The sequence below is a fragment of the Eurosta solidaginis genome, chromosome 1 (genome assembly GCF_040869045.1).
Source record: "Eurosta solidaginis isolate ZX-2024a chromosome 1, ASM4086904v1, whole genome shotgun sequence".
In the NCBI taxonomy this organism is placed as follows: domain Eukaryota; kingdom Metazoa; phylum Arthropoda; class Insecta; order Diptera; family Tephritidae; genus Eurosta; species Eurosta solidaginis.
In genome coordinates this window covers 54591318-54855143 of record NC_090319.1, presented here as the reverse complement: position 1 = coordinate 54855143, position 263826 = coordinate 54591318, and the positions used below count along the sequence as shown (strand labels likewise).

General features: G+C 36.4%; 4 protein-coding genes across 14 annotated transcripts; 2 read left to right on the top strand and 2 right to left on the bottom strand.

Moving 5' to 3' along the window:
* Positions 1–54219: 54219 nt before the first annotated feature.
* CAHbeta (carbonic anhydrase beta) lies at positions 54220–63523 on the top strand. Of its 4 annotated transcripts, none has more exons than XM_067790782.1 (4): positions 54220–54628; positions 55386–55470; positions 56688–56875; positions 62258–63523. In XM_067790782.1, exons 1-4 carry the CDS (start codon positions 54536–54538, stop codon positions 62306–62308), a joined length of 417 nt encoding a protein of 138 aa, XP_067646883.1. In that variant the 5' UTR covers positions 54220–54535; the 3' UTR covers positions 62309–63523. The 4 variants fall into 4 exon arrangements, with proteins under 4 accessions (XP_067646883.1, XP_067646872.1, XP_067646863.1 ...); XM_067790771.1 differs by lacking the exon at positions 62258–63523 and adding an exon at positions 59956–60490 and having other exon boundaries at positions 55386–55466; XM_067790762.1 differs by lacking the exon at positions 62258–63523 and adding an exon at positions 59956–60490.
* Positions 63524–71844: 8321 nt separating this feature from the next.
* Positions 71845–78299, bottom strand: LOC137253543 (protein transport protein Sec24C-like). Of its 7 annotated transcripts, none has more exons than XM_067790729.1 (12): positions 77982–78299; positions 77363–77428; positions 77137–77301; positions 76534–76760; positions 76244–76473; positions 75846–76186; positions 75505–75792; positions 75267–75445; positions 75078–75211; positions 73090–73439; positions 72825–73030; positions 71845–72721 (listed from the first exon to the last, which is right to left on the bottom strand). In XM_067790729.1, the coding sequence occupies exons 2-6, from the start codon at positions 77405–77407 to the stop codon at positions 76101–76103; spliced, it is 753 nt and encodes a 250-aa protein (XP_067646830.1). In that variant the 5' UTR covers positions 77408–77428; positions 77982–78299; the 3' UTR covers positions 71845–72721; positions 72825–73030; positions 73090–73439; positions 75078–75211; positions 75267–75445; positions 75505–75792; positions 75846–76100. The 7 variants fall into 7 exon arrangements, with proteins under 7 accessions (XP_067646830.1, XP_067646822.1, XP_067646789.1 ...); XM_067790721.1 differs by having other exon boundaries at positions 78051–78299; XM_067790688.1 differs by having other exon boundaries at positions 75267–75435; positions 78049–78298.
* Positions 78300–85495: 7196 nt separating this feature from the next.
* RagA-B (Ras-related GTP binding A/B) lies at positions 85496–92279 on the bottom strand. Its single transcript, XM_067790752.1, has 4 exons — positions 92036–92279; positions 87544–87761; positions 87314–87480; positions 85496–87243 (listed from the first exon to the last, which is right to left on the bottom strand). Exons 1-4 carry the CDS (start codon positions 92145–92147, stop codon positions 86811–86813), a joined length of 930 nt encoding a protein of 309 aa, XP_067646853.1. The 5' UTR covers positions 92148–92279; the 3' UTR covers positions 85496–86810.
* A 17250-nt stretch (positions 92280–109529) lies between these two features.
* Pkc98E (Protein kinase C) lies at positions 109530–262411 on the top strand. Of its 2 annotated transcripts, XM_067790653.1 has the most exons (15): positions 109530–109720; positions 120160–121458; positions 144715–144908; positions 144966–145023; positions 145141–145253; positions 149720–149793; positions 154193–154224; positions 212025–212095; positions 213737–214024; positions 214109–214522; positions 216768–216995; positions 235763–236015; positions 237929–238068; positions 238140–238287; positions 253298–262411. In XM_067790653.1, the coding sequence occupies exons 2-15, from the start codon at positions 121305–121307 to the stop codon at positions 253336–253338; spliced, it is 2208 nt and encodes a 735-aa protein (XP_067646754.1). In that variant the 5' UTR covers positions 109530–109720; positions 120160–121304; the 3' UTR covers positions 253339–262411. The 2 variants fall into 2 exon arrangements, with proteins under 2 accessions (XP_067646754.1, XP_067646764.1); XM_067790663.1 differs by having other exon boundaries at positions 238140–262411.
* Positions 262412–263826: the final 1415 nt, after the last annotated feature.

The following is a 263826-nucleotide window of genomic DNA, read 5'->3' as shown; positions in this document are numbered from 1 at the left end:
ATTATAACATTTTATGTCTGTTTAAAAATTTAACTTGAATTTCCCTAAAGATTTCCGTAATATGGCTATTAGTTTGTATGTGTGTGCTAATTTTGGGCGATCAGCTGTTAGTTGCGCTACTTGGTAAAGTGTACAATGATAATCATTCTCTCTTCTGGTCGGGCATGGCTTTTTTGCGCAACATAAAATTTAAAAATCAATCTCTGAACAGAAGAAAATCAAAAAATAAACAAAGTAAAATATTCAAATTTTTGTTTGAGAAAAAAATAAGCAAGATTCAGTCACAAGAGGTTTGCTCGGCTGACAAATTTTTTGACAATTGCAGCCATTTTGCTCCCAAATCGAGTTGACATCCGTTAACTGCGTTGTTTCTTTGCGACTTTTCGAAAAATATTAGTAGTAGAAATAGGAAGCAATCAGTTTACAAATACCCGATAAATACTGAACTGCATTGATCTTTAGACCATATTTTAAATTGTATGATGGATTTTTTTAGCAATGTCATTTCTAATAGTATGGCTGAACACAGGTTTTATGTAAAGTACGAAGACCAAGAAATCGTGCACATACGAAACCTAAAACAATTTAAAATTTATAGTTCAACGTCAAAAACAAGAAAATCGATTCGCATAAAAATGTCGTTAGTAATTAATGGAGATGTCATAACCAAATGTACTAATTGAGATGTTAACTTATTCATTCCGTATGTTCGGCACATTCGTCTTCGTTTAAGAATTTGGGGAGTCGGTTTATATTTGTAATATTATGTAAATACTTATTTGATATATTCGGACCTCGTGCGGTAGTATCAAACGAACGTGTTCCTAATATTCTAAATCAACGGTTTATCCGGAACACTTCCATGTATATTCAAACGGAAAAGAGCTTCCCGAAATTTCAGAATAAAAAGGTGAATACTCCCTGTGTAGCAGGACCGCACAAAAGCTTAGCTCTTCTGTCAAAGTCAAGGTAGGAATATAAAGTTCTGAGGCAATAATGGCCTAAAGGTTTAATGTGGCCATATAAATCGTTCCCGAGATGGTCGGGCCAGCACCTTAATGGAGCTGTGTTACCGGAGCGTACCGTATCTGTATCCGGCAAAGGACCATCACATCGATAAAACTCGCCAAAGCCTTTGGGGAGTAACCTTATCGCTACAACAACAACACAATAAGTTTTTAATTTTTTTTGTCAGTTCCGTGCGGCTGCTTAGTAGAGTGTCGCCCCGGCTGCTTGTTCAAAATCGTCTCAAAATATTTTTCAAAAATTTCCAATTTCAGGATTTGTCACAAAAACGCCCTATATTAGAATTAGATTGAAGAACGCCTTATCTCCGAATCCTTTTCAATGACTCCCTCTTATCCTCTTATGTCAAAATACATTTAACTTATGCTCAGATAAGGAGTTTTTGAAATAAATTTAGAGATAATGTATTTTTGAATAAACCTCTTATACGTACAGCATTCTTCAAACAAGTTCTGAAAGATAAACCACACCAACATAAAATTCTTTATCAATTCATGAAGTATTTAGTAGAAAATGAATTATTTCCCCCAAAACCTGTTGGCATTTACAAATTTATTATCACTACTAATATACTAATAAAGCTACTTTTCTACTACAATTTTCGCTGAAGGGGATTGAATTATTCCACGTTTTCCTTACTTCGTAAAAGCCACCCGTCCAGATTTTTCAATTTGGGAGTGTCAAATCTCTGTCATCATTGGAGAACAAACCTCTAGTGATTGAATCATGAAAAATAAGTATGTATGTGTGCAGCTGAGAAATTTGAAATTTTTTTCATGGCGGAAAAACGTCAATAATGTCAGAAACGGTTATTATACCTTGTAGGTGTTTTTACAAGGTGGCAGCATGGTGACATACCTGCAAACATAAATAAAAATTACATGTACTTTTTTTTGTAAATTCGATGACAAATGTCAACATCGTACTGCGCTGGAAAAAAAGATTATAATCAGCTGTCCCATGCTGCCACCTTGTATCGTTCCGCAATGGGTACATGCATTATGTGAGTGAGTACAATGAAAGAAAGTGATGCAGTATTTGATTCCAAATTCTCTATATGCAAAATATTGAATACTGACTGGCAACGGCACAAAAAATGCTGCTGGTAACCATAGCAACGGGTGGTTGTGTGCGTATAGGGTGATTGTCGCTTGCCCGGCCACCACACAAACAGAAAGCATCAAGCGCCATTTGTATTGAAAATTCGTAGCGTGCAGACGTAAACATGTCATCGGATCACGATTTTTTATTGGTTGTTAATTTTGCGAATTTTCACAAAAATTTTTGAACTTTTTTCTAAGAACTTTTTCGAGTATGCAGTTTTGTAGCTTATTCAATTTTAATATAATAAGATGCTTATCTTAAACCACCAAGAAAATTACCTGATTTTTGGCAATTTTTTTTTTTAAACCGACCTTTGCATTTGTAGGTTTCAATAAACCGCAACGTAAAATCTCTTTCTTCCGCGAACTTGCGCATTTCACAAAACTAACACACTAATGCATGTCAATGACGTTGGCCACGATCAAATAGACCAGCTGTCAAGCGAAAAAATCTAAAAATTTTGATTTCCATCAATGCGACGCCGACAACAAGTACGTGTGAGCACGACTACCGCCGATCGCCCGTTGCTATGGTTACCAGCAGCATTTTTTGAACGTTTCCAGCCAGCAGAAGTGAACAAATTGAAATGTATGTACATATGTAGTAGCGTGTGCTGATACATATCGACATATTCTAATGGAAACATCGTATCGTAAATCTTTTGTTAACAAGAACGTATCGTAAATGATTTGTTAAAAAGGTCGTATCTCAGCGGAACTGAAATTGTTTTTACAGAAAATTCGGTAAACTATGTATAATTTATTTTCAAGTGTTTTACGATTTGCAAAAAGAATCAAGTTAAATTTACAGCTCTTCTATCGTGAAGCGAAGAAACGCCTATTTAGTAGGAAAAAATGTGAGGCAGAACGGCGTAAGTTCGAGGAGCGTCAGATGCTGTCTGATAGGAAGAATGCCTGGAAATACAACCAAAATAGCTGGCAGATGACGGAAGCTTTCAAACCGGTGCAATTTCTTGCAGGAATAATAACTGACACACAGAGTGTGCTTAAAATATGAAGGAAAAACTTCTCATCATTGCTAGCTAGCAACGGAGAATACGCATCCTTTATCTCTATAACAACAACAATGAACCCGGTGATGGCGGACTACACGCAGAGCTGTTCAAAATTGGTAAAGAGCATGTTTGAACCCTACGCAAAATATAGTGCACAGTGCACATGCCTCCATATTGGAATTTAAGTGTTACCTGCCCAATCCATAAGAAAGGCTATTCCGAAAACCACGCTAATTTCCGCGGAATCAGCCTGTTTAATATCGCATATAAGGTTCTATCTAGCGTACTGTGCGAAAGACTGAAGCCCATAGTCAACTAACTGGTTAATCTACTATCAACCAGATCTTCACCATGTGCAATATCCTGGAGAAGACTCACGATAAGAGTATCGACACCCAGCATCTTTTTTACGACTTCAAAGCAGCCCATGACAGCGGGAAAATAATTTGTTTGTATGCTACAAAGTTAAAAAGGATCTGCCACATGTCGTTGCACAACACAAAAAGCTTCGTAAGGATTGGGCAGGACCTCTGCGAGCCAATCGAAACCAAACGAGGCTTCAGACAAGGCGAATCCCTGGAGAAGATAATTGTAGCAGCAGAACTAAACCGTAGGTACAACCTATTATAAGAACGTACGATTACTGGCTGATGACGTATGCTGATGATATTAATACTATTGACCTTTACAAACGCACCGTGTTCTGCCTTTTCTGGATTATATAAGGAGGCAAAGCAAGTGGGTCTTGCGGTCTTAGATGCTGTCATCCAAGAAAGAATCGGGGTATTCGCGCCTTGACAGCCACGCCACTGTTGACGGTTATAAATAAATTCGCTTAGGCGATTAAGCGTCAAGTAATAATATAAAAAAAAAAAAAAAATAAATGTAAGGCGCGATAACCTCCGAAGAGATCTAAGGCCGAGCTTCTCTTCCAATTTGCGTCGTGCTCCTCTTGATTTTTCCCTACAAATTGGCCGGACGGGACCTACATGTTTTATGCCGACTCCGAACGGCATCTGCAAGGCAGATGAGTTTTCACTGAGAGCTTTTCATGGCAGAAATACAATCGGAGCGCTTGCCAGACACTGCCGAGGGGCGACCCCGCTTAGAAAAATTTTCTTCTAATTGAAAAATCTTATTTCTAAAATTTTTGATGTTGCTTTGCCCGGGAGTTGAACCCAGGGCATACGGTGTGATAGGCGGAGCACGCTACCATCACACCACGGTGGCCGCAAGTAATAATATATCCTTTAAAAAAATTAATTTTTCCAGTTATAAAAAGGAATGATTTCTCCAGGGCACGACCTTTTTATAAGATTTTATTTAGTTTCACTTGGCTGTTGTTTGTAATCAAATCTTGCAAGTTAAATTTGATACACTTCCCGGTGTCCGATTGAGCTGAAATTTTGCACGCATGTATAACTCCGATGACAATGCAATATTACTTTGCGAGAATTCGATAAATTAATCGATAACAGAGTTATCGGTAAAGATTTGTGCTCACCTTGGCATAAAAGCCTAAGTGCTTAAGAACGCAGGTAACTTCGCTTTGTTTGTGTATGCAACGAACGTAGAAGTTAGGCTGTTATCGCTAAATGTTGCATACGTTTCTGCGCACTTGATTTTGTTTTACAGATTTTTGGCGATGGAATTTTAGCTAAGCGAAAGTTGGAATTTTATTTCAAAACAGAGCAGAGATCTGCAATAAGTAGTTGTAAACTGAGCACGACATAGGCAAAGTCATAATAAAATATGATTTGAAGTTAGTTAACACTCGAATCGAAGAATTTGACTGTTGAAAGTCGACTTCGAAGAAACCTTGTAATGTTGATGCATTAATAGAAATGGATAGGATGAGAAACGTTACAAATAACTAAGTAAAGATTACATAACTAATTTAAACAATATTTTACCCTACTAAAAATTAAAAAAAAAATTATATTTAAATTATATTTAACAAAAAAGACTAAAATATGATTGTAGCGACCTTTTTACTTTGACTTTATCAAACTCTGATTTTTACCGGCTCAAGGTCCAATGTAATAAAACACTTTTTTAAATATTTCCCAATATATTTCAATCTCCTTCGCAGATCGTCTTCAGGGGCTATAACAATAACAAACAAATATTCACATATAAAACTGAATACAATTGGGATACAATTTTTCCATACATACATATATTAATTATCTTGTCCGATACACGACACTTGTTAGTTCGCCATGCAGTTCAGAACTAATTTTTTGTTTTTTGTGAGTCAAGTAAGTGTCTATAAATATGTGAGCAATTTTCTGTGTCCGTTTTGTAGTTTAGTCTCTTGCTTGGTGGTGTATTTGCTATGTGTAGCATTTCTAACGTAAACCTTTGGCTATAATTTGTGTCCTGCTCTAGTATGCTCACCGCTTTAAAATCGGGTTGGTGTCCGTTCTCTGTACAGTGGGCCGCAAGTGCTGTTTTATGAATGTTGCCAGATGATCTACATTTAATATCCGATCTGTGACCTGCTATTCTTGTTTTTAATTTGTTCTTTGTTGTACCCACATATTCTTTTCCACAGTTATTATTTTCATTTCCCGCACATGTAATCTTATATATTACATTATGTTTGTCTGAATTTGTTATTTTGCTTTTCATGTTATTAAAAAATATGTTTGTTGCGTACGATGGTTTGTGTGCAATTCTTATATTCTCCTTGTCATAGATGTCTGAGCCCTGCAATCTTTCTGAAAAACCTGGTATATATACTACAGATCTATATTTTGTAGTCGTGTTCTCTGTTCTTCCGGCATTTATCTTTCGGGTATTATTTTATTAACCTCTGTGTTGCGTCATTAGACGAGTATTAGATACGAGTGACACGGGTTTTCACTCCGAGAATAAAAAACGTATAACACACATACTAAAGATGAATGACTTCCCTTCTAACACAATACAGAGGTTAATAAAAGAATTCCCGAAAGATAAATGCCGGAAGAACAGAGAACACGACTACAAAATATAGATCTGTAGTATATATACCAGGTTTTTCAGAAAGATTGCAGGGCTCAGACATCTATGACAAGGAGAATATAAGAATTGCACACAAACCATCGTACGCAACAAACATATTTTTTAATAACATGAAAAGCAAAATAACAAATTCAGACAAACATAATGTAATATATAAGATTACATGTGCGGGAAATGAAAATAATAACTATGGAAAAGAATATGTGGGTACAACAAAGAACCAATTAAAAACAAGAATAGCAGGACACAGATCTGATATTAAATGTAGATCATCTGGCAACATTCATAAAACAGCACTTGCGGCCCACTGTACAGAGAACGGACACCAACCAGATTTTAAAGCGGTGAGCATACCAGAGCAGGAGACAAATTATAGCAAAACGTTTACGTTAGAAATGCTACACATAGCAAATACACCACCAAGCAAGAGACTAAACTACAAAACGGACACAGAAAATTGCTCACATATTTATAGACACTTACTTGACTCACAAAAACACAAAAAATTAGTTCTGAACTGCATGGCGAACTAACAAGTGTCGTGTATCGGACAAGATAATTAATATATATATGTATGGAAAAATTGTATCCCAATTGTATTCTCCGAAGGAGATTGAAATATATTGGGAAATATTTAAAAAAGTGTTTTATTACATTGGACCTTGAGCCGGCAAAAATTACAGTTTGATAAAGTTTAACAAAAAAGCTTTTCTAAGAACAAGCTTCTATTACTTGTTAATAAAACGAACTAAAAAGTAAAAAATAAAATTAAAGAAAAAAAACTTTTAAAAATAAGCTTTTATTATTGGTTAATAACATTAACTAAAAAGTAAAAAATAAATTGACTGTAAAGAAATATAGCACTTTATAAGTTCATTGTAACCTTTAACGATAATTAGGCTTCTTCGTCTATAATATTATGTATTTTTACATAATACATAATTATATATTTTTAACATTAAAACTTTACACCTAAATTATTAAATCTTACAATTTATATCACAGTTCTAATTGTTCTAATAAAAGCGTGTTACATTGTGATAGCAAGAAAAGGAGGTCCTAAATGTTCTTAATTATACCATCAAAATTTAACACGCTAGTTAATTTTATTAACCAATAATAAAAGCTTAATTTTATGAAAGTTTTTTTTCTTTAATTTTTTTAACATAACGTTTGGGATGCGCCTTTGCTAGGCGCCGACCTTTCTATTAGAATAGGTCGATATGTCAACTGGTAGTACTTATGTATGTATATTAGTTGACACATTATAAAAACATGTTATTAAAATGTTTAGTATTATTGATAGAGAAAAAAAAAATAACGGAATTAGAAATGTTCATTTACTGGTAAATTTTAAAATAAAAAATATTAATTGGCAAATGTAGCAATTATAGTAATATGACAAGGTTTGGGGGCATCAACAAATGAGAGCGTCGGGAACACATCAGATGTACTAGGTAGATGGCAGCTGGAAGTATGAGCATTATTATCAGGAAGTATGTTCATCATTATTATCATTATCATTAAAATAATAATTATTATCGTATTATAAGCTGAATAATACACAAATACTTAAAAAAAAATAAAAGAAAGCGAAATAATAATTTGTAATTAGCGTGGAATGTTGAATGTTGAACAAAGTGCAAAAACAAAATCAAATTATAACGCAAAATTTCATGAAAAAAAAGAAACAGGTAATAATAAATAAAATTGACGAATGTATAAAAATATAATATTATTTCGGCTTGCGAACGTTATGTGGATGAATTAAAAAACGCGTGCTGTTGAGACAGTTCAAAGAACGCGTGAAAATATATGAATAAAAAGCGTACAACCAATAGCACATAAGTCAGATTTAACCCTTATACACAGGGGCTGAAACTGTTATTCCTTTTATAATATAATTCCTTGCAAAACTATTAATTTTGGACTTTAAATATATTTGGATCAAGATAAAAATTATTTTCGGATTTTTATTTTTTGAGTCCGATAGAACTAGTTAAACTCGGACTTTTAAAAATAAAAGTCCGGAAATAAAAGTTAAATCCGGAATTTTACTTTTTAAGGCCAAAATAAAAGTCCAGCTTGATAACAAAGAAAAGGCTTACCCGAAATAAATTTTTTTTTTTTACTTTTTAATTGGGATAAGCAGTTTCTTTGTTATCAAGCGGGACTTTTATTTTGGCCTTAAAAAATAAAAGTCCGGACTTTTATTTTTAAAAGTCCGAGTTTAACTAGTTCTATCGGACTCAAAAAATAAAAATACAGATTTTACTTTTATATGTGGACTTTTATGGAAAAAGTTCGAAAAATAACAAGTAAGGAAGGCTAAGTTCGGGTGTAACCGAACATTACATACTCAGTTGAGAGCTGTGGAGGCAAAGTAAGGGAAAATCACCATGTTGTAAAAAGAACCTAGGGTAACCCTGGAATGTGTATGTATGACATGTGTATAAAATGGAAGGTATTAAAGAGTATTTTAAGAGGAAGTGGGCCATAGTTCTATAGATGGGCGCCATTTAGGGATATCGCCATAAAGGTGGACCAGGCCTGACTCTAGAATTTGTTTGTACGATATGGGTATCAAATGAAAGGTATTAATGAGTATTTTAAAAGGGAGTGGGCCTAGTTCTATAGGTGGACGCCTTTTCGGAATATCGTTATAAAAGTGGACCAGGGTTGACTCTAGAATGCGTTTGTACAATATGTGTATCAAACGAAAGGTGTTAATAAGGGTTTTAAAAGGGAGTGGGCCTTAGTTCTATAGGTGGATGCCTTTTCGAGATATCGCCATAAAGGTGGGCCAGGGGTGACTAGAATTTTTTTTACGATATGATCAAATGAAAGGTGTTAATGGGTATTTTAAAAAGGAGTGGGCCTTAGTTCTATAGGTGGACGCCTTTTCAAGATATCGCCATAAAGGTGGACCAGGGGTGACTAGAATTTGTACGATATGGGTATCAAATGAAAGGTGTTAATGAGTATTTTGAAAGGGAGTGGGCCTTGGTTCTATAGGTGGATGCCTTTTCGAGATATCGCAATAAAGGTGGGCCAGAGGTGACTCTAGAATTTTTTTGTACGATATGGGTATCAAATGAAAGGTGTTAATGGGTATTTTAAAAAGGAGTGGGCCTTAGTTCTATATGTGGATGCCTTTTCGAGATATCGCCATAAACGTGGACCCGGGGTGACTCTAGAATGTGTTTGTACGATATGGGTATCAAATTAAAGGTATTAATGAGTGTTTTAAAAGGGAGTGACCCTTAGTTGTATATGTGAAGGCGTTTTCGATATATCGACCAAAATGTGGACCAGGCTGATCCAGAACATCTGTCGGGTACCGCTAATTTCTTTATATATGTAATACCACGAACAGTATTCCTTCTAAGATTCCAAGGGCTTTTGATTTCGCCCTGCAAAACTTTCATTTTCTTCTACTTAATATGGTAGGTGTCACACCCATTTTACCAAGTTATATTTTGCGTCAATAGACCAATACAATTACCATGTTTCATCCCTTTTTTCGTATTTGGTATATAATTATGGCATTTTTTTCATTTTTCGTAATTTTCGATATCGAAAAAGTGGGCGTGGTCATAGTCGGATTTCGGCCATTTTTTACACCAATACAAAGTGAGTTCAGATAAGTACGTGAACTGAGTTTAGTAAAGATATATCGATTTTTGCTCAAGTTATCGTGTTAACGGCCGAGCGGAAGGACAGACGGTCGACTGTGTATAAATTTTCTTTTATTTTTGTATTTTGTTGCAACATATCATTACTGGAGTTGAATGTTGACATAATTTACTTATATACTGTAAAGATATTAACTTTTCTTTTAAAATTTGAATTAAAAAAAATTTTTTTAAAAAGTGGGCGTGGTCGTTCTCCGATTTTGCTAATTTTTATTAAGCAGGCATATAGTAATAAAAGTAACGTTCCTGCCAAATTTCATCATGATATCTTCAACGACTGCCAAATTACAGCTTGCAAAACTTCTAATTACCTTCTTTTAAAAGTGGGCGGTGCCACGCCCATTGTCCAAAATTTTACTAGTTTTCTATTCTGCGTCATAAGCTGAACTCACCTACCAAGTTTCATCGCTTAATCCGTATTTGGTAATGAATTATCGCACTTTTTCGAAATTTTCGATATCGAAAAAGTGGGCGTGGTTATTGTTCGAAATCGTTCATTTTAAATAGCGATCTGAGATGAGTGCCCAGGAACCTACATACCAAATTTCATCAAGATACCTCAAAATTTACTCAAGTTATCGTATTAACGGACAGACGGACGGACGGACGGACATGGCTCAATCGAATTTTTTTTCGATACTGATGATTTTGATATATGGAAGTCTATATCTATCTCGATTCCTTTATACCTGTACAACCAACCGTTATCCAATCAAAGTTAATATACTCTGTGAGCTCTGCTCAACTAAGTATAAAAAGGATGCATGATTCGACATGATATTACTATACGGATACCAGGGAACTCAAACATTTTCACTCAGGACAATTTTTTGACCAGGACTTTTTCGACCCCGAAAAAAAAATAATTATTATTTTCCGTCCCTGCTTATACATTAGACTGGGTGGATTTATTAACCGATATCGCGCCATCGATTTTTCGAGAAGACTTGGGCTCAGGAAAAAAAGTTCCACCGCGCACAGCCAAAAAAATAATTTTCGAGCCTGCGAAATTTCATTTTTTTTACTTTTTTCGACTTTGATTTTAAGGTTTTTTTCATGACTTACTAAAAAAATTTTCATTTGATTGTAAAATTTTCATGTACACCCTGTATATATGTATATAAAAAAATTTTTTTTTTTTTTTTTTTCAAAAAACTGTTATCGACAACGTTTTTAGCGGACATTTTTGGGTCGGACAGGGTATACATATGAAATTCTTTTTAGTAGGTCATGAAAAAAACCTTAAAATCAAAGTCGAAAAAAAGTCAAGAAAGGAAATTTCGCAGGCTCGAAAATTATTTTTTTGGGTATGCGTAGTGGAACTTTTTTCCTGAGCCCAAATCCTATCGAAAAATCGATGGCGCGATATCGGTTAACTTTCGTTCATACAAATCGACCCACCCTAGCTTTATTATAGATATTATTATAGAGCAGGTAAACAAAGTGACAAAATCAAATAAAAGTAATCATTTGCAATAAAATAATTACAATAAAGCGTTAACTGTAAATTTTTAACTTTCACATTTACTATCCAGAGCTTGGTAGTAATGATTACTTTAGGTATTCAATTACCATCAATTCCCCTTGTACTTGAGGAAAGTAATCAATTCCTTTCCTCCACAACAAAGGAATTGATTACATTTCAATTCCTCAAAAAAACGGTACCAAAAGTAATTTCTTTTTGAGGCTCGAGTGCAAAAAAATTGTTTGTAATTGAAAACAAATACTTTGCTCAAATGTAATTTGTGCCCCAGAACTTTCGAAAGGAATTGGAAATGTGATTGGATATTTTTCAATTAACGAGTACGGTTGCAGTTTTTGTTCTTGACAAGTAGAATTGGAGTGTAGAAGGATATTGCACGTACATATATTGAATGCAAACGGGATATTTCATGTAGTGATGTTTCTTCCAAACTCGGGGCAGTTGAGGTTTCCAGTGCGACCCGCGTATTTGGACAGAAATTAACAAAGAAACCAAATATTAGCTTACATTTAACATTTTTCATCAACGAGAACAACAATGGCGCCTAACACAAGAAGGAATAAGAAACAACAACAAAATAAAACAATTGTAAATAATTCAAGTGAAGCGAGTGACGAAGAAACAAGTAGCACTAGCTTAACGACAATAACACAGGTCAACAAAAAAAAATTTTGTATATGGGTTTTGCCCTATATATTCGGATTCTATGTTCAATTCTATAAAAAAAATTCAATTACGAATCAAAAATATTTGGTTTTGTAGAAGTTATAGCGATTTGAAAATTTTGCATTTTTGCACCAGGCTAATGTAGGTCCTTTCGCGCTATTTCGGTCGATAGAGTGCGGCGGGAGCTACCTGATGCAGCGATGCATCCAAAAAAGATCTACTTAAAGCACAACATACTCATCTTAAAAAAAACCAAAAAAATGTGGCTGAGAAACAGTAAAAAGGAGATAAAAGGTCTCATATACACATGATTTTAGGTAGATTTGGCAATTCGTTAAGTACATATTAAGAAACTCATCGAAACTTTTACTGACGGATTGGCAGGCCTAGCAATAGAGCATGCCACCTACCTGATAGCGTTTTTGTAAGTAAATTTTTTTTAAGAAGCTGTAGTTTCTTGGGTTTCTCGTTGTGGGCGACACTATGTTTTTGCATATCACAGAGGAATGATGTCTTCGAGAAGTTGTAAACGAGCGGCTAATTCGTTTTGCTATATATGTGGCGAATGTATTAAAAGAAGACAAAAAAAGTTTGATTTAACTAAAAACACAAGGATTTGCGAGACCTACCTAGCCTACTTCGGTCTACCTGTTAAAAACCAGGACAAAAAATGGGCTCCACATGTTTCATGTAACTCTTGCAGAAGCATTCTGGAGCGTAAGTTTTTTTTCTCTTTTTTATTGTACTAACTGTTTCATATATATATACATATATCTATATATATATAATTGCATAATAATTGAAATTGTTATGAAATGCTTTACGTTTTATTATAGTTTGGTACCAAGGTCCGAAAAGAGCCATGAAGTTCGCAGTGCCGAGGATTTGGAGGGAACCGAGTAATCATGACACTGATTGCTATTTTTGTGTAGTGAAACCACTGAAAGGGAAACGTTTAAGGAAAACAATATATCCGGAACTACCATCGACATCCGCTCCAGCACCACATTCGGAACAAAATCCTGTACCTGATCCACCTGTGTTGGAAAAGCAACTATTCCCTCAAAGCAGCTTTCAAACACCGAGTTCATCTGCATCCGTACATTCCGAATTTGTTCCTCAATTTGAACCAGGAATACCACATCTCGTCAACTCTGAAGATCTGAATGACTTAATAAGAGACTTAAATCTATCAAAAGACAAAGCAGATTTATTAGCATCGCGGCTTAAACAACGAAATTTACTTACTTCTGATGTTCGAATATCTCGGCAAAGAAAACGTCATGAAGAATTTTCTTGTTTCTACAGTAAGGAAGATGGACTCTGTTTTTGCTATGACGTGAAAGGTTTATTTGAAGCAATTGGTATTCCTTGTAATACAAATGAATGGCGCTTCTTTATCGACAGCTCAACAAAAAGTCTACAAGCAGTTCTACTACACAATGGGAACAAATTTCCATCTATTCCACTGGCACAATCAATACATCTCAAAGAAAATTATGACAGCATTAAAATGCTATTAACTGCAATCAAATATACGGAATACAAGTGGGAAGTTATTGGAGACTTCAAGATGGTTTGTTTTTTTTACTGGAATGCAAGGTGGATATACCAAACACTCCTGTTATCTTTGCCTATGGGATAGCAGAAATGATGCCGCCCACTATCGCCAAAAACATTGGCCCGAACGTACTGAGTATGGAGTGGGAAGATTTAATATTAAACATGAGGCAATTGTCGATCCTAAAAATATATTGATGCCGCCATTGCATTTTAAATTGCGCCTTATTAAACAATTTGTGAAAGCTCTTAAAATTGAGTCTAAAGCTTTCAAATATTTGCAGACTTTTTTTCCAAAGCTGTCAGAGGCGAAAATTAAAGCTGGAGTCTTTGTTGGCCCTCAAATATAAAAAATTATGAACTGCGAAATTTTCCCGGACCTACTTAGCAATGAGGAGAAACTAGCGTGGAACAGTTTTAAGGCAGTAGTTCATGGCTTTCTTGGAAATCATAGGGATGAAAATTATGACGAGCTGATAACTGGCATGATTACGAATTTTTCCGCCATCGGATGTAGAATGTCGCTAAAGATGCACATGTTACATTCACATCTGGATAAATTCAAAGATAATATGGGAGCTTATTCGGAAGAACACGGGGAGCGATTCCATCAATATATAATGGAGTTTGAGAAACGCCAGTATACGGAAAGCATGATGGGGGACTATATTTGGACGTTAATAAGAGAAAATGTTACCGAATATGGCAGGAAAGGCAGGAAAAAGCATTTTTAAACATTTAAACTGTATTCTAAAACTAAATTTATAAGAATAAATCTTAAATTGATTTTTACTATACTATACAAATTTTGATGAATTTTCATTTTTTTCGTTTTTCTCATTTTTTTTCGAAAAAAACCAAATCAAAAACTTTTTTATGTTCATATTCTTATTTCTGAGTGCAAAAGCAATAAAAAAAATATACGCACGACCCATGTAATAGACCAGTGTAATAGACGAATTACAAAAACAGTTTAAAGTGCAAGACAGAGCTATGAGCAAAATAAAAAGCTCACAGCAGCATATGAGTGATAGTTTCGACACACTCAAAGTTGAGATAAGTAGACTTGCTGTTTTTGCTCTTTATAAACGAAATTTCCACAACTATAAAATATTCTAAAATTGTAATGTATGCCGACGACGTAAAACTTTTTAAGTCATACGCGTCGGTTAATGAACGTTCTGTACTTCAGGCGGATTTAAATTGTTTAGTTACTTGGTGTAATGCGAATTTTATGCCGCTCAACATAGAAAAATGTAAATTCATGTGTTTTTCACGTGCGAACGTACGGCCAGCTTCTTACACAATTAATGGCCAAACTCTGGAAAGCGTTGATGTTTTTGTCGACTTGGGAGTTACAATGAATTGCAAACTTAGTTTCAACCCTCATATTAATGCCACAGTCAATAAAGCAAGAGGAGTTTTAGCATTTGTGAAAAGATGGGCAAAAGAGTTTAGTGATCCTTACGTTACAAAAACCCTTTTTACATCATTGGTGAGGCCGATATTAGAATATGGATCGATAATTTGGAATCCGCGTTATCAAGTTCATGTGGATAGACTAGAATCAACTCAAAAACAATTTTTACTTTTCGCCTTGAGAAATCTTCAATGGGACTCTCCGTATAATCTTCCTCCTTACACTAATCGGTTAAAACTAATAAATCTTCCTACCCTTGCAAGTCGTAGAGAAATGCTAGGTGTACTATTTATGGCTAGACTTTTAAATGGATCGATTTCAAGCCCATTTCTTTTGAACGAAGTAAACTTGAATGTTCCATGCCGAGTTTCAAGGCATTATAAACCTATAATTCTTAAATAATGCAGAAGCAATTTCCAACTAAATGAACCTTTTTTATGTTTGTGTGAAGATTATAACTCTCACTCGAGAATAATTGATGTTTCGGACTCGCTCTTTGCCATAAAAAAACGGTTCTATCTTCTCTTAATAATTAAAAAATTACTGCCATCTCTAAGCCGATGCTAAACAATGACTTGCATGCACATCCATAATTGAATCATTATGTATCTACACAAACGAATCAATAAATTATGTCTACACATATGTACGTACACGCAGGGAGAAACAGTGCACAAACACATGCATATATCTTATCTGAGATGCTCACAAAAGTATGCAATTGTAATTGTGGAAGTGTCGCTTACAAATACACGCATATGAGAAGCTATATACGTGCATCTGTAGTTATAATTATATGGCGGTAACTAAGTAAATTCTGGAAGCGCCTAGAAGATGCCACGAGGAAAACACAGAGTATAAAAGCACCTGCGGTAGAGGCGCTACAGGCAGTTTCGATTAAGACGCTATCTAGCGAGCAATAGCAGTTTTATTTGAAAATAGTACAGTTCTTTATTGTGAAGTACCTTAATAAAGGCCATTTTGCATTATTAAATATTGGAGTTATTTACTCAACAGTTTAGTGATCGAACTTAGCAAAAGGGCAAATAAGAGGATTTGCAGTAAATTCGTTACAATACTCTTAATCTATTGTAGTTTGTGAATCTATATTTCTCAGCTAATGAGTTTCTCTGTAGCTGAGCGGTTTTAGATCCCGGCGCTTAAGAAGCCACTGCCTCTCAAAGGCTCGGTAACAAAAAGAAAAGTAGAAATTATAAATAAACATAAAAAAAACAAATAAAAAAAGAACTAAATGAATTAAAAACAAAGAACGCAAATATGAAAACTAGTGTCAAAAAAATAGAAAGAGACATACAGACAATTAAACAGCAATAAAACAAAAACAATGTAATGATAACAAACTTGCCAAAATTTGCAAAAGGAAACTTAAAAGATGTCATCGCCAGTATTGGACAACAAGTAAATGCGGATGTAAATACGAACGAAATAGTCGATATTTACCAAAAAGAAAATAAAAAGTTCACAAACATTTCCAACTATTGTTAAATTAAGAAATGGCAATTTTAAAACAAAATGTATGGAGTTTAGGAAGCTTGGAAAAATATTGATGTCAGTAAATTTATCCCCAACACCAACATGATGGGTAAAAATATAAATTTATATCACCTGTTGGAGAAAGAGCTAAGTGAACTGATGAAGAAAACAAAACAAGAAGCAAAAAATAAGAAGTACCAATACGTATGGATGAGAGATGCCAGAATTTTAGTGAGAAAGGAGGAAAATTCAGGAATTATAGAAATGGATTCTTTGGAAGATTTAAAAAAGTTGAAATAGAAAAACCCAAAACTTTTTTTATTTTTACATAGTCAGCTAATATTTATTATTATCCATGGATTGTTTTGATAACACTGGTCGACGGCCAAAATTTACCAGAGACGCCGTTATGAAATTCGTATGTAAAACCACCCCCTGATTTCGAAAATCGAGTTCATTTTTGATTTTATGGTACCGTTTTTGAGATATTTGCAATTTACCGTTATTCGAAAAAACCAAAAAGATGGCTCCCTTTAATTACGTATATCTCACGAACGGGTCAAGCAATTGCAAACAAGTTTACAGAATCGGAAAGACGATAAAATTTGCTATAAATGCATCATACATTGTTTTTTGCTCAACCATATAGTTTTCGAGATATTAGCTCATCATTTCAGATTTTTGTTTTTTTTTTATGAAAAAATATGAAAAAAATTACTTTTTGCGAGGGCAGCATTCCAAAACCACAACTTTTTTTCCAAATATTTTTTATTTACGTAAAGCTCTGTTTAATTAGAAAAAAGATAAGCTCTCATCGAAGAAAATCGATGCAAAACTACGTAAGTTATAAGCGATCAAATAAAAATACCCAAGTTGCGCAATTTCAACGTATACCTCAAAACGTATGTATGGTATAAAGAAGAGTGAAATATCTAGCTATGCTCTGTTTATATTTAGTTAAAAGTTCAATTTATGAATGAAATTACCCATATTTTTAACTTTTTTTTTTTTAATTTATTTATGTTTGTACTATATTCTAACAATCTTTATCTTAATTTTATTTTACTATGTAGTCGAAATAATTATGTGTTCGACTTTGACGCTTATTCAGTTTAGGATCGGTTTCTCTTATGAGAAACCAGCAGTAATCACCCATCATTGCGACGTCCCAGAATCCTTGATATCGATTTTCAATTAATTTCAGTTGCTGATGAAACCTTTCGCCATGTTCGTCACTTTCGTCGCCAAGATTTGCCCGAAAAAAGCTCAAATGTGAGTGCAGAAAGTGAATTTTTAACGACATATTTACGCCTGGAAAGAAAATATTAGTTAGGTAAACAAGTTATAGAATTTTGGGAAATTAATTTTAATAAGCCTTTAATATTTACCCATTTTCGCATAATTATTGATTAAGTCGTTCACTATCTGCTCGTAGTTAGGGCTTTTGTGTCTACCGAGAAAAGAAGCAACGACGTTTTCAAAGGATTCCCACGCTGCTGCCTCAACTGATGAGAGTAGTCCTTTGAATTGATTATTGTTGATCAACTTTTTTATTTGTGGTCCGACAAAAATACCTTCCTTTATCTTGGCTTGAGAAATATCTGGAAAAATTGTTTTCAAATAGTCGAATGCTTCGCCTTCTTTGTCCAAAGCATTAACAAAGTTTTTAATGAGACCGAGCTTGATGTGTAAGGGTGGAAGTATGATTTTCTCTTTCTTGACAAGAGGGGTGTATTTGATGTTATCCACACCAACGGTAAACTCGACTCTATCCGGCCAATCCTTTCTGACGTAGTGGTACTTACGAGCTCGGCTATCCCACTTGCAGAGGAAGCAGCAGTGCTTGGTGTAGCCACTTTGTAGACCGCATAGCATTGCAACGACTTTGAGATCAGAACATATTTTCCAATCATGCTCTTCATATTTGATAAATTTGAGTAGTTTTGGCATTTCCTCGTAGGTTTGCTTTGTATTTACTGCATGTGCTAGCGGGATAGAAGACTTTTTGTTACCAATATGCAATAATACAGCCTTTAAACTCAGTTTATTGCTGTCTATGAACAATCGCCACTCTTTTGAATCATATGTTTGACCAAACTCTTTGAATAAACCAGGAATGTCGTTGCAGTAGCATATACTGTCTTTCTTGGTATAGTATTTGGAAAATGGTTCGTGACGAGTTCTACAATATATCACCTTAACATCGGATGATACAAATTTAAATTGTTGCATACGAGACGTGTGGATCTCGGCCTTTTCCTTGGATAGTTCCAAATCTCTTATCCAATCATTAAGTTGTGCTTGTGATAGAACGTTTCTCTCCTTTCCCATGCGAAATTCAGTACAACTTGATTCCCCGCACTCAGATGTTACTGTTGACAATGGAACTGGATCCGCAACTACCGTTGAATGTAGTACTGGTAATGTCACTGTAGGTACGCTGGCATAGGTCGCTCTTGATCTTCCAACGCCAAGTACTTTTGCTTGACAAATATAAAACTCTATTGAATGGCAAGTAGGTTCTCTCCATATCATTGGTGTATCAAATTTTATTTGTTGTCCGGATTCCGACTGAATCAATTCTACTCGACACGATGTACACAAAGTGTTCGGTGTCCATGGTTTTACAGCATTTTTAGGCTCAATTCCAAAATACTTGGAGTATAAAGTTTTGATATGATCTGAGAACACTCGTCGTCGCCTTATTATAGTATATTGGCCACACATGAAACAGAACATATCTGGATCATTATTACACTCAAATTCTCGCGTCCTTTTACTCATTTTATTTTTTTTACTAAATCACGGTTAAATCCGGCGAGCCTTGCAGATGTTATGAAGTTTCAAGGCGCATTAACTCATATTTATACTCGGAACAAGAATAAAATTTAAAAAATCAAATCTTACCTAGACAGAAAGGATCCTTTTTATACGAAGCCGGGAAAAGAAAATACTACCTGTTTTAGATGTAGGCTTTAAAAATTTTCTGTGTCTTATAATTTTGAAAATCTACCTGCATACTTACCCATAAGTGACGGAAATACATGTTTATAACTACATGCCTACAGCAGCTTTCGAACCCAACCACTCTTCCTTTCGATGCAACCACTCTACATACTATAAAACAATTCGAGTATTAAAAGTACTATTTGATTTATTTAAAGAAAAAGTATTATCATTATTATGGTGTTATTCGTTTATCCGGATAATATCCCATTTGCACTTTATACCTTTAATATATGTATGTATACATACATTGAAGTTGCGCAACTTGGGTATTTTTATTTGATCGCCTATAACTTACGTAGTTTTGCATCGATTTTCTTCGGTGATAGCTTATCTATTTTCTAATTAAACAGAGCTTTACGTAAATAAAAAATATTTGGAAAAAAAGTTGTGGTTTTGGAATGCTGCCCTCGCAAAAAGTAATTTTTTTAATATTTTTTCATAAAAAAAAAACAAAAATCTGAAATGATGAGCTAATATATCGAAAACTATATGGTTGAGCAAAAAACAATGTATGATGCATTTATAGCAAATTTTATCGTCTTTCCGATTCTGTAAACCTATTTGCAATTGCTTGACCTGTTCGTGAGATATACGTAATTAAAGGGAGCCATCTTTTTGGTTTTTTCGAATAACGGTAAATTGCAAATATCTCAAAAACGGTACCATAGAATCAAAAATGAACTCAATTTTCGAAATCAGGGGATGATTTTACATACGAATTTCATAACGGCGTTTCTGGTAAAGAAAAAAAGTTGAAATTCGTGGTCCAGTGTAATCAAATACTTAAAAAAAACGTTCAATATAAATGCAATGAGTTAATTTGTAAAATTGATGAAACTAACCTTAATATTCTTTATTTAAACATACAAAGTATACGAAATAAGCTTCAGGATTTAAAACCTTTGATTGAGGAAAATAAGAAAAAGAAAGGCATTGTGGTAGCTTTAACTGAAGTATGGATCTATGAAAATGAAAATAATTATTATAATCTCCCCAATTACAATGCATATTTTGCCAATCGAGAACTAAATAGAGCTGGTGGTTGCATACTTTTTGTACACGAATCTTTTAGCTCTTCACAAGTGTCTTGTAAGGAATTTGACAAAAGTATTTTTTTAATAATCAAATTAATCAAACATGATATTCATCTTACTTGCGTATATAGAAATTGCTCTTCTGATATTCCGTCGATTGTGAATGCCTTTGAAGGTGATGTATTGCCAATAAAAAGTTGTATTATTATGGGTGACTTTGACATAAACCTTCTTAATGCTACCAACTATACGATAAATTATCTAAACAGTATATATAGCAACGGGTTCTGTTGTCTAAATGAGCTTAGTCAGGATATGCATACAAGGAAGGGCAATAGTTCAAGTACCATAATTGAGCATATTTTAACTGACAAAGTAAACTACAAATATATTTTTGCGTTGGAAGATCACCCTATATCTGATCATAGAATTATAAATCTATCTGTAAGTTTAAATATAAATATAAATCAGCCTAGGAGAAACAATTACATGGATGTATTGGATTATAATGCTTTTGAGAGAAACGGTTATATCAAAGCATTATACGCAGTAGGAACTTCTGATTTTCACGCCTCTTTGTGCTCTAGCATAAGTAAATTAACAAAATCTATTAAAAAGTCCAGTGAAAAGTATTATAGTCCGTGGATGAGTAGTGAACTTTTAAATCTAATTGGGAAAAGAAACAGGCTATACAATTTAAAAACTAAGTATAGAAATAATATTTACTTTGAAACGGAATTTAAAAGACTCAAAACTCAGGTCAGAAACTTAACACATTTCCAAAAGAAAAACTACTTCGGGCAAAAAATCCAGCAAAAACCTTTACTCTGCAAACAGAACTTGGTCTATTCTTAACGAACTAATTTATGGCAAAATACCTGACAGTGTTACTGAAATCAGCCAGCTATCGTACAAAGGAGAAATTGTAACAGACCCTATCAGAATAGCAGACTGCTTTAACGAATATTTCACGACTGTTATAGATTCTCCCTCAAATATTTAGTACGTTGACGAGCCAGCAACGAATATCAATACACCTTTTACCCTAAGCGAATGTGATCCATTAGTAATCGAGTTAGCCATAAGAAACTTAAACGTAAAATCTGCAAACGGGCCTGATGGCATTTCAGCGCGTCTTATGAATAAATATAGAGAGTATTTTAGCCACACTTTATGCAAAATTATTAATGAGTGCTTCCGAAAAGGTGAGCATCCTAAAGAATTTAAAATGGCGCAGTTGTGCCAGTACACAAATCTGGAAGTAAAGAAATGTGTGCAAACTACAGACCCATCACAAAATTAATAGGTTGAAATCCTTTCTCCTTGAAAATAAAACCATTGACAAAAATCAATTTGGTTTCATGGAAAATTCGAATACGCTGTCTGCTTGCATATTTTGTACTGAATATATTTATGAAAACTTATACAGGAAGAAATACTTATGTAGCGTTACTGGCAATCGATCTTTCTCAAAAGCATTTGACTCGGTAAATTTATATATAATGATTAGAAAACTGGCTGAGTTAGGTTTAAACAATAAGGAACTCAAAATCTTTGAAAGTTTTTTATTAGATAGAGAGCAATATGTTGAGATAAACAACGTTAAAAGTGCGAAAAGGCAGGTAAAGACGGGAGTTCCCCAAGGTTCTAAATTAGCAGCTACCTTGTTTCTCATATATATAAACAAAGTGCTAAAACTCAATCTTCACGGGACTCCGCAGTTCTATGCAGATGACGGTAGCTTTATGTATGCAGAAGAATCATTCGAAAATTTAATTACAAACATAAAACTAGACTTGGAAAAAATTAGTCAGTGGTTTGACAAAAACATGCTGAAAATTAACCTTTCGAAGACCAATTTTATTGTTTTCAAAAATTACAAACCTCTTCCGGACATTAATGAGTTTTCTGGAATAATGTTTAATAATGTAAAGATTTCTAGAGTAGAAAAGCTAAAGTACCTAGGTATGTGGTTCGACTCCAATTTAAATTGGAGCGAACAAATAAATAACATTAAACTGAAATTAATTCCTTTTAACTTAACGCATATTTTATGTCCAAGATCAGTTATTTAAATCCAATTTGGAGTCGGTGTGCAGAATATAAAATAAATGAACTTCAGCGTTTGCAAAATAAAGTAATAAAGAATATTCTCTCGCTTCCAATACGAACTTCCACTACAAGTCTGTATGAAAATAGGCTTGATATTAAACAAATATGTATTCTGCAAACACTATTAGTGGTTTTCAAGATCAAAAATAATCTTATAAAGCATAACCTTAAGCTCAATACAATAGATCGTTCAGTATATAGTCTGCGTCAGGTAACGCAGGACAGGAACAGGAAAAAGTGCAAATTCATTACGCAATTATGGTGTGAAACTGTTCAACAAACTAACACAGTATGTTAAAACATCTCACAACATTATCACTTTTAAACCTGAAGTGATTCTGTTGTTACTTCAAAGATACGATTTCAGTATCGACCAATATTCATGATTTAATTAATTGTGCTAAAAAATCATTTCTATATTTTGTTGGCCTTATTTGATATGATTAAACATATTGGTTTGATGAGCTTGAGGCCGTACAGTAAATAAAACACGTTTATTTTCCTTTTTCAAAAATATTTAATTGGTCGATATTTCGACTTCAACCTGAAGTCATCATCAGGACTAACATAAACGAGAAAACAAAAACCAAAGATATAAAAATGTTTACAATTTAAAATATGTACAAACATATATATATATATATATGCGGACAAATAGAACTTACACGCAATGATGTGCTTGATCGACTGATCAGGTAAATAAAAAAATATAAACAAATTTGAATACCGTAAGTATAAACAATTTTAAGATACCGTATATGTAAACAAAAATTTAGTACCAACAATACTGTTACGAATATTAGCAAAACTAAGGAGTGCTGCCGCCTCTAAGCCGATGCTAAGCAGTGACGTGAGTGCACATCAATAATTCAATCATTATGTATCTACATAAACGAAACAATAACTGCGTCTACATATATGTACCATGTACGTATACGAGCAGCGGAGAGTCAATGCACTAACACATGCATATATCTGAGATACTCCTATAAGTATGCAATGAGAAAAACTATAAAATTGTGCAATTGTAGTTACAGCTGAGAAGTTTGAGAGCTACTGGACTAGTAGATTCTGGAAGCGCCTAGAAGATGTATAAAATTGTGCAATTGTAGTTACAGCTGAGAAGTTTGAGAGCTGCTGGACTAGTAGATTCTAGAAGCTGCGAAGGTTGAAATCAAAGAGTATAAAAGGCGACAATTGTAGAGGCGCTGAAATTCAGTTTGATTTGAGTTGTCAAGCAGTTACGACTAAGACGATATCTAGCGAGCAATAGCAGTATTATTTTGAAAGTCAGTTTCATTTAAGCTATCAGTGTGGTTATTAAGCTATTCGTTGCACAGTTTGAGTGTTATTGTGAAGTATTTTAATAAAGGCCATTTTTCCATTAATCAATATTGGAGTTATTTATTCAACAGTTTAGCGATACGAACCTAGCAAAAGGGCAAATAAGAGGATTTGCAGCAAATTCATTACAATTGGTGTCAGAAGTGGGATTGTTGAATAAATTCCAGAGGACAACAAGGACATGGCAAAGTTCAGTGAATTGAAGATCCAGCAACTGAAGAAGGAGTTGGAGAGCCGTGGATTGAATACAACCGGCATTAAGCTCGAACTTCAGGCACGACTACGAGAGGCAATGGAAGCAGAAGGAATTAACGTGGAAGAGTATGTCTTTCATCTTGATGTCGACGAACAACAACAAAAATTGAAGAGAAAAACGAAACATCGCAGACAGTTACGAGCACAGACTTGAACATGATATTCAGGGCTGTCATGGAATCCAATTGTTGTCGGAATCGGAATTAAAACCGACAAAAAAATTACTTTGGTGTCATGAAATCCAATGTTATCGGTTTAATGTTCGAATTGGATTTAGTGTCGGTTTTAGGTGTCACAGAATCCTATAATATTGGTTTTGCTATCGGAAACAAACCAATCAGTTAAATGCTGTTGGATTTCAATGGATTTAATTTTTTCATAGATGTTTTTCTTTTGCAGTTGATCATTTTCTAAAAATGTAAGTAAATAAAGGTAAATTTATATATATTTTCACTTTTAATAGGGGAAAGCATAAAAATTCAATGCAAAACAGTATTTTGATTGAATTTATGGAGAAACATACAGATATTGCGAAGGGCTTCACGAAGCACATCATCTAAAATCGTTGACACCGTGTTTCTTCCTACACTCATGCTAGAATCCTTGCCAACTGATATTTGATAGGATCCTTCAGTTAAAAACCGTAACGTAGCTGCTAGTTGCAGCACTGGCAGAACTTTCGAGCAAGTTAAGCGTCCTTCAATGGTGTCCAATACCATTCCGAAAGCCTCTTTGTGTATGCGATAGTATGCAATGCAACTGCAAATACACTATAAATATTTAGAAACCCACATTAAGAAATTTAATTACGCTGTCTCTGGCACCTCAAATGGATTGCTGCGATCTCTCAAAATTTTCCTTTTGACCTTCTCGCAACTTTCTTCTTCCAATGACATAAATGCTACAAGTACTGACAGTTTGATGTCAATAAATTTGTTTATTTCTATTTAGATGCACAAAACAATTTATTTTATAAAATTTTTCCAAAAAAAATTAACATCTAAATTGCCGGTGCACCGATAACACTGCAAAACAGCTGCTTCGAACATCGCTTTTATTTACATTCGAAAACAGCAAAACCAATACGGTTTTATGACACCAATTTAAATCAATATTGGTTTGCAATTCCGATAAAACGCAAAACCGACTTGGATTCCATGACAGCCCTGATTGGCTGCAATAACTGCTCAAACATCGACAGTGGCATCTCAACTGGAATCGCAGGAGACACGCATAACGTCCAAGATGGAAGAACAAAAGACATATATGGCATCCAAGATGGAATCACAAGAGACACGTATTGCAGAAATGTCATCTGAAATAACAGCGAAGATTGAAGCACAAGAAACGCGTATGTCAGAAATGTCGACACAGATTACAACGAAGATGAAGCGCAAGAAACGCGTATATCCGAAATGTCGTCGCAAATGTCATCTCAGCTGGAATCGCAGGAGAACCGTATAACAGCGAAGATTGAAGCACAAGAGGCACGGATATCCGAAATGTCGGCGCAAATTTCAGCACAGATATCATCGCAGATCTCTGCTCAACTGGAAGAGCAAGAAGGACGTATTTCCTCGAATTTGGAAGCGCAAGATACAAAAATTTTACAGTTTGAAGAAAAAATCGAGGCCGAGGTGGATGCTTTGAGAGGACGTATCGAGCAGTTGCAACTAAATCGCCCAGCAGTTTCAACTAGTAATCCAAAGGTAAAAACACCATCCTTTGACGGTTCTGTTCCTTTCCAGGTCTTCAAGCTACAGTTTGAGAAGACCGCAGCAGTGAAGAACTGGAATGCGGAAGATAAAGTTGCTGCACTGTTCGTGGCATTGAAGGGGCCAGCAGCGGAAATCCTACAGACGATTCCCGAAGGAGAGCGGAACAATTAGGAAGCATTGATGGCTGCTGTAGAACGACGTTATGGAAGCGAGCATAGAAAACAGATATTCCAAATTCAGTTGCAAAACCGCTACCAAAAAGCAAATGAGACATTGCAGGAGTTTGCTTCAGATATTGAAAGATTGGCTAATCTTGCAAATGCGGACACACCCGTGGAATACACTGAAAGGGTAAAAATCCAGAGTTTCATAAATGGCATACGGGACGTGGAAACGAAGCGAGCTACATACGCAAACCCAAAGCTGACATTTGCTGAAACGGTATCACATGCATTGACTCAGGAAACGGCCTCACTATTGAGTAAACCAGCATACAAAGCTCATCGTGTGGAAGTGGAAAGACCAGATTGGGTAGACACAAAAGGGATCACAACAGAAAAATGCCGGAGTTTTAAATGTTTCAAGTGCGGCAAACCAGGTCATATTGCACGACATTGCAGCAGCGGTCCCAATAGCTCCAACAATGTGGGTGGTCGTAAACGCAGAGCAGAAGGTGATGAGCAAATCTCCAAGACCACTCAATCGTTAAACTAAATCGAGTCAACCGCAAGGGGCGACAGCTGGCTCCAGCAATTGAATGCCCCATAATCTCTATCTCGCAGATTGGAAGAAGATCGAGCAATCTTACTGTTGGAGGACATGTGGACGGAAAGGAACGTTTACTGACTGTAGATACGGGTGCATCTCATTCCATCATTCGAGCGGATTTAGTCAACAAAATGATAAGACCATTGCTTGGAGCAAGATTACGTACAGCCACGGGAGAGGACACCCAGGTAATTGGAGAAGTAGAATGTGAAGTCGCAATTGGGAACGTCACGGTAGTGCACAATTTTATAGTGGCAGAAATTGTTGATGAAATCATAATTGGAGTGGACTTCTTAATCGACCAGGGCATCAAGATCGACATGCAAAGCAAGACGATGCGATATAAAAACATAGATGTACCACTTAATTTCGGCTACGAGAGAGGCTACAGCAGTAAACGAGTGCTGGTGGAAGAGAGTCAGGTTGATGGAGATTGTGGGACAAACAAATTGTGGGTTGTCGAAGCAGCAAACAAATCAGCACTAAACATACTTGTAGGAAAAACCCTGGCTATGACAAAACAAGATGGACGTATTCCGGTAAGAGTACTCAATGAGTTCAAGTCACCACTCAAACTGACTAAAGGAGCTATTTTGGGAAGATGCCAAGAGGCTGAAGTAGTTATTAACTGTGAACAGCTCCAGGAACACGTTTCAGCTAGTAATACTGATCTTTCAAATGACATCACGGCATGGATGCAGGGGCTAGAGGAAGCATATCAGAGTAAGGCAAAACAACTGCTCCTAAAGTACGCGAACATATTTGACCAGGATGATTCTAAGCCAGGCCGCACCAACGTTGTGAAACATCAAATTGACACTGGAGATGCGAGGCCGATCCGTCAAGCTCCACGTAGTGTTCCACTGGCGAAGCGGGAAGTTGTGAGTCAAATCATTCAAGAAATGAGCGACAGCGGCGTCATCGAACCATCAGCTAGTCCATGGAGCTCACCGGTAGTACTTGTAAAAAAGAAGGATGGAAAAATGAGGTTTTGCGTGGCCTACCGGAAGTTGAATGACGTAACGAAAAAGGATAGCTACCCATTGCCAAGAATTGACGACACTCTGGACTCGCTATCTGGTACGAAATGGTTTTCCACGCTGGACTTGAAAAGCGGCTACTGGCAAGTGGAGGTGAAGGAGGAAGATAAAGAGAAAACAGCCTTCAGTGTCGGTGATGGTCTTTGGCAATTTACAGTGATGCCTTTTGGACTTTGTATTGCACCAGCTACTTTTGAGAGACTCATGGACCAGGTACTGAAAGGACTACATTGGAAAACATGCTTTGTGTACCTGGACGATATCATCGTATTGGGCAAGAATTTTGATGAACATCTTAGGAACTTGGAGGAAGTTTTCCAAAAAATAGCTGGCGCTGGTCTGAAGTTAAGTCCCAAAAAGTGTGCGCTGTTTAAAAAGGAAGTAAATTATTTGGGTCACAAGGTAACGACAGAGGGCATCTGCACTGCGAACGAAAAGATAGAGGCTGTAAAGGATTGGCCAAGACCACAGAACCTACATGAATTAAGAAGTTTCCTTGGGCTGTGCACATATTACCGCCGATTTGTACCAAATTTTTCCAGCGTAGCCCATAGCCTCCATGAGATTACAAGAAAAAATACAGCTTTGGAATGGAAGGAGGAGCAAGAAGTGGCTTTCCAAACATTGAAGGAGCGTTTGTGCCCTGCCCCAATGTTAGCATATCCGATTCCAGGAGCAACATTTATTCTAGATACAGATGCGAGTGGAAATGCTATAGGAGGCGTTTTATCACAACTGGTCGATGGACAGGAGAAGGTAGTTGCATATTACAGCCGTTCGATTTGAAAACCAGAGAGGAACTACTGTGTTACGCGGAGAGAGCTGTTGGCATTGGTAGAGTGCCTTAAACATTTTCACAAATACCTCTACGGCCAACGATTCCGTGTCAGGACAGATCACGCAGCGTTGAAATGGCTTCTGCAGTTCCGTAATCCGGAAGGACAATTGGCACGGTGGATCGAGCGACTACAAAGCTATGAATTTTCCATTGAGCATCGAAAATGTAGTACCCATGGAAATGCCGATGCAATGTCACGATGACCATGTAGTCTGGAATGCAAGCACTGTTCAAAGGCCGAGGCTAAAGAAGACATTATAGATGTTCGGCTAATGACTATAACATGTACAGATGAATGGGACAAGGAACAGCTAAGGAAATGTCAGCTAGAAGATACAGATCTGTCACGTGTTATGCAAGGGCTCGAACGAAACGAAAGACCAAACAGAGAAGAGATGTCAGCAGAGAGTCCCATTGCGAAGTCATATTGGGCACAGTGGAACAGTTTAGAATTGATATCCGGTTGCCTTCATCGGGTATGGGAGAGTGAGGATGGTAAATGCAAGAAGAAACTGATAGTTGTTCCCAGAAAGAGGATTCCTGACGTGCTCAGCGAGCTGCATAATGGTCGAAGCGGAGGTCATCTTGGAATCACGAAGACGCTCGAGAAGATTAAACAGATATTCTATTGGGTTGGTTGCCGTCAGTCGGTCACAGAGTGGATTGCGAACTGCGAGGTTTGCAGCAGAGCGAAAGGGCCCAGAACCCGAAGTCATGGCCAGATGAAGCAATATAACTCAGGTGTGCCATTTGAAAGGATCGCCATGGATGTCGCAGGTCCATTTCCTACTAGCAACCGCGGAAACAAATACGTACTGGTGGTTATGGATTATTTCAGTAAATGGCCAGAGGTATACCTAATCCCAAACCAAGAAGCAGAAACAGTAGCAGAAGTGGTTAAAAACGAATGGGTTGCAAGGTATGGTGTACCAATGGAGTTAAATTCTGACCAAGGCAGGAATTTTGAATCAGCTGTTTTCCAAGAAATGTGCAAGAAGTTGGCCATTCGAAAAACACGGACAACTGCATTGCATCCTCAGTCCGATGGTATGGTGGAACGTTTCAATAGAACATTGGAGGAGCATATAAGGAAAGTAGTAGACAAGTACCATAAGGACTGGGATACACACATATCGTTATTCTTGATGGCCTACCGATCGGCAGTACATGACACAACGGGCCAAACTCCCGCAAAGGTAATTTTTGGCAATGACCTTCGACTGCCAGCTGATTTGAAGTATGGGATAGATGCCGATGCGGAGAAGAATGTCAAGAAATCCACTGGTGTCTTGGAAGAAGAGCTGAGAGAGATACACGATCTGGTAAGGCAACGAGCAATGATTATGAGTGACAAGATGAAAGCGAGGTACGATAAAGCAATTAATTCGGAAGGGTTTCAGGAAGGAGATTTGGTGCTGCTATACAACCCACAACGAAAAAAAAGGTTTGTCCCCGAAATTGCAGTGTAACTGGGAAGGCCCATACAAAGTTGTAAAACGGATCAACGATGTAGTGTACCGCATACAAACCATTGGCAAACCACGAAACAAAATGAAAGTGGTTCATTTGGAGAGGCTAGCAGCGGTTAAATCGAGAGATTTGTCTAATCGGGACGATCAGACATAGGTGGAGGGCAGTGTTACGAATATTAGCAAAACTAAGGAGTGCTTCCGTCTCTAAGCCGATGCTAAGCAGTGACGTGAATGCACATCAATAATTCAATCATTAGGGGGACTCATGTAACCGTATAAATGCCTTATAAAGTGTGTAAACGTATAAATTTATCTAGTTTACGCACGAGCTGTCAAATTTTGTATGAAAAATTATTTACACAATTTGTATAAATTTACGCGCACATTTCATTGTGTAAACGCGGTAAACTCAAAGGAATGCAACCTTGCAGACATTACAGCCGGCATTTTCATCAGAAATCTCCAACATCAGCAAGTAAAGGCGTTTTAGTTTTGATTTTTCACTTAATCTTGGTATTTTTTAATTTGTATAACATTTTTTTTGGCAATAATACAGCTGAAAAACAATCAAGTTTATCAAGAGTATTACTAGGTGCGTTCATATAACCGCGTGTGTAAATGGATATAATTTTACACCTTATAAGTTTATATGCTATCATGAGTCCCCCTATTATGTATCTACATAAACGAAACATTAACTGCGTCTACATATATGTACCATGTACGTATACGAGCAGCGGAGAGTCAATGCGCTAACACATGCATATATCTGAGATACTCCTATAAGTATGCAATGAGAAAAACTATAAAATTGTGCAATTGTAGTTACAGCTGAGAAGTTTGAGAGCTACTGGACTAGTAGATTCTGGAAGCGCCTAGAAGATGTATAAAATTGTGCAATTGTAGTTACAGCTGAGAAGTTTGAGAGCTGCTGGACTAGTAGATTCTAGAAGCTGCGAAGGTTGAAATCAAAGAGTATAAAAGGCGACAATTGTAGAGGCGCCGAAATTCAGTTTGATTTGAGTTGTCAAGCAGTTACGACTAAGACGATATCTAGCGAGCAATAGCAGTATTATTTTGAAAGTCAGTTTCATTTAAGCTATCAGTTTGGTTATTAAGCTATTCGTTGCACAGTTTGAGTGTTATTGTGAAGTATTTTAATAAAGGCCATTTTTCCATTATTCAATATTGGAGTTATTTATTCAACAGTTTAGCGATACGAACCTAGCAAAAACGCAAATAAGAGGATTTGCAGCAAACTCGTTACAATACCTATATAGAAAGAGCATAGAATGATAAGACAAAAGCATATGTATCATCTTAATTCTTGTTGTTGTAATCCAGGTTATTGATAGTGGGATGTTTGTTGGAATGTATATATTAAGATGAGCCATGCGCAGCCTGCATTGTGTGCTTTTGTTGTTTCAGAACCAAGTTTCGGTAAGCCCTTGCACATTGCTCAGTGTCTGATTTAAAATTCATTCTCCTACTATTAGGGGTGTTCAAAATATGAAGCATTTCCAAAATATATCTTTTGTTATAGTGTTTCTCGGTATCCAAAATTCTAACGTTTTCAAAATCGGGGTGATGCCCAGTATTATTGCAATGGGCAGACAAGGCTGTCTTATTTTCCGACCAATTGTTCCTTAACTTTATATTCGACTTGTGTCCGGAAATCCTCGTCTTCAGTTTTTGCTTAGTAGTCCCTACATATACCTTGTTGCATATGTTGCACCCGTCCGCAGTGCATGGAATTTGATAAATTAAGTCGGATTTCTCCATCTTAGGAATCCTGTCTTTCACGTTGCCGTATACCTGTCTGAGAGTGTTATTATATGAAAACGCTACTCTGTATTTTTCCTGATCATATAAGTTTGAACTCTTGATTCTCTCTGCTATTCCAGGGACATATGTTACTGATTTATATATTTTGGCATTTGTGTCACTTGAACTGGCGTTGTAGGTTCTTTAGTGAAAATTTCGTACCAGTTTATTTATCAGTTCGTCGGGAAATTCATTTTGTGCTAACGTTTTCTTAATAATAGATATGTTCTTCTTGTGAAACATTTTATCGCTTATTTGTTTTCTCGTTTATGTTAGTCCTGATGATGACTTCAGGTTGAAGTCGAAATATCGACCAATTAAATATTTTTGAAAAAGGAAAATAAACGTGTTTTATTTACTGTACGGCCTCAAGCTCATCAAACCAATATATCTAAAAAATCATATTTTTCTCTTTTATCTTTTAATCAAACACTAAAAGAAACCAAAACTTTATATTTTATACTAACTCCACTGTATTTATCAATTTGTGTTGCATTTTTATATACCATTCAATATCTTTTATTTTATTTTATTATTGAGCTGATCCAGTTATTTGTTCTTAGAGGACTTTTTTGTATGTAGGCTATTATGGATCCATGTAGTGAAATTAAAAAACCAGGTTTTTGAAAATTTTTCACTTGATGCCCGACATTTCGCTAACGATTCTTAGCTTCTTCTGGGGCTTATCTTTTTTATTTATGCAAAGAAACAGAACAATTTTTTGTATAAAATTAATAATCCTGTACACAGGCAAATTCAAAAATGTAAAAGCACTCACATAAATTAACGTAACAAATCTCTATAAAAATTAAATATACATATGTATATATATACGTGTCTGTATCAGTACCAACAGTTTTAGGTACACTTGTCATACTAATTTGTGTTTTGTGTTTTGTAAACACAAAAGGTAGATTGCAGCAATGGCTTTGGTGTCTTCCTTTATGTTGACAGTTTGTTCCCTTTTTTCCAATATACGAAGGCTTTCCATGGTGTATCTTATTCTTCCTCTCTTCTCAATACCTAATATTTTGGTGTTTTTTATATCTGCTTCGTGTCCATATGTTGTGATAGCGCGGTATTATCTTTCTTCTTCCTTATGCCTGCTTCATGTTCTGACAGTCGTACTCCAAGGGCTCGTTTTGTTGTTCCAATATAAACTTTGTTGCATTGTTCGTTCTCTTTACCATTACATCTTATTTCATATACTACATTGTTTTGTTCATGCAGCTCTACCTGGCTTTTGGTTTTTGTGAAAACCGAAGATAAAGTGCAATTTGGTTTATATGCGAGAGTTATTTTGTGTTTTTTGTTGTCTAAGTCGCGATTTAATTTCTCTGTTAATTTTGGTATATACGTAACACTGAATAATTTATTGTTATCTGTGTCTGTGTTTGTTGTGGTTTGTTTTATATGTTTATTGTTTATTGACATTAGGGTGTCCTCTATTAAGTTGTTTATAAGTTTACTCGGAAAATTATTGCTTTTTAGTATTTTATGTATTTTCTGTATGTTAGCTTCTTTGAACTTATGATGGCTAATGGTGAGTATCTTTTGTACTAAATTTCTCGCGGTATTTATTTTATACTTAAGGGGGTGAGCAGATAGAAAATTAATTATACGACCCGATGAGATTGGTTTGGAGTACCAGTTTAGAATTATTTTGTTGGCCTCCCTGTGTACTTTTACATCCAGGAAAGGGATGCTAAGATTTTCTTCCTTTTCTACCGTGGATTTTAATTTATTGTGATATTCGTTTAGTGTTTTAAGAATGATATCAACATCTGTTCGTCGTACGATTGCGAAAATGTCATCTACATATTTCACAATAAATTTGATGTCTATATTGTGTACATATTTCAGCTCTAACGTTGTATATTCTAGAAGATCGTCCGCGATTGTTGGCGAAAGGGGGTTTCCCATTGGCATACCGTATGTTTGTGTAAATATTTTTCCCTCATACATGAAATAATTATTTTCTTTTAAACAGAAATCTAAGATGTTATGAAATGTGTTCCGCGAAATATTAAGTTTTTCTTGTATTGAACCAAATTTGTTCATTATTATTTTTGTAGCTATTGAGCCTATCTTTTAGATCGTACGAGTTTTTTATATTGTACTTTTCTGAAGTTAAGTCGCTTAAGGCATTTGCTATAAATTTGGATAGATTATAGCATGGTACGTTGAATGATGATGCTATTGGTCTTAAAGGTAGGTCTGGCTTATGGATTTTGGTAAGCCGTACAGGCGGGGTGCTATGGCGGCGCTACTGTTCATTTTAAATTTTTGTGTAGTGTTTATTATTTTGATTTTGTGTAACTCCTTTATCAATTGGTTGTTTTTCTTCTGGAGCGTGTTTGTTGGGTCGTTTCTTAGTTCTTTGTATGTATTTTTGTCTCCCAGTAGATCGTTCATTTTCCTTTTGTAGTCTGCTTTGTAGAAAACCACCGTTTTGTCCCCCTTATCCGTATCTGTAACAACTATGTCTTCCTTGTGCTTATTTAGTATGATTTTTGTTTTGTTTAATGCTTCAAGTATAAACTTCTGAGTGGTATTGTTTCTGATGCTCCGTTTGAATTCTAAGATTCTATTGTTCAATTTGCTTCTTGTTACTTCTTTTTTATCGGTCTCTCCCGCGGTCTCTTGAATTACTTGTTCTAGTTCTGCAATTATTTTAATAGGTTTACGGTTGTTTGTTGTTGTGGGTAACGCGAATTTTCTCCCTAGAGAGAGTAACCATTTTACTTCTTTTGGAAATTGTATATTCGTTTTATTTATAAACCAATCGTCATTTGTATGTATACCCAACTTTTGTAGTTGTTGGCTTTTAAGTCTCTCTAGTTTTGACGTTTGAACTGTCTCTCTTTTTATCGCAGTTTTTTTACTGGCGATATTTTGATGGGATATGAACGAGCTTTATATAATTTCGTAGATTACTCTCATAGCGGTTTAGATTATTTTTTGTTGATTTTATTTTTATATATTTGTTTATGTTATTTCTATGTTAAGTACTTTTCTCATGAGACGTTGTATTTATAGTGATCTTTTTCACTGTGTTAGACAGATGGTTAGGTATAAGGTCATATCTTCTACATTCTAACAAAAATTTAAGTTGTGCTTTTAGTTTGGATATTTTTTGTTTTTGTTTGCAGTATAGTTTGAGTATTTTGTATGTGTCTTCGCCATATTTGAACTTCATGTGCACAAAGTAGTGTTTAATGTCTGCTGTTTTTTTCGTTTGTTTACAAAACACAAATTAGTATGACAAGTGTACCGAAACTTGTTGGTACTGATATAGACACATATATATACACATATGTATATTTAATTTTTATAGAAATTTGTTACGTTAATTTATGTGAGTATTTTTTACATTTTTGAATTTGCCTGTGCACAGGGTTGTTAATTTTATACAAAAAAAATTTTCTGTTTCTTTGCATATATAAAAAAATAAGCCCCAGAAGAAGCTAAGAATCGTTAGCGAAACGTCGGGCATCAAGTGAAAAATTTTCAAAAACCTGTTTTTTTAATTTCACTCATGGATCCATAATAGCCTACATACAAAAAATATCTTTTATTTTTATTTTTTTTGTCTACATATAATTGAATAGCGACTGCATGACTGTATGCGTAGAAATTGTTAATTATCTGAGCTAAATTATCACACAAAAATTTAATTTTTTTGAGTATGCATATGTATTATTGTATACGTACATATATCCAATGCATAAAGAAAAAAAAATTACATTACAAGGAATTGGAAATGTGATTGGAGACTTTTCAATTACATTACAAGGAATGCCAAAAGTAATTAAGAATTTACCATTCCTCAAAGGAGTTTCATAAGTTAGTAAAAAATCCTTAGGCCCGGTTTTTCAGTAGTCGGTTAAGCTAAGCTTAAACTAAGTTTGCTTAAACTCTAGCCAAATTTAAACTCCAGTTAAACTACTGAGCAGTTATTCAGTCACAGTTTAAGGCCGCCTTTGGGTAAGTTTTTTGTGTGGTTCTTTTATTGTCTAGATAATTTGTAGATACGGCTACAGCTGGATTTTGTTTACCAACCAAAAATGGAAAAAAAATTCTCCAGCGAAATATATATCTAGCTCCGGAAATGATATCCAACATCATTATTTAATTACTCTTAAACCAGATAGTTCTCGAGTTGATATCCAACTTCATTCTTCAATCACTAACCAACTTTTGAAAAATTTTGTAAAATTAAAAGTTTTCGAGTTGATCTCCAATGTCATTCATATTTTCCAATTATTATCCTAATTTCGAGATATCTTGAGAAATGTACAGTTCTCAAATGAATATTCAACACATTTCTCCAGTTGATATCCTACATTGCAAATCGAGCTGAGGTGGAGTTGAAAAAAATCTCCAAGGTGTTACCACCAACACCAACAGCTGTTTATTGTGAGAATTAAACACCTGGTTGATAGCAGTAATGAAATGTAGGTAATCAAAAATAAATTATATAGGCAGCCGCCGTGGTGTAATGGTAGCGTGCTCCGCCTACCACACCGAATATCCTGGGTTCATGCCCCGGGCAAAGCAACATCAAAATTTTAGAAACAAGATTTTTCAATTATTAGATAATTTTTCTAAGCGGGGTCGCCCCTCAGCAGTGTTTGGCAAGCACTCCGAGTGTATTTCTGCCATGAAAAATTAAAAGGAGCACGACGAAAATTGGAAGAGAAGCTCGGCCTAAAATCTCTTCGGAGGTTATCGGTCACATTTATTTATTTTTTAAATTATATATATTTCATCTTATTTTCGTGAAAACACTGTAGTATGGAGTCCAGTTAGAGAAACACAAGTTTTTAATTACATTTTTTCAACTTAACCCTTTCGAACCGAAATCAACCAGCAGGAAAATTCCTGGTTTATTGATTATTTTAGCTTTAGTTAGGGCCTTAAAAGTAGAAAATTCGTGTCTCTGCCATGTCGAGTCTCTGCCCTCTCTATGGAGGTCTAGGGAATGGGACATATATGTCCCATTCGGTGTTTTGAGTGAGACGGACTATACGTCGTTGGGACTGGAACAGGTTTATAATAAATTTTTTTAGTTACTAAAAGTTAGAAAATGTCGGCAAGCTCTAAACGGACATATTTATACCAACAAATAAACCTAATGGGACACATAGGACCCTTACCTGAACTTCAATATACCAGACGGGACAGTTTTTAATGAGTTTAAATGGAAAATTAAGATTTTAGTTATAACAAAACTTTTTCTGGGATGTATGTGCCCCAACAGGTCCAAAAGGGTTAAGTAATAGCATTTTTTGCTTTATATGCTATGATTCTCCAGTTGAGCCACTGTTGCCAAACAACTCTTGAGATTTGAGAAGTATGCCTAGTTATCAACACGAGCTCTAATGGTACTGAAGCACAAATGCTTCTTGGGTATATTCGATGCCATTTCGAACGAAGGCAAATAACTGATAGGTTAACTAGAGTTTAACCTTGCTAGATTGGCCGCTTAAGCTCAGCTTAAACTTAAAGTAGACTGAAAAACGGCAAAATAAGTTTAAGCGTAGTTTAACTGACAAACTGAGTTGAACTTGTACTGAAAAACCGGGCCTTAGTGTAAAAAATATTTTTGCGTCTCAAGCGGTGATTTTATGAAGCCATAGTAAATCCTTGGACCATAGAAAAAATTTTGTAAAACAGAAGCACTGTCTTCTATGCCTGGCAAATTCATTTCTCCTCGCCATATATGAAGACGGGTATGGTAAGATTGTATCATTGTTGTTTAGATTTGCTTTTGAGCGGCCGGCCAAGTGCTGCTGACTTGAGGATTTTGTTGATAGATACAACTTCGATGGCATACGCGTTGAAGGTGAGAGTATCACCGAATGTCACTCCTTTGGTTGACTGTGCCAAAAGCTTTTGGCAGCGCTGGTATGCTGTGCATTTTGCGGAAACAATGCTGATGAGTAGCTAGGCGAAGATTCGCAGTAAACTGACGTAACATGAAGGTTTCAAATGGCTTTGCTACTGGCGAACGGAGTGATACCAGTCATTATGACTCACCTTCGTTAGCCGGTTTCCCAGGCGTGAAAACGTGCGTCAAACAAACAAACCTCGAACTGTGAGGAGGTGGAAATGCAAATATCCCGACTTAAAAGGCAATAGGCAATAAGGCACAGAAGAACATCTGACCACTCAACTTTTCAAACAAGGATTCGAAATGATGCATCATTTTTACGTAAACTTTTTATAATATAAAGAAGCTTTTGGCTTTTTTTTGCTGTAAAATGCCTAATGCACCATAATTGCTGCCGTCGCAGCAACCGTGTGTCCGTAGACTAAAAAACAGCCCCGTTTTGGAACCGTCGCCCACCCCGGTACCACTTTCGCATTACTTCAGGGTGGCGTTCCATATTTCTCATTTTTTAAGAGCCTACTGTTGTCCCTGCGTCCAGGTTCCCGCTATTTGCCATGTCCACTCATTATCTGCGTGAGATGGTAGTTCAGTTCGCCGTGCTTCCGCTCATTCCATTGAGCTACGTTCCAAACTAGCGTGAAGGTCCAAAGCCCTTTACTCGAGGCCTCCCACACTTCTTGCCACTTAGCTATTGTTTGTGTCCTTGCTCTTTTCTTGGCTTCTTCAGATGGTCGCTCGATATTAGTGTTATACAGATCGGCCATTTCGCTTGCCAGTAAGTCCACTGGAATTTTCCGGGTTAGAACCAGGATCGCGTCGTTGGTATTCGACCAAACCAACTTTTTTGAGGAGATTGAGGTTTAAGTATAAAAAGTACTCTCTCCATTTTCCTATGTTAGCCTCCAAAAAATAGATATCGGTTTTCGAAGTTCGAAATTCTACATTTCGAAATTTTATTTTTTCTTGTTAACGCGTTCAGCAAATTAAAAAAATAAAAATGTGGTCGTGGTACGCCTTTTTCTTTTATTTGAATGGCTGAATTCTTTTTTTTGAAAAATTTAGTATAACAGCTGTTATACGAGGTGAAAAGTCAGAGCTTCGAAAATATGAAAAAAAAATTAAGTTCTGACTTTTCACCTCGTATAACAGCTGTTATACTAAATTTCTCAAAATTCAAAGAATTCAGCCCTTCAAATAAGAGAAAAGAGCGGACCACGACTACATTTTTACTTTTTTAATTTGCTGAACGCGTTAACAAAAAAAAATAAAAATTCGAAATGTAGAATATCGAACTTCGAAAACCAATATCTATTTTTGGGAGGCTAACTTAGGAAAACGGAGAGAGTACTTTTTATACTTAAACCTCAATCTCCTCAAAAAAGATGGTTTGGTCCAATGCCCAGAAAAAAGTTGATTTTGTCGCATAGTGTTACAAACAAAAAATTTTTTGTAATTGAGCCTCAAAAAAACGAAATTAATATTGATATTTTTTTTGGGAATTGAAATGTAATCAATTCCTTTGCTGTGCAGAACAGGAATTGATTACTTTTCCCAATTACTGAGAAATGTAATGGGCAATGTAATGGAATTGAATTTATCCAGCTATGATAATCACGATTCTCACGAAAATCGTATTATTTTAGCTAAAAAAAGGTGAGAACCTGGCCGCCAATATACGAATTAGTTTCTAGAACGAACAGCTGTCTCCCCAGTCTTCGCCTCGCGTCAACAGGTACTATCGCCGACCAAGTCCACGGCCACTCTGTTAACAATGTGAAAAGAACAGCTGAGGGAAATATTGGATGTTCTACGCTATCGACTGCCAGGCACACAAAGATGTTAAGGCCAACGTTGGAAATTGTTATGCAAGGTACAAAGCCGTAACAAAATCGTCAAGTCATAGCGTTAGCAACTGCAGCGAGACTCAATGCCTCTGGCAGCTTGAGCGCTGCGCTTCGCAGGGTCTCTTAGAGTCGCAATAAAGGTGAACGGTTGACGCAAGAGCGTTCAAATGGCAGACGAGGCGATACATGTGAATACCGATAGTTCCAAACAGCTGCCGTGGTGTGGTGATAGCGTTCTCCGCCTACCACACCGAGTCTCCTGTGTTCAACTCAAAACAAAGTAAGATCAAAAATTTAGGCACAAGTTTTTCTAATCAAGGTAGCCCCCGGAAGTATTTGGCAAACACTCTCGAGTGTTTTTCTGCCATGAAAAGCTTCTCAGTGAAAACTCACGCCGTTCGGAGTATGTAGGTCCCGTCCGTGGAACCAACGTCTCTAAAATCCTTATCTCTTTGGTTGAAAACTGAAACTTTCCTCGATATTCGAGGGTATTGATGAGAATTTGTGAGTGATCGCACCTATTAGGCGAAGAACTGCTGCAACAACAACAGCCTTCTTGAATTAGAATGAGAAAAGGAATAAAAACTTAAATAATAAGAGCATTGAAATCAAGTTTATCGCATTAAATACACTGTGGAACAAAAAAAAAATAATATACTGTGGCGAATATTAGTATCACTAAGCTGATACTAAGTAAATAAAGGCACAACAACAATAAGTAAGCTGCCGCTCTTGTGTACATCAAATCACTCATCATTTACATACATACAAGGCAACGATGTGATAACTCACACACAGATGTAGTCATTAGCCGAAGTGTTACTCACCCATACACACGTATTTGGAGAAACATTATAAACTGCAAATAGGTATACATATATGTAGCTCAACTACCAAGCAGGAGATACAGCAGTTCTAGAAAGCGAAACGTCTAGACTTTAGTAGAAATATGCGAATGAAGCAACGGAGAGTATGAAAGCAGCGCACGCTGAGTAGTCAGCAATCAGTTTGATTTAAAACGCAATTAGTTGTGAAGTATAAGTATTATTGTGAAGTACCTTAAAGTAGTCTAATAAAGACCATTTTGCATTACTGAATATTGCAGTTATTTATTCGACAATTTAGCGATTCGAACGTTTGCAGAAGGTTGGAAATAAGCGGAATTTTTCTAAATTCGTTACAATACGTTTGTCTTATAAATACTCGTTCCCAAAAGTCTCAACCTTTTTTGGTATGATAAGTGATTTATATCGATACCTAAACAGATAGCAAGTAGGAAAAGCGTGGGCCCAAGTGCAGGGCTGTAAAGTGTCGAAGATTATGTGCAGTTCCTTTAGACTAACAAAGTTGCTTTTATCATTAAAATGAGAGGACTGTACTATAGGCTTATGACATCTATTCTGATTGGGCACTGTCTTCTCGATCGAGCACGTGCACAGCTATCAGATCTAGAAGAAGTAAGTGGCATAGATCCTAGAAAGCTAGGGGTGTTTCAGTTTGATTGTTAAAAAAACTTCGGGTAAAAATATGAACTCATTCAATCTATTTGATGTCTTCACGGACCGGCAATTTATACCTAAACTAACCTTACTAATTTAATTCCTTTGTGAAATTTTAAGTTAAATTCATATCTTTTATCTTACTATATAAAAAACACGTGTCACCAAATTTTTGGCCGCGAAGGACTCCTAAACTTCAGAACCGATTTTGAATTTGTTTTGCACCCCGTGTGTAGTTTGGTCTAACTTGAAAGATAGGATAGGTTATATCTCTTTTTATAGTCGCAATATTATTTTATTGCAAATTTTTTTATTTGTTTATACGTAATAATAAAACGTTACGTATACGCAGTGGCACTCATATTTTCAGGTGGTGCGGATATATGTACTTCCGTGTAATTGCTTGGTGTTCAATTAAACAACCTGCTAATCAATCAAAAATATTATAGCGAATGATATCAAGTATAGCACATCACCAGGCCCGCCGAGTGGGTGGGGGGGGGGGGGGGGAGGCTGGTTTCTGAAGGGGCCCGCGATTTAGAGGTACTATGACATTTTTTTTTAATTCAGGAGAGTCTTTAGTTGTGTAGAGGGTAATTTTCATACCCCTGGGTGACTAGGGTCTTGAGATATAGGCCAAAACGTGGGCCAGTGAATGCCTAGACAGTGTTTATACAATATGGATATCAAATGAAAGCTGTTGATGAGTGCTTTAGTACAGAGTAATATATTATCCAGAGAACGACTGGGACTGGGATTAGGACTAGAACTGGGACTGAGACTCGGAGTGGGACTGGGACGCGACTGGAATAAAATACATACCACCCTCTGGGACAGGCAATAAGGGATGCAGAAGAATGAGAAGAAATTGAGAGAAGAGAGAAGGAGATTGAGAAAGAGATAGAATGAGACGAAGATGGAGATAGATGAAGCGAAAAAGACGGAGGTAGGAGTGAATAAAAGGATTAGGAAAAAGTGAAGAGGAGGGAGGGCAGAGTCAGACAGAAAAAGCTTATTAAGATGTATGCAGATAGGCCAAATTTAGGGCAGGACAACGTCTTTTCATGTGGTGCCTTTGATGATCGGCGATCGAGCATATGCAATCCTCATGTTGTTGTTGTTGTATTGCCGATAAAGACATCCCCCCAAGGGTTTTTTTAGTTACGAACCTTCTATCAGAATAGGCCAATATTCTTTGTAGCATAGTGTACTTTTTTGGCAGTTGAGTTTGTTATCACTACCAGACAAAGTAATTACTTACTTAATATTGAGCGGCGTACTTATTTATGAACATAATTTATTATTGTTTAGAATCAAAGTCCGATTAGGTAATGGCTTTAGGCTTTTTAGAGGTTCGGAATTTTTTGCCGAAAATTTTCAGACATAAAAACGTGATCATCAAACCTAGCGACGGCTGAGTGTGGGAGATTACCCTATCCCAGTAAACGGTAGAAAACGCCCTATTTGAACTGGAGTTGTTGGTTGTCTCGTTTCTCAATGCCTAATAAGTAGTTTTGAAACGCCGAATCCGAGCCGTTCGAAACTAAACGAGCTTTCAGACAAGGTGACCCCCTATTGTGCGATTTGTTTAATTTGATGCTGGAGAAAATTATACTAGCTGCAGAACTTAACCGCTCAGGAACAATATTCTATAAAAGCGTGCAATTACTGGCATATGCTGATGACATTGATATGATCGGCCTAAACACCCGCGCCGTTAGTTCTGCTTACTCCAAACTGGAAATATTCAACACTAACAACAACATCAGCTCTGAAATCCAGCGAAGAATCACTCCTGCCAATAATTGCTACTTTGGACTAGGTAAGCAATTGAAAAGTAAAGTCCTCTCTCGGCAAACTAAAATCATACTCTACAAGTCACTTATCGTACCCATCCTGCTATATGGTGCAGAGGCATGGACCATGATAACATCAGATAAAGCGGTTCTGGGAGTGTTCGAAAGAACAGTTCTTCGAAAGATTTATGGACCTCTACGCGTTGGCGATGGGAAGTACCGAAGAAGATTTAACGATGAACTGTACGAGCTGTACGCAGACATCCACATAGTCCAGCGAATTAAAACGCAGCGGCTGTGCTGGTTAGGCCATGTTATGAGAATGAAAAATGACGCTCCGGCCAAGAAAGTGTTTCTATGGAACCCGCCAATGGAAGAAGGGGTAGGGGGCGGCCCCACTCCGCTGAAGGGATCAAGTGGAAAACGATTGATTGAAACCAATTGGCGCCGGTTGGCAGAGAGAAGAAGTAACTGGCGCACCTTGTTGGACGGCCATAAGCGGTTAAGCGGTTAAGCGCCAATTAAGTAAGTAAGTAAGAAACGCAGAATACGTAGAATCTTTTGAGAAGATTGTACTCTCGATTGTATGCTCCGCCACCCGATAAAATGAAAGTGAGAATGCCAATATCACGGCTACAAACTAACAAGATGCTTGGACCCTACGGTCTGTCCACCGAGCTGTTCAAACATCGAACAAAACTAGTGAACTTGGCCCAATCCACAAGAAAGGCGAACACGCAAACCGCGTAATTACCGCAACGCGCTCGCCTACCACTGAAGGACCTGCGCTCAGGTCCCGGGAAAAGCAATAAAAATACTTTAGAAAACATTTTCTAAGCGCGTTGCCACTCGACAGTGGTAAGGCAACGACTCTCGATTGTATTTTTGTCACCTAAAGCTTTTAAGCTAAAATTCATCTAATTTGCAGATGCCGTTTGGAAAAACTAAAAATTTGCAACATAATGTTTTTTTTTTTTCAAACAAACAAAAACAGCAGCGCCACATAATTAGTAATGGATTAACTCGGCCGGTTCCCGAAACGGCTTATACCCAGCTAATGAGCGCTGTAAAATTGACGCTGTGAAATCGTGTGTGAATTCTCTTTGAGAAGGGAGTGGAGCGACGTGCCTCGGGTATATTCTAAGCCACCTAACACTCTGGGCCCTCTTAGCCGAAGGCAGGGAAGATGCTGATCCCGAGCCCACAATTAGATGATACATTACCTGCGGAGATATACAAACATGGCGGTAAACTGCATTGCGGAATCAGCATTAAAACTGATATGACCTTTTGAGTGCGATTTTCACAATGCCACAAATAAGAAAAAGACCGTAAAAAGAAATAGCAGACATCACCACGTCGAAAGCCGCCTTCGAAAGCACGAAATTTTGTTGCCTATATGGCACTTAGTCTGAACTTGGTTTTCACGCAAAACTTATATTTTTGTGCAAAATGACGTTGAGAAACACCACCTGCTTAGTCAGTATTGGGAAGCATTCCTCCGAGCAGTTCGAAACTAAACAAGAAGAATATCTCGTTCTCGAGATGGTCGGGCTTGTACTTTAATGGTGCTTGTTACCGGAACGTACCGGATCTATATCCGGCAAGGACACTCCCCAAACCTTTGCAGAGTGTCTCCGCAACCGAAAATCCGTTTCGCTACATGGTGTGATGGTTCTGTGAGCATTCGAGAGCAAAGTTCTACAGTGGATTTGTGAAAATTTGTGGTTTAACGACGGCGAGTAAGCCGTCGGAGCTTTTTGAACACAATCTTTGTCGTTCTTAGCAATAACTGAAGTCAACTGTAAACAAGGAGTCCTATTATTAAGCAGCGTTCGAATCGTAGCATACTATCCGTGACCGAATGCCGTTTTTTAAATCACAATAGCTGTGAAATGTGTCGATTATGATCCATAATATTTTATAATTTTTCAAATATTTGGGTAGCCTAATATTTCTTGCTTGAGTGAAAATAGTTTTCGATCCGTGATCATATTGTAACGAATTTAGCGAAATTGAGCTTATTTGAAACCTTCTGCTAACTTTCGAATCGCTAAACTGTTAAAGAAATCACTCCAATATTCAGTACTGCAACTGGCCTTTATTTAGATTACTTTGGGAGTAGTACTTAACAATTATACTTCACAACCAATAGCGTGTTTAAATCAAAACTGATTAGTTATTACTCAGCTTGCGCTTCTTTTATACTCTCGGTTTCCTCGTTCACCCATTCCTCCTAAGGTCTAGTAATTACAGTTGTAGCACATGCTTGGTTAGCTACCAGCTATATACATGTATATTTGTAGTCCACGCCTCTCCCATAGCCATATGCGTGTGTATGTGTGAGTAACTCTTCGGCTGATGACTACATATTTGCGTGTGTGAGATATATCTTCGTCGCCTTCTACATAAAGTTGCTGCTTTATTGTTGTTGTGCATTTATTTAGTAGCAGCTGAGTGATGCTAATATTCGTCACAGTATGTTACCATTCCATAGCAGACCTTTTTTGGGTGGAGCAGAATCAAGTAAGTTCCAATCTGCAGATTTGCGTTCGCCCGTTCATATTTTGAATATTAGCTCATGAAAGCTTTTTGAAAATTCTTTACTTTCATATTTGAACCACCCTGCGAGTAGTTCTTAGTTTTCCGGCTTTTTCTTTACTATATAGTTGGGATATTGCCATTATCGCACTGCTGTACTCAGGCTTGGGTTATAAGTTTTATCATCTCCCTCACTATTCAGAAATGTGGTTACGATAATGGATAGGTGGTAAAGGAGATAAGGCTTTCTCTTTTATTGGACGTTGGGGTAGCGCAATACCCTCAAGTGGTCCAATGAAACCAGGCTAATCCTGTTCATGTGTCCGCACTCCGTGTGGCCGTCGTTAGGCATAACTTTACGCGGAGGAAAGGCGATTTAGCCGCCAATACTTTGTATGCGCTTTCTCTGATAAGACTTCCTTAAATAACTGAAGAACACTCTTATGTGTCAGCTACCAGGTCTCCTTAACTGTACGCAAATTTACACCGGCCTTGAAACCGTGATACACGTAATTCAAGCACAGCACATTTGTTGGCTTGTCCACGCTATTGAAATGAGCGAGACTGTTGCAAAAAGTAATCCAGAATCCATTAATAGCAACAGCAGAGGTGTCGATGGGAATGTAGGTACACACGACGGCGTCGATGGAAAATTCAAATAGCAGCGACTGACACGTTTTGATGAGCTCAGGCAAAGTCGTCTAGACGGTTAAGCGCCAATTAAAGAAAGCATGAGAAAAAAAAACGAATCTGATTCACGCACGCTACATGTGCATCATGGCGGAACGATACAAGGTGGCAGCATGATGACATACCTACAAACATAAATAAAAATTCCATGTACTTTGTTTTTGTAAACTCGATGGACAAATGTCAAAATCGTACTGCGCCGGAAGTTGATATATCAAATCAAATAAAAAAAGTATATAATCAGCTGTCCCATGCTGCCACCTTGTATAGTTCCGCCATGATGTGCATTCAATATTAGGAACGCTAGTTAGTTATCAATAATGACATGATGTATGCATGAATGTTTTTCTATTGAGCTTTCGATTTATCAGCAAAAGTAGGTTCAGCATATCAGCATGCAACTGGTGACAGAAGCTCTCAAAGCTTTCTCTCATCCTACTTGTTTTTTACTCTGTGTTGAGTATTCATTGCTTAATGAGTATACAAATACTCATACCCACATACATTAGAGTGCCTCTAAAAAAATTGCGTTATTGACCGGAATTACTGAACTTAATATGTTTGACATCAGTCAAAATATTGCGTAGAGATAAAAGGTTTATTTTTTCCTGAAAATTCCCCATAAAGTCCAGTTTGTTAAAATATTTGATGTCTGACAAAAGTCATAACATTTCCTGTCCCTAACTTTCAGTGTAAATTTATGAATTTTGCGTTTGATTGGCAAAATAAATTTCTTTTGTGGGTATTGGACCAAAACATTTTTTTAAAATAGTTTGAGCAATAAGTGAAAAAGTGTAGTATTCGTTTTTCGAAGTTACCCTCCAGAACATAAGTATTGGCATGATGTTTCCAAATATCTCAATCCATGCTTCCCCTGGCGGATATATACAGCATTGCACTTGCTGTGGCCTAGCATAACATTTTTATTAGGCTCTAAGGTGTGTTCATAGTTTCAGATCTTTAATTATCTGGACGTTATTTAAAACTCGACCGAAAAATTTTCAAAGTCGGAAGTGTTTTTTTTAAATATCTCGGTTTGTGCGCCACCTATCGAAAGTTTTTTCCGCTAACGTTGCATATTCACCAGGCTCTGTCTAATGTATGTTTCTAGCAGGCATGCTTAACCAACGAACCGATATCATTTCGTTACGATAATTAACGTTAATAAACGAAACAAAGTAATTTCGTTTCGTTTATTAACGTTAAGAACGTCAAATTAACGAAATGATTTTGTTTCGTTTTCTGCCATATCAAAACGAAATCAAATCGTTTATGTTGATTATTAATTTCAAACTATGCTGGCAAAGCTGATTGATGGCGGAGTCATTAAAGGTGAAAGCATTAGCCAAGTTGATTGCAACTTTTCTCATGAATTTTGACAGTACGAAACAAATTACATGGAATTTGTGTGTGTATGTCCGCTCGCTGTTACCACCTTACGGCTTCACCATGGCTATAGCATTACCAGCACAGTTCAAACATGAAGTATCACGTTTTTGTTAACGTTTTTAACGATAACGACCCTTCAAAAAACGCGAGTACTCCATAAATAATGTAAGATGTAAGGAATATTCCTTTAGGAGTATAGGAGTGTTCCAAAACTAATCTGTATTCATACAAAAAATGTGCTCCAATTAACATTGCGATGTCCTAGGAGAGGAGTAGGTGATCCCACTCTCGCTTTATTTGTGAGTATTCCATAGAGTACATACGTGAGAGTACTTTCCAAAGTACTTTCACTGTAGTACTCCATGGAGCACCCACAGAGGATCATGTGCCAAAGTACTAAAGAGGAATTGTGTCGGAAAGAATTATCGGAGTGAATTTAATTTAAAATGAAAGTAAATGAAGAGGGGCAATAGAACTTTTACATTTTTTACTGTGAATATTCTTATGTTATTTAGCACTTGCGTGAATAAAGAAACTAATATTCAGAGTTGCCAGAGTAAAATTTATTATCAGTTATTTGTATGCAATATTTTACTTTTGGCAACTCTGTTCGATCGTCATCGTCTCGTGATCACGGTCGTTAAAAAACGAGCAATGATCGGCTGATGGTGGTCCGCAAACGCATTGCAAAGGAGTAATGTTAGAGTACTCCAACATGAAGCATGAAGAAAATGGAACACGTAATCCAACAATTTTTGCAGGGGAAAGCTTTTCGTTTCGGTTAAAAACGAGATACAATTCATCTTGATAATTTCTTTATCGATAATATTTTGAAGTGTTTCAAGGGAAACTGTGGAAATTTTTTGATAAACGATTAGCTTAACGTTAAGGTGCAGCCCTGGTTTCTAGTTTCAAGACTGCAGCCCCACGTGAAGTTAACTAAAATTCGATTGTAAAGTTGTCTTCTTTTATGCTGAAATTTTCAGACAAACATGAAAGTGGCTTAGTATAAAGGAAGTAAAAAGTGGGCGATTACGTCAATTTTCAGTGGAAACCTTTATCGTGAGCGGAATAAATACTTAAGTATATATAAATGCAAGTTATGAATGGACTCGCATTGCTAATTTCTTATTTTCTTTCTGTTGTGGCAAATATAATAATAAACTTTAAACTCATTTGCAAGGAAAATAGTTCTGCTCTGAACTTGCTTGTCAAAGGCCGAGTGGAATGTCAACTTACCTTTGCTGCCAGTTCGGAAATTCCTTATTTAGAACTTAAACATCGTATCCAAGAATTCGGTTGAAGACCGCGCTAGCTCAAAACGTACCGAGTTACTGGTGAAATAGGCTATTCCAAGACTGATCGCTGAAACGGAGTGTTATTCAAAAAAAGAAAAAAAAAAATCTCAGAGAAGGCGGTTTCGAAAACAGTCTGAGATAGAGCGTACTTTAAACAAAGTGATAATAATAACATGTTAAAAATTGGCAGCCATAATTTCGAAATAGTAAAAGACTTCGTTTATTTGGGAACCAGCATTAACACTAACTACAACATCATCAATAAATACTATCATATTTGGGCTAGGTAGGCAATTGAAAAGTAAAGTAAAGGGTGCAGAAGCATGGACCCTAACATCATCTGATGAAGCGGTTCTGTGAGTGTTCGAGAGAAAAGTTCTTCGAAAAATTTATGGAATGGCGAGTACCGAAGCAGATTTAATGATGAGCTGTACGAGTTTTACGCAGACATCAACATAGTGCAGCGAATTAAAACGCAGCGGCTACGCTGGCTAGGCCATGTTATGCGAATGAAAGATGACGATCCAGCTAAGAAAATATTTGTATCGGAATCCGCCTTTGGAAGCAGAGGAAGAGGTCCGACCCCCATTCCGCTGGAAGGTCCATGTGGAAAACTCCCTTGGTGTGACCAATTGGCGCCGGTTGGCAGAGCTAAGAAGCGACTGGCGCGCCTTGTTGGACAGCCATAACCGTTGAAACTGTAAAGCGCCAATTAAGTTAGTAAATAAGATAAAAGTTGGTAATAAAGGTAGGTGAAAGCCGTACTTTTCGCACCTTTTAGCAAGAATATCTTGAAAACCAGAACCTACTTAGCAGATTCAGATGCGAACCTTTTAAAAAATATTAGAGGACGGGTTTTCACTGCCAGTTTGAACTCCAGTTTTAGCCTTGCCACTTTGCTCGATAGCACAATATTTTACTGCTCACACACCATAAAATGGGAGAGAATCTGGATCTCATTTTCCTCGAACGTATATTTTTCTTTTGCTATCATCACAGCTGAATCATGTTATACCACGCCTGACGCCAAAAGGTTTTCCTACCGGTTCCAACTGGTAGCATCCCAACAAGAAGTTCAACAGCGAGGCGAGACGTCTTTACAGGAAGAAAAAGCAAGAAAAAAGGCTTGAGTGCGAAGAGCTTGAGCGGTTAGCCACAAGGAATAACGCCCGCAAATTTTTTTCGGCGACAAGCATAGGGGTTTAAGCATGAGGCAAAGTGCTGTAAGAACGAAAATGGCGACCTAGTAGTACACATAATTTCATTGCGCTTGGCAACCTCGTTTACTGCTGGCGGCCACAATTTCGAAATAGTAAAAGACTTCATTTATCAGGGAGCCAGCATTAACACAAACAACAACATCGGCTTGGAGTACAGCGAAGAATCACTTTTGCCAATAAATGCTACTTTGGACTACGTAGGCAATTGAAAAGTAAAGATCTATCTCGACCAAGGAAAAGCATGCTCTAAAAGTCTCTTATCGTACCCGCCCTGCCATATGGTGCGGAAACATGGGCCATGACAACATCAGGTGAAGCGGCTCTGGCACTATGCGGAGGAAAAGTGCTTCGAAAGACTTATGGACCTCTACGCGTCGGCGACGGCGAGTACTGAAGATTTGATGATAAGCGAGCTTTACGCATACATCAACATGCGAATGAAAGCTAAGAAAGTATTTTTGTCAGAAACGGCCTCTGGAAGCAGAGGAATAGGACCAGGTGGTAAACGATTTAGTTAGCTCAACGAAGAAGAGACTGGCGCGCCTTAACCGTTTAAACAACTTAAGGCTCCATTACTGATACTTAGCATAGACGTGACTTGGCTTGCGAACTGTCACTTACAGTTCTGTTAAATTAACATTGCATGTTACTGATTACTCAAAACTTAACTTGACTTAGAAGTCTGTTGAATTTTGATTTTCTATGTAAGTTCTAAGTGACGGTTACATTTTGAGATGCCATTTGTTTGTTTCCATTTCATTTTGACATTTTGTCATACAAATTGACATTTATTTAAAAATAAATTTCAACGCTGATTTTATGCGCCAAGTGGATTATAATCGTGGCTAAGTTACCAAGTTTACGCCAAGTCAAGTCAAGTCTATGCTAAGTATCAGTAATGGAGCCTTTAGCGCCAATTAAGTAAGTAATTTAATGCAAGAAAGTCGCAGGTACACCTCAACTTCAAAATAACACTTTTCTGGTGAACCGCGTAAAGCAAAGCCGGCCAAAGTTGCACATTGTGCAATTTGAGTTCGTATTTTCACACCGCCACTAACGATGTGTGATCAGGATCGTTTGCTTTCGCTTGTCACTCACTAAATTCAACAGTGAATCCAAAAGGAAAAGTCCATGCTACTTTTGGGCAAATAATAAAAACCATATGCTGCAATGTTAAAGTGACTTTTAATACGTTTTAGTTAGTATTATTAAGTTCCTTTCAACATACATATTAATATTGACAATTTAAATATTAATTATTAATAATTAATAATAATTAATTAATTATTAATAAATATTGACAATTTAATATAAATATTTTTTTATACGTTCTACTTAGTTTTATTAATTTTCATAAATCTTTTTTTTATTGAATAACTTTATTATGTTTTGAAAATATATATTTCTATCTTTACATTTACTTTGTTTTATAGTTCTTTCTTAATGAAAAAGTGAATTTTTTTAAGTAAATTTGCATTGAATAAACACCATACCTTCTTTTATAAAAAAGTTGTATCTGACTAGCTCGACCTCCGCGTTCTTAGTTATACGAATATAAGTAAATATAGTCAGGATTAGCTTGAAATCAAATAACCAAAGTCCTTTTTAATTTCAAACTTCACAGTCCACATTTTCTTTTAGCACACTGTGGGGAGTTGTCACTCAATTTTTACACACACTTATGCAATTGTTTTAGAATTTGTGTGGCCGACTCTGGCGTAAAGTATACGAGCTTCAGGTAAGACTAAGAAAAAACTTAAAAAATCATACATACGTATACATATGTATGTGGTGTGGCTCAACTGAGACCGGTTAGTTGGCGCTCAAAAGTGTGTTGCGTTCTGGGGAGCGCGTATAAACTTTGTTTGCCCACCAGCTCGCCTTCAAAAGCAAAGTCACTGAATTTTTGAGCGGACTGCTAGTCGTGTTCACTCAGAGTAGCCAACGATTTACTCTCGAATACAATAACAATGCAAGAGCAAAGCTTTCAAAGAACGTTTTTTCATACTCCAGTCGTAACAAAAAAAAAAAATAAAATTTTGGTCCTACATTTTAGGAAGTAATCAAACGCTGAGAGCAAAAAAAAATTTCGCAATAACAATAAAGCATGGCGGAACGACATAAGGTGGCAGCATGGTGACATACCTACAAACATAAATAAAAATTCCATGTACTTTGTTTTTGTAAATTCGATGGACAAATGTCAAAATCGTACTGCGCCGGAAGTTGATGTATCAAATCAAATAAAAAAAGGTTATAATCAGCTGTCCGATGCTGCCACCTTGTATCGTTCCGCCATGCAATATAGAATAAAGCGTAAAACAAAAAAAAAAAAAAAACTATATAAACAAGTAAGGAAGGTTAAGTTCGGGTGTAACCGAACATTGGATACTCAGTTGAGAGCTATGGTGACAACATAAGGGAAAACAACCATGTAGGAAAATGAACCGAGGGTCACCCTAGAATGTGTTTGTATGACATGTGTATCAAATGAAAGGCATTAAAGTGTATTTTATGAGGGAGTGGGCCATAGTTCTATAGGTGGACGCCATTTAGGGATATCGCCATAAAGGTGGACCAGGGGTGACTCTAGACTTTGTTTGTACGATATGGGTATCCAATGAAAGGTGTTAATGAGTCTTTTTAAAAGGGAGTGGGCCTTCGTTCTATAGAATGTGTTTGTACGATATGGGTATCAAATTAAATGTATTAATGAGGGTTTTAAAAGGGAGTGGTGGTAGTTGTATATGTGAAGGCGTTTTCCAGGTATCGACCAAAATGTGGACCAGGGTGACCCAGAACATGATCTGTTGGATACCGCTAATTTATTTATATATGTAATACCACGAACAGTATTCCTGCCAAGATTTCAAGGGTTTTTTATTTCGCCCTGCAGAACTTTTTCATTTTCTTCTACTTAATATGGTAGGTGTCACACCCATTTTACAAAGTTTTTTCTAAAGTTATATTTTTCCAATTACCATGTTTCATCCCTTTTTTCGTATTTGGTATAGAATTATGGCATTTTTTTCATTTTTCGTAATTTTCGATATCGAAAAAGTATGCGTGGTCATAGTCGGATTTCGGCCATTTTTTATACCAATTCAAAGTGAGTTCGGATAAGTACGTGAACTAAGTTCAGTAAAGATATGTCGATTTTTGCTCAAGTTATCGTGTTAACGGCCGAGCGGAAGGACAGACGGTCGACTGTGTATAAAAACTGGGTGTGGCTTGAACCGATTTCGCCCTTTTTCACAGAAATAAGTTATCGTCCTAGAATCTAAGCCCCTACCAAATTTCACATGGATTGGTAAATTTTTATTAGACTTATGGCATTAAAAGTATCCTAGACAAATTAAAGGAAAAAGGGCGCAGCCACGCCCATTTCGAAATTTTCTTTTCTTTTGTATTTTATTGCACCATATCATTACTGGAGTTGAATGTTGACATATTTTACTTATATACTGTAAAGATTTTAAATATTTTGTTAAAATTTTACTTAAAAAAAATTTTTTTTTTTAAAGTGGGCGTGGTCGTTCTCCGATTTTGCTAATTTTTATTTAGCATACATACAGTAATAGGAGTAACGTTCCTGCCAAATTTCATCATGATATCTTCAACGAATGCCAAATTACAGCTTGCAAAATTTTTAAATTACCTTCTTTTAAAAGTGGGCGGTGCCACACCCATTGTCCAAAATTTTACTAATTTTCTATTCTGCGTCATAAGCTCAACTCACCTACCAAGTTTCATCGCTTTATCCGTCTTTGGTAATGATTTATCGCACTTTTTCGGTTTTTCGAAATTTTCGATATCGAGAAAGTGGGCGTGGTTATAGTCCGATATCGTTAATTTTAAATAGAGATGAGTGCTCAGGAACCTACATACCAAATTTCATCAAGATACCTCAAAATTTACTCAAGTTATCGTGTTAACGGACGGACGGACGGACGGACGGACATGGCTCAATCAAATTTTTTTCGATCCTGATGATTTTGATATATGGAAGTCTATATCTATCTCGATTCCTTTATACCTGTACAACCAGCCGTTATCCAATCAAAGTTAATATACTCTGTGAGCTCTGCTCAACTGAGTATAAAAACATGCGCTCCGTCTGAGTTGAATGAGTTTTTAGCAGCGTCAGACGAAACACGCTTTCAGTAGTTTAGTCGGGATTAGGAAAGTGTCGAAAAACGTTCGAAATTCTAGTTGTTGTTGATGGAGATTAGCTTATTTTTTTGTTGCTTTTATTTATTTGCTTTTATTCATTTATTTGCTAAGTGGGTACTTTACTCAAAGTCATAGTGTTATAATTAATGATTTTTATGCATCGATGAAGCATCTAAAATAAAAGTTTATAAAATAAGTTTAAGTATGCATATGTGTAGCTACTAGTGCACATATATCTAGTGTCTGAATTTGAAGGGCATTCATATGGTTAAAGAATAGCGGGAAAGTTAAGAAATAAATGATATGGAGCGTATATTGCGTGGTATAATGCGTTATCGGAATACGACACGCGAACAAATGGTGAAGGAATTTCAAAAAGTTCGTGATAACCCAGAGGTTTGTAGCAATGTATTAGCTATGTATGTACACATACCCGAATGAGTTTTCAACAAGTGTACATTTTCCAGTTTTTCACAGTTACGGAATTGACCCTGGTCCACCTTTATGGCGATATCTCGAAAGGCGTCCACCTATAGAACTAAGGCCCACTCCCTTTTAAAATACTCATTAACACCTTTCATTTGATACCCATGTCACACAAACACATTCCAGGGTTACCCGAGGTTCATTTTCCTACATGGTGATTTTCCCTTATTTGACAAAGGATGAAGGAAAATCGTTCCAAAAAACGTCACCCTTGGTTACAATTTCGGACTATTATCGGAGTCATAATTAGGAATGCTTCGAAAATATTTCAGAGATGATTTAAAAAAATGATAAAGAAATGCGTTCAAATTTAATCAAATTTTCATATTTAAAAAAATATTCAAATAAAACCAATTGATAGCTGAAGAAAGATAGCAAAGGCAAGTTGCTCCACTTTTTAGTATTACCATTTGTATGTATCCATTTGTCTCCAAAGCTCTCAGCTGAGTATGTAATGTTCGGTTACACCCGAACTTAGCCTTCCTTACTTGTTTTTTAATAGTGTTAGAAACGGAAATCGGATTTATATTTATTCTGCGTTTTTAGAATCCAACTGGCTTTATCTGTCGTTATCTTTACTTCTATATATACTGAATATATGTATGTGATATTAAATTAAATGCTTTAATTTTTCTTAACTATCTAATATCACATGGAATCTATCTAGCCCAAAGCCGTTTTCTTCACATGCATGGACAGTCGTATGATACCAACTCGTTATACGGACACACATGTTGGCGATATGTTTGTAGGTATGAACCATAGATGTTAAGTAATGATTAGATAATGCTAATGATTGCTAATTAAACTTCATTTGCGAAATTCTCTAATTCATTAAACAATTAGAAATAGTTCAACTAATTCCCATTAGAAAAATGAAATTTTTTTTTCTAATGGTAAATCTAATTGCAATTAGTTGCCATTAGCAAAAAAAAATTGGTTTACCTTTACAATTATAAATTTAATTGACTTCTGCTAATGCAATTAGATATTCAATTAGCTCGAATTAGAATCAATTATTTTGATAAAGATAAAGTTTTTTCAAAGAATGATTGAAGTGACCGAATAATGATGTAAATAAATATAAATAATTGGTTCTAATTCGAGCTAATTGAATATCTAATTGCATTAGCAGAAGTCAATTAGATTTCTAATTGTAAAGATAAACCATTTTTTTTTGCTAATGGCAACTAATTGCAATTAGATTTACCATTAGAAAAAAATTTCAATTATCTAATTGGAATTAGTTGAACTATTTCTAGTTGTTTAATGAATTAGAGAATATAAACTAATTGCATCAATTACTAATTCTAATTGGAATTTAACATGTATGGTATGAACCATTTTAAGCATTTAGGGTGGCTCAAATTTATTGTTGAAAAGGCACATCCAGTTTCTGAATCTATGGGTCATACTGAGTAATAGTGCCCATGGGACCATAGGTCTGAAATGAATTTCGAGCCTCCCTAATTTTGTTAGAAAATATTTTTTTTTTTTAATTTTTATTATTATTTTTGTTAGAAAATATTTTAGGCTATTTAAAAATTGAATTTGCAATATGGAAAAGTAAAATATTCGTCGCTATAAGGCGCTTTCCTACTATCTTTCGCATTTTATCGCTTCTTTTTGGGAAAATTGACGAATTTGTTGCAAAAATCGACGAATATTTTACTTTTCCATATTGGAAATTCAATTTGTAAATAGCCCAAGATATTTTCTAACAAAAATAATAATAAAAATTTCTAAAAAAAAATATTTTCTAACAAAATTAGGAAGGCTCGAAATTCATTTCAGACCTATGGTGCCATGGACAATATTACTCAGTATGACCCATAGATTCAGAAACTGGATGTGAACCTGAAGTTTTTTCCCCCATACAATTTGACCCGCCCTAATAATTACCCTTTCCTAATTGATTAATATAATATAATTTCGTAACTATTTTTATCTCTTCACATATATCGGTTAGTGCGCAATGCGGGAAATGTGATACCGAATGCTGGTCATTTTCAAGATGAATATTTTAGTTGTGAACCGGCTGCATTAGAATTAGGTTGCGTGATTAACGATATACGTCATATTATTGTATGCGGCCATAGCGATTGTAAGGCAATGAACTTGCTTTATAAACTGGAGGATGAAGAATATTCATCACAAGTAAGTTTGTATATATTTGACGCTATCTGTGCCAAAATGGCATAACTCAGAGACTTGAGATTTGAGATAGTCCCCTGAGCTAGCAAACCTATTTCAGAAATTGTCTGAGTTTTCTATACATTATGAGAATGTGATTATATGCAGGGATTTTCAAATAGACATTCTTAATAAAGATTACCTTAGCCTAGCTTCCTTGACTTAAAATGTGTTAACAATGATGGTATCAGCCAAAAACGAAACTGGAAGCTTAGCCAAACTGGCACTCGATAAACAAACTGTAAACAGTACTAGATACTGAAACTGAAAGCGTGGTTGAAGCCGATAAGGGGAACTTGACCGAACCGAAACAGAGTCCGATACTGTAACTGGAATCTAAACGAAGCCAAAACTTAAAACTTATGGAAAATAAGACTGGAAACTTGACGAATTCGAAACAGGGTCTGATGCGTACACTGGGAACTTACCGAAACTGAAGCAGTATCCTAAACTGAAACAAGAAGAAACGAAGCCCGAATGGAAATTTTATGGAGCCAGAACTGAAACTAGATATGAGACTGAAGCTGAAATCGGGACGTAACAAAACCGTAACTAAATACAACCCGGAAACAAAAACTGTAATCTTAACGAAACAAAAACAGGACTCAATACTCAATTGGAAACTGCTAACTTAACGAGACTTTTTTTTTTAATAAAGAAACTAGAAACTTCACGAGACCGACACTGAAAACTTAATGTAGCCAAAAGTTGAAAATTTACAAAACTGATTTTAAAAATAGAAACTTAACGAAACCGTAATTAGCAACTTAAGAAATCTGAAACCAGTGCTGGTAACTTAACGAAACTAAATCCGATACTGAAAACAAAACTGCAAATTTGCAGAAGCTTGAACTGAAGCTGAAACCAAAGCTAGCAACTTAACGAAAATAGATCCGAGACTGAAACTGAAGCCACAAACTTAAAGAAATCGAAACTTGAAGAAGCAGGCACTGAAACTTGAATCGAGGCTAAAAGCTAGCAACGTAACGAAACTAGATCCGATACTGAGACCCAAACTGCAAACTTAACGAAACTATATCCGATACTGAAACCGAAACTTGCAGAAGCCGGCATGAACCGAAGCTAAAACGGAAGCTAGCAACTTAACGAAAATAGATTCGATATTGAAACCAAAACTGCAAACTAGAAGAAGCCGTAACTAACACTTGAAACGAGGCTGAAACCAAACCTAGCAAATTAACGAAACTAGATCTAACACTGAAGCGGAAACTGCAAGCCTGAACAAGCCAAAACTGAAACTTGTACCCAGACTGAAACCAGAGCTAGCACCTTAACAAAACTGGAATCGAAACTGTAAACTTAACGAAACTAGATCCCAACCTGAAACCAAAAACTGATAACTTAAAGAAATCGTAACTTGAAGAGGTGGAGACTGAAACTTGAATCGAGGCTAAAAGCTAGCAACATAACGAAACTAGATCCGATACTGAGACCGAAACTGCAAACTTAACGAAACTATATCCGTTACTGAAACCGAAACTTGCAGAAGCCGGCATGAACCGTGGCTGAAACGAAAGCTACCAACTTAACGAAAATATATTCGATATTGAAACCAAAACTGCAAAGTAGAAGAAGCTGGAACTAAAACTTGAACCGAGGCTGAAACCAAACCTAGCAACTTAACGAAACTAGATCTAACACTGAAACGGAAACTGCAAGCCTAAAGAAATCAAAACCTGAAGAAGTCAAAACTGAAACCATAGCTAGCAACTTAACAAAACTAGTATCGAAACTGTAAACTTAACGAAACTAGATCTGATACTGAAACCAAAAACTGATAACCTAAAGAAATCGTAACTTGAAAAGGCGGGGACTGAAAACTTCTAGATCCGATACTGAAACCAAAACTGCAGACTTAAAGAAATCGAAAGAGCGAATTATTTTGCGAAAGAGAGCCTGAAACCAAAACTAAAGCTGGACGTAACCGGAACCGACGCTGTAAACTTAAGAGAATCAATGCTGGAACCAAAACTGGTAAGCACCGGAACCGGAGTCGAAACTGGGACTGAAACTTGAACAGAATCGGATTTCGATAAAATGATTGAGTGAGAGGTTTTGATGACTTGTGCGTATTAAATTCATCAAAAACTGTTATCACAATATTTATCATATAGATATATTAGCTGTGTTTTTTACATCCATAGACGTTTACGCTTAAACTTTATATGGACTGCTAAATACACATCTGAAATTCCTGCGCATAAAATTTGTACTACTAAATTTCAATACGCATTATACTCAGATGTAACTGAAATATGTGTATATGTTTCACCCTCTACACTAATTCTATGTATTATATGCGTGTCCACTATTCATCGCAACTGATTCAGCTAAATGTTACACATTATGGCCACCAGAGGTTTGTGTCTCCGATTTTAGGTACACCCTGTTATGTAGCTAGTTATTTAACCACTGCCGCTAGATGGGTCTCCTAAGCATTATCTAAGCGAGGATAAGCGTTTTTTACGCGCAAACGGAAACGTATTCGCTCTTATTTGGAATCCAAATCTATAAATAAAGTTTTGGTTGTAAAGATGGATATTCGGCTATTAGCGTGCTTTGGGCAATTTTGGTCTTAGTGCTTTTGTTTAGCTATATTTTATTTAAAAAATTTGCTAAAAATAAACGCTTGCGAGCACATAAAGAAATCTATTTGTACTATGGCACTATTGTGAATATTTGCACTGCATTACTGGCAGTTGCTATCATACGCTAGATGGCAGCGCAAGCAGTAAGTTTTAATTGCTTGATAGAACAGCTGATTTCTGTTGATATTTAGATTGATTGCGCAAGATGCGCACGGGTACGGCTCGTAACATGAAATTCGAAAATAACTGTTATTTGCAGATATTTTTAAAATAATTCAAATATAATTGATATTTATAATTTATATTAAAAATAATATTTACCTTTACAGAAAATATGATATAAAATAACAAAAAATGTTAATCCATTTTTTTTATAAAAGTTTTAACTAGTTCTACCCGCTATTTTCTAACAATTACTGCTTTCACTATTTTCAGCTTAATCGCCGTCTATCGCCACTCCGCTCTTGGATGTATACGCATGCCAATAGTAGTCTAGAACGTTTCAAAGCTTGGCGCGATGTCGGTATGCAAGGCCCATTGATATTCTCTTCGGAAACGCCTCTGCGTCGGTTTGTCGCTTATATTGATGAAGAAGATAAATTTGCAATAGAAGACAAATTATCACAGATAAATACTTTGGAACAAATGTCGAATGTGGCTTCGTATGGCTTCTTGAAACGGCGACTAGAATCGCATGATCTTCATATACACGCGCTTTGGTTTGATATTTACACAGGAGACATTTACTATTTTAGTCGTGGTGCTAAACGTTTTATGCCAGTGGACGAAAGTACGGTGACGCGGCTGACTGACGAAGTGCGACGTTATTATTCATGATTATATAGGATTTAAAAAACCACGTGGAATAAACGAATCGTGACTGTGATAAGAATTGGGAATAGTAGAAAAAAAAATGTAGGAAGTTTTCACTTATGTACATTTATATAAAAGCCACTAGCTTATTTTGAAATATTCTATGCAACTTCTTACATAGGGTAAACTGGGGCACCTTTTACATCTGCCTTTTTGAAACCATAGCTGTGTTTTTTACTTCCTTTATATTAGGTCGGTTGAATGTTTGTCCGCTTTTCATACAAATCTTGCAATCGATTTTAAGTAACTGCTCATTGAGCTATAAACGTGAAAGTTTACACATAGGTTAGAACACCGTGAAAATGCAACAAAAGGCAAAAAAATCGGTTAGGTGGCACACGGATCGAAATAATTAGATAAGAATTTGAAAATTTTCAAATCAGCTTTTAAATAACTTCTCGATGAGCTAGAGACTTGAAATTTCAAACTTAATACAGAGGCCGATGACACGATACAAAAAGATTCGGTAGGGGGCACACGTGAAGAGACATTTAGGAAAATCGTACGAAACGGCGGGAATTTGGGATTGATTTTTATGTAAGTTCTCATTGAGCTGCAACTGTGAAACTTCACAGATAGGACAATATGCCGAGAAAATTTAAGAAAAGGAGAAAAAATCCGTTAGGTGGCGCACGGATCGAAATATTTAGATAAGAATTTTGAAATTTGATGTTTTCAAATCGATTTTAAAGTAACTTCTCTTTGAGCTACAAACATGAAACCTCAGAGACAGGTTAAGACACCGTGACAAAGGAACAAAAGGAGAAAAAAATTCCGTTAGGTGGCGCACGGATCGAAAAAATTAGATAATAATTTAAGTAGCTAGAGGCTAAAAATGTAGAGCTTAATTCAGAGGTCGATGACAGCCGATGACACACTACAAAAAGTTTCGCTAGGGTGCGCACGGACAGAGATACATAATTAGAAAAATCAAACGGAACGGAGGGAATTTTGGGATTGATTTTTATGTAAGTTCTCATTGAGCTACAAGCTTAAAACTTAACAGATAGGTTAAGACACCGAGAAAATGTAAAAAAGGAGAAAATAAAAATAAAATAAAAAAATTTTAAGGACTTCCTTTATATAAATGGACAAAAGTCAGCAAAAATGTCTCCTTATATAAAGACATATTCTTGCTAAACTTTGATTTTTAAATTTTGACAGAAATTGCAAAAATATTTATGAAAAGTAAAAATATAAAGGTGGAGCGCAATTGATTGACTAATATCTCTTTTCCTACCAACTTTCCAATACAAGTAATTTGCGCTCCATTTTTATATTTTTACTTCTCATAAATATTTTTGCAATTTCTATGTCAAAATTTAAAAGTCTAAGTTTAGCAAGAATATGTCTTTATATAAGGAGACATTTTTCGTTGATTTTTGTCCATTTATATAAAGGAATTGCTGAAAATTTGCTTATTTTATTTTTATTTTATATCTATATACATATGCGCTTAAACTTTATATGGACAGCTAAGCGTTAAACTTTATCTACATTTATGAAATTGCTGCGCAGAAAATTAGTACTCCTAAATTTCAAAACGCATTATACTCAGATGCAACTGAAATATGTCTCTATGTTTCACCTCTACAAATGGCGTGTGCCCACTATTCACTGCAACCGATTAAGCTATAGGCTATACACTATGGCCAACAGAGGTGTGTGTCCCGCTTTTTGGTACAACATGTTCTGTAGCTAGTTGTTTAACCACTGCCGCTAGATAGGTCTCCAAAACATTATCTAAGTGAGGTTAAGCGCAAATGTAGACGTATATACGTGTAAAAAAACACGGCTAGTATTGCTCGAAACGTAATTGTTGTAACTTACACCTGCTCCTCATTTTCTGTTACGTTTTTTACAGGATTCAATGGCCCGAACTCGAAGGTGCCAAATGTACCTCATATGGCCCTAGTTCACAACAATTAATTTATTTACCTAAGCATTTCTATTTTTTGGCTGCTCGTTAAAGAAACAAAGGACCCTGTGTGAAAGGAAAATATTTTTTATTTCATTAAAAAAAATTGTGATTTTATTAATTTTCTGCGTGAAATTGGTATAAGTTCATTAAATATAAAGTTAGGCCTCCCCCTATTGCTGGCCAGTATTGGTTATATTTATAATGTAATAGTAAGATATATATCTCGAAAAAAGAAAAAAGTCTCGAAACATGTTTCGATCAATATTATTGCAAAAAATCTAGATGTTTCGATTAATTACGGTCCAAGTATTTGGGGATTAATTTGCATTTTAGCGATAACTACCCAACTTCATTGAAAGTAAAACTGTTTGATTTATTATTATTTGTTTTGAGCCGAAGTCGAAAATGTCCATAGTCAAAGCTACCCCAGTTGACTCTACATTCAAACAAACATATTGTGACGAATATTCTCATCACTGAGTGATACTAGCATCCCTAATTCGATACTAAGCAGCCACTTGTATGTACGTAAACAAATCAATCATCATTTACACATGTACATACAAGGCAGCAGGAGAGATACTCACCATCAGCCGAAGTAGTACTCACATATACACACGCATATGGCTATGTGAGAGACTATAAACTGCAAATATACATGTATGTACGTATATGGCTGGTAACCAAGCATGAAGTTCGCGAAGTTACTAGACCTCATGGGAAATGGGTGGACGAGGCAACAGAGAGTATAAAAGCAGCGAAAGCTGAGTAGTAAGCAAGCAGTTTGATTTAAACCCGCAATTAGTTGTGAAGTAAGAGTTATTGTGAAGTACTCTCAAAGTAGTCTAATAAAGACGATTTTGCATTATTGAATATTGGAGTTATTTACTCAACAGTTTAGGGATTCGAACGTTAGCAGAAAGTTTGGAATAAGCGGAATTTCACTAAATTACACACGTGAGTTACACTGTAAAAATGGCAGTCTAGCTTTTATTCGATAATTTTAATAGCAGAGCCGAAAATCAGTTTTTGCGCGTTGACCATACAAACTCGACCCCAACTAGGCTTAGGCACAAATAATTTAGCAAAGTCAGCAAATAGGCTCCCCGCATATACTAAGGCCCTTCGCAGACAACTCGGCTCGTCGTCGTATAGTACTTGTAAGAAACGTCAGATAGCATGATGTGTGGCGCATATTTGTTTTTAAATGACTGCTTGGCAAATAGGACCGCCGTTTTTGATGATGGAGGCCGTTAGCCGTTTGGAGTCCGTAATTGCCAAATATCTGGTACAAAGTGGAAAAATTACTGTCGTGCGATGCGAAGAGTTAAATCTTTGTGGGCACTTTTATACAAACAAAATCAAATATTTGGCTTATTTGTGGAAACAGTGCAACGTCAATACAGCCCGTGGTGCTTTTCACTTTCGTGCTCCATCTCGGAGTTTCTACCAAGCTTTACGAGGTATGGTTTCAACATAAAACTAAACTTGGTCAAGCAGCTCTTGCTTCCCTCCGCGTCGACGTGTTTGTGTACCAATTGCAATGCCCATTCATACGTTACGTTCCAATCGCAAATACCGTAAAAGCGGACGTCCGTCTCCTGCAATCAGCTGGCATTATCAAGACGTTGTTAAGAGTTTGGAAAGGAATCGTTAGATCCAGCTACTCAAAACTTCAAAACATAGCAGAATAATAACGAAACTGACGGTTAATACGAGCGAAAACATTCCCCAGCGGGTTAGGGGGTCAGAATATACCCGCGGTAGGTATGCCTGTCGTAAGAGGCGACTAAAATACCAGATTCAAGGGGCTGTGTAGCGCAACCCTTCAGGTTGCCAGCGTAATATATAGCTTCTCCAAATCCAATTGTCAACCTCACCTATCCGCGGCGAATCCTGTTTCACTAACCGACGAGGCTCTGGCGACCCCAAGCTCCTCATGGAACTTGGGGGTGGGGAGGGAGGGATAGCCTAAAGGTTTAATGTGGCCATATAAATCGTTCCCGATATGGTCGGGCTAGCACCTTAATGGTGCTGTGTTACCGGAGCGTACCGTATCTGTATCCGGAAAAGGACCATCACATCAATAACACTCCCCAAAGCCTTCAGGGAGTAACCTTATCGCTACAACAACAACAACACGAGCGAAAACATAGCTAAGCCAGCTAAGCAGTTTAATAAGAGAATAAAATCTTACGAATACGAAGTTTGAATAGGTGCTGAAATAAATTGCATAAAATAAGATTTCTAATAAATATATGCATACAAAGTTTAGTCGGACCTGGCGATAACTCACGTAAAACTTACGGCTTACGCAGATGACGTTGCAATTGTCATAAGTGGAAAGTGCCTTCCAACGATTAGTTCTTTGATGGATCGGGCGCTTCGGGATATTCATACCTGGGCATCTAATGTCGGGTTGAAAGTCAATGCGGAGAAGACGGATATGGTCTTGTTTACAAAGAGGTACAAGGTCCCAAATTGGACCAGGCCTAAGTTAGGAGGGGTGACCTTACAGGAGAAACCTTGCACAAAATATCTAGGAATCATCCTAGACAGTAAGCTGTCATGGAAGCTCAACGTGGAGTAGAGGGTCAAGAAGGCCTCAACGGCACTCTATGCATGTAAAAGAATGCTGGGGTGTACGTGGGGCCTATCGCCCTCTCTTTCTCATTGGGTTTTTACAGCGATTGTAAGCCCTATTCTATACTATGGAGTTCTTGTTTGGTGGAAAGCCACACAAAAAACAACATACCTCAAAAAATTAGAGGGGGTATGCAGACTATCGATGCTTAGCATTACGGGAGCCCTGAAAACAACCCCGACGGCTGCACTGTATGCCATTCTGCACATCCCACCTGTAGACCTGGTAGCAAAGAACAAAGCGTTAACGACCGCAACCAGGCTCGGTGCTTCGGGGCAGCTTGAGCGCCGACCATATGGCCATAGTAGTATAGCGTCATCAATCACAAGACGAACAGACTACATGATTCCCTATCTGCGCTTCGAGGGAGATCTTAAGGCCACAATAGAGGTTGGCGCAAGGGTTCGCAAATGGCGGACGAGGCGATACATGTGTACACCGATGGTTCCAAAGCAGTGGAAGGAGTAGGGTCTGCGGTATACTGCGCTGATCCGGAAATAAGCAGATCCCACAGGCTGCCGGATTACTGTAGCGTTTTCCAAGCGGAAATATTAGCCGTAACCAAAGCAGTAGAAACCCTGGAAGAGAATAGCTTAGGCTGCAACCGTATTAACTTTTATATTGACAGTCAAGCAGCAATTAAGGCAATAATATCGCATAGCACAGCATCTAAATGAGTGTTCGAGTGTAAGCAGTCTCTGGAGAGAATCGGGACAGGGAGAAGCATACATCTATATTGGGTCCCAGGGCATATGGGAATAGATGGGAATGAAAAAGCGGACGAAATATGTTTATGGCTTCTATTGTTCCATTACGACTAAAAGATGAAGCTTCAGAATATTGGAAAAATCCACGTCCGTAATCAACTATATTGTGCCGCCCGATATTATTTAAATACGAGAAGGAGTCTTCGGAACTCATAAAAGCTACAGTGAATGATATAAAGAATCAAATTGCCAAATTAGAACCAACAATAATTGAAATTGAAGAGGAGAATGTCAAGACAATGAAGCATGATTTTCTTCTAACAATGGTCGATGGAAAAGTTTTGAACTTAATAACAAATACAACATCTACAATGAAATGTTCAATTTGTAAGAAGAGCCAAAAGGACTTTGAAAATCTTGATGATTCAATAACTGACGAACTAAATTACGAGTATGGAATATCTCCTTTGCATGCTAGGATAAGATGTATGGAATTTGTTTTGAAGCTGGCTTATACACTACCACAACAAGGAGAAGTTTTCGACGACAATACAACATTTAAGGAGAAACAAAACAGGAAAAAAAATAATTCAGGATGCATTCTATAAAGAGATTGGCCTTAGAGTTGACTGTCCAAAATAATATAATATAATAATATTTTAAACTGCCATTAACCAGTTAATGGACCCAAATTTGGAGAATATGCATCTAAAAGTACAGAGTTGCTGCATCAAAAGTATCCTGAGAAGAAACTTACACCAACGGTACATAAAATTTTAGCACATGGAAAAGATTTAATAGAGTACCAGTGCTTACCATTATGAGAATTGTCTGAAGAAGCTCAAGAATCTAGGAACAAGGACTACAAAAGATATAGATGTATGAACACCTGCAAAGTATCACGAGTTAGACAAAACGAAGACCTTTTCAACATGTTAGCTATCTCTTCTGATCCAGTCATATCATCTATGAGGTATGTAAGAACACAAAAAGATCTTACAGATGCGTATAGCTCAGAAATGGTTGCTTTGTTAGATATATGTTCCAGTGACAATGACTATGTTAAGATAAAATAAGTTTCTCACTTCTTATCTCAACAATGAAAAAGAGATATACTAATCAATTTTGTTACTTTATTGAAAAATAAGATATCTATGTACAAATTAATTTTTTATTTCATATAAAAGAATTAATTAATTTAGTAATTTATAAATATATACTTTTCTTTATTGCATTTTTCTAAAGTTTATGAAATTTATATTAAAGCTTAGGCATTTCCCCTTCAAATGAGTATTAAATTTTTATAGAAATCAATACGTCAATCGACTTTGGTCCAAATTGGTAAAGCGGTTATTAAGATCAAACTATTTAGCATAAATGGGCAGCGACACTCCCCTTTTCCAAAATTCGTTGGCTGTTTAATCTTTAGCTCAAATAAAATTTCATTGAACCACTTTCAATAACTTTTAGTTATTAATAAAAAACATATTTGGCTTGTAAATTAAAACAAAAAAACATGTAAAATTATACGATGAATTTTGAAGCACCTTGTTATTGTGGCACCAAAAACGGACATTTGAGTTTTATTGCCATTTAAAAGAAACAATACGTCTATCGATTTTGGTAGTTATTGATTACGTGACTACTTAGATACAACTTTTTATCATAAGTGGACAGTGCCACGCTATCTTATCAAAATCATTAGTTTATCTTATTTAATGCTTAAATACGTCATTATAAGACAAATCTCATTTTATTTTTATTTTTTACTAAAAACATTTTGTTTTTGCATTTTTCTAAAAATTTTCGACTTCGACGAATTTTTTTGAAGCCCCCTGTATCTGTGATTTGTTGAGCTTTCACACAATTAAACTTTAAATAATAAAGCTTTCATTTGCATTTTAAATTTTTAAAATTTTTTCATTGGTTCAAAAGTTATGATTTTTGCAAAGAAAAAACTCAAAAGGCGCCACTGTGCAACGTTTGTCGCATTGTTCGTGGATATGTAAATGTATTGTCATCGTTATTTTATAAATAATACGATTACGATACGATGCGGCTCATCATCACGCGTCTGCGTAGGGTCTAAGTTATATAAAACATTTCGACACAGTTCAAATTCGGGAGACCTCTGGTTGAACCATTCGAATTCCTAGAAGTCTACATAAATCCTGTGTAAGCTAGGTTAGGTAGAACTGGCCGGTCCATGAGGACCTCAAATAGACTGAATGAGTCCGTAGTGTTACCAGACTGTGTAAGCTAAGTTCAATTAAATTTACACGCTGGTATCCAAACAACAGCTGAGTGGAATATTATGCTATCTCAGAATTATTTTTCATAAGCGTCTCATCTTATGTCAAAATGTATTGAATATGTTCAGATGGGAGTTTTTGAAAAAAAATCTCAAATAGGGCGTTTTCGAAACGGCCACCGAGATAGATTTTATTCTTCATATAATGCTCTATGTAGTAAATTTATTTCATTCCATAACGAAAATAAATACAGAAAATTCTAAAAATTTTTTATAAAATAAGTAAAAAGCAGAAATCAAAAAAGCCGGATAGCAATTACGGAATGTGAAATTGCAGATAAAATCGCGAAAAAAATTAAAATTTTCATATGGTATTATGAAAAAAAAACATTTTTATATATATAAAAATATTTCGAATTTTATGGATTCCCCCTTTCGATTTTTTGAAACTAGCAAAATTTTGCTAAATTTAAAAAAAAAATTTTTTGATATATCATAACACTAAAAATGTTTTCATTTTTATAAAAATTGTCAAAAGTAAAAAATTAACACAACGATTTTTTACCAAATATTTTATGGAAAATTTTAATTTTTATAAAAATGAAAAAAAAGTTATAAATCCTTAATTAAGCAGATTTCGTAATGTAATTGCGCTATAGAGAAATGTAATTAGCAAAAATTTTACTATAAATATTTTTAAGATTTTGTTAATTCACGAAATATTTTTTTTGTATTTGTTATAGATAAAATACTTTTTTTTATAAAAAAGTTATGTTTGTAAATTGTCGAGCTCGAGGCCATACAATATTAAATAACACACAAAGAAAACTTTTTATTTGTATATATGTTATATATTGTCGTTTTTTTATTTATCGATATTTCGACTTCAATTGGAAGTCATCTTCAGGACTAGAAATACAAAAACACAAGTATTATAATAAAAACCACAAAAGTACATGTATGCATTTGGCTTACATCGTTGGGATGTACCAGGTCGACTAATTTAAAATTTGATATGACAAAAACGAAAATAAACATAAAAAGTAAACAAATAAAGAACCGTAATTATAAAGAAAATTCTTAACTAACAACAATATAGCATAAAAAGTTAAACTGTGAGCGACACCCTTAGCATAAGTATGTATTAAATTCCCACCAGGTAAATGTTGTTGTATAACACTCTCAGCATTAATTTTTGCAATTTCTCTTTATTAATTGTCTGTATGCGTGAGCGCATTGGTCTGTGTCTGACTTAAAATTCATTCTTTTATCGTTAGGTGTGCTGATTATGTGAAGCATCTCCAAAATATAGCGTTTCGTATAATGTTTTTCTTGTTGTAGAATTTCCACCTCATCGAAATCCGGAGAGTGTCCAGTTGTTTTGCAATGATGATGGGGGCCGTTTTGTTATCATTAGTGTGGTCCCTATTTTTTATGTTTGATTAGAGAGCGGAAATTCTTGTCTTTAGTTTGGATTTAGTTGTCCCCACATATACCTTATTGCATACGTTGGACCCGTCGCCGTTGTATTTAATTTTATATATAACGTCAGATTTCTCATATTTTCCGATTTTGCTTTTTGTATTTGTAAATATTTTTTGTAAAGTGTTATTATATGTGAAGGCAATTTGAAATTTGTCCCTGTCGTACAAATTCGAATGCTCTATCCTATTCGACAAACCTGGTACAAAAGTGATGGATTTATATATTTTATCTGGTTTAGCTTTCTTGTCTCTAGTCGTCTTGAAATTGCTTTGTATGAATTGTTTTATAAGTTGGATTGTGAATTGTAATTGCGAAAGCATCACTTCGATATGAGAATAGTCACTTGTAAATGAGAATAGTGAATTGTAAATGCGAAAGCGTCACATGGATATGAGAACAGTGACTTGTAAATGAGAAAGCGTCGTTTGGAAATTCGAAAGCGTCAATTCTAATTGAGAATAGTCATTTGTAAATGAGAATAGTGAAATGTAAATGCGAAAGCGTCAAGTGAAAATGCGAAATCGTCATTTGTAATTGATAATACATAGTCAATTATAAATAAGAAAGTATCACCTAAAAATGCGATAGCGTCATATGGAAATGAGAATAGTCAGTTGTAAATGCGAACGCGGTATATATGTAGTGATAAAAAATTATATTTTATTATTTAAAAACACAATTGGATTTGAATGCTTTTTTTTGATTACGTTTGTGACTTGTAGGCTAGGTAAGGTTGCAGTGGCTGCCCCAGGGCACACTTAGGTCAGTGACATTAGGCCCGTTGTGATACCACGCAACGACATGATCACCCTTCCACTTCACACCATTTTAAGGATCTCATAAAGGCTACCACATTCTTGATGTCATACTTCACAATCTTGCGCAGATAATGCAGAAAGGGAGATTGCATGAAGCCAATTAATACTCCTACCGGTTGTAAAATGTTAACCCTACTTAAGGTGTAAACGTGACGGGATCTTTTATGATCTCATTTTGGTCAGGCATCAGTTTAGCGTTAGTTCAGAATTGAACGAGTGAGAGCCAAGGGGTGTGATAGCAGCCTGGCTGTCGCAAAAAAAAAGAGATTTCGTTGCCGATATTTTGTGACCCTATGACACTTTTGCCTGGATGACACTACAGTGAAGAAGAGTCTGAAGGAGAGTTGGAGGTCTGGGTCTCTTGGGTGGGCTTCACTTCCAACTCTGCCGTTTAGTTTGAATCCGTCATTATATATGGAAATGCGATCGGCGACATATTAGTATAAGTTCGGAATTGAACGAGTGAGAGCCAAAAGCTTTGATAGCAGTCTAGCTGTCGCTGGATATAAAGATTTCCAATAATATTCCATAATGGCTGATACTGGCAGACACTGCAGTAATCGGGTAGTAGTCTGAAGGAAAGTTGGAGGTTCCTTCAGTATGCATCACCTCTCAACTCTGCCGTTTAGCTTGGAACCGCCGGTATATATGAAAATGTTGCTATCAACTCCGCCCAATCCTCCCTACTGGGAATGTTGACAGTAAAGTGGTTTTCCGCGCGATCCGTGCTAGGAAGAATATTGTATTTGCTCAGCATGCTAGAGTGTACTTTGGTCTTACTTTTTTAATTGGACAACGCTCTTAAACGCAGGGTTGTCGTAGGATGTCAAGGATGGTCTAAAGGTTTAATAAAAAAAATAAGGAAAACGCTTTGAATAGAAAATATTCTTCTGACCTAACGAAACATGTTAAGCGAAGGTGACCATTTTTCACTAAAAAAAAAGGAACAATTAAACGAAATGCGGAATAAAAAATTTTTCTAAATGTTTTATAGGAAAAAGCAGAGCTGTAAAAAGATTGAATCAATTGAGTGTGCATTCTCTCAGCATTCTTTTAAATTTGTGATTTTTTGGTTGCATATTATAAATTCCCATTCCTGAATGGCTTAATATACTTTAACTCAAATCTAAAGTGTGAGTGTTATTGAATGGTAAAATATAATTCAATATAGAGTGTGAATGTAGGAGCCATTCCCACTCTTTATTGAATGTAAACTTGAAATGAATGCACACTTTTTTACCATTCATTCCCTGCAAAAACGCTCCACGTCATTTTACTAGTCATTTTACGGTCATTGTGACTTTCTGCAGCGGTTATATTCATAGTCACGTTTGCATGGGCGTGATGAACTTTTGTGACCAAATTTTCCGTTTCGTTCCTATTAATGTGATCGTGCATTCCGCTCCCACTTATAGGATGTGAGCATAGCACTGTGCTGCTCACACACGTCACAATGCTCGTCAAATGGCTGTCATTTTTCCGTCATTTCACTCTACATTTTCGAGCCATTTGACAATCAATTTTACTGCGGTTTTACCATTTATATAACCGCCATATAACGTGAATTTTACCTGCAGATTTACTTTACCTGGAGCAGCCAATGAATAAAATATGAACCAAAAAAATTGAATTTTCAATATTTATTATTTTCAATATTATTATATATGTACATGAAATTGGAACTTATATTAATCCAGTTCATATAAAACAGAAGAACTTTAATAATAAATAAACTCGCTTAATTGGTTTTTGTTTTCCAATCTCTTCTAAGCGAGCAAAAAAATAATATTAAGCTTTAGAAAAAACTCCAATTATTTGAATAATATACAACTTAAAGCTTAGTAGAAATTCAGATCAAGAATATTCAAAGGTGTCGTGGATCAGATTGCTGTCGTAATTGATGAACTTAAAAATGTACGACTAGTAATTGAGTCAGACTTATTATTGTTCTAAATCTAATCATTCAAGCAATAATTCTGCAACACATAGCAGGATTATTGATTGGTTTCAAATCTAATTCCGACAGCAATCGTATCACATCCCTTATTATATATGTACGTGATATTGCAACTTAAATTAATACAATTGATATAAAGAAAAGTAAGTACTTTAATAATAACATAAACTCTCTTAATTGGTTTTTGTTTTCCAATTGAAATCTTTTCTAAGCGAGCAGAAAATAATTTTAAGCTTTAGAAAAAACTCCAATTATTTGAATAATCTACAACTTAAAGCTTAGTAGAAATTCAGATTAGGTTTACTCTTTTTTCAGATCAAGAATATTCAAAGGTGTCGTAGAATCCGATTGCTGTCGTAATTGATGAATTTAAAAATGTACGACTTGTAATTAAGTCAGACTTATTATTGTTCTAAATCTAATTATTCAAGCAATAATTCTACAACCCTTAGCAGGAGTATTGATTGGTTTCAAATCTAATTCCGACAGCAATCGTATCACATCCCTTATTATATATGTACGTGATATTGCAACTTAAATAAATACTGTTGATATAAAGAAAAGTAAATACTTTAATAATAAATAAACTCTCTTAATTGGTTTTTGTTTTCCAATTGAAATATTTTCCTGTGCAAGCACATCGCTAACCTGTGTTGGCAAAAGATATGATTATACTGTCTTCGATAGATAGTCGGACGAGCCGTTACTCGGCGAAGTAGAGATGACCGTTGTGTCGGTGGCAGCTGTTACAACAGCAGTTTCTAACTTTACACCATCCGTACAGTGTGATGAATGCTTCACTGCCTTTTCCAATTGCTTGGCGCCAGCAATTTTTGCTGTTTGTAAAGCTTTAGCTGTAATGCAAATATATAGATGGGTTAAAGTGGTTTTCGTATGTTGGTCAACAACTCACCCTATACCATCATCACGGCCTTCTCATCGATTTTGAATATGTGTACTGTTTCAGTATTCAGACCCAGTTCGTTTGGTGCAATATTTTCGATTTGATGAATGTGTATACTATCCGTTAGGCAGACAATTAAGTGCGTTCGATTCATTTATATACTGTGGGTATTTGTGCCGTAGACGCAATGGCAGATATTTTGATTCTTTTTGAAGTGTAACATTTGTAAACAGTTGGGTTTCTCTGCTGTCACTATCACCACTAGAGAGCTATTGAAGAAACGCTCGAACAAGATAATATGTTGCGATTTATGCGCATAGATTTCTTCCACATATTTACCATCCAATACCGAAATGGAACTGTAGATGAAGAAACATTTTATAAAATTTAATAAAATCAAAAAATGATAGTTGTGCTAAAATGGGGTAACGTATTGTATGTTAAAGTATAGCGAAGTCTCAGCGGATTTGTCCTGGTCAAAATTGAGTTTGAATAGATTTTTTTCTTCATTCTTAGAAACATGTACGAAGGTACCTGGTAAGATAATAAAAATCCTCAACGCTTTTTTTGCAATAACTTAAAAAACTCATATTCAAACTTCTACTTAACTTCTACATATCAATAGCTACCTTTACCACAAGTAGTCACTATTGCTTCTACGCCTATGCTATTGTTTCCTACATCGATGAGCTTTGTAATAAAAAAAAAAAACAGCTATCTCCCCAATCTCTCCAGTTTTGTCGCCTCGCGAAACCTGATATTGTCACCAACCAAATCATTGGTGACCTTATTTAAAACATGGCCGCGCCAAATGTCGACCATATGACATTACCCAGAGCTGTAACAAACATTTAATATAATTCGATAAATCGGCAGTACTTGGGGTAAATATAAATAGACGTTTGCATGGTACGCGTCTCCGATATGGTCGCCAAGCCTAAAGGTTACTCACTGGAAGAAAATACAGGCCTGCCAAAATGCTGCCCCCAAAACCGCTACGGGCTGCCTTCTTATGTCCTCGGAACACCACCTGCACAATGAAGCGAGAAAACTCCCAATAAGGGAAAGAAATGAAATGCTAACCAAACAGTTTCTGTAGAATACCCAGAAACCTGGGCATCCCAACAGACATCTGATTGTTGATCCAACACCACTTAGGACCTTAAAGAGTAATCTCCGTAAGCATTATGAGGAAATACGACACCTGAGAACTCAGCCGTATGAAGCAAAAAAACAAACAGGTCCTCAGTGAACTCCACAAACAGGCGTCGTACCTTTATGCTAGGAATTGCCCGGTGAAGTACTCAAAGAACAGTACCCAAAACTTGCGGAAGAGGACCGCATACTCCCCAGGGAAAAGCGAGTCACTCTAGCTCAACTTCGTTCTGAATACTGTAACAGGTTAAACTCTTACCTATCCAGAATCAACCCCGACATACAAAATGTATGCCCCGCTTGCAATGTGGCCCCACATGACACCAACCATCTCATTAATTGTAATGTGGAACCAACGCCTCTAACACCCCTTTCCTTATTGTCCACCCCTGTTGAAACGGCAAGTTTCCTTGGACTCCCGTTAGAGGATATTGATGACAATTTGTGATCGGTCGCGGCTATTAGGTGGGGCGACGCACTGCTACAACAACAACAACCATCTCGGGAACGATTAATATCATCACTTTAAACCTCCTAAGCCATCCCGCCCCACCCCCTATTTACACGAGGAACTTGGGGTCGCCATTACACATTACACTGAACGAGGCCACGGCGACGTTACTGATCAGTTTAACGCCTTACAGGTAGTTGGCAAAAGAAACGGCATATACGACCAGAAGGCACTCGAAGACGATGCCTCAAAAATACAACCAAAAGCAATAATTATCATTTCACTGACACAAATTTTATAGTTTTTTCTTCCGGAGTTGGACACAATCTTTTCATAATATTACTTAACAATTTAAGATTATACATTTTTTTCAATTTGTATTTTGACTTACCAGCAACAACAGAATCATGTTTAATTGTACGCCGCACAATCATTATAGCATCATGTAACGAAGCTCAGTTTCTTCCAAAAATTGTTCGGCACCGCCACGTAAAATCAATGTATATGTTCTATCATTAACGCAACCTTTAAATAATTATAAACTATAAAAATGAAATTAATGTCAAACCCACTATCAAACCTTGGAAAATGTTGAAATGTTCACCACCAACTTGACGTTCTTCAAAGTAATCACATTGACCCAAATCACTTGAATTAGTATCATTAGCTTCAGTCATAACAGCACCACCACAAGCTTTCATTGTACGTTTCAAATCTTCTTCTGGTACACCAAAAGAACATTTCACGATCTGCAAAATACTATGTACCAACATCACCAATTGGTAGTTTAGAAAACACAACATTGGCGCCTTACTTACCTAGTTTATTGTACAGGAGACGCCATTCAGCATTAACAATTTTCTGATACTCTTGGACATTGGAGGACATTGCTGTGGCAGAGCATTTTTCCAATAAAGCACTTTGGTGTTCCTTTGATTGGCGCTTCGACATGTACAGCCATGTCATATTTTGGTCATGCATAATTATAATGCTTTACGTATAGCTTTAATGATGATTCGTGCATGCACGCCTTCCTCAAAATTTGGTTTAACTTGTTTTAAGATTTCACCTGCTTAAAGTACTACTGAAGTGGTGCCGTCGCCGACCTGATAAGAGAAACATTTTTATTCTACACATTCTAATATAACAAAAAACTTACCTCAGCATCTTGAGATTTGGCGATGTCGATTAGAGTTTTACGGCTGGATGCACAATATCTAATAGTTTCATAATTGTTGCCCCATCATTTGAAATTGTGGCCTTACCACTGGAATCAACAATATGCTTGTCCATACTACGTGAACCCAATGTAGTGCGTACAGCGTCCACAATTGAATGCGAGGCATTGATGTTGGATATGACTTGAGGTTTACCTTGAGAGCTATCGGTACCCAAACATATTTTACACAAATACTCATGTACCCAATACAAGTTCAGGACGTTCATATTTATCGACACGCTGTCCGGTGTGGCCCAAATGTTGGAAATATGCAGTTGACACTGTTGAGAAAAAATATTGATCAATGAACACAAGTAAAAGTGAAAGATTTTTTTTACCATCTGTTGTTACTTTACACATTAGACATTGGAAACGACGACCAGCATCTACAAGTTGCATATGAGCCTTGCAACGATTACATCTAATTGCACCCAATTCACCAAAATTTACAATGGGTGGCTCATATTCACCCTCAACCGTGCGTGCCATTGGTGAGACGGCAAGTGTACTGGACAAAACTGTTGTTTTTAAGAAATCAGCTGTTGCAGGTATGCAATACAAAGACGACCTGCAAAGAAGAAAGATCAATGTAATTGCCAAACAAAACATTAATTTCGATTATCGATACCTAAGGTAACGTGGCGAGGAGTTACCCTGATCTTCTACCACATATTTTGTGCTCACCAATGGTGGTAATAAACCCTGTTCATTAGTAATAAAAGCACCACCAGCGTTTTTTTGATTTTCAATGATAACGCCCATCGGATTTGGTATCTGATCGGGATCTAAACGGCGTTGGGCTTGATCATACTGTTGCGGCTGTTGATATTTACCAGTAACAGGTGCAGGTGGTTGCTAAAGAAAATAACACAAAAATAATAATCAGCAAATTTGTAAATTATTAGTTGTATTAGCATACATTATAACTGGGACGTAGGGACGTGTCCGGGTATTGGGGGTTGACCCGGCTTGGGTGGTTGACTGAGCATTGGCGTCTGTCCAGGTTGTGTTGGTGGCATCATAAAAGCCATCAATAACAAGTGCCAAGAATATATCCGCGGCATACCTGCCGACCAAAATGATTCAAGGGGTTGTGATTGCCAACCTCACCTACCCATGGCGAATCCTGTACCTAACAATTTGGTGTGAACAATTGGTGCCAGTTAACCCTCTGAAATAATCGGCGCAATTGTACGCCATTGTGTTGGCATTAATTTGGCAAAATAAAAACCTTTTCATCCTCCTCCCGTGACCATTCTGTCTTCTTTATGCTAGGATCAAGCCATTCGTACCAGCGTGCCTTACATTGCTTGGCAGATTTGCGGTGCAGCAGTGATGCAATACGTGACCACTGGTTTTTGCCATATTTCATTACAGCTGCTTTGAGGATTTCATCCTGAAAGTTATCAATTTAGTTAATAAACGGCCAAGAGTAACCAGTCGCGTCAAATGCTTACCTCAGTGTTTCTCCACACACCACCTTTTATCATAATTCGTGGCATGGTGCTATATAATTGTGAATTCTTTCGATGAGCACAAAAATCAAATCAAAAATGTTTGTCGAAATAAACAGCAAAAATCATTGTATATTAAAGACTGGGAAAATTTTAGAATAGCACCCCCCGAGTTCGGGGTAAAACTTGGTATCAAATGAAAGAGTTCTCCCGATCACAAATATATATATTTTAAAGTGCGCAAACTTATAATTTAAAAGTTATTTGTTGTTAAAGTTTGCAAATTTAGCAAATTTCTATAGCACTTTAAATTACAATTTACACATCTTTCAAAACCTTAATCCACATACATATCTATATAAATTAGCAACGATAAACTTCAATTGCATTTTTGTATATTTCACATTTCATTTTTGCATTGTTTTTACTTATTATAAATGTTTTTATTAAATCAATCGCGCTTTTGTAGCAACATGCACATATATATATATATATATATATTTTATTGATGACATTACGAAGCTGTGCTCTGCCACATATATATACGTATACACATATAAAATTTGTATAGAAATTTGCAAACTTTAACACCAAATAACTTTTAAGTTATAAGTTTGCGCACTTTAAAATATATATATTTGTGATCTGGAGAACTCCCTCTTAAGTTTAAATCTTTCCGGAGATATTACACTTAAAACTCTGAAAATTGAAAAAATTTTCCACCACCAAATGTTTTGCTGTCTCTGCTGAATTAGAAATGGCGGATTTTTTTGCACGCAAAAATGACGTATTTTGCTATCCCTATAAAAATAATAGGTGCGAGAGAGCACGATACATTGTGGGAAAGCTAAATTTGTCAACATGCTATTTCATTTGGAGAATTTTTCATTCCAAATCGTCACCCCTGTCAAAAATTCGTGTGGCTGTGTGCGTTTTTGGTCACACGATTTTTGCAGGGTTACTAATTTTCTTATATCAGAGTTGATATTTTTATACTTCAGTAGCTATACAGGTTTGTTAAAGGAATGCTTTCTTTAAAAGGTTATAAATCTATGTGATGAAATATGTAATTTTTTAATCGAAACGGCGTATGTTCCCTCTAGCATCCCATCATGTTCGTTTCCATGAACATGCGTGTATTTTTGACAGTTCATGTACGTTGTGCCATTGTGGCGAGACGATGGTTCCTGTACTAAGCAAAATATGTATTTGTATACCAGATACTCAATTTTGTAAATGTTGATTGAGGTATCACAATTAAAACCATTTAATTATGATAAAAAAGAGAAAATCGCCCGAAATTTAAACACGTCATCAAATATTTCATGTGGTAATCAAATGTAATTGCAATTTGAGGTAAATGTAGGGGTATATAACATTAAAGTTGTTATAACGCTTATAAAAAATTAACAAAGTTTAGAATATATCAACAGCAAAACCATATTAAAAAGAATTAACTTTTATTAACAGCCTGATTCTAATGTGGTAACAACTTTCTTCATCACGGCAACTTTATTCATGTGGTAACTTTTGTACCATTTTGATATTCTGCCCACGAAAGTAGCCGGATAATTGTTCACCCACAAAAGTAGGTGGTTACATCGAAATAACCACACAACAGCTGTTGTCTAGAAAAAGGCAAAACTGAAAAATAAAGAATTGTGAGCGCAAATAATTAAACATAATAGTAAAAAAGTGTTGCCTCTTGCTATACATATTTGTTTCCATGTACTTTCACAGTATATATTACAATATAGCTATGTAAAAACGTATGCATGTATGCACATATGTATATACACATCGTCCCGTTTATTCGTTAACATCGTATCTACGACTGACACATTTTCGGTAAAGCCATGGCGGAACCATACACGGTGGCAGCATGGTGACATACCTACAAATATAAATAAAAATTCCATGTACTTCGTTTTTGTAAATTCGATGGACAAATGTCAAAATCGTACTGCGCCGGAAGTTGATGTATCAAATTAAATAAAAAAAAGTTTTTATTCAGCTGTCCCATGCTGCCACCTTGTATCGTTCCGCCATGGGTAAAGCAAAGAAAACCAACTTTTAAATTCACCACAGACACTGGTGAGTTTTTCGGTGGTGACAGTGTTACCACTTTGGCCAGAATCGCGAATAAACCAACTGGTAACGATTTTCGGTTACATAATGTTCTGGGTACTATTTTACCGGTAGCGCTAAGAATCGGGCCGTAAGAGAACCTTTTCAAAATTTTCGTCAGAAAGGGATCCACGGCGAGGCGCATTCAATATAGTTGCTGCTGAAAACAATCTCTCTACTGATGCTGATGAGGGTAAAGGAGTATTAAATTTCATATAACACTTTTTCAGCTCTGGATACTTATAAAGCATTCCTTTATTAGTGCTGGGATCTGCAATATAATTGGAATATTCATTTTCGGCTTTATTGATTATCAAACTTTCGGATGCAACAGCTTCATCTATGATTTTTGGAAAACCTTAAAATATATAATGTGAAATTTTAATTAATATTAGAACCACTAAGTGATACTCACATCACATCCCTAGGGTGTTTCTAAGCAGTATGTGCGTAAATAAATAAATCATTATGTACACATTACGACAAGCAACATTTACATTCACGCAGCGGGGAAATACAAATAAACACATTAATCGTCGTTTACCCACATGCATACAAGGCAGCGAAGAGATAACTCACACACAGATGTACATAGTTAGTCAACAGTCAAAGTATTACTCACATATATACACGCATATGCCTATGGGAGAGTCTATAAACTACAAATAGGTATACATATATGTAGCTCAATTACTAGGGTAAACAAGTAGAACATTCTACAAGGAGAAACATCTGGAATATCCCAACGATGCAGAAAAGAGTATAAAAGCGGCAAAAGCAGGTAGTCTGACTTGAGTTTGATTTAAACACGTTAACAGTTGTGAAGTATAAGTGTTATTCAAAGTAGTCTAATAAAGACCGTTTTGCATTATTAAATATTTGATTTATTTATTCGACAATTTAGCGATACGAACGTAAGAAGCAAGTTGAAAATAAGCGGAGTTGCAAGTAAATTCGTTACAATATTTTGCAGCAAATATTGTCTCCGAGAAAACTGAGGTTTCGTCCATTTCTCTTTCAATGCCTTCTTCAGTTGTTGTATTGTTTTCATCGTTTGCTTCATGTACCATATCACGGCTCTGTTCAAACACAGAATCCCCGACAATTTCGAAGAACTCTTCAAAATTAATTTCCGCTGATTCGCTGTCGTAATTTCCCATACCGATGTAATCGTTTTAATCCGACCCGCCAAGAAACTCACAAGAAATTTAATAAATGAACAATTTTCCATTAAAATTTTTTTCCAGTTTTCAAACTTGAAAACTTTTAAATAGGTTCTTGATTTCTCTATTTACGTTACCAGTACTTCGTCATACACAGTCGACACGTCCACTGAGGGAATTATCAACGGAAATCCAAGGAAATTTCTGTGCCAATAGATGTTTCTGTTTAGCTTTTAAAAAGATAATTTTTGTGGTGATCCACATGTTACACTGAATCTTTTATCTGAAGTTGCTATCATTCTGTCCCAAAAACCAGTGGCACTTTGGAGCCAATTTTATATTTTACAAGTTTTAAATACATAGAGAAAAATAGGATGTTACTATTGCATTTTGCAAACCCACGGACCAGTATAGAGATACAGTATTTGACCATATACCGCTAAGAAGAATACATGAAGGAACTTGTACTAAGACTTTTTATAATGAATTGCTTTTTCTTCAATTGTTTAAACTCCAATTAAGGACGTTCAAATGTAGGTTAGTACTTTTACATGCAAGTACCTTTTATATGGCACATTGGCAACACTTATTTAGAACTATGACAATTTTCGGAAGAGGGATGTTGAAATATTTGTCATTTACTTTTTTTATTATTAAATTTTGAGAATAATTTTAATAAAAATGCCTTTTCAATTAACTTCTTTGTGCTTTATTACCATTTAAATAACGAAAAAACTGGTCATTACTGTCAATAACTAAATTTTTGTGTTGATATTTTGAAGTGGCTTTAATTAAATGCAACCATGTGATATTTGAGCGGGTTTTGTGCTTGAACGACATTTTTTATAATTGATTGGTACTAGAAAAGTATATGCACACTCAGCAAAGGCTGCATTCATTTGAATTCTTATTCTGTGTTGAAAAATGTTTGTGTTTCATTCATTTACTTCATTCTTTCTTCGAAGAGTTCAAGAGTGCATTCTTTTTTTCCCACTACTGATTGAAGAATGGGTTGACTTTTAAGCCACATTCCTTAACAAGGAATGAAAGAATGAAGAAAGGCACAAACAATTTCCTACGTTCTCAACTGTAATACCAACGACAAGAGAATATCGAAGCAGATTGGGAACGCAGCAGCAACATATATGAACACAGTACAAAGCAAACTTTTGAATATTATTATCAGAGCAAAGCATGAACTACGGAAGCTGAAAGAAAATGAGGTAAATAGCATAAGAAATAAATTACAACAAAAATTGATAATGAAGACGCGACCGCATTTTTCGAAAGTGAGAAAACCTTATCACATATTTTAGAAACGAAAGTAAAGAACTCACAAACCAACAAATTCGAGAGACTTAACGACGTTCAAAAACGATCGCTTAATATCCAAAGCGTACCGGAATGGCTTTGTAATAAGACGAACACAAACAAACCGACAGACACTCAGTGGCTACTCTCCTTAGGTCCAAAGTTCTCGTTACCAACCACCAATGATAATTTTCCACTATTCAAACTGATAGCTGACGGAGAGGACTGTATACAGACTATTAAAGAGAAAGAAGAGTAAGAAATTGAGCGGAATAATTTTACCACATTAATAAGAGATCACCTAAACAAGTCAAAAAACAACGCGCGGGACAGGTTTATTTTAGACAAACTACACCAAACGAAAACTTCTCAAAGAAAATAAAAATTTATTAGTTTTGAATGCCGACAAAGGGAATGTCACAGTTCTGATGGACAAATCAGACTACGACAAGAAAACACAAACAAACCGTGAATGATATTTCGGCTTATCGCGTACTAAAACGTGACCCTACCAATAGGTTACAGGACAAAAATAACGAAATTGTTGAGAAACTATTTAAAAATAAAATAATTGATTTGAAGGAGAAATATCGTCTAATAAGTAAAACGACAAACGCTCCAAGGTTATATGGTCTTCCCAAGATTCATAAGGAAGGCGTGCCCCTGCGTCCTATATGTCCGTCTGTCAACTCCCCGTCTTATAGGTTATGCCAATATGTTGTTAATGTCCTCAAAAACCTAACCAAAACTTCGAAGTACAATGTCAGAGATTCGGTAGAATTCAAAAACAAGGTAAAAGATACTTATATAGATGACGATGAATGTCTGATTTAGTTCGATGCGGTTTCCTTGTTTCCCAGCATTCCAGTCGACCATGCTTTGGATATTATAGCATCTAAATGGAAACAATTAAAAGCCCATACCAGTATTAGCAAAGAATTGTTTTTGGAAATTGTGAATTTTTGCATTAAAGAAAACCGATATTTCAAATCAAATAATAAAATATATGAACAACGGTCGGGAATGCCAATGGGGTCACCAGCATCACCTATCATTGCAGACTTAGTAATGGAAGAATTGATGAGTAAATTCGAGGACTCTCCTAATAAACCCCGCTTTTTATCTAAATACGTCGACGATCTGTTCGCCATCGTAAAAATTGATGCTGTAGAGGATATGCTGACGAACTTGAACAGTTATAACAAATCAATAAAGTTTATCCATGAAATTGAAAAGGATGGCCAGTTACCATTTTTAGACACTTTGGTGATAAGAAAATACAAAAAACTATATCTTGACTGGTATAAAAAGGCCACATCGTCAGGCAGATTGATTAATTTCCACTCGAAACACAGCAAATCAACTATAGTCAACACAGCAAAAAAGCAAAGAGTGCTGACCACCAGTGATGAAATTTACCATAATAAAAATATAGAAATTATTGTAAAAATACTTAAAAACAACGACTTTCTGATATATCTTATAAAAGGTTATATCCGCGATTATTTTGAAAAATCAAGTACCAATCGAATAAACAATAATAGAAATAAAATATATAAAACGTCCGTATATGTCCCTGGACTGTCCAACAGGCTAAAACATTCCAATATGTATGACCACGAAAAATTCCAAATGGCTTTCACTTACAACAATACCGTACAACAAATTTTTAGCAACACAAAGGACAAAATCGAAAAATACGAGAAATCTGACGTAATATACCAAATACCATGTAACGGCGACAGGTCCCACGTATGCAATAAAGTATATGTCGGGACTACAAAATCAGAATTAAAGACAAGGATTTCCGCACATAAATCAAATATCAAAAATCGGGACCACTCTAATGATAATAAAACAGCTTTGACACAACATTGCAGAGTAACCGGGCACTCTCCAGATTTAAACAACGTAGCAGTAATTCAACAAGAGAGGCACTACAACAAAAGATACACATTAGAAATGCTTCATATTATCAATACACCAAGAGATCAAAGAATAAATTTTAAGGCCGATGAAGAAGGCTGCGCGGCAGCCTATCGTCGATTAATTACAGCAACCACAATTTCTCGTGAGAAGAGTGTAGTAGTCACAAACATGCTGTCCCAACTCTAATGTGCTGAGCGCCGCTTACTGCTTGTTATTTAATGTATTGTTGTTTATGTAAAAATTTGTTTATTATTACGGTTCTTTAGATGTTTACCTTTTTTGTTTATCATTTTCCCCTTTACTTGATTATTTTAAGATTTGTTAAATTAGTCGATCAGGTGCACTCAAGAGTGTAAGTTCAAAATTATGGAATGTTGTTATGTTTTATGTGTTAACATGTTTTTGTTTTTATATGCCTTTCAGTCCTGAAGATGATTTCAGTATGAAATCGAAATATCCATCAAAATAAATTTGACAAATATACAATTTATATTTAAAATAAGCATTTTTGGTGTTTGAATTTACATGGCCTAGAGCTCGGAAAGTTTTTATAAAAATTTACAAAAAAAAGGCCGAAATAGAATAAAAGTAATTAAGAATGAAGAAAGAGCATTCTTAAATCAATGATTTAAAATTTCAAATGATTGCACACTTTTACAGCTCTGGAAAAAAGTTTATTAAAAAAATTTAATTTTGAAGAGAAAACTCAAATTTAAAAATTTAATTTTTTTTTTTTGTGTGAATTAAGCGGGGGTTGCGCTTATTGCTTTAAATGTATGAAAACATTTATTTGAAGCAATTTTTAATTTTATAATTTATTTAATAGTGTGGGAAAAATTTAAACAACGTGACATCAGGACGGACAAGGCGACAGCTGTTTCGATTATACCTGGCAAATCTCTTCAAAACCTTTTCTACCGTGAGTGGGATTTGAACCCGCACAACGATAAAAAACTTAATTACTTGTAAATCGGTCCTATTCCAAAAAAAAAAAAAAACAAATTAAAACGACTATTTTCTATGGTAGCATTATTCATTTAAAAATTAAACAAATATTTGAATTTCCAAAAAAAAAAATTTAAAAAAATTTATATAACGTCAAACATAATATTTTTAAGAAAAAAAATTATATTTTTGGAATTTTGTATACACAAATAGGGAAATAAAAATTGTTATATAACAACTTAACTAAGAATAAAATAATTAAAAAAATAATATCGCGGGTTTGAATCGAGCTCAAGGCCTAACAATAATTATTTTATCATTATTATTGTAATGATAAATTTTTTCTTAATTAAAAAAATTATTAAATTAGAATAGAAGAAAAAATTTAGACAACTGCCAAAGCTCGTTGTATAGATCCATTTCGAAAACTGCTCATATGTTCAAATCGGACCACAAATACGATTTTTTGAAATATTTCGATCCATTCGCCACCTATCGGAGTTTTTTCTTATTATTGCATTGTCATCGGGTTCTTAACTATATTCCAAGTTTCAAGCTTGTACCTTATCGGGAAGGTACTTAAATTTCAATTACAAAATTCCTGTTCGCTACACAGAGTCAAGCTATATAAAACAGTTTGAAAATGAAAACGCTTACTTAATTAATTGTAAAAAGTATTTATTAACTGCTTACATTAATGTAAAGATAACATATTGCAATGTTTTAGTTTTACGCATCATTAATGCTACATATCTCTCATTTACTTCAATAGTGTCATAACTCAAAAATCACAATTTTCCAGGAGAGCTATTCAAAGATTTTAACTGCCATATGTTGCCCATATAAACGCATATTTTCATTTTTATAGCACGTGCTAAATTTTTAACTGATCACAGAGTTTTTTATACAGCATAGACCATGATATTGGGTACGTTTATATGTTATTAACTCAAAAGTCATGTTTTTTGAGTTATGACACTATTCAAGTAAATGAGCGACATGTATTTAATTACAAAAATATTTATGTTAATATATTTCAAGATATTTATGTTCTGCTAACACTAAATTTATATATAATAAAGAGTACAAAAATCGTTTAACTTTCATAAAGCAACAATTATTACAATTTCATGTAGGCAACGCCCTACATATACAAGTAAATATTATAAAAAATATGTATGTATGCACTGAAAATGCGGCAAAATGAAATGACTTGAGAATACAACTTTAGGAAAAGCATACTTAAAAAAAAAATAATTTTTTATAAAAATTGTGCAAGTGTATGCCAAATTAAACTAAGTGCAATTATATTTTGAATAAAAATGTCGTTTAAGAATAAATTATATACATTTATATGAAATTGTTTGCTATATTTAGGTATTATTCTTTAATTTCTTAATTAAATATATATATCTTACATAGCTTTTCGTCCTAAAATTTTTGTTCCGAAAAATTTCGTAGCATTATTTACACACAGCAAGTTTCTTACTTTAGCTAATGAACAATAAACAAAACTTAGAAAGCTACAAGCAATGTTGTATAAAATATTTTGAACCAAGCTGAACGGTTGCTTTTGAATTTTTATTTTTTTCATATGAAATTTGCCACAATGTTATAGACAGAGATATCATTTCGCTTCCTATAAATACCATCTATTTCTATCCTGTAGCCGCTGCATAATGTTGACATATATTGTTAACTTCTTAACTGTATATACCAACATTGAATTACCTATGAAACTGCATAGTCAAACTTTTTTAAGGAGATAAGCATTTGGAAATTTAAGTAACAATTATTGGTATTTACAGTAACTCCAACAAAAACTAAGATAAATTTTATATAAAAAAATAGTCATACAAACTCAATCATATGCTCAGTTCAAAATTGTTTGCCCTATATACATTAACAATTCCCCGCTCACTCATTTCTCTTACACGCCCTCATATCAGTGCATTAAATACAATCTAAACCCTATATCAGTGATACTGATGATGATTCATGGCATTACTATTTGGATTTTCCAATTCTTCAAAAGATTTACGCGCATTACGTATATTAACCAAGGTCGCTTCAGAAGGTATTGTTGGATCCGACATGACAACCATCACATATGTATTGCTAGTAAAGGTATCTATGAATGCAGCAAAAGCGCTATTACGTACCTCCATCGATTGAAATTTTGCTCCTAATTTTGAACAACTCAATTTGAATTGTTTTATAATATTGGAGACTTTCTCAAAACGATGTGAGTCGCGATTTTTTTTACTCTGACAATGTGAAATCACAAGAAAGGTGGCCTTTTCGAAGAGTAATACTTCATCGGCTTCAATTACAGACGCGAAATGGGTAAGCGAATTTTCTAGGACTGCAACATTGGGAATGAGCATAGTGACAATGCAGGACCAAGCTCTGTAATTGAGAAAAATTATATATATAGTAATATGCCACAATTAAGTGTACTTTATATTTGTTTATTAACCTGTAAAGCGTTTCATCCCATATGCTGGTGCGAAAACATGTTACATTGCCGGGTTTTGAAAGTCGTATCAGGTCGTGCTCGCGTTCTTTAAATAAAGTTTCTCGTTGTTCTTCAGCAACCAAATCCATTTTATGTATTAAACAAAATATTTTTGCATCCGGTGAATTCTACAATGAAATAAATAAATAATTATAAAGTCCATTATAATGACTACATGTTTTAATACATACTTGTAACAATGCTTCCAGACACGATTGATAATAGTGCACATCACGCTCCATATCCCGACTTTCCACATCAAATACATATATAAGTACTTCAACATTACGGAATATATTGTCGCGTTGTGAGGCAAAGTATTGTTGCATGAAACCCTCTTGACCGCCACAATCCCACAGATTGAGTACCAAATTTCCCAAAAACCGCACATGTGAATGTTCGACATCGACTAAAAGTTCAAAGAATATCTATGTACATATGAATTTAACATTTCAAAAAGGGACAACAAATTAGAAGATTCCTAGAAGGGTTTCTGGCGAAGGGAAAGGCAAGCAAGTGATTTGAAACACCTTTGAAACATGCATGTTTAAAACACCGCGCTCAGAGCTGCCACGGGATGTCCTCTAATATCTCCAGAACATCATCAACAATGAGGCGAGAATACTGCCCATACAGAAGAAATGAAATGCTGAATAAAGTTTCTGCTGAATACCCAGAAACATGGGCATCCCTACAAACATCGGATTGAAGAGGCCCCGCCTGCCAGGAACTTAAGATTTGATCTCCGAAAGCACTATGAAGAAATCCCGACTTAAGAATTCAGCTATGAAGTAAAGAAGCACGAAAAGGCTTCCACAAAGTCGCCAACCACTATGCCTGATATTGCTCGGTGAACCCCGTATAAAGACGAATACCCAGAACTCGCCGTTGAGAAAACAATCTCCCCAGGGAGACGCGCGTCACTCTAGCTCAAAGTCGATTTGGATACTGTTATAGGTAAAACTCTTACTTGTCCAGAATCGACACACCCAATGTACGAGTATGTCCTGCTTGTACCGTGCCCGCACTTGGCGCCAACCATTTTTTATGTTGCAATGTGGAGCCAACACCTCTAACGCCCTTATATCAATGGTCCTAACCCGTTGACACGGAAAGTTTTCTCGGACTTCCATTAGAGGATAGGTTAGGTTGAACAGGCTGGTCCACGAGGACCTCTTATAGACTGAATGAGTCCGTAGGGTTACCAGAATTTTGTTTTAACGACCAAACTGAAAAACCGTATCAATAACCAGGACCATGTTATAAAATAACTCCGTCCTCTTGGCAAATACTAGAAGCCATCTAGGACTTAAGCCACTTGCTGCTTCTAGATCTGACAGCTGTATCACTCCTAATAGCTGAAGTCTTAGCCTGCAAGCGCAGTGCACGAGCGCAAAACGTACTCGATCGTTTCCTCCTCCAACCCGCACTTCCTACATCTGATATCACTGAAAAAGCATAATTTAAAGGCATGCGACGCCAGAAGGCAGTATCCAGTCAGAATACCCGTCACGAGTCTACAGTCCTCTCTTTTTAATGATAGAAAGAACTTTGTTAGTCTAAGGTTGTAAGACCTACACATAATCTTCGACACTTTACAGCCCCGCGCTTGAACACACGCCTTCCGGCTTGGTCGCAAATTGGGACGTTTACGGAGCAAGATTCAAGGGATGCGCCCTTTATAGCTAGTTCATCTGCTTTTTCATTCCCATATGCCCTGGGACCCAATATGGATGTATGCTTCTCCCTGTCCCAATTCTTTCCAGACACGGTTGCATTGTAAGATATTCTCTTCCAGTTTTTCTACCGCTTTGGTTACGGCTAATATTTCCGCTTGGAAAACGCTTCAGTAATATGGCAGCTTGTAGGTTCTGTTTATTTCCGGATCAGCGCAGTATACCGCAGACCCTACTCCTTCCACTACTTTAGAACCATCTGTGTACACATGTGTCGCCTCGTCCGCCATTTGAGCACCCTTGCGCCAACCATCCAACCATCTATTGTGACCTTAAGGTCTCCCCCGAAGCGCAGATAAGGAATCAGGTAGCCTGTTCGTCCTGTAATTGATGACGCTATACTACTATGACCGTATGGTCGGCGCTCAAACTGCCCCGAGGCACTGAGGCTGGTTTGCAGTTGTTAACGCTATGTTCTTTGCTACCAGTCTAGAGGTGGAATGTGCAGAATGGCATACCTAACCTAACCTCCGTTAGAGAATATCGATAACATCCCTATTGGATGGGACGAAACCACCTTTGAAACTAAAAGCATAACATATCTTAACGGGTTGGGCCACCTTCACGACCAAAAATCAATTTATATAAGGTATTTTTTTTTTAAATGAAACCTGAAGAGCAAATTCATAACAATATCTTCGATAAATCTACATTAGTGTGTTTATTAAAAATTTCTCGATAATTTTAATGGAAAAATAATATCAGTATAGTCATTTGAACGAAGCCTCTCGAACAGCAGGTTAGGGGATCAGAATATACCCGCGGTAGGTATGCCTGTCGTAAGAGGCGACTAAAATACCAGATTCAAGGGGCTGTGTAGCGCAACCCTTCAGGTTGCCAGCGCAATATATAGCTTCTCCAAACCCAATTGTCAACCTCACCTATCCGCGGCGAATCCTGTTTCACTAACAGACGAGGCTCTGGCGACCCCAAGCTCCTCATGGAACTTGGGGTAGGGAGGGAGGGAATGGCCTGAAGGTTTAATGTGGCCACATAAATCGTTCCCGAGATGGTCGGGCTAGCACCTTAATGATGCTATGGTACCGGAGCGTACCGGATTTGTATCCGGCAAAGGACCATCACATCGATAACACTCCCCAAAGCCTTCGGGGAGCAACCTTATCGCTACAACAACAGCTCAAATACAACTGGCACGCAGTGTAGTATGCACAATTCTCGTCTGAAAAACACGATGTTCCAAAAGTTCAAAGGTGGTGTATCCTCTTAATTACAGAAATTTCATTGTTCGTTTTGGTAGCGATAAAAGAACTCCACAAATTTTGGAGAGTGCTGTCAGTGTAACAGTTTTTTTACGGGTATGAATCCAGAACGAACGGATACCAACATTTTTAGGTATTATCCGGACTAACGTCGGAACGAATTGGGTTTAAGAGATGTACGCTACTAGCATTAAGTGTAAATAGTTTCGATATGAAAATCCTTTAGATTCACAAAGCAATGTACAAACGTATATCAAGGTTTTTTTAACAAATATAGGGCTGGTGTCATACTGGATAACAGCGCGTTAACTGATGTATGGACTGCATTTAAAGCATAAACCTCACCTGCTCCCTGTTTTCTCGTCTGGATGGGTGCTGGATGTTAAGTGCTGGTGGTCTAAAAGCCTAACGAACCGCAACAAATGTACTTAGAACTGTGTAAGTACAGTCACTGTTAAAGAAAAAATCACAACAGTACACGTTGCAAATCAGAAACAGTTATACTTAATTAAATACTGACGCCGGGTCTAGAAGGTGCTCGAATGGGTTGTAACGTGCAACTCAATGGGTCATCTACGAATATGGCGCCTTAATTTTCATTATCTAAAGCTTTCTTTTACAAAGACATTTTGGAAACAAAATTGGGTTGACTTGTCGGTTCGACGATTCAAACGAATTGTTCCCGAAGCAGTCGTAAAGTAACGGAGACATTTCCGGCAAAGAACTGCACGCATCCACAACTCTCGGCAAAGGTTTGCGTCTACAACAGCGCATTGTTTGATGGCGAATGTTATTTAGATGGTATTGTAAAATTGTCAGCTCTTTAGTTGGTGCTGACACAACTTAGAACCGAGGAATAAATGTAGACGGGTAATAGCGAGAAAACCTGGCTGACCAAAAGTCATTATGTTGTAGCGATAAGGACACTCACCGAAGGTCTTGGGGAGTGTTAACGATGTTGATGGTCCTTCGCCGGATGCAGATCCGGTACGTTCCGATACCAAGCCCGACCATCTCGGGAACGATTTGTTATGACCACATGCGACCTTCTAGGCCATACCTCCCCCCACCCCCTAGATCCCTGAGAAGTTCGGTGTTGCCAGAGCCTCGGTTGTTAATGTAACAGGATTCGCAACGGATAGGTGAGGGTGACAATTGGGTTTGGAGAAGCTATATATTGCGCTGGCAACCTGAAAGGTTTGCGCTACACAACCCCTTGAATCTATTTGGTACTTTAGTTACCTCTTATGACAGGCAACCCTACCGCGGGTATATTCTAATCCCCGAACCAGCTGGGGGTCCAAAAGTCATGTCGACCGATATCGTTCCTCTGTCTACTTACGATTCCTTTATGGCACGCAAATATGCCATCAGCATAACGCAGAGAAGCCCCCAACGTAGCCGAATATGGGAGGAACGCAACAAATTAAATGGGGTTGCACTGAAATGACAGTCCTTGGTCGGGAAAAATCCCGAGTTGCTCCGGTACATTGAACCGACTGCCTTGGGAAGGAAGAATGTGACAATTTGTGATTGGTCGCACCTATTGGATGGGGCGAAGCACTGCAACACCAACGTAGCCGAATGTCTTTAAGCAGTGAGAAACACTTATGTGTATTTTGAAGAAACTAATCTGTAGAATCTATTATTGTCCAGTTAAGATCTTTCTTTAAACATTTGGCCGATTGCGATAAGCAAATACAAAATGTAAGAAACAATTCACTTACTGGTTGCTCCTAATCGCGTCGTATCACGCGCAATGTAATTGGCAAATATTATGGACCTCATGCTCGTTTTGCCTGAGCCGCTTTTGCCCATTAACAGCACTTTTTTCTTCATATTGTTTTTATTGCTTATATTTTGCTTTTGTTAACAAATCTTTTGCACAATTCAACACTTCGTGAATTTAATTTTTTTCCCCACAACCAAACTCGCCCAATCCCACTGATAATAGAAAAATTCCTGTTATGACAACTGAGCAGAAAACAGCTGATTGGAACCATGGTACCATGATTGGAACGTATTAACTGCGTTGCCACTGTGTTGAAACAGCAGGATTCATGAAACACATTAGGGCGGCAACTTATATTGAACGCTTTAGGAGGATGTACCCAAACGCTCAGGTCGTTTCAAAGCGAACAAAGTGGCATGGTATTTCATATTATCTGACGTCGATGCCAAAGCGACGCAAAGCTACCAAAGCGGTAATGTAAATTCGTCTGGTAATAATTTACGGTAACGTTTTATATGACGGTGCACCACCTAATTTATATCAAAATTTTTCAAAGGTGGTATCAAAAGACTCGTCACGACCTCCGTTTAGGGATTCATGGGGTTGTGTAGTGCAATATATAGCTTCTCTAACCAAATTGTCAACCTCACCTTCGACCGGCGAATCCCGTTTCACTAACAGACGAGGCTCTGGCGACCCCAAGCTCCTTATGGAACTTGGGGGTGAGGTAGGGAGGGATGGCCTGAAGGTTTAATGTGGCTATATAAATCGTTCCCGTTATGGTCGGGCTAGTACCTTAATGGTGTTGTGTTACCGGAGCGTACCGGATCCGTATCCGGCAAAGGACCATCACATCGATAACACTCCCAAAAGCCTTCGTGAAGTAACCTTATCGCTACAACAACAACAACCTCCGTTTTTACAATCCGAAATCGAATTTTTAAATAAAATAGCTGTGTTTTTTTTTATGTCTATATTCGTTTACGCTTAAACTTTATCTACTCCTCTGAAATTGCTGCGTATAAAATTAGTACTCCTAAATTTCAATACGCATTATACTCAGATGCAACTGAAATATGTGTCAATAGCCGTGTTTTTTTTTACACGCGTATACGCTTCGTTCGCGCGTGCAAAAAAACGCCTATCCTCGCTTAGATGATGCTTAGGAGACCCATCTAGCGGCAGTGGTTAAATAACTAACATAACAGCACAGGATGTACCGAAAAGCGGAGACACAACCCTCTGATGGGTATAGTGTATAACATATAGCTGAATCAGTTGCGGTGAATTATGGACACTTATAGAATACATGGAATTAGTGTAGACACATATTTTAGTTACATCTGAGTATAATGCGTATTGAATTTAGTACGACAAATTTTATGCGCAGCAATTTCAGAGGTGTATTTAAAGTTTGTCGCTTAGCAGTCCATATAAAGTTTAAGCGTAAACGTATATAGAAGTAAAAAAAACACAGCTTATGTTTCACCTCTACACTAATTCTATGTATTAGAGATATGCGCCGAATGTCAGAAATATCGCCGTGGCGGCGGCGGCTACTTGTTTAAGACTGTCGAAAACTTAACTTAAAAGCTTAGGCCGGACCCAATTCACCAAGTTATTAAAACAAAATGCTAAAAGAAAAGTTATATAATAAATTTATAAACTTTGCAAATTTTTTTCAAAAAATTAATAATGAACAATGAATTCAAATAAAATGACCCAAGGCGAACATGTTTTCAAATTGTCCTCAAGTTGTTAAAAAAAGCAAATTACGCAAAAAAGGTGCCGATTTTTTAAAGAATTTTATATTGCGATTGTCTGAAAGAATAAGCGAAATCAGTGATGCAAAATCCTTTAGTTGGTTCTAGGGGCATAAACATTCCTTTGAAATGTTTCTTACCTCATACTTAAGTTTAGGATATATGTATGTACGTTTGAGAAGGAAAAATCACATCTGTTGTTTATTTGCGAAACTATACAATAGCATTGTACAGGTTTACAAGTATGATATGTATGAGAGGGAAACAATTTCTTTCCCTTTCTAACACACGGCAGTTTGACACTTCGGTCAGTGTCAAACTAGCGTGGAACCCAGTGGAACCTGCGTGGAACATGAGTTTTGACACTGAACGAAGTGTCAAAATTACCGGGGTTGCTTCGTCGAAAGCGAGACAGGGAAGCAAAAAAGGGATCGGAATATCAGATATGGGTTGCTGTGATGGTAAATTTTTTTGAACGAATTTAGTAGAAAATTTTAAGTGCACCCATATGGGTCCTACAGAAAATTATACAAAAGTCTTGAATTGGAATATCTGAGGACGCATAGTTATTCCAGTATTTAGAATACAAACACGGGTGCTAAGTTTTTCTACCCGTTCAAAAGTTCTCCGCGAAAAACAGTTTGAAACCGAGGTCGACTGCAATAACCCGTCCAAAAAAGCGGAAAGAAAAATTAATAGACGCGTTTTGTCCTGTTGTCAATAGTCCGAAGAGAAAAAGTATACGAATTATTGGAAGCGAGGCAAAAACGCGTCTATTAATATCTCCCCCGACGGTTTTGGTCGTATTTTAGCAATCGTCCCCGGTAATAAAGTATCACAATTTGTTAATTAAAATTGTCCAAAATATATGGTTATTAAAGAGAGATGTAATTAAGTGCTCGTTTGAAAGTAAATAAATATATTTCTTTGTAATATAAGAAAAAAAAATTTTAAGCAGTTTTCGATAGCAGTTACTCAACTTTTTTTGGTCCTAAGAAGTACAACAGTGCCAAATAGCATCCACAAAAAAACGAACAAGAACAAGCATTTTATCAGGTGAGCGTGGCTGTGTATGTGCGTGCTGCTACATATCCTACTTGTAGACCTGTACAATGTACAATAGCGTCTGAAATGTTAATTTTGATTTTCACACTTTATCCCTCAACATCCAAGTCCACGGTTTGACATTTCTTAGAAAAGGCTTTGAAGAGATTTACAAGGTATAATCGAAACAGCTCGACCACCGTGGTGTGATGGTAGCGTGCTCCGCCTACCACACCGCATGCCCTGGGTTCAAACCCCGGGCAAAGCAACATCAAAATTTTATAAATAAGATTTTTCAATTAGAAGAAAATTTTTCTAAGACGGCCCATACATGACACAAAAGCCATGCGCAAATATAAAACGACGTAATTTGTGCAAATAAAAATTTTGACATACACGGCTCAAAAACACTTCGCAATATTCATTTTTAATGTAGCGCAACAAATGAAACATGTGTTTTAATTGTATAAAAAAGGCACTAATTGTATAAAAAAACACTATTTATTTTCCACAGTGCTGGTAATTCACAGTATAAGTCAAAAAACTCGCACCAGAAGCGTTTATTTTCCATTGTATTTATAATATATATATCATTGTAAATTTTACCAAGTAGCGCAACTAACAGCTGATCGGTGAAAATTCGCACATTCACACGCACAGTTCTCGACTCAGTTTCAAAACAAAACTTTAGATTATTTAATTCAAATTTTAAAGTGAGATAATCCTTACAAATTTATGTATACAGAATATATATGGCGTTTTTGTTGTTATTAATACAATAGTTTTATTTTTATTAAAGCTTTTATCATTTTTTTTTTTAACTTTGAAAAATCTCCGAACACCATTCCTTCATTATATGACATTCGACTGCCTAGTCCACTGCCTTCCACTCTATTCGCAACATAACCTCGAATTAAGCTGCCAAACTATATAGTAAACAATGATATATATTTTAGTTGCAAGACCAGCTCAATCATTGTTTGCTATATAGTTTGGCAGCTTAAGTAGAGGTTATGTTGCGAATAGAGTGGAAGGCAGTGGACTAGGCAGTCGAATGTCATATAATGAAGGAATGGTGTTCGGAGATTTTTCAAAGTTAAAAAACAAAATGATAAAAGCTTTAATATAAATAAAACTAATGTTTTAATAACAACAAAAACGCCATATATATTCTGTATACATAAATTTATAAGGATTATCTCACTTTAAAATTTGAATTAAATAATCTAAATTTTTTTTTGAAACTGAGTCGAGAACTGTGCGTGTGAATGTGTGAATTTTCACCGATCAGCTGTTAGTTGCGCTACTTGGTAAAATTTACAATGAGCTCAACTCATTGCAGCACTGCGCAATATTCATTTTTCAGCTAGCGCAACAAATGAAACATTGTTATAATTGTATAAAAAATTATTATGTATTATTGAATTTGTGTGAATTCCTGTTACAAGCTAGAGATGGTCCTTACGCCTTCGATATTAACATTTTTAAGCAACAATTACTGATGTTATATTATCAGAAACCACAGGTAAAGCTGGAGACATTGGTGCTTTATCAGTAACCGTATCGGTAACCTTTTAACAGCTGATTCGACCAACCTTATGAGAATCAATGCAATCAATTATTGGTGCCACTAAGGTCGTAACCGTATCGTAGCCAACCAATTGGGTTTTGGTTTACCGTCGTAACGATAAACAGCTGATTACGTTAGGGATACGGATACAGCGATACGACATACGGCACCAATGACTCCGGCTTAAACTGTGTCACATTCACCACACACGAAGAAAAAAGCATGTGCAATATTTGCAGACATGCGTAAATATCAAAATCGTTTTGATTTTAGCACAGTTCTCTGCGCAAATAGCGCAACCAGTGCACACACCGGGCAAATCCTTGCGCAAATTGGTAATTGGCACAAGGATACTTGAGCCGTGTAATTTGCGTATAAGCGGGGTCGCCCCTCGGCAGTGTTTGGCACGCGCTCCGGGTGTATTTCTGCCATGAAAAGCTCTCAGTGAAAACTCATCTGCCTTGTAGATGCCGTTCGGAGTCGGCATAAAACATGTAGGTCCCGTCCGGCCAATTTGTAGGGAAAATCAAGAGGAGCACGACGCAAATTGGAAGAGAAGCTCGGCCTTAGATCTCTTCGGAGGTTATCGCGCCATAAATTTTTTTTTTTTAATCGAAACAGCTGTCGCCTTGTCCGTCCCGATGTCACGTTGTTTAAATTTTTCCCAAATTATTAAATAAATCAAAATCGGTCGACTTTCATTTTAAAATATCGTTTTGATTAACGAAGACTATTGTGTTGTGAACACAAACGTCTGCAAACTTTGATATACGTTTAAAATTTTTTAATTATGTAGATGCGCCGAGGATTATAATGATTGGCTTTCTGTGCATAATATAGGTAGCAGGATCCAGTTACTGGCTTTCTATATATAGCTGTTATAACTATAGTTTGTGGCAGCAGGTCTTGATGGCCCGCTGTTGCTAACAGGTTCAAGCGGATATTTCGTATATTGGGAATAAAGCCAAAGAGGATAAATACATTGTATTGCCATCAAGACCTGCTGCCACAAACTATAGTTATAAAAGCTATATATAGAAAGCCAGTAACTGGATCCTGCTACCTATATTATGCACAGAAACTTACACGAAGAAGAAAAGCGCATGCAGTATCTGAAAAAACCGATGAGCTTGGTAGATTCGGTAAACAATTGTATATGCATCCTTTGCGAGCAAACTAACTCAATTGGCGCTTAACCGTTTAAACGTTCATGGCCGTCCGACAAGGCGCTCCAGTCGCTTCTTCGTTGGGTTAACAGGCTCCAATGGGTCACACAAAGTGAATTTAAATCATTTTTCACCTTGAACTCGGGGGTCGCCTCTTCCTCTGCTTCCATAGGCGGGTTCCAATAAACATACTTTCTTAGCCGGAGCATAATCTTTCATTCGTATAAGATGGCCTCGCTGTCGCCAACGCGTAGAGAAGATCTTTCTTTCGAACATACACAGCGCCGCCTCATGGTCCATGCTTCTGCACGGGTACGGGTACGATAAGTGACTTGTGAAGCATGATTTTCGTTTGTAGAGAGAGGACTTTACTTTTGAATTACCCACCTAGTCCGATGTAGCATTTTTTGGCAAGAGTGACTCTTCGCTGGATTTAAAAGCTGATGTTGTTGTTCGTGTAAATACTGGTTCCCAAATGACTTGATTGGCGCGGGTGTTCAAGCCGATGATATCAATGTCCTTAGCATATGCCAGTAACTGCACGCTTTTATAGAATGTTGTTTCAGAGCGGTTAATCTACTGAGCTGATGGTGGTGCTCAAGGTCTTTTTGCACACCCGTTTCAGTTTTGCGGGGAAACAAAATTCTGACATGGCAGTATATAGGCAGCTCCTTTACGTGCTGTCGAAGGCACCTTTGAAATCGACAAAGAGGTGATGTGTGTTATTGGCACATAGTGAAAATATATTCGAGGGTAGATTGACCAGGTCTGAAGCCACACTAATAAGGCCCAATCAGCCGATCCTTGGTCGTCTTCAACCTTTCGCACAATACGCTTGGCAGGACCTTATATGCGATATTAATCCGCGATAGTTGGTGCAGCTTGCAGGATTCCCTTCTTGTAGACTGGGCGAATACTACTTAGATTTCAATAGTCATTTATGCACTTGTCCGATCATATTTTGCTAAGAAGCTGTTGCATACCCCTTACCAACTCCTCGCCGCCGTATTTGAATAGCTCCAGAGAATCCATCAGCGGCCGCGCCCTTGTTGTTTTTTTCTTGATCTGATTATAGTTAATATGACTTAATGTATGAATATGATATGTCATAATCGGGTGGGGAACATTAATTGCATTATCATCGATTCGTAACGCGCTCATCATCCCTGAGTGCTACATCGCTGTCTTTATTTAGGAGAGCATAGAAGTCTTCCCTCCATAATCTAAGTACTCTCTGATCGGTTATAAGATCACAGTTTTCGTTCTTACCAGAGTTTGATCCGAACTTAAAACCTTCTCTCTATCTGCAAAGATCCAGAATAAAATTGTTTAGCGTGATGCGCCGCACACTGAAGATACTGGGTTCACGCCCCTGGTAAAGCAACATCAAAATTTTAGAAACAAGTTTTTTCAATTAGAAGAAACCTTTTCTTAGCGGGGTCGCCCCTCGGCGGTGGTTGGCAAGCTCTCCGAGTGTATTTCTCGCTTCTCAGTGAAAACTCATCTGCCTTGCAGTTGCTGTTCGAAGTCGGCATAAAACAAGAAGTTCCCGTCCCGCGATTTTGTAGGAAACATTAAAAGGAGCACGCAAACGTTTTTTTCTTCCGGAAATATTTTATTTCAGTGGTATGATCTTTCTGTAGTATGTTCTGTTTTTTTTTTAATTTATAGAAAGAAGTTAAATTTAACCGAAGCTGAGTTGGCGGAGAGAAAACGTATTCAACGTCGCAATGCTAAGAAAAGGTTTGTTGAGAAAGACAAAGTGAAAATATTACATTTCGATGTGAAATATTACATTTCGTTCAAAAATGAAATGTCGCGTTCCAAACTTTCATGTTGTCACCAGGGTAAAATTTTACTATATTGTAACGAATTTACTGCAATTCCGGTTATTTTAAATCTTCTACTAAGGTTCGAATCACTAAACTGTTGAATAAATAACACCACTATTCAGTAATGCAAAATGGTCTTTATTAGACTACTTTCAAAATAACATTCCATTGCTCAACAGATAGCGTGCTTAATCAAAACTGATTCTCGCGCCTCTACTTTTGCTGCTTTTATACTGTTTGATTCCCTCGTTGCATCTTCTAGGCGCTTCTGTTCTAGAATCTACTAGTTGGTTATCTGCTATAATTGTACGCGTATAGCTCTCATATGCGCGTGCGTTTGTGAGCGACACTTCCACAATTATAATTGCATATCTCAAATTAGATATCTGCATGTGTTTGTGCGTTGCTTCTCCGCTGCGTGTACGTACATATGTGTAGACATAATGATTATTGATGTGCATACAGTCACTGCTTAGCATCGGCTTAGAGATGGCAATACCCCTTAGTGTTGCTAATATTCGTAACACTGCCCTCCACCTAAGTCTGATCGTCCCGATCAGACAAATCTCTCGATCTAACCGCTGCTAGCCTCTCCAAGTGAACCACCCTTCTATTTCGTGGTTTCCCAATTGTTTGACGGTAGATGACATCACTGATCCTCTTCACAACTTTGTACGGGCCTTCCCAACTGCACCGAAATTTAGATGGAATACCTTTTCGCCGGTAAGGGTTGTATATCAGTACCAAATCTCCCTCCTAGAAACCTTCCGAATTATTGTTCTTGTCGTACCTGTTTTTCATCCTTTTACTCATTATCATGGACCGTTCGCTCACACTCTGTTGTTTCAATGAACTACTTCGTAAGGCTTGATCTTGACGAATTGGCTTTGCATAATCAGTATCGTGTTGACGTTTCACAACATTAGTGCGCGCTGACTTGAAACCACCCTTGCATTCTTTCTGGAAAATTCTTTCAGTCGTTTCAGTGCGTCCATTAAGGTTTGTCAATGCCAGTGTTTTTCTCGCAGGTACCTTCGGTTTTGATTTGTTTCGCCCATTCGTTCCACCAACTCTTGCCCGATCTGCTGCCTTTGACTTTTGTGGATTTTGTTGAATCTCTTTCACCAGCACTCGCTTAATGCTGAACCCTTGCTCAAAACTGAAGTTAAGTGGCACATCCTTGTTCTTATACTGCATAATCCTTCTCTGCATATCGATCCTGATGTCATAGTCAACTAAGAAATCCACCCCAATATGACTTCATCAACGATCTCTGCCACAACGAATTTGTGTAGAACCATGACCTCCCCAATTAAGACTTCACATACCACTTCTCCCTGGACTTGGTTATACTCGCCAGTAATCGTACGCAATCTTGCTCCAGGTAATGGCTTTACTCTCCTGTTGACCAAATCGGACCGGATTAAATAATGAGATGCGCCCGTATCTACAGTCAGTACACGCTCCTTGCCATCCACATTTCCTTTGATGATAAGACTGCTCGATTTACTTCCAGTTTGCGAGATAGGTATCACACGACATTCAATAGCTGGGGCAAGTTCTCGATCCTTACATTTGGCTCGCTCTTGCTTATCTCCTCCAGCTTTGCGTTTACGACCAGCCAATTTGGAACTACCATGACCGGTGCTGCAATAACGTGCAATGTGACTTGGGTTATCGCACTTGAAACACTTCATAACTCCGGCATTTTTTTGTTGTAATCCCTTCAGTGCTTCCAAAATTGTGTCTACTCAATCTGACCTTTCCACTTCCACGTGATGAGCTTTGTATGCGGGCTTATTCAAAAGTGACGCTGTTTCCTGAGCCAGTGCATGGGATACCGTTTCAGCAAATGTTGGCTTTGGGTTCGCATATGTAGATCGTTTCGTTTCGGCATCCCGTATTCCATTTATAAAGCTCTGAATTTTAAGCCTCTCGGTGTATTCCACGGGTGCGTCTGCATTTGCGAGATGAGCCAATCTTTCAACATCGGACGCAAAATCCTGCAAAGTCTCATTCGCCTTTTGGTAACGATTAACGATTTTGCAACTCAATTTGATATATCTGTTTCCTATGCTCGCTTCCCCAACGTCTTTCTAGAGCGCTCATCAATGTTTCATAGTTGTTCCGTCCGTACTCTGAAATTGTCTGTAAGATTTCAGTTGCAGGCCCTTTCAATGCCACGAACAGTGAAGCAACTTTATCTTCAGCATTCCAGTTGTTCACTGCTGATGTCTTCTCAAATTGAAGCTTGAATACCTCGAAAGGAACAGAGCCGTCAAAAGATGGAGTTTTTACCTTCGGATTGCTTTTAACAGCTGGGCGATTTAGTTGTAACTGTTGCATAAGACCTTTCAACGCTTCTATCTCGGCATCAATTTTGTCCTCGAGTTGTAAAATTTTTGCATCCTGCTCTTCCAGTTTCGCAAAGAGCTGCGATGATACCTATTCCGAAATTTTTGTCGACATTCCAGATATACGTGCATCTTGCGCTTTCAGTTGAGATGACATATATGTCTTCTGTTCTTCCAATTGAGATGACATTTGCGACGCCATTTCTGAAATGCGTGCCTCCTGTGACTCCAGCTGAGATGCCATTGTCGATGTTTGTGCAGATATTGTGCTCGTCTGCGGTGTTTCGTTTTTTTCTTCCATTTTTGTTGTTGTTTTGTCGCTATCATAATGAAATACATACTCCTCAGCATTGATTCCTTCAAATACGATAGCTACACTTAGTCGTCTTTGTAGTTGATATTTATCGCCAAAAGTAGCCAATCCACGGACTTCCAACTCCTCCTTCAGTTCCTGGATCGTCAATCTCTCAACTTTGCCATATCCAAGTTGTATTCGAAGTCTTCGGAATTTATTCAACAATCCCACTTCTGATACCAATTCTAACGAATTTACTGTAATTCCGCTTATTTCAAATCTTCTACTAAGGTTCAAATCACTAAACTGTTGAATAAATAACACCACTATTCAGTAATGCAAAATGGTCTTTATTAGACTACTTTCAAAATAACACTTCTATTGCTCGACAGATAACGTGATTAATCAAAACTGATTCTCGCGCCTCTACTGTTGCTGCTTTTATACTGTTTGAATCCCTCGTTGCATCTTCTGGGCGCTTCTGTTCTAGAATCTACTAGTTGGTTATCTGCTATAATTATAACTCTATGCGCGTGTGTTTGTGAGCGACACTTCCACAATTATAATTGCATATCTCAGATAAGATATCTGCATGTGTTTGTGCGTTGCTTCTCCGCTGCGTGTACGTACATATGTGTAGACATAAAAAAAAAAAAAAAAAAAAAAAAAAAATAAATGTAAGGCGCGATAACCTCCGAAGAGATCTAAGGCCGAGCTTCTCTTCCAGTTTGCGTCGTGCTCCTCTTGATTTTTCCCTACAAATTGGCCGGACGGGACCTACATGTTTTATGCCGACTCCGAACGGCATCTGCAAGGCAGATGAGTTTTCACTGAGAGCTTTTCATGGCAGAAATACAATCGGAGTGCTTGCCAGACACTGCCGAGGGGCGACCCCGCTTAGAAAAATTTTCTTCTAATTGAAAAATCTTATTTCTAAAATTTTGATGTTGCTTTGCCCGGCAGTTGAACCCAGGGCATACGGTGTGATAGGCGGAGCACGCTACCATCACACCACGGTGGCCGGTGTGTAGACATAATTATTGAATTATTGATGTGCATACAGTCACTGCTTAGCATCGGCTTAGAGATGGCAATACCCCTTAGTGTTGCTAATATTCCTAACAATATATATAAAATAAGGTATTTTACAATGGGTTGAAAGAAGTTAAATTTAACCGAAGCTGAGTTGGCGGAGAGAAAACGTATTCAACGTCACAATGCTAAGAAAAGGTTTGTTTAGAAAAACAAAGTGAAAATATTACATTTCGATGTGAAATTCTATAAGAAAAACAAATCAAAAATTTTGAAAAAACCGTGCAGAAAAATATGAGGAGAGGAAAGCCGAGAAGCGTAAATCAGCACGAGAAAATTACCGTATGGCAAAAGCAAAGAAAAGCAAATTGATGTTGGGGTTATATGATGGGGAGTCAAAGATTGAATATTTGGATATGGGAGATTTAGAAACAGAATGCGAACATTGTCATGCTCTCACGTTCAAAAATGAAATGTCGCGTTCCAAACATACATGTTGTCACCAGGGTAAAATTGTACTACCAAATAACGACGAGTACCCCGGAATACTAAAGAAATTGTTGTACGAAAGCAATGAAATAAATAAACATTTCCGAGAAAATATTAGAGTGTATAACAATTTATTTGTCTGTGCTTCCTTCAATGCTCAAAATGTGGACTTGAAAAAGGGAGTCTATGCAATGAGTATATTAGGCGAAGCTGTTAAAAGCAACTACATCGCTGGAACACAATGGTAAATACCCTCAATTTGGACAAATTTACATATATGACAATGGCGAAGCTATGTTTGAAAGAGCCAAAAGAGTAAAAAGAGATGGTATTCTTCAAATGCTTCAACCAATTCTGAATAAAAATCCGTAAACTGATTATAAAAAGCATTTTAAGTAATGTGGAGATAGCGAAGCTATCGGAAAATGGGGTGGGGGTTGGCGAGCGTAGCGAGCGTGGGGCAAAGCCCCCCAGTATTCATATAAAATCGAGTGGGCACAAGGGTACCTCGGTTATGCGTTCACGTAGGTGCCAACTGGCGACCATCGTGGCGTGATGGTAGCGTGCTCCGCCTACCGCACCGTATGCCCTGGGTTCACGCCCTGGGCAAAGCAACATCAAAATTTTATAAATAAGGTTTTTCAATTACAAGAAATTTTTTCTAAGCGGGGTCACCCCTCGGCAGTGTTTGGCAAGCGCTCCGAGTGTATTTCTGCCATAAAAAGTTTTCAGTGAAAACTCATCTGCCTTGCAGATGCCGTTCGGAGTCGGCATAAAACATGTAGGTCCCGTCCGGCCAATTTGTAGGGAAAATCAATAGGAGCACGACGCAAATTGGAAGAGAAGTTCGGCCTTAGATCTCTTCGGAGCTTATCGCGGCTTACATTTATATTTTTTTAGGTGCCAACTTTGGAAGTTAATAGATCACTGACTTGAAATACACAAATAATCACTTCAACTACTTCTTGGCAGGGTTGGGTTTTTCGATACAATTGTACTTTTTTGATACAATTTGACTCAAGAAAGTACTGAAGTTCTACGCTGCCATTTTTGGTACAATTTTGCCTACAGCTAATATTCCAATTTTAGTAATGTATTTTGACGCTATTGCTACCTTCTTTCGAACAAACGACAACGTTGCTTTCATCTGTGTACTTGCACTAGTAGTTCGATTAGCACTGTCTCTCTTTATCACATACGATTTTTCAAGCAATAATTAGTTTGAAATAATATGAAATGTATGAAACCCACCTGTTTTTCACTGAAATCAAAAAGAAACCCACCTGTTTTTCACTGAAATCAAAAAGAATATTTGGATAACACTACTATTTCTTAAATAGTAAACAAAAACCATATGGATATTGATAGTATATATTGCGACGCTGAAGTAGATCTATTCATTTGTAAAAATTTATTGGAAAAATTTTAAACTAAACGTCAAACTATTTTACATGGAGTTTTGTAAAAACCTACAGACGAAAAATGACTTTGATAATGAAATTTTGAATTGGGTCGCAAAGCTTGGCCTGAAACTGTTTTATCAGGAGAAGTAACTAGCATTGTTCCACTGTTTGCTAAATTATTTCCTACATGTGAAATTGTAAAATCGAGAAAATTAATTCGGAAAAAAAGTACATGAGTAATAGTGCAATATATGTAAATCCATACACAAAAAAATTCAGTACAATTTGAACGAAAAAAGTACGATTTTGAGTGGATTTAGTACAATTCATGAAATGTCATTTCCCAACCCTGCTTCTTGGTGCTATATGAACGGTGGTTCCATAGTGTACAATACCAAGTGTGTCAACTAAGGCATAAACGTCAAAATTACAAACAGCCTCGCTCACCTGATGCAAATCTCAGGCCTAGAGTTGCATTTTTGGTACGTACGAGTACTTTAAGCTGAGTTGCATTTGATAGTTTATTAAAACTTTGTAGTATTTACAGTTGAAATTGTTGCATATATTTCCACGGAAATATAAGTAATAGAAGACTTTTAAGGCCCTATTACTGATACTTAGCATATACTTGACTTGGCTTGAGAACTGTCACTTACTGTTCTGTTAAATGAATATTGCCTGTTACTGATTATTCAAAACTTAGCAACACTTAACTTGGCTTAGAAGTCTGTTGAATTTTGATTTTCTTTGTAAGTTCTAAGTGACGTTTACATTTTGAGATGCCATTTGTTTGTTTCCATTTCATTTTGACAATTTGCTATACAAATTGACATTTATTGATTATGATGCCAGATTGTATGCGCTAAGTGGAGTATAATCAAACCTAAGTTACCAAGTTTACGCCAAGTCAAGTCTATGCTAAGTATCAGTAATGGGGCCTTTAGCCTCCAACAATGCAATGCATAAACATAGCAAAATTTATTTAAATTAGAGTCAAAAAAGTCTAGAAAAACTTAACAAAATATAAAGCGCCACACGTGTAACATTGTTGTTTTTTCATTTAAAAATGCTGTTACCAGATTATTGTATTACACAAATATATTGAGCTTGGGTACAGAAATTCAGAAATCAAGAAAATATTTTACCGATATACTTTGTTGTTGTGTTTAAAGTTTTTTACAAAAATTTGAAAAAATATACGTTTTCTATGCTTTTTTCGCCTAGAGGAGTAACCTCATGCAATAAATTTAATTTTTAATGAAAATCAATATCTCTGAATTGAACAATTTTCGCCATGAAAAAAACTAAAATGCTGTGTAACAGGAACAACACTTTTGCGACTACGTAAACCCTGATTCTTTTACGTCCCTGCACAGAACCCTAATTGACCGTACTTGTAGTTATCCACAATCGGCGGTTCTCTCATCAAAGCAAAGAGGATAAATATAATGAGAGCCGCCACTCGTTATTTTTTTGGCATTTACTCGATGTATACTGAGAGGTAGCCGCTACTTTTTTTTTTGGGCGAGATGTTTATAAATGTCTTCTATACATTTTCGTGGGGTATTTGTGTTTATTTTTCGACTGTATTTAATTAATTTATTTAATTCTCTTTCCACAAATCACAGTTACACAAGGGGCCTACAAGGCATGGATAAATGCGAGACAATTAAAATGTCCCTCTCAGAAAACATTCGGCATCAATTTTTTCAATTTCACGCCCCGGGCAAAGCAACATCAAAATTTTAGAAATAAGGTTTTTAAATTAGAAGAAAATTTTTCTAAGCGCGGTCGCCCCTCGGCAGTGTTTGGCAAGCGCTCCGGGTGTATTTCTGCCATGAAAAGCTCTCAGTGAAAACTCATCTGCCTTGCAGATGCCGTTCGGAGTCGGCATAAAACATGTAGGTCCGGTCCGGCCAATTTGTAGGGAAAATCAAGAGGAGCACGACGCAAATTGGAAGAGAAGCTCGGCCTTAGATCTCTTCGGAGGTTATCGCGCCTTACATTTATTTTTTATTTTTATTATATTTATCCTCTTTGCTCTCATTAAAGCAGTATAAAGTGGCTACTGGACATTGTGGATACAGCAAGTGTGATATCTTATCCGTCAACTGCCTGACAGGATGTTCAATATGGCTACTTTTAAGCGTTTTGACAGGGTGTTCAATATGGCGGCGCATAGCGCTGGCTATCTTCAACGGGTGAAAGAAAGAGACAGCGATAGTCAATAAAAATCAAGTGAGCCAATCTATTTGTAATTTTGACGTCTGGTTCCATAAGCCTAAAAAACAACGAAGCTCAGCAATTGTTTGTGGTTTCGGGTAGTTTCGCATTGCTTCTATGCGCTGAGTGGTGGCTTAAGTCCTGCTCTGTCGATTGTATGTACGAGGTAGACCAACTCTTGTTGTGCGAGAGAACATTTGTTAACATTAATTCAAAGGCCGCTGCCTGGGGCGGTCGAACACCATTGTTAGGTTTTTTTTGTGTTCCTCCATGGACTTAGATGCTATCAAGATATCGTCGATGTAAATATGACAAAACTGCAAGTCTCGAAATATGGAATCCATTAATCTTTGAAATGACTGTGCAGCGTTACATAAGCCGAATATCATTACATTGTATTCGAAGAGGGTGTTATTACCGCTGGTTTCGGTCGGTCTTCAGGTGCTACTGGAATCTGGTAGTATGCTCGCGTGAGATCCAGTGTTGTGAACACACTGCAGCCATGCATTAAGTATGTGAAATCTCGGAGATGCGGAATGGGATACCTGTCGGGCACTGTGACTCTGTTAAGTCGTCGGTAATCACCACAAGCGCGCCAATTTCCATATTATTTTCGCCCGAGATGTAGTGGGCTGGCCCATGCGCTCTTTGTCGGAACGCAAATACCTTGCTTTAACAAACTGTCGAATTCTTTTTTTGCTGCTGCTAATTTTTCTCCAGCGAGCCGGCGCGCTCTCTGCGACGGGTGTACCCTGCATAGTTATGTGGTGCTTTACGCTATGCTTAGGCGTGAGGGGATTAGTCGGTTTGGTGATTCCCTCGAACTCCTGGAGGAGGCGTTCCACATAACTGTTATAAGTGGCGGATGAAAGGTGTGCGACCGTCATTTCGTGCATTGATGCTTGAGGTCGTGGAGACTGTGACCTAGTAACGTTTGAGTTAGAGTGTACCAACCTCCGATTGCGTAGATCGACGAGCAGGTTGTTATGTTTGATGAAGTCGGCACCTTATATGGGATGCGCAACGTCTGCGACAGTGAATTGCTACTTGAAAGTTTGGCCCAGGCCAATGTCGAGCGTTAATTGGTGTAGCCGTAAGTTCTTAATATAGATCCATTTGCTGCAAAGAGAGTGTACCAGCATCCGATTGCGTAGATAGACGAGAAGGTTGTTATGTTTGATGAAGTCGGCACCTAATATGGGATGCGCAACGCCTGCGACAGTGAATTGCCACTTGAAAGTTTGGCCCAGGCCAATGTCGAGCGTTAGTTGGTGTAGCCGTAAGTTCTTAATATAGAGCTATTTGCTGCAAAGAGATTGAAATCAGTTTTCTTTAAATTCGTTGGAATAGTATTGAGAACTCCCCTGGGTAGCACCGAAATGTCGGCGCCGGTGTCGATCCAGAATTTGAGACGATTTTTTAAATCGGTTATTTGTAGACGCGAATTGAACGGGCCGTCAGCTGTGCCTACGAGGATGACTGACAGCCTTGTTAGTTTAAATTGCTTTTGCGGAAATTACAGGGTTGTCGGCGGTAATTCGTCGATGTTATGTGCAAACAATTTTTGTGCTTCGTTGTATGCTACTGCCCCGTCAGCTGTTGGGGGCCCCACTTTGGTAGTCACTGACATAATGCTATTTTCCACCTCATACATTTTGTCTGCTTGTAAGGCGAGGCTGTCAAAATGGTTAGTGGCGCTGAAGGCCAAAATCCGACGGACGTTCTGTGGCATTTGTTCCAGAAAAATTGTACGTAGAATGTTCTCGGTAGCTGCTAAACTTTTTAAACGCAGTAAATAGTGTGATGGCTTTCCATCAGTGAACTCAGTGTTATGAAGCAGACGTCGTAATTTGCTTTCGCTGCTTTCTTTGAATATGTCAAGCAGTCGCGTCTTCAAAGCCTGGAATTTACCATCAGCTGGTGGATCCTTAATAATGTCGGCCACAAATGGTTAGTATTGTCCAAGTGCACTAAAACATACCGGTACTGCGATATGTCGCTGCGAATTTGCGCTATTTCGAGTGTGGTCTTGTATAAACCATATTGCACAATTGTCTTTCCAGGATATTAAAAATTGAGATGTTCTTGCTGAAACGTGTTGCGCTTCGTTCGTTGCGTTTAAGAATCTGTCATTAGCCCAAAATAGGGTTACCGTCATACAGAAAAGTGAGCATGTTGCCACAATACGTTGCTATAGCAACGATATGGAACGAAATATCGTTCAACATGTAAAAGTAAACGAACACACACAACAATTTGGATACACAGATGTTCATGCTTCATAGTATGTAGAAAAAAGCTCCACATGCATAACTGAATAAAGCTCCAAATCAATGGAAATATCAATTCCATTCATTGCGCTTTGCTCCACATTCGCTGAAAATCCAAAATCTATAGACGTGCATAAAATTCATGTATTTCATATTCAAAATTAAATTTGCAGTGAAAAACACCATACATTATTAACAAAATTATGCACAAAAAAAAGTTTAAGTGAAATACGAAAGAAGTAATATATGTATAAATTTATGAATTATGTGTAGTAGTGTAACAAAACATTGAGAAAATAGCAAAGGAATTTCATACCTATACGATTTTTTGCCATTTTCTACTTTCTCTATCCACTTTTCTCATATGCTGTGCAACACTTTTTTCTAATGTTTTTTTGGTGTGTGCAAATATGTAGCAAGTATATATTTACGAGTATATATGTACATACATTCATACATATATACATAAGGAATGAAATGCTGAAAGATATTCTTCCATAGAGAATTACAAAATTTTGCGCTGGAATTTACAATTTTTTGTATAAAAAAAGAAAAATTATAAAAGCTAAATAAGTGAATATATAAGTAGATACCTATATATACATACATACAGGCATATATATATATGTACAAATGTTGCGACAGAAAAAAGTGATTGCGAAAATTGTAAAAAAAAGGTTTTTGAGAAATCTTAAAAAGATTTTAATTTGAACATTGTATATATTAATGTAAATTTAGTACGAAAAATATGCTTATAAAAAATTGATAAAATCAAGTGCAAAAAAAGTAGCAGAAATCAATGAGGGATACTGCAACAAAAGTTTAGTGAAAAAAAAAAGTAAACGAATACGAGTAAAGAGAATTCAAGTGAAAATTATACTCGTATTACGCACAATCAAGTAAACATTACGAGTAGTGGGAGAAATAATTAAAGATGAAAAATTCATACATACATTCATACATGTACGTGCGGATGTACATAACTTTAGCGAACAAGTAAAATCCAAAGAATGTAGATACACTGACAATCACCTGAATAGGTTCAATTTTCATTTTGAGCATTAGTTTACTAAGCTAATATAGCCGTGTTTTTTTACATGTATATACATCTACATTTTCGGGTAAAAAAACGCTTATTATCACTTAGATAATGTTTAGGAGACCCATCTAGCGGCAGTGATTAAATAACTAACTACGAAACGGGTTGTACCCAATAGCGGAGGCACGCACCTCTGTTGGCCATAGTGTATAGCCTATAGCTGAAATCGGTTGCGGTGAATAGTGGACACACACCATTTGTAGAGGTAAAACATAGACACAGTGCACGGACTTTTAAAAAGAGAATGTTGGTAGACGAAAAATTTAAATAGTGGTAGAAGTTGGTAGATTTTTTTCCCTAAAAAACAATAGCTACAATTTACATTTGTACAAATTGGATTCATTTTTTATTGTAAAACAAATAAAGCGCAATTCTTCACCCAAATTTTTTCTAAAGTATCTACAAAGTCGCACCAAAATCCTCATGTCGCTTGCCGGCAGCACATGGGGAAAAGATAAAGAAATGTTGCTAACCACGTTCAAAGCAATTGGCCGGCCGCTCACGGGCTACGCGTCACCAGTTTGGTCGCCTGGTCTTAAAAATAAACACTGCAAAAGGCTATAGACCTGCCAAAATGCTGCAATCAGTACTGCTACCGTATGTCTCCTTATGACCCCCGTACACCACCTACATAGTGAGGCCAAGGAGCTCAATATTACAGAGCACAACGAAATGCTGAACAAGCAGTTTTTGCTTAATTGTCACAAACCAGGACATCCTAGCAAACAACTGCTTGATCTAGCACCGCCTCCACGGGGATTAAGGGCACATATCCATAAGCACTATGACGAGATCCGGCACCTGCCAACACATAAGTTTGATCCAGGCAAGCATAAGCAGGCCCTCAGCCAAATCCACACAGAATCGGTAAACTCCTTTGTCAGGCGCCCGGTGAACCCCGTTATTAATATGCAATATCACATCCTTGCAGAAGAAGAAAGCACATTACCAAGGGAGACACGAGTCACCCTCGCCGAACTTCGTTTTGGATACTGTAACAGGTTAAACTCTTACTTGTCCAGAATCAAAATCGACATACGTAATTTATGTCCTTCATGCGATGTGTCCCTACATGACACCAACCATCTTTTCAATTGTAATGTGGTACCTGCGCCTCTAACACCTATCTCCTTATGATCCGCCCCTGTTGAAACAGCCTGTTTCGTTGGACTTCCGTTAGAGGTCTTTGATGATAATTTGTGAGTGGTCGTGCCCATTGAATGGAGCGAAGCACTGTTAATACAACAACAACATGGCGGAAACAATCAGCTGATTGGTACTTTTTTAAATAAGATTTTGACATTACTCACGCTTCGAGAACGATTTGTGGTCGATTTAACATTTTTCGGTCTCAATTCAAGAACGGGTTTTGCTTGATCTTTGGGTGGAGTGAGAAGGTAGTTTTTTCAATTAGTACCCATTTATTTATTTATTTTTATTAATAATAACTTTTTTTTTCATTAATAAAAAATATAATAACAAAAAAATATTATTAAAATCTAAAAGATGAAAAAAGCGCATAATATGCATTTTTCATGTATTTCTCTTATTGAGAAATTCTTCTTTTTATTGTTGTAATCTGAATATATACTTAAAACATTTCATAACCAGTTTGAGAATTACCTGTGCATATGTGAATGGAACTGAACGAAAAATAAGAGTTAAAAAGAATAGAACATAAAAAAATCCTTTTAAAAAAATTCAGAGTTTGACGGTGATCGAACTCGCGCCACATGATCGCAACCGCAACATCATAGCCGCTGGGCCACTACAACTGCTCAATAGCTTGTGCCAAATGTTGTATTTGACATTGTAGCGCACACGAATTGTAGCATTTCTTTTTTCTTGAACTTAATTCAAGAAAATTATACTTATTTTAAGAACATCGTTCTCATTAATAGAACATTTGTTCATATTTTAAGATCAACCGATCTCTTTTCAAGAAAATGATGTCAGTTCCAAGAACAAGGTTGTTAAGAATAGCTCGTTCGTTTTTCAAGAACAAAAAAGTGAGAACATATAGAGCTTAAATTGAGGCCGGTGGTGCTGGACTTTAGAACGGCGTTTTTCTCTGAGTGTACATTTTCAAGTTAGGTAAGGTTGAACTGGCCAGTGAATAAGACCTCACATGGACTGAATGTGTCGACAGTGTTACCAGAATTTGTTTGACGACTAAACATAAGAATTTCAATTAGGCGCCAGGACTTATGTTGTAGAATAACTCCGTGCTCTTGGCAAATACTAGAATCTTTCTAGGACCTAGCCTAATTGCTGCCTCGAGACCTGGCAACTCTGACGCTCCTAATAGCTGATATGGCGAACACAGCACGTGCTCAACATTTTCTTTCTTCAGATGGCACTTCCTATATCTTCTATTAAAACTAAACTCAGCCATAAAAATTGACCTTCACAGCAGCCTATGTCTGAAATTACGTTCCATTTACTGTTAATTTTTGCATCCCTGCGTCTATCCCGATGGTAGAAACCCCGGCAATTTTGACAATTAATTTAGTGTCCAACTTTTTTTCCATACTGGTTTGACACTTCAGCCAGTGTCAAATAGCAGTGTGTTAGAAAGTGAAGGAAAAAAACATATCCCCTAGTTGTAAACAACAATGGTAATCGGCATTGTTATGGAAAACACATGAGAGATGTTAAATATGCATCCACATAAAAGGACAGAAGACACATTAACAGATCTGCTTCGAACTTATTGGTCTGCAGCTAAAATAAACAAAATGTGGTGTAAAAAGCCAGAGTTTCAATTGTAAAACGCATTATTCAAAGTGCTTTTAATTTAAAGCGTCTTAAGCTACGGAAAAACCATCACTTAATAGTACTCGTAAATCTGCGAGGCCTAACACCAGACGTGGAATACTGAAAGCCATATTGTCGTCTTTACGGCCGAGAAATAATTAAATTTGAACTTCCCGGATGATATTAAATATTATTATCATGATTTACGAAAAGAACAGCATATCCTAAGGCGTAGTCACAGTCGTGCTTGCGGTGTAATGGTATGGGGAGCCATATTGTATTGTGGGACGCGTGAGCTGCAATTTTTCACATCAAAAATGAAATCCGTGATCCATAAACAGCCATTGAAAAGGCTTTCCCGTATTTTTCGAATACATTTATCAGAATTCGCTGGAGCTACCAGCACGGCAAGGCACCAATTCACACAGCCATGATAGTGCAAGAGTGGACTGGTGCTTAAAATATGGGATTACTTTATTGGTCGCCTTACTGATTTGAATTTCATGGAAAACATAGGGGGGCTATTGTCAAGGCAGGTTTGTGAGGGAGGGCAGCAAATCGCCAATACTTCTGAATCAACCGCTACTATAAAAGCAGCTTGAATGACTATATCCCTTCGTATGTATTATCGAGGGTTTCTACAGCTCGGTTCCAAGAAGGCTCTTAGAGGCAAACAGTGGACGTTATAGCCATAATTGGTAAAAGCTCTCAAACAGCCTTGCCTAAGGTTTACGCTAACAAAATGTTTAAATATTTAATAACACAGTTGAAGCAACTGAATCTATTCTGCTGAGTCAAACCAAAGCTAAATAGAATGATAGCTACATATGTGTTTGTGTCTTAGTTCATTTTAATGTTGGCCGATCCCGTGATTTTTGAGGAACAACGTTACATGTGATTGTGACCTCTAGTCACAGCGGGTTTTGCTCGTGACTGTGACTGAAACAAAACAAAAACAACAAAGGAAAATTAATTTATATTTTTCCCTACGGATTGTGTTACGTATAAGTAGCAGATGTCGCAGAAAAACTCCAAGGAACAGCCTCTACTAATGCACTCGCTAGGAGCATATATATACATATATAACATTACTATTACTGCGACCAAAGAGGATAAATATAATAAGAGCCGTCACTCGTTATTTTTTAGACATTTACTCGATGTAAACTGTGAGGTAGTCGCAACTTTTTTTTATGAGGGACATTTATGAATTGCCTCCCATTTATCCATGCGGTGTTGTCACTTTAACCAAACGTGATTTTTGGAAAGAATTAAATAATTAATTAAATACAGTCGGAAAAATAAACACAAATACCCCATGAAAATGTATAGAAGACATTTATAAACATCTCGCCCAAAAAAAAAGTAGCGACTACCTCACAGTTTACATCGAGTAAATGCCTAAAAAATAACTAGTGTGGCTCTTACTACATTTATCCTCTTTGCTGCGACCATCGATTTAACAGTGGGTATATTCTGTTAGCGAGGGGTTTCTATAGCCACCTCTATCATTTTCTGGGACATGTACTGTTATTCAGCCGCAGCTTAAATAATACTGTTACGACCTTCTGCCTATGTTGGAATCGCTAACTGTTGAATAAATCATTCCAATATTCAGTATTGCAATATGGTCTTTATTTAGTCTACTTGGGAGTACTACAATTATAGTTCGATATCGCGTACTTCACAACAGTGTGTTTAAATCAAATGTTGTATTTGACATTGTAGCGCACACGAATTGTAGCGTTTCTTTTTTCTTGAACTTAATTCAAGAAAATTATACTTATTTTAAGAACATCGTTCTCATTAATAGAACATTTGTTCATATTTTAAGATCAGCCGTTCTCTTTTCAAGAAAATGGTGTCAGTTCCAAGAACAAGGTTGTTAAGAATAGCTCGTTCGTTTTTCAAGAACAAAAAAGTGAGAACATATAGAGCTTAAATTGAGGCCGGTGGTGCTGGACTTTAGAACGGCGTTTTTCTCTGAGTGTACATTTTCAAGTTAGGTAAGGTTGAACTGGCCAGTGAATAAGACTTCACATGGACTGAATGTGTCGACAGTGTTACCAGAATTTGTTTGACGACTAAACATAAGAATTTCAATTAGGCGCCAGGACTTATGTTGTAGAATAACTCCGTCCTCTTGGCAAATACTAGAATCTTTCTAGGACCTAGCCTAATTGCTGCCTCGAGACCTGGCAACTCTGACGCTCCTAATAGCTGATATGGCGAACACAGAACGTGCTCAAATGTACTGTGACATTTCAGTGGCTGTGACAAAATCACAGGTACACGGATATTTGCAACTCTAGTTCATTAAAAAGTTACAGCTGAATTGCGTATCCCTATTCAATTGTTTGTCAGTGTATTTACATACATACTGACACATATTAGAAGTATATATGCAGAGGCAAATAAAACTACAAATATTTATTTTATTTCAAATGATTTCAAGTAAAAATATGGAAGAAATTAAAAACAAAAAATATCTGATTAAACTGCGAATAATATTAAATATTATGAGACAACTTTTAAACAGCTCATGCTTAAATATTAAGTCAGACCTTGCATGCATGTTTTATATTTATTAGTATGTATGTATGTGTGTGTCAGTATACGCGCGCGCTTAAATAGGAAAGGGGAAGTGGAAATATGGAAATGAAATTCCTTCCGTTCTTTTTTCACTTGTTTGCTCTATATTTCTTTCTAATATACCAACAATAGAGAGAGTAACAGAAGAAAAATGTCAAATGTGTAGGAAATGACCAGCCAACCAAGCACATACAGAAATCCTTACCTACATAAATACATATGTACATCCATATATACTATATATGTATGTGTGTAAGTATGTAGCCTATTCTTTAGTCAATCAAGTTACCAAGAACGAAACTAAGGCCAAGAAAATAAGATTTAAAGCAGGAAAGAAATAAAGTAGAAAAAACGAAATAGCTGATAGTAGAGACGAAAAAATATCTAATATAGCGAAACTGACAATGAAAAAACAAAACAGAAAAAAGCACAAGAACAAAAGCACATCATAAGATACATTAGGGTGATTCAAAATATAATGGCCCGTAATCATAGTCGCTGACTAAAATACTGTTTAGTTAAAATCTTGCCTTATTAAAAAATGGGATTTAAAATTTTGATCTGTCATAGACATATTAAACACAGTGTTCAGCTAAAATAAGCATGGACAGGGTATCCGCATGAAAAAAAGCATTGATTGGCGCTATGAAGAAACTTTTTGGAAGTTTTTAAAGTTCACCCTGTTCCTTACAACCGTGGTTACTTGACTCCACGTAATTTTTACAAAAATTGTCAAAGGAGTACCTGAAAACGCGTTTTGATCCCAGGAATCATAATCCGGTGGCGGATAATTATCATTCAATTTTATTTAAAAGTTATTAGCAAACGTTTTGTAAAAATTCGCTGTTTTTTATCAGCCACCAATTTAAAATTGAGTGCACAATTTATTAATTGAACATGAACATACTTATTTAAAAGAAAATTTACTTAATTTCATTCTTAAAAAATTATTTAAATCTCGCAACAGAAACGAATAGGTGGTCAAAGCGGATTTGGGCTCCTTAAAGCAAAGGAAGCAACAAGGCGATTCACTCAAACACTCGTGTTCATGTTGAATAGTTTATATAGTTTGTGAGAACGTTGTAAAGAAAAGTTGTTTGCATTAAGACAGCTGTGACGGCCAAAATGATGCAAACCTTAAATATTAGACGGCCCTAACCATTAAAGCCGTTTAATTTAATAGACCCGAAACCGAATAGGGATATGTTTACCCTCGACACTATATAAGTATGCAAGACGTTAAATGATAATCAAGTTAAATCAAATTTAAGTTTGTCTTCGCAAAGTCAGCATAAATAAAGGGAGTTTAGTATAGTTTTCCATAGGAAAGAAGTTACCTAAAATGTTTAGCCATTTTACATGGACCTGCAAAGTGTAAGTCCCTTTTACATTAGAAAATCTTTGAACTCAAGTCGGTCATGACATGGACTAAGAGGGTAATAAAGGAGGGAAGTAGTACAACAGTGCCCGTACCAAGAAGTTCTTAAAATTTTTGTTGCTAATTCTTGTTGTATTCCGTGTTTTATTTCACGCTTTCTTTTAAGAGGAATTGGCAAATGTAAAGGGAAATAGAAGACACAAAAGGAAACGCCAGAAGAATTGAATTCAAGAATTCTGTAATGAAATTCAATAATTAAAAGTTGGAAATAAGAAATTGTACTTTAATTAATAGATATTCACAAAAAACCGAATAATTACTCCCTAACGGCTGCGAAAGTGGTGAAAATTGTATCAGCGCAAAACGCCTTTTTAAACGGTTTTATTTAGGTTAACTTGACAGGCTAGGCTGGTTGGCTGGCACGAATTTTGTAATTGAAATTTAAGTAACTTCCCTATAGGCTACAAGCTTGAAACTTGGAATATTGTTCAGAACCCGATGACAATGCAATAATAAGAAAAAATTCGCCATAGGTGGCGCAAGGATCGAGATTTGGCTCATATTTGGAACACGTAATACATACAAGAGTAGAAAGCGACCTATAAAAAAAGTCGCCGCTAGGTGGAGCAAGGAGCGAGATATTCACAAAAATCGTATTTGTGGTCCGATTAGCTCATATTTGGAACATATAAGACATACATGAATAGAAAGTGACCTATTATGTCCGATTTGGCTCATATTTGGAACAAATATTACACACAGTCCGGTAGAAGTGACATCAACATATTTTGGAGTTGGAGGAGGGACAACCATACGTGGCGCAGAGTCGAGTAAAGTCTTTGGAAGGATTATGTATTGAGGACTTAGATTGTAACAAATTGTCATGAAAGAGTCCTTGGAATAATGAGTCACTAAATGAACTAAATAAAAAGGAAAATAATAGGCAATTAAATAAAGACTAAAAACTTGAAAAAAAAAATAATAATTAAAATTTTTTTTTTTAAGTTAAACGGTTTTATTAAAAACAATACTCACATGAAGTAATAATAATACTAAAATCTATAAAATAATTAGTTAGGCCCTAGGTACTAGTCATCATACTCCTCATCAATATATGGCGTTGATCAGACAATTAAATAAAAGCGTTGGATGCGTAAAATTTCTATTGATAGTCATATATAAGACCAACTGAACCCTAATCAGATTATGCTACGCCTCACATTTTTAGAAATTTCAAGACAACAAAGGGGTTATGAGTCACGCCACCTTACCAGTGCAACGCATTTACAGATAATGTGTGTTACATCATCCAGCTCACAAAAGCGGCAGATTTGTGTATTAGCTGGATTTAACATACTTAGGCGATCCAGAGGCTTGGGGATCTATTGAACTAAAGAACTAGATCTTTTAATTGAACTAGTTCGTCTAGTAAAGTGAACAAAACTTTTATGTGGCAACTTTGCAAATTAAAATTTCAAAATGTATGGGCACTCACTTCTTTGTCAAAATTAAAACAGCTGATTGAATTTCGCGTTGTTTACCCGCCATATCGTCATTTAGATTTTGTGAAGTTTTACAATTTATTTTAGAAGTTTAGTCTTTTAAATGTATAGTAAGTGTTTTCATTTTGCTTTCATAAATTTAAACTTTATATGGACTGCTACGCGTTGAACTATACCTACTCTTCTGAAATTGCTGCGCAGAAAATTAGTACTCCTCAATTTCAATACGCATTATACTCAGAGGGCAACTGAAATATGTGTCTATGTTTCACCACTATGTATTACCTCTACAAATGGTGTGTGTCCACTAGAGTTGGATTTTTTAGTTCAATGAAAGGATTAGTTAACTTCAAGTTCGCTCAGTCCATCGAACTAGTTCTTTTCGCCCTTCGTTCGGTCACCTAATTAAACTATTGTTCAACCAATTGAACTAGTTCAATAGTTCAATTCGGAAGTTAAATCTGCTCACTCCCTGATTTAAACATCATATATGCCGCCAGCAACACTTATGGAAATTTTTGCATTTCATTTTGTTTTCTTCACGACTTTCTTTAACGTGCTTCCATATTTTACTTCGCTTTGGCATCTGAAAGAAATCATTATGTGTTAAGCACACATTTTTCTAGTTAAATTTATGAAAGCAAAATGGACACACTTACTATTACATTAAAAATACTAAACTTCTAAAATAAATTGTAAATCTTCACAAAATGACGATATGGCGGTAATCATCGCGAAATTCGGTCAGCTGTTTTAATTTTGCAAAAGAAGTGAGTTGCCATACATTTTGAAATTTGAATTTGCAAAGTTGCCACATAAAAGTTTAGTTCACTTCACTGAACGAACTAGCGTACTAGTTCAATTAAAAGATCTAGTCTTTAGTTCGATAGATCCCCAAGCCTAGTGTAGCTAGTTGCCGTTAGATGGGTCTCTTAAGCATTAGCTGTGTTTTTTCTCATCTATATACGTTTACGCTTAAACTGTATATGGACTGCTAAGCGACAAACTTTAAATACACCTCTGAAATTGCTACGTATAAAATTAGTACTACTAAACTTCAATACGCATTATACTCAGATGTAACTGAAATATGTGTCTATGTTTCACCCTCTGCACCAATTCTAAGTATTCTATGCGCGTCCACTATTTATCACCGCTAGATGGGTCTCCTCAGCATTATCTAAGCGAGGATAGGCGTTTTTTTCACGCGCAAACGTAAACGTATACGCGTGTGTATAAAAACACGGCTATTATCTAAGTGAGGATGAGCGTTTTTTTACGCGCATACGTAGACGTATATACGTAGAAAAAAAACACGGCTAATGTATAACTAATAAAAATAAATTGCAGACAACATAAACGCACACACACAAAAAAAGAGAAAAAAGATTTAAAGAAAAACTAAATTAAAGAAAATAAGCGCATAATAAAATCTCAAAAGCGGATATTGCGAGAGACGAACCTCAATTGACATTAAATGGGTGAAGCGCCCAACAAATGCATAAACCAACAAAAACCAAGAATAATTAGCGATGGCAGCAACAAAAACAGCATCATCATAAACAACAACAACAACAGCCATAGTCACAGCCAAAGCAACAACAGCAACAGCAGCGTAACAAACACAAATGTGTAATTAGGTGACTAACACACACACGCATACGTATAGAGAAAATAGAAAAACAACAAAAAAAGTAAAATAATTTGCATGAATTGAATTAATTTACGATTTGAAGGTGAAAGTGAATGCGAACGAAACGTAACAAATAAGAAAGCAAGAAGTTAAATAAAAAATGTTTTTTATATTTTTTTTTTTCAAAGAAAGTGCAATATGTGGATAAAATTGTGTTAATAAATTCGTATAACTAAATGCATTAAATAAAAATTAAAAAAATTAATTAAACATTACGGAAATCTTTGCTAAATTAACAATTGAGCTTAGTGTGTGTGTGTGTGTGTTCGAAAAATGCGCAAGCGCGCGCCATAAAATCTTCTCGCTCTAACGTATTGTATTGTAATTGTGCCTATGTGCGTGTGTGTGACTTCGAAATACATATGTAATTCGTTTGTTATATGAATTTGGTGGCTGATTGCAACGATATTAACGTAACTGTCAGCGCTGTTGCACCACACCACACCAACAACAACCACAACAACATTGCCTGCATATAAAAACAAGCAGCTAAAATTTGCTTACAAAATTAATTATCATTTCTTAAATTGCATTTAATTGAAATTTACATTGCTCTGAAACATTTGGCTATAACGAGAAAACATTAATTTGACATAAAACAAAACATCAACAACAAAAACCAGCCACAAACCATTTAGCAGCGTTTAGTTCAATCGCCATTTCCGTTTCAATATCGGTCGTTTCAACGCAGCTACTATCAATAATCGTCCATCGTACGTACCTATATTCGTTGCAGGCTTCTTGTGCTTCTTCTTCGTATAACCTTTAAAACGGTTGCATTTGAAAAGACGAAATTTACAAAATGTTTACGGGTAAATTACAAATAAAAGTTTGCGAAGCAATCGGTTTGCGTCCAACCGATTTTCAAAAGCGTCACAATTTGACTTTTGGTAAATTAGCCGATGATCAACCTATCGATCCATATGTTTCGATTGATGTCGACGATAATCACTTTGGTAAGTAGAAAATATATTTTATGTATGTATTAGGGTGGGTCGATTTATTAACCGATATCGCGCCATCGATAGGATTTGGGCTCAGGAAAAAAAAGTTCCACTACGCATACCAAAAAAAAATAATTTTCGAGCCTGCGAAACTTCATTTTTTTACTTTTTTTCTACTTTGAGTTTTTTTTCATGACCTACTAAAAAAATTGTAATTTGATTGTACAATTTTCATCATCCGACCCAAAAATGTAGGTCTCTTAAGCTCGCCCAACCTTTTCAGCCCAATCAAAAAACGAGACCGTACTAAATTGCACAACATTTAATGCTAATTTAATACGGATTAATTAATTTTATTACACTTGTATTTTAAAAAATATCGAGGGTTGGGCTAGCTGGCCTCAGGTGCGTACTTTCAAATGAGTCATTTGAAATCGTTTACATTGGCCTCATTCGCATCTCGCTAAACCTTTCCTGCAGGACTCACCTGCCAGGACACCAATTCATCGGAAGAAAATGCACTGACGTAATTGATTAAACAAGAGTACGATAACAATAAGAAACAAGTAATGTCGGGATTGAATTCATACCTTTCATGAATGGGGCTGCACAATAATCTTATCCCATTCGTAATATCCAAATATTCGTATGTATAAGATATGAAATATGTAGTGAACAGATGTATATATCTAAGCGATTTTTAAGATAGATATAAAAAATGTGAGGATGCAAAATTTTACGTTTTTTGTGGTCTGCATGAAAAAATTATCACCGTTAATCACTTATTTCAACAATAATTGACTTAAGCGTAAGTATTTGATAAAATTGGAAGTTTCTAGACGTTGAAATGGGCTAGAAATTAGGAAAAGTTTCTTATCTGAACAATCGGTTGTATGGGATACATACCATATATACGACCGTTCTCTATGATTTTTTCAGCCGACAATATGTACAATAGACTGGGTTGGTCCCCATACAAAAAAAAAAGTTGCTAATGTCCGCCCCTAAATTTAAAGATTATGTTGAGCGGGTTTCGGAAAAATTTTTTTTTTTTGATCCATCGAAATATAGCCGAAAATGTTTTTTTTGTTGTAATTTGGTTATTTGACGTCCGATTTTTAAAATTGATATGTCCATATTTTGGCCTTGAGAAGCTTCACATTTCCGTTTAATGTCCTTTTAAGCTATGAAGTCATTTTCACATGATTAGGTCAGCTGAACGCGTTAACACAAAAATAAAATTTCGAAATGTAGAATTTCGAACTTCGAACTTCGTAAGCCGATATCTATTTTTTGGAGGCTAAGTTCGAAAAACGGAGATAGTACTTTGTTTACTTAAGCCCCAATCTCTACAAAAAAGTGGGTTTTGTCTAATACCCAGAAAAAAAGTTGATTTTGTCGCATAGCGTTATTATTATAAATACGAAACAACAGGTTTGACTCACTTATTTACTTTGACTTCCCCTATTCATGATATTTGGCATATCTTTATTAACTTTTCAATGCAAACTCTGCAATTTTTCCTCCAAAAATATCACGAGTTTCAGGTCTAAGTATAATAGGAATCAGGTAAAATAACAGTTGAAATAAATATTGAAAGTGCTATAACTTCTTTGTTTATTATTTTAGTAATATGGTTTCGAAGCAACATTTTCTTGAATTTGTAAGTACTTTCGTTTGGTAGGGGAAAAAACATACATTAGGGGGGGGGGGGGGGGGGTAAAATTTTTTTAGCTGACCTAATCATGTGAAAACGATTTCATAGCTTAAAAGGACATTAAACGGAAATGTGAAGCTTCTCAAGGCCAAAATAATGACATATCAATTTTAAAAATCGGAGGTCAAATAACCAAGTTACAACGAAAAATTTTCCTGGACAAACGTGGACAAACGATGGACAAACGAATGGCATTTGGTTTTTTTAATTACTCGCAAATGGAGGTGCTAACTTAACACGCAATTTTTTTTTTAAATAACTTTTTAACAAAAGGTGGACAAACGAAAATTTTTCTTGGACAAACGACCGACATACGATTTAGCACAATAAAGCAAAAAAAAAATTTGGGTTTTTCGAAAAAAAAATTTTTTGTTATAACTTTTAAACAAAAGGTGGACAAACGAAAATTTTTCCTGGACAAACGATGGACAAACGAATGGCATTTGGATTTTTTAATTACTCGCAAATGGAGGTGCTAACTTCACACGCGATTTTTTTTTTAAGTAACTTGTTATCAAAAAGTGGACAAAGAAAATTTTTCTTGGACAAACATGGACAAACGACGGACATACGATTTAGCACAATAAAGCGAAAAAAAATTTTGGGTTTTTCAAAAAAAAATATTTTTGTCATAACTTTTTAACAAAAGGTGGACAAACGAAAATTTTTCCTGGACAAACGTGCACAATGATGGACAAACGAATAAGATATGGTTTTTTTAATTACTCGAACATGTAGGTGCCACCTTCACAGAGCTAAACCCACTTAATGATGGCTAATGTCAAAAGCGTTAATGGAGCGGATGTTTCCAATGAATCGTTGCGGAAATGCGATTTGTAAAAGGAAATATAGAGGTGGATCTTTTTCTGTGAAAAAATCCGCATCTCTAAAATTTGTTCATAATTACCGATTATCGAGGGGACAAATTTATATTAGGAGTTAAGTACGAAAATGAAGATAATATCGTTGTATGTAAACTAGGTCATAGTTTTAAAACGATTGCGATATGATAATTGCATTAGCCCCTAATCATAGCCGCTGACTAACATACTGTTTAGTTAAAATCTTGCCTAAATTAAAAATGGGATTTAAAATTTCAATCTGTCATGACATATTAAACACAGTTTTCAGCTAAATTAAGCATGGACAGGGAATCCGCATGAAAAAAAGGCATTGATTGGCGTAATAAAGAATTTTTTGAGGAGTTTTAAAAGTTCACCCTGTTCCTTACAACCGTGGTTACTTGATTCCACGTATAAAAAATGGTAATTTGTTATTTGACAAAAAATTTTAAAATACCACAAAAATTGTCAAAGTAGTACCTGAAAACGCGTTTTGCAAACTTTTTGTAAAAATTCGCTGTTTTCTATAAGCCGCCAATTTCAAATTGAGATCTCAATCTATTGATTCGACAAAAATTTTCTTAATTTCGTTCTTAAAAAATTATTTAAATCTCGCAACATAAAGGAAATGGTAGTTAAAGCGTAGCGATTAACCGTTAAAGCCGTTTAATTTAATAAACCCGAAACCGAATAGGGATGTGGCTAACCTCGTTACTGTATAAGTATGCAGGACGTTCAATGATAATCAAGTTAAATCAAATTTAGGTTTGTCCTCGCAAAATCAGCATAAATAAAGGGAGTTTAGTATATTAATTACCGCAACCAGGCTCGGTGCTTCGGGGCAGCTTGAGCGCCGACCATATGGCCATAGTAGTATAGCGTCATCAATCACAAGATGAACAGACTACCTGATTCCCTGTTTACGCTTCGAGGGAGATCTTAAGGCCACAATAGAGGTGGACGGTTGACGCAAGGGTGCGCAAATGGCGGACGAGGCGATACATGTGTACACCGATGGTTCCAAAGTAGTGGAAGGAGTAGGGTCTGCGGTATACTGCGCTGATCCGGAAATAAGCAGATCATACAGGCTGCCGGATTACTGTAGCGTTTTCCAAGCGAAAATATAAACCGTAACCAAAGCAGTAGAAGCCCTGGAAGAGAAGAGCTTAAGCTGCAACCGTGTTAACTTTTATATTGACAGTCAAACAGCAATTAAGGCAATAATCTCGCATAGCATAGCATCTAAATGCGTGTTAGAGTGTAAGCAGTCTCTGGAGAGAATCGGGACAGGGAGAAGGATACATCTATTTTGGGTCCCAGGGCATATGGGAATAGATGCGAATGAAAAAGCGGACGAACTAGCTAAAAAGGGCACATCCCTTGAAGCTTGCTCTGTAAACGTCCCAATTAGATTGGGCGAGATTAAGCGAAGGCGAGAGGTGCACATGATCGACCAAGCGGGGAAGGCGTGGGTTCAAGCACGGGGCTGTAAAGTGTCGAAGATTATGTGTAGGTCTTACAACCTTAGACTAACACAGTTGCTTCTATCATTAAAAAGAGAGGACTGTAGACTCATGACGGGTATTCTGACTGGACACTGCCTTCTGGCGTCACATGCCTTTAAATTAGGCTTGGTCAGTGATAGCAGATGTAGGAAGTGCGGGTTGGAGGAGGAAACGATCGAGCACGTTCTGTGCTCGTGCCCTGAACTTGCCAGGCTAAGACTCCAGCTATTAGGAGTGATACAGCTATCAGATCTAGAAGCATCAAGTGGCTTAAGTCCTAGGAAGCTTCTAGTATTTGCCAAGAGGACGGAGTGATTTTATAACATAGGTCCTGGTTTTTGATAAGGTTTTTCAGTTTGGTCGTTAAAACAAACTTCTGGTAACACTACGGACACAATTAGTCTATGTGAGGTCCTCATGGACCGGCCAGTTCAACCTAACCTAACCTAGTATAGTTTTCCATAAGAAAAAAGTGACCTAGAATGTTGAGCCATTGTACATGGACCTGCAAAATGTAAGTCCCTTTTACATTAGACAATCATTGAACTCAAGTCGGCCATGATATAGACTAAGAGGGTGATAAAGGAGGGAAAAGAGTACAACAGCGCCCGTACCAAGCAATTCTTAAAATTTTTTGTTGCTAGTTTTTGTTGTATTCCGTGTTTTAGTTCACGCTTTCTTTTAAGAGGAATTGGCAAATGTAAAGGGGAATAGAAGACTCAAAAGGAAATGCCAGAAGAATTGAATTCAAGAGTTCTGTAAAGAAATTCAATAATTAGAAGTCGGTAATAAGAAATTGTTCTTTTATTACTCGATATTCACAAAAAATCAAATAATTACCCCCAAACGACTGCCAAACTGGTGAAAATTGCCTCAGCGCAAAACGCCTTTTTAGTTAGTTCTTTTCTGTGTACAATAATATTACCAAAATTACATCAACCACATGTCTTATACTTCTTTTTACAAAAACATCTTGACAGAGTAAAAGTATTACTTTTTCGCCTTCGAATTATTGCTTCCGAAATTAAAACGTGTTATTTGACACCTCTCCCGAAATTTTGTTGACGTGTATTAAAAATCGACGCCTGTGGTAAATAATTCCTCCCATTGAATATTTATTTCTAACTTTAATGACAAAATCAGTATAGGATGCTACTTTTTCCTCAAAAGATACTAAAATATCAAAACTCTCAAAGTTAGTGAAGTGCACAGCTTTTATCGTAAGTAAAAATAATTAGTTGAAATTTCGCCAAGTCTTCAGTGAATTCGGCATGAGAAAAAGACTTCAAACCAAAGGAAATCTATACAAGATGATGGCACAGCGAGCTTAACCCAATTCACCATGCAAACCAAAAAAATTTGCATTGATTTCGATTAACTGACATTTTGTTGTACCAAGGCGTTGCTTGGCAATTATAAAGAAGAAGCAAACAGCTGATTTGATAACACCACCTTGTACTGAATTCGTCTTGCTTGGAAAGAAGTAGCGCTGTCAGTTTTCGGTGTAATTTTTTAGCTACCTATCGCTCGTTAAAGTGTTTCGTTATATCGATTGCGCTATGCACTAGCTTAGTTTTAACAACGATAACTATGCAATAATTATATTTAGTTTAAATATAAAAAAATGGCTGCGCAGATAATGCCGTAAACAACATTACAATATTTTTCTATTATTTAGGCCCGTTTTCAGTTTGTCATTTAAACTACGCTTAAACCTATCCTGCAGTTTTTCAGTCTACTTTAACTGAAGTCTAAAGCCGTGGTTACTCACGAACGTACGTAGAAAAAACGTGTCAGCTGACACGACCTATCTTATGAGTGTGCAATGTAAACGAAAACTCACCGACGTGCAACGCCCGTACGTACGTAGCCCGGAACGTAGAAATCAAAACAATTTTGACTTTTTCCGTAAGAACGTGTCAGCTGATCGCTCTCTCACTAGACAGAGTGGCCTAGTAAACTTTTATGCGCTAATTTTTGACCGTTTGCAATTTTATGCAAAAAAGCCTAATTAAAGTTTGAAAAATTGTGAAAATAATTCGAAATAATTATGTAAAAGTGCAGATTATAAATATTTAATCTATTTATACTTATTTATAAGTATTCCGGCCTTTTACAATATCAAAAATTAAATTGGAAAAAGTTGATGTTTCCATAAGCATACATGCAAAATGGTCAATGGCAACAGTGCTTATCTGTAAACAATACACACACAAATATCTTATGTACATGTACACAGCCACACACATTGATTCCTACGGGCTTGAGAGTTCGGTCAAACGTGCTTCGTACGACAAACGTCCTTACGTACGGCACACGTCGGTGGGAAACTGCCGCATAAGCTGAGCTTAAGCGGCCGATCTGGCAGGGTTAAACTCTAATTAACCTATCAGTTATTTGCGTTCGCAAATGCCGTCGAATATACCCAACAAGCATTTGGGCTTGAGTACCATTAGAGCTCATGTTGATAACTAGGCATACTTCTAAAATCTCAAGAGTTGTTTCGAAACAGTGGCTCAACTCGAGAATCAAAGCGTACTCAGCAAAAGAGGGAATTTTTTATAAAGCAAAAATTGTTATTATTTAAGCTGAAAAAATTTAATTAACAACTTGTGGTTCTCTAACTGCACTCAATGTAAGATCATCTCGAAAACTCTTAATTTTACAAAATTTCTGAAAGGTTGAATACCCTTCAAAAAACGCGAGTACTCCATAAATAATGTAAGGAATAGGAGTGTTCCAAAACTAATCTGTATTCATACAAAAAATGTGCTCCAATTAACATTGCGATGTCCTAGGAGAGGAGTAGGTGATCCCACTCTCGCTTTGTTTGTGAGTATTCCATAGAGTACATACATGAGCACAGTAAAAAGTGGAGTCTTACTTTTAATACCAGTTGCTATTGAACTTAAACATTTTTGGTATTAAATTTGTGTTTTAATTCTAAAAAGTTTTGTTTTAAGACTATGAAATATTTTTGAAAGAACTTTAAATCCAAAATGGTTTTGAAACAAAACTTTAATTAATGCTGACTGTCGCCTTTTAAAAATATTAATACTTTGCAGTTTTAATCTAAGACCAAATAAATATTAAATTTCGCTCTCTAATATTTTAAGTATCATTGGTTTAAAAACAAAAACATAAAAGTATTAAAAAATTCTCTCACTCTCAATTATATTAATGTTACTCGGCTCCTTAGTACGACTGGCTTAAAAGTAAAACCAGGAAAGTACTAAGACGTGCTCTCACTCCCAAACTTTAATACTTTTTAGTTTTAATTTGAGATCAGAAAGGCATTAAGATGCTCTCTCCGATATTTTAAGTATTTTTGGCTTTAAAACGAAACCAAAAAAGTATTAAGAAATTCATTATCACTTGTCCGACTATTGGGAAAGCGTCATGTGCACGATGTTTCTGAAAATTAAACAAGCGGGGCAATTGCGTTTCATTAAAATCACAAATCCTAAAAGTCGTGACTTCTCGACGAACGAAGAAATTGTATCAAGTAAGTAATGTAAATAATTAATGAAATTTTGCAAAAGTAAATTGTATTTCTTGCCAGTTGTGGAGCAATTAAACATTAATATCGATTGTGCAATAACATTGAGAGACCGCGATGGAGCTGAAATTTTTGTGGACGATATCCAAGAAATTATTTGCCAATATAAAAACTGTAGCTGGTTTTTATTGGAAATAAATGAAAATTTGCCAAAGAAGGGATCACCAGTTGCTAAGAGTTTAAATCACGAGGTAGGTAGGTAGGTTGAACTGGCCGGTTCATGAGGACCTCACATAGACTGAATGAGTCCGTAGTGTTGACAGAAGTTTGTTTTAACGACCAAACTGAAAAACCCTATCAAAAACCAGGACCTATGTTATAAAATACCTCCGTCCTCTTTGCAAATACTAGAAGCTTCCTAGGACTTAAGCCACTTGCTGCTTCTAGATCTGACAGCTGTATCACTCCTAATAGCTGGAGTCTTAGCCTGGAAAGTGCAGGGCACGAGCACAGAACGTGCTCGATCGTTTCCTCCTCCAACCCGCACTTCCTACATCTGCTATCACTGACCAAGCCTAATTTAAAGGCATGTGACGCCAGAAGGCAGTGTCCAGTCAGAATACCCGTCATGATTCTACAGTCCTCTCTTTTTAATGATAGAAGCAACTGTGTTAGTCTAAGGTTGTAAGATCTACACATAATCTTCGACACTTTACAGCCCCGCGCTTGAACCCACGCCTTTCCCGCTTGGTCGATCATGTGCACCTCTCGCATTCGCTTAATCTCGCCCAATATAATTGGGGCATCTACGGAGCAAGCTTCAAGGGATGCGCCCTTTTTAGCTAGTTCCTCCGCTTTTTCATTCCCATCTATTCCCATATGCCCTGGGACCCAATATAGATGTATGCTTCTCCCTGTCCCGATTCTCTCCAGGGACTGCTTACACTCTAACACGCATTTAGATGATGTGCTATGCGAGATTATTGCCTTAATTGCTGCTTGACTGTCAATATACAAGTTTACACGGTTGCAGCTTAAGCTATTCTCTTCCAGGGTTTCTACTGCTTTGGTCACGGCTAATATTTCCGCTTGGAAAACGCTACAGTAATCCGGCAGCCTGTAGGATCTGTTTATTTCCGGATCAGCGCAGTATACCGCAGACCCTACTCCTTCCACTACTTTGGAACCATTGGTGTACACATGTATCGTCTCGTCCGCCATTTGCACACCCTTGCGCCAACCGTCCACCTCTATTGTGGCCTTAAGATCTTCCTCGAAGCGCAGATAGGGAATCATGTAGTCCATAGTATAGAATAGGGCTTACAATCGCTATAAAAACCCAATGAGAAAGAGAGGGTGATAGGCCCCACGTACACCCCAGCATTCTTTTACATGCATAGAGTGCCGTTGAGGTCTTCTTGACCCTCTCTTCTACGTTGAGCTTCCATGAGAGCTTACTGTCTAGAATGATTCCTAGATATTTTGTGCAAGGTTTCTCCTGTAAGGTTACCCCTCCTAACTTAGGCCTGGTCCAATTTGGGACCTTGTACCTCTTTGTAAACAAGACCATATCCGTCTTCTCCGCATTGACTTTCAACTCGACATTAGATGCCCAGGTATGAATATCCCGAAGCTCCCGATCCATCAAAGAACTAATCTTTGGAAGGCACTTTCAACTTATGACAATTGCAACGTCATCTGCGTAAGCCGTAAGTTTTACGGGTCCCTCATCGAATTGCCTGAGCAGTTGGTTGATGACCAGCGTCCACAGCAGAGGTGATAGCACCCCTCCCTGCGGCGTGCCCCTGTCCACTGATTTCGTGGCCTTGTGCAATCCCCATTGTGATGTAATCTTTCTGCAATTTAACATGCAGCCGATCCATCTGATTAAGGCAGGATGTACTTTAATGTAATTAAGGCCATCCATAATCGCCCATTTTTCAACATTATTGAAAGCCGCGGCAACGTCCAAGAAGACTCCTAGAGCATACTCCTTATATTCCAGGGATTTCTCTATGCTTATTACCACCCTTTGCAATGCGGTGTCTACCTAATTGCCTTTGGTGTACGCATGCTGTGTTGTGGAGAGCAGCTTTTCATCCACGTTGGACTTTATGTACACATCTATCAGCCTCTCAAAGGTTTTGAGCAGAAATGATGTTAAGCTAATGGGTCTATAGTCTTTGGGATACACGTGACCGATCTTCCCCGCCTTTGGTAGAAAAGCTACACGAGCAGTTCTCCAGGAGTGCGGTACATGATTCAGTCTTATGCACCCATCGAATATTATTTTAAGCCATTCCACGACCGCCCTACTTGAGACTTGTAGCATGGCCGGGAATATACCATCTGGGCCCGGCGATTTAAACTTAGAAAACGTCACCACTGCCCACTCGATCTTGGTATCGGTCACCAAGCCCGGCACTACTAGCTCCGTGATCGAAGTGTGAGTGATGTCTGCTGGATCTTCTAAACCGTATCCCGATGGGAAATGTGTATCGAGAAGCACGTCAAGGGATTCCTCACTATTACGTGACCATTCCCCGTTCTCTTTCTTTATTAGTCCCTGGACTATGTTTCCTTTGCTAGGACTTTTTTCAACCGTGCTGTTTCGCTGGAGCACTCTATGTCCGTACAGAAACTTTTCCATGAGTTTCTCTTCACCCTGGTAATTTCACGCTTGTAGATCCTCAGTAGATCCTTGTAATCGTCCCGACACGCTTCGCTTTCCGCGGTCTTTGCGAGCTTAAACATTTCTTTTACCTGTCTTCTTAGAAGACTCAGCTCATTGCTCCACCATGGCGGCTTTGCTTTTCCTCTGAATCTTCTTAGAGGGCAAGCTTTGTTATACGCAGTCATAAGCGTCCTTGTTAGAAATTCATTCGACCCCTCCAGTTCCTCTACATTAGCAACCTCTTTGGGTTGTCCCAGTTTTGTTTCTACATGTTTCTGGAATTTAGTCCAGTTCGTTAACCTAGGGTTTCTGAAGGTTCCCCCCTTCTCTACCTTCTTTAGGGGGATGCTGAAGCTGATATACACATGGTCGGAGAAGGATGGTCTATGAAGAACCATCCAATCATATATATATCACGCTCGGAGCCCTTTGCGCCCTTCCTCCTGTACTAGCCTTTTGCACTCCATCGGTGGAACCTCCGCAGCATGGGCCATGTAGCAGGACGCCAGGATAAATGCCTGCTTATTCTTTTGCTCAACGGCCACTGCTAGGAGGTCCTCAGTGGTGTAATTAGGCAGCATATATAAATGTAGCTGTTTCCTTACCATTACTACAGCTCGCACCCGTCCTTCCGTTTGCGCGTAGTAAACGCCAAACCCGCGCGCGCTAAGTCCAGAAACCTTTCCTCCCGATGAGAGCCACGGCTCCTGGATCAGCGCCACGTCAAACGAACCCTCCTCAAGGGTTAGGAGGAGTTCGCTCGACGCCACTTTACTGTGTTGGAGGTTTATCTGTAGGACTCGCAGCACCATTGGGCTGTTTGTCCCCCTCCAGCACCTTCGTCTTGATATCGTCGTCTTCTCCTTGCCCTTTTGGTTTAGAGTGTTCGAGGCCCCCTTCAGCCCTTCGTGACTGTTGTGCCGGGTGATCCTCTGTGCGAGTCACAGCACCATTTAGCGGTTGGTCCTCTTCTAGCACGTTCGTGGTGACGTCGGGGACCTCGACCTGTACTTTTTCCCTTAGGCTTTTGAGGTCCTTTTCGACTTCGCCCACCTCACGAGGTAAGTAAAAGAATAAATGCCAAAGTTTATTTTAATGGTAGAGTATTCACCAGGAGTTGCAAAACTACCTCCGATGTGGAGATTTCTCGTGCATTCTTGAGGAATACAAAAAACGAATAATTTAAGTGACAGTTACCGACGTTCCTTAGTGCCCGAGTGTACCAACTTTTTACGAAAGCATTGTGGAAATTGCCCTAAGCGTGAGGAAAAAATTGCACTAGCTGAGTCAGTGTTACATACGTCTTTTTCCAGTTTATAAGGTTACTAACAGCAAGTTTGGAGCGATTTCGAAAGGTTTTTTAGAAAACTGTGAAAAGTATGAAACCTGTGTGGAAAACATTTTCATTGATGCGAGTGGCGGATCTAATTTGGGAAACCATACTGATTGGTCCTCTGAAGTGCTACCTTATTTGATTTTTTTAAAGCTGCTGCCATCTACTGCAAATGGACGTGGTCAAAGAAAAAAAACAAACTTCCAAAAATCTGTCGATAGTTTCGAGTCTTTTGAAAACGTAATTTGCAATCAATGTTTTTATTCTTAATCAACACCAATAACACATTTATTTTTTTGCAGCTCAACACCCCAATAACAGAATTTACAGTGGCGTCTAGTCAGCCCACCATCATTGCAGTTGGACAAGATAAAGCCACAATTTGCCAATATTTTATTACCATTGATGGTAAGACGATAGGTGTTCCCCTCTCTTATAAGTTTAGACAAGTATTTGATCTTTATTTTAAAGCATTTTACGTATTTAATATACAATTTGATGCTACTTTGGAGAACTTTTTGGCATTTGTTGCAATATTTATTTACAAAGTAGACGACAAAAAAAGCCAAGTTCTAGGTTACTAGAAGTACAATGAAAGTTCGAGAATAAGTTTAAGGAATTATTTAATTAAGTTTTGCATTAACTAACAATGGCAAAGTTTTGCTTTTCATGTAACAAAGAATTTGAAACTGTTGTAAATGTTGTATTTCATTTAAAAAATGAACATTTCTTATCCAAGTCTCATGGATTAAAGTTGAGGTGCGCCTCCCTTAAAACATGAAAAAGAGTATTTAATACATTTAGCTCGTTAAGTAGACATTCTAAGCTTTGCATTCCTATAAATATGAACAGGGAAATTCTAGCGAAGAAAATTGAGCCAATGTCAAAAACAGAGAGGGTAAATACTCAATGGGGGGATAATTACAAATTATCTCACTACAAAATTTTTGAAAGTCTTAATGTTGATGTAATGCACGATATTTTGGAAGGCGCTCTACCTTTCATTTTAAAACTCTTTTTCAGAAGCTTACGGAAAGCAAATACTTTCAATAACAGATATTAATGATAAAATTAAAAGTCTCAATTTCGGATATTTACAAAGTACATGCCTCCCATCAAAAATCACTCTTGATAAAAGATGCCGAACATCCATTGGATTGTCAGCCTCTCAAAACTTATGTCTTATTTTGCACATCCCTTTCATCTTTTTTAACTTTTGATATTATGCCAGATTTCTGGAATGGGGTTACTTCGCTTATTCGAATAATAAAACTTACATTGTCTCCCGTTTCAAAACAACACCATATAAAATCTCTTAGAGAAGATATAGAAAGATAGATTTGAATTGTATAGTAGAAGTTTATGAAGAACCCCTGCTCCCAAAACATCACTTTTTGACCCACTATCCTTCAGTTTTAGAAAAAATGGGTCCTCTGATTCATACGTGGGCAATGAGATACGAGGCTAAGCATCGCGAATTTATCAGGGATGTTTCAGTTATCAATAATTACAAAAATATATGTAAATCCCTTGCTAATAGATATCAAACAAAAATGAGTATTAAATGGTAAAGAATGATATATGAGAATGAAATTATTTGTGATCCACTATGTAATTTAAGTTTTGAAGATTTAAATTTAAGTGCACAGAAGTTTTTATCCAAGACATTTGATAAAAATAAAATGCCTCAGGTATTAATAATGAAAAAGTTTAAATGTAAATATGGATATTTTTATAGGCCAGAATTAATGTTAAATTTAAGACAAGAAAACGGAATTCTTACATTCGGACAAATAAAAAAAATAGATCTTATCGACAATGAAATTTACTTAAGTTTAGAAATTTTTGTCAGTAAGAAATTTAATTCCATCTTAGAGTGCTATGAAATTTCTTCAACAGAATATTTAGAAGTAGTTGGTTTATATAGCCTAAAAAATGTAAGACCATTTGAGGTCCACAATTACATTCGAAAATGTTTTTGTTAATGCCCTGTGAAATAATAGAATAAAATTTAGTTATACTTATATATAAACTTAGTCTTACTTTTATAATTTATATAAATAAAACATGCATTTCTATTTAAATAATTAAATTGGGTTTTTATTTTCAGCACTCTTCAAAATAATACTCATTTTAATAAATATCAAATTTCAAAGATTTCGGTAGAATTACTTGAAGAGGACTATGCATGGGCTTATAATTTTGTTGACCACTGTACGTTTAAAAAAACTCCCGGTTGGTTTTAATACCAAAAATTTACTAAATTCAATTACATTTTTGGTTTGGATTCAATGCCTTTTTAGCATTAAAATAACATTTATGGGCTTATTTCAATACAAAAGTATTAAATCCAGTACAATTTTGCCTTGGATTCAATGCCTCTCTGGCATTAAAATATCAGTTATGGGTTTATTTTAATACCAATAATGTACTACATCCAATTCTATTTTGGCTTAACTTTAATTCTAGTTATTATTAAATCTATTTCGGTACATGGATAGATCCAAAATCATTTTAGTTTTATTTTAAAACTATGAAATGTATAGAAATTAGTCCCATGGTTTGTTTTTCAGAGAGAATCTTTGAATAAATTTCCCTCTCTTTGATAAAACCAGCACGGTTTTAATATTATACTTTCTGGCATTGTTATATATAAATGCCAAATTGGTATTAAAAGTAAACTAAAATTTTTACAGTGAGAGTACTTTGCAAAGTACTTTCACTGTGGTACTCCATGGAGCACCCACAAAAGTACTAAAGAGGAATTGTGTCGAAAAGAATTATCAGAGCGAATTTAATTTAAAATGAAAGTAAATGAAGAGGGGCAATACAACTTTTATATTTTTCACTACGAATATTCTCATGTTATTTAGCGTGAATAAAGAAACTAATATTTCTCTATACTATAGTATGTATACATAAAACCAGTGCGCGGTTGCATTTTATCAGAGTTGCCATAGTAAAATTTTATTATCAGTTATTTGTATGCAATATTTTACTTTTGGCAACTCTGTTAGATCGTCATCGTGTTGTGATCACGGTCGTTAAAAAACGAGCAATGATCGGCTGATGGTGGTCCGCAAACACATTGCAAAGGAGTATTGTTAGAGTACTCCAACATGAAGAAAATGGAACACGTAATCCAAGAATTTTTGCAGGGTAGTTATTGGAGAATGAATTTGGATATCAACTCGAGAACTATCTGGTTTAAGAATAATTAAATAACGATGTTGGATATCACTTTCGGAACTAGATATATATTTCGCTGGAGAATTTTTTTCCATGTTTGTTGGGTAAACAAAATCCAGTTGTTGCCGTATCTACAAATTATCTAGATAATAAAAAAAAAACAATGTTGGCGCACAAAAACGGCGGCCTTAAACTTTGACTGAAAAACTGCTCAGTAGTTTAACTGGAGTTTAAATTTGACTAGAGTTTTAGCAAACTTAGTTTAAGCTTAGCTTAACCAATTACTGAAAAACCGGGCCTTAGACAATAGCTTTTTATAATGTAACGATTTTCGGTAAAAAGTGCTAACTGAATACCAAGCTTCGTTTCGCTATTATGTCGATAGTGAATATGGTTAGAAAATTTTGTGAATTACTCTACTGAAAAAGCTCAAATCAAACCTTTGAAAGTTATGAATTCCTCAACATACTCGCGGCTTATTGTCACATCCTTTTTGCAGTTCATTCATTATGGTAACTTTGACCACACATTTAGCAATATCAATGAAAATGACCTGTCATACAACGCCAAATGCGTTTGCCATGCGTTTTGACTAAAAATTTACAAATAAGTGAAACGGTATGGTAAATTTGACACTCAAACTTCATTTGCTAACATGTTGGCAATTTGGTTCATTTGTCCATCAATAAATAATGTAAAACGTGTGAAACAACGAGAAATAATGAAATGGATTTGAAATAATTGAGCACAAATTTTTAGCGTTGCCTTTGACCACACATTTCTCTATCGATTTCGAATCAGTAATGTGACGTAATGGAATCGATTTTGACCCATAGTTTACCAGTACAAGTGTGTTGACTTATCTGTCAAGCATTCTGACAGGCACTCGCTGGATTCGGAATGACAGCGAATTCAAAATGGATACCATTACCAAGTGCGCCGAATGATTGAAAAATTGAAAAAGTCGATACGATTGGTAGTCAAAAATGTTGTCGTTTAGACCAAAAATGCGACTCTAGACCTGAGATTTCCATCAGGTGAGCGAGGCTGTTTGTAGTTTTGACGTTTATCGCTTAGTGAACACACTTGTATAGGTACACTATGTTTTGACCTCAACTGATCAGCTGGGCAGCTTGAAGCAGTTTTTAAATACAGTCATTTTGACCTAATGAAAACCAAACATTAATGTAAAGAGAAACGATTATTAAACAATTGCCTATAATACCTTTCGGCAACATACGGAACATTAATCTGCAAGCTTTTCTGAGTTCAAAACTAATATGCTTGGTTTTCACAAGGTCAAATTTGACCGTTATACCAATGAAAACGGCTTGTCATTGGATGGCAATTGCGTTTGCCGTCCGTTTAGACTAAAAGGCCAGTTAATGGTGACTTATCCATAACCAGATCAAACAGCTGATCCAACCAACCTTATGGAAATCAATATAATCGATTAATGGTGCCATACCATAACGTTAGCGCTATAACCATACCATAGCCAACCAATTGGATATTGGTTTCTCGCCATATCCATATCCTAAAAATATTTAAGTTGGTGAATTTAATAACTATTAGAGACTATTTGGGTGAAAATTACTTTTGAGACAATTTGACATTCTGTAAGCTGTCTCGCGTCTCCAGCCTCACAAAAGCAATCACTAATTTGTGAGCTGGGCCGGGGAAGATCACAAACATGAAAATTTCAGAAGAAGTATGAAAATTATTTGCGAAAAACGCTTTAAATATGTTGTTTTATTCCTCAAATTAAAATAAGCACAGAAAAAATTAAAAAACAGAAAATACTTCGCAAGCTCAGCCACAATACCACCCAGTATTATTTGACAAAATGCAATGCTATATTATTTGTTCAATGTATGAGTAAATTGTCTTTTTGGTGAATTTCGTTGATATTGTGACGAGTACTAGCAACACTAAGGGGTACTGTCATCTCTAAGCCGATGCTAAGCATTGACTTGTATGCACATCAATAATTCAATCATTATGTCTACACATATGTACGTACATGCAGCGGAGAAGCAACGCACAACCACATGCATATATCTGATATACTCCCGAAAGTATCCAATGGTTGTGCAAGTGTCGCTCACACATACAAGCGCATGGGGTTTGAGAGAAGCTATAAAATCATGCATCTGTAGTTACAGCTGAGTAATTTTATAGCTGATAACTAACTAGTAAGTTCTGGAAATAGAAAATCCTAGAAATATGCAACGAGGAAACCAGACAGTATAAAAGGCAACAACAGTAGAGGCACAACAATCAGTTTGATTTAAGCAAGCTATTGGTTGTGAAGTATCAGTGTTATTGTGAAGTACTTAAATAAAGGCCATTTTGCATTATTGAATATTGGAGTCATTTAGTCAACAGTTTAGCGATACGAACGTTAGTAGAAGGTTGCAAATAAGAGGAATTACAGTAAATTCGTTGCAATTGGTGTCAGAAGAGGAATTGTTGAATAAATTCCGATGACTTCGAATACAACTTGGACATGGCAAAGTGGAGTGGATTGAAGATTCACAACTGAAGAAGGAGTTGGAGAGCCGTGGATTGAATACAACCGACAATAAATTCGAACTTCAGGCACGACTACGAAAGACAATGGAATTAGAGGGAATTAACGTGGAAGAGTATGTCTTTCCTCTTGATGGCGAGAAGACAACAAAAATTGAAGAGAAAAATGAAACATCGCAGACAATCACAGACTTGAACATGATATTGGCTGCAATATCTGCACAAACATCGACAGTAACATCAATGTCGTCGCAAATGTCATCTCAACTGGAAGAACAGAAGACATATATGGCATCTCAACTGGAATCCCAGGAGAACCGTAAAACATCCAAGATGGAAACTGAACTGGAAGAACAGAAGACATATATGGCATCCCAACTGGAATCGCAAGAGACACGCATAACATCTATGATTGAAGCACAGGAGGCGTATTTCCGAAATGTCGGCACAAATTTCAGCACAGGTATCATCTCAGATCTCCACACAACTAGAAGAGCAGGAAGTCCGTATATCATCGAAACTGGAAGCGCATATGGAAGAAAAACTAACCCAGTTTCATGAAGGCTTCAGTGGTCGACAGGATAAAATAGAGGCAGAGATGGATGCTTTGAAAGATAGGATCCAGGAATTACAATTGAACCGCCCAGTCACTTCAACGTCTAATACGAAGGTAAAAACTTCATCCTTTGACGGTTCTGTTCCTTTCCAGGTATTTAAACTACAGTTTGAGAAGACCGCAGCAGTGAACAACTGGAATGCTGAAGATAAAGTTGCAGCTCTATTCGTAGCATTGAAGGGTCAGCAGCCGAAATCCTACAGACGACTTCTGAAGGAGAGCGGAACAATTATGAAGCATTGATGGCCGCTGTCGAGACTCTTTATGGAAGCGAGCATAGAAAACAGATATACCAAATTAAGTTGTTTGCCTCGGATGTTGAAAGATTGGCTCATCTCGCAAATGCGGACGCACCCGTGGAATACACCGAGAGGGTAAAAATCCAGAGTTTTATAAATGGCATACGGGACGTTGAAACGAAGCGAGCTACATACGCAAACCCAAAGCTGACATTTGCTGAAACGGTATCACATGCATTGACTCAGGAAACTGCCTCCCTATTGATTAAACCAGCATATAAGGCTCATGGGGTGGAAGTAGAAAGACCAGAGTGGGTAGATACAATTTTGGAAGCATTGAAGGGTATGCAGCAGAAGAATAATGGTGCAGTCAAATCATTTAAGTGTGGAAAGCCAGGGCACATTGTGCGTTATTGCAACACCAACCCTAACAGTTTCAACAATGTGGGTGGTCGTAAACGCAGAGCTGAAGGAGATGAGCAGATCTCCAAGACCAATCAATCGTTAAACTAAAGCGAGTCAGCCGCAAGGGGCGACAGCTGACTCCCTCAATTGAATGCCCCATAATCTCTATCTCACAAATTGGAAGAAGGTCAAAAAATCTTACTGTCGGAGGACATGTGGATGGAAAGGACGTTTACTTACTGTAGATACGAGTGCATCTCATTCCATTATTCGAGGGGATTTAGTCAACAAGAAAATAAGAGCATTGCATGGAGCAAGATTGCGTACAGCCACTGGAGAAGACACCACGGTTCTAGGAGAAGTATCATGTGAAGTCGCAATTGGGAACGTCACGGTAGTACAAAATTTTATAGTGGCAGAGATTTTTGATGAAATCATAATTGGAGTGGACTTCTTAATCGACCAAGGCATCAAGATCGACATGCAAATCAAGACGATGCGATATGAGAACATGGATATGCCACTTAATTTCGGCTACGAGAGAGACTACAGCAGTAAGCAAGTGCTGGTGGAAGAGAGTCAGCAAATACCACCAAAATCAGAAGCACTCATCTGAGCAAAGGTTGATGGAGATTGTGGGACAAACAAATTGTGGGTTGTCGAAGCAGCAAACAAAGCAACACTGAACGTACTTGTAGGAAAAATCCTGGCTATGACAAAACAAGACGGCCGTATTCCGGTAAGAGTACTCAATGAGTTCAAGTCACCACTCAAACTGACCAAAGGAGCTATATTGGGAAGATGCCAATAGGCTGAAGTAGTTATTAAGTGTGAACAGCTCCAGGAACACGTTTCAACTAGCAAGATCTTTCAATGACATCACGGCATGGACGGAGGGGCTAGAGGAAGATTATCAGAGTAAGGCAAAGCAACTGCTCCTAAAGTACGCAAACATATTTGACCAGGATGGTTCCAAGCCAGGCCGCACCAATGTTGTGAAACATCAAATTGACACTGGAGACGCGAGGCCGATACGTCAAGCTCCTCGTAGTGTTCCACTGGCGAAGCGGGAAGTTGTGAGTCAAATCGTACAAGAAATGAGCGACAGCGGCGTCATCGAACCATCAGTTAGTCCATGGAGCTCACCGGTGGTACTTGTGAAGAAGAAGGATGGGAAAATGAGCTTTTGTGTGGACTACCGCAAGTTGAACGACGTCACGAAAAAGGATAGCTAACCATTGCCAAGAATTGACGATAATCTGGACTCGCTATCTGGTACGAAATGGTTTTCCACACTGGACTTGAAAAGCGGCTACTGAAGTTGAGGTGAAGGAGGAAGATAAAGAGAAAACAGCCTTCAGTGACGGTGATGGTCTTTGGCAATTTACAGTGATGCCTTTTAGACTTTGTAATGCACCAGCTACTTTTAAGAGACTCATGGACCAGGTACGGAAAGGACTACATTGGAAAACATGCTTGGTGTACCTGGACGACATCATCGTATTGGGCAAGAACTTTGATGAACACCTTAAGAACTTGGAGGAACAAGTGTTCGCTGTTTAAAAAGGAAGTAAATTATTTGGGTCACAAGGTAACGACAGAAGGCATCTGTACAGCGAATGAAAAGATAGAGGCAGTAAAGGATTGGCCAAGACCACAGAACTTGCATGAATTAAGAAGTTTCCTTGGGCTGTGCACATATTACCGCCGATTTGTTCCAAACTTTTCCAGCGTATCCCATAGCCTCCATGAGCTTACAAGAAAAAATAAAGCTTTTGAATGGAAGAAGGAACAAGGAGTGGCTTTCAAAACATTGAAGGAGCGTTTGTGCACTGCTCCAATGTTGGCATATCCGATTCCAGGAGCAGCATTTATTCTAGATACAGATGCGAGTGGATATGCTATAGGAGGCGTTTTATCACATCTGGTTGATGGACAGGAGAAGGTAGTTGCATATTACAGCCGCTCAATTGGGAAACCAGAGAGGAACTACTGCGTTACACGGAGAGTGCTGTTGGCATTGGTAGAGTGCATTAAACATTTTCACAAATACCTCTATGGCCAGCGATTCCGCGTCAGGACAGATCACGCAGCTTTGAAATGGCTTCTGCCGTTCCGTAATCCGGAAGGACAATTGGCGCGGTCGATCGAGCGGCTACAAGGCTATGACTTTTCCATTGAGCATCGGAAAGGTAGTACCCATGGGAATGCCGATGCAATGTCACGAAGACCATGTAGTTTGGAATGCAAGCACTGTTCAAAGGCCGAGGCTAGAGAAGACATTATAGATGTCCGGCTAATGGCTATAACGTGTACGAATGAATGGAACAAGGAACAACTAAGAAAGTGTCAGCTAGAAGATACAGATCTGCAACATGTTAGCAAGGGCTCGAACGAAACGAAAGACCAAACAGAGAAGAGATGTCAGCAGAGAGTCACATTGCAAAGTCATATTGGGCACCGTGGAACAGTTTAGAATTGATATCCGGTTGCTTGCATCGAGTATGGGAGAGTGAGGATGGTCAATGCAAGAAGAAAGTAATAGTTGTTCCCAGAAAGAGGATTCCTGACGTGCTCAGCGAGCTGCATAACGGTCCAAGCGGAGGTCATCTTGGAATCACGAAGACGCTCGAGAATATTAAACAGAGATTATATTGGGTTGGTTGCCGTCAGTCGGTCACTGAGTGGATTGCGAACTGCGAGGTTTGCAGCAGAGCGAAAGGGCCCAAAACCCGAAGTCATGGTCAGATGAAGCAATATAACTCAGGTGCGTCATTTGAAAGAATCGCTATGGATGTCGCAGGTCCATTTCCTACTAGCAACTGCGGAAACAAATATGTACTGGTGGTTATGGATTATTCCAGCAAATGGCCAGAGGTATAGCCAATCCCAAATCAAGAAGCGGAAACAGTAGCAGAAGTGTTTATAAACAATTGGGTTGCAAGGTATGGTGTACCAATGTAGATACATTCTAACCAAGGCAGGAATTTCGAATCAGCTGTGTTCCAGGAAATGTGCAAATCATTGGGCATTCGAAAAACACCGACAACTGCATTGCATCCTCAGTCCGATGGTATGGTGGAACGTTGCAATAGAACATTTGAGGAGCATTTAAGGAAAGTACTATAAGGAGTGGGATACACACATATCATTATTCTTGATGGCTTACCGGCAGTGCATGAGACAACTGGCCAAACTCCCGTAAAAGTAATTTTTTGCCATGATCTTCGACTGCCAGCTGATTTATAGTTTGGGATAGATGCCTATGCGGAGAGAAATGTCAAGAAATCCACTGGTGTCTTGGAAGAAGAGCTGAGAGAGATACACGATCTGGTAAGGCAACGAGCAAAGATTCTGAGTGACAAGATGGAAGCCAGATACAATAAAGCAATTATTTCGGAAGGGTTTCAGGAAGGAGATTTGGTGCTGTTATACAACCCACAACGAAAAAAAGGTTTGTCCCCGAAATTGCAGTGTAATTGGGAAGGCCCATACAAAGTTGTAAAACGGATCAACGATGTAGTGTACCGCATACAAACCATTGGCAAACCACGAACCAAAATGAAACTGGTTCATTTGGAAAGGCTGGCAGCGTGGAGTGCAGTCTGACGAATACTAGCAACACTAAGCCGATGCTAAGCAGTGACTTGTATGCACATCAATAACAAAATCATTATGTCTACACATATGTACGTACACGCAGTGGAGAAGTAACGCACAACCACATGCATATATCTGAGATACTCCCGAAAGTATGCAATGGTTGTGCAAGTGTCGCTCACACATACAAGCGCATGGGGTTTGAGAGAAGCTATAAAATCATGCATCTGTAGTTACAGCTGAGTAATTTTATAGCTGATAACTAACTAGTAAGTTCTGGAAATAGAAAAGCCTAGAAATATGCAACGAGGAAACCAGACAGTATAAAAGGTAACAACAGTAAACGTTTTATAGCTGATAACTAACTAGTAAGTTCTGGAAATAGAAAAGCCTAGAAATATGCAACGATGAAACCAGACAGTATAAAAGGTAACAACAGTAGAGGCACGACAAACAGTTTGATTTAAGCAAGCTATTGGTTGTGAAGTATCAGTGTTATTGTGAAGTACTTAAATAAAGGCCGTTTTCCATTATTGAATATTGGAGTCAGTAAATTCGTTACAATATGGTGAATTGTTTTTGTGACTTTCGTTTACTGGATACCGAAATCATCTCAAGTCACAAAAATTATCTCTAAAGGAAAATTTTAAATTTAGAAACTTGAGATGAGACTGAATTACAGAATTCAGCCGTAAGGCACCATTAATCGATCGCATTGGAGATGGCTATGGATATGAGTATAGTTACGACTATGGCGTTAGGGTTAAGAAAGTTTAATTGACCCTTAAAAAGTGATAGTTAAAGTGAAAACGGTAATTGCATACTGGTATCGCAAATTTGACACTAAAACTTCATTTGCCAACATATTGGCAATTCCTTTTCGTTTCCCAACTGCAAAATTTTAGTTAGGTTTTGACCACACTCTGCTTTATCGAATTCGTGTCAGTTATGTGACATAATGGAAACGCATTTAACACCAAATGACCAGCGGGCGAATTTAAGGCAGTTTTTGATGTCAGTCAATTTGACCTAATGAAAACAAAGCATCAGAATGTGACTCTAATATTGCGCATGAATTTGTACTACATCAATGTTTTTCTTGTTTTTTTTTTTCTAGATCGCTCCACAACACGAGCAAAGACATTCGATCCAGTATGGAACGAGCAATTCATTCACGACGTAACCAACGCAAAAAATATAAACTTAACGGTATTTCATGACGCAGCGCTGCCACCTGATGATTTTGTTGCCAATTGTCAAATACCTTTCGAAGATATTATGCAAAATGAATCAGGTGTGCTAGATTTATGGGTAAGATAATTACTAGATTATTACATTACCGAAAAAAAAAATTGTTACATATTGCAGGTTAATTTGGAGCCACAGGGCAGACTGCATATTATAATAGAATTGAAAAACCGAGTTGGTATGTATGTGTGATTTGAAAAAAATGTGTTTTATTAGCGGAAAAGAATTATGTATATCTTATACATGATTGTTCTAAGTACATATGTATAAATATGGAATTTTCCCTAATAAATAGATTCCAATAAAGAGGTAGCTGAAGTGGTCCAGGCAGTCACACAAAATAAGGAGTTCAAAGAGCGCGCTGGTTTTAATCGACGTCGTGGTGCCATGCGACGGCGTGTTCACCAGGTAAGATAGTTTGGAGAATATTAATATAAGTAAAAGCTAACACTTTAAGAGTTATCGTCCTGTCTACAATTTGCTTCTTACACGGTTAAAATTTCGAGCCCATTCATCGGTGTAAGCAGTTTTTCACACTTTTTTAACCTACATTTAAGGCCTTGCACTGCGATTTATGTTTAAATTTATTGTGCTTGACCTTTTAGCCTATTACTGTATGTGGTGGCTTTTAATGTTATTTACCTCTTCAGGATTTTCACCCCGTCGTTTCATACTAAAGCTCACAAAAGCGACAGATCTGTGTGTCGTATATATTTAACGTACTTAGGTGATGTCATAGACTACAGGTCCTCTCTGCTTAGTTTAATGAGTTTGGCTGATATTCTCGTTGATGGGAGTAGAAATAATTTGGTCTGCTTTGCCCAAGGAATTCAATCCAGTATCGTCTGAAATGCTTTGTTTCCCAGATACTTACGGTTTCCCCCGTGTGATCCTTTGTGAGTCCACACAGGGGCTCTGAACCATAGAATGCTTCTAAAGCACGCTAGGTAGGCTGCTTGTTCATTACATTCATGTACCTGATGCCGTGAACCCATCCTATAAAACCTTGCTTTTGGATCCAATATCATTTAGGACTCCTAGGGATTCAACCACCAGCTTAATAGTAGTCTGCCATAATAAAGATACTCGGGTTAAATCTCTTCGTAGAAATTCTCTACCGCGAACTTTTATTGCATGGATTTTTGACTGAAAAATAGAGGATTGGCATCCCATTGCTATCGATGGGTCATCGTCAGTATATGGATTGGAAAGGGGCCATTGCATCACGTAGTTGCAAAGAGTCAACTGCAGGCGAAGAAAGCTCTCCACGTGAGGGTTCTGTGCAGTGCAAATCCTAGGTATTTTGCTTACATTGAAAATCTGATTTTGGTGCCACCCAGGGAACCTTCTGGCACTACAACAGTTTTGTCTGAATTGATAAACAATGCTTTGTTATCACAGCAACCTTTCTACGATGAGCAGGGCCCCCAGCCGATTAGGGGGCTCAGAATATACCCGCGGCATGTGTGCTTGTCGTAAGAGGCGACTAAAATACCAAATTGATTTAAGGTGTTGTGTAGCGCAACACTTTCACAATGTTACCAGCGCAAAATATAGCTTATCCAACCCGATTGTCAACCTCACCTACCCGTGGCGAATTCTGTTACTGTAACAGCCGATGCTCTGGCGACCCCAAATTCCTCATGGATCTAGGGGGTGGGAGGGCGGCGGTATGGCCTTGTAGGTTTCATGTGGTCATACTAAATCGTTCCCGAGATGGTCGTGCTGGAGCCTTAATGGTGCTTGTTACCGGAACGTACCGCATCTACATCAGGCAAAGAACCATCAACAGCGATGGCACTCCCCGGGGAGTGTTCTTATCGCTACAACAACAACAACAACGATGAGCAGACTAGTTAAATGGGGTTACAGTGTGATCGGTCGCATCTATTGGATGGGGCGAAGCACTGCTACAACAACAACAAAGACATGATCAGGCTTGCTGCATGCGATTGGATTTTGTGTCCTCGTCATCTACTAGGACATCTGCATACCCTTTTGTGTCAAATCCATTGGATTTCATTAATTGAAGGAGGTCATCTATATCTAAGGTCCACAAGAGAGAGAGAGAGAGAGAGAGAGAGTACACCCCTTGAGGAAATCCGCTAGTGCCCACAATTTACTCGGTTGTCCCTCCCAGCTCAAGACTGATTTTTCTTCCCTTTAACATGGATCATTGGGCTTATATCTTTGTCAGTCAGAGCTTGTTAGACCTGGATCTGTCGTGTTATCAACAGCACCTGATATGTCTAAAAAAGCACAGAAGGCTATACTTTTAGATTCCAATGCTTTTTCAATTTTTTCTATGAGGCTAAGAACAGCCGTCTCCGTGGGTTTTCCTTACTGGTATGCAAAATATGCTAGTTTGCGATAACCGTTAAGAGAAACAGACTGAAGGTGATTAGTCGATACGACGAGGGCAGTTGCCCGGGCTTCTCAACCTTTGGAATAACACTACACCTTTTCCAGTTTTAGTTCGGAAAATTACAATTCAAATTCAGAAAATTGCAATTCAAATTGAGAAAATTACAATTGAACCTCAGCTGTAATTTTTTGAACTTGAATTGTAAATAGCTGAACTTAAACTAGAGAGGGTGTACAACAACTTTTGTCCACCTGTTTGGAATGTTTTGATAGCCTGCTACGGAAAGTGAGTTTTAAATAATACCCTCTAACTCTTCCAGCTACTTAGTATAGATCCCATCTGTCTCTTCCAGAGTGTAAATTTAACTTCTTTGGTCTATAGAAAGGACTTTCTGGAGTCGCACTGCTGACGGAAGATCATTAATCCGCTCACAATGTTCTCTCCACTCCACTAGCACTCTTAGATATCCTAAGGACGATTGTTGAAACTTTAGTGTTTGCTTAGACAGCGAGAGTGCTTATGGGGTCGTAGTTCTCATATTACATATATTATGCACTGTACTCACGCTGCTTCGGTTGTGCATATGTTTATTACTATGTAATACGAGGGTTGCCCTTTATATTTTGCGCCTAATAATGAAAACACAGTCAAATATTAAGGAAAATAGCTTTATTGTTTTTCAGAATATTCTCCATCCAAGTCAATATCGTACACTTCTGCATTCGTCGAACCAATTTTCAAAGCACTTTTGCCACTCAGAAGAGGCCACCTCTAAAACGAGCTGTTTGAAGGCTTCTACAGCTCCTTCAGGCGTTGAAAAACGTTGACCTCGCATTTTTTGTTTTTTTTTTGATGTTCGGGAATAAAAAAAAAAAGCATTAGGTGTCAAATCAGGGCTGTAAGGCGTATGACCCATCAATTCGATCTTTTGAGTCCTCAAAAACTCTCTTGTGTGAATCGATACGTGAGAGCTCGCATTGTCTTGGTGGAGAATGATTTTTCTTCTGCGGTTGGTTTTCCTTAATTCTACAAAAACTTTTGGCAAACAAATGGTTGTATACCACTCAGAATTGACCGTTTTAAGTTTATCTAGTGGAACAGTTGCGACATGAGCAGATTTTCTGAAAAAAACAGGCGACCATTTGCTTTGAGGTGCTTCTTGCGCGAACAAATTTTGTTGGATTAGGCTCGTCTTGGAACACCCATACAGTCGATTCCTGCTTTGTTTGCGGCTCATATGCATAGATCCAAGATACGTGTTGTTGTTGTTGTAGCGATAAGGTTACTCCCCGAAGGCTTTGGGGAGTGTTATCGATGTGATGGTCCTTTTGCCGGATACAGATCCGGCACGCTCCGGAAACACAGCACCATTAGGGCGCTAGCCCGACCATCTCGGGAACGATTTATATGGCCACATTAAACCTTCAAGCTATCCCTGCCTCCTCATGGAACTTGGGTCCGAAGGGCCTCGTCTGTGAGTGAAACAGGATTCGCCACGGATAGGTGAGTTTGAGAATTGGGTTTGGAGAAGCTATATATTGCGCTGGCAACCTGAAAGGGTTGCGCTACACAGCCCCTTGAATCTGGTATTTTAGTCGCCTCTTACGATAGGCATACCTACCGCGGGTATATTCTGACCCCCTAACCCGCTGGGGGTATCCAGCATTCGTCATCTGTTACGGTATCATAGAGATACTTTGATCCATCACGGCTAAATTTCTTCAACATTTCTTTACGCCAATCGACACGAGTCCTTTTTTGGGCAATTGTCAAATTATGCGGTATCCAACGAGAACAAATCTTCTTTACGACCAAAGGTTCATGCAATATTGAATGTATACTGGTTCCACTAATGGCCAAGGATACTTCTATCTCGCGATATGTCACATGACGATCTTGTATTATCAATTGACGCACAGTATCGACTGTTTCTGGCACAACCACCATTTTTGGACGACCTTCACGAAATTCGTCTGGCAAAGATTGACGGCCACCCAGGAACTCGTTGTACCATCGCTTCACAGTGGCTAAGTGTGGTGATTCATCACCAAAAGTAGAAGTAAGTTGATAGATGCACTCCCGTCTCGATAATCCACGTCGAAAATGGTAGTAAATCATCGCACGAAAATGTTCACGGGTTAATTCCATTTTTAGGCAATATGAATTTTTAAACTCCCTATAAATAAACACTAATAAAACTCGTAAGTGAAAACGTTATATGCAAGTTTATGCCAAAAAATACCAAACTTTGCGATAAAAATATCTAATTACAGCTAATCAAATGTAGTGTTGTCAAGGCGCAAAATATAAAATGCCACCCTCGTAGATGCATTCTTTATCTGAGGTCAATACCCTAGAGATTATTTTCGGTATAGTTTCGATAGCGTTGCAGCATTATTTCAGGGCCAACTCGTAGTTTTTCCGAAAATTCCGAATCAAAAGCGGATTATTCACATACACGATATATCTTTTTTAACGCATAATTCTTTTATTTATGCAAATTTCCTAGGTTAACGGTCACAAATTTATGGCGACTTTCCTGCGTCAGCCGACATTTTGTTCACATTGCCGCGAATTTATTTGGTAAGTTTAATATACTTAATATGAAATACATACATACATATGTACGTATTAGGTAGGCGCAAATCAAAATTACGGTAAATCGAACTAAACGTCCGAAATACCATCATCATGATTTATACTTCATTCAAACTTCTTCCACACTTTTATTTAATATTTAATTTTTTTTACAATTTGTGAATAACTGTAGTATTATTTCTCTTTCTTTTTATGTTTGGGTTTTTGAGGTACATACATACATATATACATTAATAGTACTACACACATCTTAATGATTTATGTAATTTGTGCACTTTAGATTTTTGTTAATTATTTATTATTCTTTGGGATTTTATATACTATTATATTTACACATACCTAGCCTATATTAGAGCGTATTATTTTGGGTAAAATTAAGTAATAATTGCTGGTACTATTTTATATTTTGTTGGTATAGTTTATTAAATGTTTTATGTTTTATTACTTGGGTGAAACAAAAAAACCTTATTTATAAAATTTTTTTTAATCAAATTAGTCACGCGGAGTGAAATGTTTTGAAGAAATTTGTTCAAAAATCAAAAACTTGTTACTAGTTTTCCTATTCGTTCGGATATTTTTTTACCTCCCATTTCCAAGGCGAATTCAGTACCAGGTGTTGTTATCCCAAAAGCTGATGGCTTCTTCTACATTATTTTCCATACAACGCCTTGTACTACAACATGTCAGTTAATCGAAATCAAAAAAAAATGTTCTCTTAACTTGACATTCTTCTGCACGGCGAATTGCTTGAATTCGCTTTGCCGCAACCTTGTATGGATTCGCCTTGCCTTGTACTTTAATCAAGGCGAATCCATACCAGGTGGTGGAAAAGCGAATTCAACCGATTCATCGTGCAGGCGAATGTCAAATAGAAAGAAAATTGTTTGTCGCCAGATCCTCGGCTGGATTCGCCACGGGTAGGTGAGTTTGACAATTGGGTTGGAAAATCTACATATATATTGCGTGGGCAATCCCTTGAAAGGGTTGTGCTGCACAACCCCTTGAATCAATTTGGTATTTTAGTCTCCTCTTACGTAATCCAAAAATTATACCAAAGTCTAACTTCGCGAATCACATGGTCGAAAATGAATGTTCCCCAGCAAACATCAATAAAACAGTTAGGATCCTTCACCTACAAGCAAAAGGCCGACGTCTGAACGTACTTGAAAACATGGAAATCTACAAACAGAAAACATTCGACGATTGAATAATAAACGAGCAGATAAACACAATTTCTGACACAATATTTAAGCGTTTAAAACTTGTTTACAAGAAACAAAGTAATCACACAGGCACAACAGATAAACGCACAACAAAAAAAAAAAAACACAAAACAATAACCGCACCAAAGCAATAAACCCATAAAGAAGGTCAAACAACTAGAATTACTGACTTTTACCTGCCTCAGATAGCCACACAAATCGGTGATTAAAAACCACCCTCGTTTCTGAATGAACACACAGCATATACACAAACATCAATTTTAACAATACCTGATCAAGTACCTACGAATTAAAAAAAGAAGAAAAACGATATCCACAGACCAGAACGAAAATCGACACTGATGATGGCACAACGCCGAAACCGCTTTGTCTCGAAACCAAATTTGACAAGCGATGACGGAAAATATACATAAAAAAATTTAGTTTAAAAAACTAAAAAAACACGCAAATATGGTGCCGTTTTAGTATCTACAATCCACTTAGATATTTGATATTGATAGCACCGTAGCACATAGGTCCTGCTATTAAGCATAACCCGTTTTGTAGCGAGTTATATATTTAACCACTGCCGCGAGCCTTCAATAATTACCGCTAGATGGGTCTAACCCTCCTTTACGCGCCTAGCCTAGAGAGTTACAAACAAGCATACATACAAGTGAAGCTAATATAAGCGTGTTAAAAAAAAATAACTTTTGAGAATCTTGAGTAATACTTCGTTCATTGTTTTGAACCAAATGTTCAATTTGTCCCACTGTGCCATACTAAGAAAAACTTAAATGCGCTTATGACTAATTTTTCCATACAAACGTATGTATATTAGGGTGGGTCGATTTGTATGGACGAAAGTTAATCGATATCGCGCCATCGATTTTTCGATAGGATTTGGGCTCAGGAAAAAAACGTTCCACTATGCATACCCAAAAAAATTATTTTCGAGCCTGTGAAATTTAATTTTTTTGACTTTTTTTCGACTTTGATTTTTAAGGTTTTTTTCATGACCTACTAAAAAAATGTTGATTTGATTGTAAAAGTTTCATGTATACCCTGTCCGAAAAAAACATTTTTTTTTTTCAAAAAACTGTTATCGACAACGTTTTTAGCGGACATTTTTGGGTCGGACAGGGTATGGTTAGGTTGAACTGGCCGGTTCATAAGGACCTCAGTGAGTCCGTAGTGTTACCAGAAGTTTGTTTTAACGACCAAAGTGAAAAACCCTATCAAAAACCAGAACCTATATTATAAAATAAATCCGGCCTCTTCACTCAGAGAAAAAATCGTTATAAAACGAACGAAACCAGTTCAAAATTAAGAACATTCTTTGACAAAAGTCTGTTAGGTACGCTTTTTCTTAACTCGTGACCGATGGACTTGTTTTAAGAACGGTTTTTCCAAGCACACCGTTCGCATTTTATGACCACTTTGGTATTGATGTGTGAACCTTCTGTGCTCAATTCAAGCACTACTTTGGCTTGATTTAAGATTTTTCGTTCTCACGCTTCGAGAACGATTTGTGGTCGATTTAACATTTTTCGGTCTGAATTCAAGAACGGTTTCTGCTTGATCTTTGGTGGGATGAAGATAATTTTTTTAATTATTACCCATTTATTTTTTTATTAATAATAATTTTTTTTGTCATTAACAAATAATATTAATAACATAAAAAATTATTATTAAAATTCCAAAAGATTTGAAAAAAATCATAAAATGTTTTTTTTTTCATAAATTTCACTTATTGAGAAATCCTTCTTATTTGATGATGCAATCTGAATATATATTTAAAACATTTCATAACCAGTTTGAGAATTACCTGTGCATATGTGAATGGAATTGAATGAAAAATAAGAGTTAAAAAAATAGAATATAAAAAATTGTTTTAAAAACTTCAGAGTTTGACGGTGATCGAACCCGCGCTACACGATCGCAAGCGCAACATCATAGCCGCTCGGCCACTAAAACTGCTTGATGGCCTGTGCCAAATATTGTATTTAACATTGTAGTGCACACGAGTTATACCGTTTCTTTTCACTTGAACTTAATTTAAGAACATTGTTCTTAATTTAAGAACATTGTTCTCATTAATTGAACATTTGTTCATATTTTAAGACCAGCCGTTCTCTTATCAAGAAAATGGTTGTCAGTTCAAGAACAAGGTTGTTGTTTTGAGAACAGGTCGTTCGTTTTTCAAGAACAAAAAAGTAAGAACATGAAAAGCTTGAATTGAGTCCGGTGGTGCTGGATTTTAGAACGGCGTTTTTCTCTGAGTGCAAATACTAGAAGCTTCCTAGGGCTTAAGCCACTTGCTGCTTCTAGATCTGACAGCTGTATCACTCCTAATAGCTGGAGTACTAGCCTGGCAAGTACAGGGCACGAGCACAGAATGTGCTTGATCGTTCCCTCCTCCAACCCGCACTTCCTACATCTGCTATCACTGACCAAGCCTAATTTTAAGGCATGTGACGCCAGAAGGCAATTTCCAGTCAGTATACCCATCATGAGTATACAGTCCTCTCTTTTTAATGATAGAAGCAACTTTGTTAGTCTAAGGTTGTAAGACCTACACATAATCTTCGACACAACAGCCCCGCACTTGAACCCACGCTATGATCGACCAAGCGGAAAAGGCGTGGGTTCGGACAGGATATACATATGAACATTGTTTTAATAGGTCATGAAAAAAAACCTTAAAAATCAAAGTCGAAAAAAAGTAAAAAAAAATGAAATTTCAGAGGGTCGAAAATTATTTTTTTGGGTATGCGTAGTGGAACTTTTTTCCCTGAGCCCAAATCCTATCGAAAACACGATGGCGCGATATCGGTTAAATTTCGTCCATACAAATCGGCCCAAATATATATACCATTTTCCGCTTACTTTTCATAAATTTTTTTTTTTTTTATTTTGGTTTAAAAGGACTACACTTTTTTTAGCAAAAAAAATTTTTATAAAAAAAAATTTATTATTAAATATTATTCACATATCACTTGCTGCTAAATACTATAATTGTATTTTTTTATATACATAACTACAAAAAATATTTAAAGAGCAAAATTTTTTATGTACATCCATACATACATACAAACATACATCATCTCCTAATATGTATTAATCTACTTAGTATAATCACATACATATATACAAGCTACGGAAATTTTTTGCCTTTGCAGGGGAATTGGTAAACAAGGCTATCAATGTCAAGGTATGTGTTCACATTGCAGCAACAGCAACCCACAAAAACAACAACATACTCTTTATAAGTGCTTGTATTCGTTTAATTACATTAATGCTCGTTTTCGAATCTTTTAAAAAACTTTTAAAAAAAGAAAACAATTACATAAAATTCCAAAAAAAAAGAAACAAAAACAAAAAAATAGCACATGCAAAGTACTCGTAAATACACATATGTACATACTAGAGCGGGTGAAATTGTATAGATGGATCCTTTTCCATCAGGAGTATAGCAAAAGCGTAATCTACAGATGATTCTAAGAAAAATTTCGGAAGACACCATAGCTCTAAGTCCGATTTCAAGGTCCCCAATTTTGCAAAATATATATTTTGCATTTCAATGTAGGGTTTGGCCAAAAAATCTTCATAGCTTCTGATAGAATTATAGGAAAAATATCATATTGGGCTTGCTTTAAGGGTATTTTACGTACATTTCAGAAAATGTATTAATATCTATAGTGTTTTTGAATTTTAGTAGAGATATCAGGCTTAAATTATGAGAAATTAGCCTAAAATAAACTTTTAACTACTATATTATCATTTTTAACAAATTTCTTATGGAAAAAACATTTTTTTTTCTTTACAGCTAAAATAAGTTCAGAACATTTCGAACAATTTTCATTCAGGCAGTTTTTCTTAAATTAAAAATTCTAAAAATTTTTGCTTATTATTTGAAAATATAGGTTTTTTTTTGAAAATTTTTTCTACTAAAACGAATTCGAAAAAAGAAAAACTGCCTGAATGAAAGTTGTTCGAAATGATCTGAACTTATTTTAACTGTAAAGAAAGAAAACCATTTTTCCATAAGACATTTGTTAAAAATGATAATATTGTAGTTAAAAGTTCATTTTAGGCTAATTTCTCACAATTTAAGCCTGATATATCTACTGAAATTCAAAAACACTACAGATATTAACACAGATTCTGAAATGTACGAGAAATACCTTTAAAGAAAGCCCAATATGATATTTTTCCTATAATTCTATCAGAAGCTATGAAAATTTTTTGGCCAAACCCTGTATTCATATGGCAAAATATATTTGCAAAAGTCGGGGACTCGAAATCGGACTTAGAGCAATGGTGTCTTCAGCAATTTTTCTTAGAATCATCGTTAGATTACGCTTTTGCTGTACTCCTGATGAAAAAAAATTTGACCCGCTCTAGTGCATATCTATTCTATATATATTTCATGCAGCGACATATAAACTCAATTATGAATCGTCCATTTAGTTTACATAAAAAATGTTTTAAATTATTTTGCATCAACGTAGGATGTATGTACATATGCAACTACTATTATGTTCATACAAATATAACAACAAAATAACTGTTAACGAAAATAACACACTTACACATATGCATACCAGAGAACTGGAGCGGTTTATATTACGAAGGGCGTTGGGTGAATGGGAGCGCGATCTCTCAAACATCTTAAACGTTTGCTCTCACCAAAGTACTCCACGAGCCGGACCCGTGCGTATCTTGCGCAACCAATATAAAAGTCTCTTATCAAATATCAACAAAAATCAGCTGTTCTTTCAATCAACAAAAACTTCCAGCTTGCGCTGTCATCTCACGTAAAATAGCAAATGCCGGTAATGCAGTGCACATATTCACAATAGTGCCATAGTACAAAAAGATTTCTTTGCGTGCTCACAATCGTTTATTTTAACAAATTATTTAAAAAAAAATATAGCTAAACAAAAGCCCTACGACCAAAATTTCCCAAAGCTCGCTAATAGCTCGAATCTCCATCTTTACAACCAAAACTTTATTTATAAATTTGGATTCCAAATAAGAGCGAAAAGGGACCCGTACATAAAAACAGCAATTAGAAATAATATATATGACAATGATGATGATAAGACATTGCTATATTCTCGAATCGATAACCATTTTTTATCCATGCTCGTTAATCTCTCATCAGCTATTGTCGCTAAGTAATAGAAGACAATTTTATGCTTGTTACCGGCATTAGCTGAAATTCCACTATTCTTCTATTTATAATACTTTAATTTAATTAGCGCTTAGCCAACAAGGGGCATCAGTCGCTTTTTCGTTGGGCTAACTGGCGCCAATTAGTAATAACAAGGGAATTTGAATCGTATTCCATCTAGTCCTTCGAGCACTGTTTCCATAGGCAGGTTCCCATAAGAAAACCTTCTCTCTCGGAGCATCATCTTTCATTCGCATAACATGTTCTAGCCAGCGTAGCCGCTAGGTCATTGCCCACATTTCTGTTCCATAGATAAGTTTGGCGGGCAAACCAAATTCAGACATAGCGCCATATATGCTGATCCTTTTCGTGCTGTCGAATGCGGCTCTAAAATGATGTGCGGCTATTATTTTTTAGATTTTTTTTTCAAGAGTTAGCGCATAGTGAAAATCTGCTCGATGATAGATTTATCACGTCTGAAGTCACACTTACAAGGTCCAATCAGCCGATTCACTAGAATTTGAACTAGAATCTGTCGCTCAATACACTTGAAAGGGCCTTATATGCAATACTAAGAAAGCTGTTTCCGCAACAGTTGGCGCAGTTTGTAGAATTCCCCTTCAGCAATCCATCAGCGCCCGTGACCTTGTTATTTTTTAATCTAGCTATTGCTTTTCTGGCTTTGGGAAGGGGACATTAATTCTATCATCATCGATTGCATGCTCGAGTTCATCATTTCCATCGCTCTTCCCATTTAGGAGCACAAAGAAGTGTTACATCCATAATATAAGTACTCTCTGAATTTGGTTGCAATGAGTTAGTGTTCTGTCTATCACAACTGGACAATCTGGTTAAATGTATTTCGATCAGGAGATCAGGAGATAGCCATGTAGCTTCATTTATACCGACGCAAATGATAAGCCTAAGTCCATTCGTTGTGGAGGCCTGAACTTTCCAATCGTGGGGCCGAAAACACCTTTTTTATCCACTCTGGCGGTAAAGCGCAAAACAGGACTTTTATATCACGGCGCTGGCAACGCTCGTATGTGCGCTCTAGGGGCCTGTAGGATGCGTCCTTGACCGCATCGTCCTTTTCCTCCGTCGGTGGGCATGGGCGCAGATGAATGAGATATTAAAAATATTTGAACTTTCTGCGGTTAGTTAGTACTTGGCGACGTAAATCGCTCTCCCACCACAAGTCCAACGCAGAAACTCCTCTTATTTGCATGGCCACTTCAGTAAATGTAAAAATTTTTAATTACTTTTTTTCGTGCCGCATCTATCGAATTTCTTGGATAGCGGTAATGTCGACTTTTTCTTTCACGACGACATCAACCAGCCGGTCAAAACTATACCGTTTAGATGAGGTACATTCCAAGATACATAAATGATTTAATTCCTAGTCGCATTCTACTCTTGCAGTTCTCTGGCTCACTCATGAAAAGTCCTTTCCCTTTTAAATGCAAAGCTAATATACACACACACTCAAATGCATAGATATATACATACATATAATAGTTCAGTTGTTTTTTAATTGTAATGGTTGTTGTGATGTGTAGCTTCAATATTGCTGATAAAGATTTTCAATGTCCGCTGCTTAAGCAATTTAAAAATCATTTATTTCTAATTGTTATGCTAATTTTCTTACATAGTATGAATAAAAAGCAAAACATTCCCAAATGCACATATGTATATCCGCACATGAATTGTAAATTTGTCCTGTCGATTGCTTTTGTATATCTGCAACTATTTCAATACATACATTGCATACTTTAGGGGCATTCCATGTCAATTCATCCTACCGATTTAACTGAAATTCGAACATATTTTATACTCTTCGTGAAAAATGTCAATTACTTTTTTCATTTTTTTTCACTCTGCCAATGGGTAGATAACAGTTTTTGAAAAATTTGCATCTTGAGAAATTTTTTTAATAGTTTGTATAAAAATTCTTCGAATTTGACTTTTTCAAGTTATTGTTATTGAGGAACTTTTCTTTAAAAATTATAAAAGAAATAACTCATTACGTGTAGGATTTTTGGTTAATTTTGAAGTTTTAAAAAATCAAAGATATTGTGTTAATATTTCTCCATCCTACAGAAAATTCTTAAATTTTTTTTCTCAATCTTCAAATTTACTCCATACTACTAATTGATACTAGTCTGGTAACTGTATGATGGGGGATTGTATTATCTTTGAATAGTTACTCAAATTAAAGCAATTATTTTATTGTTTTGTTTTTATAGGTTGTAGAAAAACTACCGGAGTTATTGATGATACTAGTCTTAAAATTTGTTTTTTGAACAATTTTTTTTTTGAAGCCTATCAGGTTAATAATTATTGTTTTCTTTTTATTTTAATTTTTCTATAATTGAAAAATTATTTTTTAGTTTGGAATATAAGATAGAACATTTTTCAGGCACCTGACATAGCAGCGCAGATAGGTACATTTAGGCACACTACGCTAACCATAACCATAAAAAAATAATAATAATAATAACTATCATAAACATTATTGTCATAGGTCTTGAGCTCGATTGCGAACTTGAAATCCTTTATCAAAAGGCCGATAAAACAAAAACCGTTTTTAAAATAAAATAAAAAACATACAAAACAAAATAAAATAATGTGAAATAAAATAAAATTAAAAAAAATGGAGTGGAACGAAATAAAGTGAACTAAAATAGAATACAATAAAATATAAAATAAAATAAAATAAAAAAATAAATAAAATAAAAGAAAATAACGTAAAATAAAATAAAATCAAATACAAAGAATGAAATAAAATAAAATAAAATTAAATTAAATAAAATAAAACAAACTAAAATAAAATAAATCAAATAAAATAAAACAAAACAAATAAAGGAAAATAAAAAATAAAATTAAGAAATATAAAAAATAAAATAAAATAAAAAACATTAAAATTACTAAATAAAATTAAGAAGAAAAAAATAAAATAAAAGAAAATAACATTAAAGAAAATAAAAAAAAAATAAAATAAATGAAATAAAATAAAAAATAAAATAAAAGAAGAAAATAAAATAAAATAAAATAAAATAAACTAAAATACAATAAATGAAGTAAAATAAAATAAAGTAAAATAAAATAAAATAAAATAAATGGAACAAAATGCTCATGGTTTATTAACAATTGTTTTTGTTTTTATCGGCCTATTGATAAATCATTCAAGGTTCGAATCGAGCTCAAGGCCAGAACAATAATAAAGCGTAAAATGAAACAAAATAAAAAATAAAATTAAGAAAAACAAAAAATAAAATAAAATTAAACAAAATAAAACACATTAAAATTACTAAAAAAAATTAAGAAAAAAAGAAATAAATGAAATAAAATAAAAAAGATAATAAAATAAAATAAAATGAAATAAAATAAAACAAAATAAAATAAAACACATTAAAATTACTAAATAAAATTAAGAAAAAAATAATAAAATAAAAGAAAATAACATAAAAAAAATAAAATAAAATAAAATCAAATAAAAAAAGTAAATGAAACAAAATAAAATAGAATAGAATAGAAAATAAAATAGAATAAAGTAAAATAAAATAAAAATTAAAATAAAATAAAATAAAATAAATAAAGAAATGAAACAAAATAAAAAAGAAAATTAAGAAAAATAAAATAAAATAAAACAAAATAAAATAAAATAAAATAAAATAAAACACTTTAAAATCACTACATAAAATAAAGAAAAAAAAAAATAAAATAAAACAAAATAAAACACATTAAAATTAAATTAGAAAATTAAATAAAAAATTAAAAAAAAAATAAAACTAAAAAAATAGAACGAATTAAATTAATAATTTTAAACTAAATTAAATTAAGATCGCGGGTTCGGATCGAGCTCAAGGCCTAACAATAATTTTTGTATCTTTATTTTTGTGTCATTGTTGCGATGAATTTTTTCTTAGTTTAAAATTAGAATTCTAATAAAAAAAATTCAATTAAGAAAAAGTTATTGTTAGGCCTTGAGTTCGATTCGAACCCGCGATCTTACAAATCCGTAGGCTGATAAAACAACAAAAATTGTTAAACTAAATTAATTTAAAATTCAAATATGTTAAAATAAAATAAATAAATCGAAATCAAGAAATGAAATGGAATAAAATAGAATAAAGTAAAATGAAATGAAATGATAATAAAATTTCTAATAAATTATTTTTGAAATTTAAGAAAATAAAAAATACTTGGCACGATTTACCTCCGAGGAGATTGAGGCCGAGCTTGTCTCCCAATTTGCCATGTGCTCTTTTAAATTTCCCTCTGAATGGCATCTGCAAGGCAGATGAATTTTCAATCACAAGCTTGTAATGGCAGAAATACACTCGTAGTGTTTGCCAAATCTATTCCGAGGGGCTACCCCTATTAATCGAAAAAACTTGATTATAAATTTTTGATGTTATTTTGCCCGGAATTTGAGCTCAGAACCCTGGGTGTGGTAGGCGACGCTACCACCATACAACAGCTAATCTATTTATGCGCTAGAAGAAAATATTTAAAAAATATATATATTGAAATCTCTATTCGAATTGTACAAAATATTGTTAAAATCCAGCCATCTCAGAGATGCAAAGTTGACATGGAATTCCCCTTTTACTTTTTTTTTTACTTTTTCCACAACTATAAACTTGTTGTTGTTGTTGCTTTTGCCGCCGTAATTTTACATTCAAATTCAATTTAATCATTAAAACCTACAAATCATCCGTCGAACAGCCAAACATACCAATCAACTAAGCAAGAAACAAAACAAGCAAACAAACAAATAGTTGTTAGAATGAATCAAAATAGTAAACACACACCCGTTATTTATATGTGTTTTGTGTTGTTGGTTTTTTTTTTTTTTGCACTTAGGTGTTTGTTATACATGCATTGTACTTGCACTTTCATTGATTTTATTTATAATACCTTTAATAATAATATTTTATATAAATAGTTGCAATCAGCTGTACATAAATACAAACATACGTCCATGCACATTATATATGTTTATTGTTTGTTTTTACTTGTATGTGTAATTAATTTAAAAAGTAATAGCAAATGATGTGCTATAATGTTTTGTTTATAAAAGTGCATTTACTTATTTTTAAACTAGCAAACCCGGCAGACGTATTTCTGCCCGTATGCTGCATTATTTTCGAAGAAAATCTTCCCCTCCCTTTCTTTGTATCCTACTTACTCCTCCCTACGCTCCCATTACTTCTCCTTTTCCGTCTACCTATGCCTCCCTCTTCTTCTACCTCAACATTTTACTCTAATATCCTTATGGTTCCAGCACCTAAAGAGAAAGATTCATTTTTGACATGACTTGTTATAGTCCAGATATAATTAATCCCATTATAAATTATTTATATACTCCATTGTAATACTAGAAAATGAAAAGACCTTCAGCCCAACTTCAAACCGGTTAATGGGGAAAAGTAGGTATTGTGAATGTGATTAAAAGGGAGATTTCTCTGCTATATTTTAGGAGTTTTTTCACACGTTGAATTAAAGCGAATGCATCAAAATTGTTTTTAGTTGTATTGTTTCTTATACGAAAAAAACACTAACTTATGCTAAAATATTCTACCACATAACTTTTTGTTACAGCTCAAAAGTATTGTAACGAATTTAGTGAAATTTCGCTTATTTGAGAAATTCTGCTAACGTTCGAATCGCTAAACTGTTGAATAAATCACTCCAATATTCAGTATTGCCAACTGGTCTTTATTTAGATTACGTTGGGAGTAGTACTTCACAATTATACTTCACACCCAATAGCGTGCTTAAATCAAAACTGATTAATTATTACTCAGCTTACGCTGCTTTTATACTCTCTGTTGCCTCGTCCGCATATTTCTCTAAAGGTCTAGACGTTTCATCTTCTAGAATCTTCTACTTGGTTACCAGCTATATGCGTTTGTATTTGTAGTTTATAGCCTCTGGCATAGCCATATGCGTGTATATATGTGAGTGGTTCATTTTCCTACATGGTGATTTTCCCTTATTTGACAAAGGATGAAGGAAAATCGGTCCAAAAAATATCACCCTTGGTCTACAATTTGGTCGATATTTCCCAAACGTATGTGATATGGAATTAAAAACCACTTATAAACCATCTACGAAACACTACGAAACCAACGCAGCTAAGCTCTCAGCTGAGTATGTAATGTTCGGTTACACCCGAACTTAGCTTTTCACACTTATTTATTTCTCAATATTAAACAAATTCGAAAAAAAAACTTAACTTTTCAATTTGGTAAACAAAAATAAAAAATGCGCAACCAGGATTCAATCACAAGAGATTTGCTCATTTCACAAATTTTTTTATAATTGCAGCCATTTTGCGCCCAAATCGAGCTGATATCGTTAACAGTGTTGTTTCTTTGCGACTTTTCGAAAAATATTAGTAGTAGAAATAGGAAGCAATCAGTTTACAAATACCCGATAATTATTGAACTGCATAATTCCTTAGAACAAGTTTTTTAATTTTATGATAAATTTATTAACCATGCCATGATCTATTTGTATGGCTGAACATACGTCATTTTATGAAAAGTGGGGACACAAAGAAATCGTGCACTTTCTTAAATGTATGAATATACGAAACCTAAACCAATTTAAAATTCATCGTTCAATGTCAAAAACTCTACTAGTAAATTGATTCAGGTAAAAATGTAATTAGTAAATAATAAAGAGGTGCCATAACGGAATGTACTCATTGAGCGTGTTAACTTATTCATTTCCTATGTTCAGAACATACGTCTATATTTAAGAATTTGTGGAGTCGTTTTATATTTTAGGGTTTTGTTAATAGCCTTATAAGTGTATTTTAACTTTCTGGTTAATTATTGAGCTCAAGGCCGCAAGGATGAATAAAACACCATGTATTTTGTGGTATTATAATTTATATAATTGGTCGATATTTCGGTGTTAATCTGAAACCATCATCAACCTTACCAATTTTTAAGAAAATTTGTTTACACTTACGTACTTTAATTTTGTTTACCTTTTCTCCTGTATTGTCTTTGTTCATTCATCTGTTCGAACATATGATCAGTCGATCAAGTACATTCATTTGTGTAAGTTGTATTTGTTTATAAAATATGCCCGTATGTAAAATATCCACCTGCTATTCTTATGTTTGCCTAATGTTTGTTATTATATTTTGTGTTTTTTAGTCCTGATGACAGTTTCAGATTAAAACGGAAATATCGACCAATTATATAAATTATAACACCACAAAATACATGGTGTTTTATTTATCCTTGCAGCCTTGAGCTCTATAATTAACCAGAAATTTGAAATTTTATATATATAATTTTTTGGAATATTCGGACCTCGTAAGGTAGTATTAAACGAAAGTGTTCCACATATTCTAAATTAACGGTTTATCCGTAACACTTCCATGAATACTTAAACGGAAAAGAGCTTACCGAAATTTCAGAATAAAAAGGTAAATACTTCCTGTGTAGCAGGACCGCACAAAAGCCTCACTTGAATGCAAAGTTATACGACAATAAGTAATTTTCTTCTGTCAGTTCTTTGCGGCTGCTGAGTAGAGTTTCATTCACCCCATGCCGGTTGCCAGTTCGAAATCGTGGTATCTCAAAATACTTTTCAAAAATTTCCCATTTCAGGATTTGTCACAAAAACGCCCTATATCAGAATTAGGCTGAAGAACGCCTTACCTCAGAATGATTTTTCCTTAACTCTCTCTCATGTCCAAATGCATTGAACTTATGCTCAGATAGGGAGTTTTTGAAAAAAAAAAATCGAGATAGTGTATTTTTGAATAAAATTCCAACGTACGGCATCCTTCAAACAAATTCTGAAATAATGACCAACCCAACTCTATATCAATTCACGAAATATTTAGTAGAAATTTAATTATGTCCCCCAAAACCTGTTGGCATTTACAAATTTATTATCATTACTAATATACTACTAAAAGGTACTTTTCTACTAAAATCTTCGCTGAGGGGGATTGAATTATTTCCCTTTTTCCTTACTTCCTAAAAACAACCCGTCCAGATTTTTAAACTTGGGAGTGTCAAAGCTCTTTTATCATTGGAGAACAAACCTGTAGTAGTTAATTGAATCGTGGTTTATTTTTTTGACACAATAATTATTGTTTGCTTGCTTTCTTTATATTTCGTTTACTAATTTAGGTGGGAGAGGTAGAATGGATGTAAGTGGGAGTACGAGTGTGAGTAGAACCAACACGTAAATGCGCGATATATCCTTAATTATTTGAAAGGGTATCCAACATTTGGTGTCTAGATTCCATATATGAGGTAATCGGAGAGATAGGGGAAGTGGAATAGGGAGTAAGCATGGGAATGAGAGCGGGAGTGGAAATTAGAGTGAGAGTGAAATAGGATTGGGTTTGGGAGTGAGGGAGGAAAATTTCAATGAGTAGGGAGTGGAGATGAAGGGTAAAAGGGAAGGAATTAGAAGGAGAAATGGATGAAAAAGTAGTAAAATTGTAGTCTGCTCGATGATATAGAGAGTGATAGAGGGAAGGGAAGTCCAGTTTTAAAATACGAGGGCAGGACGACGCTGGTACACGGTTAACAGTTTGAGCATAAATATCAAACTTTTTTGTTCTACATATATGGACAATCCGAGTTTGGTTTAAAATTTAGATTTTACCGGTCTTCGTTAAAATTAGTGCACAGAACTAGGTTTCAATTTTAATCCAGAGAGGTCTACGACTGCATCTAAAAAAAAAAACAAAGAAAAATCTAGTAGACCGACTGAGATATCACATCTGTGTAACAAAACATGTCATAACCCCTTATACGTATATCAAATGAAATTTTTGATCGTATTTCTCTAAGGTAAAAAGTTAGAAGACAATTTGCGAAAATGTCGAGAATTATAGCATTCTGGACAAAAATGGCACTTTTTTCTCGATATCGATAAAGGGTTAAAATTCTAATCGAATTATAACTTCAATTTCAAATTGGTTTCTAATGTGCATTTTTAATTGAAGCGTAATTAAATGTAATTATTTAAAATCAATTCGATTTTATTCGATCCGGTTGTAAGCTTATATATGTACGAATATATTTCAAATACTTCTTATAATAATTCAAAGACTAACCTAACCTAAACAACAACGTAGGTCCCGTTCCGCCAATTTGTAGGAAAAATTAAAAAGGAGCACGACGCTAATTGGAAGGCCTAAAATCTTTTCGGAGGTTATCGCGCCCTACATTTATTTATTTTTTAACCTAAACAAAATTTTTGCTATCACTTATTCATTCAGTATTTAGCTCTGCGTTGATATGAAATATGGATTAGGGCACCACGCTTTTCTCACAATGCCAGTCAATTGCAAAATTTTGCTCACTTTCCCTCTAACTTTTTTTATTCATTTTCTCTTAGTACTTTTAATTATATCAAATGAAAACCTGATTTTGCAGCTACCAATATTTTCGCACAACTTTCGCCCTCGCCCTATCATGACCTACGAATAATCGATAACTGTAACAGCATCGCAGTTTAGTGTTTCTTAAATCGTTCTCTAATCGAATTATAACCAAGTACGCTGACCTAGTTTTCGAGAAGAGATGCACTAAAGAACAATAGAGTTCTAGTGTAAACTCACAATATCTCTCTAACGTTAGATACAGTGTTCGCTGGGATGGTGGCAGCATGCTCCGCCAAACACACTGAAGGTCTTGCGTTAAAGTCCCGCGCAAGGCAACATCAACAATGTAGAAAAACGTTGTTTCAATTAGAAAACACGTTTTTCTAAGCGGAGTTGCCCCTTGGCAGTAGTTTTGCAAACACTTTGAGTGTATGTATATTATACTGGGTCGATTTATTAACCGATATCGCGCCATCGATTTTTCGATAGGATTTGGGCTCAGGAAAAAAAGTTCCACTACGCAAACCCGAAAAAATAATTTTCGAGCCTGCGAAATTTAATTTTTTTAACTTCTTTCCTACTTTGATTTTTAAGGTTTTTTTCATGACCTACTAAAAAATTTTTATTTGATTGTAAAATTTTCATTGTCGCGTTGCCGATAACGTTTTTAGCGGACATTTTTGTGTCGGACAGGTTATACATATGAAAATTTTTTTAATAGGTCATGAAAAAAACCTTAAAAATCAAAGTCGGAAAAAGTAAAAAAAAATGAAATTTCGCAGGCTCGAAAATCATATTTTTGGGAATGCTTAGTGGAACTTTTTTTCCTGAGCCCAAATCCTATCGAAAAATCGATGGCGCGATATCGGTTAACTTTCGTCCATACAAATCTACCCACCCTAGTATGTATCGTTATAACTAATACTATGCCTTCACGGCACCAAAATTAAGTTGACTTCGGAAGATTCTTAATTTCAGTCGAAATTAGCTCGAAATTGGCTAATTTCGTTATATTTTTTTTATATTTTTACAAAAAAAATGGAAAAAATCCAATGATTCTTCGTTATCTTTGAATCTGCATGGCCTAGCAAAAAGCGTTGTATGCACAGTTTATAGAAAATTTTATTACCTTTTAAAACCTTCAAACCGTTTTGGAATTGTTCAATTCGTTCTTGAGATATATATGGTTAAGTGGACCCAATTTCTATTTTTTTTTTTTTTTTGAAAAAACCGTTATTCGTAAATATCTCAAAAACATTACCATAGAATTAAAAATAGCCGTGACTTTCGGGGGTGATTTTACATAGGAATTTCATAATGGCGTCTCTGGTGAATTTCGGCTGTAAACCAGTGTTACAATTTACACAAAATAATCGATGGTCTGCCCGCACTACCTGTCAAATTTCAAAAACACATGTTTATCTTGAACGTTTTAATTCGGCTGTGTGGAAAAAAGCGAAAACAAATGTCATTTGAAATTATGCAAAAGAAGAAGCATAATCGTGTGGAGAGGAATGTAATTTACGAAATCATACTACCGAAATCGTGTACCGTGTAGACATAGTAAGGCGTTATTCTATGACTTCAATAACCGTTTACGCCGACTTCCATAGAGTTGGTTGGATCAGCTGTTCTACAAGGAGTTTGCCAGGGCCTCAAAGCAGTTTTTCCGCAATTTTCTTTTTATCTCATGATCTATTCATACATGTGGGAACTTTACAGTCGTGATCAAACTTTGGTCTCAAAATTTAAGGCATTTCAATGCGAACTACGTTCATTGCATACAACCAAAAATATTTATTTACTCGCAATCAGAAAAATTTATTTGTACATGATATATGAAAGAAATATAGCAATTTAGACTACTGAGTAGAATGTCACCATATCTCAACTGCTGTTTCCAAAACGACCTATCTCATAATGTTTCGAAATTTGGTGTTATGTCGAGTAAGGGTGATATTCCACTCAACAATGAATTTACAACATTCTTCAAAATACTAAACTATCTCTTAAAAATTGGAAAACTATTTCTTTTGTTACATTCGTAAATAAACTCGGGACACTATCACTTTTACAACCACCGTATGCCACCCCACAAAGTTGGTTATTCACAATTGCCCCTGCTCCAGAATCTCCATAATTCACATCACTTCCACAACATCCAGTGCACATGATTGTGTTTGGTAGAATCAGTGGTCTCCGTATATTATCATATTCGTTTTGGCATTGATCCTTTGGTACTATAGGCATTGTAGTAGTTTTCAGAAAAGCATTAGGTGTCTTATCACCGAAAGTTACTGAACCCCATCCACTAATTCGCATTACCGTGTTCGGTGGATATACGTAACCGCAAAGCCTTACTGGTTGTACTACCCAACTCAATTGAAAACGTACATCCACTATAACGACAGCAATATCCATAAACGGTGATCGTACATTAAAACCAGGATGATTAATTATATCCCCCACTGTGCTTCGTTGTCCTGCTGTTGTGCTTATTTCACGTATATCGGCTACACCGGCTAGAACGACGAGATTGGTCCGTGGTACATCAAATGCGCAATCGCAACTGTAACCACAGATTTCCGAGTGACTAAGGAGCCAACGCAAAGATATCTGGTCAAATTAAATATTGACACTGAATGTGGACTGGCCTCTATTGGTATATTTACGCCATTTATAATTCGAAATTGCGTCCTCGTATAGGACAAAAGGAAGCTAAAAACAACAAAGAGGATTTCGAAATTAATGCGTGAACTCATTTTAAAAGAACTTATGCACCACGTCTTAAGTATAAAGTATACCGATATTAATTTTGTTGGCGCTATTTATACCTATGTGTCATGTGAATAAAAAATAAACAAACACTATTCAGTCAAAATTTCAACAATATACATATCTTAATTAAGCTTAAGGTTAAACAATAAATCTTGTTTGTTTCCACTCGGTTCACAATAAATAAAATAAATACCCGCGTTCTTAAAATAAATAAATAAATTCAAGGGGCGTAACCTTCGAAGAGATTTTCGGCCGAGCTTATCTTCCAATTTGCGTCGTACTTCTCTTAATTTGTCCTACAAATTGGCAGGACGACACCTACATGTTTTTACGCCGACTCCGAACGGCATCTGCAAGGCAGAGGAGTTTTCACTGACTTCATGGCTCGGAGTGTATGCTAAACACTCTTTTTATACACAACTGAGCAGAGCTCACAGAGTATATTTATTTTGTTCGCATAACGGTAATCCGTAACGGCATAAACTAATAGAGATAGATATAGACTTCTATATATCAGAAATAAAGAATATAAAGAAATTCACTTAGCCATGTTCGTCCGTAAACACGATAACTTGAGGAAATTTTGAGGTCTCTTAATGAAATTTGGTATGTACCTTCCTGGGCACTCATCGAGCGATCTGAGCTATTTAAAATGAACGAAAATTTCGAAAAACCGAAAAAGTGTGATAATTCATTACCACAGCGGATAATGCGATGAAACTTGGTAGATGGGTTGACCTTATGACGCAGAATAGAAAACAAGTAAAATTTTGGACAATGGGCTTGGCACCGCTCACTTTTAAAAGAAGGTAATTTAAAAGTTTTGCAAGCTGTAATTTGACACTCGTTGAAGATATCATGATGAAATTTGGCAGGAACGGTACTCGGAGGACGTCACGCGCCCACTTAAAAAAATGTTTAAAAGTCAAATTTTAATAAAAAATTTAATATTTTACAGTATACAAGTAAATTATGTCAACATTCAACTCCTGTAATGATATGGTGCAACAAAATACAAAAATAAAAGAAAATTTAAAAATGGGCGTGACCCCGCCCTTTTTCATTTAATTTGTATAGAATACTTTTAATGCCATAAGTCGAACAAAAATTTACCAATCCTTGTGAAATTTGGTAGGGCATAGCTTCTATGCCGGTAACTGTTTTTTGTGAAAATGGGCGAAATCGGTTGAAGCCGCGCCCACTTTTTATACACAGTCGGCCGTCTGTCCTTCCGCTGGGCCGCTAACACGATCACCCTTATCTCGAAGTTCACGCGGAAAAGTGTTCGCCTTCACTTCTTTTGTTCGGGTGAACTTTCGAAACAGCTGATGCTCTATTGTGAATTCGCAATGAACCAATAATTTACTTACAATTGTGCAAATTTTGTAACCAAGCATATATTTCCTTAAAATACAACAAAAATAGAAATAAAACAAGTAAGGAAGGTTAAGTTCGGGTGTAACCGAACATTACATACTCAGTTGAGAGCTATGGTGACAACATAAGGGAAAATAACCATGTAGGAAAATGAACCGAGGGAAACCCTGGAATGTGTTGGTATGACATGTGTATCAAACGAAAGGCATTAAAGAGTATTTTATGAGGGAGTGGGCCATAGTTCTATAGGTGGACGCCATTTAGGGATATAGCCATAAAGGTGGATCAGGGTTGACTCTAGAATGTGTTTGTACGATAGGGGTATCAAATTAAAGGTATTAATGAGGGTTTTAAAAGGGAGTGGTGGTTGTTGTATAGGTGGTCGCCTTTTCGAGATATCGCCATAAAGGTGGACCAGGGGTGACTCAAGAATGCGTTTGTACGATATGGGTATCAAATTAAAGGTGTTAATGAGTATTTTAAAAGGGAGTAATCCTTAGTTCCATAGGTGGACGCCGTTTCAAGATATCGCCACAAAGGTGGAACAGGGGTGACCCTAGAATTTGTTTGTACAATATGGGCATCAAACGAATGGTGTTAATGAGTATTTTAAAAGGGAGTGGGCCTTAGTTCTATAGGTGGATGCCGTTTCGAAATATCGCCATAAAGGTGGACCAGGGTTGACTCTAGAATGTGTTTGTACGATAGGGGTATCAAATTAAAGGTATTAATGAGGGTTTTAAAAGGGAGTGGTGGTTGTTGTATAGGTGGTCGCCTTTTCGAGATATCGCCATAAAGGTGGACCAGGGGTGACTCAAGAATGCGTTTGTACGATATGGGTATCAAATGAAAGGTGTTAATGAGTATTTTAAAAGGGAGTAATCCTTAGTTCCATAGGTGGACGCCGTTTCGAGATATCGCCATAAAGTTGGACCAGGGGTGACCCAAAATTTGTTTGTTCAATATGGGTATCAAAAGAAAGGTGTTAATAAGTATTTTAAAAGGGAGTAATCCTTAGTCCCATAGGTGGACGCCGTTTCGAGATATCGCCATAAAGGTGGACCAGGGGTGACCCTGGAATTTGTTTGTGCAATATGGGCATCAAACGAAAGGTGTTAATGAGTATTTTAAAAGGGAGTGGGCCTTAGTTCTATAGGTGGACGCCGTTTCGAAATATCGCCATAAAGGTGCACCAGGGGTGACTCTAGAATGTGTTTGTACGATATGGGTATCAAGTTAGAGGTATTAATGAGGGTTTTAAAAGGGCGTGGTGGTTGTTGTATAAGTGGTCGCATTTTCGAAATATCGCCATAAAGGTGGACCAGGTGTGACTCTAGAATTTGTTTGTACAATATGGGTATCAAAAGAAAGGTGTTAATGAGTATTTTAAAAGGGAGTAATCCTTAGTTCCATAGGTGGACGCCGTTTCGAGATATCGCCAAAAGGTGGGTCAGGGGTGACTCTAGAATTCTTTTGTGCAATATGGGTATCAAACGAAAGGAGTTAATGAGTATTTTAAAAGGGAATGGGTCTTAGTTCTATAGGTGGACGCCTTTTCGAGGTATCGCAATAAAGGTGGGCCAGGGGTGACTCTAGACTTTGTTAGTACGATATGGGTATCAAATGAAAGGTGTTAATGGGTATTTTTAAAAGGGAGTGGGCCTTCGTTCTATAGGTATTTGCCTTTTCGAGATATCGCCATAAAGGTGGACCAGGGGTGACTTTAGAATATGTTTGTACGATATGGGTATCAAATGAAAGGTGTTAATGAGTATTTTAAAAGGGAGTGGGCCTTAGTTCTATAGGTGGACGCCGTTTCGAAATATCGCCATAAAGGTGCACCAGGGGTGACTCTAGAATGTGTTTGTACGATATGGGTATCAAATTAAAGGTATTAATGAGGGTTTGAAAAGGGAGTGGTGGTTGTTGTATAGGTGGTCGCATTTTCGAAATATCGCCATAAAGGTGGACCAGGGGTGACTCTAGAATTTGTTTGACCAATATGGGTATCAAAAGAAAGGTGTCATTGAGTATTTTAAAAGGGAGTAATCCTTAGTTCCATAGGTGGACGTCGTTTAGAGATATCGCCATAAAGGTGGGCCAGGGGTGACTCTAGAATTCGTTTGTGCAATATGGGTATCAAACGAAAGGAGTTAGTGAGTATTTTAAAAGGGAGTGGGCCTTAGTTCTATAGGTGAACGCCTTTTCGAGATATCGCCATAAAGGTGGACCAGGGGTGACTCTATTATGAGTTTGTACGATATGGGTATCAAATTAAAGGTATTAATGAGAGTTTTAAAAGGGAGTGGTGGAAGTTGTATATGTGAAGGCGTTTTCCAGATATCGACCAAAATGTGGACCAGGGTGACCCAGAACATCATCTGTTGGATACCGCTAATTTATTTATATATTGTCACGGATATTAGCATCCCTAAGCTATACCATCACTAAGGCGATGCTAAGCGATGTTCACGTCAATAATCAAATCATGTGTACACATATATAAGGCAGCCGAGAGATGTCACACACAGATGCATTTACTTATACGCCTATGTGTGTGCGAGAGACTGTAAACTACAAACTCACATACATCTGAGAGACGCTGAAAAGTAGAAAATTGTAAACAAGTAGAAACTATATGAGAACTATAAACACTCGAAATAGTTGGTAAGTTCTGGAAATAGAAGAGCCTAGATGTATGCAGCGTAAACTATAAAAGCGGCACAAGCGGGTAAAATGTAATTCAGTTTGATTTGAGTTGTCAAGCAGTTGCGATTAAGACGATATCTAGCGAGCAATAGCAGTATTATTTTGAATAGTAGAGTTTCATTGAGCTATCAATCAGTGTGGTTATTAAGCAAGCTATTCGTTGCACAGTTGAGTGTATTGTGAAGTACCTTAATAAAGGCCATTTTGCATTATTACAAATTGGAGTTATTTATTCAACAGTTTAGTGATTCGAACTTAGCAGAGGATTGCAAATAAGAGGAGTTGCAGCAAATTCGTTACAATTGGTGTCAGAAGAGGAATTGTTGAATAAATTCCGAAGATTGGGAATACAACTTGGGCATGGCAAAGTTCAGTGAATTGAAGATCCAGCAACTGAAAAAGGAGTTGGAAAACCGGGGATTAAATACAACTGGGAATAAGATCGAACTTCAAGCACGGCTACGAGAGGTAATGGAATCGCAAGGAATTGATGTGGACGAGTTTGTCTTTTATCCTGATGGGGACGAAACAACAACAAAAATTGAAGAGAAAAACGAAACATCGCAGACAGTTACGAGCACAGACTTGAACATGATATTGGCTGCAATAACTGCTGAAACATCGACAGTGGCATCTCAGCTGGAATCGCAGGAGACACGTTTAACATCCAAGATGGAAGAACAGAAAACGTATATGTCATCTCAACTAGAAGAACAGAAAACGTATATGTCATCACAGATGGAATCCCAAGAGACACGAATAACATCGAAGATTGAAGCACAGGAAACACAAATTTCTTCACAACTTGACGAACAGAAGACGTATATGGTATCCCAACTGGAATCGCAGGAAACCCGTATAACATCACAATTGGAAGAACAGAAGACACATTTGGCGTCTCAACTGGAAGCGCAAGAGGCACGTATATCTGCAATGTCGGCACAAATTTCGGAACAGGTATCATCGCAGCTCTTTGTGAAACTGGAAGAACAGGATGCAAAAATTTTACAACTCGAGGACAAAATTGATGCCGAAATAGAAGCGTTAAAAGGTCGTATGGAGCAGTTACAACTAAACCGCCCAGCTGTTTCAGCGAGTAATCCAAAGGTAAAGACACCATCCTTTGACGGTTCTGTTCCTTTTCAGGTCTTTAAGCTACAGTTTGAGAAGACCGCAGCAGTGAACCAATGGAATGCTGAAGATAAAGTTGCAGCTCTGTTCGTGGCACTGAAAGGGCCTGCCGCGGAAATCTTACAGACCATCCCAGAGTACGAGCGGAACCACTACGAAACATTGATGAGCGCTTTAGAGAGACGTTACGGAAGCGAGCATAGGAAACAGATATTCCAAATTGAGTTGTAAAACCGCTACCAAAAAGCAAATGAGACATTGCAGGAGTTTGCTTCAGATATTGAAAGATTGGCTCATCTTGCAAATGCAGACGCACCCGTGGAATACACTGAAAGGGTAAAAATCCAGAGCTTCATAAATGGCATACGAGACGTGGAAACGAAGCGAGCTACATACGCGAACCCAAAACTGACATTTGCTGAAACGGTATCGCATGCTCTGATTCAGGAAACAGCGTCGCTTCTGTGTAAGCCAGTTTTCAAAGCACGCGGTATGGAAGTAGAAAGGCCAGATTGGGTAGACACAATTTTGGAAGCACTGAAGGGATCTCAACAGAAGAATGCCGGAGTTATTAAATGTTTCAAGTGCGGCAACCCATGTCACATTGCACGTCATTGCGATCTTGGTCCTAATAGTTCCAACAATGTGGGTGGCCGTAAACGCAAAGCTGGCGGAAATGAGCAAGAGCGTGTCGAATGTAAAGAACGAAAACTTGCCCCGGCTGTTGAATGTCCTGTGATATCTGTGTCGCAAATTGGAAGGAAATCAAGCAGTCTTACCGTCAGAGGGAATGTGGATGGTAAAGAGCGTGTACTGACTGTAGATATGGGGCATCTCATTCCTTGATTCGATCTGATTTGGTCTACAGGAGAGTAAAGTCATTACCTGGAGCAAGGTTGCGTACGGTAACAGGCGAATATAATCAAGTCCAAGGCGAAGTGGTATGTGAGGTATTAATTGGAAAAGTCATGGTTCTACACAAATTCGGTGTGGCGGAGATCGTTGATGAAGTCATATTGGGAGTGGACTTCTTGGTTGACCATGACGTCAGGATCGATATGCGGAGAAAAATTATGCGCTATAAGAACCAGGACATACCACTTAACTTTAGTTTGGAAAAAGGGTTCAGCAGTAATCAGGTACTGGTGGAGAAGACTCGACGAAGGCCACGAAATTCAAAGCTAAAGGTTGATGGAACAAATGGGCCAAACAAATCAAAACCGAAGGTACCTGTGAGAGAAACACTGGCATTAAAAAGCCCTAACGGACGTACTGAAACGAAGAAAGAATGCAAGGGTGGTTTCAAGCCAAGGCACACTACTGTTGTGAAGCGTCGGAACGATACTGATTATGCAAAGGAAATCCGTCCAGCGCAAGCTCTGCGAAGTAGTTCTTCATTGGTCAAGCAACAGAGTGCGAGGGAACGATTCAGGATAATGAGTAGTAAGATAAAACACAGGTACGACAAGGAAAATAATTCGGAAGTTTTCTTGGCGGGAGATTTGGTAATGTTATACAACCCTCACCGGCGGAAAGGGGTTCCATCCAAATTTCGGTGCAGTGGGGAAGGCCTGTACAAGGTTGTGAAGAAGATCAGTGATACTATCTACCGCATACAAAGCATTGAGAAACCACGGAGTAGAAGAGTGGTACATTTGGCGATGCTAGCAGCGTTTAGATCGAGAGATTTGTCTGATCGGGACGATCAGACTTAGGTGGAGGGCAGTGTCACGGATATTAGCATCCCTAAGCTATACCATCACTAAGGCGATGCTAAGCGATGTTCACGTCAATAATCAAATCATGTATACACATATATAAGGCAGCCGAGAGATGTCACACACAGATGCATTTACTTATACGCCTATGTGTGTGCGAGAGACTGTAAACTACAAACTCACATACATCTGAGAGACGCTGAAAAGTAGAAAATTGTAAACAAGTAGAAACTATATGAGAACTATAAACACTCGAAATAGTTGGTAAGTTCTGGAAATAGAAGAGCCTAGATGTATGCAGCGTAAACTATAAAAGCGGCACAAGCGAGTAAAATGTAATTCAGTTTGATTTGAGTTGTCAAGCAGTTGCGATTAAGACGATATCTAGCGAGCAATAGCAGTATTATTTTGAATAGTAGAGTTTCATTGAGCTATCAATCAGTGTGGTTATTAAGCAAGCTATTCGTTGCACAGTTGAGTGTATTGTGAATTACCTTAATAAAGGCCATTTTGCATTATTACAAATTGGAGTTATTTATTCAACAGTTTAGTGATTCGAACTTAGCAGAGGATTGCAAATAAGAGTTGCAGCAAATTCGTTACAATATGTAATACCTGCCAAGATTTTAAGGGTTTTTTATTTCGCCCTGCAGAACTTTTTTTATTTTCTTCTACTTAATATGGTAGGTGTTACAACCATTTTATAAAGTTTTTTCTAAAGTTATATTTCGCTTCAATAAAACAATCCAGTTACCTTACCATGTTTCATCCCTTTTTTCGTATTTGGTATAGAATTATGGCATTTTTTTTTTTCATTTTTCGTAATTTTCGATATCGAAAAAGTGGGCGTGGTCATAGTCGGATTTCGTTCATTTTTCATACCAAGATAAAGTGAGTTCAAGTAAGCACGTGAACTAAGTTCATTAAAGATATTTCGATTTTTGCTTAAGTTATCGTGTTAACGGCCATGCGGAAGGACAGACGGACGACTGTGTATAAAAACTGGGCTTGGCATCAACCGATTTCGCCCATTTTCACAGAAAAGAGTTAGCGTCATAAAATCTATGCCCGTACCAAATTTCAAAAGGATTGGTTAATTTTTGTTCGACTTATGGCGTTAAAAGTATCCTAGACAAATTAAATGAAAAAGGGCGGAGCCACGCCCATTTTGAAATTTTCTTTTATTTTTGTATTTTGTTGCACTATATCATTACTGGAGTTGAATGTTGACATGATTTACTTATATACTGTAAAGATATTAAATTTTTTGTTAAAATTTTACTTTAAAAAAAAAATTTTTTTAAAGTGGGCGTGGTCCTTCTCCGATTTTGCTAATTTTTATTAGGCGTACATATAGTAATAGGAGTAACGTTCCTGCCAAATTTCATCATGATATCTTCAACGACTGCCAAATTACAGCTTGCAAAAGTTTTAAATTACCTTCTTTTAAAAGTGGGTGGTGCCACGCCAATTGTCCAAAATTTTACTAATTTTCTATTCTGCGTCATAAGTTCAACTCATCTACCAAGTTTCGTCGCTTTATCTCTCTTTTGTAATGAATTATCGCAATTTTTCTGTTTTTCGAAATTTTCGATATCGAAAAAGTGGGCGTGGTTATAGTCCGATATCGTTCATTTTAAATAGGGATCTGAGATGGGTGCTCAGGAACCTACATACCAAATTTCAGCAAGATACCTCAAAATTTACTCAAGTTATCGTGTTAACAGACGGACGGACGGACATGGCTCAATCAAATTTTTTTTCGATCCTGATTATTTTGATATATGGAAGTCTATATCTATCTCGATTCCTTTATATATGTACTAGAGGTTTACGCCGATTACTTTATCGGCGGCGGCGGCGTAGACTTGGTGAAATATCGGCGGCGGCGGCGAAGTCGGCGCGCCGGCTCACGCCGTCGTACTTGGTAAATAAATTTTGATCTCCACAAGTTTTTTCAATTACTCTCTGAACTTACAGAAATTTTGAAAAATTTATGGTTCTCAAATTTATATCCAGCAAATTTCTCCCAAATGCTTAGATTTAACACTTCCTGAATTTAAAGATTAAAATGAATATATTTATTGTATAATGACGTTTTTATTCAGATACATCTTGTAAGAACAGCTATTTTATGTCTATATTTTAGGCCACTAAAAATATACTTCCAGTATTCATATAAAAAATACCTATTTGAAATTTTCTTTGCAATATCCATAGTTATTGTGAATAAAAATAATTTTGGTTACGTTGTGCGGGATGAGCCGTGACCGTTTATTTGTAATAGTAAGGCCAGCAATAGAAAAAACCCACTCACTGGGCGCACTCGTTGCCGGAATACACAAAACTTTTTGTGCCAACTTAGATAATAGTGGCATTGCAGCAGCCTTTTCCCTCCAGAAATTTAAAACATTTTGGTTTGATGACAAACTCAACAGCAAATGGCATTCTGCTGATAAATTCATATTTTTTGAATTTGTGGAATACCTCTGCGCAAGCTTCAATATTTTAGAGGAAGGTGGAGAAATATCTTTATCATTATTACCTTCGGTATTTTTTGAGTCGCCAATAAGGGATTTATACATTTTAATTAAGAAATTTACTTTCGTAATATGTCTGTCGTTGCAGTAGTCCTTGACACAATCCAGTGTGCTGAAGCGCGGATCAAGCAGCGCTGCGCACACTAATATATCATTTATTGGAAATCTATAGTCTAGTTTGCTTCTTATATTATTTTTAATTTTTTGAATTAAATGCAACTGTGAAAAGTTTGCATTATTCTCATCCAAATCAATGTCGACGTTCTCAGATAATATTGTCACTATCTCCGTTCGAATAATTAATGCAAGAGAAATAGATGGATATGAATCGCCAGACAAAATGTTCACAGCATCTTTGAATTTTTGTAAAAAGTCCTTCAACTTGTACATAAGCTGTGCTTCAGCTTCTAGTAAAATCAAGTCAGTTTTATTACAGTTTTTCAGCAATTTATATATTGCGGCTCTTTGAGACCCAAGACTATCAAGCATTGACAGAACGCTGTGCCATCTTGTTGCGACCGCGTTTTTTAGAGTGACATTTCTTTTGCCCATCAAACTACCATGTAAGTCATTAGGATTGTTGATGTGCTTATACGTTTCTAACGGAACATCGTCTAGTGGACCAAATCCGTCATCGTAGTCGACCCAACACAAGTCTTCGGAAGCAAGGAGTTCCTCCAAGTTGTCAATATTTGCTAAAATTTCGTTTTGTATTGTATCAGCTTGGCATCTTAAAACATCTGTTTTAAAACGAAGGGCCCTTGCAATACTTTTGCACTTCGCAATTTAGTTGCTTACTTCCGGGACGGAATTATAGCCATCAAGCAAATTATGTAGCCCATGCCCAAGGCAGAAATGGTTGTTGATGCACCCTAAATCAATGGCTTTTTCATTGTTACTACCTTTATCAGTGACAACAAAATTGGTTCCCAGCTTTAATTTGAAAAAATCTGTTACTTGTTCAAGTTCTGTTAAAATGTTATTGCCAGTGTGAGACTTTGAAATGTATTTTGTTTCCAAGGTGAGATTTTCCAACAGGAAATTTTTGTCGAGATAATGAAAAGTAAATGTAATATAATTTCTTCTTCGAAAATTATCAGTCCACAAATCAAATGTTAGTGCAAAATGTTCCTGGCCAGAGATTTTTTATCGAACTGTGTTTAAAACGCATTCATAAACATCATCTAACGCTGTTGTTTAAATGGTTTTGAAATGTGGTATATCACCATCAGCTAATACAACTTTGTATTTTTTTAGGAAGTCTTTTATTCCATTATTGGAAATTGTATGGAACGGTACTAAATCTCGTGCCATCCACAATGCCAAGTCTCTTCCCAATAGCCATTTGGAATTCGTTGAAGATTTTTTAGGACATTTTTTAAAAAAGTTTGATATGTTATAACTACTTTCAGCGTCGAAATCACGAATATTGTGTTCAGTTTTTAAGTGCCTCGTTAGATTCCCTGTAGAAACGTTTTTGCTATATGACTGGATGTTGGAACTAAAATATCTGTTACTTGTGAAATAGAAAAAGTACTAGGCTCAAAACTTACCAAGAAAAAATTATGGATGAATCCTCATTTTTCTATTTTGTTAGACAAAGGTTGCAAAAAACTTTTTCTTTTTCAATAGTTTTTCCAACTTGAGCCTCTTCTAACGTTCCGAAAAATTGCCAAACACTGCTTTTACGTCGGCTACTTGCAATTTGTAGTTTGATTATGTAATCCTTCACTGCCTTTTCCATCTGTAAGTTACAGGCCGATAAAGCAGAACGAAAATGCATAAAATTTAAGAACAAATTAGTTAGCTTTTATGCATTTTCACATAATTTTACATAACATATTTTTATTATAAGTCTTCATTAATTAAAGATGTTGGTACATCAAACAAAAGCTACTTGCACTATCTACTAATAATAAAATGGGTAATTCTATACGACAGCATGGCACTACTAATACGCGTACAAAAATATCGAAAGAGGTGTCGAAAGACGCGTATTAATCTCGAGAGCAATAGTCCGAAACGGGAAAATAAAAATTTTATCTCTGTCCGGAGATATTTGCAGTTGAAGTTGGCGATTTTCATGTGATTGTTGTAATCGTACCCACAAAAAAAATTGTGAACGCAGGACTTCACCGTGGCGGTAGCCACGGTTATACCACACACCCGGACTTGGCATGGCGTAGCCCAGGGTTATTTTTTATAAGCGCGGCCGAAGGCCGCCAACGCAGAAAGATGTTCTGCGCAAAAATACTATGGATTTCACCGCCAGTTGGGGAGGGACCCGCGGGTCTTTTTTCGGTTTTTCGTTAATATCTTTTGAACGAGTTAAAATTTTTATTTTCCGGCTTCGGATTATTAATACCGAATTCAAGGCGCGTCGTTTGACACCTCTCTCGATATTTTTGGACGCGTATTAGCAGCTACCGCCACGGTGATGTCCTGCGTTCACAATTTTTTTTGTGAGTACAATTACAACAATCACATGAAAATCGCCAACTACAACTGCAAATATCTCCGGACAGAGATAAAATTTTTCTTTTCCGCCTTCGGATTATTGTTCTCGAGATTAATACGCGTACTTTGATAGCTCACTCGAAACTCTTGGCCCAACTGTAGGGTGGGGCCCCTAAACTGCACTACTACCATATCTCCGGACAGAGATAAAATGTTTCTTTTTCGCCTTCGGATTATTGTTCTCGAGATTAATACGCGTCTTTTGACACTTCTCTCGATATTTTTGACGCGTATTAGCAGTCGACCCCTCAACAAGTTTCTTACCGAAAACTTACTTTTATTCCCACAACTGAACTGTAAATTATATGCGCAAGGGATTTACACTATTTGGATTTACAAGTTAAATTATATTTGTAGGGATGTGATAGCTCTCAGATAATCGATAAATCTCACTGAAATTTATGCCCCTATTACGGTATACAACTCAACTCTCATTGGGTTCAAATTTCGCAATTTGGTGTTACAGATGATTACAACGCACCTGTCAAAAACAATGTCGGTTGAGTTGTCTATTCTAACAACTTTTTGTGGCGTTACCGTTTACTTCCTTGTGTTGGTGTAGTTGTCAAAGGCATCAAAATCTGACAACTGATTAATGATTGTCTCAGAAAATTTTGAAGTTGTTTGGAAAGAATATTATCAAAAATGGAAAGCGGGTTTTTAGGCCTTGTAAAATTAATTTAAACAAATTTTATAATCAGCAGTTCTGTGCACATTTTTAGTAAAAACAAAGTTTCAACGAAAGATTGCATTGAAAATCTTATTGACCTTATGGAGCAACATCCCGAAGTCGGACGAGGCCAGCCGCAGTTCGGATGCAGCCAAAATAAGTGAAATTATGCGAACGTGAGTCCCATCGATACAACCAACTACTCCTGGGAATCCTGTTTTAGAGGAAAACGCGATTTTTGAACCGCTTTGCTACCCTGCAGTCATTTGGGTTTTAATCCACTTCGCACAAATATACTCCTCAATAATATCTAATACATCTTTAATAACTTTAGATGTTGTAGGTTGTGCCAGTCCAACACTAAAAACATTTCCACAGAATTTTTGATAGCTCCCGCCAGCAAGGAATCGGAGTGTAGTGCATAACGCGATTGCAGAAATGGCCATTCATTTCGTTTAGTAAGGAGCAAAATGATTCCTTACTTAACCGAAAATAACTACATTAGAAGCTCATCAATTGCCATTTAAACGTTTTCTTACTTGGTACTTGGTAATTCCAAGGGATTGGAGTGATCACGTAAATTTTTTCTTAATCGCAACATGTCACCAACATTTTCGTCACAAAATAATTCTATGCTAATATCCATTTTGCTATTAATAAAAAATCACTTGCAAATGCTTACATTTCAGCCACAAATTGATCAGCTGTTCATTTATCTGTCAAATCATCACTTTTTCAGGTTGACAACATCAATTCAACTTCAACTGAAATAAGTTACAATTCGTAATACAAAACAGGAGTTGAGTTGTCTTAAAGTTAGGTTGTTTTAATTACAATAGGGGCATTATATGACTGTTCTTTAGTAAGTGGATGCCGCCAGATATTCAACGTAAAGGCGCCCTTTAAATGTAAAGGCTCCTTTACATTACTGGAATTTGTAGAGGCTACTTTTCGACGCTGAACCATCCAACAGGTGTAACCCCATCAATGGCGTTGTAATTTTGGTTGGTGTCAAAATATCGACCATAATGTATAATAGCACGGGGTGCCTGAACTATGGTTTTTTATATTTTGTAAAAGGTATTTATGGAAGGGAAATTAAATGCGAATTCATTAAAAGTTTAAATTTGCTTCAACTTTTATTTCGCTTTGAAGTTGAATCATTCATGACGGATTTACATTGAATCCTTTGCCTCGACAGATGTGTTAAATGTATTGTTTAGACCCGGTCTGGCTGTTTGTGGAATATGAAGCATTGAAGCGCGCTTATCTGTCAAAGTCGCCGCAATACTTTACGACCGGTTGGCCTGCAATTCTACAAGAACAACAACCGGTTGGCCTGCTACAATACGTCTAAAAATGTCGAAAAGGTGCACTTTGACCTTTATATGCATAATGCGAAGTCGAGAAATTGAAATTTCGCTTCTGTCAAGAGTTGACACCCATTGGTTAAACGGTAAAAATTTGATTCGTGTACTAGAGATCATATTTTCAAAAACCGATTGAAAGTTTTGATGGGCTTGTTGTAAATTTTTGTTGTGTTTTAGCAGGCGACTTCTGTTGTAAAATATTATCAAGTTTAGAAAAAATTTAGATAATAAAACTAAAAACTTTTCACGCTGTCTTTCGAGAAAAAGGATTTTATTTAATTGATAATTCCAATATATAGAAAATTTAAGTCTTCAACTTAACAAACAAAGGCCCGAACACATTTGCATTTTGCTTTGTTTTGGCGCTTACTTTGCGTATACAGCAGTCTTTGACAACACACGTCTTAAGCTGCAGACATTGGTGCTTTATCGGTAACCGTATCGGTAACCTTATAACAACTGATTCGACCAACCTTATAGGAATCAATGCTTTCGATTATTGGTGCCGCCAAGGTCGTAACCGTATCGTAGCCAACCAATTGGTTTTTGATTTACCATCGTAACGATAAACAGCTGATTACGTTAGGGATACGACTACAGAGATACCATATACGGCACCAATGACTCCCGCTTTAATTGCTATAAGCAACACACAAAAATTAAAAAAACTCATGATTCAATTACTAGAGGTTTGTTCTTCAATGACGGGAGAGCTTTGACACTCCCAAATTGAAAAATCTGGACGAGTTGCTTTTACGAAGTAAGGAAACCGGGTAATAATTAAATCCCCTTTAACGAAAATTGTAGTAGAAAAGTACCTTTAGTAGTTACTACTAAGTAGTATATTAGTAGTGATAATAAATTTGTAAATGCCAATAGGTTTTGGAGGAAAAAATTAATTTTCTACTAAATATTTCGTGAATTGAAGAAAAGCTATGTCGGTTTAGAATTTTATTCAAAAATACAATATATCAAAATTTGTTTCGAAAACTCCCTATATGAGCATAAGTTCAATGCATTTTGACATAAGAGGGAGTTAATGAAAAGCATTCTGAGGCGTTCTTCAATCTAATTCTAATAAAGGGCGTTTTTGTGACAAATCATGAAATGGGAAGTTTTTGAAAAATATTTTGATATAGGACGATATTGAAAAGGCATCCGACATGGTCTAACAAAAAAAAAATAAAAGAATATGGCTTATTGTCTTAGAACTTCATATTCCGGTCTTGACTATGACAGAAGAATTCAGATTTTATGCGGTCCTGCAACACAAGGAGTATTCACCTTTTTATTCTGAAATTTCGGAAAGCTCCTTTACGTCAAGTATTCATGGAAGTGTTCCGGATAAGCCGTTAATTTAGAATACTCGGAACACGTTCGTTTGATACTACCTCACGAGGTCCGAATATACGTAATATTCAAAATATAAACCGATTCCCCAAATTCTTAAATGGAGACGAATGTTTCGAACATACGAAATGAATAAGTTAACGTGCTCAATGAGTACATTTCGTTATGGCATCTTCATTATTTACTAATGCCATTTTTACGTGAATCGATTTACTAGTCGAGTTTTTGACGTTGAACGATGAATTTTGAGGTGTTTTAGGTTTCGTTTGTTCACAGGTTTATGGAAGTGCGCGATTCTTTGGTGTCCGTACTTTTCATAAAACCCATGTTCAGCCACACTAATAGATCATGGCATAGTTAATAAATTCATCATACAATTAAAATAAATGTTCTAAGGAATTATGCAATTTAGTACTTATCGCGTATTTGTAAACTGATTGCTTCCTATTTCTACTACTAAAATTTTTCGAAAAATCGCAAAGAAACAACACAGTCAACGGATGTCAATTCGATTTGGGAGCAAAATGGCTGCAATTGTCAAAAACTTTGTCTGTCGAGCAAACCTCTTGTGATTGAATCATGAAAAAAACTTACATTTTGTCCTGCGATGTCATTCAAAATTTCAAATTTCTGGAAGCCATGAAAAATTTTATAATTTTTACCTCCATCTGCTTTATTCTAAAAAATATTTTAATTTGCATATCATGTTTATTTTCTCCAATTAACGATAATGACAGAAACGCAGAAGTCAAATATAAATGGGCCCTATCTGAAGTGAGCTTTTGGTGTAAATTCTAGGCCCATATTTTAGGTAATTTTTTCAAAACAAACATCTTGCTTAATACTCTTTATTAAAATATTCCCTACATTTAGCAGTTGTCTCGAACTTGATAATTACCCATTACCCAACGGAAAGAACAGAGGAAAATGCTTCGGGAAACATTGGTTTGCTTTTGGTTCAAAAAGAACACGCCTGATTTTTGTAAACAAGGCGCCAAAATTGATGCTAAAAGCCAAAAGTTTCTGTTTTTTGCCAAATGCATCCAATTTATGTGAGAAAATAGCTACATCCGAAGATTTTGAATAAAAAATACCGCGGTTTCCTCCACTTCAATTCGTTATTTGGTGGTACAAAGAAGTTGGTGAACTAGGAAAATGGCTGCATTCATGGTTTGCGAAAAGTAAAGTATTCAGATTCATTTTGATTTATTCACTGTCCAGCGGTATATATACATAAATAAGTTTCTAAAATATTTGAAATCGGTGCTTACTCTTTTATACATACTAACTTGTGTATTTATGTAAAAACATCTAGTTGAATAGTTCGTTCAAAAAAGAAAACTGATGTTATTTACATAGTAACTATCGGAACAAATTGCTAATACATTATTTATAACTGGTCAAGGTAAAAGTCTAGTTGAGGGGTCGACTGCTAATACGCTACCAAAAATATGGAGAGAGGTGTCAAAAGACGCGTATTAATCTCGAGAACAATAATCCGAAGGAAAAGAAAAATTGTATCTCTGTCCGGAGATATCTGCAGTTGAAGTTGGCGATTTTCATGTGGTTTTTGTTGTGTCGTACCCACAAAAAAAATTGTGCATCACCGTGGCCGAAGGCCGCCAACGCAGAAAGATGTTCTGCGGAAAAATACTATGGATTTAAACCCCGGTTTCGGAGGGACCCGTGGGTCTTTTTTCGGTTTTTCGTTAATATCTTTTGAACGAGTTAACAGTTTAGGTAATCTGTGTTAATACTAATGTCAAGACGCGCCGTTTGATACCTCTCTCGATGTTTTTGGACGCGTATTAGCAGTGTTATGCTGTCGTAAAAAATTACTAATATTTGGTAGAGAAACCCTCCCAGATGACAAAATCAAATGCTTCACCTTCCGGATGCTTCTAGTTCTTGTAAAATGAAATTTTATTTATTTGGTAATGTCTAGAACAGCGGTTTACTCCTATCTCCTGACAGAGTTGAAGTTTTTCTTTTCCACCTTCGGATTGTTGTTGACGAGTTCAAGACGCGCAGTTTGACACCCCTCCCGATATTTTCGGACGCGATTTTGCAGTCGACCGCTGTTGTATACTTTTACCTTACCTTTAACAATTTACTTAAGTACTATAATAAAAAATGTAAGAAAGTGACAAGAAATTGTTCACTTATTTTTCCACTAAATTCCACTTAAAAGAGATCTTATATTTTAAATTTTTATTCAGACTTCTGGAGTTTGAAATGCATACCTAATATATGTTGTTTTTAGAAAATAACTTTAAGCCGATCTAAACAAATTTATTTTGGTATTAGTGTTCTTAATGCTGATAGCAACACGAGTTATTTGATACCAATTTTTATAACATCGAACCCATTTTCGATGTAGATAATCAGCATTATATAGCCTAAAATAAGTACAAAATATAGTACTGCGCCGGACGCCGCGCCGATATTTTTGACATTCGGCGGCGGCGTGCGAAAAACGACCAAAATCGGTGGCGGCGGCGGCGTATATCCCTATTATGTACAACCAACCGTTATCCAATCATACTTAATATACTCTGTGAGCTCTGCTCAACTGAGTATAAAAATTATAAAATAATGTTTAGACAGTTCTAACTTTTTGGAGCTAAATGATTCACTGTAAACTAAAAACTACTATTTTCAGCACTTTTGAGTAACAAGTTAATTTTTTTTTCAATTAGCTTTCGCCAATATTACAGGCTAAACAAGCCGGTATTCTAATGTTTGCTAGATATTCTTACCAACTCCTTACCAACATTGAAGCAAAAATTTGGAGTTCCACCAATTGTAAAGTTAAGTACATTTCGCATAGGGAAAAGGCGTTGGAAAGGACCCGGAAGTGGGTCTTAGCCAATCTTGTTTCGGTGAGGTGCTCAGCATTTTGGAGCCGTTGCTTTGTCCAAAATGGACAACTTGGCCGGCTGATACGTTATCATAAAAAATAGAATTTACATACCTAGAAATACAGGAATTTCACTTTTTTCCACTCAGCTTCCGATTGTGTATTACTTATTGATTTATTTCAATTATAAAAGTATCAAATTTCAAAACAAAAAATTACTTACATTTTGTTTTCCGCTCGTTCGCCTGTAAAATATAAGTGAACAAATTTGGGTTTCCCCGCTGTTCATTTCGCCCGAACAAAGAGTTGCCGATAAGGTGAAACCTTTTTCGAACACGAAAAATTGTTTCGCCACCTTCTGCGATAGGGTGAACAAAAACTGTGAATATTTTCGGGTGAAAATAAAACTCGCGATAAGGGTGGTTAACTTGAGCAAAAATCAATATATCTTTACTAAACTTAGTTCACGTACTTATCTGAACTCACTTTATCTTGGCATTAAAAATAGGCGAAGTCCGACTATGATCACGCCCACTTTTTCGATATCGAAAAGAAGGCCTCAACGGCACTCTATGCATGTAAAAGAATGCTGGGGTGTACGTGGGGCCTATCGCCCTCTCTTTCTCATTGGGTTTTTACAGCGACTGTAAGCCCTATTCTATACTATGGAGTTCTTGTTTGGTGGAAAGCCACACAAAAAACAACATACCTCAAAAAATTAGAGGGGGTATGCAGACTATCGATGCTTAGCATTACGGGAGCCCTGAAACAACCCCTACGGCTGCACTGTATGCCATTCTGCACATCCCACCTGTAGACCTGGTAGCAAAGAACAAAGCGTTAACGACCGCAACCAGGCTCGGTGCTTCGAGCAGCTTGTGCGCCGACCATATGGCCATAGTAGTATAGCGTCATCAATCATAAGACGAACCAACTACATGATTCCCTATCTGCGCTTCGAGGGAGGTCTTAAGGCCACAATAGAGGTGGACGATTGGCGCAAGGGTGGGCAAATGGCGGACGAGGCGATACATGTGTACACCGATGGTTCCAAAGTAGTGGAAGGAGTAGGGTCTGCGGTATACTGCTCTGATCCGGAAATAAGCAGATCCTACAGGCTGCCGGATTACTGTAACGTTTTTCAAGCGGAAATATTAGCCGTAACCAAAGCAGTAGAAACCCTGGAAGAGAATAGCTTAAGCTGCACCCGTGTTAACTTTTATATTGACAGTCAAGCAGCAATTAAGGCAATAATCTCGCATAGCACAGCATCTAAATGCGTGTTAGAGTGTAAGCAGTCTCTGGAGAGAATCGGGACAAGGAGAAGCATACATCTATATTGGGTCCCAGGGCATATGGGAATAGATGGGAATGAAAAAGCGGACGAACTAGCTATAAGGGCGCATCCCTTGAAGCTTGCTCTGTAGATGTCCCAATTAGATTGGGCGAGATTAAGCGAAGGCGAGAGGTGCACATGATCGACCAACCGGGAAAGGCGTGGGTTCAAGCGCGGGGCTGTAAAGTGTCGAAGATTATGTGTAGGTCTTACAACCTTAGACTAGCACAGTTGCTTCTATCATTAAAAAGAGAGGACTGTAGACTCATGACGGGTATTCTGACTGGACACTGCCTTCTCGCGTCACATGCCTTTAAATTAGTCTTGGTCAGTGAAAGCAGATGTATGAAGTGCGGGTTGGAGGAGGAAACGATCGAGCACGTTCTGTGCTGTTGTTGTTGTTGTTGTAGCGATAAGGTTGATCCCCGAAGGCTTTGGGGAGTGTTATCGATGTGATGGTCCTTTGCCGGATACAAATCCGGTACGCTCCGGTACCATAGCACCATTAAGGTGCTAGCCCGACCATCTCGGGAACGATTTATGTGGCTACATTAAACCTTCAGGCCATTTCCTCCCTCCCTACCCCCAAGTTCCATGAGGAGCTTGGGGTCGCCAGAGCCTCGTCTGTTAGTGAAACAGGATTCGCCGCGGATAGGTGAGGTTGACAATTGGGTTTGGAGAAGCTATATATTGCGCTGGCAACCTGAAAGGTTGCGCTACACAGCCCCTTGAATCTGGTATTTTAGTCGCCTCTTACGACAGGCATACCTACCGCGGGTATATTCTGATCCCCTAACCCGCTGGGGTCACGTTCTGTGCTCGTGCCCTGCACTTCCCAGGCTAAGACTCCAGCTATTAGGAGTGATACAGCTTGCAGATCTAGAAGCAGCAAGTGGCTTAAGTCCTAGGAAGCTTCTAGTATTTGCCAAGAGGACGGAGTTTTTTATAACATAGGTCCTGGTTTTTGATAGGGTTTTTCAGTTTGGTCGTTAAAACAAACTTCTGGTAACACTACGGACTCAATGAGTCTAAGTGAGGTCCTCATGAACCGGCCAGTTCAACCTACCTACCTGGCAGGAATACTGTTTGTGGTATTACATATATAAATAAATTAGCGGTACCCGACAGATGATGTTCTGGCTCACCCTGCTCCACATTTTGGTCGATATCTCGAAAACGCCTTCACATATACAACTAAGGGCCACTCCCTTTAAAAACCCTCATTAATACCTTCAATTTGATACCCATATCGTACAAACACAATCAGATCTCACAGATCTCAGCTGTGAGTAATGTAACGTTCGGTTACACCCGAAATTAGCCTTCCTTACTTGTTTCTAACTGAAAGCAATTTTTTCTTCATTTTTGATGTTACCCTGCCCGGGAGTGGAACCCAGAACCATGCATGCCACCACAACTCCACAGCGGCCGCTTCGATCAACTATAGCTTGTGTAAATTTTGGGGTGAAAGTACCTGCTGAAAACCAAATGTTATTTATGACAAATACAAAAAGCTTATTAAGCGTTTATAACACTTCGCGACAAAATCAACTTTTTTTCTGGGTATTGAACCAAACTAACTTTTTTGAGGAGATTTAGGCTTAAGTATAAAAAATACTATCTCCGTTTTCTTAAGTTAGCCTCCAAAAAATAGATATCGGCTTCCGAGGCTCGAAATTCTACATTTCGAAAATTTTATTTTTTTTGTTAATGGGTTCAGCAAATTAAAAAAGTAAAAATGTGGTCGTGGTCCGCCATTTTCTTTTATTTGAATGGCTGAATTCTTTTTTTGAAAAATTGTCTATAACAGCTGTTATACGAGGTGAAAAGTCAGAACTTCGAAAATATGAAAAACCTTATATTTCCGATGGCCTTTATTTTGATATGCATATCTTTAAAGAAAAATTTGGCAAAACCTCTGCTTAAGCGGAAAAATTGCGTTTTTTACCAAAAACTTATTTTAACCAACACAATTTCCAGCTGGTAAAACTATTGAATATTAAATAAATTATAAACTTGCATTAAATGTGCTATTTTCAAATCAAAGCACTGCGTTTTTATACTTTTGAACTCTTAACAGTACTTATGTCCACTGTGCTCCCCAACAAATTATGACGATCATCTATGCCATGATTTAGTTGTGTGTAAAAACGACAACTGAACCAGTTCCCTACATAAAAATGCTGTACAATTAAATCAAATAAAGCTTAACTACACAGCAGAACTGCAGTAAAACTTGTGTTTTGTTAAGTTTTGTTTATTACAAATGATTTTACATATTGTGTGAAACAAGATTATTTTCTTAATCTACACCGTTAAGCCTTGGTCACCGTCAATCTCGTTCTTGTCCAAGCTTTCCTCAACAATCTTTAGACACCAACATTCACATATCAGCTATCATGGCGTTTAGCTTTTTGCTCTGTTTCTAGACTCCATTCGTATAGCTGTTTGGTGGAAGCGTTTTCCCTGTTCATCGGATTCGGTAGAACATTGTCTCTGTAACCATTCGAGATGAGCATGCATCAAATGCACTTTTAAAGACATATGAAGTGTGCTTTTAAACCTTTAACGCACGTCAGGCAATCGTATCATTAGTATCTAAGGTTTTAGTGAAATCTTCGCTTTTTATCATCTTTCGAATGTTAAAAATACCTAAGCATGTATTAAAATATATAAAAATCTATAAATCAAAGGCATGTGAATATGTAATTTAAATACGAACCTGCTTCAATTTTGGTAAAAGAAAGCTTAGGAAACATTTGTCTCAGACATGCTTTTGAGGCTTCATTGGTTTTAATGAATGATTTGATAAAGTTTGTTACTACTCCCAATTTTATATGTAGTGGCGGAATCAAAATATTCTCACGATTTACTAGAGGACTGTTTATGACGTTTGCTTTCCCAACAGTATATTCGTATCGAAGTGGCCAAACTTTTTTATTGTATAGGTCTCCGGTATAACGCGTATCCCACAAACAAGTGTAGTACATATTCCTGGGCCATCCAGACGGTAGCAGTCCCATGATAGTGGCTACTACTTTCATGTGTGCACATACTCTCCACTGGAATTGCTTGCACTGTAAATAATTGAGAAGGACTTTCAAAGTGTTTTATGTTTCAAGCCTGTCTGTAATGTACGCTTGTGGGACTGGTGGAATACTTTTGTTTTTGTATAACATGACTGCTTTTAAACTGGCTTTGTTAGAATCTACGAAGAGGCGCCAATCGGGTGGATTATGATTTATGCTCATCTCGTTCATCAATCCGGCGACATCATGGCAAAGGTAAACGTCTTAGGATCATTTACAATAAAATATTGTTTAATTGATGCTTGCCTGTCACGTTAGCCCGACGTTCTTACAACTGATGCCAAGTGGTTTCCATACTTTAAAAATTGTGCCAATTCTTCGGATTGTCTGTTTGATAGGGTGAGTTTTTTCACCAGTTCATCTAACTTCCATTGTGTAATGAGCCTCACTAATCCACTTGATTCAGATGGAACAAATGTCTCATCACATTGAAATATTCACAGAAGCTTTTTCCAGCTTGACAAGGGCTTCTTCTGGGAGGTGCGGGAATGTTATGGCTATGTGGTCTTGGCAGTCGCACATACAAACTTTCAATGCACTCTCTTTTGCGATGCTTTATCCGGTTATAACCAATATGGTAATTTAAACATACATGACAAGTGATTCTGTTATGTACCTCTAAAAAAAATAGTTATATCATGGTCATATACACTACTGTATCTAAGTACATACCAAATTGCAGGAGCTCCAAAGAGCAACTGATTAATTTATTTGGTAGACCAATTTTGTAAATGCTTCCAGCAGGTTCGGTATATCTGGTTGGAAGCCCACGACTCTCCTTTTATAATCGGCTGATCAAAATACTGCGTATAGAGTGATTCCACTACTGGAGTAGTATTTACCAAACTTGTTTTAATACTAAATTTAGCGCACACAAAACAAAAGTTCGATTGCAGAATTGCTTCACATTCTTTTTCAGACATTTTTTTTATTTTAGAGCTGGTATTATACACTTTTATCAAATATTTGATGCTATTGAATGAGTTCTAAATCCCAGCTGTTCTCATTTACTCACTTTAAAAGCATCGCATACTTGATGGTCATCATTTGTTGGGGAGCACAGTGGACATAAGTACTGTTAAGAGCTCATAAGTATAAAAACGCAGTGCTTTGAGTTGAAAATACGACATTTAATGCAAGTTTATGATTATTAATTTTTGGTAAAAAAAGGAATTTTTTTCGCTCAAACAGAGGTTTTGCCGAATTTTTCTTTAAAGATATGCATATCAAAATAAAGGCCATCGGAAGTATCAGGTTTTTCATATTTTGGAAGTTCTGATATTTCACCTCGTATAACAGCTGTTATACAAAATTTTTCAAAAAAGATAATTCAGCCATTCAAATAAAAAAAATGGTGGACCACGACCACATTTATACTTTTATAATTTGCTGAACGCGTTAAAAAAAAAAAACAAAAATAAAATCTCGAAATGTAGAATTTCGAACTTCGAAAGCTGATGTCTATTTTTTGGAGGCTAACTTCGAAAAACGGAGATAGTACTTTGTCTACTTAAGCCCCAATCTCTACAAATAGTTTGTTTGGTCCAATACCCAGCCGGCTGTTACACAGTGTAATGATTTTCTTTTATAGGAGCCTAATAAACCTAACTACAGGCCTGTAGCCAAACCTAACCAACTTTACGGGCAGACACTGTCGAAGGACGGGCAGGATTAAAAGTTTGCTAAAACAAATAATTAAATGAATAATTGGTTAAAATTATTTGCGTTATAATAAATTATGTTATTATACAGTTAAATAGTTATAAATTAAATAAATAAGAAAATTCAATTTTCAATTAAAGCTTAAAAAATATTGTTAAGAATAGATACTTAGTACAATGGCAGTTTACGATTTTTGTTATTATTAATTTTTCGGAGAATCATATCGATATTAATTGCACGTGGGCGATGTCTTTCAAAAGCTAAGTAGACGAGATCAGCCAGGTCATGGACAGGCGTTACAGCCTATTAATTGCGGTCAATGCCGAAAAAGTTGATTCGCCAGTTGCTGTACTGCACCCAAATGTCTCAACAGCTGCCATCAGCTAGAACGTATCACTGACAGGTTCACGAAATTGGAAAAGTACCTCCAACTTTTTTCCATCGTCAGCCTGTCTCTTTCGGTTCTTGAAAAAGTTTTTCACGACTGTCAATTCTTCTTCGCTGGGACCTTTCAAACCTGTAAACATGTAAATTTATAAGTGTAGCACAATGGAAGGGACAAATTTTGTGTTGATGGTAAATGTTTCAAATTACCTAGTTCTCTAAAGCTATTCAAATCATCCGGTTTGAATTCGCTAATGTTGGAAATCGCAGTAACTAGCTCTTGATTCTCTGAGAAGCGCCGCTTGATTTCGTTTATTATAAGATCAAGGCATTCATTGTAAATTCCTTTCAGCTTCTTATTTGACTCTTGTAGGTTTCCATCAGTTGCGCGATTCGCAGAGTATGATGGTAATCTGGTCTCAGTTATGTAGCTTGGATGCTCAGTTGTTTTAATTTTCCGCTTGGACATTGTTTCGTTCATGGGTTCAGTCAGGGGTATGAGCTTATACGCATCTTCCAAAATTAATTCAAATTCCTTCCGGCTTGATCTCATAACTTGAAGTTGTTGAAGAACTCATTTTATGACGTCTAGTCTGTCTTTCAAGCTCGCTGTTCGTGACTGCATTGCAGCATCCGCTGGATATAAAATCCCCAGGAACTTTTTAGCAAAAATTAAACAAAATCGAAATTTTTGCTCTTTCTTCTCCATTGAACAATTTAGACTGGGTAACAACTTCATCAAGCACCCGATTTATTTCAGGGTAATTAGATGACACGACCTCTGTAATTGCAAAGTGACCGGACCATCGTTGCGGTAGCAATCGCACTATGGGTTTTCCTTCATATAAAGAAGAAATTTTGGGATGGTGAACAAATTCATGTAACATCACACACATATCAAAAAAGTTCCTCCGCGAATCATTGTCAGACACCGCTTTTAAAATAACGAGATGGAGACGATGGTTGAAGCAGTGTATGTAAGGAATTTTACGATTTACATAGGTGTTGTTCCAGGAGACCAGAAACACCTCTTCTTTTACCACTCATCACATTAGCTCCATCATAGCATTGGCTCAAAAAACACGACAAATCGATACTATTCTCACGCAATGTTTCAATTTGTTTTTTCGGTGAATGTTTTAGCGTCCAATCCCTTAGTTGTAATAATATCAAGTAATTATTCTCGAGCTTTTCCTTCCTTCACGTATCTGAGAGCGATAGCTATATTCTCTCGGTTGTTTTTGTCTTTGGTTCCGTCTACCATTAGCGTAAACCATGGAACATCAGCATTTTTCACATCAGAAACTACTGATTCTCTAACTGATTTAGCCATGATTTCAATTACTTCATTCTATATTTCTGGAGACGTGTATTTAACAGTTTTGGGAATAAAAATAAAAAAAAATAAATGTAAGGCGCGATAACCTCCGAAGAGATCTAGGACCGAGCTTCTCTTCCAATTTGCGTCGTGCTCCTTTTTAATTTTTCCTACAAATTAGCGGGACGAGACCTACTTGTTTTATGCCGACTCCGAACGGCATCTGCGAGTCAGATGAGTTTTCACTGAGAGCTTTTCATGGCAGAAATACACTCGGAGTGCTTGCCAAACACTGCGTTTTGGGAATAGTTAACTATCAATTATCCTTTTTTAACGTGAACTCGAAAAGTTGTATGAATAAACCACGTTCAGCTTTCTCATCAATGTCATAAGGAAGTTCATTGGTCGGCAGGAATTGAACGACTTCAATAATAGATTTTATGTAAAATCTATGTTTACCAAGTGTTTCGTTATGACAAGAGTTGAAATTTCTGTGTTTGTATTTTGCCGATTCTTTTTTTCCTCCCACAAAATCATAGCTTCAACATGCGAACCTGTCCTTTCATGTCGTGGAAAACCTCTTTTAGCATCTTTCGCATTTTTCCAGTTTCTAAAGCCATTCAAAGTAAATGTCACATCTTTCAAATCTGATGGTTTAAACTGCATACATGCGTAACAAAAGCCAGCGTCTTTTGTCATCGAATACATCAACCATTTATATTCGTGGGACATGATGATGGAAAAGAACGGTTATTACTTTTAGGGTACTGCGTCAAAACTATTTGCTCATAGGTTTTCTCTTTTGAGGTAAATCTTTTATCTCAGTTATGGATATTGTTAATGTGGATTGAGATTCAGATTGCGAGCTAGCCTGAGCATCTATAATATTTTTGGATGAAGAGGTAGAAGGCACGTCGGAAGTCTCTTCTAAACGGGGATGTTTTACGCCGAAATAATTCCTTATGTCCATAATAGCTGAAAAAGATAATTGTTTCAAAAACCCCAACAGAAAATCGAAATGATACTTACGTCCACTTTCTGATTTCAATATGTTAATGAAAAATGTACTGTAGAAAAAATTAGCTTAGATATTTCAACCAACTTCAGCCAGTACCACCGAAGTTTAACATAGAAACAGTTTTCAATAGTGAGTTTCAAGATAATTCACACTTTTTTTCCAGAAGTTTCATATTCAATAGAACTCAAGTTGGACCAAAACAAACAAGTGTTACATTTTTCACAAAAGTTAACATTAATCTACAGCCAGTTTCAAGTCAGGCAAACTTTATGTCGATTGCGTTTCACTGGCACTAGATAGATACTTCCTGAGTTGAATTTCCTAAAGAGGGTCTTGAAATATTTGACCAAAGTAGGATGTTCTTCGTAAATACCGGGAATGTTTTTGCGTGGCAAGGCCTTACTTAAGTAAACTCGTGTAAATCTAGACAAAATTTTTACTGACAAAATTGCTACAGTAGATACTGCGTTGGTTCTCTCTATAATAATTGCGATAACCCTCATGAGATGTCCGCCAGGTTAGAACTACCACTTTTAAAAATCAAATTTCGATTCCACAGTAAAAAACCGGTAAAAAACGGAAATTAAATAGTTATATTGGATTTTGATTTTTAAAAGTGGTACTGCTTGTACTTACTCTCTGTACGGGCTCTGTACGGGCAAAGAATTCGCTTGTACGGGCAAGAGCTACGGGCCTGCCTAACTATTTAGTTATTAACTATAATGGAAAGTTTTAATTAGTTAAACGAACAGATTCATATTTACGCATATACCAGCGAAATGAAATGAACGCGGCTTTGACAAAACATTTACTTTTTTAAAAGAAACTTTCCTAATAATTGTTTATTTATATTTATATTTGCACAGTTGCTTGGTATCGAATTGACGTATACAATGACCGTATTTTTAGTAATTAGTTTTATCTGTTTCCAAACTGCTAATAAATTCTATTGTATACTGCCACAAAACCAGAGTTAGGAAGTTAGGTTAGGTTGAACTGGCCGGTCAATAAAGACCTCACATAGACTTAATGTGTCCATAGTGTAACCAGAATTTGTTTGACGACCAAACGGAAGAATCCCAATCAGGTTCCAGGACATATGTTATAAAATAACTCCGTCCTCTTGGCAAATACTAGCAGTTTTCTAGGACCCAGCTTAATTGCTGCCTCGAGATCTGGCAACTCTGCCGCCCCTAATAGCTGGAGCCTTGACCTGGCGAGCGCAGGTGACGAACACAGAACGTGCTCAACCGGTTCTTCCTGCAGCTCACACTTCCTACACTTGCTGTTACTGACGAGGCCTATGGCAATTTAAAATTCATCGTTCAACGTCAAAAACTCGACTAGTAAATCGATTCATGTAAAAATGTAATTAGTAAATAATGAAGATGCCATAACGAAATGTACTTATTGAGCGTGTTAACTTATTCATTCCGTATGTTCGGAACATACGTCTGCATTTAAGAATTTGTGTAGTCGTTTTATATTTGATATTTTATGTATGTATATACTTTTTTGCAATATTCGTACCTCGTAAGGTAGTATTAAACGAACGTGTTCCAAATATTCTAAGTTAACGGTTTATCCGTAGCACTTCCATGAATACTTAAACGGAAAAGAGCTTACCGAAATTTCAGAATAAAAAGGTAAATATTTCCTGTGTAACAGGACCGCAAAAGCCTCACTCGAATGCAAAGTTATACGACTATAAGTAATTTTCTTTTGCCAGTTCACGTCGGCTGCTGAGTAGAGTTTCACGCTATGCCGGCTGCCAGTTCGAAAGCATGATATCTCCAAATACTTTTCAAAAATTTCCCATTTCAGGATTTGTCACAAATACGCCCTATATCAGAATTAGGTTGAAGAACGCCTTATCTCAGAATGATTTCCTTAACTCTCTCTCATGTCCAAATGCATTGAACTTATGCTCAGATAGGGAGTTTTAAAAAAAAATTGAGATAGTGTATTTTTGAATAAAATTCTAACGTACGCCATCCTTCAAACAAATTCTGAAATAATGACCAACCCAAATATATATCAATTCACGATATATTTTGTAGAAAATTAATTATTTCCCCCAAAACCTGTTGGCATTTAAAAATTTATTATTACTACTAATATACTACTAAAGGTACTTTTCCACTAAAATTTTCGTTGAGGGGGATTGAATTATTTCCCTTTTTCCTTACTTCGTAAAAGCAACCCGTCCAGATTTTTAAACTTGGGAGTGTCAAAACTCTTTCATCATTGGAGAACAAAAATGTAGTAATTGAATCATGATGCCCAACAAAATTTCAATTGGCAAATCAGAAAAGAATTGGAGGAATTTTTCCGCGGGAAAAAAAAATTCGCGAGAACAAAATTCCGAGGAATATTTAGAATCACAACCTACAACAACCATGAGAATACAGCTGTAAAACTTTCGAGCAAAACAAAAGCTAAAACTTTCTCCACTTGGACTTTCTTCAAGAAAATAATGATGGCTCCATCCCTCTATTTTTTCTGCTCCTTGTCTCCTTGCATCTTTGTTTGCATCTTCTTTATTCCCCGTTTTTTGGATGTTTAGTTGTCATTTAATTATTGTTTCTTACTTACTTAAGTGGTCTTACATAAAATATCCCATATGTGTGGGACGTGACTAGCCGCTTTATATATTGAAAACATTTTAGTATCAGTGGAAAATTTCGTTTAGTGCGGTGAATCAGGGCGCAACTCGATGCATACCAATTTTAAAATAAGTTACATTTTATATATAGTCTAGCAGACCCGGCAGACGCTGTCCTGCATAAGCTTTATTTTACATGCATATCTATACCGCACCTAGATCTAAAGGGAGCTAACTGTAAAATCTAAAATTTCGAAGCAATGAGTACCACCAGACTTCTCGATTCAACACCTATCGAACTGTATACCCGATTTGTTAATACCTTTTGTTATCAGCGAATTGGTCGCTATTTTGATCTAGGTGTGCAATAGAAGTTTTTAACTGTCAGTCTATCTCTCCTTTCTTCACCCTCCATCCCCCCTCTTTCTCCTTCTGTTCATCCCTTTATTTTCCTCCTCCTTCCCCTTCCCGTCTCATTATTATATTTATCTCTTTCCTTCTTATTCTTCACCTCTTTCTCCGTCTGCTTCACCTTTACCTTCTGCTTCTTCTTCTCCTTGCCCTTCTCCTTTCTTTTTTTTGGTTCTCCTGCCCTTTTTCTTTATCTTCATCCTTGTCCTTAGACTTTTCCTTATCATTATTCGTGTCCTTATTCTTATCTTTATCGTTGAAGATATCATGATGAAATTTGGCAGGAGCGTACTCCTATTCTTATATGTGTGCTAAATAAAAATTAGCAAAATCGGATGACGAACACAAAACAAAACAAAAAATTTAATATCTTTACAGTATATGAGTAAATTATGCCAACATTCAACTTCAGTAATGATATGGTGCAACAAAATACAAAAAGAAAAGAAAATTTCGTCCGTCCTTTTTCATTTAATTTGTCTAGAATACTTTTAATGCCATAAGTCGAACAAAAATTTACCAATCCTTGTGAAATTTGGTAAGGTCACAGCTTCTATAACAATAACTGTTTTCTGTGAAAATGGGCGAAATCGATTGAAGCCACCCCCTGTTTTTATACACAGTCGACCGTCTGTCCTTCCGCTCGGCCGTTAACACGATAACTTGAGCAATATGCAATTGAGCAATAGATATATCTTTACTAAACTTAGGTCACGTACCTACCTGAACTTACTTTATCTTGGTATTAAAAATGGGCGAAATCCGACTATGATCACGCCCGCCTTTTCGATATCGAAAATTTCGAAAAATGAAAAAATGCCATAATTCTATACCAAATACGAAAAAAGGGATTAAACATGGTTGATTGGATTGGTTTTTTGACGAAAAATCTAATTTTAGAAAAAACTTTGTAAAATGGGTGTTACACCTACCATATTAAGTAGAAGAAAATGAAAAAGTTCTGCAGGGCGAAATCAGAAACCCTTGGAATCATGGCAGGAATACTGTTCGTGGTGTTACATATATGTATAAATAAATTAGCGGTACCCGACAAATGATGTTCTAGGTCACCCTGGTCCACAATTTGTGCGATATCTCGAAAATACCTTCACATTTACTACTAAGGACCACTCCCTTTTAAAATACTCTGTAATACCTTTCGTGGTGTTACATATATAAATAAATTAGCGGTACCCGACAAATGATGTTCTAGGCCACCCTGGTCCACAATTTGTGCGATATCTCGAAAACACCTTCACATTTACAACTAAGGGACACTCCCTTTTAAAATACTCTGTAATACCTTTCATTTGATACCCATGTCATGCAAACACATTCTAGGGTTACCCTAGGTCAATTTTCCTACATGGTGATTTTGCCTTATTTGACAAAGGATGAAGGAAAATCGGTCCAAAAAGATCACCCTTGTTCTACAATTTGGTCGATATTTCCCAAACGTATGTGATATGGAATTAAAAACCACTTATAAACCATCTACGAAACACTACGAAACCAACGCAGCTAAGTTCTCAGCTGAGTATGTAATGTTCGGTTACACCCGAACTTAGCTTTCCACACTTATTTATTTCTCAATATTAAACAAATTCGGAGAAAAAAACTTAACTTTTCAATTTGTTAAACAAAAATAAAAATGCGCAACCAGGATTCAATCACAAGAGATTTGCTCAGTTCACAAATTTTTTTATAATTGCAGCCATTTTGCGCCCAAATCGAGTTGATATCGTTAACAGTGTTGTTTCTTTGCGACTTTTCGAAAAATATTAGTAGTAGAAATAGGAAGCAATCAGTTTACAAATACCCGATAAGAATTGAACTGCATAATTCCTTAGAACAAGTTTTTTAATTTTATGATGAATTTATTAATATTTTAACGAATTTAGGGGAATTCCTGCTTTTTGAAACCTTCTGCTAACGTTCGTATCGCTAAACTGTTGAATAAAACAATCCAATATTCTGTATTACAAAATGGTCATTATTATACTACTTTGAGAGTACTTCACAATTAAACTTCACTTCGCAAGTAATAGCGTACTTAAATCGAAACTGATTTCTGACTACTCAGCTTATGCTGCTTTTATACTCTCTGCTGCTTCATTCGCATACCCCTACTAAGCTCTAGTAATTTCTCGAACTTCATGCTTGGTTACCAGCCATATACAGGTATACTTGTAGTTTGTAACCATATGCGTGTGTATATGTGAGTACTATTTCGGCTGATGACTACATGTTTTGTGCGTATCTCTCCGTTGCCTTGCATGTATGTGAGTAAATGATTTGATTTAATGTACACAAGAGTGGCAGCTTACTTTATTGCTGTTGTGCCTTATTTACTTAGTATCAGATTAGTGATGTGAGTATCACTTAGTGATGCTAATATTCCTCACAATATTATGATCTATTTGTGTGGCTCAACATAGGTAATTTTATGAAAAGTGAGGACACTAAGAAATCGTGCACTTTCTTCAACCTATGAATATACGAAACCTAAACCAAAAACTCTACTAGTAAATCGATTCATGTACCTAAATGTAATTAGGAAATGCCATAACGGAATGTACTCATTGAGTGTGTTAACTTATTTATTCCGTATGTTCGGAACATACGTCCGCATTTAAGAATTTGTGGAGTCGTTTTATATTTGAAATTTTATGTATATACATATTTGGAATATTCGTACATCGTGAGGTAGTATCAAACGAACGTGTTCCAAATATTCTAAATTAAAAGGTCTATCCGTAACAATTCCATGAATACCTAAACGGAAAAGAGCTTACCGAAATTTCAGAATAAAAATGTAAATTCTTCCTGTGTAGCAGGACCGCACAAAAGCCTCACTCGAATATAAAGTTCTAATACAATAAGCCATTTTCTTTAATTGTCTTTTGTCAGTTCACTGCGGTTGCTGAGTAAAGTATCACCCCATGCCGGCTGCCAGTTCGAAATCACCCTATCTCAAAAAACTTTTCAAAAATTTCCCATTTCAGCATTTGTCGCAAAAACGCCCTATGTCAGAATTAGGTTGCAGAACGCCTTATCTCAGAATGATTTTCCTTAACTCCCTCTCATGTCAAAATGCGTTAAACTTATGCTCAGATAGGGAGTTTTTGAAAAAAAATTTGAGATAGTGTATTTTTGAATAAAATTCTATCGTACGGCATTCTTCAAACAAATTCTGGAATAATGACCAACCCAACTCCATATCAATTCACGATATATTTAGTAGAAAATTAATTATTTCCCCCAAAACCTGTTGGAATTTACAAATTTATTATCACTACTAATATAGTACTAAATGTACTTTTCTACTAATATTTTCGCTGAGGGGGATTGAATTATTTCCCTTTTTCCTTACTTCGTAAAAACAACCCGTCCAGATTTTTAAACTTGGGAGTGTCAAAGCTCTTTCATCATTGGAGAAGAAAAATGTAGTAATTGAATCGTGGTTGTGAACGTTATTTTTTTGACAGAATAATTATTGTTTGCTTGCTTTCTTTATATCCCGTTTACTAATTTAGGTGGGAGAAGTGGGAGGCGGTGTAAGTGGGAGTACGAGTGTGAGTAGAGCCAAAACGTAGATGCGCGATATATCCGTAATTATTTGAAAGGGCATCCAACATTTGGTGTATAGATTCCATATATGAGGTAATCGGAGAGATAGAGGAAGTGGAATAGGGAGTAAGCATGGGAATGAGAGCGGGAGTGGAAATTAGAGTGAGAGTGAAATAGGATTGGGTTTGGGAGTGAGGGAGGAAAATTTCAATGAGTAGGGAGTGGAGATGAAGGGTAAAAGAGAAGGAATAAGAGGAGAAATGGATGAAAAAGTAGTAAAATTGTAGTCTGCTCGATGATATAGAGAGTGATAGAGGGAAGGGAAGTCCAGTTTTAAAATACGAGGGCAGGACGACGCTGGTACACGGTTAACAGTTTGAGCATAAATATCAAACTTTTTTGTTCTACATATATGGACAATCCGAGTTTGGTTTCAAATTTAGATTTTACCGGTCTTCGTTAAAATGAGTGCACAGAACTAGGTTTCAATTTTAATCCAGAGAGGTCTACGACTGCATCTAAAAAAAAAAACAAAGAAAAATCTAGTAGACCGACTGAGATATCACATCTGTGGAACAAAACATGTCATAACCCCTTATACGTATATCAAATGAAATTTTTTATCGTATTTCTCTAAGGTAAAAAGTTAGAAGACAATTTGCGAAAATGTAGAGAATTATAGCATTCTCGACAAAAATGGCACTTTGTTCTCCATATCGATAAAAGGGTTAAAATTATAATGGAATTATAACTTCAATTTCAAATTGGTTTCTAATGTGAATTTTTAATTGAAGCGTAATTAAATGTAATTATTTAAAATCAATTCGATTTTATTCTATCCGGTTGTAAGCTTATATATTTACTTGATATGAATATATTTCAAATGCGTGTTATAATAATTCAAAGCCGAACCTAACCTAAACAACAGCGGGCGGCCACCGTGGTGTGATGGTAGCGTGCTCCGCCTACCACACCGAATACGCTGGGTTCACACCTCGGGCAAAGTAACATCAAAATTTTAGAAATAAGGTTTTTAATAAGAAGAAAATTTGTCTAAGCGGGGTCGCCCCTCGGCAGTGTTTAGCAAGCACTCCGAGTGTATTTCTGTCATGAAAAGCTCTCAGTGAAAACTCACTCTCGCAGATGCCGTTCGGAGTCGGAATAAAACAAGTAGGTGCCGTGCCGCCTATTTGTAGGAAAAAGTAAAAAGGAACGACGAAAATTGGAAGAGAAGCTCGGCCTAAAATCCCTTCGGAGGGTATCGCGCCTTATATTTATTTATTTTTTAAACTAAAAATTTTTGCAATCACTTATTCCTTCAGTATTTAGCTCTGCGTTGATATGAAATATGGATTAGGGCACGCTTTTCTCATAATGCCAGTCAAATTGCAACATTTTGCTCACTTTCCCTCTTTAACTTTTTTATTCATTTTCTCTTACTACTTTTAATTATATCAAATGAAAAACTGATTTTGCAGCTACCAATATTTTCGCACAACTTTCGCCCTCGCCCTATCATGTCATACGAATAATCGATAACTGTAACAGCATCGCATTTTAGTGTTTCTTAAATCGTTATCTAATCGAATTATAACCAAGTACGCTGACCTAGTTTTCGAGAAGAGATTCACTAAAGAACAATATTAGAGTTCTAGTGTAAACTCACAATATCTCTCTAACGTTAGATACTGTGTTCGCTGGGATGGTGGCAGCGTGCTCCGCCAAACACACTGAGGGTCTTGCGTTAAAGTCCCGCGCAAGGCAATATCAACAACGTAGAAAAACGTTGTTTTAATTAGAAAACAAGTTCTTCTAAGCGGAGTTGCCCCTTGGCAGTAGTTTTGCAAACACTCCGAGTGTATGTATATTAGAATGGGTCGATTTATTAACCGATATCGCGCCATCGATTTTTCGATAGGATTTGGGCTCAGGAAAAGAAGTTCCACTACGCATACCCAAAAAAATAATTTTCGAGCCTGCGAAATTTCATTTTTTTAAATATTTTCCGACTTTGATTTTTAAGGTTTTTTTCATGACCTACTAAAACATTTTTATTTGATTGTAAAATTTTCATTGTCGCGTTGTCGATAACGTTTTTATCGGACATTTTTGGGTCGGACAGGGTATACATATGAAATTTTTTTTAATAGGTCATGAAAAAAACCTTAAAAATCAAAGTCGGAAAAAAGTTAAAAAAATGAAATTTCGCACGCTCGAAAATCATTTTTTTGGGAATGCTTAGTGGAACTTTTTTTCCTGAGCCGAAATCCTATCGAAAAATCGATGGCGCGATATCGGTTAACTTTCGTCCATACAAATCGACCCACGCTAGTATGTATCGTTATAACTAATACTATGTCTCCACGGCACCAAAATCAGGTTGATTTCGGAAGATTCTTAATTTCAGTCGAAATTAGCTCGAAATTAGCTATATTCGTTGTGTGAACACTGGCAAACGAAATTAGAAACTCTTCTTAATTTCATCGAAATTGGACCGAAATTATGTGCAATGTACTGAGCGACTCTGTGGTCGATTACAATTTACACAAAATAATCGATGGTCTGCCCGCACTAGCTGTAAAATTTCAAAAACATATGTATGTTTATCTTGAACGTTTTAATTCGGCTGTGGGGAAAAAAGCGAAAACAAATGTCATTTGAAATTATGCAAAAGAAGAAGCATAATCGTGTGGACAGGAAGGTAATTTACGAAATCATACTACCGAAATCATGTACCGTGTAGACATAGGATAAGGCGTTATTCTATGACTTCAATAACCGTTTACGCCGACTTCCATAGAGGTGGTTGGATCAGCTGTTCTACAAGGAGTTTGCCAGGGCCTCAAAGTAGTTGTTCCGCAATTTTCTTTTTATCTCATGATCTATGTACATATATGGGAACTTTACAGTCGTGATCAAACCTTTGTCTCACAATTTAAGGCATTTACCTGTGTACCACTTTCATTGCATACAACCAAAAATATTTATTTACTCGCAATCATAAAAATTTATTTGTACATGATATATGAAAGAAATATAGCAATTTAGGCTACTGAGTGAAATGTCACCATATCTCCACTACTGTTTCCAAAACGACCTATCTCAAAATGTTTCGAAATTTGGTGTTCTGTCGAGTAAGGGTGATATTCCACCCAACAATGAATTTACAACATTCTTCAAAATACTAAACTATCTCTTAAAAATTGGAAAACTATTTCATTTCTTACATTAGTAAATAAACTCGGAACACTATCACTCTTACAACCACCGTATGCCACCCCACAAAGTTGGTTATTCACAATTGCCCCTGCTCCAGAATCTCCATAATTCACATCACTTCCACAACATCCAGCGCACATGATTGTGTTTGGTAGAATCAGCGGTCTCCGTATATTGTCATATTCGTTTTGGCATTGATCCTTTGGTACTATAGGCATTGTAGTAGTTTTCAGAAAAGCATTAGGTGTCTTATCACCGAAAGTTACTGAACCCCATCCACTAATTCGCATTACCGTGTTCGGTGGATATACGTAACCGCAAAGCCTTACCGGATGTACTGCCCGACTCCGTTGAAAACTTTCATCCACTATTACCAGAGCAATATCCATAAATGGTGATCGTACATTAAAACCAGGATGATTAATTATATCCCCCACTGTGCTTCGTTGTCCTGCTGTTGTGCTTATTTCACGTATATCGGCTACACCGGCTAGAACAACGAGATTGGTCCGTGGTACATCAAATGCGCAATGCGCAACTGTAACCACAGATTTCCAAGTGACTAAGGAGCCAACGCAAAGATATCTGGTCAAATTAAATATTGACACCGAATGTGGACTGGCGGCTATTGGTATATTTACGCCATTTATAATTCGAAATTGCGTCCTCGTACAGGACGAAAGGAAGCTAAAAACAACAAAGACGATCCCGAAATTAATGCGTGAATTCATTTTAGAAGAACTTATGCACCACTTTTTAAGTATAAAGTATACCGAGACAAATTTGGGGGGGCTATTTATACCTGTGTGTCATGTGAATAAAAAATAAACAAACACTATTCAGTTAAAATTTCAACAATATATCTTAATTAAGCCTAAGGTTATACAATAAATCTTGTTTGTTTCCACTCGGTTCACTATAAATAAAATAAATACCCGCGTTCTTAAAATAAATAAATAAATTCAAGGGGCGATAACCTTCGAAGAGATTTTCGGCCGAGCTTATCTTCCAACTTGCGTCGTGCTTCTTTTAATTTGTCCTACAAATTGGCAGGACGACACCTACATGTTTTTACGCCGACTCCGAACGGCAAGTGCAAGGCAGATTAGTTTACACTGACTTTTCATGGCTCGGAGTGTATGCTAAATACTCTTTTTATACTCAACTGAGCAGAGCTCACAGAGTTTATTAATTTTGTTCGCATAACGGTAATCCGTAACGGCATAAACTAATCGAGATAGATATAGACTTCTATATATCAAAATGTTCTGGGCGAAAAAAGAAATTCATTTAGCCATGTCCGTCTGTCCGTCCGTAAACACGATAACTTGAATAAATTTTGAGGTACCTTAATGAAATTTGGTATGTACGTTCCTGGGCACTCATCTCAGATCGCTATTTAAAATGAACGAAATCGGACTATAACCTCGCCCACTTTTTCGATATCGAAAATTTTGAAAAACCGAAAAAGTGCGATAATTCATTACCAAAGACGGATAAAGCGATGAAACTTGGTAGGCGGGTTGACCTTATGACGCAGAATAGAAAACAACTAAAATAATGGGCGTGTCACCCCCCACTTTTAAAAGAAGGTAATTTAAAAGTTTTGCAAGCTGTAATTTGACACTCGTTGAAGATATCATGATGAAATTTGACAGGAACGGTACTCGGTTGATGTAACGCACCCACTTTTTAAAAAAAAATTTTAAAAGTCAAATTTTAATAAAAAATGTAATATCTTTACAGTATATAAGGAAATTATGTCAACAATCAACTCCAGTAATGACATGGTGCAACAAAATACAAAAATAAATGAATTTTTCAAAATGGGCTTGGCTCCGCCCTTTTTCATTTAATTTGTCTAGAATACTTTTAATGCCATAAGTCGAACAAAAATTTACCAATCCTTGTGAAATTTGGTAAGGGCATAGCTTCTATGCCGGTAACTGTTTTCTGTGAAAATGGCCGCAATCGGTTGAAGCCACGCCCAATTTTTATACACAGTCGACCGTCTGTCCTTCCGCTCGGCCGCTAAAGCGCCAAATACACGACACGAACATTTCCGCGAACATTCCGCAATCTTGTTCGCAGCTTTGGCCATACACCATACGAACTTTTGGCCGAACATTAGTTCTCTTTCAGACAGCGATGAATACGGACAACAATTGTGCTGCAGCAATATTGCTCGCTGTGGCAATTAAGCGTAAAAAAAATTTATACATTTCAATAAATTCACTCAGAAATTTTTTATTGTCCATTTTACTTTTCCGCGCACGTCTGTTCCGTTCAGAAATTACTACGATTATGAGCTATTTCGCCATACACGCACGAACAGTTCGCGCAAATGTTCGCCAAAAATTAAAATATTTTGATTTTTGGCGAACATTTGCGCGAACTGGCAAACACCACCATACACGACATAAAAGGTCGCAGAAACAAGACATAATGGGAATGTTCGCGGAAATGTTCGTGTTTTGTATTTGGCGCTTAACACGGTCACCCTTATCGCGAAGTTCACGCGGAAAAGTGTTCGCCTTCACTTCTTTTGTTCGGGTGAACTTTTTCCGCCTATCGGCAATTTCGGGCGAACAAAAGTTCATTTCGAAACAGCTGATGTGAATTCGCAATGAACAAATAATTTACTTACAATTGTGCAAATTTTTTAACCAAGCATATATTTTGGAGCTAAATGATTCACTGTAAGCTGAAAATTACTATTTTCGAAAAAGGAAAAAAATCCCATAATTCTATACCAAATACGAAAAAAGGGATGAAACATGCTGATTGGATTGGTTTTTTGATACAAAATATAACCTTGGAAACAACTTTGTGTAATGGGTGTGACACCTACCATATTAAGTATAAGGAAATGAAAAAGTTCTGAAGGGCAAAATCAAAAGACCTTGGAATCATGGCCGCAGGGAGGGGTGCTATCACCTCTGCTGTGGACGCTGGTCATCAACCAACTGCTCAGGCAATTCGATGAGGGACCCGTAAAACTTACGGCTTACGCAGATGACGTTGCACTTGTCATAAGTGGAAAGTGCCTTCCAACGATTAGTTCTTTGATGGATCGGGCGCTTCGGGATACCTGGGCATCTAATGTCGGGTTGAAAGTCAATGCGGAGAAGACGGTTATGGTCTTGTTTACAAAGAGGTACAAAGTCGCAAATTGGACCAGGCCTAAGTTAGGAGGGGTGACCTTACAGGAGAAACCTTGCACAAAATATCTAGGAATCATCCTAGACAGTAAGCTGTCACGGAAGCTGAACGTGGCGGAGAGGGTCAAGAAGGCCTCAACGGCACTCTATGCATGTAAAAGAATGCTGGGTTTTTTTTCTCATTGGGTTTTTACAGCGATTGTAAGCCCTATTCTATACTATGGAGTTCTTGTTTGGTGGAAAGCCACACAAAAAACAACATACCTAAAAAAATTAGGGGCGGGGGGGGTATGCAGACTATCGATGCTTAGCATTACGGGAGCCCTGAAAACAACCCCTACGGCTGCACTGTATGCCATTCTGCACATCCCACCTGTAGACCTGGTAGCAAAGAACAAAGCGTTAACGACCGCAACCAGGCTCGGTGCTTCGGGGCAGCTTGAGCGCCGACCATTTGGTCATGGTAGTATAGCGTCATCAATCACAAGACGAACAGACTACATGATTCCCTATCTGCGCTTCGAGGGAGATCTTAAGGCCACAATAGAGGTGGACGGTTGGCGCAAGGGTGGGCAAATGGTGGACGAGGCGATACATGTGTACACCGATGGTTCCAAAGTAGTGGATGGAGTAGGGTCTGCGGTATACTGCGCTGATCCGGAAATAGGCAGATCCTACAGGCTGCCGGATTACTGTAACGTTTTCCAAGCGGAAATATTAGCCGCAACCAAAGCAGTAGAAACCCTGGAAGAGAATAGCTTAAGCTGCAACCGTGTTAACTTTTATATTGACAGTCAGGCAGCAATTAAGGCAATGATCTCGCATAGCACAGCATCTAAATGCGTTTTAGAGTGTAAGCAGTCTCTGGAGAGAATCGGGACAGGGAGAAACATACATCTATATTGGGTCCCAGGGCATATGGGAATAGATGGGAATGAAAAAGCGGACGAACTAGCTAAAAAGGACACATCCCTTGACGCTTACTCCGTAGATGTCACAATTAGATTGGGCGAGATTAAGCGAAGGCGAGAGGTGCACATGATCTACCAACCGGGAAAGGCGTGGGTTCAAGCGCGGGGCTGTAAAGTATCGAAGATTATGTGTATGTCTTACAACCTTAGACTAGCACAGTTGCTTCTATCATTAAAAAGAGAGGACTGTAGACTCATGACGGGTATTCTGACTGGACACTGCCTTCTGGCGTCACATGCCCTGCACTTGCCAGACTAAGACTCCAGCTATTAGGAGTGATACAGCTGTCAGATCTAGAAGCAGCAAGAGGCTTAAACCCTAGGAAGCTTCTAGTATTTCCCAAGAGGACGGAGTTATTTTATAACATAGGTCCTGGTTTTTGATAGGGTTTTCAGTTTGGTCGTTAAAACAAACTTCTGGTAACACTACGGACTCAATCAGTCTATGTGAGGTCCTCATGAACCGGCCACTTCAACCTACCTACCTGGCAGGAATACTGTTTGTGGTATTACATATATAAATAAATTAGCGGTACCCGACAGATGATGTTCTGGCTCACCCTGCTCCACATTTTGGTCGATATCTCGAAAACGCCTACACATATACAACTAAGGGCCACACCCTTCCCTTATTTTGCCTCAAAAGATCCCAGCTGAGAGTAATGTAATGTTCGGTTAGACCCGAAATTAGCCTTCCTTACTTGTTTCTAACTGAAAAGAGCTTTTTCTTCATTTTTGACGTTACTCTGCCCGGGAGTGGAACTCAGGACCCTCAGTGTGATAGGCGGAGCATGCTACCACAACTCCACTGCGGCCGCTTTGTATACTTTTTAAAAAAAAAAACTTCCTAGTAATTGTTTGTTTATTTTTATGTATATTTGCACAGTTGCGTGTTATCAAATTGACGTGTATAATGAGAGTAGTTTTAGTGAATAAATACAGAAAACTGCAAAGGGAACACGTAATTAGTTTTATCTGTTGCCAATAAATTCTATTGTATACTGCCACAAAACCAGAGTTGGGAAGTTAGGCTAGGTTGAACTGGCCGTCAAAAAAGACTTCACATAGACTTAATATGCCCATAGTGTTAACAGAATTTGTTTGTTATTCCCCTTTTTCCTTACTTCGTAAAAGCAGCCCGTTCAGATTTTTAAACTTGGGAGTGTCAAAACTCTTACACAATAGGGGGACTCATGATAGCATATAAACTTATAAGGTGTAAAATTATATCCATTTACACACGCGGTTATATGAACGCACCTAGTAATACTCTTGATAAACTTGATTGTTTTTCAGCTGTATTATTGCCAAAAAAATTTTTTTGATTGTTATACAAATTAAAAAATACCAAGATTAAGTGAAAAATCAAAACTAAAACGCCTTTACTTGCTGATGTTGGAGATTTCTGATGAAAATGCCGGCTGTAATGTCTGCAAGGTTGCATTCCTTTGAGTTTACCGCGTTTACACAATGAAATATGCGCGTAAATTTATACAGATTGTGTAAATGATTTTTCATACAAAATTTGACAGCTCGTTTACGCACTAGATAAAATTATACGTTTACACACTTTATAAGGCATTTATACGGTTACATGAGTCCCCCTATTGTGAATTCATACAAGTGAAAAATCTTTCTATTCCTCCATTGCCATACCTACCTGTCAAATAATTGCTGACAGGGAGAACGGCTGTCGCGAATGGCCAGGAATGGAAGAAAGGTTTGTTTTTTGCTCGCGGTTAATGAATTAAAGTCCCATGAATTGCCCATTCATGTTTCAAACGAACATTTCTTTTAAATAAGTCTACATAAACAGGGCGAAACTCGATGCATACCAATTTGAACATAAGTTAAATTTTATATATATAGTCTAGCAGACCCAGCAGCTGCTATCCTGCATAATCTTTAGTTTACATGCATATCTATACCGCACCTAGATCTAAAGGGAGCTAACTGTAAAATCTAAAATACTCGATTTGTTAATACCTTTTGTAATCAGCGAATTGATCGCTATTTTGATCTTGGTGTGCAATATGAAAATGATTTCTAGAAGTTTTTAACTGTCAGTCTATCTCTCCTTTCTCCCCCCCTCCATTCCCCTACTTCTCCTGCTGATCATCCCTTTACTTTCCTCCTCCTTCCCCTTCTCCTTCTCATTATTATATTTATCTCTTTCCTTCTTGTTCTTCACCTCTTTCTCCGTCTGTTTCCCCTTTACCTTCTGCTTCTTCTTCTCCTTCCCCTTCTCCTTCTCTTTTTGGTTCTCCTGCCCTTTTTCTTTATCTTCATCCTTGTCCTTAGACTTTTCCTTATCATTATCCGTGTCCTTATACTTATCCTTATCCTTTCGTCCGAATGGGCGTGTCGAAGCTTTTAAATGGAAGCCCATTGTCTGAGAAATTTACAATTGCATATGCTAACCACTTACATATTTGTGATTTTTAACGCATTTTTTATGTTGTTGTATATTACTAAATATGTATGTATGAATATAAATATTTGTGCTCGTTAATTTGAATGTGCGCTATGTATGTAAAAATATGGCTAAAGTTTATAGATTTAAATTATTATACCAAATATACATTTGTTTGTCAAATACTCTATTGCCCTCATACACGATAAAAAAAAACTTAATACATATTTAACAACTGTTTATGTAATTTACATATTTTTATTATTGCATTCACATTTTTAGTGTGCACCTGTGTTGTACATAAGAGATGCCATAGTTCCGTGGTCACCAAATGTCCTGGCATGCGCGAAGAGGTAAACTAAAAATTTATTAATTTTTAGAGTCTGACCGAAGTCAGTTTCTTTGAACCGAAGCCCATACCTCAGGTTTTGGTTTAATACACAGCCGATTGCCAGCGTCGAATGTGATTATTTATTTCAGAAAGTTATGCTTTAGTTTTAATATTATAATCGAATACAAAAAGTTCGATGGGTTACGGAGCAAATTTCTGCAGGTGCAATGTGCAGATCGTGCTTGGAGGTTTATTATTTAATAGCGATGAAAATGATGAACCCGCTATAGCCGCTTAGAAATAATGCCCGGATAAATAACACCCGCGGGCTCTATTTCCTAATCGTAGAGGACGTTATCTCCTTTTTTTAAAGAGAAATAAGTCCCGCGGTCTTTATTGATTATCTATTACAATTTATGACATAACTAAAACAAATAAAATCAATCATAATAAAAAAAGGAAAATAAATAATTAACATGAAATAATATGCAATTTGGACAAATTTAGTTGACATTTACTTTATTTTATCATTCACTTTTGTTCATACCGTTATTTTGTTTAACATAACATTGGCTTTCTTAAATTTAATTTGATTTTGTTTTATTTTATGTAGTTTTTTAATATATTTTGTTGGAATTTATTGTAGTTTATTTCTATTATTTTAAACTTAATTTATTTTATTTTATTATTTTAATTTAAGTTTATTTTATTTTACTTTATTTAATATTAATTTTTTTAATAATTTATTTTTTATATTTTAGTTTATTTTATATTATTTAGTTTTACTTTGGCTTACTTTATTTTATTTTGTTTTATTTTATTTAATTAAATTCGTAAGTTATTTTATTTCATTTTATTTTGTTTCATATAATTTGATTAAATTTTATTTTGCTTTGTTTCACTTTATTTTATTTTACTTACTTTCTTCAACTTAATTAAATCTATTTTATTTTATTCTTTCATTTTATTTTACTCTACTTCATTATATTTTATTTTTATTTAAGTTTATTTATTTTACCTTATTTAATATTTTATATTTTAGCTACTATCGTTTATTTTATTTTATTAAATTCGTAAATTATTTTGTTTCATTTCAAATAATTTTATTTTGTTTTATTTCACTTTATTTTATCTTGTTCAATTTTATTTTAATTACTTTGTTTAACTTGATTTATTTTATTTTATTTATTTTACTCTACTTTATTTTTATTTAAATTTATTTTATTTTACTTTATTTAATATTATTTGATATTTCATTCGTTCTAGTTTAGCCTATTTTATTTCATTTTATTTTACTTCATATAATTTTATTAGCTTTTATTTTGTTTAACTTCTTTTCATTTTATTTTGTTTTATTTCTTCACTTTTTTATTTTTATTCAATTTTATATTATTTTATTTTATTTTATTATTTATATTCTATTTTATATTTTTTTTAAGTGTTCAAACCCATGGGAGTATTTTAAACTTTTTTCTTCCCATAAATCCTCATACGTTTTTTGCTAGAAAAAAATTTCTTCTATTCGAATAATAAAGGCGAAGGAGAATATTCGGTCGGACTCTACCTAAAAATTGCACGCACACACATACAATAAACCATTTTGCTATAAGTTTTGTTTGCTTCAATTCAATCTTTTAAACAAATTATATGCACATACAAACAGCAACATACCATGGAAATAGCACCAGCCGGTCAGCGTTTCAATGTAAATGTGCCGCATCGCTTTTTTGTTCATAATTATAAACGTTTTACGTTTTGCGATCATTGCGGTTCATTATTGTATGGTCTAATTAAGCAAGGACTACAATGTACACAATGTAATATGAATGTGCATAAACGCTGTCAAAAGAATGTGGCTAATACGTGTGGCATTAATACAAAAGAAATGGCTGAAATTCTAAGTTCGTTAGGCATTTCACCGGACAAACAGGCACAACCACGGCGTTCAAAAGTAAGTTTCACAAACGAAGTTTATACACCTAAAAATTTAATATATTTTCATACCATCATTTGTTATCTATCCTCCCTTGTATAGTATTTAAATCAACCGGGTGGCGATGATAGTTACAGTCTTAGCGATCGCAGCGATCTGGGTACGGAGAGTAGCACTTCTACACGCAGCTCGATGATGTCGGAACGTTCCGCCACAAGTGCATCAACTGCATTGACTGGCCTTAGTGCAGTCACAAGTCAATACTTTGAAACGCGCCCAGGCAAAACTTCATTAGTAGATTTTAATTTTATCAAAGTATTGGGTAAAGGTTCATTTGGTAAAGTGATGTTGGCCGAAAAGAAGGATACCGAAGAGGTTTATGCTATTAAAGTATTAAAAAAGGATGCTATTATACAGGATGATGATGTTGATTGTACAATGACCGAAAAGCGTATATTGGCCTTGGCCGCTAACCACCCATTCTTGACAGCATTACATTCCTGTTTTCAGACAAAGGTGCGTATGATTCGTTGCTTGGAGTTGTTATTGTTATTGTTTTTTTTTTTGTTTATTCTTGAGTTCGAATATGGCGCTTTTCACGCCACGTGTCCCCACTCGAAAAACCAAACCAAAATCAACCACAGTTGGCGAAAATTTTGTCACCTAGGGTACATTACTTGTGCAAAAGGAGTAACAGCAATATGAACAGATACAGGGTGTCAAAAACTAATTTTTCTTACTTGCTTGTTTCGAATTTCAATGTACAAAAAAAAAAAACGTGTCGATAATTTTCTGAACTTAAAAAAAAAAATTTTTAATCTTACGAAGTTTTTTGCAATTTCTCGAAATTTTATCCTATTCCCTCTAATAGCAGGGCGGCTAGATATCGGTGACAAGAGCTGCCAATTCCCCCAATCCAGAGTGTGCATATAATACATAATGAATAATTTACAGCCATATTGAATAATTTGCAGCCAGGCGTATATTCGGCTGTATTTGAACGGAGCCTTTTCGAATTGAGAATCGCATGATAGCCGTAACCGAATATGCAAGCGGGTTGAGAAGGAATAATCGCCGGGCGGGAAGAGGAGTCAGCGATCGGTTTAAGGCGATAAGATCTATTAAGATCTGGAAAGGAGAGTGGAAAAATACCAGTCACAAGGTAGTGAGTAAACTAGCTTCAACGACGAGAAATGCACCGCTAAAGCTGCGAGATAGCGGGAAAGAGAAACTAGCAATGGCGAGAAAGTATGTACCTCGAATCTGATATGACCGTGAAGAATTGTTTCAAAACTCCAAAAGCGACCCACACTTTGAAAACCACTGCTATATATAAACCAAAAGGTAGAGGGCCTGTTGTACCCAAAGTTTCGAAAAATGTCCTGGAGCATGAACATATTTATCCCTGCCTCAAGAAGAACGAGAGCCCTGAAAGCCACACTAAGAGCAGCACTTTATGCCATTCTGCACATTCCACCAGTAGATCTAATGTGTATACCGTGCTGATGTGGCAATAAGATTACCTACAAGCTTCCGGACCAGGCGGAAATTATAGTAGTGAAGAAAGCAGCAGAAATTCTGGAGGAAGCGTGCTTAAGCTGCAGTCGCGTCGCAAGGATCTCACACAGTACTTCATCAAGAAGTGTTCTGGAATGCAAAGAAGCATTGGAAAAACTTCGCTCAGGCCTGACCATACATCTTTTCTGGGTTCCCGGTCATAAAGGGATGGAAGGTGACGAAAAGGCCGATGAGTTGGCAAAGGAGGGCGCAACACTCGCTGAGTCGACATCCCAATCGAGAAATCAAAAGAAGACAGGAGTTACATATGATCCATCAAGCATTAAAGGCGTGGACAAAAGCGCGGGGCTGCAAAATTTCTAAGATCATGTGCAAAGTCTACGATATTAGACTCACAAAGTTGCTCATATCTCTGAAAAGAGAAGACTTAAGGCTCACGATGGGCATACTTACTGGACACTACCTTCTGGCGTCACATGCTTATAAGTTATGCCTATTCAGTACCAGCAAGTGCAGGAAGAAACGGTTGAGCACGTTCTGTGTTCGTGTACTGCGCTCGCCAGTTCGAGGCGCCAGCTATTAGGGGCGCCAGAGTTGCCAGATCTCGAGGAGGCAATTAAGCTGGGTCCTAGAAAACTGCTAGAGGACGGAGTTGTTCTATAACATATGTCCTGCCACCTGATTGGGGTTCTTCCGTTTGGTGGTCAAACAAATTCTGGCAACACTATGGACACATTCAGTCTATGTGAGGTCTTTATTGACCGGCCAGTTCAACCCAACCTAACCTTCCGGATCAATGCAGCAATGTTGGGAGCATCAAGGCAGTTTTTTGGCCGGAGGCAGTAAAATCTTTGGGACTTTATTCTTTGCATTATCTTCATATCTTTGTAAAGCTTATGCAGCTTATTATTATACCGAACGAAAATATTTGATAATCTTATTCAGGTCTATAGACAGCACGCAGGGCAGATTCTAGAGAGCTGTTTTGTGACATAAATCCCAACATAGCTTTGTTGTTGTATAAACTTTTGGCAGCACTATGGTCATTAAATTAACTAGTAGACCTAGTAATAGATTTTTAAATTGCATTCTGCAAAGTTTGTGACAGGCGCATTCTCGTGTAGATGTTTTTGTTGTTCCGTTACGAATAATGCAAGACCATTTGCACCTGATCGTGAACTGTCCTAATCTAGTTTAAAAAAAAGTTCATCATATTATATTAATTTTCTTCTTTCAAAAACAGGATCGTTTGTTCTTTGTTATGGAGTATGTGAACGGTGGCGATTTAATGTTTCAAATACAGAAAGCACGTCGCTTTGATGCTGCACGCGCTGCATTTTATGCAGCAGAGGTGACATTGGCATTACAATTTTTACACTCTCATGGTGTGATTTATCGAGATTTAAAATTGGATAATATACTTTTGGATCAGGAGGGGCACTGTAAATTGGCCGATTTTGGAATGTGCAAGGTAACTAAAATCAGATTTCTTTCCATACTCTTTAACTATCTTTTCATTTTGAAGTTTTATTTTTTTATTAAACAAGAATAAATAACTCCAATATACAGTATTGCAACAAATGGTTTTTATTTAGACTACTTTGGGAGTAGTACTTCACAATCACAATTATACTTCACTAATAGCGTGTTTAAATCAAACTGATTACTGATTCCTCAGCTCAGAAACATAGATAAGTTGGTGATATTTGAGCAAAATGTGGAACTTGGTAACGAATTAACAATACGTTATACTATGTTCAAACACAAAAATAAATTGAGGCAATTTCGATTTAAATTGAGTGGTGTTCATAACACTCAATTTAGCTTAAAAAAAAAATGTAAGGCGCGATAACCTCCGAAGAGATCTAAGGCCGAGCTTCTCTTCCAATTTGCGTCGTGCTCCTCTTGATTTTTCCCTACAAATTGGCCGGACGGGACCTACATGTTTTATGCCGACTCCGAACGGCATTTGCAAGGCAGATGAGTTTTCACTGAGAGCTTTTCATGGCAGAAATACAATCGGAGCGCTTGCCAGACACTGCCGAGGGCGACCCCGCTTAGAAAAATTTTCTTCTAATTGAAAAATCTTATTTCTAAAATTTTGATGTTGCTTTGCCCGGGAGTTGAACCCAGGGCATACGGTGTGATAGGCGGAGCACGCTACCATCACACCACGGAGGCCGCAATTTAGCTTACACAATAGTAATTTGATAGCTGGTTGGCTCATCTCTACAGCAACAGAACCTTTGTTCAGCCTGTCAAAATGTGCGTGTTGGTATTAGGCGAATGGAATGGAATGAAAACATAAAACTTTGAAATTTTTGTGTGTTGTAAGAAAATGTGTTCAACCATGACTACCCACTTTTAACCACTTTCCCCTGAAATTCAACACATCGAAAATTTCGGTGTCAAAAAATTCAAGTTTTTGGGATATTTTTCAGGGTGGAAAAAATGTCCCATAAATATAATGAGTGCGAATGAAACGACGTGAGAGTCTTGTTTAGAAAAAACCCAAAAATGGGAAATAAACAAAAATTATTTGACGTGCCATTGTCGTTGGAAATTTTCAAAAATTCAAGCGAAATTTTTGCAATTTTGCTTGAAATTATTAATTATTTGAGTTTTAATTGTGAAAAATATCAAAAAAGTGAACAAACGGTGAAGCACTCTTGCTTTTCATAAAACAATAGTGGAACGGTACGACCATATTTGTAAGAACTGCCGTTTTCATCGCCGCCATACTGTAAGTACTCCAAAAAAATGTGTATTATTATCCTAAATTTATATATTATGGTGTCCAACATAATATAGAGATGCAACTGCGCTGATGCATCTATATATTATGATGAATACCAAAACAAGTGAAGTGCTAAGTCCCTGACAAATTTCAGGAAGATTTCATGATGTTATCATAAAATATATATGTACATGCGCCTGTACATATATCCATAATAGTGTACATCAAAACCAGTTTAGTGCTAGGCCCCTGACCAAGTTCATGAAGATTTCATGATGGTATCATAAAATATATATATGCATGCACCTGTACATATATGCATCATAGTGTATGTCAAAACGGGTTCAGTGTAAGGCCCCTGACAAAGTTCATGAAGATTTCATTATGTTATCATAAAATATATATATGCATGCGCCTGTACATATATCCATAACAGTGTACATCAAAACCAGTTCAGTGCAAGGCCCCTGACAAAGTTCAGAAGGATTTTATGTTGTCACAATAAAATATATATATGCATGCGCCTGTACATATATGGATAATAGTGTATGTCAAAACGGGTTCAGTGCTAGGCCCCTGACAAAGTTCAGGAAGATTTTATGTTGTCACCATAAAATATATATATGCATGCGCCTGTACATATATGGATAATAGTGTATGTCAAAACGGGTTCAGTGCAAGGCCCCTGACAAAGTTCATGAAGATTTCATGATGATGACCCCTTCGAATAATTACTTTTTAATAATTTTTACACGTTATGACTTTACCTTTACTGACCACCAATATTACAAACTCAATAGGTCAAACAAGTCGAGGGCTTACAAAGTGAACAGTTACACCCTCCGTATCCCCCCCCCCCCCTTCCCTCACCTTATGGTGTAAAATTTATAAATTGTTATAACTCAATATAAATTTTCTAAATCAATAGTTTTTGGTATCTGGCTCATACAGATCGAGATCTAAACAATTTTGGAAAACGATCGGTGGTGCTCTCCGTCTCCTCCCGCCATCCGCCCTCCTTCAATTGTTTTTATTAGCACGCTTTTATTAGCTTTACCTGTATGTTTCTATGTAACTCTTCATTCGCTCCAACGCGCCTGCTGCCTTATTAACATGGTTTTATAATTACCTTCACCTTATTTGTAATCCCGTTAGGGTTATATCGAGACCCTTCCGGGATCATTTCTGGGTGGTTTTCGGGATCCCGCCGGGTCATTTCGGGACTTCCGGGATAATTTTGGGACTATTTCGCGATCATTTGGGACCCTTCCGGCATCATTTCTGGATGGGTTTCGGGATCCGTCCGGCATCCCGTCGGGGTATTTTCGGGATAATTTCCGTACTTTTGATAGATAAATTCTTAATGGTTCCCGGGATCATTACGGGACTTTCGGGGTCATTTTGGGTCCCTTCCGACATCATTTCTGGATGGTTTTCGGATCCCGTCGGGGTTATTTTGGGACTTTTCCTGGACTATGTCAGGGTCATTTCAGGACTTTTACGGAATCATTTCTGTATAGTTTTCGGTATCCGTTCGGTATAAAAATATTTATGTATGTTGATATATTAGTTTTTAACGTTTTTTTTTTTAAATTTTTATTTCCAGTTCTTTTGGAGAACACACTGCAGAACAGCACAACAAAACAGGATAATACCTACAAATTTTTTTTAAATTATCATCATCATCAACACCATCATCATCAATATTATTATTATTGTTTTTATTATTATTATTATTTATATTCTAACGATGAACAAGAGAACGTTCTCAAATTTAATGAGCAAAGAAAAGGCATATTTTGAGGAATTGAAAGAAAAATTTAGGAAATTAAATGAATCATATGGGCAAGATATAGATAATATACCATCAACTAGCAGGGGGGCAATTTCTTTAGATAGAGATGAAGTACCATCAACGAGTGTGGGGGTGGTTTCTTTAGATAGTGATGATGTACCATCAACAAGTACAGGGGTAGTGTTTCATATTTCATCTGCCGATGATGCACCGTGCGCTGGTGAGGAACTTCCTTCCTGTTATGACAGCGATAGTGAATATGAGAGTTATTTATTTGAAGATAATGAACTAGATGAGAGTGTAGACGAGGTAGGACCCACGGACATGACGGGAAGGGTACGTTCAGCGTTGAAAGGTTGGGCATTTATAAATAAAACATCACAGAGTAGTCTTTCTGATCTTTTGCACTCTTTGGAAGGAGCAGGACTTAATGGATTTCCAGTGGACGCCAGAACAGTTCTGGGTACAAGCAGGGAACTAGTAAGTATTAGGCCTTTTTCAGAGGGTGAGTTTTTGTATTTTGGGATTGAATATAACTTTTACTTTAAAGAATTTGATTTTCTCCAAAGTTTAGAGTGAATTTCAATAGATGTGGGAATAGATGGGCTTAAAGTTTTCAAAAGTTCTAACAGGGTATTATGGCCAATTTTGGGTCACGTTGTAGATTTACCCAATTCGGAACCATTTATGATAGCTTGTTATTCAGGGATGAGTAAGCCCCCAGATGTAAATGATTTTTTAAAAGATTTTTGCGAGATAGCTCAGAATGGGGTGAAAGTGGGATCTACATAATTGTTAAAGGAATTTAGTGTTAGGCTATTTACTTGCGATTCACCAGCTCGGACATTTATAACTCGGGTAAAGGGTCATACAGCAAAAAATAGCTGCCCGAAATATTTGCAAATGGGGCAACATTTAGATCGGGTGTGCCTATCCCAAGAAGTGGGCGAGCTAAGAACAGATGATTCATTTAAAAATAGGCTAGATTTGTCATTCCATAAGCAGAGAGAGGTTTTGCTAGAATCAGTAAATATTGGCATGGTTTCTCAATTTCCCTTAGAACCCATGCATTTAGTGGAATTAGGAGTAACAAAAAAACTACTCCAATTGCTTACACAAGTATACGCGGTTTTGGATCTAGGCAACTAAAAGTTGTTTTTAAGACAATTTATGACGCTGAATCCGATTCTTCATTCCGATTTTTAAGATTGATTCTGGTTTTTAATATAGTCAATAAATTCATTTTTAAAGATTTTTGTCAAATAATATTAATTTTATTAACTTAAAAGTAACAAATCAGAAACGAAGATTGGTGGAACTTTGCCTTTTGTATTGTTTAGTACCTGTTTCGTGTTTTAGAGTCCAACAGTAGTCGCTCATCATGCTTTCATCCCAAAATCCTTGGTATCGTCTTTCAATGTTGGCTAGATCTGAGTGTAGCCGCTCTCCTTGCTCGTCGCTCGTATCCCCCAAGTTTTCGGGAGAAAAATCGAGATGGGAAAGCAGAAAATGCATCATTAGAGACATTCTAGCTCGAATCTTTCCATAATTTTCCAACATATCGCCAATAATTTCCTTAAAATAAGGGGATTTTTGATTACCAAGAAAGTGGTGAACGATATTTTGAAAAGATGCCCATGCGGCTGTTTCATCGGGTGTTAAACATTTTGTAAATTTTTTATCAGCCATTAATTTTCTAATATCAGGTCCGACAAATATTCCTTCTTTGATTTTTGCATATGACAATTTAGGAAACAACTTGACTAAGTACTGAAAAGCCGCTCCTTCACGGTTTAATGCTTTGAAGAAGTTTTTATAAGGCCTAGTTTAATGTGAAGAGGTGGCAGGAAAATGTCTTGTGGATTTACAAGTGGTTCAGCGGAGACGTTTTGCTGTCCAGGCTCATATTGAGTACGACTGCCATTCTTTTCTCACATAATGATGCTCAGTTGCTATTGGCTATCCCACAAGCATATAAAACAACAAAATTTGGTGAATTCATTTTGCATCCCTGTTAAGATACCAATTACGTGTTGAAATAAATTTCGGTATCCATGACTTATGAGTGTCTGCTACTCTGAAACCAAAGTAGTGCAGATACGCATCTTTGAGCGCATTTGTTATTATTTTGCTACTTGTTTTAATCATATAACAACCGCAAACGTAACAAAAACACTTTGAATCAACTTTGCAACACAGTCTCTGCATTTTTATTTGCTCTAATCACTTATATTATTTTACAGTTACAGTTGAAATGACTTATCAAGCAGTGCCACTATTTAAAAGCTACCATAACAGCACAAAGGTGTTATCATGCGAGAACTCGGAAACTAGCATCAATCTTAAAAAACTGAATGCAGATTCGAATTCAGCATATCAAATATAGTAAAGAATCGTTCTTATCTGCTCAGATCCAGAAGTTGACCTGAATTTGTAAACTTGTGTTATTAAAAGAGGGAAGTAACGAGAATGAACGAAAAATTGATGTTTCTGAATAATTACGTTCCCTCTGAGTTTTCTAGACGAAGCCGTGATCTAGACGAATTAAGGAACTGGAAATCAACAGAATACCGGCAGTTTTTATTGTATTCTGGCATTTTCGTTTTGAAAGACTGCATACCGGATAACCTTTATTATCACTTTCTTTCCTGTGAGAAGTCTTGTAAAGTAGAATCTAATGTTGCGAATGAAATGTTAAAAGAGTTTTAAATTATTTAGTAATTATTTTGGCGCGAATTTAATTAGTTTCAATGTCCACGGCCTTTTGCATTTAAGCGATTGCGTAAAACAATTTGGCCCGTTAGATTCTTTTTTCAGCATATAAATTTGGGAATTATATGCAATACATTAAAAAACTTATTCACAATCCATCTAAGATACTGCAGCAATTGTTTTTGAGAATAGAAGAAAGAAGAAATTTTACGGATTGTAGTAAAATTTTTAAAAATGATAATTTTATTATAAATTTTAAGAAGGATAAGGACAGTTTCTTCTTAAGTAGAACATTTGGTTCTATAAAGATTGTTAACCAACAAAACGAAAATAGTTTCGTAGTTCGAGTTTTAACAAAAGTTGGAAACGGTTTTATAGAGTCCCTTGTGTCCTCATCTGGATTAGGTATTTTAGTTGCTCAACTTATAGATGAGGACATACATATTATAAACAAAGAAAATATAGTCCTTAAGTATTATTCTATACCTGTAGGCCCTAGATTTATTTTAATTCCGTTATTACATAATTTATTTTATAAATTTGCATAGGTTATATATAGTTAAGATTGCCGTTGCGAATATTAGTTTGTAGATATATTTCACCATTTCGTTTTACTATTTAAGTCTTTCCGTTTCCTTTTCCATTTTGTACATAATAACCTGCATTGTTTTTATTATTTATTTCTTTGTATACAATCAGTATTAATATATTTTAAATAAAAAAAATATTATAGGAATTAACAAAAAAAATATACATAATAGTTATTTTAAAAAGTTCTAATTTATTTGTAAAATTATGTATATGTATATTCTACTTTGGAACTAAAATTTTCTAAATTAATTGTTTAATTTTTTTTGCTTTTCAAAATGGGAAGATGAAGTCTTCTTAGAAAATTATGTTGAATTTTATTACAAACTTAGAATTTTCTTTTTATTTTTTCTCAGCAATTGACTGGCAAAATTCAAAAGGCTATTGTTTAACCCGAGCTCTAAAAGAGGGGAAGATCAAGTTTTTAAAAATTGTGTTGAATCAATAATTAATTTTGGCTTTTAATTTTATTTCAGCAATGCAAATATTCACGCAGGACTTTGGAAAAGGTAAATAAAGCCCGCCTCTGAAGTTGTGTTGAATCAATAACTAATTTGGTCTTTTATTTTTTTTATTTTTCCAGTAGCAAATATATCTTTGGGAGCATAAGGAACAGCATGACAACCACTCTAAGGAACAGCATGACAACCACTCACGCTGATATGGATCTGCTGGGAACGGAGAAAATATTTTTTTTTCATATTAGTTAAATTTATATAGCTAGAAATAATGTTAGGAAATTGTATAAAGTTATAACGAAAGTGAATATTTTTCACTCATTGTAAACGAGTAATAAATGCTAGTATATATCAAAAGAAAGGTAATTTGATTAATTTTCTTTCAGTACTACTATCGTTAAAATTGATAAACGATTTCTGAAAATGTTTTCAAATTTAGATGCACATATATGTAACTAGTAAAAATGTTGAGAAATTTTATAAAGTTGTAACAAAAGTGAATATTTTTCACTCATTGTGAACGAGTAATAAATGATAGTATATATCAAAAGAAAAGTAATTTGATTAATTTTCTTTCAGTACTACTATCGTTAAAATTGATAAACGATTTCTGAAAATGTTTTCAAATTTAGATGTACATATATGTAACTAGTAAAAATGTTGAGAAATTTTATAAAGTTGTAACAAAAGTGAATATTTTTCACTCATTGTGAACGAGTAATAAATGATAGTATATATCAAAAGAAAAGTAATTTGATTAATTTTCTTTCAGTACTACTATCGTTAAAATTGATAAACGATTTCTGAAAATGTTTTCAAATTTAGATGCACATATATGTAACTAGTAAAAATGTTGAGAAATTTTATAAAGTTGTAACAAAAGTGAATATTTTTCACTCATTGTGAACGAGTAATAAATGATAGTATATATCAAAAGAAAAGTAATTTGATTAATTTTCTTTCAGTACTACTATCGTTAAAATTGATAAACGATTTCTGAAAATGTTTTCAAATTTAGATGCACATATATGTAACTAGTAAAAATGTTGAGAAATTTTATAAAGTTGTAACAAAAGTGAATATTTTTCACTCATTGTGAACGAGTATTAAATGCTAGTATATATCAAAAGAAAGGTAATTTGATTACTTTTCTTTCGGTACTACTATCGTTTAAATCTATATCTGTAAATAAGAGATACATGTAAGTTAAGCCTCTCAACAAGCGAGGCGATAAAAAATTAAAGTTGCGGTGAACTGTCCGTTCACCGAATTAAAATAAACACGAGAATTTCGTCAACGTTATAAAATTTATTCTGTGCTTTTGCACTATCCAAATTGAACTAACTCGAACAAAGTAATTTACCTAGCAGCTAAGTTCTTGTGTTAAAGTAATTATGCTATGCTAAACAATTATTGTATAAAAAATAGTTTACTTAACTAAAACTAGATTATGCTGTTCCATCACAATTTCTGCAACTACACCAATCGTTGTCCCAATTAACTTCCGCTTGTTGTGCGCGTGTGCTGCGTCAGCGAAACTTCAACACGCAACATAGCGCGGTCACATGCTCAGCAACGTGAGTAAATGGGTCAACCGCTGAATACTGCTGTTATAACTCTTCCCCCTTTAAAGATCTGCGTCCCGCAGATCGAAGCATGAAATATGTGAAGTGGATATATTTTTTATGGAGTCGATCTGGCTATTTGTAATGTTGATTCTGACTGGCTTCACTGGTGCGCTTTCGTCCAGGTTACAGATTTCATGGGCAGATTGGCCCTTGAAGATCTTCGTGTTTGTGGCCCATTTCATCGGAATTTGAACTGGTGGAATATTTAGCTTCTTAGTATACCATTTCCATAGCATGGTGACGATGAGGGCTATTGCGAATATTGAGGCAGCTTCCGTGACCAATAAGAAGTTAGTTTTCCCATTTACATACCCTAGATATCTAACGTTTTCCATCGTGATATCATGAACATACTCCAGATTGATCTTTGTAGTGTGGTTTTTGACGTTTGCTAGTACGGCTGGCAAGACTTGAGCTGTGATTGCTTCGTTGCTGGAGAACACTTGGTTGCCAATTTTTATCGTTTCGTTACTTAGCTGGATAACGTAGGTGCCATTTATATTGCTGGTATCGTTACTACTTTCCACTACACCTTCGTAGTTTGAGATAAAAATTGTATTATCGTTTATCAATTCGATTATGGTTCCATTGCGCCTGATGAATTGGCAGCTAGCGTCACCTCCTTTCAGCAACCGAGGTAGGCAGGTAGTCTCTTCCAATTTGCTCAAGGACTCTGATTCGCATACCGTAGATGAACTGATTGTCGAGCAATTTTCCTTGAGTCCATATGTTTCTTCCTGGTTGACGAGCATCTTATCGAATGGAAGGTCCAGTTGTTTGCCCTCGTAGATACCAGCGCGGGTAATTAGAAGGTTATACTTCTTCTCTGTTACTTTGGGTATTGATAGAACGTATAGGAGCATAGTCCCATTTGTATATATTGATGGTTTTCCGTATTCAATTGCCTCAATTATATTTTGGTAAGGTAGTGTTTCTATTTCTGACAGGATCTGATTAACTTCGTCCATGTCGAGTAGGTTAGTGTTAATAATTCCACGTTTAGCTAGTTGACATGCCCGTACTACTTCATTGACCTCTTCGCGGACAAGCACGATATTATGAAGGGCACTCTGCTCGAATTGTTCTGCCTCAGCTTCCTTCATTACCGAATTGGTGCGGCTTACGATTTCATTAATTTTTTTGGAAATTTCTACGGTTGCCGTGAATAGATCCTTGTTTACTTTGTATTGGTGATTATTGTTTTCTATGATTTCACCCTGGCTGTGGAGGATACTGTCCCAATCAGTGGCATCGGGTGATCCTGCTAGCCATTTCCACGCAGAGCCTATCCAGTCAATAGATCGGGAGGGTCTGATTCTTTTCATGTTCCCCGTCACCTCTTCGAGGCGCTGCAGAGTTTGGTTGATATAGACTTGTGCCAGGAGCTGGTCGTCGGTTCGTTTTAGTAGTTGGTAAGCCAGTTTTTCCATCTTCGATATGATAGTAGCATACTGGTGGAGGTCGATAGCATGTATAAGTTTGAAGGATCCGCTGATGATCCACCCATTTCCGCTCTGGATACTAACGATTGGTGCCTTATAGTGGAAAATGTGGAGGCCGCTGACGGCCGACGCCAACAGTGGGAGTCTGCAATTGGAAAGACCATACCTAACATTATTGGTGTTAGTGGGTTAGTGGTTGTTGGAAGTTATTTATGTTATGTGAGGTTAGGAGGTTAGTGGGAGTGAAAAAATTGTTAGAAAAGAGGTTTTTTCATTCTAATTTTTTTGTTTTTTTTTTTTGTTTTTTTTTTTTTTTGTTGCTTGTACGTATCATTTGGGTTTCTTGTATATTTGTTTTTTGTTGGTTTTATTTTTGCGCTACATAGTAGTATGTAATAGTTTGTAGAAGTTTGTATATTTTTTTGTAGCAAGTAATAAATAATTCATTTCTTTGGTGATTTTTTGTTTTTTTTTTTTTTTTTTTTTTTTTTTTGTTCTTTTTTGTTGTAGCAAGTAATAACAAAATTCAGAAATACATTTCTTTGGTTTTTCTTTTCTTTTTTTGGTTGTAGCAAGTAATAACGAAATTCGGAAATATGTTTTTTTCTTTTTTCTTTTGTCTTCTGTTTTTTTTTCTCTTCTGCGGATTAGATGCAGAGTATTATAATTTCATATATTGGCTTAGCGGATTAGGCGCATAAGCTTAAATTTTTCTCTTTTCTCCTGGACCAGAGGTGTTAACATTTCTCGAACCAGCTATGGGGAGATCGCCAGAATCCCGTTTGGAAGTAGTGTAGCCATTTGTCAAATTCGATGGCACTACGAGCCTACTAAGGCACGATTTGTCCCACTTACAAGCCCGCTCTTGTTAGATAAACTCCCTCTTGGTGCCAGATATTTTATAATTTCTTTTCATGATTTTTGTATGTTTGTTTGTTTTATTATGTGGGGGTATTTTGTCCCCTTCTTTTTACATTTTTTATATGTGCTTTATAATTTTTATCCCACTAAGTGTGGTTACAGAAACTTCGTTCTCCTTGGCAACTATTTCCTTTTTATAAATTTGTTTTTGTTTCCCCTTTATTTGCTTATCCTTGACGTATATAACATCATTTTTGTTATAACGCTTCTACATGGTCCTTCTCCTATTATGTCTCTCAACCTTAGCCATCTGTTTCTATTTTAATAATTTTTTTTATGTATCTATTAATTTTCCTGCTCTTGTCAAGGAGTTCCTGATAGTTAGAAGCTTCTGAGCGATTAAAAAATATATCCCAAGGTTTCCTGTTCGTTACAGAGTGAACTGAATTATTATAGCGATCTACTGCTATATTAACGAGTCCTTTAGTCCCGAGATCAGAGTTTTCCGCCTTCAGGAATCTATAAATTTCTAGTAACGTGGAGTGGAATCTCTCAATTTGGCCATTTACCTCACTTCTCTGAGATGAAGTGCGGTAAGGCTGAATTCCCAATGATTCTAATACGTTCTGTATTATTGGGTTAATCAATCCCCGTTCATTATCACTGACTAAAATTTTTGGAGTTGTAAAATAGTGGAGAAGCTTCACAATTTTGTGTTTAAGGTGCAGAGTTCCTTTGTTCCTAACTTGAAAAAGCTTTGCGAATTTTGAAAATTTGTCAATAAAACTTAAAAATTTGTTGTTTCAAAAATATCTATGTGAAGGATCTCGCAAGGTTGTGATGGGGTTGATGTAGCCTGTAACTCTGGTTTATTAGGGTGTCTATCGTACTTACTAAACTTGCATGTTTCACAAGCCAGTACATATTTCCTAATTTGAGCACGCATTCCCGGGAAATAATACCGCTCTAAAATCTGCTATTTTCAGTGGCATTGCGGTGAGCCCTCTTATGTTCCTATCAACTTGGCCAAACATCTCTTCGTGCTTGCTAAGGATTCTACGGATTTACTCTTTTGCAGGCTCTGAAATGTTAGGATCGATAGGGAGGTTCGTGTAGATACTATTAACATGTGCCGTTTTGCGCTTAAGAGATTTTACTGTGTCTGGTTTTAATATCAATATGTTCAATTCCCCCTCAAGAACTGCTCTGACTTCTGTCAGCGTATCGTCTCCAAGGATTCCATCAAAGGACTTTAGCCCCGAAAGGTTAAAGAATGTAGTGGGGATGTCCTTTCCCACAAACGTTAAAAAATGTCCACGAACTTTTCTATGTATTTTAATATTCCCCCCGCCGAAATGATTGTGAATGGTTTTTCCACCGCTGTGGAATTTTGTGCAGCTCGTTCGCTAGTGTAATTCTTGTTATCCCCCATGTATACCAAGAATTCTAGAGTTCCCTGATGTGGAGTGGCATACTCTAATACTTGGGTGTTCCCTGACCTTGCGTAGCGTATTCTAAATACGGTACGCCGGACACGAGGCCCCTACCGTAAAATTTACCTGAACCCCCGTGGGTTGTTCCTTATTGCTTTCTATAGTGCCTTCTACGCCCTCCTCTTCATCTATTGGCACCAAATGGAACAATTTTTGTTGTTTGTTTGCTGAAAACCCTGAAGAACTAGGTCCCCTTTTTAGACTATCGTTTCTTCGGAAATTGGAGCTATTGGGTTGCCGGCTTTGGGAAGATTGGTCAGCATCCGTTCTTGTGACGCCTGAGGGGCTGTTATTGTTGCGCCAGCTCTGCGAATATTGATTACTAACGCGAGATTGTCCTGACCCTGGGTGGTATGGGTTTGGTCCTAACTGGCTTGGGACTCTATTTATAAGACTTTTGTTTGTTGGGGCTGTGTACCTATATCTAGATTGGTACTGAGGTGGGTAATCCCTGTTGCCTTGCTGCAAATGGCGCGACTGATATACATCAGTGAACATTCTGTTATTTCTGTTGAATGTTTGTGGGGCTCTATAAATGGCGTTTCTGCTATCCACGTTCATAAATGCGAGGCATGATGAGTATGCCTCTGGTAAGGATTTTGGTTTCTGTATGAGGAGCAGCGTCGGCAAGTCCCCATTTAGACCTCTTATAAAGACGTCGAGTGCCCTTCTTCGGTGCATCTCCGCCAAAGCCTTAACTGTTTCCTTATGCTCGTATTTTTCCGTATTGATAGTATTTATCATTAGGGATAATTGCTTGTTAATTTGAGCGTAAAATTCGGAGACTTCTTGGCGTCCCTGAGTCATGTGGGTTAGTTGCTGATCGAGCGTTTCAATGTCTCTAGCATCGGCATAGTGTAGGGAAAGGATTTCCTTAATACTTTTCCAATCAGCATCCAGGATATTGTGGGATACCAGTGCAGCGTCTGCTGCCCCCCTAATCTTATACCTAATATGCCTTAATATGGCCCTATAGATCGGCTTGTGCCGAACAACCTGATAATCCCTAACGATTTGTTCTGCGCTGTGGATCCAAGAGGAATAGTGTTCTCGTGATCCGTCAAATATTTGGAGTTCCTTGACAGAATCTGGAAGTTTTGAAATTTCGTTCAGTTCGCCCTCAGTCCGAGGGCTTACGAGTGGTTCCTCTACTGGTTGTGGGTCGGTGTCTGCAGATTGTCTGCGCACATCCTCTATTTGTTCTTCTAGCCTTACCAAATTTTGGCTGAGTCCCTGAATGGACTCTACATTGCTCTTTGTTTCGACACTTTTTAGGCGTTCCTCGAAGCGGTTTAGTTGCGAGAGAATGGCGTTTACTGCGCCATTCATTTCCAAAAGGGATTTCTTCATTTCCTCAGTGTTCATGTTTCTAGGAATATACAGAAAAGAAAAAAGGATGTTAACAGTTGCGCTATCTACTCACAAATAGCACAATTTCATTCGGCCGCTGTTGGTGTTTTGGTTCTTGACACTCTGGTACTTGTTTTTTATGATTTCGCTGTTTTTCCTGCGTGCTCGATTTACTAATTATTTCGTTTCAATTTACTTCCCCTTTGTGTTTGATTTGAATACTCGCTGTTTTTCCTGCGTGCTCGATTTACTAATTATTCCGTTTCAATTTACTTCCCCTTTGTGTATGATTTGAATACTCTTTGCTAATTGTCACTTTTTTTAATCAAATTTAGTTTCACTTTACTTTCACTTTTACTTTTTTATTGTTCGATTTAAAGACTTTACTCTTTGCTAATTGTCACTTTTTTTTAATCAAATTTAGTTTCACTTTACTTCCACTTTTACTTTTTTATGTTCGATTTAAAGACTTTTATTAATTGGTCCTTTTTTTATCACTCTGCACCGAGAACTGCTCGGGCGCCAGTTAAGCCTCTCAACAAGCGAGGCGATAAAAAATTAAAGTTGCGGTGAACTGTCCGTTCACCGAATTAAAATAAACACGAGAATTTCGTCAACGTTATAAAATTTATTCTGTGCTTTTGCACTATCCAAATTGAACTAACTCGAACAAAGTAATTTACCTAGCAGCTAAGTTCTTGTGTTAAAGTAATTATGCTATGCTAAACAATTATTGTATAAAAAATAGTTTACTTAACTAAAACTAGATTATGCTGTTCCATCACAATTTCTGCAACTACACCAATCGTTGTCCCAATTAACTTCCGCTTGTTGTGCGCGTGTGCTGCGTCAGCGAAACTTCAACACGCAACATAGCGCGGTCACATGCTCAGCAACGTGAGTAAATGGGTCAACCGCTGAATACTGCTGTTATAACTTGTATATAGCTAGGGAAAACTTGGTAAAATTTTGTAAAGTTGTAAGAAAAGTGTATGTTTTTTACTCCTTGCAAATGAGTTTCAAGTTTAAGCATATACCAAAAGAAATATCATTAAATTATTGTACTTTTGATAATACTGTCAATAGAATCAAAAAGTTGTATTCCAAAATTTTGTATATTTTACAAAAACACCTCTGTAGTAAGAAATTTGTTTGCAAAGTTATACAAGTATTTTTCATTCATTTGTTAAAAATAACTGACTGGCTCTCTGATAAATACCAAAGTTTATTAAATCGAGTGATCAAAGAGGTATTAGTAATAGTTCCTTTATTAAATAATAGAATTAAAAAGATACTTATCACAATAATCCTTAGTTTTAATTGATTTGAAAAATGTAGCTTACCGATTGATTGGTTTTTAATGGAATTGTCCTTTTGAAAGCTCGACCTAATCAGCTTTGATACTTTATCAATTATCGAATTAATTACTTTGATAAATAAACAAATGTCATTTTAATGTCAAAAATCCGAAAATTACTTTATTTCAATGTTATTTGTATTTATTTTTAAATTTATATAAAAAATTATAGTTTAGTAAATACTTAAAAAAAGTTGTGATTACAAATAATTTATATTTATGTTATTTAATAACTTTAAGACCGTTTTATCTTAAAATTTATGTGCGATGAAGACAAATTTAATGTAAAAAGTCCTTTTAACAGATGTATTCTTAACATTTTATGATAAAACGGCCTTTAGAACAATTGTAAATGAATTTGTATATTATTAAATATACGTTTTCATTAAAAATTTAAAAAAAAGTTTGGAGTTTTTTTAGGTATTTTTTGGCTATTTTGGTAAAAATTTTGAGCATTTTTTAGATATAAAATTTTTCCGATATGGCATCCCTACAAAAATACAACCCTGTGTTATGGGAAATTTTCAGTTAGAGAGGAGCAACTATGCATTTTTCCTTATGGCACTTTGGTATAAGTGCGAGAAGGATGCGCGATCACACGGACACGGCTCGCTCAAGGGGAAAATGGATAAAATCCGCACACCGCCTATACAAAATTATCCATTTTTTTAACCACTTTTTTACTCAGTCATTATCCAGTTTTTGACGCAGTTTTGGTTGGCAGGGTCCCTGCAAAAACGCTCCACGTCATTTTACGGTCATTCTGACTTTTCCCAGCAGTTATATTCATAGTCACATTTGCGGATTAGGTTTTGTGACCAAATTTTCCGTTTCATTCCTATTAATGTGATCGTGCATTCCGCTCCCACCTATAGGATGTGAGCATAGTACTGTGCTGCTCACACACGTCACAATGCTCGTCAAATGGCGGTCATATTCTCCGTCATTTCACTCTACATTTTCGAGTCATTTGACAATCAATTTTACTGCGGTTTTATCATATATATAACCGCCATATAACGTGAATTTTACTTGGAGCAGCCATATGAATAAATATATACATAAATATGTATATAAAAATGATGTTATTTGCACTTCTCTGCATAAATTACAGTAAATATTCATAATGTTCTAAACATTGAGCTTCCGTGCGTCCAATAATCGGCGCAATTGTACGCCATTGTGTTGGCATTAATTTGGCCAAATGCAAACGCTTTTCATCCTCCTCCCGTGACCATTCTGTCTTCTTTATGCTAAGATCAAGCCATTCGTACCAGCGTGCCTTACATTGCTTGGCAGATTTGCGGTGCAGCAGTGATGCAATACGTGACCACTGGTTTTTGCCATATTTCATTACAGCTGCTTTGAGGATTTCATCCTGAAAGTTATCAATTTAGTTAATACACGGCTAAGAGTAACCAGTCGCGTCAAATGCTTACCTCAGTGTTTCTCCACACACCACCTTTTATCATAATCGCGGCATGGTGCTATATAATTGTGAATTCTTTCGATGAGCACAAAAATCAAATTAAAAATTTTTGTCGAAATAAACAGCAAAAATAATTGTATATTAAAGACTGGGAAAATTTTAGAATAGCACTCCCCGAGTTCGGGGTAAAACTTGGTATCAAATGAAAGAAGGAGTTCTCCCGATCACAAATATATATATTTTAAAGTGCGCAAACTTATAATTTAAAAGTTATTTGTTGTTAAAGTTTGCAAATTTAGCAAATTTCTATAGCACTTTAAATTACAATTTACACATCTTTCAAAACCTTAATCCACATACATATCTATATACATAAATTGGCAACGATAAACTTAAATTGCATTTCTGTATATTTCACATTTCATTTTTGCATTGTTTTTACTTATTATAAATGTTTTATTAAATCAATCGCGCTTTTGTAGCAACATGCACATATATATATATATATTTTATTGATGACATTACAAAGCTGTGCTGCCACGCAAAAATTACGCATTTTGCTATCCCTATGAAAATAATAGGTGCGCGAGAGCACCATACATTGTGGGAAAGCAAAACTTGTCAGCATGCTATTTCATTTGGAGAATTTTCATTCCAAATCGTCACCCCTGTCAAAAATTCGTGTGGCTGTGTGCGTTTTTGGTCACTCGATTTTTGCAGGGGTGTTTCATTTTGAGTTTGCCTTCGTCTTTTGACAATCCCTACTCCAGTGAAATGAAAAAAATAAAATCAGCTGATGAGATGAGCCAAACATATAGTTGAGCCATGCGTAACTGACGTTTAAATCTACTCAATAAACACACTTTACAAGGTTGCTTTTGCAGGTTGAAACAATTATGCAATTTTTTTTAAGTTATACTATGTTCAAACAGAAAAATAAATTGAGGAAATTTCGATTTGAATTGAGTGCTGTTCATACAACTCGATTTAGCTTACACAATAGTAATTTGATAGCTGGTTGGCTCATCTGTACAGCAAGAACATACCTTTGTTCAGACTGTCAAAATGAACACGCACATTATTAGGCGAATGAAATGGAATGAAAACATAAAACTTTGAAATTTTTGTGTGTTGTAAGAAAATGTGTTCAATGTTTTGGTTTTATTTTGAGTTTGCCATTTACTTTTGACAATCCCTACTCCAGTGAAATGAAAGACATAAAATCAGCTGATGAGATGAGCCAACCACATAGTTCAGCCATGCGTAACTGACGTTAAAATATACTCAATAAACACACTTTACAATGTTGCATTTGCAGTTTGAAACAATTTATTACGCAATTTTTTTTAAATTGGCAATTTATTATTACAATTTATTATATGACAAATTGCGTAATAAATTGCCCAAATAGTATAAATTGCCAATTTGGTGTGTGTTTGAACCTAGTATTAATTTATTATTACAATTTATTATATGATAAATTGCGTAATAAATTGCCCAAATGGTATAAATTGCCAATTTGATGTGTTTGTACATAGTATTAACCTTAATATAGGTCCCAAATTTATGTCCACCACATTTTTCCAGCTGATATCCCACATTGGATCCAGTTGGAGTGAAGTTGGAAATAAAAAATGTTTTATTGTGTAGAAATACACAAGTGCTAGAGAGCAATTAATGAAGCGTTATACATTTTTGAAATTCATTTGTTTTATTTTATTAACATGAAAATACTGCAGTTAAGAACTATCTCTCTCTCAACTTGAGAAACAGCATTTTTTGTCATATAAAAAAATTAATTTTTTTTGCTAATTATCAACTTGAGTTCTTATATATCTCAACCACAAATATTTATCGGGAACCTCTTTATAATGATTATTAATCGCTATTATTTCTGGCTTAGTGAATTCCTTTCTTGAGAAAGAAACCTCACTCTGGTCGCACTCTACTGAAACAGCATGTTTGCTAGGTTCTCGATAACAATTATTTAATGTATATGTGGGTGAGCATGTTTAGAAGATTTCAGCGCCGATGGAGTGATTTATATTATTCCATTTTTTGTTAATAAGGAGTATACAAAATTATTAAAACCTATAAAAATTAGCAATGAAAATTACACATTTGCTTATATTTTCTGATTCTCGCGCTATAAAGCAAATATTTCAACTTGTCTATTTATGTATAGATTTGGATAATAAGACTGTTCCGTATGTCTCTTTGGACCAACCCTTCTACCAAAAATCTTTCGAAAAGCTCAGAATTTTTTATTGTGGCATTTATGTACTTTTTACTTATTTGCATTGCTGCTATTTTGGTTTTATAAAGTCTTTTAGCATTTACTCTCACTAATTACTTTTAATATTATGGAGTTTATTTCTTTTATTATAGGAGGGTATTATAAATGGTGTTTTAACTACAACATTTTGTGGTACTCCAGATTATATTGCGCCCGAGATATTAAAAGAGCAAGAATATGGTGCCTCCGTCGATTGGTGGGCGTTAGGTGTGCTTATGTATGAAATGATGGCCGGTCAACCACCATTTGAGGCTGACAACGAGGATGAACTATTCGATTCGATTATGCATGACGATGTATTATATCCGGTTTGGTTGTCTAGAGAAGCTGTATCCATATTGAAAGGTAATCTATACATGCATACATATTGTAACGAATTTAGGGAAATTCCGCTTATCTGCAACCTTCTGCTAACGTTCTAACCGCTAAATTGTTGAATAAATAACACCAATATTCAATGATGCAAAATGGTCTTTATTAGGGTACTTTGAGGGTACTTCACAATAACACTTACACTTACAACCAATAGCGTGCTTAAATCAAAACTGATTAGTCATGCCTCAGCTTGCGCTGCTTTTATAATCTCGGTTTCTTCGTTCACCCATTTCTCCTGAGGTCTAGTAATTTCGCGAACTTGATGCTTGTTTACCAGCCATATACATGTATATTTGTAGTTTGTAGCCATGTGCATGTGTATATGTGATCGGCTGATGATTACATGTGTTTATGAGTATCTCTCCATGGCCTTGTATGTATGTGTGTAAATGATGATTGATTTGTTTACGTACATACGAGTGGCTGCTTAGTATCAGCTTAGTGCTGCTAACATTCGTCACAATACATATGTACATAATTTACATAGGAATAAACCCGGGCCCGTATAACGTTTTACGATCAGTGAGTGTAAAACATTATCACTCAAATGATAACTATGCAGTTGTCAAACTGTTTCTAAAATGTTTATAAGTGATGGGTTTAACGACCGCCAAATATTGGTGGTGTTAGTTCACATATATCAATTTTCAAATCCCCCATATCATTTGTAATTTAAAAAAAATGTGTTTCGATCACGCGTTTGTTGTTGGTTTGATAATGCTGCCGAAATTGTTGTTAGCCTTTTTTCTCAAAAAGTTCTAGCAGACCCGTCAGATATTGTGCTGCCCTAACTTTGGTTTATCTGCATAACTTTTAAGAAGTGTTTACCTCTTATTCTCCCTTCCCTATCTACCCTTTTTCTCCTATCCCTTTATTCACTTGTTTCTCTGAGTCTCTTTCTCCCCCTTCGCCTTTTCCATTCCCTATTTTCTCTCCAGCTCCTCCAGCAACAATATAGGTCCATGTACATAACACGTGCGTAGTTTTGGTCAAGAACCCTTCACCCGTTTGAGCTACAAACCTCCACGTGACACACTGGAAAGAGTATGACCGTGTGAGTTTGATAGTTTTCCGACATATGCAGCAGAATCACAGCCTGGGACCGGAGTTAGGTTCAATACCTTCCCGGAGCAGGGGGATATGGAGCAGTCCAGCTGGAAGGTGCTGCTCCGAGGATGACAATTTATGTGAAGGATGAAACAAATTAAATGTTAAAATGCGTTACACTGAAATGACAACCCTTGGTCGGGAAAAAATATTCGGACTCGATCCGGTACATGGAACTTGCTGCCGTATGAAGCTCTATAATGCCTTCTAATGTGAAGGATTTTAAACTGCGTGACTTCAAAGCTCGAAATGGTATAAACAAATTATATATTTCTAATTGCTGTTTTTATGTACGGGTCCCTTTTTCGCTCTTATTTGTAATCCAAATCTAAAAATAAAGTTTTGGTTGTAAAGATGGAGATTCGGGCTATTAGCGAGCTTTGGGCAATTTTGGTCGTAGTGTTTTTGGTTATATATATTTTATTAAAATAATTTGTTAAAAATAAACGATTGTGAGCACACAAAGAAATCTATTTGAACTATGGCATTATTGTGAATATTTGCACTGCATTACCGGCAGTTGCTACCATGCGCCAGCTGTAAGTTTTAATTGATTGATAGAACAGCTGATTTCTGTAGATATTTGATAAGAGGCTTTTATATTGGTTGCGCAAGATGCGCACGGGTCCGGCTCGTCAAGTTATAATAAAATTTCGGCTGTGTTTAGAAGAAAATAAATTTTTTGGGGCGATTTTTCCAAAATTTATTTGACCCAGTCTAATGTTGTATATGCATTATATTTACAAATGAAATATATATGTCAACTATGTACACAGGGTTCCTAACAAAAAATCCCGAAACACGTTTGGGATGCTCCGGTGACGAGAACGAGATACGAAGACACCCATTCTTTGGTAAATTAGATTGGGATGAGCTGGAAAAGCGCAATATTAAACCACCTTTTCGACCAAAAATGGTAAGTCATTCATTATTAATTTGTATTAAAAATAACAAATAAACTTGATTTAAATGATACTGTTTCTTTAGAAAAATCCACGTGATGCCACCAATTTCGATACAGAGTTCACGAAAGAGGAACCAGTACTCACACCTGTTCCCAACGATGTTATACGCTGCATTAATCAAGACGAATTTGCTGGATTCTCTTTTGTTAACCCGAAATTTGGACCTGAACGTAAAGTATTTTAAGTAGTTTTTTTTTTGTGTATGTAGTAGGTACGTGTGCGCAGGCGCCCGAAGGGTTAATAATCTTTGAACCAAAAACAAAAGCAAATTACAAAAAGAAACCAAAAAAAAACAACATTAACTAAACTAAACAAAACAAACAAAGCTAAGAAACGAATCAACACATTTGCGAAGCCAAAAAAGCAGCAAACAAAAAAATTTAAAACTGCTTAGGTTTGTACTTTTTTTGTTTTTTGTTATAAGTAGAATGTGCACCCACAAACGCACACACACACATGCGCATTGATATAATAGTCGAAAAACATTACCCTGCAAAAAATGAGATTAGTCTAGGATGAATCCGGGATGAGTCGCAAATTAGTATGCGACCAATGCCAGTTTCGATCTCTTTGTACGAGTTGAACTGTTCCCTTTTGTATGAGCATGTCCTATGAAGAGACTAATTGTACTCATTTATACCGGAAAGGGCTCGATAGCACCAATCCCCTTTTTCTTCCCATATGGGCGCATAAGAAGACTAGGCCCTTTACTGTTCTATAACAACTCAAATAGGGCCAGACGCATTTTTCATGACAGAAATACAATCGAAGGGTTTGCCAAGCCACAAAATCTATTTTAGCGGGCGAAACAGCTTTTCTAAATGGAATAAGAGCCAAGCCACAAAAATCTATTTTAGCGGGCGAAACAGCTTTTCTAAATGGAATAGAAATATTTTCCGAAAATTTAACCCTAACTCCGGCGTAGTCTTTAAGTCCTAGTAATTTAGGTTCGGTATAGGGCTCCGCATTTTTCTTAAATAATTCGATTCAATCACTTATAATCTTTTTTATTTTACTTCGTTGCTGTTTTTTTTAATATTTCTTAAAGTTGGGTACATAAATATCAAACTGACTAATCCCAACTGTACCCAAAAGGGACTATAGTGGATCAATTATGCCCAAATGTAGACAAAAGAGTTCAAACGGAGACCAATCTCTTTAGGAATTAATCGCACGATTTTTTGCAGGGTAACGTGTTATGCGTTGTCAAAATAACGTATGCGCTCACTACCGCAGAATGGAAGTGTAGCGTAGTTTGAACAATGAAATGTTTAAATATTTAAAAACTAATGAAATCATTTGAAAAATATGTACGTTCTACACAGCAAATGATCGGAGTAAAAAAAAAAAAATGCCATAAAAAACACCTTATTCCCGAAATGAGTGTATTTCCGTTATATCAATGGTCGTCTGATATGAGCTTTTTTCATACATTGTTGTTGGTGTTTAGGCCTGGCTCGTATCTGAATCCACGATATTACTTCCAAAAGACAGAACCTACACGTTTTACGCCTACTCCGAACGCCAACTGCAAGGCAGAAGAGTTTTTAATGAGAAGCTTTTCATGGCAGAAATACACTCTACGGTGTTTGCCAATCCCTGCTGAGGGGAGATCTCGCTTAGAAAAACATTTATTTTTCTAGTTGACAAAACTTGTTTCTAAACTTTTGATGTTGCTTAAGCCGGGGCTTTAATCCAGGATCTTCGGTGTGATAGGCGGGGCACGCAACCACGGCGGCCGCCGTTATATATTATGTGAGCCTAAATAGGAGTCCGATCAGAGCCCGTATTACGTGTTATGATCAATGTACGAAATGTCCTTTTGACCGTACCAATTAAGTGAATAAAAAAAATAAGTGCACAAAAGAAACACGTTTAATTAAGAAAATCATAAAAGAACCAAGCACATCGATGTCCAGTACCATTTTATCCGAGAAAAATTTCAAAATGGTCAGTTCAACTTAGAATATGTAAATACCGATGAGCAGATCGCTGATATATTTACGAAAGCATTGAATAAGAATCGTCATAAATACTTGCGCAGTTTGATTGAGATGACATCATAAAAGAACTTCGCCGATTTTGTTTACAACAATGAGTGGGAGTATTGGAATTACCGAACCCTTTCATTTCTGTATTCTATTTTACCTTCGTTTATAGAAGACGCACTTCAATAAAATTTCTTTCCATAAAAGCGAATTGTTCTACTGTAATTAAACGTGTTTCTTTTGTGCACTTATTTTTTTATTCACTTAATTAGTTCGGGCAGCAGGACGTTTAAAAAAAACTATTTTCAATCAAGCGATAACTATGCAACTGTCAAACTATTTCTAAAAATTATAATAAGTTATGGATCTAATGAGTACTATTTGTCGCATATGACATTAATCCGATCCACAATTTCAGAGCTATTGTGATTTAAAAAATGAGTTTCGATCACGGATCGTAACACGTAATACGGCCCAGACTCCCATTACGTGCATAAACAGCTCATAATTTTCTTCTTATATAACACTTTTCGGGAGTCATTTATGTGTGTTTATAGAAGGGATTAGGATTGGCCAGTTTTTCGGAGAATTTTGGAATCATGAAATTACGATTGAAAGGCATATCCTTAATGTATGTTGGGAATCAGGAATTTTGTTAGAAACCCATAAATATAGGACATACCGACGTCAGCCTTAACTAAAGACATAGGGGGTCGACACACCAACGCCGTACAACGGCGGCAGTTTTGTGGTTAGAATGAAAAACGTCCGAAATACTTACTTACTTACTTAATTGGCGCTTAACCGTCTAAACGGTTATGACCGTCCAACAAGGTGCGCCAGTCGCTCCTTCGCTCCGCCAACCGGCGCCAATTGGTCACACCAAGGGAGTTTAAATCGTTTTCCACCTGGTCCTTCCAACGGAGTGGGGGCCGCCCTCTACCTCTGCTTCCATAGGCGGGTTCCGATAGATACACTTTCTTGGCCGGAGCATCATCTTGCATTCGCATAACATGGCCTAGCCAGTGCAGCCGCTGCGTTTTAATTCGCTCATCATTAAATCTTCTTCGGTGCTCGCCATCGCCAAGGCGTAGAGGTCCATAAATCTTTCGAAGAACTTTTCTCTCGAACACTCCCAAAGCCGCTTCATCTGCTGTTGTCATGGTCCATGCCTCTGCCCCATATAGCAGGACGGGTACGATAAGTCACTTGTAGAGTATGATTTTCGTTCGCCGAGAGAGGACTTTACTTTTCAATTGCCTACCTAGTCCAAAGTAGCATTTATTGGCAAGATTGATTGTTCGCTGGATTTCAGTGCTGATGTGGTTGTTAGTGTGTGTGTGATGCTGGTTCCCATATAAACGAAGTCTTTTACTATTTCGAAATTATGGCTGCCAACAGTAGCGTGGTTGCCAAGGCGCGTATGCGCTGACTCTTTGCTCGATGACAGCAGGTACTTCGTTTTGTCCTCCTTCACCATCAAACCCATCTTTACCGCTTCTTTTTGCAGTTTGGAGTAAGCAGAACTAACAGCGCGGGTGTTAAGGCCGATGATATCAATATCATCAGCATATGCCAGTAATTGCACGCTTTTATAGAATATTGTTCCAGTGCGGTTAAGTTCTGCAGCTAGTATAATTTTCTCCAGCATCAAATTAAAGAAATCGCACGATAGGGGGTCACCCTGTCTGAAACCTCGTTTAGTTTCGAACGGCTCGGAGAGCTGATGGTGTTGCTCAACGTAATTTTGCACAGCCGTATAAGTTTTGCGGGGAAACCAAATTCAGACATAGCGGCATATAGGCAGCTCCTTTTCGTGCTGTCGAAGGCGGCTTTAAAATCGACGAAGAGGTGATGTGTGTCGATTCTATTTTCACGGGTTTTTTCCAAGATTTGGCGCATTGTGAAAATCTGGACGATGGTAGATTTACCAGGTCTGAAGCCGCACTGATAAGGTCCAATCAGCCGGTTCACGGTGGCCTTCTTGTGGACTGGGCAAAGATCACTTAGATTCCAATCGTCGGGCATGCACTCGTCCGCCCATATTTTGCTAGGAAGCTGCTACATGCGCCCTGCTAACTCCTCGCCGCCGTACTTGAATAGCTCCGCAGGCAATCCATCAAAGCCCACGGCCTTGTTGTTTTTAAATCTGGCTATTGCTATTCTAACTTCGTCATAATCGGGCGGGGGGACATATATTCTATCATCATCGATTGCGGGATCGGATTCGTCATCTCTGCGCGGTGAATCGCTGCCTCCATTTAGAAGAGCAGAGAAGTGTTCCCTCCATAATCTAAGCACTCTCTGGACATCAGTTACAAGGTCGCCGTTTTCGTTCCTACAGGAGTTTGCCCCGGTCTTAAAACCTTCCGTCTGTCGCCGTATTTTTTGGCAAAATTTTTGGGCGTTATTCCTGGTGGCTAGCATCTCAGCCCCTCGCACGCTTTTCTGCTTCTGCTTTTTCTGCCTGAAAAGGCGTCTCGCTTCCCTTTTCAACTCACGATAGCGTTCACACACTCCTCTTGTTGCGCTCGCTTTTAACGTAGCCCTGTAGGCAGCGTCTTTTCTTTCGATTGCAACGCTGCATTATTCATCGTACCAGTTGTTTTTTCGTGGCCGCTGGTAACCAATTTTTTCCTCGGCGGCAGTACGAAGTGCTTTGGAGATATGCTCCCACTGCTCCTGTATTCCTTCAGGCTGAGTTGTGCTCTCAGAGAGCAGGTGTGAGAGTCGAGTTGCGAAATCATAGGCAGTCTGTTGTGATTGAAGCTTTTCGACGTCTAGTTTTCCTTGTGTTTTTTGTTCCTTGGTTTTAGCCGCGCTGAGGCAGGTGCGTATTTTCGCTGCAACGAGGTAATGGTCCGAGTCGATGTTAGGTCCTCGGATCGAACGCACATCTAAAACACTGGAGGCATGCCGTCCGTCTATCACAACGTGATCGACCTGATTGCGAGTATTTCGATCAGGAGAGAGCCATGTAGCTTGATGTATCTTTTTATGCATGAACCTCGTGCTGGATATGACCATGTTTCGAGCACCGGCAATTTCAATCAGCCTCAGTCCGTTAGGAGAAGTTTCATTGTGTAGGCTGAACTTTCCGACTGTATTGCCAAAAACACCTTCTTTGCCCACCCTGGCGTTAAAGTCGCCAAGCACGACTTTTATATCATGACGGGGGTAGCGCTCGTATGTGCGTTCTAATTGTTCATAAAAAGTGTCTTTCACCTCATCGTCTTTCTCCTCTGTCGGCGCATGGGCGCAGATGAATGATAAATTAAAAAATTTTGCTTTTATTCGGATAGCGGCGAGACGCTCGTCCACAGGCGTGAACGCCAGAACTTGGCGACAAGGTTTCTCTCCCACCACCAATCCGGCGCCGAAACTGCGCTTATTCGCATGGCCACTCCAATAGATGTCACAATTTTTGATCTTCTCTCTTCCTTGCTTCGTCCAACGCTCCAACGCATTTCTTGGATGGCGGTGATGTCAGATTTTGCTTTGACGAGGACATCAACCAGCCGGGCATCTGCATCAATCCCATTCAGGGAGCGGACGTTCCCGATGCATGCCCTCAATTCATTGTCCTTCAAACGTTTGCCATGGTCGTCATCAATAGAGAGTGTATTTATCCGAGGCTTGTTGGTATATTTCATTGGAGTATGGTTTTACGTGGGGGGTCCCAAGCCCAGCGCACAACCCGCTCAGCGGGGGTGAAAATATTACTTGCACGTTTATATAGCAAGCCGCTTGCTCCAAGACAAACGCCCGCTTGCAGCCGCACCTAGAGGTGTACAGACGCTGCCAATGATATCTCCCCGGCTTGCCCTTAAACCGATTATGTCAGAGTGGCCTAGCCAGGTTGTCGCCTTCTCACATTAGCTCACCGCTAAACGGACGTTTAGCGGCTGCCAAGAGGATACTTGGCCGCAAGCGACCGGCAGTAGTGATCTGCTTGAACCGCATTCCCAGTGAATGGCGGTCAGAAGCTTTCCTCACTTTCGTGGACTTCTACACACGGCTCCACCCTCCGATGCCGATCATTACGCAAATGATTAGAGAGAAATGTCCAGGAGAGAAAGAGGCACCATTCTAATTTAAATAATTATAAAAGATATGAAAGAAAATTTGTTCAAAATGAGCAGTGGTCCAAATACTGAAAAGAATTTAAAATGTAAATGCAACAACAAATTGATCCACATGGACCACATATTAATATTTGTTGAATAGTTGCTTTGTTGGCTGAACACTCTTGGCATAATACTCTTTTAATTTTCCTCATATCGGAATCATAAAATACTCCTATATACCATATTTCTGACGCTTATATTTTTCACATATTTCGAACTCTTATAGCAGAGCCGGCCACACAAATACTAATACAGTTGCATAAGTGTGTGTAAAAATTGAGTGACAACTCCCCACAGTGTGCTAAAAGAAAATGTGGACTGTGAAGTTTGAAATTAAAAAGGACTTTGGTTATTTGATTTCAAGCTAATCCTGACTATATTTACTTATATTAGTATAACTAAGAACGCGGAGGTCGAGCTAGTCAGATAAAACTTTTGTGTTTATTCAATGCAAAATTTACTTAAAAAAATTCACTTTTTCATTAAGAAATAACTATAAAACAAAGTAAATGTAAAGATAGAAAAAATTTTCAAAACATAAAGTTATTCATTAAAAAAAAATTTATGAAAATTAATAAAACTAAGTAGAACGCATAAAAATATATTTATACTAAATTGTCAATATTTATTAATCATTAATTATTATTAATTATTAATATTTAAATTGTCAATATTAATGTATGTTCAAAGGAACTTAATAATACTAATTAAAACGTATTAAGTCACTTTAACATTGCAGCATATTGTTTTTATTATGTGCCCAAAAAGTAGCATGGACTCTTCCTTTTGCATTCACTGTTGATTTTAGTGACTGACAAGCGAAAGCAAACGATCGTGATCACACATCGTTAGTGTCGGTGTGAAAATACGAACTCAAATTGCACAATGTGCAACTTTTGGCCGGCTTTGTCATATAGAAATCCTAAATATAAGCGCTCAGAGAATGTTTGTGGGGTATGTAGTCTATTTTCGTATGTAGTTACATACATACATAAATATTGTAACGAATTTAGTGAAACTCCGCTTATTTTAAACCTTCTGCAAACGTTCGAAGCGCTAAATTGTCGAATAAATAACTCCAATATTCAGTAATGCAAAATGGTCTTTATTAGACTGCTTTAAGTGTACTTCACAATAACTCTTACCTCACAACTAATTGCGTGTTTAAATAAAACTGATTATTGACTACTCAGCTTGCTCTGCTTTTATATTCTCTGTTGCCTTGTCCGTATATTTCTAAAAATGTCTAGACGTTTCTCTCTCTAGAATCTTCTACTTGGTGTGTATTTGTAGTTTATAGTCTCTCTCATATGCATATGCGTGTGTATATGTGAGCACTACTTCGGCTGATGATTACATGTGTTTATGACTAGCTGCGTTCCTTGTATGTACGTGTGTCTTGTATGTACGTGTGTAGATGACGATTGATTTGTTTACGTACATACTGCTTAGTATCGGCTTAGTGATGGTAGTATCGCTTAGTGATACTAATATTCGTCACAATATGTACTACTTTTTTTGCTTAGTTAATAAATCGAAATCGCTCAGATGTGAAATTGTACGATGTTTTTGCGACCCAGTGGCCCGGTGTGCTTGTGTCCATAAATTTTCATTTCATTTCATTTTTTTTATTTTTGACAGCACAAGTACGTTTGCCGTCAACGCGCTTATGGCCGCGTCACAATAAACTTTTTCATATAGTAGGTGCGTTCATCGCAATCTTATAAAATAAAAAAATAAATGTAAGGCGCGATAACCTCCGAAGAGATCTAAGGCCGAGCTTCTCTTCCAAAACATCGTAATCTTATGCATGACAATAATATCGCCACAATCACACAAGATGTGGTATTTATAAATATAAACAGCACTTTAGACTTATCAGATGAAACTTATTTCGCCATGTCCATTCACATACAAAATATAGTGAAGCACTGTTATAAACATTTTCACTATATAAGCAAAAAATACTTCCTAACATATTTTGTCTCCTATACTTTTGTTAAAATGCAGTTTTGAATTGTGAAAAACGTTGGAAAAGTACTTGTTAAGTGTGAAATCACTCTTAGCCAAAGGATAGTCGAATTCTTCTTCTTATGCTTTACATGTAGCAAAAGTGGAAGATTGCCAACTTTTGTTTGTCAGATGGCGCTAGTGTCGTTCGATCCGCCGTCCTCGATAAAATACTCTACTCATCATGCATAAGATTGCGTTGAACGCATCTATCTATGTATATGGTAAAGTTCATTGTTCTTAATGATTTTAGGCAATAAAAGAAATCTGTGCAAAATCGCATTAATTTGAAATATTTTATTGTTCCTTGCTTTATGTTGAAACATTTCAAATGAGATAAATGCGACATAAAGATGAAGTACATATTGTAACGAATTTACTTGCAAATCCTCTTATTTGCAATCCTCTGCTAAGTTCGAATCACTAAACTGTTGAATAAATAACTCCAATATTGAATGATGGAAAAATGGCCTTTATTAAGTACTTCACAATAACACTTATACTTTGCTACTCGCTGGCTTAATAATCAAACTGATTGATAGCTCAACTCAAACTGAATTACTTCTTACTCGCCTGCCCCGCTTTTATAGTTTACGCTGCATACTTCTAGGCTCTTCCATTTCCAGAACTTACCAACTATATTCGTGTGTGTATAGTTCTCATATAGTTTCTACTTGTTTACAATTGTCTACTTTTTAGCGCTTCTCAGATGTAGATATGTGAGTTTGTAGTTTACAGTCTCCCGCACACATATAAGCGTATAAGTAAATTCATCTGTGTGTGACATCTCATCTCTCGCTGCCTTGTATGTAAATGTTGCTCGTCGGAATGTGTACATATGTGTAGACGCAATTATTGATTCGTTTATGTAGATACATAATGATTGAATTATTGATGTGAATTCACGTCACTGCTTAGCATCGGCCTGGAGATGGCAGCACTCCTCAGTTTTGCTAATATTCGTAACACTGCCCTCCACCTAAGTCTGATCGTCCCGATCAGACAAATCTCCCAATCTAAACGCCGCTAGCATCTCCAAATGTACCACCCTTCTAATCCGTGGTTTCCCAGTGGTTTGTATGCGGTAGATGGTATCACTGATCTTCTTCACAACTTTGTACGGGCCTTCCCAACTGCACCGAAATTGGACTGGAACACCTTTCCGCCGGTGAGGGTTGTTTAACAGTACCAAATCTCCATTCCGGAAACCTTCCGAATTATTTTCCCTGTCGTACCTGTGTTCCATCTTACTACTCATTATTCTGGATCGTTTCCTCGCAATCTGTTTCTTGGCCAATGAAGAATTACTTCGCAGAGCTTGCGCTGGACGGATTTCCTTTGCATAATCAGTATCGTTCCGACGCTTCACAACAGTAGTGTGCCTTGGCTTGAAACCACCATTGCATTCTTTCTTGGTTTTGGTACGTCCGTTAGGGCTTTTCAATGCCAGTGTTTCTCTCACAGGTACCTTCGGTTTTGATTTGTTTGGCCCATTTGTTCCATCAACCTTTACCTTTGAATTTCGTGGCCTTCGTCGAGTCTTCTCCACCAGTACCCGATTACTGCTGAACCCTTTTTCCAAACTAAAGTTAAGTGGCACATCTTGGTTCTCATAGCGCATCACCCTTCTCTGCATATCGATCTTGATGTCATGGTCAACCAAGAAATCCACTCCCAATATAACTTCATCAACAATCTCCGCCACAACAAATTTGTGTAGGACCATGACCTTCCCAATCAATACTTCACATATCACTTCTCCCTGAACTTGGTTATACTCGCCAGTGACCGTACGCAACTTTGCTCCAGGTAACGGTTTTACTCTCCTGTTGACCAAGTCAGATCGGATCAAGGAATGAGATGTGCCCGTATCTACAGTCAGTATTCGTTCGTTGCCATCCACATTCCCTCTGACGGTAAGACTGCTCGATTTTCTACCAATTTGCGACACAGATATCACAGGGCATTCAATAGCTGGCTCTAGCTCTCTACCTCTTACTCGCTCTTGCTCATCTCCTCCAGCTTTGCGTTTACGCCCACCCACATTGTTGGAACTATTAAGACCAAGATCGCAATGACGTGCAATGTGACCGGACTTCCCGCATTTGAAGCATTTGATAACTTTTTCCCTCCGCTTTTGCGATCCTTTCAGCGCCTCCAATATTGCGTCTACCCACTCTGGCCTTTCTACTTCCACACGGCGTGCTTTGAAAACTGGCTTACACAGAAGCGACGCTGTTTCCTGAATCAGGGCTTGTGACACCGTTTCTGCGAATGTTGGCTTTGGGTTTGCGTATGTAGCCCGCTTCGTTTCCACATCTCGTATGCCATTTATAAAGCTCTGAATCTTCACTCTTTCCGTGTATTCCACAGGTGCATCCGCATTTGCAAGATGAGCCAATCTTTCAATGTCCGAAGCAAACTCCTGCAAAGTCTCATTTGCTTTTTGGTAGCGGTTTTGCAACTCAATTTGGAATATCTGTTTTCTATGCTCGCTTCCATAACGTCTCTCGACAGCGGCCATCAATGCTTCATAGTTGTTCCGCTCTCTTTCGGGAATCGTCTGTAGGATTTCGGCTGCTGGCCCTTTCAATGCCACAAACAGAGCTGCAACTTTATCTTCAGCATTCCAGTTATTCGCTGCCGACGTCTTCTCAAATTGGAGCTTAAATACCTGGAATGGAACAGAACCATCAAACGTTGGGGATTTTACCTTCAGAGTAGACGTTGAAGTGATTGGACGGTTCAATTGTAACTCCTGAATCCGATCTTTCAAAGCATCCATCTCGGCCTCCACTTTATTTTGTCGTTCACTAACAGCCTCCAGCTGCGATGAGAATTTTGTTTCCTGTGCCTCCAGCTTTGTTGAGATACGCTCTTCTTGTGCTTCGAGCTGTAATGTTATGCGTGCCTCCTGTTCTTTTAATTGTTCTGCAATTTGTGGCGCCATGTGTGTTTTCTGTTCTTCCATCTTCGATGTTATTCGTGTCTCTTGGGATTCCATCTGTGATGACATATACGTTTTCTGTTCTTCTAGTTGAGATGACATTGTCGATGTTTGAGCAGATATTGCAGCCAAAATCATGTTCAAGTCTGTGCTCGTAACTGTCTGCGTAACTGTCTCTTTCATTTTTGTTGTTTCCTCGCCATCAAGATGAAAGTCATACTCTTCCACGTCAATTCCTTCTACTTCCATTGCCTCTCGTAGCCGTGCCTGAAGTTCAAGTTTAACGCCGCTTGTATTCAATCCACGGCTCTCCAACTCCCTCTTCAGTTGCTGGATCTTCAATTCACTGAACTTTGCCATGTCCTTGTTGTCCTGTGGAATTTATTCAACAATTCCTCTTCTGACACCAATTGTAACGAATTTACTTGCAAATCCTCTTATTTGCAATCCTCTGCTAAGTTCGAATCACTAAACTGTTGAATAAATAACTCCAATATTGAATGATGGAAAAATGGCCTTTATTAAGTACTTCACAATAACACTTATACTTTGCTACTCGCTGGCTTAATAATCAAACTGATTGATAGCTCAACTCAAACTGAATTACTTCTTACTCGCCTGCCCCGCTTTTATAGTTTACGCTGCATACTTCTAGGCTCTTCCATTTCCAGAACTTACCAACTATATTCGTGTGTGTATAGTTCTCATATAGTTTCTACTTGTTTACAATTGTCTACTTTTTAGCGCTTCTCAGATGTAGATATGTGAGTTTGTAGTTTACAGTCTCCCGCACACATATAAGCGTATAAGTAAATTCATCTGTGTGTGACATCTCATCTCTCGCTGCCTTGTATGTAAATGTTGCTCGTCGGAATGTGTACATATGTGTAGACGCAATTATAGATTCGTTTATGTAGATACATAATGATTGAATTATTGATGTGAATTCACGTCACTGCTTAGCATCGGCCTGGAGATGGGAGCACTCCTCAGTTTTGCTAATATTCGTAACAATATATTTGAATGTAAAGTTGTGTTGATGTGTGTGGTGCGCGCGCTGGAGTTAATAAAAGTTCACGAAATTGAAGTAGATACATGCATACAGTTGTGAGCACGAAAAAAGCAGCAGGCGTTGTTAAAACAATTCAGCTTTTTGTGCTTTCATTTATATGTATTTGTTAATTATATCGCTTTAGAAAACATTTTCAAACACTCGAAAAAATTGAAAAAATCTTCGTGCAAATTTTTAGATACTTCGAATTTCCCAAAAAAAATGTTAAGTATTTATGCAATTTTGTGGTCTAACCAATTTTAATCTAACAAATTGTAAGATTGGCAACTCTCAAATCATGTCATTGCATTGATTTTTGAAATTTTAATTTTAAAATTTAAAACACTTAACAAAAAAAAACCAAAAATCAGTGCAAGTTTTGAGAGATTTCAAATTCATTTTTTGTTATGCTAAAACTGTTTGAACTGTAAAATTGTTTACTCGAAAATTTCAAAATGTTTATAGAGATTTGTAAACATGTCTTGCATTTTTACAATTTCTTCGAAAATTTATTTTAAATTGGTTTGCAAAGTTTTCGAATATCAATAAAAAATAAGGAGGATAAGTGATCAAACTTTTTGAAAAATTTGTTGCTGCTATTTTTGTGCACATAACTGTACATATAAATACACATATATGTATGACATAAAAGTTTCTAATGTTATAGCGTGAAAAATATATTTGTAATATTCGTTAGCTACAGAGAAATAAATCTAAAAAAAAACAGAAAAACAAGAAAATTTAAACAATTTTAATAACAAAAAAGTAAAAACTAGTATATTATAACTATCTATAAAACGCAACAAAAGAAAAAAAACTTTAAGAAAACACGTAATAACCACCAACTACAACAATAATTACAAAAAAGTGAAAATTGTACCTACATATTTATTTGTTAACTTTATTATTCTTTAAATTATTGACCGCATTAGAATTGAACGCATAAATCAAGGCGACTTCAGTACCAAGTGTCGTTATCCCAACAGCTGATTACTCTTCTTGATTATTTTCCATCAAGGCGAATTCAGTACAGGGGGTGTTATCCCATCAGCTGATTGCTTCTTCTTGATAATTGTCCATACAAAGCCTTGTACAACAAAATGTCAGTTAATCGAAATCTATGAAAATTTTCTTTTGACTTGACATTCATCTGCACAGCGAATTGATTGAATTCGCTTTGCCACCACCTGGTATAGATTCGCCTTGATATTCCGTACAACGTCTTGGTACAGCAACATGTCAGTTAATCGAAATCAAAACAAATTTTGTTTTGACTTGACGCTTTGCCACCACCTGGTACTGAATTCGCCTTGAATCTATACATATGTACATATGTGAATCCACATGAGCACAAAAAATATTTTAAATTATGAATTTACTTGCATAAGTTCTTTAATCAAAATGTATAGCTGCTTGATGATTTCTGTTGGTGCAATCATGGCGGTTAAACTACACTTTCACGTGTATAATGTATTGGTTCCTGATTGTCGTCGGGACAAAGTTATTATGGTTGAGTTGCAATGAGCTATTCAGTTCTAGATCACGATCAAATATCACTGTAACGATCTATATAATAATAATATCATTATAGGGTGACTTTTATTTACATACTTTTTCTTCCTGAATCGTCCGCCAAAAAGTTTTCTTCAAAATTCAAAAAACAAAATATCAAATGAATACATCAAGGCGAATTCAGTACCAGGTGTTGTTATCCCAACAGCTGATTGCTTCTCCTTGATTATTTTCCATACAACGCCTTGTCAGTTAAGGGCCAATTTAGTGATGACTTATCCATAACCAGATAAAACAGCTGATCGAACCAACCTTATGGAAATCCATGGAATCGATTAATGGTGCCATACCATAACGCTAAAGCCATAAACATATCATAGCCAACCAATTGGTTTTTGGTTTTTCGCCATATCCATAACCTAAAAATATTTCAGTTGGTGAATTTATTAACTTTTTGTATATTCTATTTATTGTTTTGGATACGTTTTGCCTAAGAGACTTATTTTTTGTGGAATATGTTTGTAATTTTTTGCGTTTTCCTCATTTTAATGAAAATGTCATATGTTTAAGATTACGGCACCATTAATCGAAATGGTTATGAATATGGGTATGGTTACGACTATGGCATTAGTGTTAAGACAGTTTAATTGGCCCTTTAATCGGAATCAATGAAAATTTTCTTTTGACTTGACATTCTGCTGCACGGCGAATTGGGTTATTTCCCTTTGCCACTACCCAAGGCGAATCTATACTAGGTGGTGGCAAAGCGAATTCAACCAATTCGCCGTGCGGAAGAATGTCACGTCAAAAGAAAATTTTCATTGATTTCAATTAACTGACATGTTGTAGTACAAGGCGCTGTATGGAAAATTATCAAGAAGAAGCAATCAGCTGATGGGATAACACCACCTGTAATGAATTCGCCTTGGCCACTACCTGGTATGGATTCGCCTTGGAATACATCATACTATTAGTTCCTGAAACATTGCCACACATTCGATATATTTTCTTTATAAAATTAAATAGGAATTGCACTTAAGAAAAAACTAGAATGCTATTACTTAACAACCGGAGTCCAAAAAGGTCGCGAAAATACTTGATAACATATGATAATAATGAATAGAACAAATGAATTTGTCATTTGTTAAATTGCAGTTTTTAACTGTGACAAATTTTAGAAAAGTACCAAAGAGTGGGAAAAATAATTTTATTTGAAAAGTGTGAAAGCACCCTTAACCAAACCATGTGTCGAATTCTTCTTATGCTTTGCTTGCGACCATAGGTTGAAATTGGCTACTGTGATGCGTAAGCATCTATGTACATATACTTTTCTTATGCCGGGGCTTTTACGCAGAAAAGTGTTCGGGCGCCAATTTCGGATCTGCACGGAGTTATTTTCTAGTTTTTTCTGAATATATTTTGACAGAAGCAAAATTTTTCATTTTCGCTACGGATTGTTGTCATCAGTTTTAACTTCAAAAACATTTAACAGAGTGTGTTTATACAAATTTTATTAAATACCTTGTTTTGGTGTGTTAATTTCAGATAAAGGGCTAATTAATGGTGACTTATCCATAACCAGATAAAACAGCTGATCGAACCAACCTTATGGAAATCAATGTAATCGATTAATTGTGCCATACCATAACGCTAAAGCCATAACCATATCATAGCCAACCAATTGGTTTTTGGTTTTTCACCATATCCACAACCTAAAAATATTTGAGTTGGTGAATCTATTAACTTTTGTATATTTTATTTATTGTTTTGGATTCGTTTTGACTAAGAGACTTATTGTTTGTCGAATTTGTTTCAATTTTTTGCGTTTTCGCGAATTCATACAAGTGAACAATTTTTCTATACCAAATAATAACTGAAAGGGAGAACGGCTGTCGCGAATGGCCAGAGAATGGAAGAAAAGTTTGTTTTTTGCTCGCGGTTAATAAATTGAAGTGCCATGAATTGCCCATTTGTGTTTCAACCCAACTTTTCACTTAAATGTATGTATCTGCAGAAAATCTGATTACATATTAATATTCATTTATAAAATCGAGCTAATTTAGCAAATATGAGCAGTCAGTTAAGCAAACATTTTAAAATTTGTGAAAAATGCAATATAGCAGTCCCCTACAAAAATGTTTGATAAAAACTATTGAGCAAATGATATAAGTAATCGAACAGCGATTTAACGGGCTGTTTGCTATTGTGAAAGTTTTTTCAAACATTCGCCACTTGTATAAATTCACAATGATCAAGAAAGAACATTAATAAAAATATTTAGTTTATATATGGCCATCTGAAGAAACAAAAGGCTTAGAAAAAAACCTTTTTTTTATTTATTGAAAATATTTAGAATTTACTTTTATTTCGGTTAATTCCTACGGAATTTGAATTGTGCCATTTCGAAACTAGTTGACAAAAAGATGTATAAAAAGAAAACATATAAAAGTAATATTAAAAATTAAAACGATATTAAAAATGAAGGAGCGCTTAAAAAGTACAGAATTTATGAAAAATAATAATATGTCGCAAGCAATGCCTAGGTTGAGCAATATGTGAGTTAATCGATATAAATCCAAGTTTGCTTGACATTCTTCTGCACGACGAATTGGGTAGACTACGCTTTGCCATCACCTTGTATCAAGGCGAATTCAGTAGAGGTGGTGTTATCCCAACAGCTGATTGCTTCTTCTTGATAATTTTCCATACAAAGCCTTGTACTGCAACATGTCAGTTAATCGAAATCTATGAAAATTTTCTTTTGACTTGACATTCTTCTGCACGGCGAATTGGTTGAGTTCGCTTTTCCACCACTTGGTATGAATTCGCCTTGCCTTGTATAGATTCGCCCAAGGCGAATTCAGTACCAGGTGTTGTTATCCCAACAGCTGATTGCTTCTTCTTGACTATTTTCCATACAGCGTCTTGTACTTTAATATGTCAGTTAATCGAAATCAATTAGAATTTTCTTTTGACTTGACATTCTTCTGCACGACAAAATGGGTTGAATTCGCTTTGCCATCACCTTTTTAGAATCTCTCTGCGGGAATACATTATCAAATAAGGCTGACAGGGAGAATGGTGGCCACAAATGGCCAGAGAATGGAAGAAAGGTTTGTTTGCTCACGGTAAACAAATTGAATCGCCATGAATTGCCCATTTGTGTTTCAAACCTACTTTAAATGTATCAATAGGAATCAGACTAATAAAATTCGTTTATAAAATCTAGTGAATGAAGGAAATACGAGCAGCCAGTTAGCAAACATTTTAAAATATGTATGTAAATAATATATATAGCATAATAGTCGTATACAAAAATGTTAGAAAACACTATTGAGCAATTGATTTAAGTAATTTCCCAGCAATTTAACAGGAGACCCAGGCTGTTTGCTATTGTGAAGGTTTTTTCAAACATTCGCCATTTGTATGAAACTAAAGTATGTAAACCTGTACACAAAAATATGCCAGCAAAAACTATAAACGGATCAGTAATTTTCTTTTTTAATTAATTCACAATTCCAAATATTTATTTTCAATAATTTAGAAAAAGACTTGAATTAATTGCACATACATATTGTAATGAATTCTGGGGATAATCCGATCATTTTACACCTTCTGCAAACGTTCGAATCGCTAAATTGTCGAATAAATAACTCCAATATTCAGTAATTCAAAGTGGTCTTTATTCGACGATTTTGAGAGTACTTCACAATAACACTTATACTTCACAACTAATTGCGAGTTTAAATCAAACTGATTCCTCTGCATATTTCTCCAAAGGTCTAAACGTTTCACCTTCTAGAATCTCCTGCTTAGTTACCAACTATATACATGTATATTTGTATTTTATGCTGTTCTCATAATCATATGCGTGTGTATGTTTGAGCAACTACTTCGGCTGATGACCACATGTGTGTGCATGAGATATCTCTTCGTTGCCTTCTGTATATGTGTGTAAATGATGATTGATATGTTCATGTACACCAGTGTGACTCGCTTTAAGGTTTTTGTTGTTGCGTGATTATTTACTAACAGCCTAGTGATGCTAATATTCGTCACAATATGTACATGTTTAATTCAGGGTTCAGAAAAATTCTTTTACAAAGAATTAAAATTCATTCAATTAATTTTTTTATACCATCTTCGAATCAATTTTAAAACAAACATTTGTGTCCATTTGATACTGACGAATAATTAAATATTCTATAGATTCGGAAAAAAACTATTTTTTTACATTCATTTATGCCTTTACACAATTTTGACAAATATTTTGCTTCAATTTCATTTATACAACTGAATGATTTTTTTTTTTATACATTTTTAAGCAAACATTCCCCCCTATTTATCATAGGTATTTCAGCAGATATATGTGTTGCGAGGGCTATTGCGTTCTCGATCCAGAGCCCTGAGGAACATGAGTAACCTATTTTTGAGACACGATAACCTAAAGGTATGGAGATTCAGATTTTGGCTGAGCTTCAATGAGTCCACACTCGCCTACTGTTCACCACGATGGGCGCCTGTAAGGGCATAAGTGGTTTGATTTATAAAGTGACGGGTGTAGTACAGAGTTCTCCTTTAGATTTTGGACCTGCAATATTGAAAACGGTTGCAATGAATTGCGAAACGAAAAAACCTCGTATGAGCCGACCGCCCTTTCTTGACGACATTGATAAACGTATAAATGCTATGACAAGCATATAAAGCGACCGGGCCCTTAGTAGAAAAGGCCGCGATGGTGATGGCATGGCATCGTCGATTTCCTAATAGAAACAAAAGCTGATATCACTCTCTTATCACAGTGTCTATGTAAATGAGAGCATTTCTGGTGCTGGATTTGTATTGGGATAGAAGCTTTCCAACAAGTACTTCGGTTCGCGCCTTGTCATGATACCGCACAGCTGCACAAAACGATCATAAACTGTTCCTATATGCGATAAGATGACAAGTTCCATACCTGTGAGCTATGTAAGAAACACTTTTCTTCATTTTTAAGTAATAAAGGAGAAGATAATGTACACAATAACGTACGGTCGAATTTTGCTTTCGTCACCCAACTTTATTTATAATAATTTATTTAATATTTACTATAATATGCTCTTACCCATTCGGATTGCCACATCTATTTTAAGACTTATAGTTCTATCTTTTAAAATATGTCTTAATTGGATTTTTATTTTAGTACCACACAAGCTTAAATGCTCAGAAATGTTTTTATAGTTAAACAGTAGATATCGCTATATAGCTGAAGCAATCTCTTAAAATATTTTTCAGCGTCAAACGTTCGAAATGGCGTGTTTTTAGTTGTTACTAAGCCAAAGCAGCAGTTCCAAAACACCTCCCTGCTTAACTTTAATGGTGCCTTCGTTAATTGACGCATTCTTACCAGATCTGTTTCGATGAAATTCATACCAAAATATTGTTTATGAACTGCTTCATAATGGCGTTTTATGTTTCTCAAGAAATTTCCTTTTAATTCTTTTTCATAACGAAGACATTGTATTGCACTAATTTTGTTTTGTCAATATGTGAAATTCTCCCCATTCCAAACACTAGTTCACACAAAACACCGTGTAAACAATTTTTATGTATGAGCAATGAAGCAAACTCTTTGGAGAATGAAAACAAATGTTTGTTTTTCAATTAACTCGTATTACAAATGAAAAGATAAATAAAAAATGTCTAACATCTGGCACAAACTCCCATTCTTTCTCAACAAATTTTAAATTTTTTTTATTTGTGATAGTACTTGAACCTGTACTCCAGCTTTAAAAATATTTAAATACATTTTTGGTAATTTTTATAGCCTTATGCGTGTACGTTATGTTAATAATAATGAGCTTAAATGCCGTGGTTAAATAAAACACAATGTTTAAAATTTCATTGGTTTTTTAATTTGTCAATATTTCGGCTTCAGTCTGAAGCCATTTTCAGGACTGCAATAATTTATACATTTGTGTTTACTTACAGTCCTGAAGATGGCTTCAGACTGAAGCCGAAATATTGACAAATTAAAAAACCAATGAAATTTTAAACATTGTGTTTTATTTACCCACGGCCTTTAAGCTCATTATTATATTTCAATACATTTCAAATATTTGGGAATGATAAGAACAAAACAATTCGAAGCAAGTATTTGCAGTAAAGAATAATTTGTGAAAAATAATTGTATTTCAAATATTCTCTGAACCCTGGTTTAATTATAAGATTATTTGTCTTATTAAATACTTTTATTTCGAATAAAAAATAATTGAAGTCAGTACGCATGTGAAAGCATAAGCTTTATGCTGTAAGCATATGTACATTTATGTTGAAATATGTAAAGCTATTTCGTAATCACCTTTTTTTTCTGCTGTCAGTGACTTTGCTATTAATTTCAGTGCAATCAAAATTGGTTACTTTTTTTAAGGGAGTTCAGAGTTTTGTGCATTTTTATAGGAAATGTATCTCGTTGCTAATATGTATTAGCTACGGATCATGAACAACCTTTCAATCAATTTTTTTTTATTTTTGCATTTCATTTTGTGATGACAGTTACAGATTCAAATAAATCGCTGTGACATCTGCGCTTCGTTCGCAATTACGCTAAGCACGGTGTCCACATCATAAGAAAACGCTCAAGAAAAATTTCGTACATATTTCTTGTGTGAAAAAATAGTAGCGGCCAAGTAATTTTGACATTGCTTTTGTTCTCTATGAAGCGGCGTCACCTCCGTTCAAAACAATAAAGTCATATTCAGCAATGCTTTAGGCATGGTTCAACTATATATGGTTGGCTCATCTCTAGAGCAACAAAATATGTCTGTTCAAATTGTCAAAATCTGTGTATTGGTATTAGGCGAATGGAATGAAATGAAAACATAAAACATAGCAGTTTTTGTGTGTGGTAAGAAAATGTTGTCAATGTGTTGGTTTCTTTTTGAGTTTACCATCTCCTTTTGACAATCCCATCGACCATGCAATGACATAAATAAAATCAGCTGATGAGATGAGCCAACCATATAATTGAACCATGGCTTTAGGAGTAAATTTGTTAAAATTGACATATTCGAATTGAAAATGCACTTAAATTAAAGAGAATGAACTAAACAAACGAAAAGGAACACTTGCGCTCAAATAGGATTGCAAATTCCTTTCCAAAGACTTGTAAATATAGTCACTGTTATCTGTGATACTTTACCGACTGTGTTCTGCCAGGGTTTTTGCTCAAAAAATAATGAGACGCACATAAAATAAATAAAATGTAAGGCGCGATAACCTCCGGGGAGATCTAAGGCCGAGATTCTCTTCCAATTTGCGTCGTGCTCCTCTTGATTTTCCCTATAAATTGGTCGGACGGCACCTACATGTTTTATGCCGACTCCGAACGGCATCTGCAAGGCAGATGAGTTTTCACTGAGAGCTTTTCATGGTAGAAATACACCCCGAGCGCTTGCCAAACACTGCCGAGGGGCGACCCCGCTTAGAAAAATTTGTTTCTAATTTAAAAACCTTATTTCTAAAATTTTGATGTTGCTTTGCCTGGGTCGCGAACCCAGGGAATACGGTGTGGTAGGCGGACCACGCTACCATCACACCATGGTGGCCGCCAATAAGACGCACATATTTACATATATTTCTTGGCGAAACCAGGGCTCCCCTGTGCCCGCTTGGTAAAAAATTGACATTTATTTTTATTTTATTTATTAATTTTTACACTCATAAATTAATTGTAGTACTCAAAATTAACTTTGTTTAAAAACCACCACTTTTTGTAGCAAATATTTCACAATAAAATGACAGCTGATTATGATGACAGATTGTATGCACTAAGTGGAGTATAATCGGGGCTAAGTTGCCAAGTTTATGCCAAGTCAAGTCAAGTCTATTCTAAGTATTAGTAATGGGCCCTTAACACAAGCTTTAAAGTTGACATAGTCATAAAGGGCCGTTTAAACTTGATGTATCCATATCCATATAAAACAGCTGATCAAGGGTCAGGTAATGGTGACTTAACCATAACTAGATAAAAGAGCTGATCGAACCAACCTTATGGAAATCAATTTAATCGATTAATGGTGCCATACCATAACGCTAAAGCCATAACCATATTATAGCCAACCAATTGGTTTTTGGTTTTTCGACATATCCATAACCTGAAAACGTTTGAGTTGGAAAATTTGTTAACTTTTTGTAGATTTTATTTATTGCTTTGGATACATTTTGACTAAGAGACTTATTTTTTGTGGTATATGTTTGTAATTTATTGCGTTTTCTTCATTTTTATAAAATTTTCACGATTTTTAAGTTAAGGCACCAATAACTGATGCCAATTTGATATGGCTAAGTAAAAATATGATTATGACTATGGCGTTATGACTATGTCAACTTTAACTCGGGCCTATGTCCAGGGCGTTATGGTATGGCACCATTAACTGGTCAATGATTTCCATTGCCACTGGTTTTAAGTCCCTGGCAAAGTTGACATATCCACATAACAGCTGATCCAGCCAACCTTATGGAAATCAACGTAATTGGTTAATGGTGCCATACCATAATGCCCTAGCCGTAACCATACCATAGCTAATCGATTGATTTTTGGTTTCTAGCAATATCCATAACCTATAAATATTTGAGCTGGTGAGTTTATTAACTCTTTGTATATTTTATTTATTGTTTTGGATACGTTTTGACTAAGAGACTTTTTATTTGTAGAATATGTTTGTAACTTTTTACGTTTTTTTCATTTTAATGAAAATCTCACTATTTTTAAGTTAAGGCTCCAATAACTTATGCCAATAGATACGGTTAAGTAAAAATATGTTATGACTATGTTAATGCCAGGCCTTTCAACAAGCGAAATTTTTTCTTAACATCCTTGAGCGGCTTTCGGTATGGAATTTTTCATTTCTGGCGCTGTGGATATCGCGCTTTAACCAATGATGGCAAATCACAGCTCACAGCAAAAAAATTAGCTGCGACAATATGATCCAATGAATCTGTGATTTATGATACTATCTATTGTTCGATATTGCACCCTATGCTACTACATAAAGGGCCTTCCAGTGAGCTGCCCAGCTCTGGATCACGTACAAATATCGCTAGAACGATCCGGGCCAGTTCTATGAGAGTGGGCAGCACCACTCATCTCATGTGTTCGCATGCCTATTATTCTGGTGCCTATTATGTACAAACCTTTTCACTGAATTATTATGAATTGCTTTAAAACGATTGCTGATTCTAATTTTTATAATAAAGAAAATGCCTACATAGGTTTGAGAACCGAAGCCATTATATTTATATATTTAATTTATTTTCGTCGATTTATTTTACTTATTCATTTTTGTTGCTGGAATTGAATAGTTTCAATAGGTAAATAAGCAGTATAAAATTCCACTATTCAAATAACTATACTGCCGTCTTAAAATAGAATGTATCTACATTTTTTACTGAAACTGCCATATTGAAATTAACTTGTTTATAAATTTCCAATATACATATGCTCTTTTTTTATTGTAAATTAGTTTTTTGGACTAATCTGGATGTGACCTTTCTATTTATGCAAAAAAAAGTTCAATTTTGAATTCCTTATAGGCGAATTTAACGTTTTTGTAAATTACTAATATTCGAAAAAAAAATGCATTACCCCACATTCTTGATTAGGACGGCAGTAAAGAGGTTTTGAATGAACTATAAGTATTTTTTTTGCATAGCTACTTTATTATTAAAAAAATTTATTTTTCAAAAAGAAATATAATAAATTATTTTATAGGAAATACCAAAGTTCACATAAAAAATTTGTAGAAACATTGTACGAAATTATCTGACGCTTATAGCATTGTTTGTGCACCTAAAAGTATATTATAGTTTGATTAAACTGTTGTATCATGAAAGTAAAAAATTATATGTTAAAAGATTTAAAAAATCAACGAAACTATGTACTATCTAATTTCATTTTTTAGTACTGAATTACATGTTATTATTACATATATACATATATATATTTTGTCTGGGGGCCTAGAGTCTGATTATTTGTTCAGCATTACCATTGAAGGCCGATAAACAAACATTAATAATTATAATTTTTTTAATGATGTGCTAATTATTGTTATTGTGTTTAATTTTTCACATCTTTAACGCATCGAATGTGAAGCATCATTCGCCAATCTAGTCAAAATGAGTTTCAATGTATGAAAAACTAAAACAAACAAAAAAAAATAAATATTATATAAATAAAAACAAAAACAAAAACAAAAACGAACGCACAATACCTATACATACGTATTACTGATTTGTTAGTGTAGTTAAATGCATTTGAAATATTTGTGCAAACATTTTATGTCCTTTTTCTTATTTTATGTAGAATGCATATATGTATACATAGTTTAGTTTTTAGTTATTCTGATTTGTATTTATGCATCTTGATTTTCCTTTTTTCGAATGACTACAAGCAAAGCGAACAAGTTTTATTGCATTATTTTACTTTTTTTCTATTAGCAAATTTTATCTAATTTTATTGTGCAACACATAATGCAACGGTTAGGTATAAATTTTCTTTTGAATATACATAATTAAGTTGCGAACTCATTAGAATTGTATTAAACAAAAAGAAATCAGATTGAGATGTAACTAATTAAAAAAATAAAATAAAGTGAAAAAAATTAAATTGCAAACACACAATGGTACTATTTTTTTTTCTCATACTGAGCGAAATATTCACCCTGTTTTTGTTAATGGCTTCGGTGGCCGAGTAATTTTTTTTAGAAAATTTGGCATAATATAAATATTCATAAATATTCTAGGAAGTTTAAATTTTAAGCTGATAGAATTGCAGAAATTTGAGGAATCGCTTGTTTGGGATATAGATTATAACCATGACCGATCTTCAATTTTCAAGCGAAGAAATTACGAAAATCCTTCAGTATACGAAAACAGCACAACAACAAACTATATTTAAAAAAAAAAAAAAAAGAATTCATGTTAATTTTATTGACCTTTTTGCAAAATTTGTTAAAATTGAGTAACCGTTTTCTTCGATTTAAATAGTCTTCTGCATATACTCTCTATACAAAATACTATTCAATAAAACCGTAGTACAAAATAAAAAACTTATGGCGGTGTCTTGTAAGATTTATCTAAACGTTTTTAGCAATTATTGCAGATTTTGAGGGTATATTCGATATACTCGACTAGTCATAATATGATATGTACAGCTTGATATACATATGTCTCACAAAAAGCATTTCTTGCCACACACCCTCGAGACTTAAACTAACGGGTTTTCGGTTACGGTAACGATTGTCACTAACTCCGTTTAAACATAGCTAACGAGGTGAACATTATTATTAGGTGAAAAGGAAGAATAATGGAATTCCAGATAATGCAGTTGATTATCTCAAAACTATCTTATAAAGCTTAACGACATTGGCCTATCAAAGTTTGACCTATATTGATAAAAAGTGGTTTCTGAATATCAAAATCCTTATAGCTATCGATTCGCCTTTTTTAAACGAAAATCGTGAACCAAGTTAGTTCACTTCACTAACTTATAACGATGCGATTTGTCGAGATTTTAATTAACGATTTTGTCGCTTGTCTTATCGATTGTACTATTCACTAACTTAGTTTTAACCATGGCACATTGGTTCAAAATTGAATTTTTGAGGAATAAAATAGTTGGGGTTAAGCTATCGCTATAAAATTTTGCATGGGGTATTTATAGATGAAAATAACGTCTTGTGGCAAAAATAGGCGGGCCACGCCCATTTTTCAGTACTGCTGCCATACAAAGTGTAAACTATAAATTTAAATTTAATTTCAAACAGGATAGTTTTTTATATATTTCGATATAAACAGTATTTATTGAACTCGAAAAAACACAATCAAAACCTAAAAGAAAAGCGACTCTGCATCAGGAACATCTCCATCTGAAATTATGTTACTTTAAAGTTTGTTTATTTGAAATTTCACATTCATTAGAGATGTCAGGCATTTTTAAAAGGAAGACTACTGCAGGTAGCCGAGACAATTTTTGTTTGGCTTTATTGTTTTTCCGTAATGAAGATAATAGTGGATCAGAAGAGTCCATAGTTCTG

What these genes read in the sequence shown, in the direction of transcription:
- CAHbeta (XM_067790762.1), top strand. Translation starts at nt 54,536, where the DNA reads ATGGAGCGTATATTGCGTGGTATAATGCGTTATCGGAATACGACACGC. An exon ending in TGTTGGCGATATGTTTGTAG is followed by an intron (nt 55,471 to 56,687) that starts GTATGAACCATA and finishes TATATCGGTTAG; the next exon opens with TGCGCAATGCGGGAAATGTG. An exon ending in ATGAAGAATATTCATCACAA is followed by an intron (nt 56,876 to 59,955) that starts GTAAGTTTGTAT and finishes CACTATTTTCAG; the next exon opens with CTTAATCGCCGTCTATCGCC.
- LOC137253543 (XM_067790688.1), bottom strand. Translation starts at nt 78,222, where the DNA reads ATGTTGACAAATTTAGCTTTCCCACAATGTATCGTGCTCTCTCGCACC. An exon ending in CAATTTTCAGAGTTTTAAGT is followed by an intron (nt 77,429 to 78,048) that starts GTAATATCTCCG and finishes GCTCATCGAAAG; the next exon opens with AATTCACAATTATATAGCAC. An exon ending in GTGTAAAGTAACAACAGATG is followed by an intron (nt 76,187 to 76,243) that starts GTAAAAAAAATC and finishes TTTTCTCAACAG; the next exon opens with TGTCAACTGCATATTTCCAA.
- RagA-B (XM_067790752.1), bottom strand. Translation starts at nt 92,147, where the DNA reads ATGAAGAAAAAAGTGCTGTTAATGGGCAAAAGCGGCTCAGGCAAAACG. An exon ending in GACGCGATTAGGAGCAACCA is followed by an intron (nt 87,762 to 92,035) that starts GTAAGTGAATTG and finishes TTGAACTTTTAG; the next exon opens with TCGATGTCGAACATTCACAT. An exon ending in TGGGATGAAACGCTTTACAG is followed by an intron (nt 87,244 to 87,313) that starts GTTAATAAACAA and finishes TCTCAATTACAG; the next exon opens with AGCTTGGTCCTGCATTGTCA.
- Pkc98E (XM_067790653.1), top strand. Translation starts at nt 121,305, where the DNA reads ATGTTTACGGGTAAATTACAAATAAAAGTTTGCGAAGCAATCGGTTTG. An exon ending in ACAAGGCTATCAATGTCAAG is followed by an intron (nt 154,225 to 212,024) that starts GTATGTGTTCAC and finishes TCACATTTTTAG; the next exon opens with TGTGCACCTGTGTTGTACAT. An exon ending in CACCTTTTCGACCAAAAATG is followed by an intron (nt 238,069 to 238,139) that starts GTAAGTCATTCA and finishes CTGTTTCTTTAG; the next exon opens with AAAAATCCACGTGATGCCAC.